The 279,660-nt window shown below is 51.5% G+C and overlaps 10 protein-coding genes and 1 non-coding gene across 23 annotated transcripts in view; 5 read left to right on the top strand and 6 right to left on the bottom strand.

Annotated features, from left to right (window-relative positions):
- The window catches only part of RTCA (RNA 3'-terminal phosphate cyclase), a 10,784-nt gene extending 6,825 nt beyond the window's left edge, over window positions 1-3,959 (bottom strand). The window contains exons 1-4 of the mRNA XM_070396269.1: window positions 3,733-3,959; window positions 3,526-3,626; window positions 1,537-1,680; window positions 775-898 (exon numbers count right to left, since the gene is read on the bottom strand). Coding sequence (XP_070252370.1) covers window positions 775-898; window positions 1,537-1,680; window positions 3,526-3,626; window positions 3,733-3,777 — 414 coding nt within the window. The 5' untranslated portion in view covers window positions 3,778-3,959. The remainder of the gene's footprint in view (window positions 1-774; window positions 899-1,536; window positions 1,681-3,525; window positions 3,627-3,732) is intronic.
- Window positions 3,960-6,658: 2,699 nt separating this feature from the next.
- Window positions 6,659-23,751, top strand: DBT (dihydrolipoamide branched chain transacylase E2). The gene is made up of 11 exons (XM_070395815.1): window positions 6,659-6,722; window positions 8,015-8,138; window positions 11,401-11,476; window positions 12,704-12,885; window positions 14,316-14,437; window positions 16,056-16,272; window positions 16,937-17,103; window positions 18,752-18,829; window positions 20,041-20,232; window positions 20,343-20,414; window positions 22,320-23,751. Exons 1-11 carry the CDS (start codon window positions 6,672-6,674, stop codon window positions 22,485-22,487), a joined length of 1,449 nt encoding a protein of 482 aa, XP_070251916.1. The 5' UTR covers window positions 6,659-6,671; the 3' UTR covers window positions 22,488-23,751.
- A 3,501-nt stretch (window positions 23,752-27,252) lies between these two features.
- On the top strand, window positions 27,253-41,504 carry LRRC39 (leucine rich repeat containing 39). Its single transcript, XM_070397273.1, has 10 exons — window positions 27,253-27,358; window positions 28,414-28,604; window positions 32,220-32,325; window positions 32,911-33,067; window positions 34,491-34,627; window positions 36,153-36,298; window positions 37,228-37,380; window positions 38,884-39,023; window positions 39,137-39,211; window positions 41,075-41,504. Exons 2-10 carry the CDS (start codon window positions 28,492-28,494, stop codon window positions 41,128-41,130), a joined length of 1,083 nt encoding a protein of 360 aa, XP_070253374.1. The 5' UTR covers window positions 27,253-27,358; window positions 28,414-28,491; the 3' UTR covers window positions 41,131-41,504.
- Window positions 39,926-49,284, bottom strand: TRMT13 (tRNA methyltransferase 13 homolog). Of its 4 annotated transcripts, XM_070397269.1 has the most exons (11): window positions 49,071-49,284; window positions 46,644-46,690; window positions 46,484-46,550; window positions 44,613-44,675; window positions 44,371-44,440; window positions 44,108-44,214; window positions 43,587-43,754; window positions 43,332-43,404; window positions 42,928-43,002; window positions 41,822-42,251; window positions 39,926-41,543 (listed from the first exon to the last, which is right to left on the bottom strand). In XM_070397269.1, the coding sequence occupies exons 1-11, from the start codon at window positions 49,215-49,217 to the stop codon at window positions 41,348-41,350; spliced, it is 1,443 nt and encodes a 480-aa protein (XP_070253370.1). In that variant the 5' UTR covers window positions 49,218-49,284; the 3' UTR covers window positions 39,926-41,347. The 4 variants fall into 4 exon arrangements, with proteins under 4 accessions (XP_070253370.1, XP_070253371.1, XP_070253373.1 ...); XM_070397270.1 differs by lacking the exon at window positions 44,108-44,214 and having other exon boundaries at window positions 43,587-43,639; XM_070397272.1 differs by lacking the exon at window positions 39,926-41,543 and having other exon boundaries at window positions 41,870-42,052.
- A 214-nt stretch (window positions 49,285-49,498) lies between these two features.
- SASS6 (SAS-6 centriolar assembly protein) lies at window positions 49,499-74,745 on the top strand. The gene is made up of 17 exons (XM_070397491.1): window positions 49,499-49,612; window positions 55,356-55,416; window positions 56,913-56,992; window positions 57,405-57,509; window positions 58,419-58,590; window positions 59,195-59,260; window positions 60,078-60,197; window positions 62,965-63,156; window positions 63,854-64,048; window positions 64,149-64,238; window positions 64,317-64,496; window positions 64,830-64,911; window positions 65,885-66,015; window positions 68,281-68,409; window positions 71,111-71,208; window positions 72,852-72,946; window positions 73,036-74,745. The coding sequence occupies exons 1-17, from the start codon at window positions 49,548-49,550 to the stop codon at window positions 73,140-73,142; spliced, it is 1,968 nt and encodes a 655-aa protein (XP_070253592.1). The 5' UTR covers window positions 49,499-49,547; the 3' UTR covers window positions 73,143-74,745.
- A 581-nt stretch (window positions 74,746-75,326) lies between these two features.
- Window positions 75,327-94,793, bottom strand: MFSD14A (major facilitator superfamily domain containing 14A). Its single transcript, XM_070397492.1, has 12 exons — window positions 94,562-94,793; window positions 88,990-89,085; window positions 86,555-86,617; window positions 85,630-85,757; window positions 84,046-84,160; window positions 83,278-83,496; window positions 82,962-83,075; window positions 82,267-82,338; window positions 79,250-79,362; window positions 78,079-78,176; window positions 77,260-77,423; window positions 75,327-76,595 (listed from the first exon to the last, which is right to left on the bottom strand). The coding sequence occupies exons 1-12, from the start codon at window positions 94,643-94,645 to the stop codon at window positions 76,389-76,391; spliced, it is 1,473 nt and encodes a 490-aa protein (XP_070253593.1). The 5' UTR covers window positions 94,646-94,793; the 3' UTR covers window positions 75,327-76,388.
- A 2,687-nt stretch (window positions 94,794-97,480) lies between these two features.
- On the top strand, window positions 97,481-97,586 carry LOC138996542 (U6 spliceosomal RNA). The gene has a single exon (XR_011468820.1). It is a non-coding gene; the product is annotated as a U6 spliceosomal RNA (small nuclear RNA).
- Window positions 97,587-99,123: 1,537 nt separating this feature from the next.
- Window positions 99,124-114,748, bottom strand: SLC35A3 (solute carrier family 35 member A3). Of its 4 annotated transcripts, none has more exons than XM_070396020.1 (8): window positions 114,709-114,748; window positions 110,705-110,909; window positions 109,480-109,634; window positions 109,277-109,399; window positions 106,827-106,998; window positions 104,707-104,825; window positions 103,041-103,174; window positions 99,124-102,050 (listed from the first exon to the last, which is right to left on the bottom strand). In XM_070396020.1, the coding sequence occupies exons 2-8, from the start codon at window positions 110,889-110,891 to the stop codon at window positions 101,960-101,962; spliced, it is 981 nt and encodes a 326-aa protein (XP_070252121.1). In that variant the 5' UTR covers window positions 110,892-110,909; window positions 114,709-114,748; the 3' UTR covers window positions 99,124-101,959. The 4 variants fall into 4 exon arrangements, with proteins under 4 accessions (XP_070252121.1, XP_070252120.1, XP_070252122.1 ...); XM_070396019.1 differs by lacking the exon at window positions 114,709-114,748 and adding an exon at window positions 114,303-114,381; XM_070396021.1 differs by lacking the exon at window positions 114,709-114,748 and adding an exon at window positions 114,042-114,062.
- Window positions 114,749-118,883: 4,135 nt separating this feature from the next.
- On the bottom strand, window positions 118,884-160,513 carry AGL (amylo-alpha-1,6-glucosidase and 4-alpha-glucanotransferase). Of its 5 annotated transcripts, none has more exons than XM_070397001.1 (34): window positions 160,257-160,513; window positions 159,512-159,658; window positions 153,209-153,419; window positions 152,077-152,243; window positions 150,976-151,179; window positions 149,558-149,739; window positions 149,287-149,398; window positions 147,689-147,815; window positions 146,948-147,050; window positions 146,758-146,855; window positions 145,544-145,683; window positions 144,345-144,532; window positions 142,957-143,080; window positions 141,876-142,039; window positions 141,516-141,617; window positions 141,015-141,170; window positions 140,767-140,917; window positions 139,930-140,054; window positions 139,728-139,840; window positions 139,486-139,620; window positions 134,937-135,067; window positions 133,919-134,055; window positions 133,176-133,309; window positions 132,529-132,704; window positions 131,490-131,592; window positions 129,633-129,858; window positions 128,082-128,193; window positions 126,666-126,801; window positions 125,832-125,944; window positions 125,107-125,318; window positions 124,031-124,128; window positions 122,585-122,672; window positions 122,356-122,489; window positions 118,884-120,022 (listed from the first exon to the last, which is right to left on the bottom strand). In XM_070397001.1, exons 2-34 carry the CDS (start codon window positions 159,591-159,593, stop codon window positions 119,905-119,907), a joined length of 4,602 nt encoding a protein of 1,533 aa, XP_070253102.1. In that variant the 5' UTR covers window positions 159,594-159,658; window positions 160,257-160,513; the 3' UTR covers window positions 118,884-119,904. The 5 variants fall into 5 exon arrangements, with proteins under 5 accessions (XP_070253102.1, XP_070253104.1, XP_070253103.1 ...); XM_070397003.1 differs by lacking the exon at window positions 160,257-160,513 and adding an exon at window positions 159,760-159,939; XM_070397002.1 differs by lacking the exon at window positions 160,257-160,513 and having other exon boundaries at window positions 159,512-159,939.
- Window positions 160,514-163,762: 3,249 nt separating this feature from the next.
- On the top strand, window positions 163,763-198,209 carry FRRS1 (ferric chelate reductase 1). 2 transcript variants are annotated; one of them, XM_070396383.1, is made up of 16 exons: window positions 163,763-164,254; window positions 181,879-182,074; window positions 183,232-183,368; window positions 184,609-184,703; window positions 185,964-186,111; window positions 187,246-187,428; window positions 188,505-188,603; window positions 189,463-189,610; window positions 190,915-191,028; window positions 191,880-191,992; window positions 192,696-192,782; window positions 193,861-193,958; window positions 194,194-194,252; window positions 195,089-195,232; window positions 196,465-196,526; window positions 197,044-198,209. In XM_070396383.1, exons 2-16 carry the CDS (start codon window positions 181,879-181,881, stop codon window positions 197,134-197,136), a joined length of 1,776 nt encoding a protein of 591 aa, XP_070252484.1. In that variant the 5' UTR covers window positions 163,763-164,254; the 3' UTR covers window positions 197,137-198,209. The 2 variants fall into 2 exon arrangements, with proteins under 2 accessions (XP_070252484.1, XP_070252483.1); XM_070396382.1 differs by lacking the exon at window positions 163,763-164,254 and adding an exon at window positions 174,817-174,849.
- Window positions 198,210-203,594: 5,385 nt separating this feature from the next.
- On the bottom strand, window positions 203,595-241,197 carry PALMD (palmdelphin). 2 transcript variants are annotated; one of them, XM_070395976.1, is made up of 8 exons: window positions 240,631-241,197; window positions 226,753-226,833; window positions 221,635-221,762; window positions 212,027-212,141; window positions 211,835-211,868; window positions 211,600-211,713; window positions 208,422-209,501; window positions 203,595-203,997 (listed from the first exon to the last, which is right to left on the bottom strand). In XM_070395976.1, exons 1-8 carry the CDS (start codon window positions 240,673-240,675, stop codon window positions 203,954-203,956), a joined length of 1,641 nt encoding a protein of 546 aa, XP_070252077.1. In that variant the 5' UTR covers window positions 240,676-241,197; the 3' UTR covers window positions 203,595-203,953. The 2 variants fall into 2 exon arrangements, with proteins under 2 accessions (XP_070252077.1, XP_070252078.1); XM_070395977.1 differs by lacking the exon at window positions 211,600-211,713.
- Window positions 241,198-279,660: the final 38,463 nt, after the last annotated feature.

The raw sequence follows: 279,660 nt of genomic DNA, 5'->3' as shown, positions 1-279,660 counted from the left end.
CTAGTTCCAGTTTTCAAATAAAATAAGGGGTGTGGAGCTGAAGTGGAAAGGTTAACATTTCATGAGCCAGGGCTGTGCAAGTCTGTGTCATGAGAATAAAAATCGCAACTCGGGGTTCTTGATCCCAATGATCATTTTACCGGGGAGGCCGCTGTGTCTAACCCTTTCCCTGTAACGCTCCGTGAGGAATCAGGGGTTTTTGGTGAACAGGATTCTATTCCGCCTTCTCGCTTTTTTTAAATATAACATACATTTAGCTTATTTCTTGGCTATTATGGATAGTATACTACAATGTACACGAGCTCTCTCGGAGATCTTAATTTATCAATTCTCTTGGACAAATACCCAGAAGCTGCATTACTGGATCAGGCGGTCATTTTATTTTTAACTTTTTGAGGAAACTCCGTATTGTTTCCCACAGCGGCGGTACCACACTGGATTCCCACCAGCAGTGCACAGGGGTTCCACTTTCTCCACCTCCTCGCAACACTTGTCAAACATAGTATTTCATTCTGGTTTTCAGTTTTTTTTTCTTCCAAACCCTAAGTCCCAGAACTGATTTTTGTATAATAAGTAAGAGAATGCGTGTAATAATGACCCTTGGAGCTTTTTAAAGGGTTCACCATGAACCCTACCTAAGCCACAACACTAAATCTACGGTAAACATAAGCCCACCGTGAAGAAATACACAGGAACTCGCACAAAACCCCTCGGATACATTTAGACGGAGCGCACAGGTCACCGTGGTGTGTCGGCAGCCTCGGAAGCCCTCACCATGGCCGTGTAGTCGATCTGCGGGGCCATCTCGGCATTGGTGCCGCCTCGCAGGCGCAGCTCGGAGGGAGACGCGGCGAACAGGACGCAGGGCAGGGACACCTGCAGCAAGAGGCACACGCTCCTGAGGGGAAGGCAGAGCGGGCTTAGCTGCACTTTCCTTCGAGACGCGGCTTCCCAAGAAGGTGATACTGACACATCCCCGCTGGCGGAAGCACAGACAACGGGACGGCAGGTCCACGCCCTCAAGTTTAAAGTTAAAAGCCATCTCAGTCACTGAATGACGAAATCCTCCATCTTAAAGACACAGTCGCAGAAACTGGCCTGACATGTAAATGTGACAAACCCATTTCTCCAACGGGAAAAAGGAAAACCAAGTTCATTCTAAAAGCAGCAGAATAGGGTTCGTAATAGCTGTGAGTCAAGAACGAAGCATACTCCCAGGCAGAGATGAGGACGACTACACAGCATGAAAACAGCCGTTTTCACATATGCAATTCCTATTCATAAAAAGCAGGGAAACAAATATGCTATACTACACACATGAGAAAATTCCAGCTATAGTAATAGCTGCAGTTAATAAACAATTACGTACCCCAAAGTCTCGAACCCTCAAAGGTAGGTGTGTTATTTCCACTTTAAAAAGTGAGAAAACTGAAACTGATAAGGGCTCAGCCAGGTGCCCGGGAGCGGGCAGGACCTGCACTTGAACCCGGGCCTGACTCCAACGCCCAGCCTTAGGAGGAAGGAAGAGCCACGCACCCTGCTGTCTTGGTGTCGGCCGTGTGGCTCCCACCTTTGATCTTCTCGGGAGTGAACGTTATCTCGGTGGAGCCGATGTCCGCTCCCTCCAGTTGCCCAGCGCACAGGTCTCGAATCATCTCCAGTCCGGATAAGTGCTGAGGCCTTTAGATAAAAACACTGCATCAAAACGCGTGCATTCCGACTGCCTACGGCCCCGCGTGTCCGGCAGGAGAACAGCGAGGCCTACCCACGGGTACTGCCGTGACACCTCCCAGGGTCAGCCCTTCCTCGGGGGTTTTATGCGCCTGGACGACCTGCTAGCAGGCATCATCTTACGGGATCCTTCCAGACCATTTAGCTATAAACACATACACTGACATGCTGTCAATTAGAAGTTCCAAAAGAGGGAAAGTAATAAAACTGCCTAAGTGCCCCCACTCCCCCTTGCCCTTCCCTGAATAGTCTATGGCATCTGTTAGGGGCTGAACTGTGTTCCCCCGAGATTCATACGCTGATGCCCTGACCCCCAGCACCTCAGAATGTGACTATTTGCAGACAGGCCCCTAAAGGAGGTGATTAAGGTAAAGGGGGCAGTGAAGGCGGTAATCCATTCTCATGGTGTCCTTATGAAAAGGGGAGATCAGGACACAGAGAGACACCCGGATGTGCCTGTATAGGAGGATGACCGTGAGAAGAGCAAGAGGGTGGCCACCTCCAAGCCAGGGAGAGAGGCCTGGGACAGAACCCTCCCCTGTGGGCCTCGGAGGAAACCAACCCAGCCAGCACCTTGATCTTGAACTTCGACCTCCAGAACTGGCAGAACATATACTTGTTTTTAGGCCACCCAGCCTGTGGGATGTTGTGACGGCAGCCCCAGCAAAGCAATAATGTGCCTAATGCAACCTTCATGAATTGGATGTCCCTGCTGGTGACGGGGTTGCTGGGAACTCTGGCACAGGGAGTGAATATTCACCAGCTCACTCACTGCCTTTTAATCATTTCAAAATGGCCTGTGGGTAAAGGAAGAGGCTAAGAGCTAGCTGATCGACGGCAATGGACCACACACAAAATGCGCACAGAGGAATCGGCCCGGCTTCCACCTGGGTCCTCTTCTAACAGGTGCATCCACCTGAACCTTATGGTGTGGCATCCCTGGCTTCCAGACACAAGGGACGAGGCCCAGGGGCAACATGTTCCCCCTCTCCGCACGCAGCCTTCGTCCTGGTCCTACCACAGCTGCCTAGTGGCCTGAATGAAAGCAGGACAGACCCAGCTCTGGGCCCCTTCCTGTTCTGATTTGAAAATGTGCTGTTTAAAGAGTGGGGTTTCCTCTGGCTCCACAGGCCCATCGGCCTCACCTGTCTTGCCCGCTGCCCTGCGCTCCCCAGGCAGCTGCGATGCGCCGGGAGGAGGGGAAGCATTTTGAAAGATAACACCTTAGGAAAGGAGACAACTCTAGCCAGAGGACACAGGCCCTGTTTTCCTCCTTTCTTTTTGATTTTTTTTTTAATGGAATGTTTTGGGGTGACATTGGTTCACAAAATCACGCAGGTTTCAAGGGCACAAGTCAACAAAACATCATCTGCACAGGGCATCCTGCCCATCACCCCAAACGAAATCTTTCCGTCCTCTCCCCCGCCACCCCCATGACAGCTGTCAGAGGGGAGGGGGTTGGGGGCCTGTTTTCTAAGTTTGCCCCTGGAGGGTTTCGAGACTGAACAACCCAGATCAGGCTAACAGCCCAGGCTGAAGCCCGCACCCGGGGCCCCTGCTGCCCGGATCTTCTCAGCATCACTGCGGGGGCTCCTGAGTCCCCAGCCCCACGCCATCCCCAAGGCCCAGGCTCCGCAGCCCGCCCCTCACGGCCTGCCTCCCCCACGCCCCGCCCAGCCCCCAGCCCACCCATCCCAGTCTCCCAGCCGGCATCCTCTTGGCCCTGCCACCCCCCAGGCCCCAGAGCGCGACTCCCACGGCCTGTCCCCCCCCACCCCCCAGACCCCCGATTACCGCAGGCCGGGCGTGCTGCGGCCGGCTCGGATCTTCTGCACCCGCAAGGGGAGCCCCAGGAGGCAGCTCAGGGCCGTGGACACCCTAAGGATCTGGCCGCCCTGCGCAGGGTGTGGGGCGGAGACAAGAGAGATGGTGAGACCTCCAAGCTCCCCACCACACCCCACACCCCACACCCCTCCCCCGCGGCCTCGGGCTCGCACTCACCCCTTCCAGGAGCCCGCCGTCCACCTCCACCCGCGGCCCCGCCATGGAGGGCGCCCTGGGGCCCGGCCCGCAAGCGCACAGCCTCCAACCGCGCGCGGCGAGGAGGACACGCCGGCTCCCGCCCCGCAGCTCCGAAAGCTGGTGCTCGCTGGGGCCGCGGGGCCGGCGGAGAGGGAAGGATCGGAGGCTCCGGAACACGATTCCGCGGAGACCACCCGCTTCGCGCCGGGTCCGCACCCCCAGCAGCCACTGCGCCTGCGCGCCGCTCGGTGCTCGGGGGGGGGGGGGGGGGGCGGGGAGCACGAACCGGATTCTAGCAAATCCGGGCGGCGGCCGGGCGGGGCCCCCAGCGCCGCAGGAAATGCGTCCCCAAGGCGGCGCCCTGAACGCGGACCGCAGTGCCGCGGGCTGCAAGCCTGCCTTTCCCGGGACCGGCCCCGGCAGCGCCCCGCAGGCCTGTGCGCACGGCGGTCCTTTCCCCGTTTCCTCCACGACCCGCCGCGCCCGGAGCTGGGGCCTCTTCGAGCTGCGGGTGCGCGACCCGGCCTGCACGCACCGACCTCCCGGGTGCCTCGTCCGCAGCCTGTCCCTTGAAATGCGTGTGCCCTGGTGTCGAGTATTATTATTTCTTTTTTTTGTCTATATTGATTAAGGTATTACATATGTGAACTTGCCCCCTATTGCCCCCCATTATTATTTCTTTTCCGCTCGCGAGACGCGAGCACAATGGTGCGAGGCCACTTTTGAAAATAGTCTGGCAGTTCCTCATGATCGTGGTTAAAATTAAAGAATATATATATATTAGAACCCATGTCTCAACAAGTGCATTTTCAGGTATAAACTCTTACCTTACGAACCACATGCCATCGGCTAACCACTAGCACCTGTGTCATAGAGCTTGTTAGACGTGCAGACCCTCGGGTCCTGCCCTGGTCGGTTGCATTGGGAGCTGCATGTTAATAAGACAAGACCCCCAGTTGATATGAATGTGCAGTGCAGGCTAGAAGCCACCGCCCTGGAGAAACTTTTGCAGGAGGAGGATCAAGAAAGTTCCTAGTGTGGACATTCCCAGGCACGGAAAGGTCCCCAGCAGGTGGCAGGTGCGGGTTCAGTCCCCGGTCAGGGCGCATGCCCAGGTTGCAGGGCTGGCTCCCCAGGAGGGGGCGCACAAGAGGCAGCCAATCGATGTTGCTCACATCTACCCACATTTCTCTCTCCCTCTCTCTAAAATAAAAAATATAGTTTGAAAAAATTTGATGTTCATGCAGGTTAGAGCACAAATCAGTACTTCAGTCATTGTTAAGGATGAATACTCCTCCCCCATGATATGGATGTACCACATTTTATTTATCCATTCACTTATTGAAGGAAATTGGGGGTGTTTCCAGTTTTGGGCTATTATGAACAATGCTGTTACAATCATTGTTGTACTAGCCTTTGTGTAGACATATGTTTTCCTTTCTCTTGGGTAGACACCTAGGAGTGGAATTGCTGGGACATGGTCATATTTATTAGTTAAAAAAAGAGAAGAAATTAATTCTTTGTCTCTTTTGAGTGAAAGGATTAACTAGTGAGTAGGTGGCATGTCTCTTGCTTTTGGAAAGAAAGGTAAGAAAACATAATACTGAATTTGGAAGCAGTAAGCCATTGAGGTAAAAGAGGATAAAAGAAAGGAAATAAACTAGATGTTTTATTGGGAGAAGGTAGAGATAAAGGGACATTAAGAGGAAGAGATGGTATAGGGACCCTAGAGATAAAATAATTCACTTCAAAGTGTTTTTATGTAACACTTGCATGTAGTATTATCAAATATATTAACAGTGCTTATAAAGTGTTTTGTTAGATTTTCTTTTAAAGATAATTACTTTGATTTATTGCTCACAGTAGTCCGCATGTGTGCACGCGTGCATGTGTGTGTGTGTATAGGTGTGTGTGTGAGAGAGAGAGAGGGGGAAATACACTGAAAGGTAAATAAGGCAAATAAAGAAGGGTGAGTTTAGATAATATTAGACATTGAATTTGTGTAATACCTGAGATTTTGTTTCACAGCCACTAATCTTCACAATTGAGGACTTATAATGTTCTCTTTGTCCCAGTTATTTTTTTCTCTCTCTGTATTTCTTTAGACATTCCGTGCAGATTTTCATTCCTGATAAGAGGCAAAAACAGACAAATGTCACCCTGGAAACTTGGCTGTGCAAGCTCTGATCTTCTCTTTCCTGGTTCTAAATTCGAGGCAAATAAATGTGCACCAACGGTCATCTTTGTAGTCCAAGAGGCAGATAAATGCGATTCATATGTCTGTGACATATATTTCCTGTGCTGAGAAGGGAAGAACATGTTAATAACATGCTTATTTTAGACATCAGGGTAACCTTGTTCATCTTCTATGAAAAAATATTGAACAGCCAGTTCAAATGGTCAGGAATGCTCGCTGGGATAAGAGCTGCCAGTCGTCGGGACAGGCCTGTGACCCCATCAGTGGGTCGGAGCCTGGCACCCACCATCCAGGCGGTTGCAATCCCGGCGGAAGACCGGAGCTATTTTCCTGCGCATCCTCAGGGCTGGGTCACACACCTCCCTCCAGGTAAGTGTCTTTCCTTTGTGTTCCCTTAACTCTGCCTCCCCGGACCCCGCTGCATGGACTACAAAGATGACCGTGGGTGCACACGTCCGACATCGTCCGCGAAATGAAACCGGGCTGCCCTCCTCCCACTGGTTCCCCATCTTCCAGCTTTTCTCCTCCGGGCATCCCCTCCCGCCCCGCCCCCGCAGTGGGCGTCGCTACGGCCCCGCCCCCATCCCTGATTGGCTGTCCGGTGGGCCGCTCCTTCGCTCTCATTGGCCGCTCAGGGGGAGGTGCGTTTCCCGGATCCCAATAGGTGGCCGGGCAGGGGCCACGCCCCCAATCGCGGCGCCGCTGTAGTTTCCGGAGTAAGATGGCCGCAGTGCGCGTGCTGCGGACCTGGAGCCAGAGAGCCGGGCGGCTGGTGAGCGGGCCGGGCGGGCTGAGGTCGGGGAGGAGTGATGTGTCCACAGTCTTGCGGGGGAGGTGTGTGCGTGTGTCCTCCGAGGGCCGCGCGTACCGGGCACGCGGGATGGAGAGGTGGGGGGACACCCGCAGAGCGAAGGGCACCGAAGGTGGGAGCCGACGGGTCTGGAGACCCATCCCCTTCCCTCACCTGGGCGCGCACCTGGCGGGACTCGGCGGCCCTTCCGCTCCCTCTGCACCCCGAGGCCCAGCTGGCCTGTCGCTGAGCAGCATCTGGGTGCCGGGCGCTGGGACAGGCACCGGGGATGCCCCCATTGAGCATTCAGGGAGCACCCACTGGGTGCCAGACACGACACGACGACCCCAGCTCTCAAGGGACTCGCAGTCCAGGAAGAGACCCTCGGAGCAAAGCATCACTGCACGGTCCTTGCCCCCGAGCAGCGGAGACACCTGCTCCAGCCTCATCCCTGGGGCGTGTCCTTGCCTCCCAGGTCTGCACCTGTGTCTTCCCAACCTTGGTCTCCATGCAGCTGCGACCCACCACCATCACCCTGCCATTCCCCACTGTCACTCGGTGTTTTAGCACTAAGCAGTGAACATCCCGTCATCATAGTGTTTCATGTGGTTTGTATTCAGTTCCTACTCTGCCCTAACCCTCTCCCCCAGAGCTTCCTACAGCGGGCGACCCCTAATCTTACAAAGCCTTTCGAGAACCCGCTACGGACCAGGTCCGGTGCTAGGCATCCAGGATGCAAATATGAATAAGACCGACACCATCCCTGCCCGCACAGAGGTTAATCACAGCTGTGGTGGAGGACAGACAGACAGACAGAGAGACAGGGATAGGCTGTAGACAAGCAGTTACAGCACAGCGTAAGGCGTGCGATGCATGGACAGATCCTACAGCTGCAGGAACACCTAGGAACGGTCCCAGGTTCAGACCGGAGTTCCCAGAGGACATTGCATAACCTGAGCTTTGTGAAAGAGAAGTAGGAGGTACCGGGGAGAAGCCAGCCAGCCGTCCCCAGCAGCACCTGACCGACGAGGTTCGGACCTCGCTCCCCTGAGAGCTTCCCCACCCTCGACTTCCCCGGCAGCCGCTCCCCGATCTTCTTCTTCCTGCCACTTGATGTCCGGTGTCTGACTGGGGCCTAGATCATTTCAGGTCGTTTATGCAGTAGTAACGGTCATTCCACTGTTAGAATGGACGTGAAATCCCGTCTATACTTAGAGAGGAAAGCCGTAAAGATCACGTAACAGGGCTTTTCCTTTTGGTCTTCTGGTCGCTAGGTTTGCGTTCGCTACTTTCAGACACGGAGTGATGTTCGTGCTTTGAAACCCAAATATGTGTGTTTCTTCGGCCACCCTTCCTTCAAGGCTAGCCATCCGCACCGACCGCTGAAAACAACTGCTGGTGAGTGTGACCACCATAGCCACGCGAGAGAACGTTTTGTATCTTACTCAGCACTTTATCTTAAGTGATTGTAGACTTAGCAGAGTTTGTTTTCTTTTTCAAGTGGACCTTTCCTTCCTAGCCTGGCCCTCCTTGCTCTCCCCACATTTATCCTTCTTTTTTTTTAATTATCTTTGCACCCTACTTCTCCCCCACTCCCCTTTCACACACTTTCCCTTGATATGTGTGTCTTCATGGAGTTGGGAATGGGTTGTCTTGGGCCATCTTGTCTTTATCACCTGGCTCATCTGTGTGCAACAGTCAGCGTGGATAGACTGTCCGCAGTCCAGGGAAATGTGACTTGATCGCCTGATAGAATAGTTTGTGCCCTTGTACTCCCTGCCGTGTTGGTGGTTGGAGGACTTCATCTGTCCTGGTGGATGGTGGGATGAAACCAGCCGGAGGTGCTCCTAGATACAAAGTTCCCTGCTTTTACCATTTAATTACCCCCCCCCCCGCCCCCACATTTTCTACCCCCTCTGAAGAACTCAAGGCTTTCAGGATTAGATTTGCGAGGACACTAAACTCTATTTTCTGACGTTCTCTTTAGAAACCTGGTAAAGAACCCTGGACTTCTGTTGTGTCCTTACCCTTGTGCCAGATGTGGGCACCTGGGTCTGTGCTAGCAGTGAAAAGCAGGGGGGTTCCTGGCAGACCCCCCTGAGGACGGTCAGTCCTTCCGTGCCTCTGACACGCCATCTGCCACAACACCCTAAGATATGTGAACCTACTGTCACCGTTTGTTTTTTTTTAAGATTTTTATTTTCAAAAGTCGGTCTTTGGTGAGAGAATAGAGGCCATTGAAGCTCCAGTGCAGGCAGTTATGAGCTCTAGGTTCGTGGCCTACCAGCTGCTGGCTGTGTAATGTCAAGCAGGTGACTTGGTGTCACCTGGACAGTGGGAGTAGTCACAGTATCTGCCCCTTTGTGTTGGCGTGAGAATCAGTTCATGCAACACAGATATTTACTGAGCACCTACTGTGTGCCAGGCACTGCTCTCGGTGCTTGGGATACGCTTTCTTCTTTAGTCCCCAGCTTAGTAAGTAGCTAAGCTGGAAGCCTAGAGCCTGATTCCTTTCTCACCTCAAACTGATGACTGTGATCCATTCATTTTACAGCTTATGTGTTTCTTAAACTTGTCTTCTCCTTTTCAGGCAGCTTCAAACATGTATAAATCTGTTAAGCTCCGTCCTTCAGCTTCTTCACCTGCAGTAGCCTCCTAACCGCCTTCCCTGCCGCCCCTTCCCGTCTCTCTCCGCCACACTCCTGCTGGAGACAATTGTCTCCTAACATTGTAGACCTAGAGCTACAGCCTGAGATGGCCGCGGGGACTCCCTGGCAGGAAACCACTGCTGAGTAGCAGCCGTCCTCGGAGCGGCTTGAAGCGACATGATTTATTATCTGTCAGGGTCCTGGGCGTCGGCCCGGCTCACTGATGTGACTGGCTAGAGCCGCACCTGGGCTGGAGGGTCCAGGACGCTCTCCCTCACACGTCTAACGATTAGTATTGGTTTCCGGCTGGGACATCGCATTGCTCCACCCCTGGCCTCTCATACTCCGCCAGGTTAGGTCGGCTGCCTTCCAAGAGGGACAAGGGAGAGCTATGAGGGTGAGGTCCTCTGAGGCCTCGGCTCCAGAATTTACACACTTTCGCCCGGCCGGTGTGGCTCAGTGGTTGAGCGTTGAACTAGGAGGTCACGGTTTGATTCCTGGTCAGGGCACAGGCCCAGGTTTCAGGCTCCATCCCCAGTAGGGGGCATGCAGGAGGCAGCCGGTCCATGATTCTCTCTCATCATTGATTTTTCTATCTCTCTCTCTCCCTCTCCCTTCCTCTCTGAAATCAATAAAAATATATATATTTTAAAAAATAATTTACACACTTTCACTTCTGCTATATTCTATAGGTGAAAGCAAGTCACAAGCCAGCGTAGATTTTAGGAACGGTGAAACAGACGAACCCTCACTGGCCCCTGATTACCTGTAGGATAAACTTCAAACACCTCACCTCCGCCTGGCACACAAAGCCTTTTAAAGTCTGGGCTGATTTCTCCCCACAGGTCCTGGCCTCAGGCGCACGGAACTGTTGGCCGTTCGCGAACGATGTTGTCACATTTCCATGCTCTTGCACATGCTGTGGGCTCATCGTGTTCCTTGCATAACCTGGCTTTGCATAGAGGTGTCATTGTGCATTTCCTTGTCACGTTTTAGTCACTCAGGTTGGGTCCCGGTCTCCATGGTAACTGTTCTTGAGCACTGACCTCTGTGTGCCTCTATGTCCTCGGGCAAAAAAAGGCTTCCAACTAGAGTTGCTGGCTCAAAGTCGTGGGCCTTTTTTTTAAGGCTTTGGGTACTTAGTGCAAACTGTTCCCGAAAGGTTCCCGTTGAAATGAGCAGCAGGCCGCGAGAGGGCCGCTTCCTAGAATGGAAACAGGCTCTGAGACCTCACATCGAAGACACATGTCTTTACTACTCACTCACCTCCTCATATTTATTAAAGAAAAATGAGCTCCTTTATCAGCTGTTTGTGTATTTTATGAGCAGTTGTAGCTATTAGCAGTCTAAAAATAGAGGCACATTCTCAAATCAGTTCAGAGCATTTGCTAACCAAACATACTGACTTTCTTGGGAATAATTACCATAAAGTTTCATTGGCATCCAAGTGTTATAAAAAGGGGGTAGATCTTTGGAAAGGGGTAAAAAGTGGAAAGTGGAAGGAAAAGGCTCAAATTGAATGATAAGTTGGCAGAACATAGTTTGGGCAAATAAGAATCTCCCATCGAGTTGTCTGTGTGGGGGTCTGCCCGATCTTTAGCCACTAAGAATGAAAATATGAAGCCAAAATACAAGATCAACAGAGACCTGGGAGCAGGCTGTTGGTGGTTATTACAGCTTCGTAACGTGAAGCAGGGGATGCGCTGGGGTCTCCCTAATACACGCCATGTTTCACAGTCTGTTTACATCCCCTGTAACAGAACATGGCTTTGGAAGCTGGGAAGTGGGAGATCTGTGGCGGCGGTGGCGGTGGGTCGGTGGCATCGATGAACTTATTTGAATGTTTGATGGCTATGAGTGATGATGATGCTGTTAAAAATTGTGAAATTTTTATCTGTAAAATGAAATCAATTCTGCCTCTGCTGGAGAATATTTTCTAATTTTAGGTGTAAAAGCATCTCCTAACAACATGTGACATGTTTAAGGAGATTACTTCTCATTTGTCTTTGAAGGTCAACGGGGACAGATTGTCCAGTTCAAACTCTCAGACATCGGAGAAGGCATCAGAGAAGTAACTGTCAAAGAATGGTAAGTTATTGTGAAGAAGGTTTAAGTCCATCTTAAGATAACCAGAGTGAAAATAAGTAGGTTCTATTTAAATGGAGAAACTTGCTATCACCTCCCAAAGGAGTGGGTGGAACGAGCTGCTGGTGTCAGCATGCTGGTGAGCCAGTTCACACATCACTGCGTCTTATTCTGGGCAGTGTCTTAAGCATCATCTTCTCCTCTTTTTAAAGACTTTCACAGCCCACCCCTCGTTTCAGCTAAAAGCAGAGAAGTTCACCCCTAAGGGATGACGTGTGTCAGTGCACTTGCTGCCTTTCCGGAGGGGCGGAATCCCAGGGCCCTCACTGTCTGGGAGGGAAAGCCCCATAGGTGCTCTCACACCTCCTGTCCCTGTCACGGGTGGCGTGTTATGTGGACTGAGACCTGGTTAGGACAGGAAGACAAGGCATAAGAATGACTGAACAATAGTGATGTTAGTGAAGAATTAATGCAAAATGTCAGGAATGTGCTAGATACGTCAAGAGTGGTATTAGACATAAGCATAACCAATGGCCGCAGACACCGGGGGGGGAGGGCATGAGTGCGGGTGGTGGGGAGGCAATGGGGGGATAGGGACACATATGTAATAACTTAATCAATAAAGAAAAAATAATAAATTAAACATTTTAAAAAAAGAATGGTATTAAACTCAGAATCACATGCAGTATTTGAGGTTGGTCTCATTCTCCCTGCTCTGTTTGGTAAAGCACACTTAAAACAGTTATGGGATAAAGGGACCGATATAAAAGGACAGGCAGCAATAATTCTAGAAGAGAACTCAAGCCAAAATTCATGAAATTACGAAGGTGTGTGCTGGGGACATCAGTTTTTCAATCTAATTCTAGAAATAATGGGCACCCCTTAAAGTTTGATACAGGCTAATATAAAACAATGAAAGGAAAAAACACATACACACACACATTTAAAATACTTTTTTAGAACTTTTTCCAAGGAGTGGGTGGAGCAGAAAATCTGAAAGTTTAATTAAATTTTCAGATTGCAGATCTATGAATGGTTTTAAAAAGTTGGTATTGGAGATAACACCAGAGAGGTTCTGGAAACCCTGATGGTCTTTTCTGGAACATTCTTTGGTGCACCTCTGGGACTCACTGCTAGCCAGGGTGGATAGGACCTGACTCAGCGTGGCGTCAGCAGTGCAGGCTGCTCGGCACTTGGTCACACGGCAGGTCTGACACCTGTTTCTTGTAGGTTCGTGAAGGAAGGAGACACCGTGTCTCAGTTCGACAGCATCTGTGAAGTTCAGAGCGACAAAGCTTCTGTTACCATCACCAGTCGTTACGATGGCGTCATTAAGAAACTGTACTATAACTTAGAGGACACGGCCTATGTGGGGAAGCCACTCGTCGACATAGAAACAGAAGCTTTAAAAGGTACTGAAGTGCGTGTCCCTGTTTGCCAAGTTGATCCTTGAGTACCAATCAAAAGGGATGTTTATTTTTAATAACTTACAGGAAGTCAGGGAAATAGAAAGGTCCTCAGTGATGCATGATTATCTTTTGACCAGTCGCCATGGTAACTACATGGACAATAACAGTGACCTGGTGGTCAGGCTTCTGGAAACCATAGTGGTCACAGAAGCAACAATGAAAGATCCAGGACACTGGTCACTGCTAACAAAAGGTGTAGTGTGCACAGTGGGATGGCTCTGTGTGCCGAGGATACGGCACAGAACAGCACTCGTGCTGATGGCTGTGAAAGCCAGGCTTCCTGGAGAGGAGACGCAGGAGAGAAAAGGAGGAAAAGCCGGAGGAGCAGTGCGGAGACCCGCATGCGAAGAAGCAGCGGCCAGGGGTCTCACCATCAGTGCACTGACAGGGATTCCAGATGAGAGCGCTCCAGGGAAACGGGCACCAGGCTGGTGCCATGGGGCGCACAGCTGGCTGCCTTCCCCGAAGCCCAGGGCTCTGTCTCCCCGGAAACAGCGCTGTATCAGAGGCTGGCGGGGACCCGTCTGTGAGGCAGCCCTCGCCCGCAACCTGGAGGGAGCACTGGGGTTCGGACAGGTCCGCAGTGAGAGGCAGAAGTCCCATGGGTGCCTGAGACACAGAGGCCCTGCGGGCTGTGCAAGAGTGTAATACTAATGCAGTCACTTCGTCATCTGTCAGGTTTCACACAGGTTTCTTATCCTTACACGTGAGTAATTCTGTTGGACCGATGTAGGAACTAAACCCAACCCAAAGGCAGTGACAGCCCAGTTTAGACCTGGGATGTCCTGAGTCCAGCACCGTGACCGGCTCCCTCCAAACCTGGGCGGTAGCTTATTGAAGCCTTTCGTCATTTATTTAGTTTCTGTTATCAAAGCAGGACGCTGCATTAGAGAAAGTTATGAGATAAGAAAACCAAAAATAAGAAAATGAAAACATGCTCCCGCTACTCAGAAATCACCACTCTTCACACATCAGTGTTCAAAGCAGAGGAACATTTCAATGCTGTGTCATCTCGGGAAAGCATTTAGGCTGGTCCCAGACTTTACATGATCCTTCCGTGTAATTTACCTCCCACCTGATCCTTATGTCACGCGACTTATAAAAGAAATTTATTAGGAAAGTGTTTAAAATACAACATGTTTTGAAATTTATGGAAGAAGCTCTCATTTTTTAACTGGTAGCTGGCTATGTGATTTCAACAGAAATGAAGTGAATACCAGGTACAAGAACCATGAACCACCAGATACCAGTACCCCCACACTCTCCTGTTTGTTTTCCTTTCTGAAGTAGCCCGACTATTACGCCTTTTGTCTATCATGTAGAATCTATGTATATATCCTCAGCTGAAGAGTAAACATGTACCTTGTTACCAGATTCCGAGGAGGATGTGGTGGAAACGCCCGCCGTGTCCCATGACGAGCACACTCACCAGGAGATAAAAGGGCACAAGACGCTGGCCACCCCGGCGGTGCGCCGCCTGGCCATGGAGAACAACGTACGTTTTCTTAACGTGTAAACGTGAGACACAGAGAGCGTGTGCTTGCATCTGAGAACTAGCCGGCTGTCCAGATGAGATGGCTCCAGTTGGGGTGGGAGAAAACATGGGAATGTCTGTTACCAAAAAGTGGTAGTTGCGTGAAGGCACTCGTGAGAAATGAGAAAACCATTGGGAACTCATTACTTCTCCTGATTGAGGAGTGTGCTTTACTGTGCTTTCTTAGAGCTGATAACATCAGGGCCACCATTGATGCAGCTCTTGTAAATACTCGTGTCTTAGGTCAGGTGCCCTAGGAGCAGAGATTGAGACAAGGATTGGGGATGTGATGATTGATTGATTGATTGATTGATTGATTGAAAGAGTGAGCACCTTTACTGGGCATGAGCATAGGGGAGGGAAGAGGCGGGCAGTGGGCCAGGCAAAGATGGGTCTCCAGGATGTGCCCTGATCCCAGGGAGGTGGGGAGAACCCCAGAACTGAGTCAAGGAGGCTGGCCTTTGGAATTCCTCTCATCAGCCTGTCCTTGGTGCCTAACCTCCCGGGAAGGTGGCTCCCGGGCGGGCAATAAGAATTTACACGGTGTTTCATTTAATCTTCACAGCTCTGTGAGATAAGATAGGAGGTCAGGAAACTGGCCCAAGGTCACAGAGCCGTGGTGGAGCCAGGATTCTGAAGTCCGTCTCCCGGTCTCCACTGACTGCTTTCCTCATAGGAGACCTGAGCCAGACGCTGTACACTGACCCCCACTGTAGCCCCGGAGGGGGTTCGGACTGTCCCCATTTTGCAGATGTGGGAGGGCAGAGTTGATGAAGTTGCCTGAAATCAAGGAGGGAGTTGAATTGGGGCCTTGGACCCAGATCTGCCTCCTCTCAGGGCCCGAGCTCTTCCCAGTGTGCCCACGGGCAGGTGTTTTGTTGGTCTGTTTTTGAGAGAAGTAACTAAGTTCCAGTGGGAAAAACAAATGTATACTTTCTGGAAGTAGAAGAGTCACTGAAGTGTTCACATCCCTTCAGCAGTTATCCGACGGTTGTTCCAGAAGCTAGCCCGCGGAAGAATCCAGGGCGTATTCCTTCACATACTTTATAGCCAAAAACTAGCAAGCGCTTGTGTTCAAATCAGGGAGATGCCTACATAAGTTATGGTACAGAGCCTTCATGGCCACTTATTCGCCATTAAATGCATTCAAATATGAAGACCATTTAGCATAACAATATAGAGATAATCATGGAACACTAGATCATTAAGAGCATCAAGTGACCTCAGTTCTTCTCTGTAGTTTCTAAAAATAGAAAAAATCAATTAAGGATCATGCAAGAAATTTAAGAAGAGTCGATTGTTTAAAAATGTAAGTTTTCATACACAGGTATGGGTTATCTACGACGTAAATACCACATGGTTACCTGGTGGACAAGTAACGTGAAGACTTAGGAGGGCGCTGTTCTTGTCGCGCTCTGTTAAGATAATGAAAATGTTACTTCCTTATGCTAACTTATTGGGCAGAGGTACTCTTTTTTTTTTTACCTACAATGCATTGAATTCCACTTAGCGACCTTCATGATGGATTTATTTATTTTCAGGTGGTTTTATTTTTCACATTAAGTATATCCTTTTTTAGATTAAGCTGAGTGAAGTTGTTGGCTCAGGAAAAGATGGCAGAATACTCAAAGAAGATATTCTCAACTTTTTGGAGAAGCAGACAGGAGCTATATTACCTCCTTCACCAAAAGCCGAAATTATGCCACCTCCACCGAAACCAAAAGACAAACCTCTTCCTACCCCAGTAGCAAAACCTGTGGTATTCACAGGCCAGGACAGAACAGAGCCCATAACAGGTAACAGTAACGGTACTGCCGATAACAGTGTAATCTATTGGGGAGCAGCTGCCTCCTTAGGTCCATGCATATAATAGGGTATTTTGATTTTTTTAAAATTTTATTTATTTTTAAATAACATGGTGTTTGTAATTCTTACTGCAGGCAAAGTTCAAGTTCAGCATACAATTTATTTTTAATGATGAAATAACAGTTTTCCCAATTTATACTGTTAATTTCTGAAGAGTAAGTAACGTGTTAGCCAGTTTCTTGGAATATGAATGTGTAAACGAATAACTGTTCAGTTTGAAGTCTCCAGGTATTTTAAATATTCATTATTTTTTGTTAGCTCTCAAAGTAATTCCGTCTGACTTGTTGTTTATGAACACGTAGGATGATAACTTCCTGAAGAGGGATATTGCAGGAAAGCCGCTGGTGGATCCTGGCCTGCAGCCTATAGAGTTATCTGCACACACAGCCTTGCAAGCGGCCACCTGTTGTGTTATTGAACTTGGCACCGGGGGTTGTGCGGCATTCGGGGCTTCGGCACTGAAACTCGTGGCTTTTGAACTACATAATGGCGTGGGGAGGAATGTAATTGAGAGTAAACAACATTAACCTTCTATTTTAGGTTAAAAGGAGAAGGATTAAAGGATTTAACAATTGAAAATATACTGTTTTCCAGGCTTTCGGAAAGCGATGGTCAAGACCATGACCGCAGCCCTGAAGATCCCGCACTTTGGGTATTGTGATGAGGTCGACCTCACCGAGCTGGTGAAGCTGCGAGAAGAACTGAAACCCGTTGCTTCCGCTCGTGGAATTAAACTCTCCTTTATGCCCTTCTTCATAAAGGTGAGGTTCCATTCATTGCCAGCAAGGGTGGAGTAGGGCATTTAAATGCTCTTTTCCAAATACTGAACGTGTTCACTGTGGGTTTGAATAAAAATACGACTTCTCACCAGATCACCTAGAAGAACGTGCCCTGTTGTCACCCACTTGCCTCTGGGAGCTGGTGCGGCTGGTCCTGTCAGTGGGTGAAGCCTTTGTTCTGTAAGGACCACTCCAGCGAAGCTCTGTTTAAACAAAAGGGAGAGTTGGTATTGATCTTGTGTATCACTGACATATATTTACTTCCATTTTTTTAAAAATATATGTTTTTATTGATTTTAGAGAGAGGAAGGGAGAGAGAGAGAGAAACACCGATAAGAGGACCATCGATCAGCTGCCTCCTGCACGCCCCCTACCAGGGATCGAGCCCACAACCCGGGCATATGCCCCCACCGGGAATGGAACCGCCAACCTTTGGATGCATGGGATGATGCTCAACCAACAGAGCCACACCGACCAGGGCTTACTTCCATTTATTCAGCAAACTTACGTTGAGGCTCCTGAGAATCGTTTCTAGTACTAGGCCTTGGGACCAGTATAAAAGGGAATAAGACCATCCACTAACCTTGAGCAGCCCACAGTGTAGCTCACATGAACCACCACTCACAAAGTTGTTACATGTGCCAGACCCCGTGCCAAGCACGCTGCACACGGGAGCTCTCTTAATTCTCAGAATGACCCTGACATCCCCCACCTCCCATTTAAGGAAATGGGGGCCCAGAGAAGCGAGACCCTAAATTTCCGGTTCTGGTCTGTTTTACTCAAAATGCATACGGTTATCGCTAACTGCAGTGTAACTTCCACCAGCCTTTCCCCACACTGCACCGAGGCTGAGCTTCCATAAATCAAACTCTTATCACTCCCTAATTCATTCCACGGGCCCCCCTTCATCGCCTTCAAGATGGTTTCTAAACGCCCGAGTGCGGCATTCAGATGCGACCATGGGGCGCTGCTGCCCTCTCCAGTCCGAGCTCTCAGTCGCTCCCTCTGTTCCATCAGACTGAGCCACCATCCACCGCCGTGTGCCCTCCCACCTTGGTCAAATACTTGCATCCCAAGTATAGCCTCCTCCGTGAGCCTTCTGTGGCTGTTACAATTTGAGTTCAACCCGGGAAGTCGTTAGCACTGTCCTTGTCACACAGGGACAGCTTCCTGCCTGGGGACCACAGGTTTGCCTCTCACGGGAACTCTACCCAGAGTGAGGAAATCCCTTAGAATTGAGGCATTTTCCCTGGGACTTGGCCAGCCCATGTGTGGGGTGGGGCAAAAGCAGGTTTGCAGTTGTGAGTACCCAAAACACAGTTTACTGTTTCTTATTTATTAATTATTGTATTATCTCCATACAAACCACTGTAAACCTACTTTTGTCCCACCCTGTAGTTGTTTTGAAAAACCTTTTCAAATTAAAAAAAAATTTTGTGGGGACAAAATCTTGATGTTTACAAGCTACAGGCTGCTTTCTCTTTTATTCTGAAGTCACCAGGGTGACCCTGTTCCACCTTGCTGGGCAGTCACCTGCCCGGCGGTGTGGGCTTGCAGTGGAACGTGGCATAAGCAGCCCCCCACCCCCACCCCCTGAGTTCCGAGTGCTAACCTCGCTCTGTGTTGCCAGGCCGCCTCCCTGGGATTGCTGCAGTTCCCCATCCTCAATGCCTCGGTGGACGAGAGCTGCCAGAAGGTCACCTACAAGGTTGGCTGTGTGTGTGAGAATGTGCTTGGCCTACACAGAACGCGGTGCAGGTGTGCTTGTCAGGGAGCGGCGTCTGGGTCCCGCAAACGTGAAGCGTTTTAGACTAGAACCACAGGTAGGGAGGAAGCAGTAAGCTGAGTCTCACTGCTGGTGGTTGTGGCGGGTTTGCTGGTTAATAATGATACTGTGCAGCTATGCATTCTTCAGCCCTTTTGGTTGAGGCAGTGGGTCATACTACCCATCCCATCACCCCTTCCCTCAGAAAGAATAACCTCTCTCAAAACAGAATTCCTGCGATTCTTAAAACAAGGGTGATTTAAATGAGAGAAGTGAGGAAAGTTTGAATTCCGTTTGAGTGAACTCTTCTGTTTGGAGTGAAAGTTGATTAAGACGGCTCTTGGGGGACGCTAATGCTTACCTGTGTGTCTCACTAGAAATGTACGAGCAGGAAGTGACTTGGGTATTCTGAGGGTTGTGTCTAAAGTCTTCCCAGGCGATCAGTACCATTTCCTGATTGAGGAGAGGCTGGTTACAAAGAGTTCAGACAAGGAAATGATGTTTGTCTCCGATCCCAGGATCCTAGGGCAACTCAACTGTTCATGTTGAGATGTGCGTCCTTCCAGGATTTTATTTTTACATACATCACACACACACACACACACACACACACACACATATACACACACACACGGAATTACACATACTGCTTAATATTGCTTAATTAACTTTTGAACTTTATAAAAACTCTTTTTCTTTTTCATTTAATATATTATGGACATCATTACCTGTCAGTAAATACTCTATTACCATTTATTTAGCCAGTGACCTGTTGTAAACATTGTGGTTGTTTTCAGTGTCTCAAATTTGCAGACAATCTGAACTCAGCATCCCTGTGTGTCTCTACATGCTTCTGTCTTTATCTCTGTAACAGATTTGTGTAACTGTTGGTACGTATTGTTGTTAAATGTTCGCCAGAAAGCCTGTGTCAGCTTACATTTCCACTAACAATGTATATTCTTACCGACAAAAAGAGTTCCTTTTTCAAAAAATGTCTTGAAATCCTTTAAAAATCATTTCTTTGAAGCCATCCCATTCTGGGGCGGTAATGTTTGGCAGCTGTTATAGGGCAGTGGCGGTGGTCCTCTCCTGCTAGCTACGAGAAGGCTGCTGTAGTAGTAGTATTGTTATTGTTGTTGTTGTTGTTGTTTTAGGCGTCTCACAACATCGGGGTGGCCATGGACACCGAGCAGGGGCTGATCGTCCCGAACGTGAAGAGCGTCCAGGCGCGCTCTGTGGTGGACATCGCGGCGGAGCTGAACCGCCTCCAGCAGCTGGGCTCCACGGGGCAGCTCAGCACCGCCGACCTCACCGGGGGCACCTTCACCCTCTCCAACATCGGCTCCGTGAGTCCCGCGCACACGCACCGGCCCGACTCAAAAAAAAGTTTTAAAATGTCACGGGCCGCTCGCTCCTCACAGGCCTAACGTTTCCACTGTCTTCGCTTGTTTTTCAGATCGGCGGCACCTACGCCAAAGCAGTGATCCTGCCGCCCGAAGTCGCCATTGGGGCTCTTGGGTCAATTAAGGTGTGTTTGTGAAAGAACCGAAACAGTCTAAGCAAGTCGGGAGAGTGAGCACAAACAAGAGTAATCTTTTTATTATTATTATTATTATTTTATTTTATTTTTTAATATATATTTTATTGATTTTTTTACAGAGAGGAAGGGAGAGAGATAGAGAGTTAGAAACATCTATGAGAGAGAAACATCGATCAGCTGCCTCCTGCACACCCCCTACTGGGGATGTGCCCGCAACCCAGGTACATGCCCCTGACCGGAATCGAACCTGGGACTTTTCAGTCCGCAGGCCGACGCTCTATCCACTGAGCCAAACCGGTTTCAGCTGTTATTATTATTATTGATTCCAGAGAGGAAGGGAAAGGGAGAGAGAGAGAGAGAAGCATCAATGATGAGAATCATTGATCAGCTGCCTCCTGCACGCCCCCCACTGGGGATCGAGCCCACAATCCAGGCATGTGCCCTTGACGGGAATCGAACCTGGGACCCTTCAGTCTGCAGGCCGACACTCTATCCACTGAGCCACACCAGCTAGGACAAGAGTAACCATTTCTGAGGTTTCCCTCACTTTGCAGGGTTGAGTGCAATGCTCAGCGGGGTGAGCAGTTGTTTCTTCCTGATGGCCCGGCCAGCGATCCCAGCGGCCTCTGTAGGGAGGGTGGTGACCTGACTGTGCCCCTGTGAGTCCTCCCCTATGGGTCCGCCCCTTTGGGCCCCCCGCTGTGGGTCCACCTGGGGTCCGCCCCTGAGGGTCCCACGGCTCCCACTGCGAGTCTTTATGGAGAATCACAGATAAGCCATCTGCTTCTCCCACAGTGCCTTGCTTCAGAATGCCAAGGAGTAAGGGTTTCAAGGGTTGTTAACCTGGCTACAAGTGAGTCATGGGGGTTTTTCCTTTTTTTTTAAATGTCCAAGCTCATCCCATACCAACTGAATTAGAATTTGGGGGGTGGGGCTGGGCATCCCTATTAACTCGGGGTCCAGAACCCCCAGAGGTAAAACTCTAAGGTCCTGGATGGCGTTTGTGTGCCACCATTATTGCGTGTTATTATCACTACATCAACCTCAATGTTGACCTTTAGGATTTCAAAAGTACCTTTCTGCTTTTTTTATTTCATTTTTTAAGTCATTCGCTTTTAAATAGCCGTCAGTGGGCTAGAAATTTGGGGAAAATATAGGTCCTTTACCAAGGACAGACTGAGAACAGTGGCTGTGAACAGCGTGCTCCGTACGGGACCTCTTCCACCTTCACGAGCCCAGGCGCGGCCGCCCTGCCCCTGCTGGCCTCCCGCCCTCCTCCCTCCTCCCGCAGTCTCTGTCTCGGCATCCACATGGCGGGGCCCCCACTGCTGGTGAGGTGGCCCGCGTGGCGAGGCTCCCCCTGCCCACCCCGTCCAAAAAGATGCCCCTCCCCTCTGCTCTCTACACGCTGTCCCCCTGCCAACTGCTCCGCTTTTTCTTCTGCGCTTTTCACAGTCTGACCCTCTGTTTATTTCACTTGTTTTTCCTGTCTGTCTCTCCCCATTAAAATGCTCACTCCACGAGGGAAGGGTTACTTGTTCTGTTCACTGCTCCATCCCCAGAGTCTAGAAGGGGCCTGGTACGTAGCAGGTGCTCAGTAAACGCGGGTTCGGTAGCTGAAATCTGAGAATAGCATGATGAATACAATCCAACATTGTGATTTGACTCAGAAATTTAGTTGTTTCGCTGTGGGTATGGAAGTCCCGGGACCAGCTGCCATGGGGGAGCTGAGACTGGAGGCTCGTCCTCAGGGGGAGGCCAGCAGGATGGCGTTTCCAGAGCCCTGGGAGGCCTCCCTGCTCCGAGAGGAGGGGGGCGCGCAGTCTCTCCGGTCTCCTGCTCCAGCTCCTGCTCTGCGCGGCGGAGGCTGACTCCCTCTTTCTGCGTTTCCAGGCCCTTCCTCGGTTCAACCAGAAGGGAGACGTGTATAAGGCGCAGATCATGAACGTGAGCTGGTCGGCCGATCACAGAGTCATCGACGGGGCCACCATGTCGCGCTTCTCCAACCTGTGGAAGTCCTACTTGGAAAACCCAGCGTCCATGCTGCTGGACCTGAAGTGAAGACCGGACGTCCCAGCTGTTGGAGCTTCCAAAGAGAATAGGGCCTCGCTGTGCCGCCCCCCCCGACAGTCCGTGTCGTGCCCGTTGTGTTGGATGATTAAATTCTGAGGCGCCACGCTTACCCCTGCTCCGATACCCTCTCCTGCAAGCGAGGAACAGTGGGCTGGTTCTTCCGCGGCTGTAGTCACATTGTATAGGTCATGGTGTTAGTTCTTAATGGTGCTGAGGCCGCTGTGTCAATGGATTGAAACTGCCAAGAACACAATTCGTGTCCCTAGAAGACAGGTAGCCATAGATAGTGTCTGCCCTATTCCTTCTTTTCTCTTAAACTGACTCAGTGAAACTTTTTGATTACACTAAGTAGGGAAAAGGACTGTGTACAAAAATAGCTTCCATTCCCCACAGTAATGCAATTGCTGTATAAACTAAGTGCAATTATACTTTGGATCTAAGATACCCAGGGGTATGTTACTGTGCAAAGGTCATCGTTGTCAATGCCTTATTTATGTAAATTAGTATCTTTTAAAGGGGGAGATTGTAAGTGGATCTTAATGCCCAGTTACATTTTATAACCTGTGAAGAGAGAGAGCCATCCAATTGGTTTGGCTCAGTGGTTGAGTGTCGACTTACGAACCAGAAGGTCATGGTTCAACCCCAGTCAGGATACATGCCCAGGTTGCAGTCCCAGTGTAGGGCATACAGGAGGCAGCCGATTGATGATTCTCTCTCATCATTGATGTTTTTCTCTCTCCCTCTCCCTTCCTCTCTGAAATAAAAAATATTTAAAAAAAGAAAAAGAGAGAGAGGAGTCAAATGGGTAATTATGGACATTAAAATAAAATAACAAATTTCATATAGAAATGAAGATATCTTGTGGTAGTGGCCCACTCTAATCAGAAATAGCATGATGAATACAATCCAACATTGTGATTTGACTCAGAAATTTAGTTGTTTCAAATGTCTAAAAAACTTCCAAGTGTTACATGTTAGAAAAAAATTGTTTTAACATGTACTTGATTGTACATGTTAATAATGGAAGTAATGTTTAAATTAGAAAACAATAGCTCGGCCCTGGCCAGGGAGCTCTGTTGGTTGGAGCGTTGTCCCCATACACCAAGGTTGTGGGTTCAATCCCGGTCAGGGTACATGTAAGAGGCAACCAATGAATGCATAAGTCAGTGGAACAAATCGATGTTTCCCTCTCTCTCTTTCCCCCTTCCTCTCTCTAAAAATCAATAAATAATAAAGAAAAATAATGAATCAACTGAATGTTGTTATATTTTAAATTCAGATAATATGAAGAGTTGCAAAGAAAATAAAGCATCCATAATCCTACCACTATGAACATGTTAACAATGTATCTATATACACAGCAATTCTTTTTATAAAAATGGGGTCATACTATACTATTTTATAATTTTTTTAAATTTAACATATAGGTAACTTTAGATGTCAATAAACACGTCTACATTATCATACATTTAAATGGCTGCAAAGTATTCTATTGTGTGTGTTTATTATACATTTCAATATTACATGGCTACTGTATACCAGGCCAGGAGCAGCATCGGGTGGGCGGTGGGCCCGCAAGGCTTTGCTGTATTCCTAGAGGTTGACATTAAGGGGAGAAGCCAGAGTGGGCCTCTGTGCTGACGTCTGAGGACAAAGGGGGCAGCCAACTCTGAATAGTTGGTGCCGAACCCGACATGGCTCATGTTCTCCTTCCCCCATCGAAGTGACCGGAGGGCTTATTTACGTTGTCGGACGCACCACCATCTAAGGCAGTGGTTCTCAACCTTCCTAATGCCGCGACCCTTCAATACAGTTCCTCATGTTGTGGTGACCCCCAACCATAAAATTATTTTCATTGCTACTTCATAACTGTAATTTTGCTACTATTATGAATCATCATGTAAATATCTGATATGCAGGATGTATTTTCATTGTTGCAAATTGAACATAATTAAAGCATAGTGATTAATCACAAAAACAATATGTAATTATATATGTGTTTTCCGATGGTCTTAGGCGACCCCTGTGAAAGGGTCGTTCGACCCCCAAAGGGGTCGAGACCCACAGGTTGGCGTCCCACAGGTTGAGAACCGCCGATCTAAGGGAACACACGCCTGGAGGTCTGCCAGCTCAGAATGCAGCGGAGATGGATCGATCCCGAGGCGAGGCAGCCCCAGGACCGAGCACAGGGCCCGGCCACACGCCGACGCACATGCTGGTGGCCCCGGGGAGAAGGCAGGCCACTCGCCCTCGCTGAGCAGGGGACGCTGGAGACGGCCCAGATCAGAGCCACAGAAACATCAGACGCGTGATGAGCACAACTGCAACTGTTCAAAAGGCCTTCCCTCCCTCCCTCGGCTGCTCCTCAGCACCAAGAGGCGGTCAGCAGGCAGGGCGTGGGGCGGCTGTGGGCGGCCTGACAGCCAGCAGAGCGATGCAAACGGGGCAGGATTTAGTTAGATCTGGGGAGAGTCGGGACAGTCCAAGAAGGGTCACCCTCGTCTCAGCCTGTGGAGGAGGCAGCACCCTTCACCTCTGCTTCACACAGTTTCCTGCAAGAAGGTCCTGAATATGCTCCACATACGGAGAAACGGTTCTAAAAACACGGAGAGGGAAGTCCTAAGCAGGATAGTAGTTCGAAAAATGTGATTTAAAAAGAATATTTAAAAAAATCAAGGCTGTAAAGTCTGTACAGGAGTCACAAGAGTGCAACCAACTGGAAAAACCTAGCAATTTAATTTCCTGGAAAAATGCAGCCAGAGTGCCAACTGCGGGAGCAGAGGCCAGTGACGCGGATGGCAGGTGCGACCCAGTTAAGTCCACCTGCAGGGACGCATGTAAATCAGGCGATTGGGGACATTAGCTGTTCCAGGGGGACCGAGAGCAGGCCCGGGCCGGGCACCGCACTCTCAAGGCTGCGGACCAGGGGCTTCCGATGGCACGTGACCCGGCCGTGGCCCCTGTGTCCCTGGCGCAGGACTAGAAGGGCTGCTCGGCTCCAGTGCTGCTCGGACAGCGCAGGACAAGCTGTCACAGAGGGGCCTGATTTTTTCAAACCGCCAGTCACTTATAGCACTCGTTCCCCTCATAAGCTGGTGAATATTAGAAACATGGATATGTAAATGCAAGGCATTCCCATTTCTTAAAAATATTATACTGAGTGTGTGTGTGTGTGTGTGTGTGTGTGTGTATAAATTTTGTTATTGATGTCAGAGAGGAAGGGAGAGGGAGAGAGAGATAGAAACATCAATGATGAGAGAGAATCATGGATCGGATGCCTCCTGCATGCCCCACACTGGGGATGGAGCCCACAACCCGGGCCTGTGCCCTTGACTGGAACAGAACCGTGACCTCCTGGCTCATAGGTCAACGCTCAACCACGGAGCCACAGCGGCCGGCCAGAGGAAGAGAGGAAGAGCCGCTCGCCAAGCCCAGCCTGGGGCCGCCTGGGAGGTGAGCCAGGTGCCGCCCACCTTCCTGATGAGTGTCACCTCCGGCCCGGAAGTGGTTCTGCAGGGAGGCACAGCCTGAGGGTCTGCGGGCAGCGCCACGGCTGCAGGTCCACAGGGGCCTGGTCAGGCTCCTCTCCAAGGCCCCGCGGCTTCCAGGCGTCCTGAGTGTCACCCACTCACCTGGGGAGGCTGTGGCGTTTCCGGAAGGGAAGCGGCCGCCACGCTGGTTTTGCATCTTTAAGGGACGCTGGGCGCCCTGGGCCTCTCCTCGACTCTTGACTCTCGGAAGAAACAGCCCGCGCCCCCCAAAGCCATACCCTGGCGGTGGAAACAGAAGCCCAGAGAGAGGTGGGTGTGGAGGCCGCAGAGGCGGGTGGCAGGCAGCTGACGGGGCCTCCATCTTGGGAAATAATTCTGACGAATTTGGGAGTTCACGGTTGCTGGGCAATAAGGAGTTAAGGTCAGAAAACAGGGTTGGCTGGTCTCGGAGGCTGAGGATGGCTGAGGTGAGTCCGAAGGTGGTGACTAGATAAGAGGTTGGAGGGAGGTCAGAGGCAAAGGAAAATGAGGAAAGGTTTTGCAGAAGAGACTGCGCAGATAGATTCTGAAGAACAGCACTATCACTCGGCCGGCGTGGCTCAGGGGTTGAGCGTCGACCTATGAACCAGGAGGTCACGGTTCCATTCCCGGTCGGGGCATAGGCCCGGGTTGTGAACTCCATCCCCAGTCGGGGGTGTGCTGGAGGCAGCTGGTCCATGATTCTCTCTCATCATTGATGTTTCTATCTCTCTCTCTCTCTCCCTCTCCCTTCCTCTCTGAAATCAATAAACACATATATATTAATTATATTAGCCCTAGCTGGTTTGGCTCAGTGGATAGAGCGTCAGCCTGCAGACTGAAGGGTCCTGGGCTTGACTCCAGTCAAGGGCACATGCCTGGGTTGCAGGCTCGATCCCCAGTTGGGGGCGTGCAGGAAGCAGCCAATTGATAATTCTCTCTCATCACTGATGTTTCTCTCTCTCCCTCTCCCTTCCTCTCTGAAATCAATAAAAATATATGTATTTAAAATCACATTAAATACTGACAAGGTGGAAGTCACGGAAAGCGGAAGGACTCTCAGCAGGCACTCTTCCTCAGGAGCGCAGGAGGAGGCAGGCCTGTGTCCTGCCGCGGTGGGAATGCATCACATCGTCACCTGCTGATGCTTCAGAAGCCCCACGTGGTCCCTGCTATTCTCAGCTTTGCCCGTGAACTAAATTTAGAACTCGGCTGACATTGCCTCTCACTCGGTGACAGTCTGACCCAGGGTTCGCTCACTCAGAGCCACGCTGGAGACGGTCCCCTTGCCATATCCTCAGCTGATCACCGCCAGCGTGGGCATGTCAGCGTCTGTCACCACCGATGATGGTAAGTCTTTTTAAAAAATGTTTTTTCTCCTCCTTCACATATAGATAGGTCGCTGCCGCTGATGGTGCCTTTACTGTGCCTGTGTTGGCCAGAATGTACAACTGAACTTGATATTGGGTCTAAACGACTCTGGGGGTTCCTGGTCACTCCTGTGATTGTCCTTCTCTGGAGGGTTCAGGAGCGTTTCCTTTGAGGTTGTATTTCTTTCCTTTTGACTTTGGGAAGCTGAGTTTCCCGGTCTCGGCACTGCCGTCCTCGCCTCCGGCCAGGCACCGCGCTGGCCTGTCAGGGGATAACCAAGGAGGAGACCACAGTTCTAGGGAACGTGGCAGCGCTGTTACCGGACAACTGGAGGTGCCCCATGTTGATGGCGGATGAGGAAATGAATGAGCCCATGCAAGTCTAGTAAAACACACATTTACATGTAGATACTTGGGATTTTAATAAATACTTTGTTGTCTGATAGGCAAATACTTCGGACTGGCTCACCTCTGAGACAAATTGCAGGTTGACTGTGATACAGCCGGATGGTGGGATTCTAAGCATTTGTATCCCAACGTTTCTAAATGGCACAAGATCCCGCAAGCTCCCCTGTGTGGGTTCTGCGGGCGTTGCTTAGAAACAGGGACCCTCTCCTTAGGGTTTTCCCATATTGGCAATTAGTTATCAATTATTTGTCTGTCTTGGTCTCTCTTACCACACATACTGCATACTTCTCCTTTAAAGAAATCAATAATGTAGAGGCAATTAATAATGAAAAGCAGCCCTAGCTGGTTTGGCTCAGTGGATAGAGAGTCGGCCGGCAAAGTGAAGGGTCCTGGGTTCGATTCCAGTCAAGGGCACATGCCTGGGTTGCAGGCTCCATCCCCGGTAGGGGGCGTACAGGAGGCAGCCTATTAATGATTCTCTCTCATCATTGATGATTCTCTCTCTCCCTCTCCCTTCCTCTCTGAGATCAATAAAAAATATATTTAACTAAATATAGAAGCTATTTGATCATGATGTACTCAGTGAGCATTCTGAAATGCATTTCTTTCCTCCTCTGGTCCAAATAGGTCCTTTCTGAGACGCACCTGTGATCCCGCTATTTAAACCTAAGGAAGCTGGGGACTCTGTGACAATGTGGAGAAACCATGTCAGGGAATGGGGTTTGCGCCGGGGCTGTCAACGCCGTGAAGGAAGTGTGGGAGAAGAGGATACAGATACTCACTGAAGACCTGAAGCGAGAGAAGGAGTTTAAACAGAAGTAGGCTATAATTCCTTTATTCTTTTGAATGAGCAGAAATTCATGGCATCCTTCTAGGAAAGAGCATTTGTTACAGGCCTTAGTATTGAATTTGATAGAGATGTTTATTTATTGAAACCTCAACACGTACCCAAAGCAGACACCCGACTCAATCAAGAGTGGCCATGTGACGGGGGCTCAGAAAACACAAGGTCTCTCTGTGAGAACCCTAGTTCTCCTGGGTCCCCAGAGGACTCTGCTCAACATTCACCAAAGTTTGATGAGTACCATTTAGTCTTCTTGTCAGTGATTGTTTGCTCAACACCATATCCCCTAGGGCAGGGGTCCTCAAAACTTTTTAAACAGGGGGCCAGTTCACTGTCCCTCAGACCATTGGAGGGCCGGACTATAGTTTAAAAAAAAAAAACTATGAACAAATTCCTGTGCACACTGCACATATCTTATTTTGAAGTAAAAAAACAAAACGGGAACAAATACAGTATTTGTATTTGCATGTGGCCCGCGGGCCGTAGTTTGAGGACCCTTGCCCTAGGGTCTAAAGCAACATCTGGCCTGGCCAGCGGGGCTCAGTGGTTGGGTGTTGACCTATGAACCAGGAGGTCACGGTTTGATTCCCGGTCAGGGCATATGCTTAGGTTGAGGGCTGGATCCCCAGGGTGGGGCGTGCAGGAGGCAGCCGGTTAATGACCCTCTCATCATGATGAGAGCTGTTTCTCTCTTTCTCTCCCTCTCCCTTCCTCTCTGAAATCAATGAAAATATATTTTAAGAAATAAAACAGCATCTGGCAGAAGGCTCTGTAGACTCTCGCCTATTTCAATAGCAGTGAGCTCCAGCCAGGGCCTCCAAGAATCCCCTGACTCCTAGATTTGGCTGTATTTAAGTCGTTTGGTTCTCATCTGCCTTCTTGGTATCTGCCTGCTTTCCCCACTGAATGTCTCCAAAGTGCTCTGCTATTCTTGCAAGAAGAGCCCTTTTCCTCACTGATTCCCCATAGCCCCACTCCTCAGTTCTCTTTCTAAGCATCACACGGTCTTGTGTTAGTTAGAAAATAACAGAAAATGCAACCGAAAATGGCATAAGTGGTAAGAAAGTCCCGAGGCGAGGCACTTGCAAAACGCCAACAGCCTTGTGGAGTCAGCTTCTCTTGTCACCTTCCACTGCCCATCTCCGCCGAGCTCACCGAAATGTCACAGGATGACTGCGCTCCCAGGCCTCATGGCCGGACACCAGAGAAGAAGAGGGAAGAATGGAAACTATTTCTATTTCTTTATTGGCCAGAATTGGGTCATGTGTACACCCCTCATCCAGTTACCTTCTCGGAAATGAGATTGTATGATTGATTCAAACAAATTAAGGCTTACTGGTATACCTGGGTTACTTGGGGGAAGTGTAGACGGCTGAAAATAACAGGTATTCTCCCAGCAAAGAAGAGGAGGAAAAGATTATTGATAAGCAACTACAGGTGTCTGATAACTGTCCCTAAAAACATGGGGAAGGGCCATTCTCCCAACAAAAGCCAGGAGAGATAATGATGCTGCTGACAGTGATGAGGGTGGCAACCCTCACTGTGCACCCACTGCTTACTAAGTACGCTGTTAACTGTGTTTTTGCATCACCTCACGTGATCCTCTCAACATGCTGAAACACAGCCTCCTCTGAGGAGGAAAACCGGCATCCTAGTGCCTCAAACCAGAATGTCCACTTTTCCGGGTGAAGGGACCCAGGGCTGGAAGAGCAGCCACGGAGTCACATCTCCGGCGTCTACCTTGTTGCTCAACTGTGCGTGGCTTTCATTCCTGCAGTCACCCCAAGGCCCCAAATAGAAACACCAACTGCAGCCAGGGGATTGGACTCCGGCCAGTGGGCAAATGCACTCCCTGCTCCAGCCAGCATCCCATGGGCCAAGGCTTCCCATGACGCGTATCTGGCTGCAAGGGGGGATGGCCCAATGATATCTGTGCCCACTTACATTTAGAGGATCTGTTACTGAGGAAGAAGAGGGGTAACGGATACTGGGGATGATAAGCAGTCGCTGTCACCCATGGGTCCTATTATTTTCTCCATTTTCAAGATGGGAAACCCGAGGGACAGGCCTCAGTCCCTTGTCAAAGATCACGTTGCTAACAAGTGTGGAACCGGTATTCACACTCACGCAGTCCGACGCCCTGTGCATTACCTCGACCCCAGGTCTCCCACTTCCCTAGGTTGGCTTTGTCTAGGGAGCTACTCTGATGAAACAAACCCTTTGTTTAGAGTACACACTTCTGACCAAGTTGACTTTACCGCAGTCGTAATAAATCCTACTCGTTTCTAAAACAGTGGCCAGGCATTATGGCGTGGTTTAAACTCTTGAATTTCACCTATGACCTGGGTCTCGTCAAGAATCATTTATTGCAGCAGCTCTGAGTTCTCTCTGTGCAAGAGTAAGGAGTGTGAATTACTAGTATTTTCCCCTACTGTGTCTTCTTTTTCAGCTTCATGACTAGATTGTGATGGGGAGGGAGGACTATGTTAGTCAAATGTAAATTCTAAAAGTTGTTACACACTCCTCCTCCATCACTAAGGTTACGTCTAGACTCCTCTCTGGATTTACTTAGGTCAGCCCCTGGGGACATTCATTCATGCATGCACCAAACTGACCTTCACCTGGCCTGAGCACCAGGGGGTGCTAAGGATAAACCACCCCCAGATTCTGCCCTGGGGTTACAGACAACACTTATGCTAACAGATATAATTACTATATGCCATATTAGAGGTTTCTGACCATCTTTAGGGGAAAAGGAAATCAGATACCATTTGATAAATTTAGGGGAAATGCCTATCTTTTTTTCACACCTAGACCAAAATTAGTTTTTAGTTCTAGCTAGAATCTTTACTTGGAATTTGCAAAATGTAATCTTCTCTTAATTTTAATCTTAAAACACTTTCGTTGTCCATCGGGAGCTCAGCTGTTCAGCCTAGAAGGCCACACACACTGACATTCCTTGTTAGCTGATTAGTTAGATCTTAGGCAAGTCGCAGATGAAAATATACAGACTCTACAGAAATATTTTACAAACACAAACAGCAAACATTACACTTTTAGAGATATTTGGGTTTCTGTGCATTAAAATAAAACCCTTGCTGAAGATCAGTTAATAGGCAAAACTGTTAAGAATATATCTTACCTCCCAGATGTCAAGAGATTTTGACAAGGAAATATTCAAATGTTTTAAACCTCCATTCTCTGATGACTGCTTCGGTTTTGGATTAGATGGTTGTACAGCTCTGCGAATATACCCAAACCGCCGAGTTGCACTGTAAAAGGGTTCGGTTTAGGGCACTAAGCTATGTCTCCATAAAGCCGCCAGAACAAATTCATGGGGAGTTACGATACTTTTCAAAGACGAAAAAACAAAGCATTTGTGATACTGATCATATTTAACATCCTTACAAGATAAGTTCTTGTTTGCTCTCCAGACACTGCTGATCAGTTGTTTTTGAAGGGCCCTCCTTGATAGAAGGGTGAATGCTCTGGCTCACACCCAGTGTCGTGTCTGCTCTGCCCGGTTGAATAGGAAGGTGAGTGTGGCCTCTGTCCTGGCCTGTGAGCTAAGGGACTCCCTGTCTCCCAGGCTCGTGCGGATCTGGGAGGAGCGGGTCACCTTGACGAGGCTGAAGGAAAAGGTCACCAGGGAAAACGGCAGAGTCATTTTGAAGATAGAGCAGGAGGAGTGGAAGGTAAGCGTGGCAGGTAATGCTCGGTGGTTTGTCCACATTCTGCTTTTCGCAGGAGGATGATTCTGAGACTGGGTCATTAAGACTGGAATTAGTTTAAAAATTCTAATTTTAATAACATGCCCAAAGGAATGAACAACTGAAAAGAAATATAATGTCACAGTTTTTGTGTGTGTGTGTCTGCAAAAACTCAATTTGCTTCTCCTCTGCGTAAACTTAAATCATTTGTAGTATTTCTTCTTCTAATCCTTTTCAGAAGTCATTTCTCATTTTTTTAAAAAATAAAGGATGACCATCTGCCTAATGAAAATCACATAGCGTTTCTGAAGCAAATAACTCAGTTAAAACGTCACAAAATGAAAATGGATATTATTGTTCTCGGGTCCACCGACTCTCATACACACACACAGGCACACACGTGCGTGCACACACACAGCCCCCCAAAAGCGAGTAACATGAAGCACCGGAAAGATCACCCACTTTCCAAGGTTTGTTCACAGATGCAACACTACCTCTACGACCCCACTTCCGGGCGGCAGGACACGGAGTGATGGAGTAACATCCTGTCTTTCCTTTCTCTCGACTCAGACCCTTCCTTCTTCTCTCCTGAAACTGAATCAGCTACAGGAGTGGCAGCTGCACAGAACTGGTTTGTTGAAAATCCCTGAATTCATCGGAAGATTCCAGAACCTCATTGTGTTAGATTTATCTCGAAACACGATTTCAGAGATACCCCGAGGGATAGGTAAGGAACGTGCTGTCTTATCCACCCGCAGGTGTGCTTTTCATTGGATTTTTGTTTGAGGCCCGCGGCTGGGTAGCTCAGTTGGTTAGAGCATCATCCTGATATGCCAAGTTTGCGGGTTTGATCCCTGAATGAATGCATAGATAAATGGGCCAACAAATCAATGTTTCTCTCCCTCTGAAATAAAAAATCATACATTAAAAATAAAACCGGGTTTTTGTTTGATACATAGAATAAAGATCTCATCATCCCATAGCCCTGAGTCTTGAGAAAATTTTAAATATCTGATCTACATCGATGTTCTGGGGGGATCCACGGTCCTGGGTTTACTGAGGTGATTCAGGAGGAGAGATCCATGTAGAAAAGTCTCTTCAGAAATGTAATTGTATAGATTTTAAAACCAATATTCCTGTCTCCTCCTGAAGGAGACAGTGTGAGGGAAGAAAGGAAATTAGAAAGATCACTTAGCCCTAGCCAGTGTGGCTCAGTGGATAAAGTGTCAGCTTGTGGATTAAAGGGTCCGGGTTTGATTCTGGTCAAGGGCACATGCCTGGGTCGCAGGCTTGATCCCCATTAGGGGGCGTGCAGGAAGCAGCCTATCCATGATTCTCTCTCATCAATGATGTTTCTATCTTTCCCTCTCCTTTCCTCTCTGAAATCAATAAAAATACATTTTTTTAAATAAAAAAAAAAAAAGAAAGATCACTTAAAGGAGAAAGGAAATCCCCAAAGTGAAAATTGGTCAGGATATAGTACAGATAAAACAGGATGAAAAAAAATGTGTTTTTGCCTGAAGCACTGGTACACCAGCCCCTTATCTGGGAAAAGTTAACAACTTGTCAACTGTGAAAATATCAACATAAAACTGGCAAGTTATGCCGAAACCGGTTTGGCTCAGTGGATAGAGCGTCGGCCTGCGGACTGAAAGGTCCCAGGTTCGATTCCGGTCAAGGGCATGTACCTGGGTTGTGGGCACATCCCTAGTGGGAGATGTGCAGGAGGCAGCTGATCGATGTTTCTCTCTCATCGATGTTTCTAACTCTCTATCTCTCTCCCTTCCTCTCTGTAAAAAATCAATAAAATATATTAAAAAAAAAAAAAAAAAAAAAAAAAAAAAAACTGGCAAGTTCTCTTTTTTTAAAGTATGTTTTTGTTTATTTCAGAGAGGAAGGAAGAGGGAGATAGAAACATTAATGATGAGAGAGAATCATGGATCGGCTGCCTCCTGCACGCCCCCCACTGGGGATGGAGCCCGCAATCTGGGCCTGTGCCCTGAACGGGAATCCAACCGTGACATCCCGGTTCCTAGGTCGACGCTCACCCGCTGAGCCATGCTGGCTGGGCCTGGCAAGTTCTTAACGTGTAATACTTCCCAACGAAACATTGTCCACACACCTGGTCTCACTGTGCACTGTTTTCGTAGGGCTGCTTACTCGGCTTCAGGAGCTGACTCTTAGTTACAACAAGATCAAGACGGTCCCCCCGGAGCTGAGTAACTGCGCCAGCTTGGAGAAACTGGAACTGGCTGTCAACAGAGACATCTGTGAGCTTCCCCCGGAGGTCAGGGAGAGTGCCGGCGACGCTGGTGCCCGTCTGCTAGTGGCTTGCTTCTCTCAGTGATAGGATCGTTCAAAGCAGCACCAGTAAAGAAACGCTACCCATTTTCTTCCAGGAAATGTGTAGTGAAAGCCGTTTCCTGTTATTTTAAGTAAGAGGCATTGTTTAAATAAGAGAAACCTCCGCTTAGCATAAGATGCTTCTGTTATTGTCACAGTGCTGACATCCTTCATTGACCAGGCTGCGCGCGATCCACTTGAAGGCCAGAGTGAGTCTTACTGATTTCCATTCCTGGAGGCGAAGGCACAGGCTAGGATGTAGTTGATACTTAATAAATGTGTGTCGAATGAATTAATCATCATCATGAAGCACAATGTGTTGATAGAAAAAACTCTTTGGTAACTAGGTGGTTGTTATAGAGTGCCTAGATTGTTTTTAAATATATATATATATATATTTTATTTCAGAGAGGAAGGGAGAGAGAGAAAGAGAGACAGAGAGAGAGAGAGAGAGAGAGAGAAAGAAAGAAACATCAATGATGAGAGAGAATCACTGATTCGCTGCCTCCTGCATACCCCCTACTGAGGATCGAGCCTGCAACTCAGACATGTGCCCTGACCAGGAATCGAACCCTGACCTCCTGGTTCATAGGTTGACACTCAACCACCGAGCCACACCCGCCAGGTAACACAAACATATTTATGCTGATGTAAAAACAATTTCTTTATACTCTGTTCTGAGCCGTTTAAAAATCGTAAAAGTCTGATGACAGATTTTGATGAAGTGTTTTATTCATGGCTTAAACTTGAAAGCTGGAGAAACACCCATTACTAGACGGAACATTTCTTATCCTAGAGGACTTCACGCCTGTTGGTAGCATTACAAGTTTTTTGCTTGCCCGGCTGGAGTGGCTCAGTGGTTGAGCGTCGACCCATGAACCAGGAAGTCTCGGTTCGATTCCCAGGCAGGGCACATGCCCGGGTTGCGGGCTCCATCCCCGGTGAGGGGCGTGCAGGAAGCAGCCGATCAGTGATTCTCTCTCATCATTGATGTTTCTATTTCTCTCTCCTCTCCCTTCCTCTCTGAAATCTATAAAAATATTTTTAAAAATAAATAAATAAAAATATGGAATGACTAAATGGTAAATTCTATGCCTGAGGTACCATATGTAGAGCATCGGCACAAAGGAGAAGGTCCCATTAAAGATTATTTTGAATTTGAGCTTTTCCCTGCCAATCTCCACTCCTGGATGAAAGGAAAGCATGTTTATTGTGAGAAAGGAAAGCAGTCCCTCCCGGCAGGTCTGCGAGGCCTGGGACTGGGTCTCTTCGGGAGAGACTTTTCTGGGAGTAGATGAGCTTCCGTGGGAGAGTGCTTCATGCTGGAGGTCACTTAGGTTTACTTTGATTTCCACGATGAGGACATCGAGCCCACGCCTACGGGAGCTTTCCTCGCTGTAACGGAGCTCCCTCGCCAGGGGCGTGTCCAGCTCGTTCCCTCATTTTGGGACCCTCGCTTGCCTCCTCAGCTCGGCCGCCTGACGAAGCTCACCCACCTGGACCTGAGCATGAACAGCTTCACCGCCATCCCCGCCGCCGTGCTGAGCATGCCCGCCCTCGAGTGGCTGGACCTGGGGAGCAACCAACTCGAGCAGCTCCCCGATGCCATAGAGAGGTAAGGCAAACAGCTTCTATTCCACACTGAGTTCAGGGAGGAAGGAGGGAGAGAGAGAGAGAAACATCAGTGAGGAGAGAGAGTCACGGATCGGCTGCCTCCTGCACGCCCCCTACTGGGGATTGAGCCCGCATGTGCCCTGACCGGGCATTGATCAGTGACCTCCTGGTTCATCGGTCCATGCTCAACCACTGAGCCACACCGACCAGGCAAGAAAACAACTTTTAGTGCTACCAATGGGCGTGATGAAGTGACCTAGGATAAGAAATAACAAATAAAATGAAGGGGACCCCAAGCATAAGCACAGTAGATACATCTAGTTCTAACTGTGCTACCATTTAATAGAAGAGTTTCATTTACTCCAAAAAAAGAAAAGAAAGTAAAATAGCAAAACTGGCTACCTGGCTTCCGCAATGTGACGAGAACATGCCGCAATGGTGACAACATTGCTTAGCGCATGCTGGACACTTCTGTGCACTTTAGGAGTAGACGAGGAAGCCGGACTGCTCAAGGTCACAGTAAGTGTGCGATCCGGGACTTGAACTCAGGCCGCCTGCCCCCAGAGTCTATGGTGTTAACCACATGCACACTTCCTTTGCCCGCTGAGCACATTAGTAATTTCCGATTTTCGCTGATTCGGATTCGATCCCATTTACGGCAGCCCTTCTTTAAGAAATTCTATGAGAGCAGTGAAGAAGTCTAGAATACACTGATCTCATTTCCACTCCTGCATCATGACGCTGCCCTATAGGAATGAACTTCCCAATGCCGTTCCCTTATAAGCAGGTGAGGGGAGGTGAGTTCACTCGATCGGTATGCTGGCTAGTGGAGATGCTACCGAAGGTGACATTTCTTTGTTAAGTTCCTAAGAACCAGGGTGTCCATACTGTGTGTGATGGCCTCATCGCAGAAACCTCTTAATTCTTCAGGATGCAGAGTCTGCACACGTTGTGGCTGCAGCGGAATGAAATCGCCTGCTTGCCCGAGTCCATCAGCAGCTTGAAGAACCTGGGCACGCTCGTTCTCTGCAACAACAAACTGCAAGACATCCCGGCGTGCATGGGCGAGATGCCCAGCCTGAGGTACAGGTTCTCCACCCCAGACTGGCACGCTCCTTCTGGCTGTGGAACACAGCCACACGGAGGAATCACTACGCATCTGAGTTCTCCTTCAGATGAGTACACGCATTTCAAAGACGTGTCCAACTTTGAAACTCTCATTTACAAATCGGATGCATATAATACCGAGTCCATAAAACTAAAGCCGTGCTGGGATTTATCAGCCTCAAGGAATGCCCTATATTTTTTCATATGTTTTTATTGATTTTTAAAGAGAGAGGAAGGAAGAGGGAGAGAGAGTAACATCGATGAGAAACATCATCAATCCGCTGCCTCCTGCACGCCCCATTCTGGGGAGCAAGCCCACAACCCAGGCACGTGCCCTGACCCGGAATCAAACCGAGATCTCTTGGTTCCTGGGTCAACGCTCAACCACTGAGCACACGGCCAGGCAGGGAATGCCCTCTGTTGGTGACGTTTTCATGAAATCACCTAAGTTCATTACCATTAAAACTCCTTTGGTATCTTCCTCCCAAAATTTAACTTCTTGCGGTGAACATAAGACATGAGAATTCATGCCAAATCCCACGTCTGTAACAAAACCATTCATTCGTTCATTCATTCACTTGTGCAGCGACTACCAAGGTCTGTTCCAGATGGTGAAGTTACGGTGATAAAAAGACACAAGCAAGTCTATAAAATACGCATATTTTAAGTTTATTGCGTTCATTGTACAGATAAAGCAGGCTTTTTGTTAGATGGCCTGGCTCAAGTGCAGGCGAATGGGAGTGTTCTGAGCATGTGTCAGGCAGGCCAGTGAAGCTATCCTATGCAGGAGCTTCTGGGAATTACATGCATTTTCAGCTTACTTTCAAGTTACAGTGGGTCCATCGGGACATAACCCCATTGTCAGGTGGAGGAGCCTCCGTGTGTTTGAGATGCATTAGGAATGCCCTGGGAAGTCCCACTGCTCCACATTAAATCCATGCTGCTAACAGTTGCTTGCTTTTATTTATTTTAAAATGTTTTTATTGATCTTAGAGAGGGAGAGGGAAAGAAGAGGGAAAGATTGATGAGAGAAACATCCATCAGCTGCCACCTGCACGCCCTCTACTGGGAGGAGTCCTTACTCTGGGCATGAGCCCTGACCAGTCGAACCTGTGTCGAACTTGTGACCTTTCGTGCACTGAAGGACGCCCAACCGAGTCACACCCGCCAGGACTAGCAGTTACTTTTGCGAGCTCTGGAAATAAGTTGTCTCTAGCTAGTATTTTTTTCTTCAAGAAAGAAATGTAAAGATTCTTGGGCTATGTCACATCTCACCAAGATGCTCAGTCATTGGGACCAGCTAGAATGAGTTTTTTAGAACAGCAGTCGCTAACCGGTGGTCCGTGGACCACTGGGGGCCCAGGAGGTCTGAAAGGCTGGCGACCGCTGGTTTATACGATCATCGTTTTGTTGCTATGTCTCCGGGGAAGTGCACACTCCCACGGCACCTATAAACCCTGGTTTCTGGCACTCTGCTAGGTTTGTCAACTTCAGAGACAACCCGCTGAGACTGGAAGTGACCCTTCCCGCCCCTGAGAGCACCGAGGAGGAGGAGGAGCAGGAATTATTCGGCCTTCAGTTCATGCGCACCTACATCCAGGAGTCCCGGAGACAAACAGGTATGCGACTGGTGCTTCATGCAGGTTCCGTATTCCTTCTGGTGGAGGAGTGTTTCATTCATGAACTCCTTTGTGGATTTCTTCTTTTTAAAACATGTTTTTATTGATTTTAGAGCGAGAGGAAGGCAGAGGGAGAGAAGCATCTATGGGAGAGGAACATCCACCAGCTGAACCTGCAGGTTCCACAGGTGAGGAGCAGCTAGGTGCACATCCCACACGTCGGTCAGGATGCTAAGGGAAATGAACAGGGTTGGGGAAAGCTGCGATTGGCCTACGGCTGGCATGCTGAAGGGCAATCGTTACTTCCCATAGAGAACTAGGTACCCGTGTCGGAAATGTAAATGGACCACAAGACTGTGTCAGTGATTCTCGTGTGTGTGTAAATGTTTTATGAAACAAGTGATTGTGCCTCCTATAGCATAATCACTTATTTCTGGGCATGAGGTGTTGAATGGTACAAAACGGATGGTGTGACGTAAATGAGCATTGTCTGACCCAGTGTATCAGGCTAATTACTGAATGACTAGTAGCCCTGCGCATGAATCTGTGCGCCAGTAGCTCACTGCCGCCCTCCTGTAGCTCCCCCCTCCCCCTTGCACCCCCCTCATGGCTTGCTGCCCTGCCCACTCCTGTAGCTCTCCGCACCCGCTTGTACCTCGCTGGCCCACCCTCCTGCTGATCCATGATCTGGTCGTGATGTGCTTGGTCGTTATGCCTCAGGGCATAATGGCTAATTAGCATATTCCTCTCTTATTATATAGGATGTATTATCTTCATTTATATTTCCTTGAATGGGGGGGGGGGGCACGTGAGTAACTCACTTAAAATAGAATCAAACTACCTTAATAATATTTTGCATACAACTTATAACAAGAGAAAAAGATTTTAACTTAAACAGTCAATACAACCAAGTCTGCTTATTATTTATTAAAATGATGAGATTCATGAACTAGCATTATTTATAACAGTTAGTATTCATTGAGTACTTACTCTGTGCTCCGACTATTCTAAGCATTTTACATTCATAATCTCATCTGATGTTCTCAACAACCTTGTGAGGTAGGCTTTATTATTGTCATCACCCCCATTTTAAGAGGAAATTGAGGCACAAAGAGATTAGGTAGCTTGCCCAAGGTCACACAGCCGAGAGGTGGCAGGCTTGGGATTTGAACCCACGCAGTTTCACAAAACATGAGATTAAACTAAAATAGAAAAGTCAGGAATTAAAAATACGCTGTTTCATTTACAACTCATGTAACCACAGACCTATAAAAAAGTTTCCTAAGAGTATCAATTAATCCAAAACTAGTATTCTGAATCTTTGTCTTGGCAAACGTACCAATGATTAACACATTTGTTTACAAATAAAGGCAGAATCACTCAAGGATGCGATGTGGGAAATCCCAGTCTCGCCATGTGATTGGTTTAATATTGCTGTGCATAGAAACTCTTTCCGAGGTAACTGAGGCCTCAGTGTGAGGTGTCTGGTTTCACTACCTAATTTTCACTACACTCCAAATTCTTTTCCCAAACAAGAGAGAACACATTTATATTTGTATTTATACATGTAAAAGTAGCCTGTTAAAAGATGTGAGATAATTAACTTCAGAAGTTATTTGTGAAGTGGGCTTCTCAGTGTCTTTTTGGAAGTTCTAACTGTATAATACCCAATAGAACGAAATATTTTTTTCTTCCCCTGGAAAACATCGCTTCGGTTTTGGAGTTTGCTTGGACAAATTCTGAGAATATATAAACGCAGGTCTGACCCTGGAAATCTGAAGGTGAATTTATTGGTTGATTGTGAATAGCTCTGGATCTGTTTGCAAAGGAAAAAAGGAAACTGACTATTCTTTCCAGATCTGCTTGGAAAGGAAAACCCACACAGAAGCCAATGCGCAGGCTGCCCCATTAGAAACTGACAAGTGATTATTACGCCTTGAACTTGAGAAATAAAAAGGACTAAATAAAACCAAGGGACAAAATGAATTCCAAAATTCATGTACCTAGAAAGTGACTGTGCTAGTCCCATGGCGACCTGTTGTGTGTTTCAGATGCCGAAGCCGACTGTGCGACCACGCCCCCCGCCTCTACAGACCCCGACGGCTGACAGGGCCCAGGCTCCTGCTGAAGTGACTTTGGTAAATTCTCTCAAGTCTGGACTCTTCTCAAGTAAAAAACAAAGCTAGTACCAAAGTTCAATGAGGCACAACGTTTTTTTAAAGTTCGTATTACCTGCTATAAATGATATTTTTGTGAATATAAAAATACAATGTAGAAGGCCTTGTTTTTTGGTGGAAGACAGATGGCGTTCAGTTTCTTCTCCGTCAAGCAGTCGCGTCTGCTGGCGGAGCCTGCGCGGGTAAGGCCGTGAGCAGCACGTTCTCCAGGGACACCCCCGGGTCGGCGTAGCGCTGCAGCGCTGCCCGGAAGCCACGCCGCTGCAGGTACTCCAGGCGGCCCTGGTCAATCAGCAGCTTACACAGGCGCCCCAGCCTCTCCTTCTCCTCCGCAGGGAGAAACCTACAGCAAAGAACACACACAGAGCAACGCTCACGTTTGTCAGTTTACAACAAGCTCTTTTATGGCTCCTGTTTACTGGAAGCCACCGGTGAGCTGCCAGACCCTGGGCGCTGTGTCCCAAGCTTCCCAGACACGCCTCACTTATGACCACAATGCAGACGTGAGTCTTGGAGCTGACGGCCACACACATGTTCATGAATAAACTTTGGCAGCATTCGTCTGAGAACAGAGATGATGAACAGTCCCGCCCCAGAGCTGTCCAGTTCCCGGTCACTTACCCGGGCAAAGTCCCGGCGCGGTCCTCAGGGCCTCTGTGTCCCCCGCCATCATGCTCCTCGCCGTCCTCGCTCTCGTCATCTCTTGTCCTGGGGACACTGGAGGCCTCCAGAGCAGCTGTCCGCCTCCCGCACGTCGCCCAGCTACTCATGCGCTGGAAATAGTGGAACTCCAGGGCTCCCAGGCCCCGGGCCCTGAAATAGTCTTTGCCCACATAGTGTCTCCAATCGCACCTGTGGTGACAGCACAGCGCGACCACAATGCCAGCCACAGGGCTCCACGCCTCCGCCACGGTTCCTTCACCTCCGTCCTCGGCCGCAGTGTCCAGGTCTTTGTCTGCCTTATTGTTCTTTATCCGTTTGGCTGAAGGCTCTTCATTCCCCTCCTCACGCCTGGCACCGTACGTTTCAACCAGGCAGCGTAATGCCAGATCTGCAAACACAACCACGGCCCCACGGCAGCGTCTTTCCCATGAGTCCTTTCACTTCGAGGGAGCACTATGGCTCCTAAAACCCCAAACCAAAAGCAGCCAACCTGCTTGGCTTCCCACCAGTGATCATTCTCTTCTGAATGGTCAGCTTTGTTCGTATTTGCCCTTTTCTCATTATCGTCTCACTTTCTTGAATGATTTATTCTGCATAAAGTCTACTTCCCAGTAAAACTGTCTGAAGCTTAAGGTCTAGTTTGCAAAAATCTTTCAGTCCAAATCCTGGGACTGACTTCAGGTCTCCTGCCCTGGCTGAGGAAATGCCTCGCACGGAGCAAACTCATCTCCCTACACTTACAAGCCACGGAGGTTTCCACCTCAAAAAAGCCGAAGAAAGAAATGAAGAGGCCAGGCGTCCGTGTAGGCTGGCGGAGGTGCCAGTCCTGAAAGGAGAGATGGAGGGAAGACGCAGAGGGAGAACCAGGAAGGAAGAGCCACCGAGAAGCACACCATTCACGACGGGGAGCAGGAGCGCCCTGTGTCTGATCTCCCACGGGCAGTGCTCCCGTGCAGACCACCAAGCTGTGACCATGTGACAGGAACACGGAGAGGCCCCTGAAATGGCGGGGCCGTGCACTAGGACCTCGAGAGCATGGAGACGTGATGGGTGTGCTGGCTTACCTGTCGCCGCACCACACAGGTGCTTTCCGATTCCTACCACAGGCAGCCTCTCCCTGCTCAGCACGGGAATCCTGTCTGAAATAAAAGGAGAGGAGAACCAAGTCAGCCCCTCGTGGGATAAGGCCTTACGGTGCCTCCCCAAACAGAGAACTAAGTAGAGTCTTTGAATTTTAGGGCCGAGAGAGACTCAAACGAAACATTTGCACTTGGTGATTTAGGAATGAGGCTCAAAGATGCAGCGGCTGGATGAGGAGCACAGGCGGCCGTGAGCGAGCAGCGTGGCAGCTGCCTGACCAGGCCTCGCCCTCGCGCCTCACGTGTGTCATGCGTGGCTGGACTTCCAAGCAACCCGAGTTGGAAACCTCTATGATTTATGGCAGACAACGGAAAGTTACGCAACTCACTCAAACACAGGTGTTGAATGTCGATCTGAAGTCTTTGAAACACCGAATTTTTCTTTCTGTGTTTGCCATCTACCTGCACAAACAGAACATTATTATAACCATGGCTTTTCTATGTTTAAGAAAAAGCTTTATGAAAATAAACAAGTTCTATTTGTTTTCAAAATTCAGAGCAAAATCCCCTTTCATTAAGAGAATGCCTCTGGTCTATGAGGAAGTGCAAGCCCATCTGGGCAGTGTGCGGCCGTGGTCGCTCACCTTGAACCTCGTGGGCACCTTCTCTACGAGGATGAAGTGAACTTCTTCGGCATCTTTTAAGGCAATATCAACCCAGTGAGATAATTTCCCCTTTCCTGCTCCAAACTCAACAAAGCATCTTCTTGGACCAAGTAACTTTAATTTCTCAATGTTACCTAAAATAGAAGCCTGCAAACCTCACGAGATTATTTTATAAACGAGAGCAAACACATCTGGCTCAAGTGGGAAAAATAGCAGAAGGTAATGTCTACAGAAGGCGGCATGGTCACAAGGAAGATGTCTGTGTGGCTTTAAATTTTTTTCTCTTGCTTTGTTTTTAAATATTTAACACGCAGTACTCAGACCCATAGTCAGGCCGAACATTTTAGTAGACGTTTACACATACTTATTAGAAGGGAACGGCTCTGTCCCTGAAAGGCCCACTGAGTGAAAGCTCATTAGTAGCTATGTTTAGAAGGAACGGAATGTTAGCTTCTGACAGACCAGAGGCCATGTTCAGGATCAGCGTGGCCTACACATACCTGCTGCTTCAGGTGTTTGGTTGCAGAGTCACCATTGTTAGGGTCATTAAGGGCATCATGCAATGCTGGATGGGACATAATTTGATCTTTAAGTGTAGAGTTCAAACCTGTGCCAAATGCAAGCACAAGAGCTTAAGCAACCAAACCTGAAACCACAGGGCTCTGGACAATGGTAGGAACACCCTTCAACCACACTGGTGCCGGTTCACGTACCACCTAACTGTTCTTAAAAATCTTGAACTCGCAACTTTAGGCAGACTTACCCTCACTTGCTTTTTTCAACTTCTTAATTAAAATTTCCAACTGCTCTTCAGGGAGAGAAGAAATTGGAACCTACATTCAAAAAAATGAGGGGTGAGCTGATCACTAAGAATATCAATTCTATAGGAAAATGCATTCTAAATTTTAAAAAATTAACTTATTCCAAACAAAAATTGGAACACAATTTATTCAACGTGGAGACAGCTTATAAATGCTGTTTAAAAGTAAAACGTCAAGTACTTACTAACTGTTCAGGTATTTCTGTTTCGTCTTTTAGGCCTGCATTAATATCTTGAATAAAGAAGTCCTTAACCAAAACAAAACCATAAAAATGCTGTTATTATGAAGAGCTCACAGAAACTGAACTGAAAAACTGATCCTTCCCTTCTTCCCTTGTCTGTGCCCCCCTTCGACCCATTCATTTATTACAGTTACTGAGCACCTACTGTGGTCATTCATTACAGTTACTGAGCACCTACTGTGGTCATTCATTACACAGTTACAGAGCACCTACTGTGGTCATTCATTACAGTTACAGAGCACCTACTGTGGTCATTCATTACACAGTTACTGAGCACCTACTGTGGTCATTCATTACACAGTTACTGAGCACCTACTGTGGTCATTCATTACACAGCCACTGAGCACCTACTGTGGTCATTCATTACACAGCCACTGAGCACCTACTGTGGTCATTCATTACACAGTTACTGAGCACCTACTGTGGTCATTCATTACACAGCCACTGAGCACCTACTGTGGTCATTCATTACACAGCCACTGAGCACCTACTGTGGTCATTCATTACACAGCCACTGAGCACCTACTGTGGTCATTCATTACACAGTTACAGAGCACCTACTGTGGTCATTCATTACACAGTTACTGAGCACCTACTGTGGTCATTCATTACAGTTCCTGAGCACCTACTGTGGTCATTCATTACACAGTTACTGAGCACCTACTGTGGTCATTCATTACACAGTTACAGAGCACCTACTGTGGTCATTCATTACAGTTACTGAGCACCTACTGTGGTCATTCATTACACAGTTACTGAGCACCTAGTGTGGTCATTCATTACAGTTACTGAGCACCTACTGTGGTCATTCATTACACAGCCACTGAGCACCTACTGTGGTCATTCATTACACAGCCACTGAGCACCTACTGTGGTCATTCATTACAAAGTCACTGAGCACCTACTATGGTCCTTCATTACATAGTTACTGAGCACCTACTGTGGTCATTCATTACACAGTTACTGAGCACCTACTGTGGTCATTCATTACAAAGTCACTGAGCACCTACTATGGTCCTTCATTACATAGTTACTGAGCACCTACTGTGGCCCTTCATTAGCTTTGGGTGCTGAGGATTCACCACAGGAGAGAACAGAACAAGGACCTCTGTGTTCACAGATCTTCTATCCTAGTGAGTGGTTCTGTGAACATCTGTCGTCTAGAGAAATTCATCAGTAATTTTCTATGAAGTTTTAACCTCACTACAGCGCAGACTGAGGGCTGTGTCAGTTCTGTTCACGGTGTTAAAGCAAAAACAAAGCATCAACTATACCCGTGGCTGCTGATCAGACAGGAAGCATGACCAACACCAGAGGTAAGATACCAATGTCACAACAGTTTAGGTCTGATTTCTTCCACCTAAAATACTAATGAAAATAGATAATCATTCTCTCTGGGAAGCTTATCTTGGTCTCTTGGACTTAATTTTAATTTTTACGTAAGTGTGTGTTCTTATCACATGTGCACTCCTTCCGCTGACCTTATTACGATACCCGTTCTTTACAGCTTATTTACCAGTTTCAAATAAGCCCCTTGGGATCAATTTAATTGGAATAACCCTAGGAGACACTAAGGAAATATTTTTGAATAAACACATTGTGAAATCATTCTCTGAACTACACTCTGGTTGCATAAAATTCTATTATCTGAACGAGGACTCTGTCGGATACAGTGCTGGCCTTCACACATGCAAACGCAGTGACCGCATTCAAGCCTCGGAGACGAGAGTTAAATGCTCACATCTGTAATCTACTGAGTCTGTAAAACATCACAGCACACGGTCACCACTCAGTTCTACCGATCAGCTACTTACAGGTTTTGGCTTCTCTCTTGAGTTACATTTTCTCAAATGCTTTGCTAATTGATCTTCGTAGACTGTGCTACATTTGAAGAGAAAATTATTTAAGGTAAGACTTGTGACAATTACTGTTTCCGGCACAGAAAAAAAACCCCTTATCTGACCCCGTACTTACTGTTTCGGGTCTAAAGGACACAGGATTCTTTTTCGAGCATTTTCTTCCTAGTAAAGAAAAAGAATATATTTATTTGAATAAAATATCAAATTCATTGCTTACAGGTACTAGCTTTGACTTCAGTGTAATCCTAAGTTCATGCATTCCCGAAACAAGGCAGAGACTCCTTAAGTGGCCATGAATGAAACATTGGCTCAAGCAGGTCACAGGGTTCAACCATTGCAGTGTCCAGTGCAGCTGGTGTGCGCACACATGAGCAAATGCTGCTTTGGACGAGGCTCCGCAGCTTCCCACAGGTTATGAAGAAGGCCTGCATGTGAACCTGCACCTATGACAGCAATGACGAAGACACCACGATCAGTTCAGGGACCCCTAAGAGAGAAAAATACTGCCAATTTAAGTTGTGATGTCACTGATTTCAGAGATGCTCAAAGAAAGGGTCTTAGACACGATGAACTGTGGCATTTAACCATTTGCTCGGTGGCCAAATTCTACAGGCGAGCAGAGTCTCACCGTTTGTTTCTAAGTCACGTGGATTGAACCATATGCACTAGGAAAATTCAAAGGAAATTAATCGTGATGACAGCTCCACCCAACATCCACGCGATCTGTAGGAGACAGGCAGTACTCAGAGGTCTGGTCCTCAGCTCCAGCTCCTAACTCTGTGACCTTAGTACACCTATTGCCTCCACCCAAACATGACAATTAATTTTGCCTCCAAAGGTGGAGGAAGATGAAGTGAGTGAATCGTTTCTAAAAACCTGCGTAGCACGGGGCTGGCTCTCGGGGAATACCGACCGACCGACCGACCGATCGGCTGGTAAGACTGATTCTGAGTCTGCTGTCACCTTCCAGCCGTGTGGCTAAGCTCACGTCCGAGGCCTCAGAGTGAGAACAAAACCACGCATCTCCTTCTTCAATCGAGGGACGTCTGCCGGTCCCCTCAAAGCCGGCCCACACACCTGTGGGTGTGCTCCCCAGTTCTCACCCCAAGTCCAGGCCGCCCCACCCCCAAACCAGGGTAAGCTGGTTCCTGTGTGCTGCCCTCTGGGCCAGTACCAGGGCATTCAGCACCTGAAGCAGGGCGATGGCCACCACGGACAGTGGCGGATGAAGGGGCCGAGCTGTGCTGCATGGAGCCTAGAAGGGTGAACCCGGGACTAACAAAAACCACACACCCAGTCCTGGGCGGCCCCCAGGCACGAAGCAGACACCTGCCTCTTCTCCTTAACCCAGAACCTACCGGCACCCCCTCCTCTGTTCCCATTCCTATTTTCCTATCATCTACACCCCAACTCACCGTCCAGTTATAGGGGGGACTGTACTAGTGAACACAATGGCTGCCTGTTTTCATTTTTATTTTTTTAAAATATATTTTTATTGATTTCAGAGAGGAAGGGAGAGGAAGAGAGATAGACACATCCATGATGAGAGAGAATCATTGATCGGCTGCCTCCTGCACGGCCCCTACTGGGGATCGAGCCCGCAAACCAGGCCTGTGCCCTTGACGGGAATCAAACCCGAGACCCTTCAGTCCGCAGACCGACGCTCTATCCACTGAGCCAAGCCGGCCAGGGCTGGTTTCATTTTTAAAGGGAGAGTGGATTCTGACATGTTTTAAAATCCGCCCCCCCCCCACCCCCGCCATTAGGAAGTACAGATGATGGGGAGAGTGATTAACCACAGAACTTGTATGCATAAGGCATAACCCATGGGTAAGGGGTCAATGGAGGGGGGGAACATCTGTAACACTTTCAACAATAAAGATTTAAAAAAAGGCGAGTGGGGATGTAAAGTGCCCGCAGGGAATGCGTCAGCCCCGGGCGATAACCAAGCGGGGCCAGCTGGGGGCTGGGGGTGGGGGGCGGGCACCCTAAGTTACAGGACTGTCTGTCACTGCTGTGCACCGGAAACTGACAGGCTATGGAGCGTCACCTGCAACCGGAAAGTAAAACAATAAAACTGCCCCTCAAGGTGCTGGGGCGGGGGGGGGGGGGGGGGGGTGGGAGAGGGGGTCCCATCCACGGGGTGGGCTGTTAATTTCAGGACTGGACACGGGGGGGAGGGGGGTCCCTTCGTCCACACGGTGCTGTGCACCCCAAACCAACACAGGATGACACTGCATGTCAACTGTCACCGAAAAGTAAAGAAACACCTGCTTCCAAGTTACACTCTAAGGAGCTTCTCTCCGCCGCACTGACGAGAACAAACGGGGTGCGGATCCCCGCGCGTCGTGGAGGGACCCCGGGGGGCGGCGAAGCGAAGGACGCGGGAGTCCCTCTCCCCGTCGCCCCCCGGGGGCCCAGAACCGCGGGGATGAACCGAAGAGGCTGGAAAACCCGGGGGACCGAAGCCCAAGTCGGTGCGAGAGGGGAGGAGCGGGGCCGGGAAACTTGGTTCCGACTTTCGGGCGGGGAGCTACCAGACCTCCGCGGCGCCAGCGTGTTCGCCGCAGAACCTCCTCCCGGCTGCCGCCACCATCCTGCAGAACCTCTTCTTCTTGGCCACGTAGTAGCCGCAGCGACCCTCGGCTGGGAAGCCCGTCGCGTGCGGAGTCGGCGCAGAGGCCGCCATCGTTCAGGGCAAGCAGCGAGTAGAGGGAGGGAAAGTTGTCAGCTCCCCGCGGGAACCTCTGCCCTTATCAAAGATGGCCGCCTCAGGCCCCGCTACGCTGGTGACGCCGGGCCTACCGCTCTGCCAGCCCCGCCCCCACCAGACCGGAAGAAGAGGACGGTGGCCGGCGAGGTCCAACCCGCCTTCAGCTTCCGCCTATTTCTCTGCTCCGCCCCCTCAGCGGAAGTCGGGCGCCAAACTCAAACCTTAGCAGCACTCGGACGCCGCTGAGGCGGGTGCCGGGTCCCGGGCCTGTGGCCGCTGCGCGCAGCGGCGGGACCGCGGTCCAGCATGAGCCAGGTTCTATTCCAGCAGCTCGTCCCGCTGCAGGTGAAGTGCAGAGACTGCGAGGAGAGGTGAGGCCCGCGGTCCCCGCTGCCTGCGGGTGGCGGTTGGGGTCGGGCCGAGGGGGAAGATGGCGGCTCCGGCCGGTGGGCTGCGGCCTGCGGCGGGGTGTCGGGCCGGCGGCCCCGGGACGCGGGGTTGGGGGGGACTCAGCAGGGAGGCAGGGCTACCTGTCGCACCGAGCGGCCGTTGCCGAGGACGCGGAGGGAGGCGGGGGAGGAGGCGGGGAGCCGCCGCGAGTTGGTGTGAGGACCGTGGAGGTGCGAGCCCGTCTCCGCTCTGACAGGCGGGACGTGGGCCCGGCCGGGTCGCGCTGGGCCTCAGGCCGGCTCCGGGCCCCGGGATTCTGCCAGAAGCACACTTGAGCTTCGCCTCAGAACAGCCAGTGTGGTGGTGCATCGCCCGTCCCCATGGACCACACGTTACGTGACTGAAATCGGCGAAAAACCAGAGGGGCCAACCAGAATTTTCAGTCGTTCGTTCGTGTAAATACCGCAGACGGGCCAAGCGCCGGGCCCGCGGTGGGGTCGAGGGTCGGGCCGACCGGCCTTGTCTCCGGGGCTGACAGCCCGGGCGGCGGGAGTCAAGGCCCATCTCGCAGGCAGACGCAGTGACAGCTCTCACTAGGGGCGGCGCTTCAGGGGGGAGATCGGACCAGAAGTCAGGTAGTGGGATCCCCCCCCTTTTTTAAAAATATATTTTTATTGATTTCAGAGAGGAAGGGAGAGGGAGAGAGAGAAACATCAATGATGAGAGAGAATCACTGCTCGGCTGCCTCCCGCGCGCCCCCCACTGGGGATGGAGCCCGCAACCCTGGGCTGCGCCCCGGCCCGGAATCCAACGGTGACCTCACGGTTCATAGATGAGGCTCAACCACTGAGCCACGCCGCCGCCGCCCCTTTATTGGTTTTCTTGGGGTCGCATTGGTTGATAAAATTACCGAGGCTTCGGGGAAACAGTTCTGCGTATTGTATTGTGTCCAGCACCCCGAGTGGAGTCTCCTTCCATGACCATGTACCCCCTTTCCTCTCCTTAAACGCCCCCCCCCCACCCACCCCCACCCCGAGATCGCAGTTTTGTCTTGGTTCCGCCGCTCGTTAGCTTCTGGTTTGTGAACTGGTATAACGTGCCCGCCCAGGCGGTGGTTGGAGGGTCCCGTGGGAACATGTGGCTGGAAGATGAGGACACTGGTTTACCCAGTGACGTGGAACTAGTATACAGTGCAATTGGGTCCAAGACCCGTGGGCAAGCCAGGCGGCCCTCCCGGTGGTGCCACACCGTCACTGCGGGCGGAGATGTGCGGGTCGTTTCTGTCGGTCATTCGTTCCTGCTGCCCCGGGTGCCGGCCGCTGCGGTCACTGGACATTGAATTGGAGCGAATCCAAACGGATGTGCCATAGAGTGAATGCACAGTGGGCCACGAAGACTCTGTGAAGAAAAGGGATGTAAATATCTCGATTTTTATGCTGATTATGTGTATTAACATTGCCCACGGATCTCGAGAATTCTCGCTTCATATTACACTACACGGTGTTTTACCAAGCCTCATATTTTAAAAAGATATTAGCTTGTAAGAACATGTAATAAATAACTTCAAAATGCAATGGGTATTTAATTTTAAAGCGCGCCTTTAACATTTATGTAAAGCGTTTTTTGTACTCGTTCAATAGGAACTTATCTGGCCACTGGGTAAAGGTGGAAATAAAACTACTGCTCCGCAATGCGTTAAGATGGCGATATTTGGGGTATGTTGGGTTAAATGTGGCTTCTGGAAAATGTAAAATTACGATGTGGCTCATATTCGTGGCCTCCATTCTTTCTCATTCTAGAATGAGGATAGAAAGATGAAAGGTGAGGGTGTAATTTCTGATTCTAACGTTGAAACTCCTAGCTCTTCTCCATCTCATTATGTGGTTGAGCAAAACATTTTAACTGCCACAGCTGAAGGTCTTTTTAAAGTGAAGGGTTTATTGGGCCATTGCTAGGCATGAAACCTAAACTACCAGCAGCACGTGCGTGGAAAAGCCGTGCTGGAGTGGGCGAGTGTGTGTATACGTCGTGTGTGTGTGTGTGTGTGTGTGTGTGTGTGTGTTGGGGAGACGGTTAAGTTGTGTCAGGAGGGTTGACACTGGCTCTAGGGAAAGGGCTGGGCGAAGGTGAGGCGGCTGGTTCGGGGCGTCCTCTGTGGGGGTTCGCTGTGGGCCGCAGGTGGAAGCTCCTGGCGTTGGATGGCGCAGGCGTTCTCTCAGCCAATCGCAGAAACAGCCACCTGGACGGCAGCCGGGATTCCACCGCCTTCTGTCAGCTGGCCCACAGCTGTTCACTGGTTAATTACTCCTGTCTGCTGCGCTTACCCTCCGGCTCTCATTTACTAGTAATTGAGAATATCTCAGAATTTAAGACACAGTGTCACCCTTTTCACCCTCCTGTTTAGAGACCTTTCCTATCCCCTGTAGCAGGGTCAGCAAACTAGAGCCCATGGCCAGGTGGCCCACTGCCCGTTTTTGTGAATAAAGCGTGAGGTGTATTGGAGCACAGCCATTCTCATGTTGAGGAATCCTCTGTGGCTGCTTTAGCTACAAGGGCAGAGACCCATGGCCTGCAGAGCTGAAGTACTCACTGTCTGGCCTTGACAGAAAGGTTTGCTGATCCCTGACCTGTGGGAAACAATCAGACTCTCTCGTTAAGTGTTCAAGGCCAGGTCACTCAACAAATACATTGACGAATGCCCACTGTGTACCAGGTGCTGTCCGGGAGCTAAGAGTGTAAAGCTTCCTGCCTCCTCACTTCCAGCCCCAAAACTACAACAGAAAACCCCGGTTTTCGTTCTGGTCCTCAGGGAACTGAGCTTCAGTAGGGGCCGCAGTTTTCCCGGGGAGGCAGCACAGCACAGGCTCAGATTCAGGCTTGGGGGCCAGGTGGGCTTGAAATCCCAGGTCTGCCACTTACTGACCTTCATTTTGTGCAGGTTTGTTGTCGGTTTTGTTTGTTTGTTAGTTTACTGAATGTCTCTCTGCCCGTCTTTAATCGATGATAAAAGTCCCTGCCTCATGGGAGTATTATGAATTTGCAGTGAGTTCATACATATTAAAGTGCTTAGAACAAACAGTGCCTCGAGCATAGTACGCATTCACTAAACGTTAGCTATTATTAACGTGTGACTAATGCATGAAGTTTACAAATTACTGACGTCATAGAGAAGGAGGCAGTTCCGTGGAAGACAGTGGCACTGCTCGGAGAACTGTCTGGAGGAGAGTGATGAAAATGTTGAAGCCCATGATTTGACACCAGCCTGCTTTTTCATTTGTGTTTCCTGAGCTCCTCTCCCCAGTATACTAGTCACACGAGGCTTCTCATTCCCCTCCGAGTGCAGCTCCTTCTCAGTGCGCTGCCTCTAGTCCTGCTCGCCTCTGCTCCAGTGCTGCTTCCTGCACAACTCTCGGGGTCTGTCTGCGATCCCGTCCACATAAGGGTCTGTTCAAGGTTGCCTACGTTGAAATTAATTGACTTTATTTCTTAGATGGCATGATATCGGTGAAAAATCTGTGTCCTGGTTTGGGCTCTGCAATGTGACCTTCACCAGGTTTCTAACTGCACCTCAGGTTCTCCCTTTGTAAGACAAATGATATTGACTTAAGGTGACTGTTGTTAACTAAGGTGGTTTATTCCAAGGGCCTGGCAAGTGCTCAGTGTGTGGGCGCTCAGTGAGTGTGACTTCCCTCCCTCTCTGGAAGCCCCACAATACAATCAGAAGCAAATCTGGGGTCAAGTCATTTCATCTGATCTCAGTGTGAGGACATGCACCATGTTTGTTTCTGTTTGTAACCCTAGCACCCAGCACAGTACGTGGCTTAGAATGTTTGAATTGAGAGTTTAAAGTCATAGCTTCTAGGTGGCAGGGTTGGGCTAGAATCCAGGTCTGCTAATGCCAGATTTACCTGACAAGGAAGATGTTACGTAGATGTATGCATTGTTCAGAATGTGGCATTAATTTTGAGAAATAGCATTTTTATTGAGGTTTTATTGATTTGTTTCATAAGGTTCCTATGACATTAGCCATTACAACGGATAAAATAAGATTTCTGATTTCAGATAGTATATCCTCTGAAAGCACAGATTTTTCTACAAGATATTTGGGGAGGCGTGGGGGAGTTGAAGTAAACATGGAGAATAGGTTTAGTCTGTGGGTCTTGCCTCCTTTTTTCTCCCCACATCTAATGGATATAAGCATTTGGAATATATGCAACAAAAGCATTAATATGATTGGAAAACTATTACAAATTCGGAAACGAGAAGGTTCTCTCCCCCCACCCCCCAAGAATGCTTAATTTAAGTGGAATTGGAGTAGGGCTCTGATCTGTTTTACATATATTGCTCTCCATACTAGCAAAACAGAAACAAAACATTCTGTGGGTTTAAAGATAATTCTTCCTATTTTTGTGGTGTTCAGAGAACAGACACAAGTTATGGTAACCTCATCATATGATCTAAGATTTTAAGCCAATATAAAATTATAAGAGCATAAAAAAATCAAAGCACTTGAATCTAGCTTTGGTCAGCTCTTACCAGGTTTCCCATCCGTGCGCATTGCTCTGTCCACACTTTTTATTTCTGTAGCATGTAAGTAGTGATGGGCTGTGGGAAAGGTTTAAAACACACCTTTATAAGAATAACTTAATATTGAACAAATTATTTGTTTCTTTCTCTTTCCATGTTACTTACTTAATTCTAGCACAATAGTTTGAGAACCATTTATGTAGAGATGTTTTTTCACTAATATTTTCCCTTTATTTCCTAATTATTTAAATAGCTTTGTTCAATTTGATTAATGTTTATGAGCACCTTTATTTGTATGCCTCTGTTCAATACTGGATTCTGCAGGGTGCAGTATAGAATGTGGAAGGCTACAGTTTCTTCCTTTTAGGGCCTAGAGTTCCTCTAGAACAGCGGTTCTCAACCTGTGGGTTGCGACCCCTTTGGGGGTCAAACGACCCTTTCACAGGGGTCGCCTAAGACCATCGGAAAACACATATATAATTACATATTGTTTTTGTGATTAATCACCATGCTTTAATGATGTTCAATTTGTAACAATGAAATTGGGGGTCACCACAACATGAGGAACTGTATTAAAGGGTCGCGGTGTTAGGAAGGTTGAGAACCACTGCCCTAGAATAAGATAGGTGGTAACCTGTTGGTGATACTTCTGTACATGTACTGCATGGAGTATATTGAGCAGATGTATTTTGTGGATCTGAAAAAAAAAATTTTGTGTGTGTGAGGGGAGGGAATATGTTATCCTAGTCCTTGACTCAACATTCCAGTATCTTAGTATTACATCACATTTTAAGTTTTTCAAATGGAATCTCTCATAAATCATTTGACTTTTTGAATTGGTAATTTTTTAATGTGAGAAGTTATTACATTGATGGTTTACCTTTCAACAGATGCTGTTTCAGAATCAGGGTAGTAAGGTTATGGTCCAGGCTAGTACTAGGCCTTCCCCTTCGCTTATCTCTTTTAATCCTCATGACAACCCCCTTTTACAGGAGAGACAAATCTAGCCTCAGGGTAAAGACCTGATTACTACTTACTAGTGGGAGAAGAAGAACTTGAACTTCGAACCCAGGGTGCTTTCCCAGCATCTCACACGTGAGGAACACCTCACATGTGAAGACCCTGTAGCTAATATAGGAGGGGGGGTAACTGTGTCCTGTGACGGCTTCTGACGGTCGGGCTTGTGTCTTCACACAGGAGAGTCAGTGTTAGAGTGAGCATTGAGCTGCAAGCAGTGTCCAATCCTGTTCACAGAAAGGTGGGTATTCACTTCGATTTTGAACTATGATAATTTCTCTTACATGGCAGGTAATTATTTTTGTGGTTTAAGAATGTGAGATCTCTTTTACACCTATTTTGCTTTTAATTTGGGGCCATTTTGTACTTGCCGGTCCCGAGTGGGGGAATGAAGTACGATAACTAAGAGATTATGATACCACCTATTTCTAAAGCACAGAAGAATGGGGGTTGGGAGTCTGGGTCCCTGAGGTTTGCCCAGGACACTTATGATGCTAGAATATCTGTTGCTACCCTAGAGAGTTGGCATTTGCTGGTGTGCATGTGAGAACGGGATGGATGAATCTCTGCAGGGAGATATTCTTAAATCTTTCACTTTGCCTTTGGAAGAGCGGCAGTTAGAGCATCGGTCCTAGATGGTCTTCAGATGGATACAGACTACAGAGCTGAGAAGTAGGCCATTGTTTTCTCCACCACGGCTTTCTCTAAAACATCAGGGACCTGGGAGTACTGGCAGCAGCTTCAGTTTTTTACAGCATCATGGGGTGGATTTCAGGAAGTACTTCCATTGCAGTTGCTTGAAGAACAGGGCATTCTGAGGCAGAGCACATGCCTGGATTGCTGATTTTTGGAAGAGATTATCCATGTTCTTCCTGTGCGTGCCGGGGGACCCTTCATTTTCCAGCTCCTCATGGGTGGTGTAGGTTTTTCTAGGACCCCTAACAGTTCCTCAGTTGCCACAAGTAGGTTTCATGTCAAGCGGAACCTTATTCTGACCCCAGTGCCTGCTTCGTTATTGTCTCCTTCGTCATCTTGTCGCTCTGTTTTCCTGACACCCGGGTCCTCTGAGTCCGTGATGTCGGTGTACTTTTCTGTCAGCTTTGGCTGCTGTGAGGAGCTGGCACACGGCCAACTTGGTCTGGAAGCAGGTCTTGATGAAAGGTGTTGACTCCTTTGAGACTGAGGCAGGTGGGTTCCACATGAGGCCATCTGGAGCAGGAGGGTGGCCCGGAGGAGGAAGCCTGGCAGCATGTCACCTGATACCCCGTCCTCTGCCCGAGACAAATGCGCCTTTTTCCCAGGGTGGACGGTTGTGATTTCTGCTCATGTGTTTGCCACTTTTGAAATACCAGACAATTAACTTGCAGGAAACTGAAAATATAATTGATTATGGTATAGTCAGTGGTAAAGAATATTTTTGTCATTGTGTCATAGTGTAGCAAGGGCTGGGTCTGAATTTTCCTAAGGCTCTGCTAGGATGATATTCCTAAACTTAAAGCTCCTAGTGTTTAATTAACTTCCTAACCCCCCCCCCCCCCCCCCCCCCCCCCCGCCCGTGGCTCTTAAGAAGCAGAATAAGTCCCCCTGCGAAGATGGAAGTCTGTAAGACTAGGGAAAGCCAGCAGCTCCAGGAAGCAGAGCCAGCTGAGGCCTGATGCGGATGCATTGATGTTGGGTGATCTCACTTTTTACTCAAAGGTACAGCTACTAAACACATTAAAAATCACTTTCTTTTAGGATTTAGTTATCCGTCTGACCGATGACACTGATCCATTTTTCCTCTATAACCTTGTTATATCGGAGGAAGATTTTCAGAGGTAACTAAATTTACTTTTCTGATCTTTTATTTAATCTAGGAATAAGTAAGTTTTTAAGTTCTATGAATGTATTGGTACTATTCTCTTTGAAACACATACATACCTATTAGGAACATTTAGGGATTTGGGGAACACTGGACTGTTTATAATTATTCAGAACGTTTTTGGGAAAACAAGTATTTCATAGATTATTAGAGTTCTGCTTACAATAGCGCAGAAATTTGGATCTTTAGCTAAATTTATTGACCTTTTCCGTCTCATTGAATAAATTTTATAAAAATCAAAGTTCCCTAGTTTATTAAATCTTGATTATGCATGGTTAGTAAAGAAAAAATCATCTTGCAGTGTGTTAATTATAATAAAAGATAATAGTTAAATTTTCTAAAAATATCTTTTCCTGTTTTCTGTGTAGTTTAAAATTCCAGCAAGGTCTTCTGGTAGACTTTTTAGCTTTCCCGCAGAAATTTATAGATCTGCTTCAGCAGTGTACTCAGGAGCATGCCAAGGAAACCCCAAGGTGAGTCTCAGAGCACCGCGTCACCTGCCTTCTCTCAACACCAGCTCTCTGTATAGGACAGGAGGATGGCACAGGATTCTCTGTGTGTGACAGGTGTCCCTGTCCATCTTAAAAACGGGGGTCCCAGAGCTCCAATAAATCCTAAATTTACTTACTCACGATTAAAATCAGCAACATTTACTCTTAATTTTCATTATCTGAAATATTTAATAGCATCAAGTGTATGTTTTTATAATGAGCTTGGAAAAAGGAGAGAATAAGTGGTTGTGTGTGTGTGTGTGTGTGTGTGTGTATGCGCGCGCTCGCATGTGGGCATAAGATGCTGATGCCTGATCCTTTCAGTGTAAACTTCTCCAAGCTTTATCTGTTGCTTCTTCAGCTGATGGTTGTTGATCAAATCAGTTATGTCAGCAGGGACTACAAAATTATGCTTTTCTAACCCTATTCTTTCTATATTTATTGGTTATTCATTCATAATCAAGAACTTACCCTCATCAATTAGGGAGATTTGATTACTCTGAAAAGTCATACAATAAAGGATAAATGCTTAATTCTTTTAAATTGTAAATTTTTAGAGTAAGAAATTGGTACTGTAGTTATTTTTGTGGTTTCAGTTTTTTATTTTAATTCTTTGCTTTCTCTCATGTGTCTTTCATCGTGAAATCATGGGCGTTAATATATTCATTATGTTTCCATCAGTCATTTTTCTTATCGAAGTTACACGTTTTACTATTTACACCAGTTTATCACATTTTACCGTTGGGAGTCTTTCATATTGGCCCCTAGGATTCCAATATGCCCCCTTTCCTGATCCTTCTAATCATTGATGATCCACTGAGTCATGGTGACTCAGTGGGAGAGTTTCACTATCTCATAACCGTGTGATAACATGACCCTTCGTTTCCCAAGGTTTCTGCTGCAGTTAGTGTCTCCAGCGGCTGTGTTGGATAACTCTCCTGTCCTTCTAAATGTGGTAGAGACAAACCCTTTTAAGCATCTTACACACCTCTCACTAAAACTGCTACCTGGCAGTGACGTGGAGATAAAGAAGTTTCTAGCAGGCTGTTTGAAATGTAGCAAGGTAAGATTTGAATTCAAGGTATTCTTTTAAAATAACTACCAAAGGACTCCAATAAACCACTGAAGAGCTATATTGCTTTTAGTTTTGGTTTTCTGAGTAAGATGTCCAGAAATTTTTGTAACATGTAATGAGTTTATTTATTTTTCATTTACTCAAGATACAAAGACAGAACTGGACCAGGAACTGAGAAAGTTAGGTCCCAGGGTTTTTACTTCTTTTCTGTGATCTTGGGCAGGTCACTTAAACTCTGGGTGTCATGGTTTCGTCAGCTTATCGATACGTGTAGGAATGTCTAGCCCATCTTAAATGGAATGAAATAAAATAAGTGCAAATAAAACAAGTGCTCTGTACCAACATTGGGACGCCTCCAAAGCGTTTTCAGGAAGTCTCCTTAGTCAAATGCTGTAGACCAGTGCATCTCAAAATGTAATTGCACACAAATCTAGGGATCTCGCTGGCGCAGATTTTGACTCAGAGGTCTGAGGTGGGGCCTGTGATTCAAGTTTCTAACAAACTCCAGCCTGATGTTGAGGCTGTACTTTGCTAAAGTTTGAGCAGTAGCATAATTAAATAGTAAGCTACATCATTTTATTTTTATAAACAGGAAGAAAAATTATCATTGACACAATCGCTAGAGGATGTTACTAGGCAACTGAATTTCACACAAAAGGTAAATCAGGTTTCATTTTTCTTTGTAAGTCACCCAAACATTGGCTCTGGATTGCCTCTGGAATCCCATCCAGGCTTCTGTGTATTTTTTTTTTTTAAAGCATGCTATCACAGAATTCCTCCTCCTTTTTCCATATTTTTCCTACCAGTTAGTTATCTTAACCGGATGCTTTAACTCTTTGATATTTTATTCCATCCAAACACTTTTGTTATCCCCAGCATATGGCACGTTTCCTCCAGGTCTTCATTAAGTAAGAGAACGTATAGTGTCTGTTGCAGGTTCCTTCTCTGCTCCTCTTGTTTCCCTCATTCCTCTTGTCTAAAATGGCCTTTCAGTTTGTCTGTAAACCTTCCCCTTTTGTTATGTTTAGAATTAATTCCTCTGGTAGGTTTATTTTTTCAGTCATAGCTATTACTTTTTGCCCCTAGTACTTGAAATTGAGGACCACACTATCTGATAACCCGCTATTCTGCACAGCACGGCCCACCTTGGGAGCCTGTGCCTAGGCTTCACGTGTTAAGTGAATGCTTCTGACTGTCTGGCTCCAGCCAGGGTTTATACTTACTTCTTCATGCCAGAGGAGGGGACGAGCCAGATTTAACTGAAAGGTTAAAGATAGACAAGCTTGACCGGTGGGCCGTTGCAGATCTGAAACTGCTTTTATTCTAATCTTGATTTCCTCAAATTCAAAAAATCTTTGTGTATATCTTGAAAAGCTGTGGTTCCATATTCCTTGATATCCTTGTTATATTGGCATGTTCTAACCTAATGACCTGTTCAAGCGACTCTTACTATTTTGTATTGAACTCTGATGCAGACATTATCAGAAAAAGTTCAAGAATTAGATAAGTTACGGAATGAATGGGCATCCCACACAGCAGAATTGTCGAGTAAGCATTCTCAGGAGCTGACCAGTGAGAGGGAAAAGGCCTTGCAGGTATGAACATCAGAGGGAACGGGGGAAATGTTTTGTTACTGCTTAGTCGTGGTGTTCATTATAAAAGTAATGTGTGCTTACTTTAAAGTGTTTGGACTTTACAGAGTCTATAAAAATTGTCTCCTTCAAAGTCTTACTACCCAGAGATAAACTATAAATATTTCATGGGTTTTTCAGACTTTTCTCCATACTTGTAAATAATATGTAATTTGTAAATATTTGTTTATATTTATAAAACTTGAAATGTGTAAACTATGTATAATTATAGATACACTAGTGGCCCAGAGCGAGATATCACGCACAGTAGGCCACCTCGCTGCTTCTGCGGGAGCCGGGCGGGAGCCGCGCCGCTTCGGGAGGCTGAAGGGAGCTGCCGCCGCTGCCTGCGGGAGCAGGGCAGGGACCTAGAGGTGCTCCATGCATCTCCTGGTGACTGGTTGTGCACACAGCTCCACCCCTCGCTGCGTGCAGCCCTGTCCAGGCTATTGAACAGTCGTTACTGTGACGCAGTAAAGGACAATTTGCATATTACTTCTTTATATATATAAATAGGTGTGTACACACATTGGGTTTTGGTTTTGTCCTCTGCTAATGAGATCCTCCTGGATCTATTGGCTGTAATGTTTTTTCACTAACATGACATTGTAGGTATCATTCTTTTTTGGTTCAGCTGTTCCTTTTCAGTGGCTGCATAGTATTCATTGTTTGGATATAATAAGTTATTTAACTGCTTACCCAACTGATGGGCATTTAAATGCTTCAAATTTTTGATTATTATAAATAATACTGTAATGAACATTCCTTGTTTTTAGAGGTGAGATTGCAATATACCCAGATAAAATACTAATGGATGTCGCATACTATAAGGTCAAAGTGGCTAAAGGATTTGTTTGCCTTCCCTACTGCATTTTCTGATAGGTTGTGAACCAGTCCTTTGAGACTTTAAAACCAGCTGCTTTGTTCTCCTCTTGCTGATAGATATTCTATGGGGCAGTGATTCTAAAACTTTGATGTGTATCAGAATCCTCTGAAATAAAGTAGAAAATCTAAATGATGTAATTCTGTCCCTCTACTTTAAAAAAAATCACACTCACACACACACACACACACACACACTCACACTCACACTCACACTCACACACTCACTCACACTCACTCACACTCACTCAAAATGGTGTTGGTCACTGGGATAAAACAGTTTTCTCCTTTTTCTGCCTGTGGCCTCAGTTGCCGTGAGCGTGTGTTACCCCTAGCCGGCCGTGGTTAGCACCTCTCCCAGGCTCTGCTTGTTTTCTGGATCGCCCTTCAGTGTTGTCTTCCAGGGTGGCACTTGCAGTTCTAGCTGGACTCTTACTTGTTTTATCTTTTTTGCTCCCTTCTCCCCTTTCCAGTTTTTAAAAAATGAGGGAATTTGTAAAGTAGTAATGTAACATTCCCAAAGTATTTTATGAAAAATTCCTGCACCTATGGTAGGAATTTTTGAATGGGTACAACTTTCCTGGAATGCAATTTTATTTATTTTAATTTAATTTTTATTATTTTTATTTTTAAAAGCAAAACTTTATTTAGAAACTCACAGAGGTATAAAAAGTGAGCCATGGAAGAATTGAGCCAGCTCGGCTGGGTGGGCTCAGGAAACAAGTTACAGAGATAAAAGTATGGCCTCTGGAGCTGAGGAGAAAGAAAAGGGGAGCGGGGGCCGGGGGGAGGGGGGGAAGAACATGCTGTAATGCAGTTTTAGAACTTGTATCAAGCTTTATATTTATTCACACTCCTTGACCTATAATTAATCATAAGGAAATAGTCTGAATTTTGGATATATATCTATGTACAATGATAGGAATCATTTTATTTGTAATTGTGAAAAATTGGAAACTCAGTGACCACAGTAGCGCAGGGATTAAATGAAGGAAGGTACAGCTATGGGTGAAATGTTGTACAACTACTCACATATTTACAGAGTTTTTTTTAATGATGTGAGAAGGTGCAAATGGTAAGGGAATGAAAAGCATGATTAAATTGTATAAATAGTTTAGTCCTAATATGTTAAATTTAAATATGTATGGGGGATGTTTTTCCTAAATCTTTAGAATGAGTCCCTGGATGAGATTATCGGTCATTTGTGATTTCTTTGTGCCTTTAATAGCATATATAACTGTCATAATCAGAAAAGTGTAGTTTATTTTTAAAAAGTATTTAGGATTTGAAAGTGCTCAACAGAAATTATTAAGATACATTTGTGGTATGATTCAAACAGGCAACATGGTATTACACAGTTAATACCATGTTCAGATTTTATTTTAGCTAAAATGTAACTACTAATTGTAGGGCTGAACTAATGCACAATACCATGCTGATTTCACAAATTTAGGTGTGTGGTTTCTTTTGTTGTTGTTGTTGTTTTTTAAAGCAAATACTGTAAGTTCCTTATGTACCCTCTCATTTGGTTCACACTATATATACTGTTTTACAGTTGGCTTTTTTATTTCATCCTATATTGTTCTTCCCTGAACTTGAAGACCATTACATCTAAACGTGTGTTTAGGAGGAGCAGAAGTTATGAGCGAGATTAGAGTGTCAGTCTGCCTTTGTTGACCTTACCTGCTCCTTCATGAAGTTCATGATTGAAAACAGCTCCTCTTCAAAACAAGGACATCTTATAATTACACAGAAGAATAACTGAGATTGTTTTTTTCTTCACATCTTCTTGTATTTGTACTTCTGGTTTTTTCCTTTGAACTTGGTACTCTATTTTATTATATAATAGGCGCAGGTGCAGTACCAACAGCAGCATGAGCAGCAGAAGAAAGAGCTAGAAATCCTCCATCAGCGCAACACCCAGCAGCTGCAGAGCAGGCTGTCCGAGCTAGAAGCAGCTAACAAAGACCTCACCGAGAGGAGATACAAAGGCGACTCCACCATCAGAGAGCTTAAAGCAAAGCTTGCTGGAGTTGAAGAGGTATCGAGCAATGGGCTTGGTGCTTTTCCCCGATGTAAAGAAGTGTGAGCGACAGAGAGAACTGTTCACTCTTGACTTAGGTTTTCACCCTTGGTTCTCTTTAAAATCAGTTAGAGGGGTCTTACTGGGCCTCGCCCGGGCCATACCTCATACTAACTGATCAGAATCTCCTGAGGCTGGAATCAGGCATCAGGACAGACAGGCCTGGGAGATATTCCGGGTTGGGTTCCAGAGCCCCACAGTACAGTGAGTGCAGTGGTTTTTAAAACTCGTCAGGTGATTCAATATGCACATCAGCTTGAGAGTCACTGTGTAGATGGTGGAATGTTAAGGTTTTTAATTTATTAATCTTATGTATTTTGAAATTCTGTTATAATCAGTATTTAATACTGAAGTGATTTTTAAAACTGTAGATTTCAAGACAAATTTCTTAGCTAGTTTTTTCAAGTTGTAATTTATTCACAAGTTAGGATTGTTTTTATTTTCCTTTGTGATTGGGTTAGTTTTTAGCCTATTTCACAACTGGATTCCGAATCTACAAATTACATATACCCTTAGACTTTTGTATCCTTCAAAAAACATCAGTACTAGAACTTCAAAATTATTGAAGACTTTTTGTATTTTAAGCATCTTAATTATAGGTAACCAGTCCAGCAGCTTCGCTTTTTCGCAGTGCCTCATTATTTACCGCCTCTAGGAGCTGCAGCGGGCCAAGCAGGAAGTGCTGTCTCTGCGAAGAGAGAACTCGACGCTCGATGCCGAGTGCCACGAGAAGGAGAAGCATGCTAATCAGCTGCAGACAAAAGTGGCTGTTCTAGAGCAGGAGATCAAGGACAAGGACCAGCTGGTCCTCAGAACAAAAGAAGCATTTGATACAATCCAGGAACAGAAGGTCTATTTTACAGTGTTGTAAACAAATTGATGATCACGTTTATAGTGATGCTTTTCCTCAAAAAGGGCCCTAATTATTCATGTTTTTAAAAATATATTAGGTGGCTTTAGAAGAACACCGTGAGAAAAATCAGGTACAAATAGGAAAACTTGAATCAACCATAAAATCATTATCAGCGGAACTGCTTAAGGTTTGTCTTTGAAAATTTAACAGAATGTTAATATTTTATTGGATTATGTAGAAATATACATATGAAGCTCTTTTACAGGCAAATGAAATTATCAAGAAGTTACAAGGGGATCTGAAAACTTTAATGGGGAAATTGAAACTGAAAAATACAGTCACCATTCAGCAAGAGAAACTCTTGGCCGAAAAGGAAGAAAAATTACAAAAGGAACAAAAGGAATTACAAGAAGTTGGGCAGTCTCTCCGAAGTAAAGAGCAGGAGGTGGAGAACGTTTTATGCTTCTGTGTGATTATTTGTAAAAGATAACACATTTCCTCAGATGTATAGTTCAGATTTCTACTTTGTTATAGTCGAGAATGGCTTTGGCTTCTTTTTTGTTTTTCAAAGAGCATGACTAGATTCAACAGAAGTTAATAACTTATTTTTGTTTGAAAAGTTAGTTATGACTCAAATACCTTTACTATTCATTTCCTAAATAGGTGAGCCTTCATTACTTAATAAGAGTAATGAACTCTTAAATTAATATTAGTCAGTACATTTCTTCAGTTTTTAATGTAGTCTTTTTTACACTTAACGAGGATTGACTTATTTCAGGTATGCAAATTACAAGAACAATTAGAAGCTACAGTTCAAAAACTTGAGGAAAGCAAACAGCTTCTAAAAAATAATGAAAAGTGTAAGTATGTTACCTTTATATGTAAATGAAATTCATTGTTTTTAGTCATAACCTTAATATTATACTTAAATTCATAGAAAAGTCTAGGAAAATCAGGATACTGATATATGCAAATAATTTCTGCTTGAAATATACTGTCTTTTGTCTTTGCTATAGTAAATTATATCACCTGCCCTGTAAAACAGTTACCATCATTAAAAGAAAATATCACCTATATCAGTGACTCAGAATTAAAAGTGTTAAAATATTAACTATAATTTACTTTTAAAATTCTTCCCTCTTTTTTAATTGCCGTATTTACCTAATAGTAATAATATAAATTATTTGAAACTAAAATACAAAATTAAGCCTTTAACATTTTTCTGAGTTATTATACTGGTTGTCACGTATGAGTGTGAACTTTAAATAAACTGTAAGATACCGTTCTTGAAATGAAAGCCTTCAAAGAGATCCATGACTAGCAGACACATACTTGGGGAAGTAATAGAATAAGGAGTTCTATGTGCTAAAATAAGAATCTTTTTTTTTTAAATAAGAATCTTAAATGACAAAAATTTAAATTAACCTATATTGTTCTCCTGTTATATAAGGCAGTTTAAAAAAATTTAAATTAAAAAAATAACCTCAGCATAATTTTTAATATTTAAAATTATAAGGAAAATAAAATCCTATATAATAAAGCGATATTATGCAAATTGACCCTCAGGCCATAATGCCATCACAAGATGGCAGCACGCACAGCGGGGGCGGGGTCCGGTGGCTGCTCTACACAGCCCGGAGGCGGGACATTGGGGTGGCACTCCAGGACTCGGGGCCGTCCAGCGGCATGCCGGCCACACAGGTTGGGACTCCGGGACTCAGGGCGGTCCCATGGCGCGGGGGTGGGGTAGGGGTCCCCGGGTCTTGCTTCGCGCGACGGGTCACTAGTAGCTTAATAAAGTTCTTTCCCTTGTTTCTTGTTGTTTTCTATAAGTGATCACATGGTTAAATAAAGAACTAAATGATAATCAGCTAGTGAGAAAGGATGTGCTGGGACCTTCTGCCACTCCACCGGTACATGCTAGCAGCACGATCAGAAGTGGACTGTCTCCTAGCTCTAACATGGTAAGATTTAAATGCAGGTGGGAGAGGTCTTAGTAAATTCCCTAAAACAAAAAGTATCCCCAGGTGGTCACGAAGTCTCCATGACACAGGCTGGTGCTGATAGCCTGGAGTCCACAGTCACTAGCACCGAGCAGAGTATGTCCCTGCAAGTGGAACAGGTGGACTGCTCTAACAGAGAGGCTGTGCTTCCAGGGCACACTTCTTGTAAGACATCAGGAGATCTAGAAATCATTCCGTATTAACTAAAGTACTGCCAAACGCGCTGAAAACTTACACACACACACACACACACACACACACACACACACACTCACTCACTCACTCAGGAGGCCTCGGGAAGGTGAGAAGGATTGGGCTCCAGTTGGGAACTGCGGGGGAAGGGACCTCAACGGAATTGTATCAGAAAGAGGAAAGCCCTGTTAAGAGGCTTGTCAACTCTAGAATCTAGAAAACCTGCTGCGCGAGAAGCTTTTCGCTCCCAGAAGCAGATCTCGTGCTTTTTCCTCCAAGAAAGGCACCTAGGTGTTGCTAGGAGCTGGACTGGGTCTCCCAGCGAGGCCTTGGGCTCGCCTGTGGAACCTACGCATTTCACAGTGTCTACATCGGACAAGCCCACTCTGCCTGTGCCGGCTCAACACAAAAACAAGACCACTCCAGCCCTGGCTGGTGGCTCGGTTGGAGTGTTGTCCAGTGCACAAAAGGTTGCGGGTTCAATCCCTGGTTGTGCTGCATATGGGAGGCAACCGGTTTTTGTTTCTCTCTGTCCTTTCCTCTCTCCCTAAAAAAAGTAGTAAACATATCCTCAGGTGAGGATTAAAAAAGAAAAAGGAAAAAAAAAAAATGACAAAAATCCAGACATTGCCAAACCAACAAAATGGGCAGCCATCTTATCCTTGGTCACATGAGTGCTTCATTCCTAGTTACAGCTTTGGCTTGAAGGCATTTCTCCTGCCTTAGGGGGCATTTACTCAGCTACCCTCACCTCCTGACAGCCTCCAACCCACAGGAAAGCCCCACGTTCTGAAACCGTCCCTGAAGTCATCCAGCACATGGCTGTCATTCCAGTCAATACTTCAGCAGCCTGTGTTCCTCATTGTGTGCGGTTTCCCTCATGCCAGGAGCAGTAGTCAGCCCAGCGTGTCCACCCGTAGGGGTGTTCTGTAGTCCTGGCCAGAGTGCATTGGCAGAGGCCCTCAGGCTCAAATGCCTGACTGAGTTTTAATCTGCTCTAGTGAACCAGGTAGTACCTGGTGTTTAAAGAAGGGAAAGGAGCCCTCGCCGGTTTGCTCAGTGGATAGAATGCCAGCTCGCGGACTGAAGGGTCCTGGGTTCGATTTCGGTCAAGGGCATGTACCTCGGTTGCAGGCTCCATCCCTGTGCAGGCGGCAACCCATCAGTGTGTCTCTCAAATCGATGTTTCTCTGTGTCTCTCCCCCTCCACTCTCTGGAAAATTCAATGGAAAAATATCCTCAAGTGAAGATTAAAAAAAAGAGGGGACGGGGGGGAAGCATTTGGGCTGAGGTGCAAAAGGTGGAAAGAAGTGCCTGGTGCTGAATTACGAAGTTGAAAGAACTGGTCGGCCACGTGAAGGGTGTTTTGTCATGCAGCCATTGATGTGCATTTACTACAGATTGTGTTTCAGTTGGGCTCATTAAATAAACTGTTTCCATGTCATTGGTTAATGGTGTCGTCACTATAATGAAAGTTATCGGTAACGCGAATAATGGTCTCCATAGTCAGGTTAAGAACACCGATGCTCTGATTCTACTCACTAGCAGAAAATGCTCTTATCCCTGATTGGTTTATTGATCTGTGAATCTATCCCATGGTCCCCCTTTTTAGGCAGGGGTGTGGGGCATTAGATCGAACCAAGATGCTTCCGAGTCTTTGTTTGAATAGTTCCAGGAGCCCGGCCAGTGGGGCTCAGCTGGTTGAGCATCGTCGCATGCACCAGGAGGTCACCCGTTGGATTCAATTCCCAGTCAAGGCATGTGCCCGGGTTGTGGGCTCAATCCCCTTCCTCTTTCTGAAATCAATAAAAGAATTAAAAAAAAAATAGTTTGAGGCAGGTCCAGTGGTTGGTTGGTTGAGCTTGCCCAGCCCCTGGGAAAGGTGAGCTACCCCAGCCTCGTGGTGTGAACAAAACTGGCCTCTGAGATAGTGCTGTTAACTCAGTTATTATAGCAGATGCTAATGTCTCTCGGATCAGCAAATGCTTATTTAGAAGCAATTTCTCATCCTTAAATGTGTGTGTTCATTTTTAGGTTGATGGTAGGCTGACTTACCCAACTTGTGGCATCGGGTATCCTGTCTCCTCTGCATTTGGTTTCCAGAACACCTTCCCTCATCCCGTGTCTGCCAGAAATGCCATCCACCCGGCTTCAGGACCAAAGGTAAGAAAATTAACACGTAAGGAAACATATATAGCCAGTTGTTAGCTTATAAACCCACTTTATCTTTAAAAACTGTATTAGGTAATGTGTTGGATGAGTACATCACTGTCTAGTGCAGTGGTCGGCAAACCGCAGCTCTCGAGCCACATGCGGCTCTTTGGCCCCTTGAGTGTGGCTCTTCCACAAAATACCACGTGCAGGCGCACGTACAGCTCGATTGAAACTTCGTGGCCCATGCGCAGAAGTCGGTTTTCGGCCTGGGCAAGTCTATTTTGAAGAAGTGGTGGTAGAAGAAGTGGAGGGTGTCGGTCGGTCAGGCGACGGGAGACATGGCACAGGTGCGGGGGAGGGGCGGGGGAAGGTGTGCGCGCGCGATTCATGCACGAGTTGAGGATGGGAGAGTTGGAAGGGGTCGACCTCAGTGAACATACCTCAATCAGATTGAGGACGTTTTTAGCAAAGGCCAGCTTGGAGTACCCTAATGAAGTTAATAACAATGAACCTACCTATATAGTTTAAGTTTTAAAAAATTTGGCTCTCAAAAGAAATTTCAATCGTTGTACTGTTGCTATTTGGCTCTGTTGACTAATGAGTTTGCCGACCACTGGTCTAGTGTGTAAGTCAAAATTACAGGATTTTCTTCTCGAACTTGATGGAGTTGTGGTCACTGCCTGCCTTGGAGACTGCTGACTGGGTGGTCTTGTGCTAGCGTCTGCTGCGTGTGAACGGTGCCCCTTCATTCAGCTGGCGCCCTGCTACGGGCCAGTCTTCGCCCAGTGCTCAGCAACGGTCTCTGGCCTTACGCAGTCGATTTGTAGGATAAATTCTGGAAAGTAACTGGACCGTAGGCATTTTGGCTTATCTGGCATTTCCTTGGTAATTAAGTGGGGGACATCTTTTTATATATTTATGGGCTATGTTTCTTTTATTAAATTCCTTTTTATCGGTTTTATTCATCTTTGGGTGATTTAATCCTTATAAAATGATGTCATGAATGTTCTTTATATGTTCCAAGACATTTACTGTTGGTTTTATATTTTTATTGTGGTTATTTCCCTATTTTGGACTTGTCTTTTTAGTCTCTTTCTGGTGCCTTTTTAACTTAAAACTTTACTAAGGTATGATTTACATACCGTAAATCTCCCATTGTGGAGTTCACAGCAGCGGTTCTCAACCTGTGGGTCGCGACCCCTTTGGCAGTCGAACGACCCTTTCACAGGGGTCGCCTAAGACCATCCTGCATATCAGATATTTACATTACGATTCAGAACAGTAGCAACATGACAGTTATGAAGTAGCAACGAAAATAATTTTATGGTTGGGGTAAAAACATGAGGAACTGTTTTAAAGGGCCAGAAGGTTGAGAACCACTGGTTTACAGTTTAATAATGTCAGTCAGTGTATACAGTTGTGAAAGCATCACAGCAGGCAGTGCTAGAGCACTTACACTTTCCTCGGGGTTCCCCTAGTGCTTCCGCAGTGAATCCCCACTCGTCCCCAAGCAGCTAAGCGACAGCTGATGTGCTCTCTGCCTCTGACCTGCCTCCACACTTGATGTGATGGACTCGGGCAGGATGTCGTTTCCCGTCTTGGCGCTCAGCACCGGGTTTGAGGTTGGTCGGGTGGTGGTGCGCATCAGCACCTCGCTTCCGATTGCTCGTGCTGCTCCTCGCGTGGGGAGGCCACGCTTGCTCCTCCCTCTGCCATTGGATGGATGCTTGTGTCATTTCCAGTTTGGGGCTGACTCCAGTACAGCTGCCATGAACGTTGGTGTGCAGCCTTCGTGTTTCCCTGCGGTGAATACCTGTGAATAGAATGACTGAGTGGGGCAGATATTTAATTTTTAAGAAACTGCCCAATTTTTCTGAAGTGTGGTCCAGTATTTGATAACATTCTTTTTGTTTGTTTTGTCCAGTTTTCTAATTGTTTGTGATGGTGGTCAGAAACTATTATGCATTGATATCTGATACTATTAGTTTTCCTTTCTTTTTGCATGTTGATTTTTTATAGGGAGTTTTAAAACCATCTTGTGTGGCTTTTTAAAAAAAATCCTATTTCTGTTTAATGTTATGTTAAATGTGTAGAGCGCTGTAGGGAAAACCGGTATTTTGAGACTGTGGAACCTTGATAGCCAAGGACAGCAGCGTTTACCTTTCTGATTCTAATTTTATCCTGTTACACGAGCCTCTGTGCCGGCTTTATTAGGAGTTTTTACCACAAATAGACAGTTTTCATGTGCCTTTTCTTCTTTGATCTATTGGCGGGGATTTGTGTTTGTGGGTTTCCTGACGTAGATACATGTACACATCCCTGGCGTGAGACCCACTCAGTCACAGTCGCTATGTCTTTAAATAGACTTCCATATCTCGTGCTGGTGTTTGGTTCGGACTTTTACATGGATTTTTGGAAAATTCGAATTCCTAGCCCTTGTTCATTAAATAACTCTGTGCATACACTTGTCTAAATGTGTTCGTGCTTTGTCTCTGCCGCTCATCTTGCTTGTGTGATAGGAACTGTTGGGGCAAGGAGAAATATCCTCAGATTAAATCTCCTCAACGAAATGTGTTTGTGTTAGGAGCTGTAGTGCTCCTGGACCTCTGTGCTCTCGATTATCAGGAAAAAAATGTAAGCACCTCGCTCCCTATAGATTTGTCTCCGTTCTCACCAGTTTCATTACATGAGGTGTTTTCTCGCTTCACAGGTTCAGTTTAACTTGCAGTTAACAAAATCAAATCCGTCACTAGGGGATATTCAGTCAGGAACAACTCTTAGTGTGCCCGGCTCCGCTGATAAGGAAAAGTAAGTACTCCTTGACATAACGCCTGATGTTCGCCCTTTTGAAAATCATCTGAAAGCATTTCATCGGGGCCTGAAAAGCCAGGGCACCTGCTACTTATCTGCGACATTTTAAGTTGATGGTCCATGGAACTTAAATTCAGTCACTCTTGGCTATAAGAAAGGGGTTTTTCATATATTTTTGAAACTGTAGGATGCAGTTAGATATATAGTAAAATTTTGTTTTCTAAAATATTTTCTTATGTAACAAAGTCCCCTTTCAAATATTCGCGGGCAGGTAGCTAGAAATCTTCCTACTTCCTGATAGCAGCCTGAGGAAACAGCTCGGTAACCTGCTGGGACCCTTCGGCAAGTAAGCGTACAGGCTGATGAGGTTGTCCCAGCGAACATGCGTACGTGCGTCAGCTTTCCTGTCCGCGCGGCCCCGCTGGCCTGCCCAGCGCCTTCCTGTCCCTTGGATCTCAGACGGGTTCACCTGCCGTCCGTCGAATCAGCGAGTTGTGGCCGAATTAAACAGCTCAGATGTGCAGACTGGTCTTCATGTTCATAACATTGGTTTCTTGTCAGCCTGCTTCCTTGTTACAATGTGATGGCGTTCAGGGCCACCTGCTGGCACTGGTGGGCAGGAGCGGTCACCTCGGGTATTTAAACTGTGAGACTAGCACGGTGCAGAGGCTGCTTCCCCAGCTCCCGGCCCTTTGTCCTGGCGGCTCTAAAGCTGCCACCCGACGATATGACAGCAGTCAGCCTGGGAGCCTCTTGCTTTTCCACTCTGGATGTTTACATACTTACTCAGGTCACACACCAAACCAGCTGACTTGCACAACGTGTGACGATCATATTTGCAGAACAAAAATCAAGAAATCGTGTCCATAAAAGTAGGACTGGTCAGCTGTTTTTTGCATTTTCTGTTGAAATTTGTTAGGTTTTGTTGTCAGCTAGTAAAAAGTGGCAGTGGGGATCAAAGATTAAAGAAGAAAAGAATTAAAATGGAAAAAATACCTGTTCATCTTTCCTGAAACCTGGGAAAAGACCTTCCTCTAATTTCAAGTTTATAAGGTCACCGTTTAGCAAGAGCTTTTCCTTTCCTACTGCAAGGCTGCTATGAGAGAAGCTGCTGAGGGGCAGGTTGGGAAGAAGGGATGCAGTGGCAGAAGGAGAAAAGACCAAGGCGGACATGGCTTTCTTTTTGAAATATCACGTTTGTATTCATCTAACCAGAATCCCTGTGTGACTGTGTAGTGATATCTAATAATGACCCCTCTGAAGCACAGACTTTAAAGAGCTTTTGGTTAAAGAAAGAAGAAAGCGTTCATTTAAACAGACGAGGTAGGAAAGTCTCAATAGCACGATGCTCTCAGCATGCGCGGAGGTGTGTATAGTCCTCAGAGAGCTCGTTTCTCTTACATCCCCAGCCCAGCTCTGTGGGTTTTAGTTTTACATGTTCTAATCCACTCTGCTGGGAAGAAGGGCACCACAGCGTGTGGGCACATAAGTTATTTGCTTAAGAAAACAGTGACTAGAGTGATTTGTTTTGAACAAAACGATAAACATATATATAGTATATAGATTAGATGAATATTCACAATTAACTACTAAAGAGAAAAATAAGAGTTTAAGTAAATAATTACTATTTTCCTCTTAAGTGGTGAAAATGTAGGGCTGGAGCCCAAGTATCTGAAGAAAAGGGAGGACAGCATTCCTTTGCGGGGGCTCAGCCAGAATCTCTTCAGCGCTGCAGGTGAGGCCTCTGCGTCCCGTCCATTGCGGTGGGAGGGAAGGGACCGAGGCTGAAGGGAGTCCAAGTCACCTTCTCTTCCTCATTTGCAGACCATCAGAAAGATGGCCCGTTAGGAGCGCTGCAGACATCCTGCAAACCCGCCTCGGTCCCTTCCTCCTCCTCTGCGTACTTCCCCGGGCAGCTGCCTCACAGCTAACAGTGCCCTCTGCCCGCATGAGCTGGCACCGCCTGGTGGAGGAACCGTGCGGCAGGGGACATCCCGCACGCACGCAGGAGCAGTGGCAGAGCTGCCTGGCCGGGCAGCAGGCTGTGCGCGTCTCAGGTGCTGCTGTTGTTGCTGTCCCTGCCGGCAGGCGGCTCAGAGGAGCCGATTGGACTTGGGGACTTGGGGAAGGGAGGCTCTCAGAGTCGGTGCCAGGCTCTGGTGTGTGAACACGGTGCTTTACAGGACAGCAGTGGGGGTTTTCTTAAACTCAGCCTGAGCAGCTCTTACACGTGCCAAGGCAAGGGTTGGTCGTTATAAGGGACGTTCTAATCACAGTGACTGCCTGGTAAAGTCACATTTGTCCGACGGAATGGGAGCCAGAGGATGCTAGTAATTCGTTTTATCATTTTCTTTGGTAAAAAGTTTTAAATTTGCCACCTAAGAATTATGAGGGAAGATGGTTATCTCCTAAGGTGTCTATATTATCGATGATAATGTACAGTAAAGGGAAAAAGTCATAAAATTAAATCAATCCTTTATAGCAGGTATTTTCCTTGAAACCTTTCAGCTAGCTGTTGAATAACTGGGACATTTACGTGACCAGATTAGGTATCAACTGCTTGAGTCATTTGAGCTGCAGTTTACAGGGTTTTATTGCTTCCTGAAAGTCTGTGCTCATCCAGATTTTCTTTCATTTGGAGTTTCATTAGTGTTTTATGCAGTTAAATTTGTATTAGTGGCGTTTTGTTTTGAAAATTAGTACTATACAAAAGAGCATCATGAATATTCATTGTACTTGCTTTTTAATTTCAAAACGGGTTTAATTGTGTGCGTAATAAAGTAGGCAACTTTCTCTTGGTTTAAGTTTCAAGTATGAGTAGTTTCTTGAGAAAAGGTAGGTGATTTTAAAAAATTCACCCAGAATCATAGGGCCCATTTTTCTTATTGACAACCATCCAATCAAGAGTATCATTCTCTTAAGAAATGTCTCAGTCAGTTTTTATTTGTAAATATTGCTAATGTTCATTTAATCTTTCAAAAATTATTTTCAAGGACCATATTATACAGATAAGGAGAGACATTTCAAGATATTGACATATCAACAGTTCCAGGGTAAGACAAAGAATCTTTGCCAATTTTTTAATGAAGCCATATTGAATCTGATACTTTGCAACTGCTAGCAATTACAAGGTATCCTGAACTAGGGAACTCCCCTAAAACATTTAGTAACCATTACTGGGCGATGACTTCTCATATGTAGTTGTTTCCTCATTTACATACCCCACATGCATAAGAACACTTGGTTACAGCACCTTGAAAGTGCTTATGGAGTGTGGGAAGAAGCCTCCTGGCCATGTTGATCTGCTCTTGTGAACATTGTGTAAACATATATGGACAGGCTGTGGATGGGATGACATACAGGTAGCTTTTTAAAAATTTTTAATATAAATTAGAATTTCCAAAAGATAGATCACTTTGATGTGCCAAAGATTTTATATTAGATATACTTGTACTGACTTTTGAGTGTGCTCTTTGCTCTACCTCTTAAACTTTTATTTGAAATTGTTTTGCAGTATGAAGTATACATGTTAATAATCAGAATGTTGAATTTAATGTATTTCTGTGAACTGTGTGAGCTTGGTTAGTAAGATTATTTTGCGAGTAGGACATGTAAAAAGTATATGACCCTGGCTGGTTTGGCTCAGCAGCTAGAGCTTCGGACTGCGGACCGAAGGGTCCCAGGTTCTAGTCCAGTCAAGGGCACATACCTCGGTTTTAAGTTCCTCCCTGGCCAGGCCCTGGTCGGAGCACATGCGGGAGGCACATGTGTCAGTGTGTCTCTCTCATATCAATGTTTCTCTCTCTCTTGCCGTCTTTCTTCCACTCTCCCTAAAAATCAATGGGAAAATATCCTCAGGTGAGGATTAAAAAAACAAAAGTATATGAAAACTGGAAAAGGACTGATATACAACATCTCTGCTTAGAAACTTGCTTTCACTTATGGATTAAATTTTCACTGTTTGTCTTCCTACAAGAGTATTTTATAGTGAAGGGAAAGGAATGGATTCAGAGAGAAGGCATAAAGCTGTGATTTGTTACTGAGAAATGATTATGGTGACAAAGCCAAACCGGCCCTAGAGGGAATCACAGATCAAGACCTTCTTTTAAAAATCATTAAAATATTTAATTTTATTAACAGAATATTTACATTTTTTAAGACCTTATTTAACCATAAGTGAATGTTCCAAGTTTAAAAAGCATTAAGCAATAATCACACACAAGATGAAAACCCTGTAAACTATACAATACTTTTATGTACAATTTTTACAAAGTAACACTTTTTTAAATAATATAACTGGACACAAAAATATACACTTTAGAGAAATTCACATCAGGAATCGTATAAAGCTCTCTCTAGGGTCCTGAAAATGTAGGACACACATTAGCTCTGTAAGTAAGTGTTACTGTGACAGTCCTGAAAGGCCACTATATATATGTATTTACATTAGACATCACGTGGACGTTTTCAAGGCTACCAGCTTGACTATAGGTTTCGGTTATGTGTTCAAGTGTTGAGGTTATGATTTTGTGAACATGAAAGGGTAGTGGTGTAAGGAGCTGGGGAACAACTGAGCCAACATGTAGGTTACAGGCTCCCAACACTCAACTGAATGAAACATGGCTGACATTTTATTTTAAAAACAGTAGTGAAGAATGTTTAAAATGACTACAAACAGGCTTGAAACATGATTCAGGTTTAGTATAATTCTCTCGAGTTTCTCTCCTGCAGACCGTTCCCTTACCGTTTCTTTAGTGCATCTGCATTTAAGGCTTTGAATCATTTGACCCAGGTTTCACAAGGTTAAAGCGAGCAGGCCCACAGCCACGCCTCTGCTCCGTCCGCTGTGATTTGGATAAGCCTAAAGCCCAATACCTGGGGATGGTAGCAGAGACGCTGCTAGTATCTAAGAAGTCACAGATAGAGCTTTAATGAAAGGACATATATAATAAACAGCTTGGTGGCAAGGAAGTGGTATGGTTAAACAAAAGGTTTCTTTTCAAAAGAAATTGTAACATCTTTGGAAAACTGTCCAGTTCTTTCTTTAGTTCCCCGGGGTCCATGCAGATCCGTTCCTTAAGACACCCTTAGAGTGGAGGTGACGTGGAATGTACATCCGCACTCAGGCGCAGTCAGCCTGGTGCAGCTGGAGAAGGCTCCCTGGCCGCGGCCGCCGCTCACACGTTTGTGTCCTGGAGTAAGGGTTCTTTGGCTTCTCCTGGCGCCTGTGTGCTGTGAGGGTGGCTGTGGCCGCCACAGTGCTTCCTCCAGCTGCTGGACCGCAGGCTTAGGTTGGTGTGTTCCGGGATAAACAAGGCCACCAGCAGAGCCAGCAGCACCGAACAGGCTCCAAAGAGGAAGGGCGGGCCGGGGATGATGGAGTTCTAGGGGAGAGAGAGTCAATGAGCGTTCCTGCACAAACATCTTTGTGCATAAGAGGTTGCTTATCTTGTAGTAATTACCGGTCGCTATGAATTAGAAGCCAACGTTGCTCTCTTTCAGCATTAAAGCCACAATGAGGAAAAGCATTCATTCCCTTTCAGGAGGAAGGAGGTGCTCTCAGCCTCATGAAGGCTTGGGGATAAGACCCCAGAAAGCAGCCTCTGCAGAAACAGTGTCACTGGCGGCACAGGATCTGCACACCCTGGGAAATTCACCTAATGCTTGTTCAGGAGAAACCAGGACGAACCTCACAAGGAAAGCCAGCAGCTCCAACAGACCTGGTTCCAGCCAGCACTCGCACTGCAGGCCAACGCACCGCCCACAAACCACCGCCTGACTCACTGAAACCAGCCTGAGCTGGTTACAAGGTTAGTGAGCAAGGAAACTGCTGAGTGGTCTGAACTGTTTGCCGTTAATATTACAGCTGTCTAGCAAACGACACCCCTGCCTTTTCCACAGGAGGCTGCTCCGGGCCCCGCAGCAAGACCAAACCAGCACGCTGAAACCGCTGTAACTCTCGGAGGGGAAAAGTACGCACCGCCCATCAGGCCTTGGCTTTTAAGTGCTAGTCAGCGTGAAAGAGCGAGAATGTCACACAATCTTTACCTGTTCAAAGTGGTGCTGTGGGCTGGTGTTTGTCCCCAAGTCCGTTCCTGTCATTGGCAGCTCTTTCAGTTCCACGTGGAATATGTAGAAAATAAACCCGTAGAGAGCTGGTCCCAGACCGTTGCACAGCCCCCGAATGCCTGTTATCATCCCTTGAACAACACCTGGATGGTTGGGACAGAGCGTCACTTAGTGCAGCTCGGGGCCTGGCGACCCTGGAACCTGCACCAAACATGGGAAGCCAGAGCCCTTCTCAGACGCTGGGAGTTTGCTGCAATGGCAGTGCCATCGCAGTCATCGGCTGACAGCGTGACTGGCTGTGCAGAGGGGAGCTCGGGTGATGCAACGACCGTGTGCAGAAGCCTTTTATCCCCCCCCGCCCCACACACACACCCGCCGAGGTTCCCAGGCAACAAGTCCGGCCAGTTCAGGAGCATGACTGTCCCCAGTAGTCAAGGGTAGCCCTCTCGTACCTATTTGTCTCTGAGATGATTTCATTCAAAATGCAACTTGCATTCCTTTCTCATTTACCAACCAAGTGGCCACTGCCTCTCTTGTAAGATCCCCTTTTTTATGACTAGTTGCCATTTCAAATAATTATTGGCATTTTAGGAATTAAGTGTTCCCACCACAAAGCTAAGACGATACACGTCTGCCCTGTGCGTTTAGAGCACTGAGCACGGGAGCGCCCCCAGGGGTCTGTCCAGTCACCGGAGCAGACATAAGGGGTCAGCGTGAGGCCAAGGCTCTGTGTCCCCCAGGAGAGGACAGGGCTGGAACATCTGTGCCCACACAGCTGCCACGAACCCAGCTACTCACCTTGTTGGTCGGCGTCAGCAGTTCGGGACACGAGCGCGCTGACGGCAGGAAAGGTGATACTGGACATGGCGGCCACGGCCCCTGCAGCCCACATCATCCTGTGGGCAGAGTGGCAGAGCTAAGACCCCTGCTCCCCCTGCCCGTCTCGGTGGGCACTGTGAGCGCTGCTGGGAAGCCACGTCACTAGACCCTGGGAAGGTCCTCCTCCCCCCAATGTGGAGAATAATGTATAAAACATAACTGCCTACAGGTTCCCACCGACTTCTGATTCAGTGGAGGCATCACTGGTTTGATCACAACTTTGGATGCTCCTGGTTTGATGTTTGAAATAAATGTTTTATAAACTGTGAACAACTCCTAAAAGCTGGACTAGAAAAACAAATGCCACCAGAACAGACTGTTCAGCTTGTGGAACATTAGTCCAAACTGGAGTTCAGTCCTGACGCCTGAGGACAGGGGGACACCCATCCTTCCCTCATGCAGGGAGCCAGCCTGGCAGGAAGGGAGACGTGTCCAGCAGGAGGCTGGACCGAACCACTGGGCTTGCCTCCCAACCCCTGCTGCTGTCGGTATAGCCGCTGGGGCCACTTAACTCTTTCCAACGAGGTAACTGACTCGCAGGCCCAGTTGCTATAGGATTATGTGCTTTTTCTGAAAGACAAACTGATGGAGGCAATAAATGTTCATTAGAGATTCAAAGGCTCCATAACCTCCTTCAAAACCCAGCCTGTGAGTCAGCTATGAAATGTCCCTCTCTGTCCCCAGGCCATCCTAGGACATTCACACACAGGAGAGATGTGTATTTTACACAGTTTGAGGGAAAAAAGCACAGTAAGACTGACGTCTAAACCTCAATTGAGACACAAAGAACTACAAAAATTGAGTTATATCTCAAAACAAGACTAACACCAACAGTTTAAAGCAGTGGTTCTCAACCTCGGCTACACATTAGAAGCACCTGGGAATCTTTTTAAAATCCTATTTCTGGGCCTCAGCCTCCGGAAATTCTGTTTCTTTGTTACTAATGTTGTGGCCCCACCCCATAACAAAGAAACAATTTCTGGAGGATGTGGCCCAGAAATCAGGATTTTAAAAAGATTCCCAGGTGATTCTAATGTGCAGCCAAGGTTGAGAACCACTGGTTTAAAGGAATTAAAATAAGTACACCTACCAAGGTTCTGAACCGAAGCCATACCACGCCAGCTGTAAGATCTGAAATCCCAGGCCCAACAAAATGGTGTTCTTATTTCCAATGGATCTCATGAGTAAACTCAAGACTATGGTCTGGAAAAAAGAAAGACCAAATAGTTTGTGAGAACAGTCACTTTAAAATACGGGGTGACGCCTCCCGCTGGGAGCAGGTGGACTCCTTTCCTAGCTGGGGCTTTCCGCACAGCCGCCCTAAATCGAGCCCCCCGCCCCCACCCCCCCCGCAGGCTGAGCAGGCCTCCCTGCAGCGGTGCCGCGCTGGGACCTGGGGAACAGGGAACGGGACAGGGAGTTTCCTGAGCAGTTCTGAGGTCAAGGTGGCAGGTCAGAGGGTTCCAACCAGGACCTGAGGACCCTCTGATGTGACAGCTCTACTCCACAATGCTTATTCCCCAAATAAAGGAAACCTCAACAATATAGTTATCCACGAGCCTTCCCCTGCACTCCCGCTGCTGGCACCAGGGCCCAGCGCACGGCCCCTGGGAAACAGCTGCCCCCCGTCTTGGCCAAGTCACCTCACGGTCCCTTCCGTTTGGCAGTGACAGCACCTACTTCACACTTGGTCACGTTCACATCGTGCTTAGCACTGTGCCCGGCACAGTGGATACAAGCACTTAATGAACACTGTTATGAGCGGATGGGTTTTCCCGCTGCTCGTTCTCTTTCAAAGGTAACACGTCTGGCAGTGACCCGGGGACGGCGGAGGTATTCCTGCTCTTCTAGGGAAGGTGCTGCATCTACCACACAAGACAGCGAGTAAATCCGCAAAGAGCAGGAAGCAATTCGGAAAATGACTACTTGGTGACTGGTGTCACTCTAACTTCCCAATCATCAAGGCTCACATTCGCTAAGGCAGCCATTGAAGAGTTTCATCAGATTTCAGCACCAGCAAAGGGTTCCTGAAGGATGAGGACCCACCACTGTCTTCTCAGACGTCCCCTCCCACAGGCCAGCAGGAGACTGTGCTCCCAAGGCACAGACTCGGACTACATTCCTCACCCACGGCCGCGAAGGAAGCCCCACGGGAAGCAGGGCGCAGAGCAGCCTCCCGCACACACAGGCACTGCTGGGGGCTCCTTCCAGCACAGGGGTTCTGCCTTGTCTGTGTACCCCAGCACCAGCTCTTAATAGTGTTTATGAAAACGTGTGATTTTAAACGTCACAATATTCTCAATGGAACAAATTGCCTAGTATATACAGTGTACAACACAACAGGAAACAAGGCCATATCCTGTCATTCACTGTAACTCGTTCTGGAGACAGACTGATTTATGACGTAACCAAGATGACAACCGATTAACATTAACAGTTAACCAACATCAGCTGTGGTCAGTCACGCACATATCTGCCAGGGCCCGATGATACCCCACTGGACTCTGGGTCAGAGGGCAGTGCCCGTGTGGCCAGTGAACAGGGCAAAGTGCTGGTCAGCAGAAGATGCTGACCTGGGGGAGAAGGGGACACAGCACCTGTTTCACAAGGCACCTCCAGGCTGCGGTGCCATGAAGGAAAGGGTAGTGTGAGGGGGGAGGAGGAGAAGGAGAAAGGTAGAGAGGGAGGGAGGAAGGGCCTGGGCCGCAGGGCACTCAACGTGGAGCACCGAGGTGGCGAGCCCGTGGCCGGCGGAGAGCAAGGCTCAGAGAATCTGCCCAGCACTACCAGAACCAATGACAGGGGCCCTGCATACCCACAGTTTCATATTAACCCCCACCCCCACCCCCACTCCCCAATGCTGACAAGCTTGTTGCTAATTCTTCAAACTTGTGAAGTGCTTTGGGGAACCCATGCCCTACGTTGGCATCTGCTGGGCTGCGGGCATGGTGACGGCGAGGGAGGGCCCGAGGCAAGTGGGAGACAGCCTGCCTCACAGCCTCAGTGAACTGCTGCCCGGCTTCGCCATCCAAACCCTAAACACGTCCTCGCCATCTCAGCTCGGCGGCCTCTGAGAGAGCACTGCGTTGGGAGCAGCTGGGCTGAATCCCAGGAGGCAAGGTGGGCCGGACACGCCCAGCTCCATTCTGACCACGTGCCCTGTCCCTGTCCTTGCTGCTCCGCTGGCTCACACACACTGCAGGACCTCGGAGGCTGCGAGCAAGTGAGTGTCCACACGCAGCGCTTCCCAGCCCAGGGCTGCCAGGAGGCCCCTAGTCACAAACAGCACTCACACTCAGTCACGCGTGGGCACTGGGGGCCGTGGAGGAGGCACATTACGGGATTTAAAGTTTATCACTAGACCTGCTCCCACGCACAGATGATGATATCTGCAGGGGGCGCCCCGCTAAGGAATGAAGACTGCCAAGCCCGATGGCACGACCCTCCTTCCTCTGAGCAGGCCCGGGACCTGGCAGCCTGGACCAAGTGGGAAGCGTGTGCGCTCGATCGCCTGCAGGGCCAGAAAAAGCCAAGCCCCCTGGCCGGGTGCGGGCGGGGTGGGAAAAGGTCCCGGTCACTGGACTAGAACTTACTGTGGAACAGACAGAGCTTGCTGGCCAGGAAAGAGATCTAAGAAAATCCAAATTCTTCCTCAAACCGCCAGTTACATCCGGGTCCCAAGACACCATTGCAAGCCACTCCTCTGTCAAGGCCCCCGAAGGCCTCCCGTTTCTCGAGTCAGGCGCCCGCAGGACCGGTCCCTCCACCTCTTGGACTTCCTGTCCCGACTCTCCTGTCCCCTCCCCCGAGCCGTCCTGCCTGTTGCTCCCCACACACCAGGCCCAGCCTCTCCTTATACAGGTGTACACCCTGCTTATTGGTGCAAATCAATACACTATCGCTCTAACTTATACATCATACGTTGGTATGTGTCGGTCAGTCCCCAAAATCTCATCCACATTAGCTGCCTGACAAAGTGAAATTTCTGAGCCTGTAGCCCACGGAGCCCGACAGGGCAACTCCACCAAGACCCCATCCCGGGTGCAGCCAGACGGCAGCCAGGCCCACCCTCCATGACGTCACTCGCGGTGCCTGACGGAGACTCACCTGTGCAATGATGGAGAGGATGCCGAGGACCGCGATAAAGGCCGCCACACTTTCTGGTGAAAACTTCATTATCTGGAAGATTCCAGAAAAAGTTCCATCAACAGAAAAGCACAGCAAACACCACACTGATGCCACGGCTTGCACAGCAATATTAAATGAGCCAGAAAAAAATCAAACTACTCATTTGTAACCAAAGTATTCTGAGGAAAAACCTGGCTTGTTACGGAGAATCAAGATTTATGGTAAATGTTCACGTGCTAAACATATACCCACTTAACACAAGGTCAGCAAATGTAAACCTGTTTAGAGGAGCGAAACAAGACAGCCATCCAGCGCACAGAATCCACCTGACAAATGAGCAGCAGGTTCTGTGCTCTTCTCCGGGTGCATCGCTGCCCCGAGACCAGGGCCGGGAGGAGACTGACGCTCCTGGGCAGCTGCTCTGCCGACGGGCGCTACAGTCTCTGAGCAGCCGGGGCTCCCCCGTCACTTGCGTGGGAGCAAGGACAAGCTTGAGCCACCCTGACGCAAGGCTGTCTCTGCCTAAGGAACAGCAGCCACGCGGCAGTGATGCCGGTGAGCCGGTGCGTCCCACATGACCTTCGTGTCTCAAGTCTCCGCCAGCCCAGCTCCCTCGGATGGAGATTTCTCTCTGCCATCCCAGCCCCACGCGAGGAAAGCGGGGCAGCGCTCACCTGCCTGAGGTACAGGAAGAAGCTGGAGTACTGGCCCGCCTCCGGGAGGTAGGAGAGGAACACGGTGATGCAGATGAGCAGCACGATGGAGTCCTGGCCCACCTTCTTCAGGGACTAAACGGAACCACGGAGGGAGCATTCCCGTCAGCGCCGAACTGCCTCGGGCCGCGCGGACACCCCTTTCTAGTTCCTTTCATCCTCCCAAACCACCTCAAGAGGATTTCAACGTTTTCCCCAGAAACACCCACAGCCTGTGTTATGCTGCCCAGACTCATGCACACACTCTGCCCCAGAGAAGGGAAGGGGGTGAACTTGCCGCGAAGGGGTCGGCCTGCTCCCAGGAGATGGGTGCCCCCCAGGATGCGGGCCGCATCTTCTCAGGCAGTGACTCGGGCACAGCCACCAGGATGAAGCAAATGTCCAGCAGCGCGATCGCCGTCGCCAGGACCACCACCAGGCTGTCCCCATACACCCGGCCCAGGTATGCGCCGATGGCAGGGCTGATCACCAAGCTCGCGGCGAACGTGGCGGAGACCTGGAGCCAGGCAAGGTCGGAGGTGAGAGTCAGGACTGACCCCTTCCTCCCACAGCGGCTGCCACCCCTGCTGTTACCCCCCCCCCCCCCCACCCCACACATGTGCCTCATAGGCTCTTCCTCTGCAGGAAGGAAACCAGGCACCACCTGTGGGCCTAACCTAGGCCAACACGGCTCCTGCCTTTGAGAGCTGTGCCAAGGCCAGCGGATGCGAGGGGAAGGCATGGGCCACGCGGCACAGCAAGGCCTGTGGGCTCGGAGCAGGGCGTTTGCCCCTGATTTTAGGTCAGCCATGTCCAACTCCTGACCTAGTAAAGGAGTCCTTAGTTCTATATAATGTTCAAAAGAACTTCAATAACATAACAAGATTCTGTAATTTCAAATCTGACATGTGTGACCAAATACATACGGAATGCAAGCATCCAAACGTACAAGCTCTGTACGTGAAACAATGTGTAGTGTAGTCTGAAGGGACAAGTTCATCAGGAAATGTGTTGGGCACCGCCACGCACTGCCCGTGTGAGATCACTAGACAAGCCAGGCCCGCACCTGTCCGTAGGCCATGCTTCTTTCATGCTCTTGGGTTATGTCTGCCACGTATGCGAACACCACGGAGAACGTCACTGCAAACACCCCAGACACAGAGATGACGGCAAAGTACCACCTGGAGGGAGAGAAGGGGCAGGAGAGGTGAGGACCTGACCTCCCCGGGCAGCTCGGCTCTCTGCAGGCCAGGAAAGCACAGGCCGGGCGGCCCTGGGGCAGCAACACACTCAACACATGACCGTGCGGAACACTTAAAAGCAGCCAATGTCTCCAGTCAATCCTTGACCAAACTGTTGGAATTTTTAAGTGGCTTCGTTGTTTCTACTTAAACCAGCAACAAAGCTATTGAAATCCAACCACTACTGTTGCCCACAGCACTGACACACAGAAACAAAACTCAGCCAATAACATAGGTCACTTTGGGTTCCTGTGGCCTGTGTACAGAGCCTAGACGTTCTCCCATCGTCTCCAGCTCTGTGAGTGCTGGCAAAGCAGGCAGCTCCGTCTTCTCAAAGCAGAGGCCCACGGAGTGCTCGGAAGTGAACTGGGAAGTGACTATAAAGAGCGAACAAGAGATGATAAAAAGCTGAGTCCAAACACGTTTCAGCGTCATGCCGAGGACAGCTTTCAACATCGCGTGTGAGCATGTGAACGTCAGCGAGCCGGGCAGTGGGACCGTGCTGCTCCCTGACCGCTCTAGCGCTGCCCCCACAGGCGGCCTCTGCTCATCCCGCAGCCGCTTGTGACATTTCTTGGGCCACTCGCATTCGCAAGGGTCTGGTCCCTCCGATGCAGCACTAACGCCAACACTCAGCGGACAAGGACATCAGCCAGAGAGCGAACCGATTTACCACTAAGCTGGGCTCTGGGCCTTGGGACAGCCATGCTCCGGCGCCTCCCCTCCCGCCCTCCCCAGCGAAGATGCCGACTTTCACCAGGGGACAGTGAGCCCAGCCGTGACACCACAGGCAGCACGCGCGTGAACTCAGACGCCGTGGAGGGGGGGGGGGGGGTGTCAGGAATCCCTGTGTCCTTCCAGAAGGCGTTGTGCCCGCCCTGCCACCTGACTGCCTGGAGTGTGACACGAGCTGGAGCTCGGGCCGCCTCCTGGACAGCGAGGTGACAGCGGACGACGGCAGAGGGAGGTCTGCTTCCCTGGAACGGCCACGCCAGCTCGGCGGCCACCACGTCCAGGCTTCTCGAACATGGACAGGCATCAGTCTCAACTTCAAGCTACTGGGGCTTTACTGACATGTAACAAAGCGACTCCTAATTAATACAGAGAGTGATGGTGACCGGTGCCAACATTCCACATAACAGAATGGGAAGCTGGCACCCTAACCAGTCTCTGAACTCCAGCGGCCGCTTGCAGGTGTCTGCACGCTGCCTGTCGCCCCTCGTTCTGAGAACTTTGGGACCCATCACTCAGCTACTCCGCCTGCAAGGGCCTCTTCTCCGCATCGAAGACTCAAGCACAAGAACACAATGCACACACAGACGGGACGGCCACAAAGTGAGAGGGTGACGGGAGTCAGCAGACAATGAGCAGAAGGGCCGTTTCGTTGCTGCAACCCGACGGGCACCTACCATGGGCTGATCTTCATTAAAGGGATCGGGGCGCAGGTGAAAAACACTGTCAGCAGCAAGAAGGACTTCCGGCCCCAGACGTCAGAAAGAGCACCAATGAGCGGGGCGCTGAGGAAGGACAGCAGACCCTGCGGCGGGAAGGGAAACAGTGCATCACGCACGTGATGAGCCCAAAGTGAATCTACAGAGAATCTTAAACCAGCTTATTTCCAAAACAAGTGTATCACCAAATTCTAGATGCACAACTCATTTCTTATCTGTATGTGATTTCAGAATGCCCCAGGACCGTCTAGAACAGCGGTCGCCAACCGGTGGTCTGCGGACCACGGGTGGTCCATGAGGTCCGGAAGGTTGGCGCCCGCTGGTCTAGAATTATCTGCAGGGTCTCGCTGCATATTAAATATGCAACGCTCCGGTGACTTCGCAACCCCAGGAACTCCACAGGAGCAGCTGGAGAAAGACTATCGTGTTAATTATGTTTTTATGGTCACAGGCTGTTTACAAAATCCGCTGGTCAAAGGAAATCTGGAGTAAAGAACATGCAGAATATGCCAGACCTGACCAGACTGACACAGTTCTGTATTTCTGCATTTCTAAAACAGCTCTTTTCTCTTCAGTTTATGTTCTTACCGGCAGTTTACAAAAGCATTCGGATCTCGGTGATAAAATGCCAACACCTACACCCCGGGAGACCCGATGGGAAGGGGTTTATCAGTGTACACTGTTGGCTACATTTGAGTCAAATTAGATTTCAAGCCCAGCGAGTTTAAACACTTAAACCCAAGACACACTCTAGCTGTAAAAATGGACACTTATTGGGCCAATTAACCAGCCTCACATACTGGCAGACTACATGGCATGCCAGTGTATCAGGTGGTGGGTGTGAGCACATGCATGCAGACTGTATACATACGACTGATCCTACCTTGACTCCTTGAATCAGGCCATTCATCAGAAACGTATGTTTAGGGAAGGTTTCATGTAACACCTAAAGAATCAAAAGAAAAACCTCAGGCTACATTTGTCTCAGTAAACCGTCTTAGCTACGTTTTAAACCATCCCGTCATAACACAACCTCCCTTCATTTCCTGCAGCTCAGCTCTGCAGGACGCTGAGCATGTGAGGAAATGCTGCCCCGAGCACGGAGGGGCCTCACCATCCCAGGCCCTAACCAGGCACTTCACAGACACCCTGTCCCTAAGAAGGACACATGTGGAGACATGGTCAGACCCCTGCCCAAGGCTGCACGGGAAGTGGCACAACCAAAACTGAACCAGGAAGGAGGGTGTGCACGTCCGTGTGTGTAATCCCGTGTGAGCAACTGCTCTCCCTCCCTCACAGACAGGCGCGTGTCGTTAGACACCCGAGAGCGAAGACTGGGGACACCAGGAGCATGGGAATTGCAAAAAGTGGGTCTAGAAAGTTTCCATCAAGTGAGAGAAACCCCAACCCATGGAAATGTCCAACGGGCCGTTCAGTGCTCCCAGGCCCAGCGGGTGGAAACCACAGGCCCCGGGAACCCCGGTGACAGCAGCTGGAGGGAAGGTGCGAGAATGAAACTGGCGCCTGCGCCCGGGCCTCCGAGGCTTGGCAGCCCCGATCACTCGGCACTGGGCTGTGTCACCGCCTCACAGAGGCACCTCGCTCCCGCGCTCTCCCTGCCGCCCCGTCCCTCAGACCCAGAGGCGGGCAGTGGGCACAGGAAGGCGGGACTCTCCTTGGGCAGAAAAACTGCTGCGTGTGCTTCCTGTCATCTTTCAGGGAGGCCTCCACCAGGGACTGCGCGTCTCCCAGTTCCCCTCCGCTGCCGTCAACGAGAGAATCCACCCAGTGGCTCAGACGGAAACTCGAGAGCATCAGGAAGGAGGTGTTTTAAGAACTTACAGAAACTGAGAGTAAAGTCAATAGTCCTGAAATACCAAGTGCCCAGGACAGTCTGCAGCGAAGGACAGAAGCCATCCACCTGGACACGCCGGGCCCTGCGAGGAGCAGTGGGACCAGCACACACGGGCCTAGTGTTTCTAGGACCACAGGGCAGTCAGAGGGAAGCCACTCCTCAGCGTTACAGACCCTCAGACCTACAGTCATTCATTCTCTTGATCTAATGTCATCAAACCAGCAACTGATGACTGAACACCTTCTTCCTGACCCTCCTCTACACTAACTCCCCCTCCTCCCTCCTCCTCTACACTAACTGCCCCTCCTCCCTCCTCATCTACACTAACTCCCCCTCCTCCCTCCTCCTCTACACTAACTGCCCCTCCTCCCTCCTCATCTACACTAACTCCCCCTCCTCCCTCCTCCTCTACACTAACTGCCCCTCCTCCCTCCTCCTCTACACTAACTCCTCCCTCCTCCTTCCTCATCTACACTAACTGCCCCCTCCTCCTCTACACTAACTCCCCCTCCTCCCTCCTCCTCTACACTAACTCCCCCTCCTCCCTCCTCCTCTACACTAACTCCCCCTCCTCCCTCCTCCTCTACACTAACTGCCCCTCCTCCCTCCTCCTCTACACTAACTCCTCCCTCCTCCTTCCTCATCTACACTAACTGCCCCCTCCTCCTCTACACTAACGCCCCCTCCTCCCTCCTCCTCTACACTAACTCCCCCTCCTCCCTCCTCCCTCCTCCTCTACACTAACTCCCCCTCCTCCCTCCTCTACACTAACTCCCCCTCCTCTCTCCTCCTCTACACTAACTCCCCCTCCTCCCTCCTCCTCTACACTAACTCCCCCTCCTCCCTCCTCCTCTACACTAACTCCCCCTCCTCCCTCCTCCTCTACACTAACTCCCCCTCCTCCCTCCTCCTCTACACTAACTCCCCCTCCTCCCTCCTCCTTCCTCATCTACACTAACTCCTCCCTCCTCTTTCCTGTCCCGTCTACACCAGGGATCAGTAGCCAGCACCTGGCTTGTTCACTCCGGCAGGAGGTCTTTTCCCAGGTCCCAGAGGTGGGAAAGTCTGGGTGAGACCAGCTCAGCCTGTCCTAAGCCTCCCTTTCTACACGGCCACCTCTGGATCTTGGGTTTAAACCAAAGTCTGCATGTGGAGACGCAGCCACATGAATGAGTCTCAAAATAAGCCTGCGAGTGACGCAGGGCAGACCCTGTCCCTGAGCCTGTGGGTGTAAGACCTTGTCCACCCCGGCAGGCACGGTCCCTGCAGAATCCCCCGCCCAGCCCCCCCCGACAGCGAGGGAGAGCAGGGCTGAGGAAGACAGTGAAGCAGTGGAAACCGCTCTGAAGGTGACGGTATTAGGAGAAGTAGCACGGAAATGAAGAAGGGCTGTCTCACCCCCCCGCCCCCCGGAACTGTAGAAAGAGGTTTTAAAGGAAGTGATAAGTGAAAAGATTACTTACCACCAATGTGGGTGCCGTCAGTAATCCCCAAGCAAAAAACTCCAAAAAGATGACGATGACCGCGTGGTACACACTGGGAGAGCCTATTCCTTGAGGCTGGAAAACAGAGGGCAGCCGATCAGCAGGGCCCGCCTCCGAGTCCCAGGAGCCGGCGCCTGGCGCTGCCTCTCGGGCACACCTGGTACTTCCTTTTGCTCAATTCTCCTTTTCAACAGCTCGTGCCTGGCCCTCTAGCTCATTTTTAGAGTCATTTTACCAATTCACACGGGAAAACGTGTGCCTTCTCCAGTGTGTCAGAGAGGCAGTCCCACTGCTGTACTGAAACCCATGGAGATCACATGAAAAGCCAGCCTCAGGGAGCTCGATGGGCAAGTCCAGTGGTCGGCAAACTCATTAGTCAACAGAGCCAAATATCAACAGTACAATGATTGAAATTTCTTTTGAGAGCAAATTTTTTAAACTTAAACTATATGGGTAGGTACAATGTTATTAACTTAATTAGGGTACTCCTAAGGCTTAGGCAGAGCCACACTCAAGGGGCCAAAGAGCCGCATGTGGCTCTCGAGCCGCAGTTTGCCGACCACGGGGCAAGTCCATTTTCAATAAAGTGCAAACGTAAGCCTCGGGCTTCGGCCTCTCACAGGCCGCTTCGCCCGTCAGCAACCTGGTCAGACATGAGAATAACCGCAAGGCTAAGGGGGGTTGCGGCGGGCTCACCCGCACAGGCAGACGGCCTGCGACGGAGCACAGGTCACCATGACAGAGCCAACCAAGACTGACTGCCTAAATGCCAAGGAATCACGCACCTCCAGACGCAGGCAATCCCATTAGAAATGGGCAGAGGACCCGGACAGACATTTCTCCCAGAGGACACACAGGCCTAGGGACACGGGGAAAGACCTGAGGGGTGCCCATGGAAGCCACCCTGAGGTACCCCTCACACCTGGATGGCTGTCATGGAGACATCAACAAACCAGTGCTGGGAGGATGTGGAGGAAAGGGAGCCTCCCACTGCCCTGTCCCGGGAATGCAGATCGGGGTCAGCCGCTGTGGAAAACAGAATGGAGGATCCTCGGAAAATTAGAAACAGAACTGCCTTATAAGCCAGCAAATCCACTTCTGGGCATTTACCCAAAGAAATCCAAAACGCTAATCCCAAAAGATATTGTGCACTCTTTACCCCTACGTTCCTAGCAGCATTACTTACAACAGCCAAGATACGGAAGCAACCTAAGTGTCCATCGACAGGCGAATGGATAAGGGAGATGTGATACACACACACACACACACACACACACACACACACACGTATGTACAGTGAAATATTATGCTGCCATAAAAAAGAATGAAATCTACCCTAGCCGGTTTGGCTCAGTAGATAAGAGCTCGGCTTGGGGACTGAAGGGTCCCAGGCTCAATTCCAGTCAAGGGCACATGCCTGGGTTGCGGTCTCGATCCCCAGTAGGGGGCGTGCAGGAGGCAGGCAATCCATGATTCTCTCTCATCGTTGATGTTTCTATCTCTCCCTCTCCCTTCCTCTCTGAAATCAATAAAAATATATTTTTTAAAAAGAAAAAAGAATGAAATCTTACCATTTGTGACATGGATGGACCCCGAGGGTACTTTGCTAAGTGAAGTAAATCAAACAGAGAAAGACAAACATCATGATTTAGCTTATTTGTGGAATCTATAGAACAAAATAAACAAAACAGAAATCAACTCACACACACAGAGAGCAAACAGGTAGCTGCCAGACGGGAAGGGTGTGAGGGGGCTGGGTAAAAAAGTGAAAGGGATTAAGAAGTACAAACTGCAAGTTTTAAAAATAGTCATGGAGCCTGGCCAGCGTGGCTCAGTGGCTGATTGTCGACCTATGAACCAGGTTTGATTCCTGGTCAGGGCACATGCCCAGGTTGCAGCCTCGATCCCCAGTGTGGGGTGTGCAGGAGGCAGCCCATCTCTCATCACTGATGTTTCTCTCTCTCTCCCTTCCTCTCTGAAATAAAAATATATTTTAAAAAATGATCATGCGAATGTAAAGTACAGCATAGGGAATACGGTCAGTAATACTGTACTAAGCATGTATGGTGTCAGATGGGTGCTAGACTTATTGGGGTGAGCACTTTGTAAAGTGTATGAATGTCTAATCCCTATGTTGTACACCTGACACTAATGTAATACTGTATGTCAATGTAATTTAAAAAACACCGGAAGGCACTTTTAAATTCACCTGTCCCAAATGGTCCACACTGAATAAGAGATATATCAAAATATTACATACAGTTTTTTTTTTTAATATATTTTATTGATTTTTTAACAGAGAGGAAGGGAGAGAGATAGAGAGTCAGAAACATCGATGAGAGAGAAACATCGACCAGCTGCCTCCTGCACACCCCCACTGGGGATGTGCCCGCAACCCAGGTACATGCCCTTGACCGGAATCGAACCCGGGACCTTTCAGTCCGCAGGCCGACGCTCTATCCACTGAGCCAAACCGGTTTCGGCTACATACAGTTTTTAATGAAAAACTGTTATTTCTACACTAGGGGCCCAGTGCATGACATTCGTGCACGGGGGGTGGGGGGGGGGGTGTCCCCTCAGCCTGCCTGCGCCCTCTCACAGTCCGGGACCCCTCGGGAGATGTCCGCCTGCTGGTCGTGCACTGGGCCTCTAGTACTGGGATAAGGCCACGGCACCTTCACCAGTGGCATGGCACACAGCAGGTGGTGACATATGTGCTGAATTTAACCTGGGGGACTGTTCTGTAGTGAATTACGTTGTTTTCCACTGAACAACTGTTCTTGCTTCCAGGAAGTATAAACCCTTTTGGGAATCTCCCTGGAAAAATATAAGTCAAAGCAAATGGTGCAAACAGGTTCAAGGTGAGCAGACCCAAGAAGGAACTCCTGACATGCAGGCGGGGAAATGGGTTTACAGGTGCGAGTGCGTGAAACAGTTTGTTCTTTTATTGTTATTTTTGCATTATTTGCCATACGAACAACTGTAAACCCACTTTGCCCCACTGTGTAGAATCACACACCTTCATGTCACTTGCCTTCACTGTGTCTGACTCAAAGGGCAGCCTAATGGTTAGCCCCCCCCCCCCCCCCCCCCCCCCCCGACACCCAGGAGCTGAGGATGAAGGGGATCTTGGAAGGGCTCAGTTCCCCCAACTGTTACCAACTGTGACACATCCAACTTTCTGACAAATCATTAACAGCTCACTGCACGGCCTGTGATGGATGTTAAGGTGACTGACCAGGCTAGAAAGATGCCCTTTGCAAAGGACAAAGCAAGGCAACCTGTTAAGGCTGCTGAGCACCAAGCAGAACTGCGGGGGGAGGGCACCGGCCGGAGGGAGCTGCGCCGGGCCAGGTGCCCGGCACTGGACTCTGAATACGTCCACCCAGCGGTGCAGCTTCCGCACGGGAAGAACTAACAACACCCAATGCGGCCTTCCTCCCTTTCTTAAGACGTGTTTGTAACGGTGGTCATCTGACCAAGTACAAGTCGAGGCTGGAAATCAAAGGCCATTTTAAAACCATGTCTATGACTTTATAAAAGGTTTACTTTTGTTATTTTTTTAAATCGATGTTTAGAGGAAGAGGAAGGGAAGGTACCATCACAAAGCGAGTGGAACACCCATGGGCTGCCCCCAGCGCCCCCCACCGGGGGTGGGTCCACCTGGGCACGTGCCCTGACCGTTCTGGGCACGGGATGACGTCCAACCGACTGAGCCACACCGGCCAGGGCAGAAGTTTTACTTGCAGAGTTATGCTTGTTTTCATTAACAGCGAGAGTGGGTTAAATTATAAACCCTGCCAAAAATTACCCTGACACAGAGATGTAAATGTCTCCTGATTATATGTAGGAATAAGCAAAATATCAATAAAAACCATCTAGAACTGTGCTGGCACACACATTTTATCACAGTAGATGTGTTTTTGCCACTTTGGACTCACATACTAGGCCCTGCAGGAATCAAAGCACAAACAAAGCCTCTATTCTAAAGGGGCGTCCAGGGCTCGAGGGAGGTACAACCAAGTGCATCCAGATGACACACGATGCTCTCCCCAGGCCCCCCCCTCCCCCCCATGTATCCTGGACCCTCCTGAAACACTGCTGGTGCGAGGACTGGCTTGTCCAAAAGCAAGCTCTGAATTCACTACAACTCTGATCAGTAACAAGATGAAAAATAACCTCACATCTCACAGGATGAGCAATGGAAGCATCTGTGAAGTGAGTCAAAACCGTAAAGAGGAAACAACACGGACTTTACAAGAAAAGGAAAGCGTTTCTCCATCAGCCCCGTCGGACCACTTGCTCTTGCCCAACCCCACCCCGCGCTGCTGCGACGTGCAGGTTGCCTTAAAAATTTACTCCAGGGCCCGGATTCTTCCAAGCATTTCTCTGCCCGGCAGCGTTTACCGACCTGCTCAAGAGCCAGGGCTGTCCACACCTGATCAAAGTGATGCTTTGATTAACCAAGAACAACAAGAAGTCTGAGGACTTGAATTGCAAAGTATTTTTCCCACCAAATATCAAATCTATGACATCTAAGAATCCTGACAGTTACCTAAAAGTATATTCTGAAACTGTCCCATACGCCCCAAGCTTTCTGAATTTTAGCATACTTACTGGCCCTATTCTGCAATGTCCAAAAAGAGAAAAAAGAAAAGGTATTTATTTCAAACGAATTCAGCAAGCCCTCCGTGCGGCCCACGCAATGGAGCTCTGGCCTGGCCGCTGGTCGGGGTCCCGGGGTGAAGAAATGCGGGGTAAGAGGAACCAGGTCCGCGGGCTTCCCGGGGAAGCGAGGCGGCTGCACCTCTCCGTGCCGGCTCGGAGCGGGTGCCGGCAGGACCGCCGAGTGGAGCAGCAGGAGGTGACAGCCGCGGGCGTCGGGCGAGCTGCTCCCGATGGAGCCCCCGGCCCGGCCCGCTCGGCCCGCACGGAGTCACCGCGATGGCAACTGTGTCTAAGGAGCAGCACTTTCTCCCGCCGCGACCCGCCCGCCTCTCCGAGCGTCCTCCTCCGACCGCAGGCGCGGCCGGTCTGTTAGGGCTGCTGCCCATTACGACCCACAGGTGATTGTAAAGCCGGGAGCTGCCGTCTCGGTCCAGGCCCGGTGACTGCGGCCGCGGGGGCGGCCCACCTCCGCCGGCTCACCGGGAGGAGGAGCGGGGACCGGGCCCTGAGAGGCGGCCGCACGAGGTACCGGTGAGCAGCATATGGACGGGCGGGCGGGCGCCGCTCCCGACGCCTCGGCAGCGCGGCCACGGCTCGCGGGGCCCGGCATCCCCTGTCCCCGGCGGAGGCGCACGTGGGTCGCGGCCAGGCCCCGAGGGTCGCCGGGGGCGAGGGCGGCAGGTGAGGACGGACCGGCGGCCCCTCCCCGAGACCGGGCCTCGGAGGCCGCAGGCCGGGCCGGCCCGGGCCGGAAAGCCCGCGGAACCGGGGCCCGGGGGCCCGAGACGGCGGCCCCGCGACGGGCGGGGCGGCGGGCACTCGGGGCGACGGCGCGGGGGCAGGGGGTCGGGTGGGCCCGGGGCGCCCGGCGGGCCCCGCTCACCGTGCCTCCGTCCTTAATGATGATCTTCTTGGCCAGCATGATACTGCGGTTGGCGGCCCGTTTCTTCTTCTTCCCCTGCGTCATTTTACCATCCTCGAGTCCCGCCGCCGCTGCTGCCACTCCCGGGGCGGCGGCCCCGCGGCGAGTCCGTGCCGCCGCTAATGCCGGGCCGAGCCGCTCGCGGAGCCCGCCGCCATCTTCCAGGCCCGGCCTGCCTCGGGCGGCGCGTCACATCGTGCGATCGGCGACGAGCCTCCCGGCCCCGCCCCGCGACGCCGCCCGCGCCCGCGCCCGAGACACTGCCGCTCCCCACGTGACGCCTTCGCCCCGCCCCCGCGACACTGCCGCTCCCCATGTGACGCCGTTGCTCCGCCCCGATCCCCACGTGACATCATCCGCCCCACGTGACGCCGTCGCCCCGCCCCGCGACACTGCCGCTCCCCACTTGATGCCGTCGCTCCGCCCCCTCGGCCGCTGGGCTGTGCCTCGCGGGAGGGAAGCCGGCGGGGTTGCTGGTGCTGCCGCCGCGGGGTGCCCGGGCCCTCCGCTCACCCGCCCGCTTGGCCCTAAACAGCCAGGGCGGCGCGGGGCGCTGGGTCCCCCTCGCAGGTGATGAGGCGTTAGTTCTGCAAACCACCTGCTTGCAAGTGGTTGCTCTGGAGTCCAGCGCGCTCTCCACCTGCTGTAAGCAATGGCCACCGCGGGGAGCAGCTCGGATTCCAGACAAACCCACTTTCCAGAAAGGCCTTGTCCGGGGCGCGGGGCCCCAGAGCTGAACTGAGCGCGCGCCTCCCGCCGCCGCCCGGCCCCGGGCCTGGTCCTTTGGGGCCTGTCGGCACGCGTTACCTGCCGCGCGTTGGAGCTCGCTTCCTGTTCTGCCATTTTGCTTAAAAGCCAACTGGATGGAGGGGCGTGGGGCGGGGTCGCTAAGAAGGACAGTGGCAGGTTGCCGTCGGGCGGTGCCGAGTTTCGGTTTTGGTCATCGCACCGTGTGAGCCTCAAACATACGGGAGTCCTCGGCGTGAGGGCGGGGCCTGGGCCCCCCAGACGGTTGGAGGAATCGCGCGCCGGTGCGGAGGGGACAGTGACGCGCAGAACGCGGGTGCCGACCCAGCGCCGGGCCGGGGGTGAGTGGAGCGGGGAGCCCCCTCCTGAACGCGGCTGCGCCTGCCGGCTCCGTCCGGGTGGAACGAAGTGACAGCCCCGACGTGTGTGTGTGTGTGTGTGCGCGGGGGGTGGGGGGGGCGGGGGGGTCACGGCAGCACAGAGCCCGCTGCTGGCTCCGTCCCGCTCGGTCTCCGTCCCGAGGGCGCTCAGGCGCCTTTGGAGTCACTCTGGGAGCAGGGCCTCCGTCCTGGCCGGGCCGCAGCCCCGCCGCACCCGCTGCCCGGTCAGGGGACCCCAGCCTCAGCCCCCTGCGGCCCCGCCGCACCCGCTGCCCGGCCAGGAGCCCCGAGCGAGGCCCGGCCACCCGGTCCGGCGCTGGGACCTGAGACGGGAGCGAGCGCCGCGTCACCCATCACAGCTACAGAGCACGAATCCACAAGTTAAAGGGGCGGTGTTCTTTGTATTATTGTTGCAACTTTTCTGTAAGTTTGAAGTATTTCAAAATAGAGTTTAAAAATAAAGTTGGTTGAGTTTCCTGTTGTGTTCCTGTAACGGAGTAGAAACAAACCAAGTTCCGTGGGGAAAAGAGGCATTTTAGCCGACAGATCCCTGCAGTCATTCCCATCGCAGGAGAGCTCGGCGTTTGTTCGGAAAGTCCTCTGGCGGCTTGTGGGTGCGGCCGCCCTGGGGAGGGGCGCGGAGGCCTGAGAGGCTCCCTCCACCCCGGGTCTCCTGGGGATGGACGGGGCTGGGAAGATGCTTGCTGCGGTCGCTCCCGCTTCCCTGGGCCCCTCAGGCCGGACTCATCGCGCTGCAAGTTTACTGTCCTTAGGGACTGATGCCTGTCCGGTCATTAAAAGGAAAATCCGCAGCCTCCGCAGGCCCGGGACACATCAGAACAGTCACAGGCCCTGCAGCGCTCGCATCCAGCTGGAGCACACAGTCGCGCACCGGACACCAAGGGAAGACACTGCAGGCCGTGTAGCGCACCATGGCCGCCAAGGGGAGCCGGAAAGGGTGCAGTTAGAGCTGGGCGCGCAGGCCTCGCGCTGGGGGAGCTGCGATGGCGGAGCGGGAGCCCGGTGGACCAGACCCCTGGTTACCTCCGGGGGCCTTGTGTGCGGCTTGGGGTTGTGAAGACTCATGAAGAGGTTGTGTGTGGGGTGTACGGGTCACCGTCAGAAACGAGCGCTGATACCATAAGCAAGGGAACGACGGGGAAGGATGTTGGGGTTCCCCGGGCTAGTGCCAGGGCCGACAACCAGGCTCGGAAAACAGGAAGAAGGGATAGGAGGCTCAGGAAGCCACCTCATGAGGCCCCTTGGAAGGGAGTGGGACCTAAAAGTAAATGCTCCTAAAGAAACGACTGCGAATCCAAAACCCCAGACTCACCACTGCAGCTCCCTGCCCTCACAGCATTCACAGTGACAAAGTGTCCTTACACATCAGAACTGAACATTAAATGAACACTGTACATGCCACTTAGCACTGTGTCTGATTACAGCCACGATTTCCTACCCTTGAGTCACGTTCTGTTCAGAATCATTTGACAAAATTTCTGAAATTAAAAATGACAGTGACATTGTAGCCCTAGCTGGTTTGGTTCAGTGGATAGAGCGTTGGCCTGTGAACTGAAGGGTCCCGGGTTCGATTCCAGTCAGGGGCACATGCCAGGGTTGCCGGCTCGATCCCCAGTAGCGGGCGTGCAGGAGGCAGCCGATCAATGATTCTCTCTCATCACTGATGTTTCTATCTCTCCCTCTCCCTTCTCTGAAATCAGTAGAAATATATTTTTTAAAAAAGGACAGTGTAGTACTCGCTTTGGCAGCACTTATACTAAAAATTGGAACCACAGAGAAGAGTAGCATGGCCCCTGCGCAAGGATGACATGCAAATTCGTGAAGCATTCCATATTTTTTAAAAAAATGACTGTGCATCATGAAAGGTCTGTATGAACAGCTGTCACTGCTGTGCTCCCTCCGTCGCCCAGGAGAATGTGTAGAGGCCCACAGTCCCTGTGAGGGAGCTGGCCGCACCTTTGGGGGCCCAGGCGATGGGAGTGTTATTCCTAGCGGACCCCCAGATGACAGCTGATAACTTATGCTCACAAGGTGACTGGGAGGGGGGGCCTGGAACCAGATTTCAGGGGCAGCCTGGAGCGAGTCCACCCCGTGGGCAAAGCACCCGTCAGTGATGCCAAGCAGCGTGGGGGCTTTCCTGCTGGCAGTGCTCCGTGCACCAGCACCGTGGCCGGGAGTGGGCAGCACCGTCGGACCGGGGCACCCAGACCTGGGGAGGACCGAGTGGCGCCCCTGGACTCGCCGTGGCCGGGAGTGGGCAGCACCGTCGGACCGGGGTGCGCAGACCTGGGGAGGACCGGGTGGCGCCCCTGGACTCGCGCTGTCTTCCTCTGGCTGCTGCTGGCTGGTGGCTTCTCTGATGAACGGACTGCGGGTGACAGAGCTTCCAGTGAGTTCTGGTTTTCTAGTGAGTCGTCTCACCGGCTGAATCTTGGAGGACTTGGGAGAGCCGGAGCTGCTGTCCCCGGGCACTGCCCGCCCAGCGGGACCCAGCTCTGCTGTCGCTGTGTGCTTTCTGGAGGGGCATGCACCCTCTGGCCCTGAAGGAATGCGCGGTGAGAACAGACCGTTCCTTTGGCCACTGCGTCACCATCTGACTGACTGGCAGTCGCTTCGATAAGATTTAGACTCCCAGGTGTATCTGCATGGCCCTGCGCTTCGTGAACTGTGGCATACGGTACTTTTTTTTCTAGGTGGACATTTCTTTTACTTATTTAGTTTTTCAATACTTTCAACAAAAGAAATATTCCCATTACCGCCCCCCCCCAAATTTAAATAAGTGCTTTTCATGAGCAGATACCAAAGACTATTACACATTAAAAAAATACTGATATTCTTATTTTAGCGATGTTTTAAGATAAAGCATTTTGTACAAGGCTACTTCAGTGGTAGCGGTGCAAAGAAAATCCTGTATGTTGCTTATCACTTGACCTCTAGGCACTGAATTGATAGTCATGAAAGAAACAATTATATTCAAATTATGAAGAAGATCCGTACCAGTTACTGTAATTACCTAACCCTGAGGCTAGCAGAGAGATAATTAATTTAAAACAAAACACTTTACCAGGTAGGCTAGCATCACCATGCGAGGAGAAAAGTCCAGGCTCGGCTAAACGAGACCCAGTCTTTCAGGTTGAGCATGAGCTAGGCGAGGTCACCTGTGGTGCCGGGAACCAGAGAGCCAGGGAAGGCGTGGGGTCGCTGTGGGCATAGAAAGGGGACACTCATGGGCCATGTCTGACACAGGGCAGCGGGGCGCCAGGGAACACAGGGAGACGTTTACATCGCTAATTATGAAAACAATCTCCTTTCATAAACCTACTAAGTGGATAACCGGGTACCAAAAAAATGAACGAAATTTGTCCATTTAAAAAAGCCATTTAACAAAAGACCATTTTATATATTTCTTTGAATTATGTCATAAAATTTAAACATACAAATTACATTCCCAAGCCCAAAAGAATCTTTCAAAACAAATACATAGACATATAGACAAATTCAGAACCCAGATTATTTAAAAATGTTGTTTAAATCACAGTAAATGATATCTCATAAGAAATAAAGCGAAAGCATGACCGTTCCATCCGACGGTCCACGTCAGAGGAGCTCAATGCCTGAGGACTGGGCGATTCTTTAAGTCGGTTCTGCCCCCCCGTGCCTGTGCGGGCGCCCACCCTAACAGCCTGCAGTTCCGCCAGGCTGCCCACCAGTGTGTGTACAGTACTCCCACCTAACAGCCTGCTGGGTGATGGGTTCATGAGCAAATGCTGAAACAGCCAGCACAGTGGATTACAGTTGTTCTTACAAGATCCTACTGTTGCCTACATGTCCAAAGCTGTGAATTACAGTCACAGCCTCCAGGGAGCAAAGTCAGGTGTTTTGGTAAAGCAAGGACACAGGACCCGGTTTGGGTGAAGGCGCTTTTCCTTTGGTCCTACAAGGACTTTAAATACGCTCCATCTCCTACAGACTGTTCAAGTGACTTCCCACAGAGCTACGAGCTTCTGTAACCTTCCCTGACATACAGCATGCATCCCCATGTGGTTACAGATGGTAACGATGGGAGTGTAAATAAAATGAGCAATGCGAGACCCTGTTTTTAAAAGAAACTCTGCTGAATGACTACAGGATGCATTTTAAAGTCTAATAATTTGGTAGCAGGAAAAGTGTGCCGCTTCTTAAGAATAGTCAGCATTAACCATGTCTACTGAGCACAAAGGTAGTTTCCTTTCAGTCTGTCTCCTCACAATCTAGTTTACATATCGAACTACCCCTCCTTCTATGAAACGTGACCTTCAATATAAACGGATGTAAACGTGTAAATTCTGCATCTGTACTAGTGTTCCTCCATCAAACAGCCTACAACACCTCCACGTCACTTCTTCCAGGACTGATCCCATCCGCGTGAGGAAACATCCTCACGCGGCAGCTCAGACTTTCATTCCCAAACACCGTGTTCTTCATTTCTAATAGAACTCTCAACTGGCACTTTTCTCCCATGAATTAGCATATTTTTTATAATGAACGAAGTAGCGGAGAGAGAAGTAGTGAAGTAAATAACATTTAGCAAAGTCCATTAGAGCGACTTTTTACAGGAAACTTTAAAAATATATTAAGTATGATGAAAAACATAAAGTAAAATAATTCTACTCCCTGGTAATCCAGGTGTCAATAAATAAACCCACATTCCAACTTCAGAAGTATTTTGCTCACCAAGTCCCCTTCCCTCTTCTGCTAGCCTCTCCCTGTGCCCCTGGTAAATAACTCATCCAATCTGCCACTTCACCTGCGGGGCCGAGCAAACGGAAAAGAAACCTTGTCAGAGCACCGGGGAGCCAGCGCCTCCCGCCCCCACCTCCCGCCCGGGGGGACTCAGAGCCCCTGGGCGGGGTGTGAGCGCCTGGGAAGCGCTGAGGGCCCTGGGTGTCAGTCAGAGCGCCATTCATATGAGGTGATACCGTGGCAACCTGGAATATCTCCAAGGAAAATCGTTTTGGTCTCAATTCCTTGATGTCAGTCCTACTTTGGTGGTTGTTTTTGTCAACAGTTGTGAAGTTTACAGGTCAATGAGTAAAATACTCATTAAAAACATTCTAATGTGGCCGAAACCGGTTTGGCTCAGTGGATGGAGCATCGGCTTGCGGACTGAAAGGTCCCAGGTTCGATTCCGGTCAAGGGCATGTACCTGGGTTGCGGGCACATCCCCAGTAGGATGTGCAGGAGGCAGCTGGTCGGTGTTTCTCTCTCATCGATGTTTCTGGCTTTCTAACTCTCTCCCTTCCTCTCTGTGAAAAATCAATAAAATATATTTAAAAAAAAAAAATTCTAATGTGTACAGTTCATGCTGTGATAGTTCAAAACTCTCCAAATGGAGATATTAGACAAGAATTATTTTATTGTAAGTTAATAAATGAGTTTTTAATCCCTTTAAATTACGTATTAAAACTTTAATGGAACACACTGGAATTAATTTAAAGCACCACTAAAGACGATGTGATTTACAGAAAAGAAGCAGGTAGGGGCAGGACAGCTCCGCTGGCGCCCAAGTGCCCAGTGCCACCCGCACGGAGCGGGGATGCTGTTGAGGCGCTGAGAGACCTGACGGGCAGATGGAGAAATGTGTGTTTCTCTACGTGGAATGTGAACGTGGACTCTGCATTTCATTCCCTGACAAGCCAGACCCAGAATGGTACTCCACCAGTTTTGATGTAGTTGAATAACATTTAGCGATCTTTTGTTTACCAATCTTTTGTATAAATATAGAAATCTCGGGTCCGTGAAAATGTTTCTCAGGCCATACTTCTGTTTCTGCACAGCTTTATAGGCAACAGTCCTAACCGCCAAACTCTGACTATCCATTGGCTTGCTGACCTGCACGGAGGGTGAGAGACACACCGAAGAGAAGGACGGCTCGTCTGCAGACATGACCCTGACACCTGCTGCGTGCGCTCTGGCAGCTCGTGCACAGGTCATCCCTGCGGCGGCCCGACGGCCAGATCCCCCAAACGCACATCTCCAGTCCCTGCAGTGATTTTAATCCCGGCAATACCTCAAGCTTGGATTTCTAGAGGCGACAGGCCTGCTGTCACATAGACAGAGACTTGAGCTGCACATTCATGTTTTCCAACCATCGGGGCAGTGTGAAGAGCGGCGATGGGCTCTGAGCAGTCCTGCGGGTTCCCCCCGAGCCGAGCCCTGCGAGCAGCGCCCCCTATGCTTTGGTGGGGTTGCCTGCAGGCTTGGGGTCATAGCCGTATAGGAAAGTAGCTGCTATTACAAGGATGGCTCCCAGGAAGAAGACACTACATAGACGAAGAGAAAAGGAAAAAGTCAAAATCAGATTAAAAGCAAACATGTTCCTTCTCTTCTCTACTCTAACAAGTGGTGGGAAATGCTGCCCTAACAGGCGAACCGAGCCTGTGTTTACTACACCCAGCTGCCCAGCTAGTGTCCACATGTCCTCTCAGTCCTCACAGCCACCGCGAGGACGTGGTGGCATCGTTCTCCTTTTCAATGCGAGTTCAAGTAACTGGCTCCCAGTCCACCACTCCCCGTGACGCGTCTGGCTCCAGCTCCCTCCTCCTCCTCCTCCTCACTGTCCCCCAAAGCAAAGATGTCTAACTGTATTTCATCTTAATGAGCCTTGTGCCTGCAATACATTGAATAAGACCTCAATTGTTTTAAGATGTGAAACTGTAAAGGGAAATCTACACTCTTCAAACCAAAGTAAATTTCAGTTTAAAATCCAAGGCAGTAATCAGCAAACTCAGGACCAATTTTCCAGGGTGCTTTTTAAAAGAGAAAGACTAAATGCAGGGAGACTTGGTTTCTTTTTATTTTACCCATAAATATGAGCCCTTTCTATGACCTGGAAATGACCTTAAACTAGACGTAAACTAGAATACCAACCCTAACTTTTGACATGTGTATTCTTCAAGAGAATGAAAGCTTCAAACATTTTAAAATGTCATTTTCTGGCTTATTTTATGACTTTATAAGGCCAATGAACTTTTAAATATGACTTTTACATGACTTCTTCTTTGGGAGAAAAAAAACCCACTCAGATCCACTGGGAAACTCCTGGACAGCCAAATTTGTATAAAAACTTTTCCAGTGGAAGATATTGTCGTGCACATAATTTAAAACCTTTTTAAAAAGATAGCTAAAAGGAACCCTCATTACATTTCCATGATTCTTCAAAAGTTGTAATAGAACAGCATTTTTCAGACTAGATCTTAAGAGAAATCCTGACTTTCCTATACCCTTTTGGAGATTTAAAGAAAAGATGTTACCTGGTTGGCACAAAATCTTGTAGCCAAAAGTAGGATATCAGTGTCGATAATATTATGGATAATGAGGTTGCAAATCCTTTTAAAATATTATCTGCATACTTTATAACAGCCGCTATGACAAGGCCGCCCAGTGCCTGCAGAAGTGTTAAAATATTATTTTTAAAAACAAGCATCTATAAAACTGCCTTTCAAAACAATGTCATTACTCAACGCAGCTTCAAGCCTTTGTCCTACAATTTATTCCCATTAAGTGATTTTCATTAAGCACCTCTTCTAACCAGTGGCCTCCGAGGTTTTATTCTGTAGCCTCTATTTCCAAAGCTGCCTGGTAAAGTGACCACCAGGGTGACCACCAGGGTGACCCCCAATGTAACCCGCAGTGTGACCCCCAGTGTGACCCGCAGGGTGTTGTGATGGGTTCGATCCGAGTACAAGTGAAATACCTCCCCTCACCCAAGTGAGTATGAGCATAGAGTTCAGACAGGTGTGAGGGGCGGTTCCCAGCTGGCGAGGTGTTCTTTTGAATAAGAATGCGGGTCACCTGAGCGTTAGCTTGGCCAGCCTTTCCTGGCTTCCTAACTTCACTTCCTCCCCCCGTTCCTCCCCATCCAACCCCCCTCTCATTGTTCTCACTTACTTTCCCTAAAGCAGTTTTATCGGTGCTCTTTCCTTAGGAGCAGAGAGAACTTCCTACCAAAGCCCTCAGGTGCCCACTGCGGCTAGTGAGTGGGGGTGTGGCCGCCCCGCAGTCTCCTTCCTGCCGCCCGCTCTGGACCCCTTCCCCTCACTCTGGACTCCTTCCCCTCGCCTCTCGCCTGGGGGAGGGGCAGAGCCTGAGGGAGGAAGTGGACAGAGGCCCCCGAGTCACTGCAGGGATGTCTGTGTCTGAGTCCCGTCCCCCAGTGCTCTCTCGTCTACTCACTCCTGTGGGTCCCTCCGACCAACGGTCCAAACCTTTTCGTCCCACAGCCACTTCCTAAGGGCAGAGGGCTTCCTCTCTAAGGTCAAGGCCATCGCACGGAACTGACTTCCTGCCTCTACGCGCTTCTCTGAACTTGCACTGGCCCTGTCTCCTCTGTGGTACAGACAGAGCATCCTTCCTGCCCTCTTGGCCCGGCCCCTGGCTCCCCGACCACCTTCCGCAGGGACCACCTTCCGCAGGGACCACCTTCCGCAGGGACCACCTTCCGCAGGGACCACCTTCCGCAGGGACCCTGCTCCTCCTGAGCGGCTTTGCAGGCAGGACCTGCAGCTGCGTCTCCCACCCTCCCGGGCTGGGGAGTCGGCCTGGAGGTGATAGGGCTCAGCCTGCACACTCTCAGGGCATCGGCTGTGCCGACATGTGGCCACAGGAGGGCGCGCCGTCCCCAGTTGCACCTCTGGCCCTGCTTCCTGAGCTGACGGGGGACCACCTTCCTGTGCCCATGGCAGAGAAGTGGGAAGTTCTATCTGCCCGGCTCCAGCCTCCTGCTCTTACGGGGGCATCTCCCCCTGTTAAAGCGAAGGCCCGGGCCCTCCCGGACCCTCCCGGCCCCTCCTCGCAGACCAGCGCTGTTTACTTCTGGAGAAGCCAGGGGGACCCGGCCCCTCCCGCAGCTCATGGGGCCTCTGATCCTCTGCATTAAAGCCAGTGCATTCGCCTCACACAGGACAGTGGATGCTTTACCTGAAGAGCAACAACTGCCCAGGTCAGCCGGTTGTAGCCCTGGAAAAACCCGTCCTGTGACACCAGCTCTCCGTCGTACACGTACACGCCCATCAAGCCAAACACGCTCCCGAAGAAGCCTGCAAGACGGGAGTGTCAGAGACGTCTGGCCACTGCACATAACTTTATACTTTTCTTTTAAATTGTTTACTTGGACATTTATGTAAATTTAACAAAAGTGCGCTTAGTGCTATGAATATAAGAGGAAGACATGGGAACAGAAAAAGAGCAGTGGTGACGGATCTAAATCTTAGAGCATTAACACAGATAATGCAGAAATCACATGACTGCACGGCTCCCCTTCGAAGAGTTGGAAAATGCTCGCTTTGGGCACATGCCAGTGCATCTGTGCCTTCCTGCAGCCAGACACAGACTTTCATGTATTCACACGCACCTGCAGGCATACACGCTCATGTGTGTGGCCTGCACTCTTCCTTCCTTCTCAGGAAGCGGGAAGGGTCAGTAACAACAGAAAATCAGCGTTGCGACGCAGTCACGGGCCTCACTGCCGAGGCCTCGGGAGGGAAGGTCACTCAGGACAGCAGGTGCCTCACTCACTGCGCCTTCCCCCTCCTTGCCCCCCCCCCACCCCCCGCAGAGCTGCCCAGGACCTGATCTCAGAGGTCCCCAAACCTCCTCGGGGAGTGGAGTTCAGGGAGCCTGTAAGGAATGAGCCCTGGGTGAGGGCAGCAGTGTTGATAAAGCCATAAGTAGCCACTGTGTTCCACGGGAGGGGACTGGGGGGAGGGGAAACCATCTTTCCAAAATTGCGTTTTGCCAACTCCATCCTTCTAACATCTCTCATTTCGAACGCGAAGATAACACTGGCATGCTACAAAACGACAGAAATCAGTGCTCGCACAGGTACGGCCTTGTGTTAGAATCACACTGGGTAACTACTAAAGTGCATCAAATGCAGAAGGGTACATCTGCAGCAGTATGTGCACATCTGCAGTCTTCTATCCACTGAATAGTTGTCCACTGTATGAACAATAACATGAAATGCACATATAACACGAATTGTCCTGGGTGATTTACGCGTGTGAGCTCACAACAAACCTACCGGGTAGAGGGTCTTGTCCATTTTACAGCTGGAGAAACTGGGCCACAGATGCTAAATAAACCTGCTGAGCTCACGCGGCAGCTAAGGGACGGGCTCAGGACTGGGTCCCCGCCGCGGCCTGGAGACACGACCTTGACCATTGCACTAGGTGACCCCTTGACCATTACTAACCAGCCTTCTCCACTGTCCATCTTACAATGGAACCAATGCTGAATGAACAGCCTGTCTTCCCGGTCTTATGCAGGCCCAGCTGTAGCATAAATCCTCCGCCAGACGTGGAGTTTTACATCATTAACTATTTATTTAAAATTGTGTGAAACACTCCCAAACTGGGATCCAACAGGCTATACCAATCTGCGTGTTTGGAAAAGGCTACAGTGCTTTCATTCATGGTTTGTAATTCCAAGCTCTGTACTGATCCACGTGTCCTCAGCCAGCTCACCACTGGATTGTGTGTGAGGTCAGAGCAATGAACAGAAATCCATGAAGTCCCACAGAATCATCGATTCGGAATGATTTCCATGTTTCGTTTATAATTCTAGAAAATTGTGGGCAACTCACACAAACCTTGACTCTTTCTCTCTCCTCTGATATTTGCGTGTTGATGGCAACAGCTGACATCAGGGCCTACTGTGTGCAAGGTATTTATCCCCAACACTTCACATGTGTTATCTCATCTAATCCTCAGCAACATACAAAGCTCTGTAAGTACAGTTTACAGGAAAGGAAATATATATTTTTGGCAACATCTTCCGGGAAAAAGGCAGCCACATTCAGGCCCCAAACGCTGAGGACAGAATCAGCCTCCACCCACCCTCCGTCACAGACCTCAAACCCCACATTCCTGAGTAAAAGGCGTCACTTAAAGCACAACCTTTTAAAGGGCCAAAACCTTGCCAGGTACTTGGATCAACAGCAGTTTCATGAAAGGCTTGTTTACTTGAAGATCTACAGAAATCTTTAGATGTAACAATATAACCACCTTAAAAAGTCACATTAGCAAAGACTTCAGACTTACCCAGTTGAATGTTTCTGATCCACACCGACTGCTTGGTTTCTTTTAAGATTTTCTCGAAGTACACCCCAGCGAAGCCACTGGAAAAGCAGGCCGTGAGGACGGCCATGAGGCCCACGAACTGCGAGCCGGCCGAGAGCGCCTTCGAGTCCAGCTCCTGGGTATCCGAGGGCCACTGGGCGAAGGACACAACACAGTTCAATTCCTGCGCAGATTCCCGTGCACAGAGCCCCGCTCACACCTGAGGCGAAAATGCCACCACGCTAGCCCTGGGGCTGCAGAGGAGCTTCTGAAAGACAACCTTAGAACCGTCTTACTTCACCCCACAGCGGTATTGCTGTGGCGACTTCTAGTCTCAGCCTAGCCCAGCAGTCGGCAAACTCATTAGTCAACAGCCAAATATCAACAGTACAACGATTGAAATTTCTTTTGAGAGCCAAATTTTTTAAACTTAAACTATACAGGTAGGTACATTGTTATTAACTTAATTAGGGTACTCCTAAGGCTTAGGAAGAACCACACTCAAGGGGCCAAAGAGCCGCATGTGGCTCGCGAGCCGCAGTTTGCCGACCATTGGCCTAGCCTGAGAGAGAAGGGACAGACTGCGGCGGCTCAGAGCAGCCTCTCTAAGCACTGCACCCGCCGAGACCTGGAGTGTGAAGTGTGGAATAGCTAAGGGAGCCTGGGGCTGCCCTGCACCCCGGCCCTGCCCTGCACCCCAGCCCTCACCCAGGCTGGCCACATCCCCATGGGGTGAGGGTCCCCACTGGGGGGCTTGGCCAGCCTGTAAACAGCCATCAGCCCCTCACCCAGGCTGGCCAGGCACCCCAGTGGGGACCCCCACCCTGAAGGGGGTGTGGCAAGCCTGAAAATAGTCCTCAGCCCTTCACCCAGGCTGGTCAGGCACCCCAGCAGGACCTCCACCCTGATCCGGGACACCCTCAGGGCAAACCAGCCAGCCCCCACCCATGCACCAGGCATATAATAAAAGGGGAATATGCAAATTGACCCTAACAGCAGAACGACTGGGAATGAGTGGTCACTATGACACACACTGACCACCAGGGGGCAGATGCTCAATGCAGGAGCTGCCCCCTGGTGGTCAGTGTACTCCCACAGGGGGAGCTCTGCTCAGCCACAGGCCAGGCTGACGGCTGCCAGCACAGCAGTGGTGGTGGGAGCCTCTCCCGCCTCCTCAGCAGCGCTAAGGATGTCCGACTGCAGCTTAGGCCCGCTCCCCGCTGGCAAGTGGACATCCCCCAAGGGCTCCCGGGCTGCCAGAGGGATGTCTGATTGCCAGCTTAGGCCTGATCCCCCCAGGGAGCAGGCCTAAGCCAGCAGGTGGACATCCCCCAAGGGGTCCCAGACTGCGAGAGGGCACAGGCCGGGCTGAGGGACCCCCACTGAGTGCACAAATTTTTGTGCACCGGGCCTCTAGTTTAAAATAAATACGGAAAAGATTTATCCAAGGCACACACTACACTCTGGGAAAGTGCTACGGGGCCTCTGAGTGGCAGGAACGCAACAGGACTGGATTTGTTCTTAGACAGACCACGGCGGTGACTGCGTGGAGGCTGAATTTGGGGGGCGGGTAGGACTGAAGGGGAAAACATCCTTTTCACCCCACAACGACAGTACTTTTATAGAGCCAAACGGCCACAGGAGAAACAGAGGCAGGAGCGGGGCAGCGAGGTGCAGACAGGCAGGACACAACCTGGGAGAACGAGCGGCAGAGCAGCGAGGTCTTACTGGACGTCCGGGCAGAAGGGAGAGGCCAGGCCCACCCCAGGCTGAGTAAGCGTGACTGGCAGAAACAGAGACAGGAGTGGGGGCGGGAGGTCAAGTTCGTTTATCAGGCCGATTGAAGAGCCCAGCCAAGCTGCCCAGCAGGGGTTAGATACACAAATCTGACACCGCGGGCGACAACCAGAGCTGCCGGCCGCGAGCCAGGAGCCTCCAGCACGGCGTGCTAACAAAAGGCTCCACGTGGTGACATCTCCACAAATAAGGACATAACTACGGAAATCACAAGCTTACCGAGGACCAGGTCCCCAAGGCAGTCTCCAGCAAGAGGACCCGGAGGAAACCCGTGAGGAGCCGTGAGAAAGAGGGGCGAAGAGCGGAAGGAATGGTCTGGGGCGCTGGTGGCGGGAGGGAGTGTCCGTCACCTCGATGCTCCTGGGACCCGCTAGCAATTAGCTTCCCTCCACACAGCAGTGTCCTAGTCCCTAACTAGCTGGTCCACTTCTTTGTGTCAGACCATTGGGTTTTCACATGTTTCTTAGCACCAGGCACAGCCCCAATGTATCGCCCACAGGAAGCTCTCAAAAGTCTCAGCGGGGAGGATAAGCATCGATTTGCTTCACTAGACAGCAGAGCCACCTGTCCTTGCGCAGTAGACAAGGCTGTGGACCTGCGATACAGTGACAGGAGTGCTTATCTTGAACAGGTACCTGTACAAAAGCCACTCCGGCCATCAGAATCACCAGGGAGAGCCACTGGTACACACCCAGCTTTTTACCCAGCATAGACACAGAGAACAGCGCCGTCGTCAGGATCTTCAACTGATACGTGACCTGGAAGAGGAAACAGCGAACGTGAGTCATGGCCGAGGGTCCGCTGGTTACAAGGACCCCGAGGAATGCACCTTCGGTACCTGGTAGGTGGCTGCGTCGAGGTTGGACAGCGCCACGTAGAGCAGGTTGTTCTGAAGAGTGTATATCCCGGATGGAATAGCAAGTTTGATCGTTTCCATGGGCTTGTTAAGGATCTCATCCCGCAGGATTCGATTCAGTGCTCTCAGACTACATTCTAGGAAAAACACGCCGCGGTGAAATCAGGCACCGAGTGACGCTGAATACTGAGCACCCTCTCTCTAGGCCTCAGTGTTCTCTCTTGTGAAGAAGGATATTGGGCTACATGTTAAGACACTTTAGGTCTAAACTATTCCTTTAATGAGGCTAATTTTTCAAATGTTAAATATTATCAGGAAGCATATTAAGAACAGCACGATCCGTATATCCTTCTACTCGGAGCCCTGGCCCATGTGGCTCAGTGGGGTGCTGTCCCGTGCACAGAAAGGTTGCCCCTTCCATTCACCGTCAGGGCACGTGCCTGGGTTTCGGTTTCCACCCCAGCAGGGGGCGTGCAGGAGGGAGCCGATAGATGTTTTGCTCTCATATCGATGTTCTTTCTCTCACTCCCTCTCCCATCCCCTCTCTCTAAAAATCAATTTTAAAAAATCTTAAAAAAAAAAAAAGGGAACCGGTTTGGCTCAGTGGATAGAGCGTCAGCCTGTGGACTGAGGGGTCCCAGGTTCGATTCCAGTCAAGGGCATGTACCTTGGTTGAGGGCACATCTCCAGTAGGGGGTGTGCAGGAGGCAGCTGATGGATGTTTCTCTCTCATCGATGTTTCTAACTCTCTATCCCTCTCCCTTCCTCTCTCTAAAAAAAAAAAATCAATAAAATATATTTTTAAAAAAAGGCCGTCTTAATAAAATGACAAATATTGAAATGTTCTTAATATACTAGGGCAGTGGTCAGTAAACTGCGGCTCGAGAGCCACATGCGGCTCTTTGGCCCCTTGAGTGTGGTTCTTCCTAAGCCTTAGGAGTACCCTAATTAAGTTAATAACAATGTACCTACCTATATAGTTTAAGTTTAAAAAATTTGGCTCTTAAAAGAAATTTCAATCGTTGTACTGTTGATATTTGGCTCTGCTGACTAATGAGTTTGCCGACCACTGTACCAGGGTATTAGATAATGCAGTAGTGTTCAGATGTGTAGTTACCAACATATATTTACGTGTATGTCATATATAAATAATACCAAACAATTAAGTAAACTTCAATGACTTACAAACAACAACCTGGATACCTACGGCTGTCTTTGTAGACTAACACAATGCAGGCCATTATCTTCAGAATCTCCGCCACCACCACGGCCGTGGAGGACAGGTACCGAGGCCCCTCCTCCTTGAAAGTCCTGGAGTAGCGCATCGTGAGCACCAGGCTGGTCGTCTGAAAGACCAGGATCCCCAAGGAAAGGTATTTGAGGTTGGCAGACATGGTTTTATCTGCATCTGCCTGAAAAACAAAATAAACAGGGCAAATAAACAAATTAGAAAAGACATCAACTGATACATTAAAAAGCCAGTAAGACCCATCCGGCCTCAAACAAGATGGAGTATGTACGTTCCACCCCCTTCCTTCTGCTCTGGACCGGACACTAAAGCCAGTACCAGGAGACGCTGGAAGGTGAAGAGAAGAGGACAAGCTGGCCAGAGACCTCGCAGACCAGCCTCCTCAGAAAGGGGCAGGCATACCTTGTCGCTGGAATCCATGGCAGTCCTGGGGAAACCCCCCAATCTTATTTCTTATAAAAGTGCAATAAATGAGCCAGGTAATTTACACTATTGGGATATTCCATTTTCTTTCTATGTTGGAAACGAAAACTTCCACGAACTCAGTTCCCTCATAAGTGCTCAGAGAAAAGTGTAAGCCTGCCCAACACCACGCCCAGCTCTAATCTTTACGGATTTCCGGTCCCTAGAACCGTCTGAATTAGACAACTTTCCATTGTTTCTCCTTCCCTTTCTTCCTCCAGGTGTCAGGTGACTGTTTATATACCATAATGTCAACTTTCTGTGAGTTAATTTTTACCTTGGTTTTCCACAGTCTGCAGAATCTGCATCACACATTCAAGTAAAATCAATATTCCTTCAGCTATATAAATATATCATACGTACATTTTCATTTTTAGATTAAAAAGTGCTCAGTTGTACTCTTTCCGTCCAGCCAACGACTGGGAAGACAACCTGTCGCAGGGACCCTCGCCCACCTGTCTCTCCCGCCCACCACTTCCCGCTGGTTTCCTGCCACGCAGCCCAAGGCAGCAGCTCCCCGTGTCCCACGAAGAGCAGGCGGGGGTGGAGACGCGAGCATCGGCCCTTCGTAAAGGCTCGGACTGAGGAGACGGGGGGGGGGGGGGGGGGGGGGGGGGGGGGGCGGCAGGACACAGTAGAGATTCACACCTGCCACCCGCATTTCATAGGCACTTCCTGCGGATACACAACCATGAACGAGACACAAAGGATCTCTTTCTTCCTGGGGCGCATCCTCCAGCATGAAAGACGCGAGTCAAATAATTCCAGAAAGAGTCTGGTCAGGTCACAGGGCAGCAGGACAACAGCACAGGGAACTATGGCACCTCGTATTCAATTATGCCCACGTGGCTAAACTCAAACACGTTCCCCACGCCCTCCAGGCGGTGCCAGGTGAGGACAGGCATAAGGTTGAGGGCAGGCGTGCGGGAGGCCGGGACTCCAGGAGGCTCTCACGCTGAGTGTGTGCAGGTTCCGGGGCTCTCGTCCCGCTCCGGCAGCTCTCTGTGACTCTAGTCTCTGAGGTCAGCCCAGCGGCATTACCGTGAGCTCCTGGACCCCAGGACCGAGCGCGCAGACTTGGGGTGCCCTTGCTCGTTAGCGGGCTGAAGCCTAACTTAGGCTGCCCGTTTACACTGACCTTAAACTTGCATGTTTATAAACTTCTGCTTTTCTCTAGGTAATCTGTCTTTTATTATAGGGGTCTCAGCTAAGAACTCAGAGGAGCAGAGAGAAAATCACTTTCCTCCTCCTACAGGACTGAGAGTAACTATGCGATCTCAAAAACTGACCTCTAGGAGCAAATGAAGGACTAAAACATGGAACGGAAAAGCGCTTCCAAGTAAAGGTTGTTAATGAAAGTCCGGAGCCAGGTTACACCACAACACAGGAGTACCCTTCCTCTGGGAGCACGACCAGCATTTGACTGTCTCATTCTATGATTTAATGAACAATTATTTATTGAGTCTAATATCTTTAATGCTGTCCTCAAGTGTGAAAGTGCTAAAGAAATTTAAAAGATATAATTACTTCTTAAAAAGCTTATGTTCTAGCTCGGCCAGCGTGGCTCAGTGGTTGAGCATCGACCTATGAACCAGGAGGTCACAGTTCAACTCCCGGTCAGGGCACAGGCCGGGGTTGGGGGCTCCATCCCCGGTGTGGGGTCTGCAGGAGGCAGCAGATCAATGACTCTCCCTCATCATTGATGTTTCTACCTCTCCCTCTCCCTTCCTCTCTGAAATCAATAAACCACAACAAAGCCGCTTATATACGGTAGGGAAAAGTTCCTCAAATAACCATAGCACAATGCAAACTTCACAAGTGTAAGACTCATCCAGCCGGACACACAAGAGAAGAAGAATGTGCTGGACTAGTGGTCGCCTTCAGAGAGCGGATGAGAAGGGGTGGCACTCAAGGCCTCGGAGGACAAGCAGAGTTTCCGCAAGGACGGCAGGTGCGGGAGGCGGCCTGGTGGGAGGGAGGGTGTCGGCCGGCCAAGGCAGGGGGGCAAAAGCTCGGAAATGACATTTCAAAGCAACCACCCCAGTCGGGCTAACACTGAGGCTCTGCGAGGGAGAACAATTTAACCCAAAAGAGAAAGGGACACATTGATCTGATGGAGCCGTGACAGCTCCCAGCTTTGGAGGCCGCCCTGATGATGTGGGTTTATTCACTGCGGGGTGAGCAGTGGCCGGAGGAGGCCTGGCCTGCGGCTGCACGAAGCACGTGGAGGGGAGGAAGGGACTGGCCAGGCGCAGGCGGCAGCGGGGGTCCGGCGGCCCCGCTCCTGTGCGGGTCACAGCAGAGACGCGGTTTCCCAGGCTCAGCCGGGGGCCGTGGGCGCGAGAAATGAGCGGAGCCAAGGGAGTGGCCCCGCAGGAGACCCGGCGGGAGGGCCCCGAGCCCCATCCGTCCGGGCCCAGGGGGGCCCAGAAAGGAACCGGCTACCTGAGCCCCGCTTTCCAGTGCCGCCCCGACAGCCGCCCCGAGAGCGAGCGGATGGGAGCGGCGCGGCCAGGCCCGGCCCGTCCCGTCCCAGGGTCCTCCGTTCCCGGAGCCCGTCCGCTGCCGCCGGTGGCTGAAGGGAACGGGAACCCACAGCCTCCGCCCCTGGCAGGCCCCCCGCGGTTCCGACGGGGCCCCTGGCCAGGACCTCACCTGGCCGGGACCACCCTCACCCCGACCGGAACCTCACCTGCCCCGACCCCTCCCCCCACCCCCCCCCCACCCCAACCCGGACCTCACCTGGCCGGGACCACCCTCACCCCGACCGGAACCTCACCTGCCCCGACCCCTCCCCCCAACCCCCCCCCCCCCCCCCCAACCCGGACCTCACCTGGCCGGGCCGCCCCACCAGCCTCACCACGTCCGGCAGCCTCTGCGGCTTCTCAGCGCGGCGCCCGGGGAGGCGGGCGGAGCCACCGGGTGCGCGGGGGTCACCGGGGGTCACGGGGTCCGCCCCCCTCCCGGCCCCCTCGCCCCGGATCCCCACGCGTGGCGGTTCCCGCCCCCGGGCCCTTCCCCCTCCGCCCGCACATCCCGCACGTCGCCCGGGAGCCGCAACGTGTCACTCGCGCCCCCCGCCCGCCCCGCTCACCTGCCCCGCTCGGCCGGGCGCCCGGGGCTGCCGTGCCCGCCGGGTCCCCCGCGCCCCCTGCCGCGCGGCGCCGCCCGCCGTCCCCCGCCGCCAGCGCTTCCGGTGCCGGTCCCTCCGCCGCCGCTCCGGCCGCCGCCGCGCCCGCGCCCCGCCGTTCCCGCCTCCGCACGGCCCCCCCTCCTCCCCCCCCCCCGCTCCGCCCCGCCCGCCGGCGGCTCCGCGGGAGGAAGGGCCCGGCCTGCGGGGCAAAGGCCTGGGGGCGGGGCCACCGCGCCGCCCAGGGCAGCGGCCAGGCTCGTGGGGGCCCGGACCCGGCGCCCCCTCCCCCTCCCGCTCCCGGGCCCTGGCTCCCCCCGCGCCCCGCAGCGTCTGGGGCGCCCTGGGCCCCTGCAGGGGCTGCACTCACCTCTCCGGGCTCCGATCCGGTCCCCCTGCCCGGCTGTCCTGGCGCCGCTGGGTCCGGGCGGGTCCGGCACCTGCCGCCTGCCCTCCTGGGCTGGGCTCCCTGGGCGCGTCCCGGAGCAGCCAGAGCCGGCAGCCCCGGCCCCAGCCCGTCCGAGCCGGCCGCCCGGGGGAGCGCCTTTCCGGGATGAGGAGCTGTGGGGGTGCGCCCGGGCGGTGGGCCCGCAGCAGCTCGGAGCCCTCGCCCTCGCCGCCAGGCAGGCTTCGCCCTGCATTTGGGGAAGGAGCCCTGCGGCCTCCAGACCCTGCACCCTGCTCCCAGGTCCCCTCCCTGCGAGACGGGAGTGGGATTCAACCCCAGTGTGTCCGCCTTGAAGCTCTAGAACCACTGCGCTTAGCTGTCCAGGGAGAAAAACGAGGCGGGAACAGGTGGCAGCCAGTGAACCAGCGAACGGAGCCCCGGGGATGAGCAGTCCCAGTGAGGCCGCCCTGTAGCTCAGGGGTTGAGGGTCGACCTCTGGACCAGGAGGTCTCGGTTGGATTCCCGGTCAGGGCACAGGCCAGGGTTGCAGGCTCGATCCCCCGTGTGGGGTGTGCAGGAGGCAGCTGATAGATGATTCTCTATCATCATTGATGCTTCTATCTCTCCCTCTCCCTTCCTCTCTGACATCAATATAATCTATAATAATAAAAGCATCGTATGCAAATCGACCGAACATGGAACTACAGTCCAGATGTCCTTCTGGACAACCTTCCGGATGAAGCCTGGGCTGCAAGGGAAGCCCGGGTCCCAGGTGCCTGAGGGAAGCCGGTGCCGGCAGCTGGGGGAAGGAAGGCCAACTCTTGCACGAATTTCGTGCATCGGGCCTCTAGTAAATTTATAAGACATATCGGTAAAAACAGAGATGGCCGCGAAAGAAGAGAGAGAACCGGCAGCCTGGGGACACGGGCAGAGGGCAGCTTCGGCCTCCCTGTGGAAACAGCTCAAAGGCAAAACTTGGGCAGCGGAAGGACAAAGGAAACCACCTGTCAGTGTCAGGACAGCCAGAGCCAACAGGGCGCTGCGTCTCCCGGTAGCAGGTAGCGTTGCCAGGTAACACAGGACAGACACCTCGCTACGTTGAAATGTCAGATACACAGGGCATAAGTGTTTAGTCTCTACAACATTGGGGATATACTTACACTAAAAAAAATCCATTGTTGATCAGAAGTTCAGATTGGACTCGGTAGCCTGTCTTTTTATCTGCGAAACCTGGCAGCCCCGTTGGAGGCATGAACGCATTCAAACATTGCGCAACCACAGGTTTCCAACGGTGCGGAGACGTGGAGACCGAACCAGAGGGCGCTGGCGCAGCTGGCACTGAGCATGGCACACACTAAGTCACAGTCCCCGCTCCGTGGCTGGCAGTTTAGGGACTTGAATGGGTTAAGAGTAAAAAACAAAAAAAGAAAGAAAAGACTACAAATAAGCCCTGGCCAGTTTGGCTCAGTGGTTAGAGCGTTGGCCTGCGGACCAAAGGGTTGCAGGTTCGATTCTGATTAAACGCACCCACAGTGGTCCATGGTCGCAGACTCCTCCTTGGCCGGGGCCCTGGTCAGGGCGCGTGCAGGAGGCAGCCAATCGATGTGTTTCTCTCACATCAATGGTTCTCTCTGTCTTTCCCTCTCTTCCACGCTCCCTAATAATCAATGGAAAAATATCCTCGGGTGAGGACTAACGACAACAACAACAAAGGAAAAGACAACAGAGAGTGGGGACTACAGTGATATTTTTTAAGATGTCTGTTCAAAACGGCGAACACACACACACACACACACACACACACACAAAAGTCAGTGTTTAGAGAATTAACCTCTGGTTTCCGGGTGTCCCTTATGCTTGGTTCCTGCCCAATTATGTTCCTCAAACTGTCGACTTGAAATCCCAGCTCACGAAGGAGAAAAACCAGTTGGTTCCTTCAAGCTGCCAAGTGGGCCGCATCTGGCGAGGTGTCAGAAATTCAGGGCAAACAAGGACTAACTCCTCGTCCATCAGGCGGCTCTGGGCGGACTCACTGGGGTCCCCTCCTCATGGTGCCGACAGCAGCCATGGGACCCTTTCGCTTGGAGAACACCCACCTGACCAGCATGAAGTGAACTTGCTTTGCATTTCGTCCATTAGCCAGGAGGGGCTTCTGGGAGGTTTTCCTGTCCACCGACCTGCTGGGTCTAGAGTCGGGGTGTCTCCCGGGAGGGAGGTGTCTGCTCTCGCTACACCTTCAGGACCTGGGGTCACTCTGCCGGCTTGCTCCCTGGAGGGTGGGGCTTGCAGATTCTGCCCAAAGCTACCGGATGACCTGACACTCTGTGTCCCTGCTTGGTGGGGGACCAGCTTAGGGGGGACCACCTGGGGGAACCAGCTTGGGGGGGACCACCTTGGGGGGACCAGCTTGGTGGTTTGGGGCAAGGAACTGGCTTCGTCTCAGAGTCCAGGTGAATTGCAAAAGCAAGTGTTGAGGGTTCCCCTTTACCTGGTCTACTCACCTGGCAGAGTCACCAGACACCCCTGCGGGCGACTAGGAGAGCGGGGAGGAGCAGGGGCTGTGCCGGGCAGCTGCTCAGGGCCTCAGGGCTGGGAAGGGGTGGGGGCTGCAATTCTAGGGACATGGGTCTCGAGTCACCCATCAGAACGTTTTTTAAAAAATGTATTTTTATTGATTTCAGAGAGGAAGGGAGAGGGAGAGAGAGAGAGAGAGAGAGAGAAACATCAGCAATGAGAGAGAATCATGGATCGGCTGCCTCCTGCACACCCCACACTGGGGATCGAGCCCCAACCCCGGGCATGTGCCCTGACTGGGAATCGAACTGTGACCTCCTGGGTCATAGGCTGACACAACCACTGAGCCCCGCCGGCCGGGCCTAGCGTACATTTGATTACACCCCCATGTGCAGTTGGATTGTGCTGCAAACCAACTACTTCCTGCTGTCTGCCTTCGGGGCACAGGGTAGGCTGCATTTCCTGGCTCTCTGGGTTGAGTGGGGCCACGTGACTAGTCCTGGCCAATCAGTTGTAAGAGGAGTATGTGGGACACTCAGGGCCACAGCATCCAATTGTCAATCTGTGACCTTCTGCACCTCTCCCTCTGCTTCTGAGCCTGGTGGGCTCCGGTCCTGCCTGCTCTCCCCCCTGTATCCTGGAGGGCGGAGGCGCAGAGCAAGGCCCCAGCAGTGGGCACCCAGCAATGGGCACCCAGCAATGGGCAAACAAGACCTCAATCTTCTTATTGTACGTCATTAAGATGGATGGGCAGAGACGGGGTGGCATTGTGGCACTGGCCCAGGGCAACGGAAGCTGGAAAAACAGTGATCTCTGTTGTGCGCTGGGGTGTTGATAAGACTGCCGCCTGCAATCACTTGGAAGCCAAATAATGACCACGGACAACAGCAATGCAGACCCTCTGGGGGCCACACACTCATCTCTGAGGACACAGAGGGGGTGCCAGCCGGTCGGGTGAGCCTTCCTTTCACTTGATGGACAGTTTCTCCAGGTCAGAGTTAGTGCTTTGAAGCTGCTTAAGAAAAGGAAAGCCCAGCCAGTGTGGCTCAGTGGTTGAGCGTCCACCCAGGACCCAAGAGGGAGCCCGTTTGATTTGGTCAGGGCACAGGCCCGGGTTGAGGGCTCAATCCCCAGTGTGGGGCGTGCAGGAGGCAGCCAATTCTCTCTTGTCAGTGATGTTTCTATCTCTCCCTTCCTCTCTGAAGTAAATAAAAAATATATAAATTAACAAAGAGGAACCATAATTTGGAGAAACTACTGATTAAAATTGTACAGCGCTGCTCACGGAATGTAGGAGACAGTGAACTGACGTTCCCTGGAACATTACAGGATATTCTGGGCCATGAGGAGCTGGCCTTGGTTCCTGAAGACCGAGACCAGCGTCTCCGCCCTGAACTGGGTTTTGGGGAATCCCAGGGGAGCACAGAGTCGCCAGCAGGTCTCTTTATACATCGAACGTTTATTTTGCTCCTGACGTCAAAGTAAATAAATTACCGAACAGCCTAAATTCTTCCTTCTCTCTGTGCCCCTACACATCCTGTAAAAAGACCAGGCCCCTAATACCAAGCCCGAACCGCGTGGCAGGCGTCGGCGTCCGCAGGTCGGCTCAGGGGTAAAGGAAGGAGGGAAAGCAAGCGCAGACCTGGAGGAAAGATTTTTATTTGCTTGGCACACAGACACAGAAAGACACTTGCCTACCAGGCAGGACAGCTGAGGACACATCAGAAATGCTTCTGCTGAATTAAAGACAACGACAGGATTTCTCTCTCTATTTTTATTACATGGAGATTCTTCTCCAGGCTACACTCGTCAATGGCAGGTAGGGGTTCATAGGCAACCAGGAGCTACTATGACCTATCAACACACTGACACACAGACTAAGTAAGAATAGTTACTCTGTTTTAGAAAATTAATAGCATTTTCCCCTTCAAGTTCTCAGCAGTATGCCCACCGTTTTTGCATTTTAAAAATGTAAACCATCTCATTGTAAGAAACGGAAACTGAAGAATTTTATAAAACTGCTTTTAGGAAATACCTAATGCTTTGTGGCTTTTCCCTATATCCTATGCATCATTAGCATAAGTAAGTGATATTAAATATACTGTTGGTATTAATGACAAAGCACATACTAATGTATCCGTGAAACAATAAAAGCACGCCTGACCCTCTGTGCCCCATTTCTGAACACATATTATTCTATAGGCAGACCCTCCCAGAAGTCATCATTCACCGAACAGTTGTTGAAAGCAGTGGGAAGGTGCCAGAAATACTACAGTCAATGGCAAGACCATTCATCAAACCACAGCCTATTCCGTCTGTACTGTGACGGAAGAAGACGGATCCCAGCCTCTCATTTCATTTCACTCATGTACAAACAGAAGATGGCATGATTTCTCTTTTCTCAAATTCCAGGTCTCACTCTCGTTATTCGTAAGCCTTCGAAGGACACTTACTGAAATCGAAAGAAAAACACTCCCTTGGTCATGATGACTGTCTCTGACTCAAATCAAAAGCTACCTACGTACATTTAAAAAAATCAATGCTTTCCCAGGCTTGACCTAAGTGTGCGTCCATGTTGCACGAGTGAGACACCATGTGACCTGAGCCGGTGCGTCCCTGCTCCCACCTGCCAGGGCCTGCACACATAACGTGCCCCCGAGTCAGCTACAAGTCGTAGAGCGTTTCGAGAACAGTGGCGATGGACCAGGCCTGCGTCTCGCAGCTGAAGGGGCAGTGCTGGCCGTTCTCGTTGGTCAGCTCCGGGAGCCCTTTCCAAGGGGACCTTGAAGAGAGAAAAGCCGTTTCATGAGACATAATCTAACACGGATCCAGTGGGGTTAACACACAGGCAAGAGACCTGGGGATTCTGCCTTCCTGTTAGAAAACATGCCCGCAGGGTCTTTTGCTACGAAGCAGGACATCCTAAAGCGTGTGTATGAGGAGTCTGGATTGACATTCTTCTTTCTATTCGCTCTTTGGGGTTGGAGACTTTCAGATACAAAGGATTCCCTTTAGGTATTGAGCACACAGGAGAAACTACCATTCCGAGCAATATGTAGAAAAGGAGACCAATATCCCTCTGGCCTAACTTCATTCCTTTCGGAGTAAGTTTATGAGACTCAAATTAGACGTATTAAGTTTGATCTTGGGGAAACTGTAAAATTAAGGTGAAACAATGAGGAAACATACAATTATGATTTGGTGAAAGATGGTGATTAAAAACATGAACTTCCATACTAATTTCTCATTCTGCTGAATACAGTTGGTATTTATTGTGCATTTATTATGCTCTTGTACTAAGTGCTTTAGACACACGATCTCATTTCAATGCTTCTAGAAGCCCCATTAGGTAGGTACCATATAGTGATTCCTGTTTATAGAGGTTTATGGAGGTTGATGACGCGCCGAGCTTGCTATCAGAATACAGTGTTATTAGCATATCAAGTGTATTCTTCATTTCAATGCAAGCTCTCCAATACAGAACATAAATTTAAAATTACAGATTCTACGACGTTTCATTTCTTCAGTCGGGGTCTGGGAGCATGCTTGTTTCGTTCTTGTGCTCTGTAGCTTGTGGCTATGTTACACATGCTTTTCTGTAGCTATCCAATAGTTCATGATAAAAATAGGAAAATAACTCCATTGGCAGATGTGGAGATACTCTGAATAATAACTAACAGCATCAGCCAGTGGAAAACTGCCACAGAGGAATGGGAACTGGAGACAATGTTTGTTTCCAAGTGTTCAGGTGACGTCAGAGGGACGCGCAGAGCAGCGGGGCCGGGTGTCTGTGAGGGGGATGCTGTCCCAGGACCTCGAAGCGGAGGAGGTCAGTGAAGGTGCAGCAGGGCGGCCCTGATCCAGCCTGATCGGTGTTCTTATAGAACGGGGACACTCGGGCAAGGTGGCGCTCTGGGAGCTGGAGAGAGGGCTGGAGGAGACCCTCCCTGGCGCCTTTGAGGGGGCACGGGCCACCCACGCCTGCACGTCAGGCTCCCGAGAACGGCACCGTAGCAGGGAATTCTGCTCTTCTGCAAAGAAAACCAAACGGAGAGACCTGGAGAACGCTCGCCCTTGCCGGGAGGCGTTGAAACAGTGCCGTCCTGTGGACGCTCTGAGAACAGCGCCCTGGTAAGGGATGCTCGGGAGACCATCCATTCCTGTCCCTGGAACCACTCAGTTGTGCTGCTTTGCCACGGCAGCCCCAGCGCTGAGGGCAACGCAAAAGCCAGCCGGCAGGTGCGAAGATCACGTGCAGGGTAACCCTCGGAGCAAGGTCATGGGACAGGTGGGGGGACGGGACCACAGGTGGAAGGAGAAAAACGACCGAGCGGGCGAGCGTGCTGACTGCCCTGGGCAGAGGGAAGAAAGCGGACTCAGTGCAGACCATGAGCAATGCTGGGGGCGGTGCTGGGACGTGGGGTGCTCCCGTCACACACACTCACGCTGATGGGAGAGAAGCGTGCAGGGGTGCCCGTGGCTGCACTGAAGCGAAGGGAACAGACACACCCATTCCTGTGACACACGGAGGTCCCTCAGCTCTCATGGCAAAGGGATACAGTTCGTGCTGTTTATGCACAATTGTTAGCAATAAGATGTACGTACATATTCAGGTTTAACCTAGACTTTGGGACAGAAGAGCTTTTGCCTGAATTTCCTCACTGTATAAGGACATAGAACTCTGAAAGTTACTTATCTGCTAACAGGACAAAGGGTGCGACAAATGGGTTTGAAACAAGAGCCCAAAGGCCAACTCTGACACTTTAATGACAAGGAGAGCTTTTCTGAAAATTATTTATCGATATATCTTTAAATCTGTTCACTCAAAAGGCCCATTTTTTATATTTATCCTGTGCTAACCCGATCCAAAAAGACAGAGCAGCTGAAGTTAAAGTGAAAGACTATTTCACATGCACAAATCATGCAATAAAGTCTTAGGAGTAAAATAAACAACCCAGCATGATGAAGGGAAGGTAGGACTACCTCACAGACCTTGTGTTGAAGAGTAAAGCTTCCCCGTTTTGTTGGGATTAACTGGAGCGAACAGCAGTGAATTCTAAGGAAATGTCGCTTTCTACCCGACTCAATACTGGTTATGGACATGACAGCACTTACCTCTCAAGATGAACATAATGCCGAGAAAGGACATTTTTAACCAGAAATATCGTCTTGGCGTTGGTCTCCGGCCCCATCAATTTGGAAAAATACAATTTTGCACGAAGGAAATATCCCACGGGCCACAGCCACTCCTGGAAAAGAAGATTCAACGAGTGAAGGGACGAGCAAGCTGTGAGCAGCTGACATTATGTGAGGAAAACTCAGAAAAGAGAAAAGGAATTCTTACCGGTCCTTGGTGGTAATTGAAACCTTTCGCCAGGTTGTAGTTGTCGTTGTCCAAGGCGTTGTCATAAACCCCGCAGTACACCATGTCACTGGAACAGAAATGACACGTAGGTGAAGAAAGACCAGACGCAAAGCAGGAAGCGTCGGAAAAAAGGTTCCACAGCAGAGGTAAGGCAATCATGTTATTCTGTCTCCCACTCATCGCCCACGGAACCTTAAATGAGTAAATCCAGAGTTCAGAGCAATTTAATGGTGCATTCGGGAGTGACTAACCAATACCGGCTAACGCAAAAGACTACCCATCATCCACTAGCTTGCCTTCAAGGAGTTACCCTGACACTAACATCGGTTACAGAACATTATTGCACCAGGCCTCTCATGTGCCTATGACAACTAAAATACACACAGAATAATGCGAATTAGTGGTTACTAAAGATACAGTTTTATTAACTATGAAATATTGGGAAGGTTGTGTTTTAAAGTTCTCCGTGAAATTATGTTAAAATTAACTCCAATAGGGACATTATCAGATTATAGGTAGCAACTGAATACACAGGGAATTCATACACACTTATAAACCAAAGTAGGACAGACTGATTGCGACAGATAACACAGGACAGCTCCCTCTGCTCCGTTTAATTAAATGATTCCTTGTTTTCTTTGCGGGAAGGACTTGCCACATGAGTTGCACCAACTGTGGGTGTGAGTTTTGGCCAGTGGCTCCTGTCACCTCGGAAAATGGGGAGAGCGCTCAGAGGCAGGGAAGCACAGACTCAACACGACGTTCAAGGCCGAAGCGAGTGCGCGGTAAATGGGAAAAACGGACAAAGAACGGGGCACCAGGGACCTGGGACTCACACATGGACATAGAAAGCGAATTGATGGTGGGCATCCAACCTGAAGGAAAACTCAAGAAAAGATAGGGCATTGGAAACTCAAGAAAAGATAAAAGCTGGGAGACAGGAGGAATGTAAGACGGCACAGACTTATCATCTGGACATGAAGACAAAACGGTGCATGGGCTCCAATAGAAGTAGGGGTGACGGTCAGAAAGGAGAGGAGCGACAGCGTGGAGAGGGAGGATGCTCCGAGGAGACGCTGTGTCTGTACTTCTGTGTCTACAAAGTCACCGTCACATTAGAAGGTACTCATGACGTTAGTGCTATGAACTTAACAACTCCATTACCGACGGCCGAATGCAGGACAGCCAAAGGCATTTTGAACACCATGTTTTATGAAGATGCAGATGTGTTTAAAACAGAGTGTGAATGCAGCGTCAGAGATTTCTGCTGACAAAACAGTCATGTCGATGCAAGATGACACCGACGGCTTTCTTACTACCTTCACGCCACCTGGATCTGCCTCCAGGTTTCCATGCCGCGATGACACAGAATCCCACGCTCACTAGAACCCGAGCCACATTCTTAAAGCTCATCCTGCGACTTACTCTGGGTCCAAGGTCCTCATGCCCAGGGGCCCGAGCAGCTTTTCCTCGGCCATCGCCAGGGCTTTCCACGCCTTCTCCGCCGTGAACAGCTCGGGGGCCTACGGGGCGTCAGACACAAACACACAGGAGGTCACGAGGAATGAATTTCCACTCCCAGGGGAACGTAAACTCGCTACACACTCGGAAAAGCCCCTTTAGAGCCCAGCGCGGCCGGAATCTGAGTGCCGACGCCAAACCGGAGCCAATGCAATGGGCTGACCGGAAGCCCCGGTCTTGGCCTTAGAAACGAGGAGGCTGCTAGGGGGTTCCTTCCTGAGTCGGTCCCCACAGGGCACCAGCACGGAAGGAAGCTGCCGAGGCTGCCACGGCACAGGCCACGCGGACCCGTCCAATTCGCCCTCCAGGAGGCTCCTGTGGCCTCCCTGAAGTTCACCTGGTCGCCACTGCTTGCTTCTGGGGCCAGAATAAAACGCAGACGGACTTGCCTCCAATAGCATGTGACATGGAGGAGGGAGCATCGGTGACTAAGAGTCCGAATTAAGTTTTTAAAGAAATATTTTTGTTGATTTCAGAGAGGAAGGGAGAGGGAGAGAGAGGTAGAAACATCCATGATGAGAGAGAATCATGGGTCGCTGCCTCCTGCACCCCCCCTACTGGGGATCGAGCCCCCAAACTGGGCACGTGTCCTGACCGGGTGCGGGAGGTGCGGGTGAGGGAGGTGCGGGTGCAGGAGGTAGAGGTGCCCTCAGCTGTCAAGGCAGCTGGGCGGGTCCGTGGCCAAGCTGGATCTGGCCCCACTACCTGATCAAACTGCCCACTGTGCCCTGCGAATAGCCTCCTCTCTTATGTGATGTGATGACTTCATTCGTCATCATCCATCGTCTTCTATGTTTCTGTGCTGAATGTGACTGGCTAAGGGTGACAGGCATACTGCTTCATTAATGAGAAAAGATTATTTAAATCAGATACTAAGCACGTACTTTTTATCAATCCAATGAGAACAGCTGGGAATGAGGAACTAAATAAACCCTCGGACAACGTTTCTGACATGTGAAGACCAGAAACACGCCGCTCACCACAACCATGGCGATGGTGAAGTTGGGCCTGAGCTGGTAGTCGCACCACGGGCTGGACGCGCCGTAGCTGTCCTTGTAGATGCCACGCTTGTGGACCAGGTCCGGGTTCTTCTCGTTCGGGTCGGACGGGTCTTCGGACACGTAGAACAGCTTCTCGAAGTTGTCCTGTATTTTCCTGTCCCACTCCTCATAGGACACCTTCACGGCCTTTCCTGAAACATTGCACAAGGCGTGGTGGTTGGGCCCACTCAGGGGAACCCACGCATTTAGTGGGCAGTTTACGATGATGTATGTGGCTCACGCTCGCGCTCTATTGGACAGAACAGGCCGAGGAAAAGGCGTGTAAAGGTTTCCTGATTGGAAAGCCACACCTCGCCCGCAGTCCTGCTGGGGAACGGAAAAGCCGCAGGAGGCCCTAGCCGGGGTTGCTCAGTGGATAGAGCACTGGCCTGCGGACTGAAGGGTCCTGAGTTTAATTCTGGTCAAGGGAACATGCCCGGGTTGCGGGCTCGATCCCCAGTAGGGAGCGTGCAGGAGGAGGCTTAGTAACCACGACGCCTCTCACATCTCAGTTCAGAGCTGCTTAGAGCCGGGTAACAGGTCTGTTAGTAAGGGAATGGCTTTCTTCCCTCCCATGACAAGCTCACGAGTCAGGTGATGGTCGGGGAGGGTAAGAACGCAGACTGTGCCCCGGAGTCTCTCTCCCAATATGACGGGCGGCTCACCGTGTCTTTTCACTGTGACGTCGCGGTAAGGGAAGATGTTTTTCCGGGACAGTTCCAGCAGCCACCGCACGGCAGACTTACTCAGGCCCACGATCTCCACGGCGGACCCGTCTCTACAATGAAAGACACGTTTTATTCTCTGAGTCGGAGCCGGGCAAGCACTACCTACAGGGCATGCGACCAGCGACTGCGATGAGCTGTCTAACCGCTGTGTCATAAGAACCACCATCTATAAAGACACTCGCACTTCACGGGACCGTGAATGAGGGATCTCGCTTCCTACTACTTGCCATCGCTTACCTTCTTATCATATTTTTAAAAAATGCTTTGGAGCAGAATGGAGATTATGGGTGAGAGGAGAAGGCGGCTGGCAAGGGGGGTGGCGTGAGGGCTCAGAGGTTCCTGAACTGGAGTCCCAGGGAAAAGACAGCAAACATGGGTGTGGGACTGGATGGAGGAAGCCAGGACGAACATCATCGTTTGAGAGCTCACTTTGAAGGAAAACGAAAGGGAAGCCCAAGAGCTCATCATATACCCACACAAACAGGTTTGTAAGAGAATTTGCAGCCCTAGCTGGTGTGGCTCAGTGGATAGAGCCTTAACCTGCGGAATGAAGGGTTCCGGGTTTGATTCTGGTTGGGGCACATGCATGAGTTGCTGGCTCCATCCCCAGTGGGGGGCGTGCAGGAGGCAGCCGATCCATGATTCTCTCTCATCATTGATGTTTCTATCTCTCTCCTCCTCTCCCTGCCTCTCTGAAATCCATAAAAATATATTTAAAAAGAAAAGAAAAAGCAAGGGTGTAACTGTGTAAGCGCCGCAGAGAAGCCGTGCCTGGGAGTGGCTGGGATGCCTCGGTTCCTTGCTCGGTCGCTCTCCCCCATCTTATCCATCCACGTGCCGCAGTTAAAGCGATTTCCTCCATAAACAAATCCCGTCTCCTCGTCGACCCCTGCGGTGATATTGAAACCTAGGAGAGCCAAAGGGAACATTTGTACCAGGGGAAAGGCATGTCACCAGCAGGGACACGACGGCGGTGAGCTGGGAGACCTGCTTTCCTCCAAGGTGTGCTCGCTCCGGACACTCTTTCCAGAGAGCCTGCCCATGCGTGGGGCCAGAGCCAGGGATGCCACTGCAGCCCTGCTCGTGAGCAAGAACCTAAGTCCCTGCCGAGCAGAGGGACGGACAGCCCTGGGCTTCGTTCAAGTGGAGAGCTGCAGCACTGACAGGAATGGCGGCTGGATTTACAGGAGTCAGAACGGGCCAAGCCCCAGAGCACATTTTTTGAGTGAACAAGTTGCAAAAGGAAATGCGTCAGGTGCCTTTTCTGCAAACGTTTCAATTATGAACGATAGCAATATATTCAACCACGTATGTGTACGTGGCTAAGTCGTATGTGATCATATAAGATAAAATTTAAAACCATATCATTTATAGTGTATATATATATTGGGTGTAAAATTTGTATGTTACCACTACAAACGCTAAGTTAACTAAATAGGGGTAATTACTGTTTAAAATGTAACTTATGAGTTAGTGGGTTATCTGAAATACCTGTAGTGGATCACTTAAAAAGCTTATCTTTTTATATGAAAAGCAATAGTGTTATAAGAAAGAGAGCCCTGGCCAGTGTGGCTCAGTTGGTTGGACATCGTCCTGTGCACCAAAGGGTTGCCAGTTTGGGTCCCGGTCAGGGCACATGCCCAGGTGGTGGGCTCGGTCCCTAGTAGGAGGCGTGCAGGAGGCAGCGGATTGATGTTTCGCTCATACATGAATGTTTCTCTCTCTCCCTTTACCTTCCTCTCTCCCTAAAAATCAGTAACAAGATCTTTCAAAAAAAGAAAAGAAAAAAGTCTGTAGTCCTGTTTGTAACCGACTATTGCTCTCCAGTCATCTCAGCAATAAAAACAGAACCATATAACTCATCCCCGTGTTCACGGGAGGGTAAAATGGGACTAACTCTGGCAACGTGGGTAGCACAATGGCAGCACACAGTGAGCACTCGATTATTAGCGACTATTATTATGATCATAAATGCAACCACCAACCACCTTTCACACCGGCGGACAAAAAGTGTGCACGTTTAAATCTTTCCCCGAGAAGCTACAGCTAAGCCGTGAGGACAGGCACGGTGTCCGCCTTCCCCACAGCTGTGCTCTGAGGCGCTGCACACGAACAGACCACTTGTCGCGTCAGTGGCCGACGTTAGGTTTTGCTCCCCTGGCTGGGCCCTACGCCGGGCGGGCGTACCTTCGTCCTTCATGTTGCGGTCTATCTGGGGCCCGGCGTTCCTCTCCCGGAACTGGATGCCCTGCAGGTGCCTCTGCAGAGCCTCCTGGATCACCTCGAACAGCGGCTGGTCCTGTGGGGACACAGGTGATGCCGCGGGTTACACGTGCCCTTTTCTTATCCCTCCCCCCACCCCCGCATGCCCTCCTTCCCTCCTCCCCCCGAGCCCCGCAACTCCAGTCTTGTGAACACATCTACGTTCCTTTGGGGGGAGAAACGGAGATGAGGGGTGGGGCTGGGGAGAGAGGCAGCTCCGTACGCCGAATAATACAGTCCACCTTTGTCACGTGAATGTTTAACACTAGTGCCCGGGTGCACGGATTTGTGCATTTCGAAAGGAAATTAATTAGGCGGCCGGTGGGGTGGGACTGGGCGAGACGGGCCGGACACGCCCTGGAGCCAACCTCCCGTGTTCCCTCCCCTGCCGACAGCACCATGGCTCGAAGGGTGTCTCTGGAGTGAGGGGGTGTCCCTCCACCTGGCCTGCGGGGATCGGGCCAAAACCAGCAGTCCGACATCCCCCGAGGGGTCCCGGATTGCGAGAGGGCGGTTCTCGAGTGACGCATCCTGGAATCGGGCTCCCTCCTCTCAGGTTCCGGGTGCATCACCCGAGAACCACAGCTGCCAAGTCACTGCAGCTCGGCAGCTCCTGTGTTGAGCATCTGCCCCCTGATGGTCATTGCTCGTTATAGCTACCGGTCGGACAGTTTTATATATATAGATACTGTCATTCGACTCCTGAAGTCTGGGCCATGGACTCGCTGACACTTTGGCTGACACATGGAAAGGAATCCTGGGAGCTTGTATGGTTTCCACTAGAGCGAACTGTTCAGAGAATAAGTGAGCTAGCTGACTGTACAGAAAGGGAAACTCCGCCTGGCCGGCGTGGCTCAGTGGTTGAGTGCCGACCCCGGAACCGAGAGGTCGCTGGTTCAATTCCCGGTCAGGGCACCTGCCCAGGGTTGTGGGCCCGATCCCCAGTGGGGGTGTGTGCAGGAGGCAGCCAATAGATGAAGTTCCTATCTCTCTATCACTGTCCCATCCCCTCTCTCTAAAAATCAATTAAAAAACATATTAAAAAAAAAAAGACAGATAAACTCTGAACTCCCGGGACTGGTAGGCAAGACCTTCCAAGCCTGGCTCTCCTGTCCACAGGCTCTCACGAACCTCAGGGGCCCCACAGAACACCACACAGGGCTGTGTGGAACACCCTGTCCGGGCTTCGCTCCACGGAGCTCCGCGACCGCATTCTCTTTGAGGTCTTCCCACCACGTCCTCATCCCTGCTGAAGTCCCACCCACCTGGGCAGGCTCTGCGTCTCCCCTGACGCCCACCCACTCGGGCGTCTCTGCCCCTGCACCTCCCAGGCCCCACTTCGGGCAGCAGGTCTCAGCGCCGCCCTCCCTCCGGGGCCGGCAGGTGCCAGGTAACCAGCGCCAACGGCGTCTGATTTTGTATGAGAAGCCGAGTCATTTTTCGGCAAAAGAAGTGACGGCGGGAGACGGTCTTTACCACTGTGCCGGCGGGCAAAGGCGCGGAGTCGTCGGTGGGGTAGAGCCGGGCCACGGGGCAGCGGAGGAGGTCCAGGCCGCCGGGCACCAGGCGACAGTAGTCCTGCACGCACTGCAGCCACCACCACACGGCGTCCCGGCAGTTGTACCTGGCGCACGTGCCTTCGCCCAGCAGGTTGGGGATGAGCCCGTGCCGCAGGGTGCCGGCGAAGGCCAGGATGATGTTCCTGCAACAGCAGAGGCACGCGGCTCACCGGACAGGGACACAAACCACCACGGGAGAACCCGAGACAAGAACGTCCCTCGGGGTGCCGGGCATTGGCGAGCGCCTTCTCTCCTGCCCTAGTGCTTGGTGTTTTCACGGAGGAAGTGGTCGTGGCAGACAAGGAGCACTGGGTTAGAGGTCAGAAGCCCGCTCGCAGCCCTGGCCTTGTCGCTGACCATCGGTGCGGCTGACCGGCCCGGGGACAGGCTCTCACCTGTGGAGTCAGGGATGAGGCTGGGAGATTTTCGAGCTATAGAGTCTCCTTTTGAAATCCCTGGTATTTCAAACATAATACACTCTCTATTATTTAACAAATATATGTGTATTGATTTCAGAGAGGAAGGGAGAGGGAGAGAGAAATAGAAACAGTAATGATGAGAGAGAATCATTGATCGGCTGCCTCCTGCACGCCCCCTACTGGGGATCAAGCTGGCAACCCGGGCATGTGCCCTGACCGGGAATTGAACCATGACCTCCTGATTCCTAAGTTGATGTTCAACCACTGAGCCGCACTGGCCGGGCTGCACTCTATTCTTTTAAAGAGCTGATATGAAGAGCAAAGCAAACATGTAAGAAAATAAATGGGTAAAAGCTAACCTTGAAGAACATGATTAATTTTCAAAAACCGGGAAGAGATACTTTACCTTTAAAGTGGCAGGCGGGTGGCGTGTCATTCTAAAAAGAGCAGGAAACTAAGAAGTAAGGAGGCAGGTTTCAATTCTAGTGTTACCACCGGTATGCCTCGGAAAGTCATTTACCATGTCTAGGCCTCAGGGTGTTTTGGCTAAGCCACTCAGAAATGTAAAATTCTGTATCTCAATGTAATGCCCATCTCTTACATCACAGCACAATAGGAAACTTCGCATTTCCCACAGTGAAAAGGTGTTAGTGTGGACAGTGACGCTTCCGAAGCGTAAGAGCTGAGCCCGGCCGGTGCAGCTCAGTGGTTGAGCGTCGACCCCTGCACCAGGAGGTCACGGTTCAATTCACAGTCAGGGCACAGGTCCGGGATGTGGGCTTGATCCCCAGTAGGGGGCGCGCAGAAGGCAGCTGACCGATGATGTTTCTCTCTCATCATTGATGTTTCTATCCCTCTCTCCCTCTCTCTTCCTCTCTCTCTCAAAATCAATAAAAATATTCTTTTAAGAAAGAGCTTAGCGTGCGAGCGATCTTCGCCATGCAGAGCCATCCCTACGCTTGAAAGTTGAACACAGAGACCTCTGTCCACGGGCATGTGTCCAGGTGTCCCCCCAAATGGCATTCCTTCAGGTCCCCCCACCTCACAGCTGGCTGTGGCCACAGGACGGCATCCAGAGGTGAAAGAACATAAATGGACTGAGGTGTGCTGAGTGCATGAACGGAGATAAAGGAGCAGATCTGACTGACAACAGCCTGGCCTGCACGGTGAGGCACTGGAACTGACTAACGGTCACAGACGTGCACGCCTTTAAACCCTATGAACGTGTAAACCTGAACACGTGAAAAATGAAAACGAAACACCGAATGCTGAGAGGAGACGGATGAGAAGGCAAGTCCGAAGAGCAGGAGAAGAGTGTTCAGACAGAGACCTGCGCCTTTTCTGGGCACACCTACCTGGCCTCCAGGTAGCGCCCTGTGAGCAGCAGGAGGCCTCTCAGCGCGATGAAAGTGTCCCGGCCCCAGCAGCGGAAGATTCCAGAAGAAAAGTGAGGCAAGCCTAACCGAAAACACAGCAAAGTCATATGTTAATCCACATTATCTTGTCTGTCTGTCTTCCTGCTTGTTGAAGCCAGAACGTCTCTCATCTATCTATCTATCTATCTATCTAAGCCTAATATGCAAATTGTCCCCCTCGGGAGTTCGACTCGGAGACCGGGAGTTCAATCGCTCACTATGACGTGCGCTGACCACCAGAGGGCGGTACAGAACAAAGGAAGGCCCTGGCCAGCAGCAGGAAGGCCCCGATCAGCCCTGATCGCAGGCCAGGCCAGGGACCCTACCTGTGCAAGAATTTCGTGCACTGGGCCTCTAGTAGAAAATAAGATCCAAGCTAACAGAAACCCCACAGTCTCGAGAGCACAGGCCATTGTAACTGGCTCAGGTTTCAATGCCCCTTGCAGGCAAGAATGCCAACAACAACACAGTTAAAGCACTTGATGGAAGCCAGACACATAATAACAACTTATTTAACAGCTGTTTTGTGTTTTGCAGCCTGTAGAGAGCCTTTTCATGATTTCTTGGTCGTTATAAGGTTGGGTTAATTTTTAAAAATTGGGGAAGAAGTAGAATATGATGGAATAAAGGTAGTAAAACATATTTCATAAAAAATACAAAATGGCAAGAGTTGAAAATTACAGAAACATGCAGGAGAAAAGGATTAACCAGCCACAATAAAACACGCACGGAACTATAAATGCCCGCGGCACAGTAATAATCACATGGGAAGCACGGTTATAATGTTCACAAGTGACCCCCAGTGAAATCTTGCCAAGCAGCCACATAAAATCTTGGATAACGTCATGAGTGTTTTTTATTTCCACTTTTAACAATAAAGATAAATTTTTAAAAATAAAAACAACAACAATCACTTCCATAGCTTTTCCTCTTTGAATTATTCTGACGTACACATTCCCACCTCGTATGCACGCCTCACCTGCTGCTAGAGACACACAGCACTGCTCCCGCTCTCGCGTGGCCTCGTTTAGCCTGTAGGGCACATCTGGCAGGGCGGGGGAGAGCCGGGGCAGGCAGGGGAACCTCCCCACTCCGCACATCTGCACCGAGCCCAGCGAGAGGTGTTTCACGAAGGTGGAACCATTCTGGACGAAGCTGCAAGGAAGTGGCAGGGTTGAAAGTATTGTTTGTAGAAACACAAACATTTTATTATTTACTTATTTTTTTAAAAAAATACATTTTTATTGATTTCAGAGAGGAAGGGAGAGGGAGAGAGAGAGAAACTTCAATGATGAGAGAGAATCATTGATTGGCTGCCTCCTGCACGCCCCCTACTGGGGATCGAGCCCACAACCAGGGCATGTGCCCTGACCAGGAGTCAAACCAGTGATCTCTTGGTTCATAGGTCGACGCTCAACCAGGAGCCACACCGGCCGGGCCGAACAGATTTTAATATCTAAGCTTTTGTGTGCTCCATATGACAGGAGGCTAATACTGTTACTACCCACTTACAAATGCTCTCGGCTCTCTGAGTCTGTGCTCTCTACATGGTCTTCTCAGAGCATGTATAAACAGACCACACAGGGCTTCTGCACAAGCATGCCTATTCCCAGGCTTTGCAGGTACCTGGACATCTGCTTCCAGGCTGTGTCCAGGAGAGTGGTGTAGGTGCCAATCAGTATGGCATCGAAGTAGCACGGGATCAGGTAGCGCGGGATCTGCTTCAGGTAGAAGAACATGGCCTGCAGCCACTTACCCACCTGCGAGGGACATGACGCAAAAAGTGCATGGGGTGTGTTTGCAGGCCGGCTATGTATTAAAAGGCAAATCCAAACCTGAAACTCTACTAACTAGTTATCTACCAACCAGGTATCCGTTTATTAGAACTGAGAGATGACAAGAAAATGTTTCAGGGTAGCAAACCATGTAAATATTATACATATGACATGGTAACACATCTTACTGTGCCCTTGTTCATTATGTAAATATTAGAGGCCCGGTGCATGAAATTTGTGCACAGGTAGGGCCACTGGAGATCAGGGACGATCGGGGTCTTCAGGCTGCTGGCCGGGGCCTTCCTTCGCTCCGTGCCAACCCCTAGTGGTCAGCGCATGTCATAGCGATCGTTCTCCTGGTTGAACTCCCGTGGGGACACTTTGCATATTAGCCTTTTATATATATACATTATACATATAACATGGTAACACAGATCTTACAGTGCCCTTGCTCATTATGTAAATATTATACGTATAACAGGTAATACAGCTCTTACTGTGCCCTTGTGCATTATGTAAATATTATACGTATAACAGGTAATACAGGTCTTACTGTGCCCTTGTCTGTCTGGACTACAATACGGCTGTGCTTACCTCGGCCACAGCTCCCGGCCGGGAAATGAGCCGGCTACTGACGTAGTCAATCATCCAGTCTCCAGCTCTCAAGTTATCACAGAAGGGGTGCCCCAAGTCGTTCTTTGGTCTGATCTCTGCCAATACGGACATCAATCCTGCAAAGGCACAGGAAGCTCAGGCTATGTCGTTGGCAGAAGCCATGGCTCCACCACGCTCGTGGCTAACCCTCTGGGGAGGCACAGTGTCCCCGCTGGCATGCTCGCTCTGCCCTGCGGCATCATTGGGAGGAACGGATGTCTGTGTGTGTCTGTGCTGACAGGCGGAGATTCATTCATACTCAGGGAAGACTCACAGAACTGGTTTCAGAGAGCAAGAGCATCGATGGTGGTATGACTAAAGCCTACTTTGGAAACAATGTTGATATAGAACAGGAGGTACTTGGAACTAAACGAAGTATATAGGCACGTCTTTAAATAACTCCCAAAGAGAAGTAGAGTCCTATGCACACGTAGCACATTTTTGTCATAGAGGGGCAACTTTTCTTTTTTTAAAATATATTTTCTAATTGATTTTAGAGAGAGAGGAAAAGAGAGATAGAAACATCGATGAGATAAAGAATTAAAAAAATAAACAAACAAAAAACAAAAGAAACATCGATGAGAGAGGGACATGGATCGGCTGCCTCCTGTAACTCCCCTCACCGGGAATTGAACCGGTGACCTCTTGGTTCATGGGTCGACGCTCAACCACTGCGCACCCCCAGGGGGGCAGTCCACAGCATATTCTGCTATTTCAATGAAGTACCTCACTTCGTCCTCAAAAAAGCCTTCATGCCGGACAATATGATGGACACTTCCTAGAGGTGGGCGGGGGGCAGAGAGCAGCGTCCTGGCAGGGGCCAAGGAAGGAGCGGGCAGCCGAGCACCACCTGAACCCAGGCGGCCGGCTCCGAGCCCACACTCTTACTTTCATCAAAAAGACACCGTCTGACGCTTGAGAAAACACCCCACACGCTGAAGGCCCTCGCCCTGCTCACCTTGAAGGCCCGCGTACTTGAGAGGTGACCAGCGGGGGACGTCGTAGCACCCGCCGCCGTCCTCGCGCTCCTCGGCCTCGCAGCGGTACAGCACCTGGTTCAGCTCGGCCAGGGTCAGCCGGGAGGCGATGCTGAGCGACACAGAGAGCGGGTGAGACGGACGGACGGACGGACGGCCACTTGCTGCCCATAAACACGCAGGAGGAAACCCTGCGCCACGACCACAGGGCGTCTCAGCGATGCGGCGTGAGCAACTCATCCTTACCACGGGCCTCCAACCCACATGCCCAACAGCAGCGAAAGGGGGAGCGTGCCAGCAGGTCCGGCGGGAGGAGCGCTGCTCCCACACCAGGGAGCGAAGCACGCTGGGAACATCTCCTGACCCCTCAGTTCTTTAACTCGCAAATTTGTTTTCTTAATTTTTTAAAAAATATATTTTTATTGATTTCAGAGAGGAAGGGAGAGGGAGATGGAAACATCCATGGTGAGAGAGAATCATGGGTCGGCTGCCTCCTGCACGCCCCTTGCTGGGGATCGAGCCTGCAGCCCGGGCATGTGCCCTGACGGGAATCGAACCCGGGGTTTTTCAGTCCGCAGGCCGAGGTTCTAGCCACTTGGCCAAACTGGCTAGGGCACAAATTTGTTTTCGTAATCTTTCTGGTTTGGGCGAAGTCTCCCCTCCTTTGTATTTTCCTGTGTGGGACACCCAGAGCTTTTCACCCCAATTCCTGAAACTCAAGACACTTATCAAAGGACCAGAAAAGGGGTCACCAAGGTCCCGGTTCCGCCTCTGGAATTCTCCCAAAGGCCGCCCTGCCTGTCGCCCGGTCACTCCGAGACCAGGGCTTTCCTTAGATTAGAGGCTTGTCGGTAATGGTCAGAGGGAAGGGCCTATCGCGGCCTGATGTCCCTCGCTCGCTCGCTCGCTCGCTCAGCAGGGAGGCTCGATAACTGACCACAGCTCAATACCCCGACCCCCCACTTTCCTGTGCTTCCAGTTGCTCGGGTAGCTTCCTTGTCCATAACTGAATACACATCCTCTTGAATTTTATGGGGACACACACCCTGTTGCCTGGACTTCCTTCTTCCTCCTTTAGTCCTGTCTCAACCAGCACGCCCAGCTGGGATGACTCTCTCTGCAGGCTGCCGGCCAAATCCCTGGGCAGTGTCTGCACCAACTCCGTTCTGGCCTATTTCCCAACAGGCGGCCAGGGAGCTCCCTGCGGGAGAGCAGGCTGCAGACTCACTACACTGCAGAGTCCTGGGGGGAGGGCGGGGGGAGGCGCCCCAAGTGAGCTGAGCAGGCTGAGGAGGAACATCCGTTCTGTGAGCATTCCATAGGAACACAAAGTTGCTGCACCACACGACTTTTTTCAGAGTGCAACTATTTTGCTAAGAAGAGTTTGAATTAAGCGTTAATATCCCTGCCCAGCTGGTGTGGCTCAGTGGTTGAGCACTGACCTATGAACCAGGAGTCACGGTTGATTCCCGGGTCGGGGCACATGCCCGGGTTGCAGGCTCGATCCCCAGTGTGGGATGTGCAGGAGGCAGCCAATCGATGATTCTCTCTCATCACTGATGTTTCTGTCTCTCTCTCCTTCTCCCTTCCTCTCTGAGATCAATAAAAATATATGCATATATATTTTTAAAAAGTTAATATCCCTGATGATAAAAGTTCTTACAAAACAACAAAGATAACTGAGCAGAACAGAGAAAAGGGTGAATGTGTAAAATGACATATCACCAATAAAAACAAATGGCCGACGAACAAAAACAACTTTAACTTAATATTTAAAATAAATTAAAATGAGATGTTGTTTTATATCTAACAACTTTACATCTACACTAATAAAAGAGAAACATGGTAATTGGCGTACGACCGCTACCCTTCTGATTGGCTAATCAGCGTATCCTTATGCAAATTAACTGTCAGCCAAGATGGCGGCCGGCAGCCATGCACTGAAGCGAGCAGGGAGGCTTGCTTGCTCCAGTGACTGCAGACTCCAACGTTCCCCGCCTGCCTTGCAGGCCTCTGAGCTGGCAGTTTGAAACATTCTAACAAATATAGCCGGCTGGGATCTCAGAGCTGAAGTTATACATTGTTTCGATTATAGAACGGCAAACAAACCAGCAGCGGAAGCCTCAGAGCTAGAGCCAGAGCTAAAGCTGGCCCAGAAGAAAAAAAAAAAGAAAAAAAGGAGCGGTTGGGAGCTTCAGTCAAAACCCCTAGCCTGAAAGCAGCCCTCAGCCCCTCACCCAGACTGGCCAGGCACCCCAGTGGGGACCCCCACCCTGAAGGGTGTGTGACCAGCTGCAAACAGCCATCATCCCCTCACCCAGGCTGGCCAGGCACCCCAGTGGGGACCCCCACCCTGATCCAGGACACCCTTCAGGGAAAACCAGCCGGCCCCCAGGCCTCTATCCTATATAGTAAAAGGGTAATATGCCTCCCAGCACCGGGATCAGCGGAGCCGAGAGGCCTCCTGGCACCGGATCAGCGTGACAGGGGGCAGCGCCCAAACCCCCTGATCGCCCTGCGGCTCTGTGTGTGACAGGGGGTGGAGCCCCAACCTCCTGATCGGCCCTGCTCTGTGTGTGACAGGGTGCGGCGCCCAAACCCCCCCCCCCCCCCCCCCCCCCCCCCCCCCCCGCTCCACGGGCCCTGCTCTGTGTGTGACAGGGTAGAGCCATAACCTCCCCATCGGCCCTGCCCTGAGTGTGACAGTGGTGGCGCCCAAACCCCCTGATCCGCCCTGCTCTGTGTGTGATAGAGGGCGGTGCCCCAACCCCCTGATCCGCCCTGCTCTGTGCGTGACAGGGGGCGGCGCCCCAACTCCCCTATTGGCCCTACTCTGTGCGTGACAGGGAGGAGCTCCCCAACCCCCTGATGGGCCCTGCTCTGTGCGTGACAGGGGGGAGTTCCCCAACCCCCTGATGGGCCCTGCTCTGTGCGTGACGGGAGTGGGGGGCGAGGGGGGGGCAGTGCCCCAACCCCCTGATTGGCCCTGCTCTGTGAGTGACAGGGGGCAGCGCCCCAACCTCCTGATTGGCCCTGCTCTGTGCGTGACAGGGGGTGGCACCACAACCTCCCCATCGACCCTGCCTTAAGTGTGACAGGGGGCGGTGCCCCAACCGCCCAATCAGCCCTACCCTGAGCGTGACTGAGGGTGGCATCGCAACCTCCCGATCCGCCCTGCTCTGTGCATGACAGGGGGCGGCGCCCCAACTCCCCAATCAGCCCTGCTTTGAGCCCGACCAGGGGCTGCACCTAGGGATTGGGCCTGCCCTCTGCCACCCGGGAGCAGGCCTAAGCCAGCAGGTCGTTATCTCCCGAGGGGGTCCCAGACTTCGAGAGGGCACAGGCCGGGCTGAGGGACCCCCCCCATTCCCCCCCGAGTGCACAAATTTTTGTGCACCGGGCCTCTAGTATCCTTTATAAAGTACTTTATATTAACCAGTTTGAGTAGCAACAGCTAACACTTCGGGACCACTTACTGTGTGTCAGACATGCGCTAAGTGTTTGACACAGGAAGTCCTCAGAGCCCCGTGGGGAGGCCCTGGTCATCGCCACTGGACCTCTGCCTGCGGTCTTACTTCTCACCGCGGATAAGAGTCCGAAATGGAGCGTCCCAGGTAGCTGCTGCTAGAGCCTGTGCTTAAACACTTCACCACCAGAGCCCACACTCGGGACTGGGAAGGAGGGGTGATGGACGCTCGTGCACAGACAGAAGGGATTTAAGAGCGTAATCGTTCTGGAGGGAACCTGGCGATGTTAAAAGCCTCAAACAGGTGGATGTGTTCCAACCCAGAACTCCACTTCCGGAAACGCCCCCGATGACCGATGACAGCCAGTGTTAAGCGCTTTCTATGCACCATCCTATTTAACCCTTCCGAGTTTTAAGCGGCAGGTACTGTTATAAGCCCGTGTTCCAGACGGGGACATGGAGATATAAGACGTCTAACTATCGTGTCTCACATCAGACTAACGGTGGTGAGGCTGCAGCTGGGCCCAGCTCGACATTGCACACCCATCCTCTCCCTGGGTGTGGCCCCGCCCGGGCAGGGAGCAGGAGGGGGAGAAGAAGGGATGATGCGAAGGTGAAAGTGCACACACACACAGAACTGGGAACAACTGGAGGCAACCAAGATGCCCCAAAATGGAGAAGTAAATGATGGTGTCGCTAGGTAACAGAACACCACGTTGGCATCTTTGAAAAAAATGATGTGGTAGGAAGTGTGTATGTAGTTCCGTCTCAAGTCGTTCAGAAAAATTGTGTGTGTGTGTGTGTGTGTGTGAGTGTAGACAGAATCGTGTGTGTGTGTGTGTGCATATGTGTGTCTGTATCTATAGAGGGAGCGTACATGCCAACACACACACACACGAGCAGGCACGTGGGATAAAGGTAGCAATTGGTGATGCGGGGTCTGCTGGTCCTTGGGCCCCCCTTTGAGTGGCAAGGATGCAGGAACCCTTACACCTGCCCACCTCAGGCCGGTGGTCGTCCGCGGGTGTTAAAGGGGCAGATCTCCGTGCAGGGGGCATACTTACGACACAAAGGGGACTTGCAATATGGGGTCTGAGTTGTCGACCACGAGGCTCCCGGCCTTGAAGTGAGGACTGAACTGCGTCAGGTGGTTCCGGAGAATCCCAACCGCGACCTGTGCGTGGGGGTCGAGACTCACTCTGAAAACACGAGTGGAAAACGGGTGAATCTCTAAGACTAAGTTACTTAAAATTAATGCAAACTATTTTGAACAGAAGCAGGGTCGGCGGTGTGAACGCTGCCATACCGGAACACGATGACGCTCCCCGGAGACAGGTTCTCAAACTCGATTTCCTGGATGTACTCGTTGGGCCCCTTGGTGGTGATGCCGGCTTGTTTCACAATCTTACTCTCGTGAAGCTTGGGACAGAGGGAGACACGACCACTCAGTGAATCATTCCCACGCGCTCAGGACGCTAAGCACGGGACGGGGAGGAGAGCGCCAGTACCTGGATGTGTTCTCTGGTTTCCACGGTGACGTTGGGCATCCCGTTGATGGACTTCTCGTCCTTCTTATAAGGCTTTGTGTTCCTTTCAATAGTTCTCGCTTCAAGAACGACTTCTTCAATTTTACCTAGGAGCATGTAAACGTGTTAACAGAATTTCGTAAGAAACCATCTGAAATGAGGAATTGCAAAAGGGGTTTCAAAAACCACTTAATTGAAAGTTAAAGATAAAAAGTCAGTTAATTAAAAAAACAAAAAAACAAAACACCCAGGCCGATGTGGCTCAGCTGGTTCGAGTGCACGTGCCCGGGTTGTGGGTTTGATCTCAGTCGAGTGTATAGGAGGCAACTAATCGATGTCTCTCTCTCTCCCTCTTCTTTCCTCTCTTTCTCTAGAATCAATGAAAAACATATCCTTGGGTGAGGATTAAAAAACAAAACAAGCCCTAACTGGTTTGGCTCAGTGGATAGAGCGTCGGCCTGCGGACTCAAGGGTCCCAGGTTCAATTCCGGTCAAGGGCATATACCTTGGTTGCAGGCACATCCCCAGTGGGGGGTGTGCAGGAGCCAGCTGATCGATGTTTCTCTCTCATCGATGTTTCTAACTCTCTATCCCTCTCCCTTCCTGTCTGTAAAAAATCAATAAAAATATAAACAAAACAAAACAAAACAAAAAAAACAAAACAAAATTATTACCAAGATCTCGAATTCTTTTTCTCCACAACAAGCACACGTCACTGGGTTGTAATACATGCGATATACAACGGCAGTGTAATGTAACACAGTGCGGACTAATATAGCAACAGACTACGACCCCAATATCATGTTTAGGCGGCATTACCGGGGATGCACATCTGGGGCACCTCCTTGCTGTAGAAGGAAGTCTTGGGGTTCCTGAACGCAGTCCGGCACACAGCCACCACGGACTGATGGCTGCTGGGCGAGTGTCTGGTCACGGCCACGATGTCCTCGTCCACCTGGTCCACATACACCTGCGACGCAGGAGGAGCGAGAGGTCAGCGCTCTGGCCGGGGAGACTCGCGCGGACACGGCACCTTAGGGTAGAAACGTGGACAACCCGCGTCTTGCCTGGATGAAACCGCCGGCCCCCAGCTCCTGGTGCAGGGTGTTGATGGCGCGCCTGGCCGCGAGGATCCCGCTCTGGAAGTTCACGTCACCCACGTCGGACGGCGATGCCCCGGGGTTCCACTTGGTGTAAAACCGCTCTTCAGCCACCACTGAAATCTGGACAGAGTGAAGGCAGAATGTGTGGACGCTTTCGCCACAAGGAGAACTTTGGGGGCAAATGCTCCAAGCTGCTGGCCATGTGGATTTTATTTTATTTAAAATATGTTTTTATTGATGTTAGAGAGAGGAAAGGAGAGGGCGAGAAGGATAGAAACATCAATGATGAGAGAGAATCATGGATCGGTTGCCTCCTGCACGCCCCCTACTGGGGATCAAGCCCACAACCAGGGCATGTGTCCTGACTGGGAATGGAACCGTGACCGCTTGGTTCACGGAGCCATGCTCAACCACTGAGCCACACTGGCCGGGCCGTGTGGACCTGAAGACAGCACATAAACCAACCTGGTGAGGCACCAGTTCGTCATAGCCCCGGGTGCTTCCGCTCGCACAGCACGCCATGGAGACGATCGTGGCGCTCGGGAGGGCGTCGTAGGCGGATCTGTGCTAAAAAACAAACAAACAAACAAAAAACCCAAAGTTAATTTTCTTTCCAATGCAAAGGGCCGTCTGACAGCATCACGTACAGAAATACGTTCTATAAGATGCCTCACTTTGCTTTAGAACAAATCACAAGACGTTCTAAGCACCACGTCCCACCGTCACCTGTGAGCCTAACCCTCTTTCGAAGTCCGTGGACGTTACCACCACTGAACAGCGGAGAACTCAACATCGAAACATGCGAGACTGAGGTGGGGCGCTCACCACGATGGGACACTCGTTGTCGTGGGTGATGTCCATGAACAGGGCGTGGGCGATGGCCGGCATCAGGGGCCGCAGGCAGGGCTGGACGAAGGAGCCCACGGGCTCGCCGCCGTAGCGGTACACCAGCCTGCCCTCCTCGTGACTGTTATGCGCACTCATGGCCTCTGGGAAGTGAGATGGCTGTTTAGTCTTCGTGGTTAATGTCCGAGGCCATTAAAGAAGGCCACATGAATATTACCAACCATACAGCTGCTTTAGCCCTAGAAGGCTTGGCCTGCTGACTGAAGGGTCCCAGGTTCGATTCCCGGTCAGCGCACAGGCCTGGGTTGCGGGCTCGATCCCCAGTGTGGGGCGTGCAGGAGGCAGCCGGTCCATGATTCTCTCTCATCATTGATGTTTCTCTCTCTCTCTCTCCCTCTCCCTTCCTCTCTCTGAAATCAATAAAAATATATTTTTTAAAAAACTGCTTTAAACATTTAAACAAATGTCCACTAGCTTAAGTGACCAAAAATGTATCTACTTGATAATTTAACTGGGAAAATGGCTCATGTAGATAAAACGGAGCATGCATTGTTTATTAGGAGGTTGGTTAGATAAAAATCTAAGGATTCTATCGTATATCTAGGTAGTCAAGAGGAAAAACAGATTTGTATATTTTCAACAACAACAAAATAGTTTTGTTCAGGAGTCATCGATGCATCGCCCTGGTCTTTCAGTTTAAAATATTTTACCACCCGGCCAGTGTGGCTCAGTGGTTGACCATCGACCCATGAACCACGAGGTCACGGTTCAATTCCCAGTCAGGGCATGTGCCAGGGTTGTGGGCTTGATCCCTAGTAGGGGGTGTGCAGGAGGCAGTCGATTGACAAATCAATAAAAACATTAAAAAAATAAAATATTTTTCCCCACAGTGGAAATTTTTACTGAAAAAAACAAACAAAAAAGAAACCAAACAAAACCAGACTGCGTTACATTGGGGAGTTCTGTGTGGAATATCTGAAAGGACATGCACGGTGCTGAAAGCTATTAAGCCTTCATGGAGGGCTCTGCAAGGCCTTGTCACCCGCGTCAGCAAGCCCACCTCTGATCAGGGAGCTGATGCCCAGCCTGGTGACGAAGATGTTGTCCAGCTCCTCGCTCCCGGTGAACAGCTCCGCCACCACGTACAGGTTGGGCTGCAGTTTCCGGGCGGCGTCCAGCATGTACTGCAAAAGGCAGTCAGAAATGTCACCGGGAGAGAAAACAAGATGGGAGGAGCCTGGGTGCGGACTCGACAGGAAAAGACCATGTTGCAAGACAATGTGGGAATGCAGGAGGCATTTCCAAAGGCGTTTAATGTACATGTAAAAAATTAAAATAAAACAGACCGATATTCCCAAGAAACCAGAGAACATATAAAGAGAATGAAACTGCCCGGCCGGCGGGGCTCAGTGGTTGAGCATCAACCTAGGAACCAGAAGGTCATGGCTCCACTTCCCGTCAGGGCACGTGCCCGGGTTACAGGCTCGATCCCCAGTGTGGGGCGTGCAGGAGGCAGCTGATGCATGATTCTCTCTCACCATTGATGTTTCTCTCTTTCTCTCCCTCTTCCTCTCTGAAATCATTTAAAAAATATTTTTTTTAAAAAAGAGAATGAAAGAGTTCAAAGGAAGGTTAGATTTTGTAAAGATAATAGGGACATGAAAGGGAAAAAAGAGAAATGTTAGTGTCATGTTAAAAAGGTAGACCATTGCCCTGCAGTTCTGCTAGGCTTTCCCCTGCTTGTGTGTGTGTGTGTGTGTGTGTGTGTCACTGATGGAGTCCCTGTGTGAGGCACGCAGGTGTGGCGCAGAGCAGAGCGACTGACTCGCCGCAGACAGCTGTTCCTGCGGATGTGATAACCGCCTAACCCACAATCAGTCCGCTTCCAAAATTTCCAACATAGTGTTTGCACAAAGGTTAATAAGTACTTGAAATTCTATCAGCTAACAAGTAGGGTCCTAGAGACTTTCTGTTTCCCTAAATTAGAATAAAAATATTAACTCAAACATTTTATCGCTCAGTATTCCATAATAACACATCAAAAGATGCGGTTAGAATTGTGCAAATTGTGCCCTGGCCAGTTTTGCTCAGTGGATAGAGCGTCGGCCTGCCGAGCAAAGGGACCCGGGCTCGATTCGGTCAAGGGCACAATTGGTTGCAGGCTCCTCCCAGCCCAGGTCCTGGTCAGGGCACGTGCAGGAGGCAAACAACTGATGTGCGTCTCTCACATTGATGTTTCTCTCCGTCTCTCCCTCTCTCTTCCACTCTCCCTAAAGATCAATGGAAAAATACCCTCGGGTGAGGATTAAGAAAAGAAAAAAGAATTATGCAAATTGTGCAGAGGTTTAAATGCAACCAGCAGGTCCACGCTGTGTCCAGGCATGCACTCTAAGCAGGGAGCCAGGAGGTGCGGGGCCTCCTCGTGATGGAGACGAGCTGCCTCCGTACCTCGGCCACGTGGAGCGGTGTGGAGTGGCAGTTGTCCAGCCGCACCCCCTGGAAGTGCGTGGCGGTGATCTCCGTGTACTTCCTCATGTGGGCCCAGAGGTACGGGCAGTCCTCCGGCTTCTGCCCGTAGCGCAGCTTCACGCTGTCTCCCCAGCAGATCAGCTCCCTCCGGAGATACACGTTGGAGCCTGGGAGGAAAGAGCGTGCCTTCGGTGACCCAAGACATCAGAGGGAGACGCCGCCGCCAGGGAGACGCTGTTGCTTTTACACCCCGTGGGCTATTTCTACCACAGCCACGGACATACTGGTTAAGATTATACCTCGCGTGGCTTGGGATAAAGTTTTAAAAAATTAGTATGAATTGACATCTCATCTGCTTTGCAAGAATGCTAGCTCGTAGTCTCTTCTAAAAATGTGGGCTGGATGTCAAAAAATCAAGTTACTTCTTAAAGTATCATTGGCCTTTCAAGCTACAGTTCCACCGAACCCATCGGAAGCTCCGTCCCCGCCTTGCACCCACGTTGGCAATAGGTGACACAGCAGGATGCTTTATTTACATTTCACGTACAATGGCCAGAAAGGAGCTGGCGGAGACACTCACGCCCCAGGTTACATCCTTTTTGCTTTTAAGTGAGATATTTAAATTAATTTCACTGTCATGAAGGCTGACTTCTCGTTCTGAAATGTTGAAAAATACATATATTGCTGGGTTCCCTGTCAGTTGCTCCCAGCAACAACCAACAGCTGCTGAGAAATAAGGTGTCAGGGCTCCGTGAGAGGGAGCCCGGAGGTGGTGAGTTCCTGGTTGAAAACTGCTCCTCGAAGACTTTACTCCTCTGGCCAATGAGTGCACATATCTCCTAAGACAACACAACTGTGACAGCTGTGGTCCCAAATGCCTTTTAAAAATGCGATAGCGTACATTTTTGCAAAAATACAATCTTATGCGCAATCCCAGGGAACAGCAGATCTACAGGAGCCGTCTGGGGGAGGCGGGGGAGAGGAGGGGGAGGAGGAGAAAGCCGAATCCATCCTTTTCATCATCCTGTTCTCTCAAACCGTCTGCCCTCTGGTCCCTCTGTGATGAAGGAGTTTATAAACCACTAGCCTAGCGAGGAAAACACTGGCTAACATGGCCCGTTTCGTGTTTGCCAGGAGCTTCCTCTGGCCACAGAGGAGCAGCGAAGGTGCGCACACACCTGGTTCGGCGAAGTTCCGAAGGGGGTCGTCCCCCATGACCCACCCGTTGTGGGCCATCAGGAAGCAGGCTTTGTCCGGGAGGTGGATCACGGCTTCCTCCGCCGACAGGCTCGCTTCTTCAAACGGGAACGTGAAGTACCTGGGGCGACAGGAGGAACTGTGAAATCCACTCGGAGAAACTCTGAGGAGAGGGTGTGAGTGAGCATGTGAGCCTTCAAGCTCCTCCCTCGTGGGCAGAACAAGTGAGGTTCGCTGGGCACCATTCATAGGAGATAAATGTCAGTGCAGGTGAAAAGTCCGCAGCAGAGTTTGGGAGTAAAGCTCGTAGGGTCTGAGGGGCGAGAGGTGCCTTGATAACGGATCTGGTCAGCGTGGTGAATAATAGCTCACAAGGCCTCCTAACTGACTAATAGTCACTGAGGTACCGATTTTTTGCTCCACGTTAGTCGCCTAGCCCCATGGTTGGCAAACAGTGGCTCGCGAGCCACATGCGGCTCTTTGGCCCCTTGAGTGTGGCTCTTCCGCAAAATACCACGTGCAGGCACGCACGTACAGTGCGATTGAAACTTCGTGGCCCATGTGCAGAAGTCAGTATTTTGTGGAAGTCAGTATCATGTGGCTCCCGAGCCTCGGTTTGCCGAGCCGCAGTTTGCCGACCACTGGCCTAGCCGATGCCGCACATCACATAAAAGGAGCTGAATGCTTGCTCCGTTTGAGTGACACGGAAATGATCAGTAAGGGTGCAGTCCTCCCTTGACATGAATGTAAGTAACTGTACAGTGGTTTACACTGATGATAGCGTCTCTAACTAAAGATCTGCCCAACAGAATGAATGAATAGCAAGCCCAGTCGCCCAATCAGCGCTTCCACTGCCATTGAAGAAATGCTCTGGAAGTCACGCACGAAAGGGAACATTTAGGCTCACTTGAAATGCTAAGTACCACTTCTAATTTTTAAAAAATATATTTTTATTGACTTCAGAGAGGAAGGGAGAGGGAGAGAGAGATAGAAACCTCTATGATGAGAGATACTCATTGATTGGCTGCCTCCTGCATGCCCCGCACTGGGGATCGAGCCCACAACCCGGGCACGTGCCCTTGACCGGAATCAAACCCGGGACCCTTTCGTCGGCAGGCCGACGCTCTATCCACTGAGCCAAACCGGCCAGGGCCCACTTTTAACTTTCAATGAGAAGAAAACAAAAACAGAATACCTGGTAACTAAAGGGTCTTTCCTCGTGATGGGTCCTAGTTTGGGACCATGGCCAGCCAGTCGCTCATAAAACACATTTCCCAAAATGCAATTAACCGCCTGGAAAACATTAAATGATGTTAACGTCATAGCAACAACAGTAGCCGGTATTGCTATTCGGAGACCAACGGCAGCGCAACAACAGGCCAAACCTGCTCCTGATGAGAGTTGACAAGTTGGCGTTTCTCTGCATTTAATTCCTCGACTCTCTTCCGGAACCAGTCACAACATTCGTCAATCGCAGCCGGCCCGTTGCTAGAGCAGAGAGAGCGACACAAGCCTGTTCGTTCACGCTGTTACACATCCTACATTTAAAATGTTCCCGGGGGTTGGTGACAAAGGTGACGGGATGGAGAAGTGCAAGTTGGTAGCTACAGAGTCGTCACGGGGACGTAGAGTACAGCATGGGGAATACAGTCAACAGTATTGCAGGACTCTGTGTGGGCCCAGGCGGTGCTGGATTTATCAGGGTGACCACGGAGTGAGCTATATCAATATCGAATCATGGGGTTTGCACACCTGAAGTTAATGTAAGATTGTATGTGAACTGTAATTGGAAAATACAATATTATTTAAAGTAAAAATAATTTTTTTAATGAAATGAAAAGATAATTTCTACCAAGGGTCATAGATTCTTTTTTTATTTAAATATATTTTATTGATTTTTTACATAGAGGAGGGAGAGGGATAGAGTTAGAAACATCGATGAGAGAGAAACATCGATGAGTTGCCTCCTGCACATCCCCCACTGGGGTTGTGCCTGCAACCAAGGTACATGCCCTTGACCGGAATCGAACCTGAGACCCTTAGGGTCTGCAGGCCGACACTCTATCCAGTGAGCCATGCTGGCCAGGGTGGGGCTTATTCTCTATTGCACAGAACACACAACATACTTGTGGGGTATGAAGGTGGCCAGTGCGAGGTTCATGTCCACGGCACAGCCCAGCCGCCGGTACTCGGGGTCCTGGATAATCTCCAGGTGCCGCTGGGCAGCAGGTGGGGTTGCTACTTTCCTATTTCCTGAGAAAGAAAAGGCAACATCATCCTCAATGCAAATACCCACAAGGAGGTGAACTCTTACTGACTCCACATTTTTAGTTTGTGATGCTTTTCTTTTTCTTTTCTTTTTTTAAAATATATTTTATGGATTTTTTACAGAGAGGAAGGGAGAGAGACAGAGAGTCAGAAACATCGATGAGAGAGAAACATCGATCAGCTGCCTCCTGCACACCCCCCACTGGGGATGTGCCTGCAACCAAGGTACATGCCCCTAACCGGAATCGAACCTGGGACCTTTCAGTCTGCAGGCCGACGCTCTATCCACTGAGCCAAACCGGTTTCGGCTGTGATGCTTTTCATAGGCAATAAAACAAACGTTTATTTCACAAACACCCTTCCTGCCCCGCTTCCAACCTCCTGCATGCCACCCAACATACATGTGCACATCACCCAACACACATACGCACACATGCAGACCACCCAACACACATGCACACATGGAGGAAAAGAGACATAGAGATAGAGAGACAGAGAGAGATTGGGAGAAAATAACATCATGGAAGAAGAAACGCAGGGATTCCTATCAGTTCGACCCCAGGCCCACTTTCCTGTCTCCATCAGCACTCACTTATTCTATACATTATTTTAGAGCAAACACTTAACCCCAGGAGTTCTTCTCCCCGAAGATTGCTTTCTCTTCTACTGTCCATCTCACTAACCACCTGACTTTCTTTCCACACAGGTTTGTTTTCATACTTTTCTCTTTCCCCCCAACAAACACATTCCTTATAGAGTGAGAGTAAACAGTATTCTGTGGGGTGACTTTTCATTCCTTTTCTGGAAGGTGTTTCTGATTCATCAGGTGTTGGTGCTCGATTGCTTCCTGGGCTTGATTTTACATAAACTAACTAATATCTGGCTTATTCTAAAGAGACACAGAAATGGCTTATGGCCCAGCCAGCGCGGCTCTGTGGTTGAGCATTGGCCTATGGAACAGGAGGTCAGGGTTCAATTCCCAGTCAGGGCACATGCCTGGGTTGCAGGCTCGATCCCCAGTGTGGGGTGTGCAGGAGGCAGCCAATCCATGATTCTCTCTCATCACTGATGTTTCTATCTCTCTCTTTCCCTCTCCCTTCCTCTCTGAAATCAATAAAAACATATTTTTTTAGAAAAGAAATGGCTTATAAAAACACAAACAAAATAAGATAAAATATAGATTCTCAAAATCTCCTTTCTGTATTCTGAGCATTGTACTAAGGAACCAAGGGACAGACACAGTCCCCAAAGGCAAGGATGAGGTTATATATGATTATGACCTGCCCTCCAATGGTCTCCGCTAACTATCAGAGAGCTCCCCAAAGCATAGCTTTACAGTTGATCAAAACAACACAAATACCACATAACCACACATCTACGAAAGGGTTAACTCGGGGAAAGAAGAGTAAGGTTACATTTCAGAAACCCGACAGGCGCGCGGGTGTGTGTGCTGTACCTTGTGTAAGGAGTCCTCGGAATTGCTCAACGGCTTTGTCAACGTCCACTTGGAAAAATTCCCAGAGCTGGATCTTTGGGAAAACATCCTCCCAAATGATTTTCCGGATGCACTGAAAAATGGCCAATAGTTAAAACACAGGTGCATATCTTTAAAGCCTTTTAAGCAGATGTCATTGCGCGTATCAAAAGGCCGGTCGTAAACGACGTTCGGCCACTCGTGGAGTTTGTGGGGACGGTGTGGGGGGCTGCGGAGCCCCAAACATACTGACATGCATGTGATGCTCGTTCTCGATCAGCGCGGGCACCCCCCTGTCTCGGTATCTCCCGGCGGCCACGTCACAGGAGAGGTGCCACAGGGCGCGGTCCAGGACCCAGGCGGGCTTCAGGTGCGGAGAGTTCACCAGGTTGTAGGCGCTCTCCGGGTGGGCCTGGATCCATCTGCTGTTCGTAGCTTCAGGAAGAAGGAAACGTAAGGGAAGAGCTTGTGATGGACTGAAGTCAGTAGCTGCGCTAGGTCTAAAGGTGAAATACAACGTCACCGTCGACCGCTCGTCCTCTGATACGTGAGACATCAGTGCCTTGTGCTGATGCTGTGCTGGGAAAACACTAGTACGCTGTGTCTGGGATACACATCCCACCACCACTTCACCATCTGTGGTGCTTTTCTGCTGTGGGCATTTTTAATGAGAGCAGATAGGACGCCACGCTGATCTAACACCGCTGTAATAACACGCTTGCTGTCGTGGTGGGAGGTGACAAAGGGCATGTCCTTTGAGGGTCACGACCTCTCTGATGGTCCTTGAGTCGACCATAAAACGCTCTTTCAAAGTCTGGAGGACATCTTTCTCGTCTGGGCTCTAGCCCGACATCAAGTCCCCTGGCCTCTGTGGGCAGAGTCACTGTGCCTTCAGCTGGGGTCCGGGCTGCTCGGTGTCGGCTGTGAGAGGTCCAGGGCGGGAGAACAGTCCCCTTTCCATGTGTTTTCTCCCCCTTCCCATCTCCTGAGCGACAGGGCCCTTCTCCATCCCACCAAACCTCTGGGCTCTTTCTCTTACCTTAACTTTAAGAGTCAAAAGATCGTGGACACCCCTTTTTCCTACAGACTCATTTCTCCCCGGGTATTTTCGGGGGGAATGGGGTGGGGGGGAGGTGAGGTTCCTTCTTCTCCACCTTCAAATACGCTCTTATCCCTCCAAAGCTGAGACTACAGACAAGCACACATCCTGTCTAAAAAGCTCCTTCTCTAACTTCTGCACAGTCTCTTATTAGCGAGAACAAATGTCTTGAAAGTCCGTCCCGTATCTGCTGCCTCCACCGTCTCCCCACACCCTGCAACCCGCTGCACCAGGCCCTCGGCTGAGGGTACCCACCCTCCTAACCGCCAAACTTCCTGTTACGTTCCGTCTTCATCCCTTCCAACCCCTGCATCTGCCGTTCCCGATCAGTCCCTCCTTGATTTACAAAATTCCCTTCCTTGGTTTACACCCAGATACTCACATACTGATTATATATATTCAACCAACACTTTAGTTTTCTTTTAGAGAAAAAATGGTATTATATAAGGTGGTTTTTAAATCTAAGGATACCTAAGCATCATTTGTGTTTCCAATGTTATATGAAACGGCCAGCAATGAAATAACTAGAATGTATTTTCGTCAAAATGCACAGCGGTTAACGAAGCTCCTACCAGTGTGATTGTAGACAACGTCGGTAATGCAAAGAATGTTCCACTCCTTTTTCAGTTTTTGCACTAGCTGCCCGACATCGTCCCAAGTGTACTTTTTATTGGGTCTTGAGAAATCAGGGTTTAATTCCAGCTGATTAGCAAGGGAGTAGCATGACCGCGATTGTCCGAGTGTCTGCAGCGGCGTAAGATGAATCATGTTGTAACCTGCAACACAAGAAAGTAAACACAGATCACCGAAAGGAAAACAACACCTAGACTAAGCAAAATACAACTCCTTAAGTAATTCTAAACAGGAAGGCGACCGTGGTACCAGAAAGGAGGCAAAGGCCTGGGTTCAAATCCAAGCTCTACCACAGGCAGCTTCAAGCAAGTTCACTGAAGTCTTCCAGGGCATCAGTGTCTTCATACACAAGACAGAGATAATGAGATGGCGTATGTGAAAAAAATCACACTCAGTGTCTAGTTACAATTAGGGGTTTGATGTATATTTGTTGAATGGATAGATTTACATGTAGAAAACTCATCCTAAGCAAGTTTATCAGCATATCTTTCTCCTGCTTTTAATGCTCCACGATACTTGTATTTTGTGTTAGTTATGACATTGAACTTCTCATTTATCTCTTCACACCATAGTCAGCTTGAAAGCAGAAAACTAATATGACCTCTTATTTGAAGAGTAAAACCCAACTTAAGTTTCATTTTACTCTTGCATGTATGACAGCCTTCCTTCCATACACGTCTCCCACACAGAAGGCAGGTAATCAGTGTCTGTCGAATTAAAGTTACATGTAATGAGAATACATTTTCCAACACATCTGAATAGTGTACCACTCATCTTTATATGTCAAAGTGAAGTCTCAGACACAATAATGATCTCACTTTATCACAGAGTTCCTTCCTTTAAGTTGAACCATGTAATCTGTCAGTTTTATACATTAAAAAACGGTCAAGCATCAACAATTACATTAGTTCCATCTCTTTGTATTACTAAATGTACTAAGAAACACAATGAAAAGGAGAATCAGAGCCTGTGAGATCTGTGTCACAGACAACGATTCCACTTGTTGTCAAACAGGAGAAAGGAAAGAACGCTGACAGCACCTGATTCCTTCGCGACCCTCAGCCGGCTCTCCCACTCGTCAAAGGGCCCCAGACACTTAGCCAGGAAGGTCTGGAGAGTGACACAGTCCAAGGGCAACACCCGGTCATCAGCACCGACCCGTAAGATGGGGTCCACCACGATGTAACCCCCACCGCTCTTCTCGTTCCTGAGGAAAGAAGACACACAGAGACGCTCACCCAGTGACGGGGGAAATCGTCATCTCATGGTCTGACTCTAGCCGGAAGTGCCTGTCCCATTTAACAGTATATCTCGAAGCACATAAAACCACTTAAAAAGTTGTAATAAAGCTCAACGAAAAGCCACGTTTTATCCTTTTCCAATCTTTACATAATAATATAATATAATATGTCCAATAATGCTGCTTTAAGAAAAAAATAAGTGTCCTAAAACCTGTCCGTGATAACAAGGGCACTCAAGTAAGTGGCACCCTATCATCAGGTTGCACAGAAAGTCTAGGGCAGGGGTCCTCAAACGACGGCCCGCGGGCCACATGCAAATACAAATATTGTATTTGTTCCCGTTTTGTTTTTTTACTTCAAAATAAGATATGTGCAGCGTGCATAGGAATTTGTTCATAGTTTTTTTTTAAACTATAGTTGGGCCCTCCAACGGTCTGAGGGAAAGTGAACTGGCCCCCTGTTTAAAAAGTTTGAGGACCCCTGGTCTAGGGTATTTAAGCTGTTATTTAAAAAAATAACAATAATGCATGGCCGGTGTGGCTCAGTTGGTTGAGCATCATCCCATGCACCGAGAGGTTGCTGGTTTGATTCCCCGTTGGGGCACATGCCCGGGTTGCAGGCTCGATCCCCAGTAGAGGGCGTGCAGGAGGCAGCCGATCCATGTTTCTCTCTCAGCGATGTTTCTCTCTCTCTCTCCCCCTCTCCCTTCGTCTCTCTCTCTCAAGTCAATCCAAACACATTTTAAAATGAAATAATAATAATACTTTGACTCTGCAATGAGCCTTCCAATCACTTTCTAGAAGAGCCATTTTCTATTTGCATCTCAAGAAATCCCTGTCAAAGCTGCAACGCCAGGGTTAATCAGGCAACTTTCTACGCATTTAAGCGAGAGAGTAAGGAAGCTCCTTTTCCACGCTGGGAACCGGCTCACCCTTGGAGGAAGTAGTAGTGGAAGGAGCCCGCCTGCTGGAGGTGGAGGGCACAGTGTTTGTCCGAGTCATCCTCTCTTCCGGACGGATGCTGCCATTCCAGGGGGCGGAATTTTTCTCGATGAAACGCTTGCCCGGGAAAGGGGTAGTTTGCATGCACAGTGACTGCTTTTCCCTGGAGCGTTGGGCCTAATCGAAACTGCAGCTCAAACCCTAAAGGAAAAGCACATCATTGCAGGACTTGAAGGACCCCACTGGCGCAATAGAGCTTTTAGTGCAAGTATCACAAAGCCGCGGTTTCTCAGCGATGGTCAACGGAGCGCCACAGACGTGATGCTGTCTTGGGAACGACGCTGCCTCCCGATTCCGCTCAATTTCACATTTTAGCATCAGTGCCCGTTGTAGGACTGTCCGCTCTGCACTGCCCCTGCCCTCTGCCCTGGACACAGATCCCTATTCTCAGGGCTACGCTGGGGTATGCGAGTTCTTACGTGACCCCATTTCACACCATCCCCCCCAACCCCTTCCAGCCCCGAACTGACTGCCCAGTGGTGGGCATGCAACCCGAGACCTCGGCTGGTATTTTTTAAACTGCAACCAACCGAGAAGTGCGGGTCTGGGGGTCCGAGTGTATGGCATATGTGGGGGGTGTCATGGCACAGCTACCTCACCATCTGGAGAAAGCCAGGCCTCCCGGAGGGGAGCCCCCCTCTAGAGAGGAAGAAGTGGGGCTCGAACAGGAGTTGTAGAGGCATCCGAGTCCCTGATACCTGTTGATGTCGTTCGAATCCAGAGGGGGGGACAGAAGATTAGGAAGTGGCTGGGGTGGGAGTGCGGGGGTGGGAGTGGGGGGATGAGGAGCTCTGGTTTGCTGACCTCCTGGTCTCACCAGTCGGACACGGACCCTCTCAAGCTACCAGCCCGACATCCTTGACCGGGGACGAGGCCCCATCAGCGCTGAGCCGCGAGAGTGATTCCAGCAAAGCACTGCCTACATCCCCGCTCCTCGGGGGTGGTTACTACACGACGCTTATGAAGACAAACTGAGAAGTAATCGTCTGAAGACCTGAAATCTGAAGTTTCAATGCGCAGTGACTGTGCGAATCCTGCATAGCTACGTCTCTGCGGGAATGACCGAATCCCTCCCAGAGGAAACGTGTCCTGAACACAGACAAGCTGCGGACACCGGCTGTCTGGGCGGATGTAGACAACCTGTCCCCTCAGCTTGTGCAAACATTGCTCTGATGATGACACAAGGACCAGCACAAAGGTGAAGGCATCCAAACACGCTAACCCGGCATCTGGATCCGTGGTCTGTCTCCAGGAAAGCATTCCCCAAACATGGATATTTATTTTTCCATGTAACATGCATGTCTGAGGATTTCATGGATTATGTACATTATAAGACAGCAAGATAAGGGTAAGAGATAAGTAAACAATATTTTAAAGAGCTAATGTTATTTATGAACACATGGGAAAATCCGAGCTGTCACTAATAGTTAATATGGATCAGATCTGTCTCTGGAAGAAATGGGGTTAAGTACATGTCATCAGTTTTAAACACCTTTTGATAAAGCAATTTGAAGACTCTAAGTTCTGTTCATTGGGACACTTGGTTGAATGGCCTCAGATTTGGAAAAATGCCACACAAAGACTCCCATGTCCACACGGCAGACGCCCCTGGCGGCTCTGCGTCCTCTCCATGGCGTTCCCTTTCAGTCCCGTTCACCGGTTACGTACAGGTTTTTGTTGAAAGGTGCTAGTAAATCTATATATTTTCCCTGACATGCACCAATTGTGTCTACAGGCTCACCAGAAGGTGCGCCATAGTTATATACTAAACAGATCATTTGAAAAGCAACTGAAATTCCTTATTTGGAAGGTTGTAAACAGACTAGAAAACTTTATCGACTTTTTAAAGTGGAAAGGTACTCATTTATATGGGTCAAGCCTGTTGACAGAAGTGTTACTAACATACATGTTCAAAATGCTCTCACCACATAGCAAGGCCGGCAAACGACAGCCTACCTACCCCCCGTGTCTATACAGTGCCACTGGACCACGGCCACGCCCGTGCATTTATGGACGAGTCTGTGGCTGCTTTCCGGGGACAACGGCGGAGCTGAGTAGCCGCAGCAGAAAGTATATGGCCTGCTCCTGATCAGTGTGGCTCGGTCGGTTGGGCACTGTCCCAGGGACCAGAAGGTTGCTGGTTTGATTCCTGGCCAGGGCACATGCCCAGGTTGCAGCCCCATCCCCAGTGGGGGGCGTGCAGGAGGCAGTTGGTCAATGCTTCTCTCTTGTGATTGATGTTCCTATCTCTCTCTCCCTCTCTCTTTCTCTCTGAAATCAATAAAAATATATTAAAGACACACAAATATAGATAGGTAGGTATGGGGGGAGAGAGAGAGGAAAAAACAAACAAAAAAGCAAGATGAATCTATAGTTTCTTTCTATATCCCAATAGACAGATCAGTGCTTCCCCCAAGGGTGCACAGTCCGTAGCGCCTGGAACTAAACTTCTCAGACAGTAAGTGAAGCTTAGAACGCCCGGAGGGTGTCAGACTCCATAGCTAGCCGCGCACCGGCTAAAATTAGCTCCGGTCACAGCGCACATGACGAGGCTATCTTAGTCCCCAACCAGCAGCCCTCCTGCAGGCGACCAGTGAGGTGACCGGTTACACTATTACTATCAACTCAGTCATCTCTCTTGTCCACACTCCATTTACACAGCAAAAGCTGAAAACTGCTGAGATACACAAAGGACGGAAGGCGTCCAGGTATGGGGAGCCCTGGTTTTGTTCATTATTCTGCCACTAAACGTGATAGGAAGACAGGGAAAGGCCCGGATTTGGCTAGAAAAGGCAGCTATTTGGTCTTGTGCTTGGAATCCTTCGTTAGGGAACCGTGAAAAGGAAAGAAACATGAAGAAAGACTTGATGACCAATTAAAGATGAAAGAACCAAAAACTGCCAGGTTTTTCTTTTCCATACCTGCTTGGTTGCCAAGTTCTATGCCTTTTAAAATGTCTCCTACTCTGTCCCTTCTTTTCCAAGTCTGATGTAGGAAAATCCTTCTCTTTAACTGGGTGTGCTTTTAAAATGGCTTTCTCAATGATGTCCTCTGTCCAATGCTCTTCTCTCATTTTCCACATCACAACTGTCTTCTACAATAATATGATCATATCATTACTGCACAAAAACATTGGCTATATCCCCATTTATTTATTTATTTATTTATTTATTTTATTTCAGAGGGGAAATGAGAGGGAGAGAGAGAGAGAGAGAGAGAAACATCAATGATGACAGATCGGCTGCCTCCTGCATGCCCTGTACTGGGGATCGAGCCCGAAACCCAGGAATGTGCCCTGACCGGAATCGAACCTGGGACCCTTCACAGTCCACAGGCCGATGCTCTATCCATGGAGCCAACCGGCCGGGGCAGATATATCCCCCTTAGGTCACCTGGGTGAATTACCGGTTTTCACTGGAGTTAGAGCCAACCACATGGCTCTGGTTCATAAACCCTTCACAGGCCGGTCAGTAGCTTGGCTGGGTTTCCAATGTTTGCTGCCCGACCTGGGGGTGAGCAATCCAGCAGCTGAGACCTACTGACCGCTGTCCGCGGGGCTTGTCACCCTGTCCCTGCCTCAGACCATTCACTCCCGTCGGACACTCTGAGACCAACACGCTTTCAGACACGGCGACACGGTTCGGCACGTCATCGTTCCGCGCCCATTGTGTCACAGGAAATCAAAGACAGCGGTAACTTCCCGGAGGGGTGGGTTCCAGCCGAAAGCTGAGAGGTGGGCACCACGGGGAAGGACAGGAAAGGGATTTACTAGACGTGGGGGAACCCCAAGGAGGAGATGTGTCAGGGCAAGCAGGAGGAAGCCCCCGGGGAGGGAATTCACCGGGGAACCGCACACGCGCAGGCCACTGATCACGGGGAGCAAGGACACAGGCGTGGCAGGGCCGGTGCATTCGTGACAGACCGCCTTGGGGGCCAGGCGGGGTGTTTCAGTGTGACTTCATAGATGCCGGTGAACAAAAAGGGAAGAGCTGATTAGGGGAAGACGATCCCAGCAGGCGTAGTCAGGCATGTGGGAGAGACACAGACGGGCAAGCAGAGATGTGGGGAAAGAAACCGTACGGTTTAAAGGGAGATTGCAGTTAAGGAGAAAGAAATCGTCAAAGAAGAGTCGCCTTGGAAACCAGGGAAATGGAGACATCCCTAAAAATCAGCCAGGGACCTGGGAAGTAAAGGGTTGAGAATGGGGAGCGACGGCTGTGGACTGGGATTTAGGCACGTCCAAGAGGAGCTACCGAAGGCCCGCTGTCGCCTAATCCAGGCTGAAGCCAAGGACCGAGGGCCAGAAGAGACAGGTGTGGCGATACCAACGCCTTCCATCGACTTAGGACCGGGAAGTCACCTATGATTGGTTTGGAGCCTCAAAGCCCAGGCTGGTGGGAGAGCAGGGCAAGCCCTTCACATCACAGATGAAGAATCGATGTTCAGAACGAATGTGACCTCCCCACAGTCCCACAGGCTGTGAGCAGACGAGCCAGGCACTTCCTAGCTCCCTCCTCTGGCCCTGAGCCTCGCCAGCTCCCAGCCAGATCCCAGCGGCAGGCAGAGCCCCAGCCCTTCTTCCGAGGGAGCCCTGAGGGTGTCAAACCTTTGAGACAGGAGAAGGGACAACTCCAGCAGGATCCCCTGCAGATACACACAATTAATCAAAATGGGGACCAGAGGGCACAGCAGGAGGCACCACCACGTTGACAGAAATACTCAAGAGCAAGCGTGTCAAACTCAAAGGCTAAGATGGGCCAAATAAACAAGGTTTACGTGTATGTGGGCCCCCCAAAACCAAAAGCTTCCATTTTCATAGAAACGCAGGTTTATTTCAATAGAGACATGCTGAATACAAAGGGCTGAATTAAATGAGTCATCGTTAACATAAAATAATAGAACTTTTTCATAGAAATTAATATTTTTTCTTGAACATTCACTTAACAGACACTGAATAACTGCACAAATTAATAAGCGTCACGCAAATAAACCTATTTTTCTTGTTCTCCGAAAGCGAAATATTTCCTGTTGCGCACACCACACAAGTCAGTCCAAGACTAATGGTGTGGCCATCGGCTGCTAAAATATTCGCTGCTGGTATCAGTGGGGAGAAATGGTGCGCCTGCGCGTAAAGCTCTTAAGGAAATGAAGGCAACACGATTATAGCCATCAGTCATTAGCGAACGTTGTAGTTTGTTATTAATTATGTATAACAGGATACTGTAAAAGTTAAGTTACGAAATTTTTATTAGAACGTTTCTTATATACCGTTATATTGGCTGGGCCACAAAAATATTGGTTATGGGCCACATGCGGCCCGAAGGCTGTGAGTTTGACATGCTTGCTCAAGAGGGTAGAAAAAAAAAATCAAAACCGGAAAAGTGCAGAGTCAGGAAAGCCAAAAATGGAGTGAGTGCTTGGTGATGCCAAAGGCAGAAGAAGAAGATTTGGCACGGAGGCAACACATCTGATGGTTGACATTTTTTCAAACATTTAACTGGAGATATTGAGGGGAATAACTCCTTCAACATGTTTACCAGTAACAGTGTCCCGTTGGTACATGAATAAAGGGGGTCGCATTTTATTTTCCATACATGAAACTTCTACTTCACAGATTACATGAACAGAAATGAGTGTGAAATGTTTTTCGATGCTTAAAAATTGAAAAGTCTAAGAAAATAAAGCATTTACAGAATTAGTCTTATGGAAATATAATTTGATGTTTTAAAAAGCTCAAATGTATTTCACCATAATCTGATCAGTCACTTCACTTTTTATTTGGCAAAAAATTATTTTCAGCTTTTACCTTCTCCATAGTTGAGAGGCTTTGGATAAACATAAATAATAGTTCACTTTTTGCTGTGATCTGTTTTGCTAATTCAAAATTCCAGTAAAGGAAAAGAGTAGGAGCTATAAGTGAGTCAAACTACAGCTACAGGCAAAGAAAAAAAAACACATAGGAATTAATTTACCAACTTCTGTGTTAAGGGGAAGTTTGCATGCAAAGGAAAATGGGCTATTTTATCCCGGTTCCGACAGGGCTGATACCAAATCTTTTCAACGACAATCGACTTGCATTGCTGACACTTTTAGAGCACAGCACGGCCTCTGCCCAAATCAAGTTTCGAAGGGTCCTTGGAAATTACATCCACCTTCAAGTTTTAAAAAATGGAATCTGACAACGAATTAAAAAACTCAAAGACGCACAGCGAATCCAACAACTGGCCACTGACCTTGCTCAACTCGGAAGAGGGTCTTTTCCAGCTTCTCCATGTCGTTCAGGAGTAAAATTCGGATCTGCTTACTGTGCCCCATGCTGGCTGCTGGAGGGCTGGAGGCCTTTCTGCAGAACGAGGACTCCGGAGTCCAGCGAGCGGCCCCTGAGACAGACACACACACACACACACACACACACACACACCAGTCAGGATAAAGAGAACAACGTGCTCCTAAGTCCTCCAGGGCTGTCAGGCACACTTACATGTTCTGAGTACGGTTCACCCTCGCAGAGCAAAGAGAAAGAGCGAGTCTTAGGAATAAGACCAGAGAAGGCAAACTGACAGCTACTTAGACACTTGAAACACAATATGACCGAAGCGAAAATATTGTTCTATATTCTTACAATTAAAAAACAACAACACCCGCGCCCCCCCCCCCCCCCCCAAAAAAAACACCAAACAAACAAAATCCCCAAAGCACTGCGTCTGGAATCGGGCAGGTGGGTGGGGTGAAGTCCCAGCCCAGGCCAAGCGGCTGGAAGGCTCCAATGGCACCTCTGCCCAAGGGGTTAGTCCTTCCAAGGGAACAGGTGGGAGGTCGCCCGGCTCCCAAATTGGGGTCGGCGGCCACCAATGGGGAGAGGGGCCGCGGGGCAGCTGTCGCCCCCGGAATAGCTGCGGTGCACCTCGGACGTGCAGCGGCGCTATAGATAGAAAGAAGGCTCGGCCCCCGGAGGCCCGCGGCATTCCTCGCACTTACACCAGCAGGTTCTACGTGCGGCTCCGGGGACACGCCGGGCCCGCGCCCGGCAGCGGAGTCGGGGGGGACGGGAGGCCGGCGCCGGGAGAGGCAGGCTGCCCAGGCGCAGCGGGAGCCCCACAGGCAGGCCGGGCGCCGTGAAGGGCAAAGGGAGGGGCGGCCGCAGGGGGCCGGGGCCCAGCAGCGGTGGGCGGGGCCAGGGCGCCGTGGGCGGGGCCCGGACGCTGTGGGCGTGGCCTGGAGCTTCTCCCGGATGCCGCCTCGCGCTGGTCCCCGCCGAGACCCTCGTCGCCCCCCCGGACCTATAGTGCTGCGGCCCCGGGTGGCGGCGGACAGCTTTCCTCGCCCACTTCCGCGGGCGCCGCGCCGCTAGTCTCGCGAGAGCGTGGGCGCTACGGCCGGGCGGGGAGGTGGCTACGTGTAGGCCGGCCGCTCCTCTCTTTTCTCCCCGGGGGGGCAGGTGCACGGCCGCCCTGGGCCTCTCTGGTCGTAGCCGCGAGCTTTTGAGCCCGCAGAGCCGCGGGGAAGGCCGCGAGGTCGCTGTGGGGACGGGCGGGCTGGTGGGGGCCCAGCCACCTGGCTTCCTGGGCCGGTTCCTCCATGAGTTTGGGGTCTTCGCTGTTATTTTTTATTTTTATTTATTTCGTGGCCTCAGTGTACTTGTCCCAAGTTGTCTGAGCCTTGATTTCCCCGCGTCTCAAAGGAGGGGCCTGGCTACAGCCCCTGTCACGTGTCCCCCATCTGTAGTCCCAATACGGGGCCACCTCCCCAATGATGCAGCCCCAGGACTTAGTGGGTGCGGGTGGCCCGGTAACCACCCACCCGGCCAGGTAACCAACCACCCGGCCTGGTAACCACCCACCCCGCCAGGTAACAACCACACAGCTAGGTAACCGCCTACCCCGCCAGGTAACCACCCACCCAGCCCGGTAACCACCCACACCGCCAGGTAACAACCACCCGGCCCGGTAACCACCCACCCTGCCAAATAACCAACCACAGGGCCAGGTAACCACCCACCCTGCCAGGTAACCAACCATGAGGCCAGGTAACCACCCTCACAGTGTCTGCACTGAAGCCCCAGGATCCTGTGAGATCAAGGATCCCTGTTGCCGGTAGCTGCACACGTAGGGTGTCCCGCAAATGTATGCACACACTGAATAATTAGAAAGGCAGTGTTGGTTAAAACACATTTCATTTTCAACATTGAGCCATCAGCGGTTAAAGTGTGTAGACATTTGTTGGGGACACCCTGTATTTTAGGCCAGAAGTTCAGGACGTGGCCCAGGTGCCTAAGGAGATTTTAGGGAACCTAGAGGGAAAAGGAACCCATCTTCCAGAGTCTTGAGGGCAACCGAGGCTCGTTAGAAAATGGACAAAAGGTTTGGCGTGTGGAGAAGAATCTTGCTTTGGTCTTTGTGGAATTACTGTAGGCCCGAGGGTAGGATTGGGCTAAAATCAAAGGGTACTGAAATGTTTGTGTCAATACCAATGGTCTGATGGTCCAAAACGGAGATTGGGAACCCGAAGCTCATTTATTCATCCCATGACTAATTATCGAGAACCTCGGTTTTGGCAGGCACAGAGATGCTGGGAACACGGCGGGGAAACAAAGTCACGGTCTTCATGGAACTCCACCTTTTAAGGCAGATAAACCCAGCCGGAGGGAAGCTCGGGTCCCGCGTGCCAGAGGGAAGCTGGTGCCGGCAGCCGGGGGAAGGCAGGCTATACTCTTGCATGAATTTTGTGCATTGGGCCTCTGGTAGCTAAATAAACTGTCAAGTATGGTGTGGAAGGAGGCAAGGAGACCAGCTAGGAAGCTGTTTCAAATACCCATACAAGAGGTAGGCGCGCGCATGTGTGTGTGTGTGTGTGTGTGTGTGTGTGTGTGTGAAAAGTGTGTAGACAGGGGTGGGCAAACTTTTTGACTCGAGGGCCACAGTGGGTTCTTAAACTGGACCGGAGGGCCGGAACAAAAGCATGGATGGAGTGTTTGTGTGAACTAATATAAATGCAAAGTAAACATCATTACATAAAAGGGTACGTACGGTCTTTTTTTTTTTTTTAGTTTTATTCATTTCAAACGGGCTGGATCCGGCCCGCGGGCCGTAGTTTGCCCAAGGCTGGTGTAGAACAATGGAGGTGGTGAGAAGTTGAATTATGGACCCATTTTGAAGGCAGAGCCTACACAATTTGCCGAGGGAGAGAAAGGAATCAAAGATGGTTCCAGCCCAGCCAGCATGGTGCAGTGGTCGAGCATGGACCTCTGTATGAACCAGGAGGTCATGGTTTGGTTACAGGTCAGAGTGTATGTCCAGGTTTCAGACTCAATCCCCAGTAGGGGGTGTGCAGGAGGCAGCGGATCAATGATTCTCTCTCATCACTGATGTTTCTATCTCTCCCTTTCCTTTTCTCTCTGAAATCAATAAAAATTTATTTTTTAAAAACCCCACAAAGACAGCCCCCATGTTTTTTAGCCTGAGAGGACATTGCTGTCCAATAGAAATATACTGTGCCAGTATATACCAGAGGTAATTGAAAATTTTCAAGTCACCACGTCAGAGAAAGAAAAAAAGAAACAGGTGACATTTTAATAATGTATTTCACTTAACTCGGTCTATCGAAAATATGATTTCAGCATGCAATCAATATAAAAGGCTATGAATTAGATATTTCAAATTCTTTTTTTCATGTGAAGTCTTGGAAGTGGGATGTGTATTTTTCACTTCCGATTGTCTCAATTCCGGGAGCTACATTTCAGGTGGCTGGTGTCCGCCAGGTGGACAGTGTGGGAGACGCTGCCAGGGAGCGAGAGAGGAAGAAGACAGATGGTGCGGGCCTGGAGGGTGAGATTCAGGAGTTTGGTTGTGGCCTGTCAGCCACCAAGTGAAGACCTCTGGCCACTTCCTTGTTCTTAGGATAGAGCTTTTTAAAGTTCTCTGGCCCCCAATGTAAAGCTCAATCATTTCCCCCTTGCAAATACATTTAACTTGCTGTTGAAATCTTGGCTCCCCTCCCGAGTTTGACATGAAAGGGTGTAGACTGGCAGTCTGGTTGGGGAGAAAGGACCGGGGAAGGAGGGCTTGAGGCTGTTTCTATGGGACTGATAACAAAACAACAGTGGCTTAAGTCAGAGATAAGGTTGTTTCTCACGGAAGCCTTCAGGTTAGCAGTTCAGAGCTGGTGTGGCAGCTCAGTCAAGTCACAGGAAGCCAGGCTCTCGCTGGCCCACAGCTTCCTCGCTCTTGCATCTGGACCTCCTCACAGTACGAAGACACCCACAGCCACAGCCACAGCCACAGCGGCCATATCCAAGTTTGGGCAACAGGACGAGGAAGAAGGAAGGCAGGACGAGCCTCCTCCCTTTAAGAATTCCTGGACACACCACACAGCATTTCTGCGTGTAGCCTATCAGCCAGGACTTAGTCACAAGGCACACACACAAATCCCCTCTCTCTAGGCAGCAACGAAACGAACCCAAACCCACGTTTTGTTATTAAGGGGAGAGAGAATAGATTTGAGCAGGTCACCGGTAGCCCCTGCCACAGTTTGCCTGGTACTTGAGTCTCCATTTGAGTCATTATCAAGGCGATAAAGACGCTGGAAGCAGGAGGGCGGATGGAAGGCTCTCTGGAGAGTGTCTCCAAGGAAAAAGTGGATCTGATGACTCAACATGCTTGACCCCGTGGAGAGAGGTTTCACAAACCCCTCGGTTTTCTGTCACTCGGCTTGGCGGCGGATCCATGATTGGCACACAGACCACGAAGCCAACCAACTTGCCCCCGCCCCTCACCCCCGGGAAAGTCTAGGTAGAGACGCCAGCCTCAGATCTGCCTGTGAGCCGAAGGAGCTAGCTCAGAGGAAACCCAGAACCGGCCCGCTCACCCCCAGTCGCAGAAGGCCTGGGGGAGTCATGTTCGCTGCTGGCCACTCCCCAAAGGAAGAAGGACAGAGCGAGCCAAGCCCATCCGGTTCTTCTTCCCCAATTTAGCTTTCAGGTAAGTCACTCTGCCTCCGGGGAAGGGAGGGCTGCGGAGGAGAGGCCCCAGGAGTCTGTTTAGGGAAGAAGCCCTTTTAAGAAAACAGAATTAGGGGAAGCGTTCTCCTCCAGGCATCAAGCAAGTCACATAACCCCTTGAGCTCTAGGCCCTAAGCTTCGTGGGCTCTCCCTTCTAAGGATATATAAAACTAACATGTATGAAATGGTTTGAAAACTGATATGCCCTATAAATAGTAACAGCTAATATTCAGCGAGCATGTAGGAGGGGCCAGGCGCTGTGCTAAGCCCAGCACATGCACTAGCTCAGTTCCCAACACAGCAGTATGATTACCCCGATTTCACAATGACACTGAGCTCAGCTTTTTATTCCACATATACTAGTAAGTGAGATCATACTTTATACTGTGCTTGTCTTGGACTTATTTCACTCAGCATAATGCCCTCGAGGTCCATTCGTGTTGCAAATGGCAGGACTTCCTTCTATCTCATGGCGGATCATATTGCATTGTACTGTATACATTTTGGTTATCCTTGAGTCTGTGGACATGGGTTGCTTCTACGTTTTAGCTGCTGAGGATAATGCTGCTGCGCAGATAACTCTTCTAGACCCCGCCTTCAATTCTTCTGGGTAAATACTAAGAGGTAGAAGTGCTGGGCCGCGTGGTAATTCTATTTTTAACTTTTGGGGGAGGGGGACCATCATACTGTTTTCCAAAGCAGCTGTACCATTCTACATGCTCATCAGCAGTCTACAAGGGTTCAGGTTACTCCACATCCTTGCCAACACTTGCTGTGTTCTGCTTTTTTTTTAGTAGTCACCCCAGTAGGTGTGAGGTGGCACCTCATTGTGTTTTGATCTGCCAATCCCGAATGATTAGTGATGTTGAATGTCTTTCATGGGCTTACTAACTATTCCTATATTTTCTTTGGAGAGTTGTCTACTCAAGTCTTTTTCCAATTTTTGAATGGAGTTGTTTGGATTTTTGTTATTCAGTTCTCTGTTTTTCTGGCTATCAACCTCTTGTCATGTGAATGAATGTGCAAATATTTCCTCCCATTCTGTGGGTTGCCTTTTCATTCTGATTGTGCCCTTTGATGCACAGATTTAGATTTTCATGAAGTCCAGTTTGTCTATTTTTTATTTTTTGTGCTTTTTGTGCCGTATCCAAGAAAGCATTGCCAAGTTCATTATCGTGAACATGGCAGTAAGTTTTGGAGTTAGGAATCATGAGGCCTCTCTCGTTTTGTTCTCCTTTTTCAAGATTGTTGAGGCTATTTGGGGATCCCTTTGTAAGAAATAAGGCGAGCCCCCAAATTCAGGGGTCCTGGTGGAACACAGAGCAAACGCGGGAGCCAGGCAGCAGGCAAACGCCTTTCCTCCTGCAGAAGGGCGCGCGCACGTGGCCTGGGAACACCACACACTGAGAGGCCTGGCCCTCGGCTTTTTAATCTGACACACGTGACCCGTCTCTCACTCTTGATTGGAGCTCAGGTGCACGGTCTTTCCTGATTGGCTAATTCAAAGGGAGGGGTTGGCCTTTGCCATTTCAAGATGGCGGCCCCCAGGCGCGTTGCAAGTCACGCAGCCAACATGGGGCTGTGGTTGGGTTGGCTGTTTGCTCAGGTGAAGAGTTGGTGGAGGGCTGACTCTGGGCATTTTGCTCACCTCAAAATGGCGGAGAACAAGCCAGCGTCTCCCAACAGTACTTTGCACGTGGAAGGATGCGACGGATGCGCCCACAGGAACGTATGTGCTGCCTCCCTACCAGCAGGGAGCTCCTGGGGGGAAAGTACCGTCCCCTCATCCCAGGACTTGGAACTGGAGATCTTCTTTTATTTTTAATTGATTTTAGAGAGAGAGGAAGGGAGAGGCTAGAGAGAGAGAAACATCAATGAGAGAGAGACATGGATGGGCTGCCTCTACACACCCCCTCCAGGGGATTGAACCCAGACATGGGCAGTGTGCCCTGGCCTGACCAGGAATCGAACCCTGACCTCCTGGTTCACAGGTCAGCGCTCAACCACTGAGCCGCACTGGCCGGCCTAGAGCTGCAGATCTTTGCCTGTTGTTGGCAAGCCCCCCATGAAACATCCTGGGAGATAATGAGAGGAAGACGGTATATCCCTTGCCCTTTCTCCCCTCGCCTTTCCTCAAGAGAGAATGCGTCACACGCAGTAACTTTCCTGTAGTTAGTTTACTGTCAAGTGTAAATATGGAGTGTTCTGGAAATCGTGCAGAAGTGAGCAGCTGTGCCACCCGACCCTGTTGTTGAAATGAAATATCTGAGTTTGGATGTGAAGCGAGGCTGCACTCTGACCGCCATCATGGGTTGCTTTCTTGTTTCAAAGCCCAATCGACTCACGTCCTATTCAGTTCGCAACAGCTGAGGTGACAGCCCTTCTCGGGCGGAGTAGGAGGCCACAGGGATACGAAGCCAGACCTGAGTTGCACACAGTGCATTGTGGGAAGATAAAATCAGATGGCGTATCATCTGTGAGGGGTACCTGCATCTCAACTCTCAGCTTTGTGGCTAACACACCCGGTTTCCCGGACACTTGACTGACATATGTCACTGCCGGTCACGTGAACTCGGAGGAAAGGTCAGGGGTGTAACTACAAAGGCCAATCTATTTTAATTGCCTACGGTTTTAAAAAAGCCCTCTTCTCAATTTACAGCGACCGTGGGAATCACTTTCCCGCTTGCATATTATTTTTGCAGGGGATGGACGAGCAGCAAAACTCCCAGGTGAAGTGGAATGAATCGGCACTTTGGAGAGTTTATTCCGGGAGCACAGGCCGCACGTCCTGTCAAGGCCAATGAGTACTTCTTTGGTTACAGAGAAAAATACCGATACGCGTTCATTTTCTTTTCTTTTTCTTAAAAATGTGTTACCAGAAAAAATTTATGTAGAGATTCAAACATTGTAAAGTTACATTTAAAAAAAAAAGTGAGGCTGCCCTGGCCGGTGTTGCTCAGTGGTTAGAGGATTGCACAGAGACGAAGGGAACAGATGTGGCCATACAACTAGTTTTTTGGAGAATAAAACAGGATCATTTCAGAGATGGCCTGGGGTCTCATCCAGGTGGGCGTCACTAGGTGAAGAGTCGATCTGATTGGGCGAAATATGGTAACAATAGCCTTCATTACAATACTTGTATTTATTTTATTAAGTATATTTTTTATTGATTTCAGAGAGGAAGGGAGAGAGAGAGAGAAACATCAATGATGAGAGAGAATCATTGATCAGCTGCCTCCTACACGCCCCACACTGGGGATCAAGCACGGAACCCAGGCCTGTGCCCTGACCGAGAATCCAACCCAGGACCCTTCAGACCGCAGGCTGATGCTCTATCCACTGACCCACACCAGCCAGGGCTGATTACAATACTTTTAGTCAAATGACAGCATCTCTACTCTTGGGGCTGGAGTTGGGCCACAGGTGGTAGATACAGATAGCATCCATTGTTGAATTCTCTCAGAAAGGTGATTAAGTTCAATATTGCACATGTTTAGGTAGCTTTGGAGTACGTTTACCAGTTAAAATAAAACCCCGGCGGCTCAGTTGGTTGAGCATCATCTCATGCGCCAGGAGGTCGCAGGTCACTTGGGTTGCAGGCTCGATCCCCAGTAGGGGGCGTACAGGAGGCAGCTGACTGATGTTCTCTCTCATCGATGTTTCTATCTCTCCTTCTCCCTTCCTCTCTCTCTAAAAATCAATAAAAACATCTTTTTTAAAAAGCCAAAAGGGCTCCTTGGTAGCTTTCTCTGCCACGTTCAACTCTTTGTCTTGTTTGGCTTTTCACAACGTGTAGGACTCCGGGCCTCCTCTCTCCAGCAGTGGCTCCGTGTCTTGTGTGACCTCATTCTAGAACCCTAAGCCCATCACGGGGAAATCTTTCCCGGACATTTTCTCTTCTCTGTTCTCTTTGTTTTCTATTTTTTTCCACCTTAAGGAAAAGACCCTCCTGGAACACGGTGCCATTCTGAAACTTAGGGATTTATGTCTGTGCTGCTTTTGCGTCTGTGTCAGAAGTTGCATTTAGAAATATCCTCTGTGAGGTACAGGACACCTTGTTAGTTGGTCGGTGCCAACAACACTCTGGTTTCTTTCATAAGACGCCTCTTCCCTTTGAAACCATTGAAACCATATCCTCGGTTTCTTCCTTTTCTCTTGAGATCACACAGGATGATGAAGAAACGCAGCGAGCGGAGTCTGTTGAAACACATTACAACGAGCTGTTCTAAGTGTTATTAATTGACTTTCATGGCACAAGAAGCCACGGACCAGCGAGCCATTGGGAACCAGGAATCACTCCTCTGTCGTGGGAGAAGCCACACTTGAACTCAGCCTCCTCTCAGACTGCTGGCGCTATCGCCCCTCTTGCAGGAACTACGGCTTTCTATGGTCGCTGTCCTCAGGGGCTGGCCAGCCAGTGTTCACAGTCACGGCCCCTGAATTAACAGCGTGCCTTCCGACTGCCTACCATTCACGTGTCTGCTCACCTCTCCTACTAGGGTGCCCTCATGCTCTCCCTCTAAGGAAGGAGAGTAACCTGGGGTGGGTCCCTTCCCTGGAGTATCGGACTGAGTGTCCATCAGATGGCCCAGGCTCCCGCATACTTCTTCTTCTTTCGTTAATCCTCACCTGGGGATATTTCCCATTGATTTTTAGAGAGAGTGGAAGGGAAGGGAAGAGAGAGAAACATCAGGGCGAGAGAGACACATCGATTGGTTGTCTCCAGCATGCACCCCGACTGGGGCCGGGGATTGAGCCTGCAACTGAGGTACCTGTCCTTGACCAGAATGGAATCTGGGACCCTTTAATCTGCAAGCCAGCGCTCTATCCACCGAGCCAAACCGGCGAGGGCTCCTGCATGCTTTATTATGGGAAAATGAAAGTCAAAGGGCCTGTGAGTGTTCTTGTTGCTGACCCCTTGAGTTCCCTCAATAAAGCCTTTTTTTTAAAGATTTTTTTTTATTGATTTCTAGAGAGAGAGGAAGGGAGAGGGAGAGAGAAAATAGCAACATGAGAGTGTAACACTGAGCAATGCAGGCATGTGCCCTGACCGGGAATTGACCCAGCAACCTTTTGGTGCATGGGATGCTGCTCAACCCACTGAGCGACACTGGCCAAGGCAGTAAAGCCCATGTTTTAACCTTAACAATATACATTGTAAAATTCTCCCTGAGCTTGGGTGAGCCTCAGTTGGCCTCCACAGAGGGGTCCATATCACACAGTCATTGATGATAATCAAAGCTTTGTTCTGCACTCCCTGCTCTGGGACAGTTCATGCCTTTGCTTGCATATTTGTCACACGGATGGAAGTCACTGGCCGTGCTCCCATCTTGCCTTGGATAAAAAGTTCTCGGTATGTTTGTTCACGTGTGCGGTTTCTTCTCAGCTCTCGTCTGCCTTATTCATATCCCTCCTTGCCCAGCTAGGATCCCGTGGTGTTTGCTCAATAATACTGTTGAGAGTACCCTCCCCTCCCTTCCTCTCCTGTCCACTCTGTGGCATCTGGTAAGGACTGCAACCAGCTGCGACACCCGACAATGGCTTCAGGCATTGCCAAACCGCCCCCGGAGGCCACAACTGCTTCCCGTGGCGAGGCATCGCTCTGTCCCCATGGCCCCGGCTGAGGGTGCCAGTGGCGCTCAGGGTGCTGTCTCCTCACCTGGCTCACTCCCTCAGTGGATCTGACCTCCTCCACCCCTCCATCCTTGAAGCATTTTCCTTTTGCTTCCAATGACTTCACGTTCCCACGATTTTCCTTCTCTCTCAGGTTGTGCCCGAACTTAGTATATTTTAAGGTTTGCTAACAACACTTTCATTGTCATCTACTGATGTATAAGAACAAGGGTTAGCCCCAGCCAGTGTGTCTCAGTGGATAGAGCGTCGGTCTGCAGACTGAAGGGTCCCGGGTTCGATTTCGGTCAAGGGCCCATGCCTAGGTTGCAGGCTCGATCCCTAGTAGGAGGCATGCAGGAGGCAGCCGATCAATGATTTTCTCTCATCATTGATGTTTCTCTCTCTCTCTCCCTCTCCCTTCCTATCTGAAAACAATAAAAATATATTTTATATATAAAAAAGAACAAGGTATTTTAGTGTCATAAATATAAATGAAAAACAGGCCTAGCTAAACCCTGACTCAGACTAGCACTACAGTAATATTAACCCATGGATAAAGACTTTTGTAGACATATTAAAAAATAGTAGGTTGTCAACTCAGAAAATTCATGAAGGATACATAGCATTTCCAGTTTCTTTTAAGGGTTCACAAGCAAAGACGTTTGGAGCCAACTGACCTGACCGGCTGTACCATCACCGACTGCTTTGAGGGTGTCCCTGCCTATTTTTAACTGGCCTGTTGGCATATGTCAGCAGGCAGCTGTGGCCAATGGCGAGGCGGCGGAGGGTGTGGAGAGCAGGTGTTGGCCCACTCACTCCCAGTTGTGAACCCTTCAAACCCCAGTGTTAGAGAACATCCCCAAGGCTGGAGTTTAGCGCCTGGGGTGGGGTCACGGCCCTGGGAGCTGTAGGACCGGGAGTGTGCAGGCCTCTGTTGGGAGCAGCTCTGGTCCGCCCCCCGCAGAGCCCCCCTCTTATTTGTCCAGCACCCTGTGTACTCACATCGCTGGTCAGTACAAAGTCTGAACAGTCCACGTGGCCGGAGCCGAGTAGGAGAGAAGGTCAGGGAGGGAAGAGGCCTGACTGCATAGACTCAGTGATGGCGAACCTTTTGAGCTCGGCGTGCCAGCATTTTGAAAAACCCTAACTTAACTCTGGTCTGTGTCACATATAGAAATTTTTTGATATTTGCAACCATAGTAAAACAAAGACTTATATTTTTGATATTTATTTTATATATTTAAATGCCATTTAACAAAGAAAAATCAACCAAAAAAATGAGTTCGCATGTCACCTCTGACACACTTGTCATAGGTTCACCATCACTGGCATAGAGTTTTGTAGACGATTCGAAGGACTTGGCTTTACTCTGGGTGTCATGAGGCCCCGCCTGGGGCTTCAGAACAGAATGACCACAGTGTCACTGTGGCTGCTTGGTGGACAACGGTCTGCAGGAGGGCAAAGTTGTGAGCAGGGAGAGTAGCGAGGGGCACATCACAAGAATCCAGGTGAGGTGCCCGGCCGGTGTGGCTCAGTGATGGAGCATCGACCTCTGAACCAGGAGGTCACGGTTTGATTCCCGGTCAGGGCACTTACCTGGGTTGTGGGCTCGATCCCCAGTGTGGGGCGTGCAGGAGGCAGCTGATCCATGATTCTCTCTCATCATTTGATGTTTCTATCTCTCCCGATCCCTTCCTCTCTGAATAAAAAAATATATATTTTTTAAAAAAATATTTCTGAGTTTATACCTGGCACAGGTAATCAAGCTTCCCTGGTAACACAACCTTCCCTGGCGCATTCTGATCCACAGGGTTTTGTCCTGTTTCGTCCAAGTCAGATCTGCCTGCTCCGACTGGTCACGCTAACGCTGAGCTGCTGTGCAGCGTGTATGTAAAAATGTGAGTGTGGTGTAGGCGTGTACATGGCACCAAGCCTTCCTCCTTAGTATCTTGTTTGTAGACACGACATACCCCTTATATTTGATACCTTCTCTCCCCCTGGGAGTCCCCCATTCGTGTCAACTCTGAACCACCTGGCTCTTCCCCAGAGCAGGTGTAAAGCCTGTTTTAATGTAAGGTAGCCCCGGAACTGCATCTGCTAAGGAGGGTCTCCCCAGTACCCGTTTCAGGCCGCCTTCCCCTCCCTAAGACCTCGCTGCTGCCCTAGGAGCGGCGGGAGGGACCCAGTGAGCTGTGTGGGTCGTGCTGGAGGTGGTGGGTAAAAAGATACCAATCACCCCCTCTCCTTCCAATAATCAGACAGAAAACAGCCTGGGTGGCCAGGTGGGAAGATACCTGGCCCTCAGCTGGTCTTACTCAGTTTCCCGGCAGCTACTGCCCCCCTGTGGACGGTCGCAGTTACTGACTCCAAACCTGGGCTTCCTGGCCAGGCTGGTCTGGCCCAGGCTGCCTGCTAGTCCCTCCAGGTCCCTGGGCTTTCAGACTCACAGGGGCTTCGCTGTCAAACACGCCTGCCTCCCTCCTACGCGGCCCTCTGTTCAGGCAGCGCGAGGGCCACCCGCGGACCCCCGGTGGCTTGGTTTCCATAAGTCAGTTTGAGGCAGAGAGACTCAGAAATGGCCCCCAGTGACCTCTGTCTCCGGGGATCCCTGCCTCCGGTGGCCCCTCCACCTGAGTGTGGGTGGGGCCTGGGGCAGCTGTGCCCCCGGAGGTGGGAGGTGACAGCTGGGCATTGCCTGGGCGTCTGGGAAGCCTGAGGGGTGTGTGGAGCTCCTGGCCTTTTACCCATCAGGAGGCCCTGACTTGCCCAGGCCAGCCCCGTCTCGCATGAAAAGTCCCCCGGGCTCTGGGCTCCATCCAGACTCATCCGTCAGACTCTCAGACTCGCTGGCCCACTGCCCCCCGCCCGCGCCCCGTTTCTGGGCCCCTTGCTCTGCCCACACGGTTCAGCTCGCATATCCCAGGTGGAGTCGGGCTTGCTCGCCTGGTTTGCTCTCGATGCCTCAGCAGGAGCTCAGCTCCGTGTTTGCCCGCAGGTTCCCTGCAGCGGAGGCTTGTGGGAAAGGCCTGCTCCTGCCTTCACCTGGGGCGCTGCGGGCAGCCACAGCCCGTTCCCGTTTCCCTGGGCGGGTTGAAGGGGGAACCGTGTCCGGGGGGCTCCCTGGGCTTCTGGGGTCATCATTCCTCCTTGGAGCCCACGGTGCTGCCCCACACATTCTGTGAAACAAGTGGTGTTTGTCGCCCCTTTTTTCTGTCTACGATGTGTTCTCCTCCGTCCGCTGGGCAGCACCCTGTCTTCTCTGTGCAGGCGGCAAGGTGTCCTCTTGGCTGCCACAGCCTTTTTATTTTTGTTGATGTCAGAGAGGAAGGGAGAGGGAGAGAGAGAGCAACACCAATGATGAGAGAATCATGGATCGGCTGCCTCCTGCATGCCCGCTACTGGGGATCGAGCTCACAACCAGCATGCGCCCTGACCCAGAATCCAACTGTGACCTCCTGGTCCATAGGCCGACCCACTGAGCCACACCAGCCGGGTCACGGTGATTTTTACGGTCGCAGAGTGGTCCTGAGACCCCACGGTGAGGACTGATGTGGAGGCCTGACCGGGGGAGGCCGGCGGGCCCACTTCTCAGGGCCCAGGCTCCACGGAACATCAGAACATCGCAGTCAGTTTGGCTTCCTCTTGACAGCCGGCCAGTGGCTGGGAGGCCGTGATAGGGGACTAGAGCGGGCCTTTCGGGGAGTGATAAGCCGGAGAGGGTGGTTTGGGGCGGTGCTAAGCCTCACCATTAACGCTTTCCTTCCCGAGTGGTGCTGCTTAGGGAGAGAGACTGCGATCACAGTGAGAGCTGTTGCTTCATGGCTCTTTCTCCTCCGCTTTTGGCTCACACAGTGTCACTCAGTGGGGCTCCTCCTGGACAGCGTCTGCTCTAGCTGCAGGCGCCGTGGCCCGAGGGGCAGCAGGGGCTCTGGGGTCACCTGACTTCTGCTCTCCTCTCCCACTGGGAGCCACTGGGAGCCACTGGGAGCCACTGGGAGCCGTGGAAACCAGCCTCCGCTCACCCTGCAGGGGCCGAGGGGCTCTGGTTAGTGGGGACTAGTTCTAAGGAGAGAGATGAACGCAGTGGCGCGCTCCCCCCTCTGAATCTCCTCTTAGGATCCTTTAGAGTTTACAGAGCTCACAGGCCCGGCCGTGCCTCCCGTCTGCGCGTGTGTGTTAGTCACAGTGTGAGGCCGGGCGTCTGTGTCACATGCATCTTCCCTTCCCAGCCCCATTTTTTGTTTTTCTCTCCAAAGAATCTTGTAAAAAACAAGAATCAAGGCTTAAAAAGCAACAGCACTCTTCAACTTCAGGGCACATTATCCAAAGTAAAATCATTCTTTTGCTCTGCGTCGTTCACACGTTCAAGTTTCAGTTCTCTGCAGTCCGACTCTCTTGTGTCTTTTGAAGTGAATGGGAGAGTTTGCTATTCACTGTTATTTCCTGGATGACAGGGCTGCCAGGGTACATTCGAATTTCAGAAAAGCAACGGATCCCTTTAAAAAATATAACTTGCAGCCAATATTGCGTAAGACAACACTGACACTGAGGAATGATTGGTTATCTGAAATTCGAATTTAATCAGGTGCCTTATATTTTAATTTGCTGAATCTGGCTAACCCTACCTAATGGCAAATAGGTTCTTTCGTTTGCCTTCGCATCCTATACCCTGTTTTCACATGCTTTTGTAGCTAAAGACAAAACCCGATTCTCTCAGAAAAACAATGACCAGTGGGCAAAAAAAGAAAAAAATCCTTGGTGTGAAACAGAATGTGCAGCTCAGACCCCGCGCCCTCAAGGATCCCATCTTGCAGGTCGAGTTCTGCAGCTGGGCTTGGGCTTGGGCTTGGGTTTGGGAAGTTCCCCGCCTTCATGGGGATCCTCGGGCCCCTCCCACCGGCTGAAACGCGATCCCAGTTGTAGCAGAGCCGGAAGCTGGCCGGCGCCTGCCTCCGTCCCAAGGTAAGGGTGTCTTCTCCGCTTCTCCCAGCTCTTTGCAAAGCGTGGAAACGGTTGTAAAAGTTGAACTCGGCCAGGTGACAGCACTGGCCGGGGCGGGGTGGGGGGAGCAGGGGAGGGCGCTCCGTGAGCAAACGGCCTCCCGGAGCCGGTCTGGAGGTCCGAGCGCCCACCGCCCGGCGGGGCTGACCGGTCCGGTGACTTTGACTTGTGAGCTTTCGTCCCCCGGGAAGGCTGAGAGCGGAGCTGTGTGGGAGCCTGACAGGCAGGGACTGTTCACCCACGTGTTTCATGGTTTAACTTTTAAACTGCGGGAACTCCCTTTTATATTCGCTCCGAATGACATAGTCACCTGTGTGAAGGTGACTTAGGGCCTCACTTGTTTATTTTAAAGTGCCTTTTAAGGTAGGGATTTTAGCTCCCCCCACCCCCACCCCTACCCCCGCCCGGTGCGGCCTTAGATGTTCCCAGAGACAAGCTGTGATCTCTGCCCTTAATTTTTTTCCCTTTTTTTTTTTTGCATCTTGCCATGCTGCCCCAGGGGCACTGGGGGTGTTTCCGTTTGTAAATGAGTTGTCAGGAGTGTTGCTTCACTAAGCTAGTATCTTCAGTTCAGAGATCTTTTTCCTCGGAATTAAAAGGTGGAGCAGAGGGAGCTGCCTGGGGTGGGCAGGGCGGGGACGAGGCCTGGCCTGTTGGTTTGTTGACATCACGAGCCAGCCTTTCAGGACGGTTTTGTGTGAAGGGATGAGTCCTACCAGGTCGCCACCGGCGCTGTTCCACGGGGGCTGCTGGCTTCTGTGACCGAGATCCACCAGGACAGGGTGGCCGCCTCCAGGAATTGGCCCAAAGGCGCATCCCCGGTTGTGGCAGGAAAACGAGATGGGTTTTTCATTAGCAACAAGGGAGTGGGTGGAGGCTCTGAAAGAGAGTGGTCCCGCAGGTGGTGGAGTCGGGCGAGATTTCAGTCCATCTTCTTGTTGTTAATCCTCACCCGAGGGTGTGTTTCCATTGATTTTTAGGGAGAGGGGGAGGGAAAGATAGAGAGGAACATTGATATGGGAGACACACATTGATTGGTGGCCTCCTGCACGCGGCCTGACCAGGGCCCAGTCAGGGAGAAGCCTGCAACCGAGGGATGTGCCCTTGACCGGAATCGAACCCGGGGCCCTCTGGTCCGCAGGCGGCGCTCTGTCCACTGAGCCACACCGAAGGCGCAGGTCCATCTTTAATGGGGACCTGCTTTGCGGCGGGCACTGTGCGGAGGGTTCACAGAGGCTCTGCAATCTTCACGGAAGCCCTGGATGTGGCTCCCACCGTCTCTCAGAACGAGAGAGCGAAGGCCCGGTGAGCTTAGGTCACTTGCCCGAGGTCCCTCGGTGACCGCTGGGCTCGGCCCAGGCCTGTGACTTCCAGGGCCACACTGTTCGCTCTCAGGGCGCAGTAGCTGATGGCATTTTAAATGGTCGCCCTAAGAAACGTCCAAACCTGTGAAGAATTCTTACGAGTTTATCTGAGCCAAACTGACCATTGCGGGGAAGCAGAAAGCTGAATGGGTTGGGGTCATGCTCCGGAGAACGGCAGTCCCTCTCCTTGTTTCATACATTACATCAAAGGCGGAGACGGAAGTGGGTTGGGTGAGCTCCATCGGGGATGGATTAGAGAGGCAGAGAAAGCAACGCGGGGAGGCCTCTGGGATGGGGTAAAAGGTGAAGTGGGAACAGGGGAGTTAAAAGCCAACAACTAACCGATAACAATAACAAGGAGAGGATTCCAGGCTCTGTGCCCGCCCACAGGCTGCCCCGAGGCTTCTGGAAAGGGGCATTGAGCCTGACTTTCCACAGGAATGCTCCCCCGGATGCCAGACACAGGCAGGCTCAGTCGAGGTAGAGGCTGACTTTGCCGAGAAGATTCTAGCCCAGGACGTGCCCACCACCACCAACTGCGTGTACTCAGCAAGTTCCCATTCAGGCCACCCTCTGTGGTGGCTTCAGGCCTCTGAGCTGGTCGGGTAGCGTGGCCCCGGTGCGTCCACGGGTCTGCAGGGGACGGGAAAACAGTGAGGGGTCCCGTGGGCTGGTGCCTCTGGCGGGAGCGTGTGCCCTGAGGGGTGGGAAGAGGGGGTCGCCCTGACATTCCGGTCAGTTAGTGTAGCTGCAGGAAGACAACAGACGGCTCAGGGAAGCTCTCCTTTTGCCTCCAGCTGAGGCTGGCAGTGAAGGTGATGGCTTCCCCCGAACTGGCCCCGCACTCGGGCTCTGGGTCTCGGCCGGCACCTGTCTTCCTCCTGCTGACCCGCCTGGGGTTAACCTGGTTGTCAGTGCAGCTGGAAGAACCTAGAAGGGTGGGAGGAAATCATTTTCCCACCCGGACCCATTCAGTGGTTAATTTCTTAAAATCGTCTTCCCCGTGCTTCCCGCTGTGAGAACGGAGCCTGAGACATCGTCGTCGTCTGGGGAAGTGGAAATACTTGGCCTATTTTTCAGTTTCCCTGCAGTGTGAGATTCAGCTCTCAAGGTCAATTAATCCTGGATTTGGGGGTTTGTAGGACGTGCGAGTTAAATTGCCGGGGAAGCGGGAAGCAAGGGTCTGGACTATTTTGGGAGGCTTCGCACAGGAGACGAGGATGGAAGGAGTGTGGACGGAAGGGGCCACAGGCTGACCTGACAAGCTCAGGGGAGGCCTGCATGGCGGTCTTGCAAACTCAGAGACCTAAAGACACCACAAGGATGGTCTGAAATTAAACTTTAACTAAAGCAGTGATGGTGGGCAGTTACGTCCTAGGCCGGTATCTTCACTGACAAGGTCAACCTTTACCTTAACTGAGCCTATCTGTCTTTTTGCATCTATGACAACACACCCTTGAAATGTCTGGGTAACTTGTAACTTCCCTTTTTTCTGGAGCCCCTGGGGCACAGCCTAATGTGCTGGGCGCCAGGACAGATGCCACAGATTCCTTCATTATCATGTTAATTGTCCCTGCACCCATCTAAGCATGTGTCCATCATTTTACTTCTTATCCAATCCCAGGGGTTTCCCACCCCCGCTCTGCCTTCCTTTCTCCCGCCTCTCTAGTCTATCACCAATGAATTTCATGTAACCCACCTATGTCCCTCCTTTGTTTGCAAATGTATAAATCCAAATGTAACCCCCTCATTCTCCGGAGCATTATCTCAGTTCGTTGAGGTTCTGCTTCCCGGCATATGTCGACAGTTTGGCTCAAATAAACTCACAAACATTCTTTACAGTTTCAATGGGTTTTTTACGTTAACAGGAGCAGGTGAGCATTCCAGCTCTCTCACCACAATAGTGTCAGAAGTGGGCACCTGCCGGGGCCAGGAAGGCAGCAGGGGTGGTAGATACCGGCGGCTACGATTTACCGACAACCTAGTGTTTGTAGACGTTGAACTAAAACACAGTTAGGAATTGACCCTGGTTCTTCAGGAGCTCTGGTTCCCGAGCAAGCTCTCTGCCTGGCCTCCCAGACTCGGAGAGTGGCTGGGCCTTCTGAATTAGGCTCATGCACACGGCAGCCTTTGTCACAGTCATGCCCCCACTCACATTGCTCCATCGTGCAATGCTGCTCCTCTCGGGACTTGCCTATCTCCCCGGGGAGGGAGCAGTGATGTCGAGTGGAAATGTAGCCGGACAACCGAGGCGTCTGGGCTGCCTGTCAACCCCCCATAAGCCAGCTGCTTACATTGGGTAAAAGGACAAAGATGATGTGGGGAAGTAGGGATTACAGGCGTGGGAAAGTAGACTCGGGATAATCACAGGTTACTAGTCATGCGGGCTGGGGGCGGGGTGGGGGCGGGGGAGGGCACAGGAGGGCGGGCGCCTCTGGGCACCCCGGACCAGATGGCAGGCCATAGGGGCTGGGGGTTGAACATAGCAGGTGCCTCCGGGACTAGATCATTTCGGCCTCGAGATTGTCAATCTTTCCATGATGACAGGCAGTTCTCCGGAGGATGGACCACATTCCGACCTGAGCTCCCCTGTCCCAGGGCGCACAGCTCCCAGCAGGCGAGGATGTGCTTTCTCTAATCCAGTGGTTCTCAACCTTCCGAATGCCGCGACCCTTTAATACAGTTCCTCATGTTGTGGTGACCCCCAACCATAAAATTATTTTCGTTGCTACTTCATCACTGTAATTTGGCTACTGTTATGAATCGTCATGTAAATATCTGATATGCAGGATGGATTTTCATTGTTACAAATTGAACATAATTAAAGCATAGTGATTAATCACAAAACCAATATGTAATTATATATGTGTTTTCCGATGGTCTTAGGCGACCCCTGTGAAAGGGTTGTTTGACCCCCAGAGGGGTCACAGGTTGAGAACCGCTGCTCTAATCGAACAGAACCATCAGGTTAACAGAGCAGGACTCACAGTTCTGATCATCGGAGCTGGTCCCCGATATTCTCTTTCTGCCCCGAACAGAACGAACAGGAAGGTGAGTTAGAGCAGGTCTCACCCTAACAGTCTGCGCGCTGCAGCGCCCATGCCCGGCCCGGCCCTCTCCTCTGCCGCGAAGGTGGTCCTGCTGGCTGGGAGGCGGCCTCTCGCTCACCGCTCTCTCCACACAGTCCAGGGCTTAGCGCACACGCTCCCACGAATAACCCCCTGCCCTCTCCCCTGCGTGGTCCCGGGGCCCAGGTTGGCCGATGCGGTGAATGTGTCCTTTGAAGGAAGAGTGTCCTGCAATCATCCCGGAAGCGTCACAGGCCACGGACATGGAAACAGCGCCTCCCCCTGGGCGGTGGCGCCCAACCCGGAGCCAGGGACTCGCTCCTGTTTATTCCCTCGTTGACCTTGTTTGTCATATTTTATTTCTTTTTTAAAAAAAATATATATTTTATTGATTTTTTACAGAGAGGAAGGGAGAGGGATAGAGAGTTAGAAACATCGATGAGAGAGAAACATCGACCAGCTGCCTCCTGCACACTCCCCACTAGGGATGTGCCCACAACCAAGGCACATGCCCTTGACTGGAATCGAACCTGGGACCTTTCAGTCTGCAGGCTGATGCTCTATCCACTGAACCAAATCAGTCAGGGCATTCTTTTTGTTAAGTAAATTAAAAAAAAAAATTATTTCAGAGAGGAAGGGAGAGGGAGAGAGAGAGAGAGAGAGAGAGAGAGAGAAAGAAACATCAATGATGAGAGAATCATGGATCGGCTGCCTCCTGCACACCCCTACTGGGATTGAGCCCGCAACCCGGGCATGTGCCCTTGACTGGAATTGAACCCGAGACCCTTCAGTCCACAGGCCGATGCTCTATCCACTGCGCCACACCAGCTAGGACATTTCCTATTTTCCTAGTGACTGGCAGGTGGGCGCCTCTGAGTCACTTCCCTTCCCGACTTCTGCTTTTCCCTCTCACGACTCCCAGCCTGCGTGTCCACCGCGCCCTCTGGAATCATCCTGGGCGGTGGGAGGTGGCCCTGCGTTTATTCCGGCTCACGGGTGGGGTTCCGCAAATGAGGAAACCGAGCCAGGGGTCCCGTGACCTCCCGGATGGTATTCAGCTCCTTCGTGCACAGCAGAGAGGAGAGGCCCAGCCTCGCTGCCACGCCACCCACAGAAGTCAGCGCCCAATGACTGTCTGTGAGACGGGACCGACCCCGCCCTCGGGGTCATTCTCTAGGCGCGTGGCCCGTCCTGCCTTTAGTTTTGTGGTGGCTGGGCCAAGGCCACCTGGAGAAAGCCATGACTCGGTTCTTCTCAAGTAACTGTGACCTGGTCCTAAAGGCAGCTCTGCCCCCAGCAAAGGGGCCTGAGATCTGTGCTTGAGTAGGAAACCCTCTCAGGGCCCTCGCAGTTCTTGGCTGCCTCCTGCACGCCCCCCACTGGGGATGGAGCCCGAAACACGGGCATGTGCCCTGACCGGGAATTGAACCGTGACCTCCTGGTTCATGGGTCGATGCTCAACCCCTGAGCCATGCTGGCCTCGCGGAAACCCTATTTTTATGGAGAATGAGCTGCTTTGTAGGCTCTTCCCATCAGCAGCCTGCCCACACGCTGCCTTTACTCACCACCAGGTAACCTGTCCCCGCCTGTTCATCCCCAGCCCGGGATGGTTTGCGGGTTTGGGTTAGATGCGCACAGAGAGGAGGGCTGGAGGAGCCAGTGCTGGTCAGGCCGATGGTCCCTGTGGGGCCGGTGGTGCCTGTGAGGCCGGTGGTGCCTGTGAGGTCGGTGGTGCCTGTGAGGCCGGTGGTGCCTGTGAGGCCGATGGTCCCTGTGGGGCCGGTGGTCCCTGTGAGGCTGATGGTCCCTGTGGGGCCGGTGGTGCCTGTGAGGTCGGTGGTGCCTGTGAGGTTGGTGGTGCCTGTGAGGCCGGTGGTCCCTGTGAGGCCGATGGTCCCTGTGAGGTCGGTGGTCCCTGTGAGGCCGGTGGTCCCTGTGAGGCCGGTGGTGCCTGTGAGGCCGATGGCCGGAGGGCCTCACCTGGATGCAGGAGAAAGACCTGAGCTGACAATGGTGCTTCCTAATCCGAGGCCTCTGGGCCGCAGGGAACAGAAAGATTGCCTCTTGCAATGGGTGGTCTATTGCCGTCACTTTCCAAGATTGCAAATTAAATCCCGCCCGCCCTCCGTGCCATCATGATTAGCTCAGGGGGTCGGAGAAAGGGCCAGATGCGTTCAGGGGACGCATTTGCATCCAGCAGCAGCTCCTGTGAGCTCGCTAAGCTCTCTAGGTGACGCGGAATAAAGCCTCTGGTTTTATTGGACGAGTTGGTCCTTCCCCAGTCATTCGCGGTCAGACTCCCAGCTGTCTTCGTCCTGTCGCGGTGCGGGGGCAGGAAGCCGTGAGGCCGTGCAGGCTTTCGGGGGCTTCGTTCCGAGCCTCACCGCGTAAGAGGTGGAGCTGGGGTCCAGCCCGTGGAGACGCCACCCACCGTCTTCCTCTGTGGCCCGTCGTGGAGGATTCGGGGAGCTGACGGCTGAAAGCAAGTGGCTCTCTGGCTCCCCTGTCCCGCGTGTGGAAGCTTCTATCGTTCATCTCAGTTTCATCTTCCTGTGCAGATGGCAGTTCCCGGACACATCGCGGGGGCCCTGCTGCTGCTGCTGCGCCTCGGCCTGGTGGCGGGTTATCCTAGCGGCTTAGTGACGGAGTCCTGCGGGGACATGGTCCCCAGACACGGCCACGCCCCGCTCCCCAACCCCGTCCACAGCGTGACAGTGGCCCGGACGACATTCACGCCAGGAGACCGGATCGAAGGTACTGCGCGTGCGAGGGTCCCCGTTCACAGGCCGAGGTTCACCCTCCCGCTGCACGCTGAGGGGCTGTCGCTGTTGGAGTCCCAGTCCCAGTGCGGACCCCTCCCCTGTTCGGTAGATGCCATCGTCTTCACCCCACGCCTCCCACCTTTGTGTTTAGCTGCTGCAGACGCTCTATGCCCTCCGTAGTATGTCTGCTCCCCATTCAGGACTGGTTTCCAAACGTGTGTTTATCATGTTCAATGTGTCGTCATGAACAATACTATTCACTCCACAGAAAAGGAAAATAAAGTTTACTTGATTTGGTTTGAGATTTCATAAACCCTTATCTTTCTCTTTCCTTTTTATTGAATCTTTCTCTTTCTTTTTTGTTTTTAAATATATTTTTATTGATTTCAGAGGGGAAGGGAGAGGGAGAGAGAGATAGGAACATCAATGATGAGAGAGAATCATTGATCTGACGCCTCCTGCACACCCCCTACTGGGGATCAAGCCGGCAACCCGGGCCTGTGCCCTGACCAGGAATCAAACCTGGACCCTTCAGTCCGCAGGCTGACTCTCTATCCACAGAGCCAAACCGGCTAGGGCTCTCTTTCTTGATACAGTGTAATCTCTTATACTAGTAGTGCCTTGATTCTTCTGGCAAAATGTGGACTGGCTAAAGGTGTATCTCGAACAGCATTCTGCAAACTCCACTTCCTGCAACTATTCCCAGCACTCTCTGACGAGAAGAGTATTCGGAAAGCACACTTTATGTGCACATATCAGACCTCTTAGCGTTGCATGCTGCGTGGTAGGGCGGTGAAGGGCCTAAGGGTTCGCAGTGAAGAAGCTGTATTACTCTCATCCAGCCTTTTCCACACTAGTTTGGCCTCATGGGCCTGACCATTGCCCACCTCTCCCCGCGGACGGCCGTTAACATCTCTCGCAGGGACTGGCCCGTGCAGCCGAGCCTGGAGCTGTGTCTAGGGGACGGTCGCTGCCGTGGCCTCTCCTGGGGAAGCTCTGTGTGTGGACGGCTGTTGGAACCCGGGCATGCCTCCTATAGCCGTAGGAACCCGGCCTCGGCTCCTATAGCCGTTGGAACCCGGCCGCGCCTCCTCCAGCAGTTCCCTCTGGGCGGTGCCAGACCTCTTCCCCGTCTCTCTGTTGCCGCAGTTGCTGTGTCGGGGCCGGAGTTTAAAGGCTTTCTCATCGAGGCCCGGGATGCTGAGGACCCGAGCGGCGCTCCCGTGGGCTCCTTCACGCTGATTGACAGCCAGGAGTCCCAGCTTCTGACTTGTGGAGAGAAGCAGGTTTGTGGCTGGTTTAAAACTGATTTCTGTCTGTTTCCCCGGGCCTTGTCACCACAGGGTGGCGTGTGCAAGATAAACGACATCACCCCCGTAATGCAAACATCTAAACAGATGCCCAGTGACCCAGCCCCCCCCCCCCCCCCGTTTTACTGCTGGCAATCTACTTCACACATGAGCATCAGGAAAGGCAGGGCAGAGCTTGAAGAGTGTATGACTCCTAATACTTCATGTGCTATTGACTCTTAGCGTGTTGATTTTGGAAGGTGTGAATGTTGAAGATAGAGTTCTAGAGAGGGATGGAAATTCAATTTTTGTCATTCATTCATTTGTTTAGTAAACATTTATTATCCCAGGAACTGTCTTGGAGAGCTCATAGCCGGGGACACGAGTAAAGCGTGCGGACATGTGACATGGCACATGGGTAGGACATGGATGTAGGACAGACACATGAGTAGAACAGTGAGATGACATAGGTTAGAAGCACCCGCGGGACGGGGGAAGCATAGCTAGGGAGGCGCACCCAAGCTCGAGGGGATGGAGAGGGAGCTGCTTGGAGGACCCGACCCTAATGCTGGGCCACAGGGCATCTGCCAGGTGGAAGGAAGAGGGAGGTAAGATTGAGAGAAAGGAATTATGCAAATATAATCACCACCTATTTGGAGGCGGGAATACTTTTCCTTTTGATGAGTCTTCTGTGTACTAGTTGCATGTATGAATGGAAGGAATATACATTTATAGTATAAATGAAATAGCAAGCAAAATGCACCTAGTATTCATAACTCTCTCTAGTTCCTTTTTTTTTAAAAAAAAATGTGTTTTTATAGATTTCAGAGAGAGGGAAGGAGAGAGATAGAAACATCAATGATAAGAGAGAATCATGGATCGGCTGCCTCCTGCATGCCCCTCACTGAAATCAAGCCTGAAAGCAGAGCATGTACCCTGACTGTGAAGCAAACCTTGACCTCCTGGTTCACAGGTCAACACTCAACCACTGAGCCACCTGGGCCGGGCTCTCCTTAGCTCTTGCATTTCCGAGGACTGGGATTTACTCACAGAGTCAGAGCTAGTCTGGTCTCCCCAGCCAACCTGCATATACTGGGTACGCGAGGCCCTATTCTAATAAGACGGTCTCTACCAGAGGCTGAGGCCGCGCACTAATAAGTCCCTTTGCAAATGAGACCGCTCCGGCCCTGCTGAGCCGGCCAGGGGCTGACCGAGAGCTCTTTTCCATTCATCACAGGGGTCAGCGGTGAGCCACACCAATGCGCACAAGAAGACAGAAGTGAGAGTCTACTGGGACGCCCCCGACAACGCCCCCACCCACGTGCAGTTCCTGTGAGTACAGAGACCTGCCCCGGTGTAATTCCACAGCGATGGTCTGTCTCATTCTATTGGCGGACTTTCCCTGCAGGGGGGGCTGCTGGGGCGATAGCACCGCCTGCGTATGTAAGCAGTTGTTTGGCTTCTTTTCTTTCTTCCTGTCTTTTTTTTTTTTTTTTTTTTTTTAAAGTATATTTGTATTGATTTCAGAGGGAGAGAGAGACAGAAACATCAATGAGGAGAGAGAATCATGGATCAGCTGCCTTCTGCACGCCCCACACTGGGGATTGAGCCTGAAACCCAGGCCTGTGCCCTGACCAGGAATTGAACCGTGACCTCCTGGTTCATAAATGGATGCTCAGCCACTGAGCCACGCCTGCCTGGTGTGTTCGTTTTTCCCGAGCACCTGGCACAGGGCCTGCCTCCGGAGAGGCACGGAGTAGACACTGGATGTGTGAATGCAGCATCGCCCGCCTTCACGCTGACAGGAGCCCTCAACCATCCTCGAGTCCTCAGGGAGCTGGGCTGAGGCTTGATAGACTTGGGATGGGACTTTAAAACCCACACCAGCCCTGACATGTGGGGCAGCGGGACACATGGCAGGTTAGGTGGTCAGAGCGCGTGTCCCTGGAACCTCCCAGAAGGTCATCATGTTGTAGCGTGAATGGCTCCTGAGTGGTGTGAGGGGCATGGCTTTCAGGGGAGAAGTGCCCCCCGACCTCCCCTCCACCTCGTGCACCAGGTCCCGGTGCGCAGTCACAGGGCTCGCACCTGCGTGTTGTGTGGCGTGTGAAGACGGGGCTGTCACCCCGCACAGCTGGCGCCCTGGTGGCCGCTGCCCTGCCCTCTGACCGAGCACTGGGAGGTGAATGAGGGTGTGCAGTCTTGGCATGTCGGGGGGATCGTGCAGTTTAGTCTCTGGCCTGGCGTTGGGAGCGTGCCCCCCAATGACAAGTCAGAGTAGAGAAGAGGGGAAGGGGGGAGCAGGATGAGGAGGAAGAGCAGGATGAGGAGGAAGAGGAGGAGGAGGAGGAGGAGGAGGGGGAGGAAGAGCAGGATGAGGAGAAAGAGGAGGAGGAGGAGGAGGGGGAGGAAGAGCAGGATGAGGAGGAGGAGGAGAAGGTGAAGGAGGAGGAGGGAGAGAGCCATCAGAGGTCTGGTAGCCACTCCTGAGTCGCGTGTCCCTTCTGAACTCCTTCTCACCCCTTGGGAGTTTTGATTTGCCTGCTGGGCCACAGTTGGGGTTCTGGCTGACGCCCCGGTTCTGCGTTTCAGGGCCACTGTCGTGGAGAAGTATAAACGCTACTGGGTGAGGATTCCTAGTCCTGTCATTTCACAGCCAAAGGCCCCGCCCTTTTCAACACCTAGAGCCACACCAGTGCCTTCGCCAGCCTCGCCTGCAGTCTCCCGTCTCACCAAACCAGTGAGTCGCCTCCTGTGGTTCCCCAAACGCAGTCTAGGGGAGCACCTCCTTGGGCGCTGGGGTTCCGTGCTCGGGGCCCTGTGAGGAGAAGCAGCGGCCCAGAGCGGTGGTGGCAGCAGGCGGGTCTCAGCAGGATCCCGAGGGAGGTCCTCGCTGCAGCATTAGGGCTGCAGGTTAGAGGGGGGAGTGTAGCCCTGCACCTCCCAGCACGGTCACCACACTGACACAGTCCCTACCAGCGGGATGCGGTTCCTCTGAGACCTGGGGAAGCAGCAGCAACGAACTCCCTCCCTCCCTCCCTCCCTCCTCTCTCTCTTTCCACCACCAAATATGAAACATGGAGTGGGAGCTTAAAGCTTAAGCTCTATTCAGACAAAATTTGGAATGTGGAGCACAATCTTGAAGTAGTGGTAGAGCTCTTAAATATATATTTAAATATATTTTTATTGATTTCAGAGAGGAAGGGAGAGAGGGAGAGAGAAACATTAATGAGAGAGAACCATGTATCGGCTGCCTCCTGCACGCCCTCTACTGGGGATGAACCCACAACTGGGGCCTGTGCCCTGACCAGGAATCGCACCAGTGACTTCTCTGTGCATGGGACGATGCTCAACCCATTGAGCAACACTGGCCAGGACTCTTATATTATTTTAATATCAAATTTGAACCAAATGCTAGAGGCAGAGTCCAGGGTCTAAATACAAAATTTTGCAAAGGTTTTGCTTGTTTGATTTTTAAATTCCACCTCTGGAAACTGGAGGATACCCTGCAGGCAAGACTGTCCCTGTGGACTTAAACACTCCCTGAGGAGTTTCGAGAATTTCCCCGAGCCTTCCCTGGGGAACATAATTAACATGAACTATTTGTGTATTAAAGGGACTTTAATACTCGAGCACAATTACAGTCCAACTACTGTGCCTTCCAAATGTTAATTAAAAGTAATTACACTGAAAAGTTCATGACCGTGAAAACGACTGCCCGGGTCATTTCTAATTTGGGGCCTGTCTCCTGCCCCCTTATTTGGGTCCTGTTCTGAAAGGGGGTCCGTTGGGACCTGAGCCCCAGGAGGGGCCCTTCTGTCTTTGGGGATGACCGCTGCTTTGATCACGAAGCCCCGCCCCCTCATTTTCCCAGTTCAGCGCCTCGGGCTGTGGGAGCAAGAAGTTCTGTGTGCGGAGCCCCTCGGCCTGCGACCCAGCGAAAGAGGGCACCTGCCTCTTCCTGTCCTTCACGCCGGACGACCACTCGGTGACGGTGGAGATGAGCGGCCCCAGCAAAGGCTACCTGTCCTTCGCGCTTTCCCACGACAGGTGGATGGTGGGTACCTCTCACTAATCCGTGGGGTGACATTAGTCCCGGGGTGAGCTCCTCGCAGTGGCGGGTCAGCTGTTTGTTCCAGGTCAGATGATGGCACTTGAGGGAGGGGTGGGGAGGGAGGGCGGGTGCTGAGGCTGAATGAGGCCTGTGTGCTGTGGTTTGTCGATTCCTGGTGTCATTCACGGAGACTCCATATTTCTTATCTTAGCTGGGCTAATTCTGAGTTGAATGCAAGATTAACGGGTTGTTCTTGGGTCTTCTTTAAGGAGCTTAGCGACCAAGGCCCATAAAATACCTTGCTAGGTAGTTGAGGGGGAGCAATTTAGAATAGGCGAAAGAACCAAATCTACGCACAGTAACGTGAAATCCAGAAGATTCGCTTGTACCGTGAAATGATGCCGGGTGCTTTGAAGATGCAACCTGCCCTTTGGTAGTAATTGAAATGAGATCCTGAGTTTAGAGAATATTAGAGATGAAAGGACACATGAGAATCAGACCGGCAAAGAATGCCTCCCTGAGCTCAGACGGTGTGGCCTCAATACGTAACACTTAATCTATTGGGTGTTGAATGTGTACAATATTAGCAATATTTGATTACAGAAAGCTACCCCCCCTCCCCAAAACCGATATAATATAGCACATTTACAGTCATGAAAACGTTCAAGACATAGATATATATTTACAAACAAGTATCCAGAATAATATTCATGATAAATTAAAACAAGTAACAAAACTGTGTATTTTTCTATTTGGAGAGAGAGAAAGATATAGGTATAAATATAAATAGATTTGGATGAATATATATGAAAGCATTAACCGTGGTGTTCAATTGGGGATGGGTTTATGGGCATATAAACATGTCAAGTCTATTTTAGCCTGTTTTCTTAATAATGAAATTGTATTGCTTTCCTATTATAACAAAATCATATTGATTCCTAAATCGGACAGCCATAGTACCGTTGAAGGCTGCCAGTCAATTATTTAAGAAGACCAAATACTATTTGATTTTGATTAAGGACTTAAAAGCACAGCGTTGAACTTCCTTTAGACTCTTCTCCGTTCCCATCATCCTCCAGGGCGACGATGACGCTTACCTGTGTGTTCATGAGGACCAGACCGTGAGCATCCGACCCGCCCACCTGACGGGGCGGAGCCACCCGGCCCTGGACTCCTGGGTAGGTGTCAAAGTTCTGGGAGCCTCTACCTGGCCCGCCCGCCCTCCGGCCACGCGGCTCACAGCGGCACGTCTGTGTGGCAAGGTGGCCTCGAACCCGCAGTTTGTCGGGCCTGAGCAGGGGCCTCGCCGAAGGGTTCCTCTCTCATAACACTCTGGGAAAGCTTTTCTGCACTTTCCCTTATTTTTTTTTTTACTAGATATACATATATATTTAATAAAGTTTATGTGTTTTTAAGGTGTGCAACATGATGTGTTTTAAAAAAATGTTTTGATTGATTTTTTTTGAGAGAGAGAGGAAGGGAGAGGGAGCGAGAGATAGAAACATCAATGATGAGAGAGAATCATGGATTGGCTGCCTCCTGCATGCCCCACACTGGGGATCGAGCCGGCAACCCCAGGCATGTGCCCTCGACCGAGAATCAAACTGTGACCTCCTGGTTCCTAGGCCGATGCTCAGCCGCTGAGCCACGCTGGCCGGGCGCGATGATTTGATATCCATACACACAGTGAAATGCTGTGCCAAACCGGCTAGGGCTACTTGCTATTGTTTGTTCAATGTTTTTGATTGTTAGTGGCCAGATGGAGTTTTTATGTCTGCCAAAGCTTCTCTCCTGGGGAGAGGAATTTTGGGGTTTTGACTCAAAGCAAAAATAATATTTTTGCCAAGTGAGATCAAGACAGACTGGGAGGTAGTGTTCGTTGTACTCTTTGAAGGGGAAGTGGAGGAACAAAGCCAGCGCAGACCAGACGTGCACAGAGGGTCTCAGAGAAAGGAGCTTGGACGGGCAGGACTGCGATCACATCGGGTTTTAGCAAATCTTGGGGAAGCGCTGAGGAGACCCGCTGTGTGCTTGTAGGACGCCCTCGAGGATATGGCCTGGAGGTTGGAGGATGGCGGGATGCAATGTTCTTTCAGAAGAAACATCACCCTTCCTGGCGTTAAGAATAGATTTGACCTAAACACAAGCTACTACATATTTCTAGCAACTGGTGCAGCCAAGGATGGTAAGTACTATATATTGATAAAAACTACCTTTTCAAGATTTTTTTCTTCTCTCTCTTCTCCCCTCCCCCCATTTTAAAAACATTTACACTTGCGGGTAAAGAGTTTTCAAAACCCTCTTCCATCTTGCCTTCCCTTTTGACCTTGGTTGGCCTTTAAGCTTCGTTTCCCTAGAAACTAGGCAAAGGTAGGGTCAACTACGCTATAAGGCCACATGCTCACGATGGAAGTGAATTTCTGGCTGGTAAGCAGCATTTGGGCCAGGTATAAGAAGCCGGAAGAGCAAGGAAAGTCATTTTATAAATATCTAGGGGGACCATTGCTCTTCTGCTTTTTATTGTTAATGTTTGGTTTTGTTGCATTTTGGATAGATGATATACCTGGTTTCCTATAAAGTTACATCTTTTTGGAAATTATTGCCTTGTAGTCTGTGGTCTAATATGTATTTTTTTGGGGGGCCAAAGATATATTATATATGTATTCAAATTTCTTGATTATTTTTATTCTTTTTGATACACATTGTATTCTAAAAATAATCTATGCTTCATAATTTATTTACTGATTCTCCTGATGATGACCATTCAGCTTGTTTAAATTTTTTTGGCTAGCATAAAACAAATTTCTGTGAACATTCTTGTACATATACTTTTGGGTAAAGGGTATTTCTGTAGGGTAGATTCTCAGAATGTAGGAATTCACACACCCCCATACTCACGAATACAAACTAACAGGAATAACTCTGCATTCACAGCCTCAAAGTTATACATAATGAACAATAATATGATAACCCATTCTCAAACTGTGCACATCACTTTTCTTTGGGACTTTGGTTTGTTAGTCAAACCCAGTCCCAATCGATCAATGCCACATAATGGAGCATCGAAATGTGCTTGTCTTTCTCTCAGGCCCAGTTTCTGTCGGTTTAATCTAGAATTCTAGATTATTTTTCAAATGTATTCTCTTTCAAGAATTATCCTTGCCATTTTCAATCATCTGTGGTCGTATTAACGGTAATTATTTGGATGAAACCTTGTTTGTGGGTGTCTCACTGTAACTCCCACCTTCCCAGCCTCATGTCTTGGTTGGCTAAATTATTTCTTCAATTTTTTCCCCAATAAGGTCATGTGACCCTGCATCTGGGTTTAGGTTGCTTTTGCACATGAATGGCATCTCTGTTGATATTTATTTTCTATTATTTTGAGAAGGTTTGTTTCCAGGTCCTGACACAGTCTTTTCATTCCTTCTCTTCTGAGGAAGTAATTCTTCTTCATCTTTTTTTTTTCTTCCTGCTTTTTTATAATTTCAGGTCGAATTTATAGACACTCCCAGCAGCCTCTGATTACATATGAAAAACATGCCGTGACAGGTGATCCGCAGGACGTGGGAGCGTCTCGGGCCCCACCCCTGCTGCGGGCTCATGGTGAGCTGCTCCCTGTGTGTGCTGCATCCTCACTCCGCCCGTAACCTTATCTGGTGGCTCAGTGCTGGCTGGGATAGGAGTCGTGGCGAACAGAAGTTAGCAGCTGTTTAGAAATCTCTGTGTGACCATTCACATGTGCAGGTAGCAGGATTTACCTTTCTGTAAAAAACGTTTAAAAATATTTTTATTTTTTTAATACGTTTTTATTGATTTTAGGGAGAGAAAAAGGGAGGGAGGGAGAGACATAGAAACATCAATGAGAGAAACAGCGATGAGCTGCCTCCTGCACGGCCCCCACCGGGGATCGAGCCTGCAACCCAGGCTTGTGCCCTGACAGGGAACTGAACCCACAGCCTTTTGGTGTGTGGGACGATGCTCCAATCCACTGAGCCACCCGGCCGGGGCACCTATTGGTTTTTCACTGGTTTTTGGAGTGAGAGGTGAGATGGTTCCAAGGTGACTCGGGCTGTATTAGCACAATGGTTAAGGGTACAGCTGCTCAAGCCAGGTTGGGCTCGACTTACATGGCATCTCTGTGCCTTGGTTTCCCCATCCGGCAAAACTGGAATAATAATAATTGTAATCACTTCATCGGATTGTGGTAAAGATCCATTAGGTTAGTTCACGGGGAGCACTTAGAGACTGCGCCTTGCACATAGTAGGGCTATGGAAGTGTGAGCTGTTAGAAGCAGTCGTGGTGAGAGTGAAGGCTGTGATATCCGGGTGTTTTGAGGGTATGCCATGGCAGTTGAAGGTACTTTGCTGGCGGTGTCTGTTTTCCGAGCACGTGGCGTGGTCGCTGCAGGATAGCGGGCTGAGTTGGTGATGTCACCATCGCATCTTCCCTGCAGGGGCCTTGATGCTCGTGAGCTGGTTGACCACTGTCAGCGTGGGTGTCATCGTTGCCCGGTTCTTCAAGCCCGTTCTGTCCAGGCCTCTCTTCGGCGAATCCGCTTGGTTCCAGGTAGGCGGGAGGAAAAGGTTCATGCGGTTTCATACTAGCTGTGCGTTGCAGCAAGAAAACACATGAACTATGTGGGTTCCTTTCCCTTTGTGTGTATGTGGCATAGTTTTGTGGTTTCGGGATCCTAATAATTTCTTCTTCTTGCCCTTTGGTTTCCTAACCAGTTGAGAACAGACACAAGGTCCTCGATAGAGGTCACAACAGAGGCGGCTGTAGGCAGGGCTCGGGCGGGGTTGGAGGACGTGCCAGGGCCGTGTGCCTCCCTGTGTGACATAGACTTTGGGACCCGCAGGACCCTGACCTGCATGTCCAGCTGCACCGAGCACAGACGGGCAAGGAAGGCAGAGGGCAGGGAGGGAAATCGCAGGGGCTTCCTGCGTGTCCACAGGGGTCTGTCCTCCGGGTGCTGTGCCAATCCGCGCCAGACTCTCCGGTCAAGGTCATCTGTCTCCTCTGGGGGAGGATCGGAACTAGAAGCGTTTCTTTTCATGTTGCCCTTTTGTCTGGGATCAGGAGGCGAGAGTCAGTCGGTACCCCTCAAAACAAAGCAGAACACACCTTATCTTTCGTGTGTCACATGTCAGGCGTCAATCAAAAGCATCCCTTTGGGAAATCTCATCCCATGGTCTTGTCCCCATGGTAACACCAAGTCCTTTCTCTGGCTCGGGTAACTCTCTTCTCACTGTCATTTCACCCTTTGCAGGTGCATCGGGTGCTCATGCTAATTACTTCCTCCCTCACCTGCATTGCTTTCGTCCTGCCTTTCATTTACCGAGGAGGCTGGAGTAGCGTAAGTACCTCTTACACTGGGTGGTTTCATTTAAATTCACTTGAGCGTCAAAGGAGATTGCTGTTTTATTCTCAGATGATGGGCAAACAGATATTTCTGTGCGTGGGTGACACCACAGCCACGTCCTTGGACATGTTACTGGTGTCTCTGCCCCTCAGTTCCCCCGTTTTTAAAAGTGGGTTATTCATAACCAAGTGTGGAGCATGAGAGTGTACAGTGTGTGCCTGGTGTGAAGGAGATGCTCAGTGACTGGTGCCTGTCATCATTGTCATCACCATCATCACCACCACCACCATCATCACCACCACCACCATCATCATCACCACCATCATTATCACACCATCACCATCATCACCACCACCATCATCACCACCACCACCACCATCATCACCACCACCACCATCATCACCACCATCATCATCACCACCACCACCATCATCATCACCACCACCATCATCATCACCACCACCACCATCATCACCACCACCACCATCATCATCACCACCATCATCATCACCACCACCACCATCATCACCACCACCACCACCATCATCACCACCACCACCACCATCATCACCACCACCATCATCATCACCACCACCACCATCATCACCACCACCATCACTATCACCACCATCATCATCACCACCACCATCATTATCACACCATCACCATCACTATCACACCATCACCATCACTATCACCATCACTGTCATCATAATCAACATCACTGTTACCATCATCACCACCATCACCATCATCACCACCACCACCATCACTATCACCACTACCACCATCATCACCACCACCATCATTATCACACCATCACCATCACTGTCATCATAATCAACATCACTGTTATCATCATCACCATCACCACCACCACCACCACCACCACCTCCATCGCTGTCATCATTACCATCATCACTGTCATCATCAGCATCACTGTTGTCACCACCATCCTCCAATGTTTAAAGCTACAGGAAAGCATGAAGAATGCATAGATGTGTATTATTTCTAACTTGCGGGTATGAATCGAGGGCGGGAGCGAGAGCATTAATGGGGGTCACTCTCTCAGCGTGCAGGTTACCACCCCTACCTCGGCTGTGTGGTGCTGGTCCTGGCAGTTCTGCAGCCCCTGCTGGCAGCCATGAGGCCATCTTTACACGACCCCAGGTACTCGCAGCCTTGCTACACGGCGCTCCTCACGTGCCAGGCATTCGTTGGCACACGAATCTCTTTTCAAGCGGAAGCACTTTGCATTTTGTGAAATTCAGTGATAAATTCTATTTACTTAAAAAGCTTTAAAGTAGATTTCAGATGTCTCATTCCTAGGCGATAGGGGGTTCTCTGGGGAATTCACTGTAGTTACGTCCCTTTTAAGGATCCTTTCGCTTCTTTATTGTGGCAGGAGGCACCTGTTTAACTGGACGCATTGGGGGATGGGAACAGCTGCTAGAATCGTGGCAGGTAAGTGGCTGTGATGCCGACGTTCATATATGATTGCCGGTCGCCCATGATGCAAGTTGTAATTGGGCGGAAAGCCTTTTTAGGTGCATTAGTGATCGGAGTGATTGGTTGTTGAGGAGAAATCAGCCTAAACATTGAAATCCAGAGAGTAATTTCTCGAGATAGCTATTTAAGTCATTATTTCAGTTTTAAGCTTAGGGTTTTTAAAATGACGTTAAAACTTTCCTTTTAAGACTTTTGTTTTTAGCTTTTGCCTTTGCAAACAGAATGAACGCTGCTGGCCGCCAACTGTTTGAGGAGCTCAAGTGGAGGGTCATTTGTGAGCTGGGCTGAGCTGGGCCTTGCGGGGGAGGGGGGTTGGAGGGGGGTCCCAGGCCTCTGTCTCCAGGCCCCTCCCCCGGGGATGGTGCCTCCCCCAGAAGGCGGTTTGCAGAGTCGGGTCTGACTTTCCCGTGTGTTGCTGCCTTGGTAACAAGTCTCTAAACTGGCGCCGCTTCCCTCCCGTTTCCGTGGCCCGTGGGGCTCCTGGTGGAAAGGGGAGCGCAGTCGCCACTGGTTTCCGCACTCGTCTCCCTTCCACCCGCAGCCTTGAAACCTGCAAAGTGCAGCCGCCTCTTTTTTAGAGCATCGCTACAATCTCTCCTCTGACCCTCCCAGTCTAGTTCTAAGACTAGGAAACACGGAGTCACCGTTGGGCCTGAAGTAGTGATTTCATTCACTCATCCACTCTTTGGACACGTGTCCTCTGCTCCAACCCGAGTGCAGACACACAGAGACCTCTCTTGGTGGCGACTGCATGGACATACACACGTGGCTCTGTCTCCCTCTGCACGCAGTGGCGGCGATGTTCCTGGGGATGGATTTGCCGGGACTGGCCCTTCCCGGCCCGTGGAAGACCTACGTGATGCTGGGGTTTGTCGCCTGGCACGTGGGGGCAGAGATCGTGCTGGAGGTCCACTCGTACCGCCTCTCGCGCAAAGGTACTGCCCGGAACCGCTGTCCCGTGAGCCGGTGGAGAGCAGTCGGGTTCCCGATACTAAGCGGGGGCTGCTCCCGGGAGCTCCTTAAACACTCCTGCCCGATCACTCAGGGCTAGAAACTGTGGGCATTTCCTGCCTTTCTCTTTCGTATTCGTCAGGATGATAAATTGTGGGTAAAACAGAAGGGGCCGACTGCAGGCTTCAGGGAGGACGTCTTCGTAAGGACGTGTGCTGCGCGGGTCTGGCTGGGAGGCAGTGGACACAGGGAGCCCCGCATGCCTCGGGGGGGGGGGGGGGGCGGAACCCCGAGCCGGAGGAAGCGGAGATACCCAGGGTCAGCCCAGGGCAGGGCTGCAGACAGCTGTTCCCTTCTGATAGTTTACGGGGCGCTACCTCTGCTGGCCTTGCACGTCGGACACAGCCGGCTCATGAGTGAGCCACGGGGGAAGGGCTGGCTCTGCCCAGCTGTCTGTCCCGGGCAGGCACTGGCCCCAGAGCCCGAGGGTGGAGGGCTGTCCAACCAGCGTGGAGTCTGGGCTGTGTCCTTGGTGTCCTATCTAGTATTCAGCCTCCCCCCGCCGCCAGTGATAAATCAAGGTGGCCTTCTCCAAGCACAACCTCTTTGTTGTCTAATGTAATATGTTGTGACGTTAGGAGTCGGTGGCTTTTGGGAGCTGAATACTCCTGCGTTTTTGGTTTCTGATAGGAATACATATATAGTCGGGCTTCTGCTGACCACGGAGCTGGGGCTTGTTGTTTAAAAGACACACGTACTGTCCAGCTGGCGAGGCTCAGTGGTTGAGCATTGACCTATGAACCAGGAGGTCATGGTTCCATTCCCAGGCAGGGCACATGCCCGGGTTGTGGGCTCGATCCTCAGTGTGGGTCGTGCAGGAGGCAGCCGATCAATGATTTTCTCTCATCATTGATGTTTCTGTCTCTCTTTCCCTCTCCCTTCCTCTTTGAAATCAATAAAAGATAAAAAAAGAAAAGAAAAAAAATGTACTTCACACTTGTATTGTTAGGGGTTTGATCTGGTTGGAATTGCCTAGAAAAGAGCATGTTTAAGTGCCTGTCCTGGAGTGTGAGAGCCTTACTATTGGGGACGTTTGGAACGTCCCGGGAGCTGGAAATGGGAGAACAGACAGCAAACCCTACCCATGAGCTTCGCTGCGCAAGTGTTCGCCTGCACACCCACGGGCCTTACCGACGCATGTTTTTGCTCTTGGCAGTTGAAATACTGGATGACACTAGAATTCAGATTATGCAGACCTTTACCATGGCTGAGGCAGAAGTAAGTCCTTCTTGTTTATAGTTTTACTAGAGGCTTGGTACATGAAATTTGTGCACTTGGCGGGGGGAGGAGGGGCTCAGCCCAGATTGCGAGAGGGTGCAGGCTGGGCCGAGGGACCCCAGCCGTGCACAATCGGGGCCAGAGAGGGACATGGGAGGTTGGCCAGCCCGGGAGGGACTGCGGGAGGGCTCCAGGGCATGTCCAGCCCATCTTGCTCAGTCCCGATCGGCCGGACCCCAGCAGCAAGCTAACCTACTGGTCGGAGCGTCTACCCCCTGGTGGTCAGTGCACATCATAGCGACTGGTTGATCGGTCGACTTTCTGCCCTCTGGTGGTCAGTGTACATCATAGCAAGTGGTTGAGCAGCCTTAGCATATCATTAGCATATTACGCTTTGATTGGTTGAATGGCCAACCGGATGACCGGACACTTAGCATATTAGGCTTTTATGATATAGGATTGACAAAAGCCTTCAGGATCAGCGATCCGTCCTCTCACCTGTGCGTTTTCCTTTCAGGGCCACGGCTTTAAGAAGGCGGTGCTAGCCGTGTATGTCTGTGGGAACCTGACTTTTCTCATCATATTCCTGTCTGCCGTCAGCCGCCTCTGAGCCCGCCGCGGCCTTGCTGTGCCGGCCAGGTGGCGGTCTCATCGAGCCGAGGAACGCGAGGCCCGCGCCGCCTGCCGGGCGTGGGCAGGAAATCCGAGTTGGAGACCAGGCCATGCCCACGCGGGGTTCTGGCGGCTGGCCCTTAGGGTCCTGTGGACTGTGACGGGCCGTCCAGCCTTAGGTGCAGGTCCGAGTCTTAAAGGGAAGGTCGAGGAGAAGTGACCCTCGAATATTTCTCTTTTCTGCACCTTTTTATTGAATGTATCGGGGTGACACTGGTTCATGAAAGGATACAGGTTTCAGGTGAATAACTCCACGCACATCATCTGTACGCTGTCCGGTGTGTTCAGCACCCCAAGTCAGGTCTCCTTCCATCACCACTGATCCCCCGTCTCCCCTCCCCCACCTCCCCCCAGCCCCCTCCCAGTATTTTTATGCTGAGATTTTAAGAATGTTAACATTTAGGAATGTAAACAAGAACTATTTGGAAAATAAAGAATGACGTTAGGATGGAAAGGGGAGGAGAGGAACTATATTGGGGCTCCGGAAGTTCTGTGGGTCTTTTAAGACAACATCTACAGGGTGTCCCCCAAAATGAGTACACACTTTAACAGCTGATAGCTCAATTTTAAAAATAGGATGTATTTTACTAAACACTGCCTTTATAATTATTCAAAGTGTGTATACATTTTTGGGGGGGACACCCTGTATTTTTACTAGTTTATCTCAATGATCTTTTTTTCCTAGGGCTTTTTGGGAAACTGTATTTTTCAGTCCTGTTTTGGGGACTCATTCCTTGCTCTGTGTATCTTGTTTCTTTGGTAAAGGTGGACATGCGGCTGACCCCATGGTAGGTTTTGTTAACATGGAAACATATTATGGATATTATAATGTCTTCCCTAGCTGTGAAATGTGAGTGTGCATCTTCTGCTTAAAAACTGCCTTTATATATTCAGCGACAGAGCTGATGGCCTTTTATATGCTCGGTGTTTTGACAATAAGATTTGAATCCAACAGCCTTTGGAGATTGTATACTTGAATTTCAAAACGAATAAAGCTCACCCTTGTGAACACGTCTAAGTTCCTCTCTTGCCGTGTGGAGGTTCTGCTCTGCTGGGAGCTCCTGGTGCTCTGATGAGCTGGAATCATCCCTTATCTTCCTTCCTGCTGCAATCTTCCTATTTTGGGGCTGCGTTTTATACCTGCCATGAGGACTCCTAGCCAGTGGGGGGCGCCATATACCAGCTGTACCAAAGTACAGCTTGGTTCCTGCCTCCTTGGGCCGAGATTCCTTTTCAGAACTTAGATAACATCATGGATGTATTTTCCTTAAAATCCACCGACTTGATCTTCATTTGAAAAAAAATCCTGTCTCTTTTTTTTTTGGGAGGGTCGGTATTTTGTGTCAGAAACTGAAATTAAGTCCATTGTTTCATTTGATTTTTTTTCTTCCCTGTGATTATTTGTAACAACAGTTTGATATTTTCCCTTTACAGTCCTCTGACCCTGTGGCCGATGAACACAGCGATCTTCGGCTCAGGACACAAGCACAGTGGACACTCTTAAAATAGTAAGAGTGTAGGGCGCACAGTTCACTTCTGTAGCTGTTCTGATTACGTTACCGTTTCTGGTTGGCCCGAGGCCCTGACTTCTATCGGGGATAAGGCAGCCTCAGCCATGTACCCGGTGCCTCTGACTGGGTGAAGGGATGGGGAGGTTTGTTTGTCTTCCTTTTAGTGGAGTTTATCACAAGCAGCGTAGGGGTGAGATGTGACTTTCCCCTAAGTGCCAGGCTACTTACAGCCTAACCCTTCCTTTTGCATGTAAGTTTAAAAATAAATTTTTAAAGCCTAGAAAATGAAATATATGCTAAACTGGTTCACCAGTTTTCACCTCTAAGGGGCTTAAAGGCTAGTGAATTTCTCTCGGTCAGTTCTGTTCTGCATGTGACAAGGAAGGATTCTCTGAAGGGGAAGGGGGACCTCGGTGTGTTTGGTTTTTAGTACGTGAACTTGCTGATGTGCATGTTCAGTTTTTCTTCTTCACGGATTCATCTGTGGGCGCTCTTTGGATATAATATTGATCCAGGGGTCCTCAAACTACGGCCCGAGGGCCACATGCAAATACAAATATTGTATTTGTTCCCGTTTTGTTTTTTTTACTTCAAAATAAGATATGTGCAGTGTGCATAGGAATTTGTTCATATTTTTTTTTTAAACTATAGTCCGGCCCTCCAACGGTCTGAGGGACAGTGAACTGGCCCCGTGTTTAAAAAGTTTGAGGACCCCTGCATTGATCGATTGAGAGTTACCCAACGAAGTCTTTGTCATTTAATCTTAATCGATGAAACTTTTTCAGTAATACCAAGTCAGGATTCTTCTGCTTGGTAAGAAGGAACTCTGAATGGTCAGAAGGAACTCTTATAACAGCAACAGCATGGAGGGACCTGGAGGGTGTGATGCTGAGCGAAATAAGCCAGTCGGAGAAAGACAAGTATCACATGATCCCACCCACATGTGGAATCTAATGAACAAAATACACTGATGAACAAAATAGATCCAGAGACACAGAACCATGAACAGACGGATGCGTTTCAGAGGGAAGGCGGGGGTGGGGTAGTGGGGGGAGAGTTTAACCTTGGAACTTGTATGCATAACAGCAAACAAAGTGGACATCTGTCATACTTTCAACAATAAAGATAAATTAAAAAAAAAGAAAAGAAAATGCCTACCTTCACTTTTCCCAATCTTTCTCTCCATTTTTATAATAAACAATCGGGGTGTCTTTTTAAAACACACACACATTTCTTTCGATAGCAGTGATTGCTAACCGACATGCCTTTCTGTCTTTAGCGATGTTGTCGGGGGACTGAGCAGAGTCACAGGTGCTTGTTTATCTTAAAGACGGGCTCCTCTATACAGTACAAATAAGTATGTTTTTTGGGGGAAAAAGACGAAACTAATTCTAGAGGACTGTGGCTGGGGAGCATTGATCGCCGAGCCTGTTCTGTGTTTATGATTTTCTGGTCTGTGGTCATCGGTCTTAAGGGCGCAGGGAGCTTGCGGCAAAGCTTGTGAATAAATGCACGACTTCACTTCAGTGCTGGCCTGGTTTCCATCAGGGTTTGGGCTCTAACGCGTGGCCAGTGAGCTTCGTCCTTCCACGTCCCGCCCGCCCCGCCCAGGGCGCAGTGCAGCACCTGCCACCGGCAAGTTCTGGGGCACGTGCAGCTCTTGGCTGGAATTCTGTGGATCTGTTACTCTGGTGGGGCAGGAAGACAGGACCAGGTCCCCGTGTGAGATAAGCCAGGAGAGAGGGAAAGAAAGGACGCTTCCTCTCAGCTCTTGTCACAGCTGATGAGGGCCCACGCCGTCCCTGTCCGAGTCCGCTTCTTTCCTCCTGGCCCAGCCCCCACGGCTCACCCCGGGGCCCAGGTCACCGCTGGCCACCTGCCTGGGATGCCCTTTCGGTTCCTCTCGCTCTGGCAAAAGCCAGCTTGTCAGGTTCTGGCTCAGGACTACCCCCCTCTTGGAGCCCTTCCAAGCACATGAGGTTGCTCACCGCTCGGGCGGGGCTGGCTCCCTCCCGGTTCCGACCATCTGCAGGTTTAGAAGCTGCAGGTCTGTAGGCAGGTCACTGACCTTCCCTGGGGCCCATTCCTTTTTTTTTTCTTCCTAAATATATGTTTTTACTGAGTTCAGAGAGGAAGGGAGAGGGGGAGAGGGATAGAAACATCAGTGATGAGAGAGCATTATTGATCGGCTGCCTCCCTGTGGGGCGGAGGGAATGGGAGTCGCATGATGCACAGACCATTTTCAGTTTGGGGTGATGAACGTATTCTGGAGATTGAGGTGGCAGTTGCACAACATCGCGAATGTAAGAAATGCCACTGAATTGTTCACTTTAAATTGTTATTTTTTGACCCGGTCGGCATGGCTCAGTGGTTGAGCGTTGACCTATGAACCAGGAGGTCACGGTTCGATTCCAGGTCAGGGCACATGGCCGGGTTGTGGGCTCCATCCCCAGTCTCTCCCTCTCCCTTCCTCTCTGAAATCAATAAAAATATTTTTTAAAAATTATTTTTATGTGAATTTCACTTCAATAAAACAAATACTGGTCTCATGACTGCTCTTGGATTACACCTTTGGGTGGAAAAATCCAGGGGTTTTGCTGGCCCTAAACTTGTTATGAGTTTAGTTTCTTATTTTGTTATCAAAGAAGTTCATGTAATTTCATGTCGTGCCTGGTCCCACACCTCCGGTTCGGGGAGGAGACTTCTCCAGGTGTGCAGAGCCATCTGTGGAAGTGTGACGCCTTATTCAACGTGGAGGAAATCGCCTCGTACTCTGCATTTCCCCGTGAGGATCTCAGCAAGTGTTTTGATTCCCCATCAGACACCCATACTCTTAGGATAAGCATTTCCCGAATCGAGCAATGGCTAAGGTCTTGTCGAACAGAGTCTCCTCCAGAAATGAATGTAAACTTTTAAAAAGCAGCTGCCGTGAGCCCCGCCCTGCCCCGGAGAGCAGAAGTGGGAAGGCCCCGGGGCGGAGCCCACCCCCAGGAGGAAGGGGGTTTGAGCTCCCTGTTCTCAGGCTGTGGCTTCAGAGCAGCTGCAGTGAGCCCTGTGGTGCTGGGTGGCAGGGCACTGTGGTCTCGGCACGGACTGCGGGACAGGCCGCCTGCCGCTGTCAGGACAGGGAGGGGGCGTCCTGGGAAGGAAGACATCAGAGAGGGGAGCCCAGCGCCTGTTTGCCCGCCGCTCTGGCAGTCTGGGCTACGTGCCTGCTGCAAATTAAAAGATACACAGAACCCGGCCAGTGTGGCTCAGTGGTTGAGCATCGACCTATGAACTCGGAGGTCATGATCCGATTCCTGGTCAGGGCACATGCCCGGTTGTGGGCTTAGATCCCCAGGGTGGGGTCATGTGGGGGCGGGGCGGGGGGGGTGGGGGAGTCAATCAATGGTTCTCTCTCATCATTGATGTTTCTCTCTCTCCCTCCCTCCTTCTCCTTTCCTCTCTGAAATCAATAAAAATAATTTTTAAGAAAAGATGCACAGACATGGAAACAATGCAACAGGACCATATAGAATTGAGGAGCTGAAAGAAGTATTTGAAAAAATTCACTGGATAGAATTAATACCAGAATGGAGACAGCAGAGAATAAGGAGCCAGTGGATTTGAAGGTAGATCGATCAATAGAAATGATCTCTTTGAAGAGAAGAAAGAAAAACTTTTGGAAAACAGTTGAACCCCAGGGACCTGTTGAATGACAACCTGCGTGGTATTCTCTCAGAAGGAGAGGAGGCTCCGATCTAACGACTAGGAAATCCCTGAATTTGATACCCTTACTGACTCCGGACGCAGGGGGACATGTCGCGCAGGAAAACCTGAAGGGAGGCTTATGCAAGTCATAGTGGAACCCTTGGAAGCAAAAATGACAGCGCACATCCTGGAAGGAAAGAGAGAAAAAGGAAAGATTGCATTCCAACCTCCGACTTCTCCCAAAAGTGTGTGGGGGCCAGAGTGTGGGTCAGGGTTATGGCTAAGGTTAGGGAAGAGGGGGAAGGAATGGGACCCTGGGACCCGGGGTTGGGGTGTTTGCATGAAAGTGTCTCTGAAATTCGAATCTCCAGATTTTCTAGAACATTCCAGACAGCAGAGGAGCTCTTTCCTCCTAGAGACCAGCTGGGTTTTTACAAAGAACTCGTCTGAGGCTGATGCCTCTCAGGGTGATGCTGGTCTGTTGGGTCTGCTGCTGCTACCTCCTGGTGCCCCACACCAGCGACTGAGGTTGGGTCTCATCGTCTCAGCAGGGAAATTCACTGGAAGACCCACAGCACATGGGTGCCAGGCGAGGGCGTGATCCGGGGAGGATGCGTGTGTGTGGATGTGAGGGTGTTGGGTGGAGTAGGAGAGAACTGGCATCAGCCTATGCTTCAAATTAAGAGTTCACGTCCCGGCAAGAATCCTTAGGAATGCATGCTGCACACATTCTTACTGCATGTTGATAACAGGATTCTGTCTTGTTCACCACCATCGGTCAAGCCTAAGACCAGCTTTGTGTCCTCTGAGAATAGGGGAAGTCCTCCATCGACCAGCCTTGGGTCATACCCAGTCATTGAACCAGGGGGCTCACATTGAACTGAATGACAGAAAGGGTGATGCCAGTTATCGTCTGTAAAGTCATGTACACTAGCAACATAATCCCAGTCCCGTCCCCAAATGTGAGGATAACCATCGCACACACCTGTTGGACGTGTGCCAAGGGCTGAAGTCTCTCCCTAGCCAGCCGACTTGGGCCTCAGCGGGAGGATGTGGTTGTCTTACTGCCTTGGTGGGTTGGGAAGGCCCCTTCATGTGTCAGAGTTAAAGATGAATCTTTCTGTGACAAGGGATAGTGGCTCCCGATGATCTTTCATTTGTATTCACAAAATTACAACATCAGTTAATAGAATAGAGTCAGGCTATTTTAAATAACTTTATTCTTAAATTTAACAAGCTGTTTTTAGAAATGCTTTGGTATCAAGACAATAAAAATATTCTGGTTTTCACCCCCACTGAATCATGTCAAGTAACTGGAAAAGCTGAGTGTTCGTTCTCCCAGCTTTTTTGCAATATATATATATATATATATATTTATATATATATTTTACAAATAATGGCTACTGCTTACTCACATGGCTTAATATGGATATAATCATAATTTTTTTTTGGATCGAAAAGAAAAAGAAAGAAACACAGTATCCAGGAGAGAAAGTGGCAAACATTTCGTAGTTTCTTCTCCAAAGTATGTTTATGTAGATGGTACACCTCTCAGATAACTTTTTTCCCCAGCTTTGCCATTCTTATCCTTAAAGCTGCAAATTAAAGAAAAAAAATAGTTATAAACAGAAATCTTAATGTCTACTCTAAATGACCATTTCATAGAATGCAGGAAAGTCTGAAACATACCTCAGATGATTTTGTCCAACAATGTGAGCATTGTTTTAGTAGCACAAAAAGATAGTAGAAATAATAAGCTATGATTAACTCAGGGTAGAAGCAGGGTCAGAACTAGAAGGAGCCTGTTACTATAAAGATTAGGAAAATCAGTAGAGCAAGCAAGGCAAAAGTGGAGTCAATATAGGGTTAGCGCACAGCCTCACTGTTGGCTATCGATAAATTCCATCGAGGTCAACGACTGTGTTTTGTGCATATTCCGGAGCTATGCACAACTAAAATAAGGCATCGACTCAAACTCTATTTCATGGTTACATTATCTTTTAATTCATCAAACTTGACTATACCAAGGGGCTCCATTCTTGGATAGAGAGTGACAAAAGCAAAGTTTTTTCTAATGAAACCACGTGAACCAGTAATGAAAGTTGGAGTAATCATAAAACATCTTTCAAATGCCAAATACACATTTCTGAGCATATCCCACCACTAATGATGTACTGGAGGAAGAGACCATTTTTAAAAACGTCGAGTTAGAATTCATAAGACGCGTCTGATGTTCTGGTACCACACCCTCCAGAGTCAGGGCTCAGCGTACAGCTGCTCCACATCATTTTCTGAAAGTTGAGAAAGGCTGGCAAGGCACTGGTCATGACAGTCATGTGGGACAGAGCTAGATAACTGATTGCAAAATGTTATTTAATGAAAAAAAAAATAGAAAAGGGAAGATATGCGCTCTCATTTCTCAGCCATCTATGATTAGTTGTCATTAACAAATGACATGAATGACGACACCCCCAAGAAGCTCTTGTTCACACATAGGATCCAATACTGTAACAAAACCATGAGCGTTTTTGTTGTCACTTCACTCATGAAATGGTTGCATCTAAATGAAACAAAAGAGTAGTATTTCCCCGGAAGCCTGAAGGGGAATGGCCATTTCTAGTGGGCGGGGTCAAGAACAGTCCCTTGAATTTGGGATCAGACCAAGAAGGCGGTCTCTATTGCTGGGAGAAGTTGGGAGGGGCCACCTGAGAACTCTTCCATTAGTCCTCTCCTCTCGCAGCAGGAGGGAGCTGGAGGTGGAACAGGCTTTGTCGTTTCTCCTTGTGGCTTTGTGGCCCTCTCTCTTGCCCATCCCCAAAGGGAAGCAGGGCCAGGTTCATGGGGAGGGTTTTGTCCAACAATGTGAGCATTATTTTAGTAGCACAAAAGGGTAGTAGGAATAACAAGCCACTGCTAACCTGGGGCAGAAGCAGACTCAGGACTAGAAGGAACTTTTTCTGTAAAGGTTGGAAAAATGAGTAGAGCGAACACAGCATACATGACATCCAGTGAAATTCTTAAAGGACATGTAGCTGTGTGAGGGCTCAGGAGTGGGGTGATTCAGTCCCATTTCTCACTCTCCTAGTCCTTAATGGGGAAAAGAATTCTCGATCGTTAGAGTGTGCTAATTCCTTTCTCTACTCCTGTGGCAATAGGTAGCGTGAGTGTCAAGTAGGTAGATGTGTGGGGCCAGGGCGCGTGGGCAGTGGGAAGGCCCTGAGGTGCCCAGCTCATCAACCCGGGCTCTCAGCTCTCCTTTCTGCTCTTCTCTGCTCTCTGCCTCCCCTCCCCACAGCGATGCAGGCTCATGGCGTTGGCTGGTTGAACCTGGTGGGAGAGAGCTTGCCCCTTACTCTCAGGACCCCTGGGCTCCTAATGGTGGCCACAGGTTGGCCACATGGGCACTGGCAGCCTGTGAATCCCCCCACCTCCTCATCCTGAAACGTCACTGACATCTCTAAGGGGAGAACAGAGCCAGGAGAAGTCCAAGTCCAAGTTGGTGAGGATGCCAAAGAGAGCCAGCCGTCCAGCTGGTGGGGAGAGTATTGACCAGTAAGCGCTTGCTGGGGCCCCTTGCTGGTGGGAAGTCTGGCACTGAACTGTATCTTAGACCAGCGGTCGCCAGCCTTTCAGACCTCACGGATCACCCGTGGTCCACGGGCCACCGGATGGCGACCGCTGTCTTAAACCACGACTCTGTTATGTGTACACCAGCAGACTGTGCTGACATGTTCTTGTCGTGTCGTATGCTGCTCAAAGTTTTGGCTGAAAAATATTGTCTCTAGGATCTCCAGCCTCCACCTTTTCCCATCTCTCTTCCTCCTCCCGGCTCTTTTCCACGTTCACAATCGCTGTTCGCTCAGGCTCTCATGACAACACTAACACGAAGAGAAGAACAATTCCTAACTATGATCCCTTCCAGAAATATCGCTATCTAGACGGGGACCTATTCCCTAAGTTAAGGGGTTGACTGAAGTGAATTCTCAAACACCAACCGTGGCATGTTAGGGAGGCGGTGGCGAAGTTCAACCGACTCGGTGCTTGTGAAGCAGGGGCTGTGAATTCTATGCCCACAGAGGCTCCCGGAGGCGTGCGTCGATGGGATGTGCTTATTGAAAAGAGCCACTCAAAGCAGAGCAGCTCTGCGAGCCACATTCGGAGCTCCTGTTTGTGAGATGCTCCGCCCCATGGCGCGGGCTTTGCATTGTTCCTCGGTCTGGAGGGCGCTTCCTGTTTTCCCGAGTTAGTTCAGTGCCAGGAGTGTCTGGAAGCATGAGTCACTTCCTGGCTTTTCCTTGAGGTCAGGGCGTGGACACGGTAGGGGAGAGGGTCGGCGCGTTCAGGAGGCGTTAACGTCCGAACAAAAAAGTGGGAGGTTTCGGGGTGGGTCATGTCACAGCTCCCGGCCATACACGGCATGCTCCCCGATCCCAAGTCTGCCACGTGGTTTTAAAAATGAATTCAAGATGGAAAGTTTGCTCAGCAGACAAAGCCCATTCTCGAAAGGGAAAGGAACGTTCTGATAGCAGGTCTCCATCGTGGGGGACACACCATGCAGCGCTTGGTGCTTGTGGAATCGAGTTCAGGGTTTAGGAAGATAATGGAGGTGTCCAGTCGCCAGGAGATTAGAAATGCTTCAGATGAGTAAGTGTGCAGCTGGTGAGCCTCATTGAACTACGTCACAGATGGGAAGAGACCCATTTCACTGTGTGTTTGGCAAACCAAGGCTGGGTTTATCAGGTGCAGAGGAAGAAGAATGGTCCAGGCACTAGCAAACTCCTGTAGAACGGTCAGGCTCTGCTTACTAGACTAGTTGGGACTCAATAATTATTGCTTTTTTTTAAAAAATCCTCACCTGAAGTCATTTTCCCATTGATTTTTAGAGAGAGTGGAAGAGAGAGGGAGAGACAGATACACCCATGTGAGAGAGACACATCGATTGGTTGCCTCCTGCATGTGCTCCGACCAGGGCCCAAGCTGGGGAGAAGCCTGCAACCAAGGTACGTGCCCTTGTCCGGAATCAAACCCGGTCCGCAGGCCACTGCTCTATCTACTGAGCCAAACAGGCCGGGGCGATAGTTATTGCTTTTTAATGAGAAGTCTTCTATTAGAGACATTTGAAATGGCTGCCCCTTTATATATGTCCCTTACGATATGCCTGGGTATGTTGTCTACGTCTTTAGCAAGGCAAGTGCAGCTTTTATCATTGACTTTGTCAGATTCTTGTTTAGTATTTATAAATGGTGAGTAGAGAACCCTAGTCAAGTGCTACCAAGGAATCTAAACTTGAAGAGCTGTCGCTTTTGTAGAAAAAGAATGTGGTTTTCCACTCAATGCTAAGAGAGATAGGCAGCCATAGAACTGTACAGGGAACGAGAAGTGCAAAGATATAGAAAATGGTAAAAATAAATGAGCTGAGTTAGGGAAGGCTATGCAAAATCAAATGTAGATAATGTCCGATCGATAAAGTGATATTCTACTTTAAAATATAGAAAAATTAAGGAAGTAAAGTTAATAAAACTATGAAAAGTAGGAAGAAGGTATAGCAAAGTGATAAAATATCACACTAAAAATAAAATTTGTTTCTTGTTCTTTCTTGCAAAAATAAGGCCATTTGTTAGCTTATGTAGAAAGTTAAAATCACAGAGGCACACAAAAGTAGCTGGCATCGGCTTCTGGAGCGAAAAGATCTGACATCAATGAGCTAACTTATTAGTGATCTAAATACCTTCACACACAGGACCACACACCCTGACAGAGGCGCATTTCAAGTTATCAATGTCAGCCAATGCAATACCCAAATAAGGCGACCATTTAAAAAAAAACACCGTTTCTCCTTATCTTTTGAATGGACTGACTCACGCTGGGTGACAATGAAATCAGGGTTAATGATCAGTCTTAGTGTGTGTTAGTCTGTGGGATAGTCCGAAAGGCGGAAAGCAAGAGGGTTTGTTAATGACCCGAGGACCAGGCTGTCACATGACCACACAGCAGCGGCAGGCCTTGCCCTGTGTATTACCTGTGAGCGACGGGTCCTCCGTGCCGTCCCCGGCCGTCGGAGCGGCGTGCGGAGGCGGGTGGACGGGGCTGCCCAGGCGTTCTTCCTGCTCTCTCAGCGACATGGAGTGTCTGTGGGGAGAAGGGTGGCGTGCGTGCTCCGGGGGCTTGACCTCCGCTCTCTTCCTGGGGAGAGGTGTCGGCCTGGCCGGCTGGGGCGCCTGACCGTGGGGCGCCCTGGGCTGGGGGGCAGGTTTCCCAGCCTCTCCCTCGCCCTCCTCCTCATCGATGACAACCAGCTCCGCGTGGATGACGCCGTCATAGCCCGTCAGGACCCCGCGCTCCTCCGCATCGTCTTCTGCCTGCTGGTACCCCATGAAGATCATGGTCACAGGCTCCGCGCCGTCCATGTCAGAGGGCAGGGAGTGCATGATGTTGTAGTGCACGTCTTCCTCGGCCCCCTGCCACGTGGGAGAAGGGCCCTGGCGCTCAGACCTCCCAACGAGCCCTCCTCTGGGGCCCGGCCCGGCCTTGGGGGAGGGCGCCTGCTTGTCCGGAGGCCCGTCTGTCCCATCCGCTCCTTCCCAAGCGGCCGGCAGCCTCTCTGCTTGTGGAATCACCCATCGGCGCGGGTGAGGGGTCGGCCGAGGGGGGCTGTCGGGATGCCAGCGGTCGCCCCTCTCCCCCGACAGCCCGTTGTCCACGTGGTGGACGGAGTGGTTCCTGTCGCTCCCCAGTCCGTTCGCTTGCCTCTGGCTCCTTTCCTGGGGGGTGGGCCCGGGGGCTGCTCTCTCCCTCTGCGGGGTGGCGGGCCTGCAGAAGGGGTTGGCGTAGACGGGCTCGTGGTACTCGGTCGGGCACCGGGAGCTCCTCTCGGACGCCTGCCTCAGGAGGTCCTCCACCTCCACGGGCCCCAGGCTGTCCGTGCCGTTGAGCGCGGCCGGGTGGTCGGAGCTGACTTCGTACACCGACTTGCGCCCGTCGTCGTACACTTTCACCCCCTCGCCCGTGAAGTCCTCCGACGGCAGCGGGATGGAGGACAGCACCGTGCTCTCGCCCGTCTTCAGGTCTTTCTCCACCTTGATTTCCATGGCATACAGCGCTGGGGGGAGACAAAGCCCATCTCCGATTCAGTTCCCACTTCCTCTCGTACACGAGCCTGCTTTCTCATGGCTTACACACACACACACACACACACACACGCGCACGCACATACACACACGTACACACACATGTGTACACACACACACACACACATACGCACACACATGAAGGTCCCTTCTGATGGTCTAGACCAGGGGTGGGCAAACTTTTTGACTTGAGGGCCACAATGGGTTCTTAAACTGGACCGGAGGGCCGGAACAAAAGCATGGATGGAGTGTTTGTGTGAACTAATATAAATGCAAAGTAAACATCATTACATAAAAGGGTACGGTCTTTTTTTTTTTTTAGTTTTATTCATTTCAAACGGGCTGGATCCGGCCCGCGGGCTGTAGTTTGCCCATGGCTGGTCTAGTTTGTGCATTTCTGATTTTATTTGTCAACTACACAGTGACCAAGCCTGGTGAGATGGAGTTTAGGTCAGGATGGGTGACATCAGCGAAAAGTGGGAAGGATTGGAGGAGAGAAGCAGGAGGTTTCAGATAGTCAGGCTTTTCACTGGGCACCCAAAGCTATGTTCTTTCTAAGGAATAGACCCAACGAGATGGATTTATGTTCTTTGGCATGACTCACTGGGAGGACGCAGACCTCCTGAGCTGGGAGAAGTGTCCTGCATTGCGTTCCGGAGGCAGAGGCCTCGCTCGGTCCCGCGTCGGGTTAGGTGCCCCCGCCCCCCACCCCCTTGCTGCTCAGGGACCTCGCAGCCACGGGAGACCATAGAGGACTCCTGACGCCCTCGCCAGGGGAGCTCGAGTCACTGTCCATCTGGCCGTGAAGAGGGAGGGGGCTGGGGTCACAGGCCTCGCCTCTGGCAGGACGCTGCTTCTCATTTTCACTCCCACGTTCAAGTGGAGAAAGGGCTAAAAATAGAGTGGCCAGCGGTCCTGCAACCTTGGACTGGAGCGAGCCTGCTGATGGGGGAGCTGAGGTCCCGTGGCTGCCGTTTTAACTGGTGTCAGGTAGCTAATAGGACGGTGGGCACCATGGCAGTGGCTGGTCCCCACCTTCCTTCTGAAGCCACTGCCTTCCTGTCTCGTTCATCGCCCCCGGCTCCCGGCCTCGGCTCCCGGCCTCGGCTCCCCGATGACAACAATGGCAGGGCCCTTATCCCCACCCCTCCCGTCTCTGCTTCATCCGTCTCTTCAGGACCCTCACGCCCTGATTCGGGATAGTTTATTATTTACCTAATGTCTGTCTGTTTTCTCCCTTACAATGTCAGCTCCACGAGGGCAGCGGCTCTCGCTGCTTTATTTATTTATTTTTAAATATGTCTTTATTGATTTCAGAGAGGAAGGGAGAGGGGGAGAGAGATAGGAGCATCGATGATGAGAGAGAACCGTTGCTCAGCTGCCTCCTGCACACCCTCTGCATGTGCCCTGACCGGGAACGGAACCATGACCTCCTGGTTCATAGGTCAACGGCCAACCACGGAGCCACCGAGGCCGGGCTCTTGCTGCGCTGTTCACTACTGTGTTCTTCGTGCGAGGACGGAGCTGGGCATGCAGTGAGTGGTCGCTAAATGGTTGCTGAATGAATGAGCGCATGGCTGCTACCTGCCCGTAGAACGCTTCCCTTTCTGGTCTAAAATGCAAAGCTTCCCCCTAAAGAACTTTATTTCCCCGGCGGCTTTGAAGCATTGTTTTATGGAAGCCACGCCCCCTCCATGGGAGTAAACCACAATTGGCCTGCTGAAGGGGGTGTTTCTATTTTGATGGAGAATCTTAGTGACTCAAGAGCATGTCTACGGGGTGGGATCTGGTGGGAGAGACGCTTTCGAGAAAGGAGCTTTGCTTTCAAGAGCTGCTTGTTCCCGTTGGCCTTCCTCTCCTCCGTCCTCACCTCGTTGCTAGGGAATGGAGCGCCTGGACGGAACACCCGGCCGGATACCCCTACCTGTGCAGGTGACCCCAGACCTCACGGGAGCCTGTGAAACGGACCATTGAATAAGCTGGGCGCGTAGATGGCAGAGCAAGTGGCTAACGTGATCTTGCAAAGCTCTGAAGGCGCGAGCTGCCTCTGCAGGCAGATCCCTCGTGTACCTTTTCTATTTTGCTCATCGTCTTCTAGTCCATCATTTCTTTCCTTCCTTAATCGGGAAGGGACGTAGGATTTTGGAAGGTCGGGGATATTAGCATAGATGTCTTCAATCGACTCTGCAAAATTAATATCAATTCAAAATACAGCTGGAGGATATGGACGGTCATGGAAACAGTGTCAGTGGGCTTGTCAAAACACAGCTGAACGAGACATAGATGAGAATGCTCAGAAACGTACCTCCTGGCGTTCCTTCCTTTTCCACCTTCACAGACTGTAAGAGAGAAAAAAAGAATTCTTTAAGGTTAATACAGTTGACAAGATAGCTTCCGAGTGTGGGTATGTGCTGAAGAATGGTCCGCTCTCGTGGACCCGCTTGGGGGGGGGGGGGGGGGGGAGAATCTGGGTTTTAGGCTTCATCCAGGCGCTCACCCTTATTATGTCTTCCGTGGTTCTCTCCACGGATTTCAGTTTCTTTAAAATCGCCTCCTCGTGAGTCGAGATCTGCAGCTCCGCCCTTTCCAGGTCTTGGATCTCTTTTTCAAGCCTGACAACAAAAGAGAGATAAGTTTTATTGCTGCGGCAGGACAAATGCGTCGCTCTCAAGTGTATCTCCCCCGGTACCCCCTCTCCTGGGGCCATGGCATTCAAGTATCCAGGCACCGTCTGAGAACGCAGCTCCCACCACACAGCACCTTGGGCCCATGGGAGGCACCCGACACCCGGTTTGGTTGAACAGGGCTCAGTGCCAGGCTACCTTGTGTTCTGGGCAAAAGGAATTCTTGGGTGAAGTGGTTGGCCCTTGCCCCAGGGTCTTCATTGCAATGACTAATGTTACTTCCCAGCGAAACCGAGGAATTTCTTGGACAAAGAATCTTAAGTTTAAAGTTGAACAGAAGGAACGGTGCATGTGCAGTTCGACGATGTTTCCTACCCACATCTCCACATAAATGATTTGGAAAAAATCATAGCAATTTTTTTTTCTAGCCAGTCAACACTTTAGAACATTATAATTATTAAGCTCGATTCAAGAATCATAGCTATTTAACAGGGAAGGACCCTTTGTAGTCCAACCCTGGGCATGATCCTTGGTTCTGATTTCAGTTTCCTGAGAGCTGTGCTGTGGTGAAGTGAGGAAGGCAAATGTGTGTGTGTGTGTGTGTATACACACACACACACACACACTAGTGCATGAAAATTCATGCACTTGTTTGGGAGGGGGCAGGGTCCTTCAGCCCGGCCTGCACAGTCTGGCAGCCCAGGAGCCCTCAGGGGATGTCCACCTGCCAGCTTAGGTTCGCTCCCCGGGGGATTGGGCCTAAGCTGCAGTCAGACATCCTTAGCGCTGTGGAGGAGGCAGGAGAGGCTCCCGCCACTGCGGCTGTGCTTACAGCTGAGTGGAGCTCCCCCTGTGGAAGTGCACTGACCACCAGGGGGCAGCTCCTGCATTGAGCATCTGCCCCTTGGTGGTAAGTGTGCATCACAGCAACTGGTCGTTCCTGGTCGTTCCGCCGTTAGGGTCAATTTGCATATTACCTTTTATTATATAGGATATTTGCATGTATATGTACACACATATGTATCTATATACATCCTTGTAATTATTCAAAGTATGTGTATACATGCATATGCACACATACATATTCATATGTGTGTACATATTTAAAAGATTTTAGTTTTAGGTATATGTATGTATATGTGTATACCCTGTATATACAGGGTACACACACTTTAACAGCTGATAGATCAATTCTGAAAGTGAGATGTATTTTAATAAGCACTGCCTTTAGAATTATTCAGAGCATGTGTAGACATTTTGGGGGGACACCCTCCATACTGAAAACTAAAATTGTTTGTACCTGGGGCCTTTTGGGGGAGGTGCGACGGCTCCCTAACCTTCTCTGCTTCTCTCTCCGAGATGGGTTAGAGTTTCCGTAATTGCCGCATCCCCATCCTTAGGAGGTATCACCTTCCCGGTTGGAGCTGCGGCGGGGGGAGTGCTGAGTGACTCAGGCTGCGAGAACCAGGCGGTGGGGACAGAGAACTGGCCTCCTGGTGCCTCCTGGGCTGTGAGGCGGGGCCGATGGACGAGTGAGCCCCTCCCAGCTCCTGAGAGGTGGTGGGCAGGGGCAGGTGCCAGTTTAGATAACAGAGGATCTGAGAGGACTTGGGATGCTGTCCATGCGGCAGTCCACCTTCTCCGTGGCCATTTGCTGGGGAAGGAGGGTGATTTTCGAGAGTCCCCTGGGGAGAGCAGGCAGCTTCCATTTCGTGCCATGGCCTGGTAACGGCCTCCCTTACTCATCACGAGACAGTGTCCCCAGTCCCATTACAGCGGCAGTTTTTTATCTTCGAAAAAGGACAGAACATAACGCTGGATGCGCCAAGAAGGGGTCATTTCAGAAGGTGGTTTTTCTGCTGCTCAGGGTTCATTTCTCTCTCCCCATTGTCAGTGGAGTCAAGCAAGAGCTAACACAACCGACAGGCTGCCATGAGGGCCAGACAGACTGGAACTCAGGAGAAAACAAATTCAGCAGCGCATGTCCCATGTCACAGCACCGCCTGTCAGCCACTAGAACCACGTGTCACATGTATGAGCGTCATACTGTGCCAGGCCTGGCCTGCTTGGTCCTCACCCATCCTTAGGAGGTATCACCTTCCCGGTTGGAGCTGCGGCGGGGGGAGTGCTGACTCAGGCTGACACCAGCCCGGAGCCCTGCGATGGTTCCATCGCACAGATGAGCAAGCTGACCCCTCGGAAGGTCCCTGGCCGGGAGGCCCGGCCCAAGCAGGGCGGGATTGGGAAGCAGGTCCCTCCTACAACTCTCCCTTCGGAGCCTGAGCTCCTAACTCCTGTCTCATCGGCCTCCGTGGGAGCAAGACCTGTAAGACGGGTTCTTAGGCAGAGGCATTCTCCTCGCTCAGCAGCGGTGGGACAGGGTTTCCGACTTCTCATGCTAATGAAGAGAGAGACGATGGAAATGCTGGTGGGGCCCAGCCACATGTGGAAGCAGCCTTTCTGTCGGGCCCTTCCTGAGGGGTTTGCCGGGGTAGCCGTTCTCCGTTGGGTGGACCGTCCGTCTGCCCAGGAGTCAAGCCTGGCTTCGCCGTTTCCCTCTGGCTGCCGAGCCTGGTTCTGGGAGGCGCTGGTGGCGAGGCCCCTGCCAAGGAGTTTCTCTGCTCTGACACGACGCTGTCCAAAGTGATGGAGGCTTAGGAGTGACACGGGCAGCGGCTGATGCGGTGCGAGTGGAACAGAGCAGCTTGGCGTGTCCCCGAGGCCGCGCCTGGGATGCAGTCTATGGCGGGTTTCGCCGTAGCCTTGGGCAGGGCTGATGCAGCCTGTGTGTCTCGGGAGCCACGGCCCCACCCAGACGGGCCCCCCCGTGGCCAGGTGCGCTGTGTGGGGGGGCCCGAGTCAGCGGTGTTACCCAGGCTGGGCCACTCCTCGGGTACTTTGGAGACCGGCGGTCAGAGGCTCAGATGACACCCCACCTATCGCTCCCTCACACACAGCCGGAGCTGGACAAACGGAGCCGGAGTCCCGGACTCACAGGCTCTCAGGCAGGCGGCCTCCAGCAGGTGTTGAATTCAGCTCCGAGAGCTGAGCAGTGTGACCCCTGACCCTGACCCTGCCTCTGGGCCAGGGAGCTGCATTCCTTTCTCCCCCACAGGATCCGGGAAGCTGCTGGTGTTTGCGGATATTTTGTGATTTTGTGATTTTGTGTGAAGGTTTGCTTCCCCCCGCCCCCAGCTCTGGCCACGGACACAGACAGGGAGCCGGTGCAAAGCTGGCGCCCGGCGGGAGTTACGGAACCGCTGAGCTTCAGCTCCCTGGTTTGGGGTCATAGTTTCCCAGAGGGCTTTCTGGAGGAGGTAGATGAGGTCATGTTTGCAAGCCTCGGGCACAGGGTGTGACCTAAAAGGTGTTCCTCAGTAATGACTCCCTGTCCCTTCTCCTCCCCGTCTGCTAGGGGGGAGGGGCCGGCTCAGACAACTCCAGGGAAAGAGAAAACCTACCAGGTCCATCTGGAGATTCAATCTTCAACTAAAAATTAAAAAAATCAATCAATCATCAATCAGTCAATTTGAGAGAGAGACATCAATCTGTTGTTCTGGCGTGGTTCAGTGGTTGAGCATGACCTATAAACCAGGAGGTCATGGTTTCATTCCCAGTCAGGGTACATGCCTGGGTTGCAGGCTCGATCCCCAGTAGGGGGTGTACAGGAGGCAGCCGATCCATGATTCTCTCTCATCATTGATAGCCCTGTCTCTCTCTCCCTCTCCCTTCCTCTCTGAAATCAATAGAAATATATTTTAAAAAATTTGTCGTTGCACTTATTGATGCATTCATTGGTTCATTCGTTTGTATGCCCTGATGGGGATCCAACCTGAAACCTTGACCTATGGGGATGATGCTCTTATGATCTTCAATTTTAATATTGATGCTTTTGGAACAAGGGGATGCTAATATAGCTTCAGAAACACCCTGTCCTTGAAAATCCTGTTCTAGACAGAAAACTAAAATATGCCCCAACATTGCCAGGATTGTTATAATAGTTATGGGATGGTGCTTGATTAATAAATGTGATCCGTGTGATAAATGAAGGAATGTGCTAGTCTGTTTTGGCCACCTGCTAATACCCTACCCCCCATTGCTCCTGTTTTTTCAGTAAGAGAACTCTCTGGCTACCCGGCCACAGACTACATTTCCCAGCCCCCTTTGCAGTAAATGGTGCCATGTGACTAAATTCTGGCCAATAGGACAGTAGCAGAAGCGACCTCTGCCATTTTCAGGTCATATCCTTAAAATAGAGGTGTTTGTCCTCCGTTTATCTTCCCCTTCCAGGCTGGAATGCGGAGGTGGCAGTGGAGAGCTGACAGTGGTCACGCAACCAGGGGACCACTTGGGGGATGGGGGCGGGGGAGCAGAGTAACAACAGGCAGGATCAGGTGACTTGCCGCCCGAGTCCCCTGGAATGACTCCCGGCTGGGACAGAAGCAAACCTCCCTCGTCTTGTTCAGGCCGCTGCTATTCTGGCGTCTCGTCAAACATTGCAACGCCATTTTCCCATAACCTTATGGGGAGGAACCTCAGTGACCGATTTCATGAACTTTCCCATCACGCCCCCCACCCCCCCCGCCCCCCGCCCCATTGGTTTGCAGAATTGCTCAGGCAGGTCTTGCATTTGGGGGTAGTTAGCCAGTAAAAATGGAAAAAAGATAATCCAGTCTTTGCTCTGGTGGGTAAAGAATTTACATGTTTCCGAATGATCCGTCAAATCCGAGATGCTTTGTATTGTCATGAGCTAGTTAATACGGAATGCCTCCGGTCCTCGAGGGGTGGGGGGAGGGAGGCAAAGCTGTAACTGTACAGCCCTGGCCTCGCCGATGCCCTTCAGTGCACAGAGCGGACGCTTGGGCCAGGCAACCCTGACCGAAGGGGGTTGGTCACCCGTGATGGGCGGCGGATGATTCCTAATGGGTCGGCGGTAAAGATATTTTATCTTTAGAGATCATTTGGCCAAGGCTAATGTCAAGCTACACCTTCTCCACAAAATTGAGACTGTAGTCTAGTAGAATGTGGGCTGCTTTGTTGTATTTTTTTAAAGACGGGTCCAATACATTTCATCAAACATTTAACAAACGTTTCATAAGCTCTTACGACGTGGCAGGCACACGTCCTCACCAGCTGAAATGAAAGTCTATCGGAAGAGACAAGGCACTTCTCTGCACAGAGGGAGGGCGGGAGTCCGTACAGCCAGGCCTTGCCACGGCTGTGGACGGTGACAATAAGGAAGAGCGGACTCACGGGAGCAGAGTCACAAGCCCGGGGGAGCGGGCCAGGGGACTGAAGGGCATTTGGCAAAGGGCAAGCGCAGAGTCTGCCTCGAGCCAGATCTCCTGCGTCTAATCCTGAACCTTTAAGAGCAGAACAGCAGTCCCACACGGCGGCGGCTTCAGATAACCCTCGGTGACATTGAAACAGTGTGCGTCGGCCCTGAGCACTGGGGACAGAGCGGAGGCCTGGAAAAGCTGAGTAATTCCTAGTGATGCTCGAGGAACGTGGGGAATCTCGTCACCAGCTAGAATGCTGTAAACGTTAGTCATTATCTGATGGGCAGGGGACGCCACCGTGGTCTGAGGCTGCCAGGCAGGCAGGCGATGTCGCAAGAGAATCGTTTAGGGGACAAGAAAAGCCTCTCCGTCAGAACAGGATTTTGTACGTGAAGGGTTGCCTCGGCCGTCAGAATGCAGGAACCCAACTGGTTGGCAGGGAGCCGGGCACTTCCCGGTGCTGGTTACACAGGCAGTTTCACATGGGTTCCCGTGAACGCACACCCTGCAGGTGGGCGTGGAGGATGGGTGGTTGGGGGCCTCTCAAATGCATTGGCAGGCAGAGGCTGTGTGTGTGTGTGTGTGTGTGTGTTTTAAATATATTTTTATTGATCTCAGAGAGGAAGAGGGAGAGAGAGAAAAACATCAATGATCAGAGAGAATCATGGATTGGCTCCTCCTGCACACCCCCTACTGGGGATCCAGCCTGCAACCCAGGCATGTGCCCTGACCGGGAATCTAACCGTGACCTCCTGGTTCATAGGTCGATGCTCAGCCACTGAGCCACGCCGGCCGAGCGATAACGCTATTCCTCAGGCTAAACTACTGAGCCACGCCGGCTGGGCCGGGCGTGCGATTTTTTATTAGGTCCTGCTGGGAACCACGTACTACGTGCTGGCATTGAATAAGACCTAAATACGTGTAATCATAGTTCACGCTGCCCTCTGCGGAGGGGACTGGAGTTTCCCAAGTGGCCTTCAGCGATGGTGCCCAGGGCGTGGCAAGCTAACCACAGATGTTCTTCTCCTTCAATTTGGAAAGCCTTTTCCTTTCCTTGTTTTTAAGTGGCGGGGAAGAATATTTTCAGTGAATAAACTACTTGTAATCACACAATGAAACGACACAACCCATTCAATGACGCCTGTAGCGCTGACTCTCTGTTGGACACAATTGCCGGCTTTGTCCTGGTCACCCCTCACATTTTTCTCTCTGGGTAACAGAGCCGCCCTGTCTTCTTGCTCCCCAGCCACTGCATTTCGCTTCGCCCCAGTGTTCACTGTGCTCACTGCACACCCAGAGCAGGACCCCATTCTCTGAAGACCATGTGCTAGCTGCATGCAACATAGATACCCAACAAGGACCCGCTAGTCGTGGGTGGTCTAAAGGACGGAGCCACATCTGCCTCTGGTGGACGAGATGCACTGCAAGGCTGTGAGGCCGTCGTCTGAGTGGGGGATGGAGCTCTCCGGGGAATGAGTGAGCCTGCGCCCCGGCACACACACCTTCCTCCCTCACCATGAGTCTCTGCCCTCGCACTTCCTTTTTATGTTGTTAATCCTCACCTGACGATATTTTTCCGTTGATTTTTAGAGAGAGTGGAAGGGAGGGGGAGAGGCAGAGAGAAACATCGATGTGAGAGAGACACATAGATTGGTTGCCTCCTGCACGCACCCCGATCAGGGCCTGTAATTCCCTTGACCGGGAATTGAACCTGGGACCCTTCAGTCTGTAGGCCGATGCTCTCTCCACTGAGCCAAGCCGACCAGGGCTGCCTTTCTTTCTTTGTGACCAGGACCTGGGGGATGGGTCACTGAAACCAACGCCCCCTACCCCTTCCTTCCTTCCTTCCTTAGTCACATCCAGAGCCCAAGGTCTGTGTCCCCTCGGCAGGTGGTCTCATATGTATGTTTCAAGTTCCTTACACTGTTTTGAATGCAAAAGCACTTTGAAAAGTTAAAGGGTATAAAGAGAGGTGTTTTGAGAAGCTTAGAATTTCAAGACTTTTCTTTTTAGTTCATTAATGTTCAAGTCATTGTCTAGTCTTCACCTGGTCCCGCACATCGATATTTTCTAAGTCCATCCATACATCCATCCATTTATCCATCCATCCATCCATCCATCCATCTATCCATCTATCCATCCATCTGTCTGTCCATCTTCTGTCTCTTCACCATCCATTTTTTCATCCATTCATTTATTAGGCTGTGTAGTCCATGTTCATGCTATGTGCTAGGCATGTATTAGGCATTTTGGGGGGGGGGGGTGAGGGGTGGTGAATAGATTTCTTCCTTTTTTCCTGGAAAATGAATTTACTTAGCTCCTTTTGTTGAATTTAAAAAGCTCCTAAATTAAAAATGATCAGAATATCTGAGAAATTAAAAACAACAACAGATGAACTGCTGCAAATCTGGTAAACCAATGAGTTAAACACGGAGAGCGAGAAGCATGCTGGGAGTGGTTTGACTCCTGTAATTGCCGAGGATTAATTTCTTGAGTGTTTCTAGGCAACTGGGAATTTAAGAAGGAACAAATGGTGGGTGTTTCGTGCTCTCCCTTTTGGCCCTTTCCTCCCTGTTCTCTCCCCTCTCATGTGATCGCAGCAGAGCGGCTTGTCTACGTCGCCGCAGTGTGATGTGGGACGTGGCTGGCGGGGTGTGAGGAGACGATCCTCTCATTAAGGCGCACACTGTCTGTGCAGGTCGATGGGAGCCTTAGGTAGGGGTTCAACGTGGGCCAAATGAGAATGACTTAAATTTGGCTAAACCATAACCAGCAACAAAATCCGTTCACCTTTCTATTTCTACATCATGGAGTTCCTTGTTGAAATTGAAGCCGGCCTGGCTGCCATGGCTCAGTGGTTGAGCGTCAACTTATGAACCAGGAGGTCAGGGTTCGATTCCTGATCAGGGCATATACCCGGGTTGTGGGCTCGATCCCCAATGTGAGGCATGTAGGAGGCAGGGGATCAATGAGTCTCTCTCATCATTGACGTTTCTCTCTCTCTCCCTCTCCCTTCCTCTCTGAAATCAATAAAATATATATATATATATATATATATATTTTTTTAATTGAGCTATCAGCTGTTAAAGTGTGTATATATTTTTTGGGGACACCCTGTCTAAAGTGGCTAGAAAATACATCCCCCCCCCTCCTCCTCCTCTCTCTTTCTCCCGTGCTGTCTCTATTTTGTGATAACACTGATAATCCTATCGTATATTTGAGCTTTCCCATTTTTCCCCACACCCTTCACCTCATTTTAAACCCAGGCGATCGAAGAGCTTGGTTAGATCAGAAGCTGCCAACTGCACTGAGCACGTGTGATGGGCAGGGGTGGGCCTGGGGAAGGGAGGTCCCTGCCTGTGCCCAAATCATCGGGGAAGTAGACCAGAGACAATGTTGTGAGGTCTTCCCACACGCCTTCTCCTCCCAACAGTGGGTGTGTCCAGGGAGGCCTGGGGCGGTGTGGGGGGGGGGGACAGCGGAAGCACACCTGTAGAGCTGCCCCTGTCCTCAGGGGCGGGCGGGGGTTGGGGCTGCGAAGGCCTGTTGTTTGATCACCTGCCATGCGCCAGGAAGGTGCTTCTAGCTTCGCATCGGTGTTTGTAAGCTGCCCAATCACTCTAAAGCAGCGGTTCTCAACCTTCCTAATGCCGCGGCCCTTTAATACAGTTCCTCATGTTGTGGTGACCCCCAACCATAAAACTATTTTCGTTGCTACTTCATAACTGTAATGTTGCTACTGTTATCAATCGTCATGTAAATATCTGATATGCAGGATGTATTTTCATTGTTACAAATTGAACATCATTAAAGCATAGTGATTAATCACAAAAACCATATGTAATTACATATGTGTTTTCCGATGGTCTTAGGCGACCCCTGTGAAAGGATCGATCGAACCCCAAAGGGGTCTCGACCCACAGGTGGAGAAGCGCTGCCCTAAAGGATATCGGTGCTACCATCTTGTGCATGAGCACACGGCGGAGTCACCGATCTGCACTTGACCAATCCCTCTTGGTTGCGGGCGCAGGAGACATCTACAGCACAATCCCCATGGTTCCCTTCGGGTGTGTTTCCCTAGTTTCTATGAGAAATTTCAAACGGAAGATCCGATGTTGTCCCCAGACGTGAGCATGGCTCTTCCACCTGCCACGTGGGGACTAAGTCAGAACACAGGCGGCTGGGAGCCCGCGAGGCCCTACCTGAGGATGCTCTGGTCCAGGGCCTGGATCTGCCGCTGGTCCTGCTGGTTCTGCCGCCTCAGCTCCTCCTGCTCCTTCCCACCGCCGCCGACGCCGTCCAGCAGCCAGCTCTCCCGCAGGGCCTTTTTCTGAGGCAGGGGACACAGAGACGTTTCCTTAAACCAGTCCACAGCCCCCGACCTCTGACCCCTCTCAAATCTAGGAGTTTCAACACGGGCACACTTCAAAGAGAAAGTATCCTCTCTCACCCCTTGCCTGAATAAACCTGGCCTTTTCCTTCTTTGCACCCTTCTTTTTTTAAAAAAAAAATTATTTTTATTGAATTCAGAGAGGAAAGGAGAGGGAGAGAGAGATAGAAACATCAATGATGAGGGAGAATCATGGATCGGCTGCCTCCTGTACGCCCCCTGCTGGGGATCAGGCTTGCAGCTGGGGCCTATGCCCTTGACCAGAATCGAACCCAGGACCCTTCAGTCCACAGGCCGATGCTCTATCCACTCAGCCAGACCAGCCAGGGTGGTGAGTCGGAATGTTGTCCACTTTACCAAAACAAAGGAGATTTCTGCTTCACTGTAAGGAAAGGAAATCCCCTCGAACCTGCAGGAAGGACTGTATTCCTGAGCCCGAGCCTGAGCCCGAGGAGAGGGAAAGCCCGTGGGAGAGGCTTTCTCCGGCATCCTGTTCGCGTCTCCCGTAGCAACGGCTGGATTGTATTTTGAAAGAGTTTGCGTTCCCCCTTTTCTTCCCGAAGCAAAATGCGTCTCTGTATGTCTAGCACCGCTGTCCATCATTCGCTCAATAACATTCCACTGGGACCCACTGTGTCCAAAAGGGTGAGAAGAGGAGAAGGGGACCTTTCCCTTATGTCCTGGGACGTCTCTCTCCACCGCACCGAGAACCAGGAAGAAGGACTTTCGTTTCTTCCCGAAGGGCGCTAGGGTGACTGCGGCGGGAATAGAAATGTGTCTGGATTTTTAAAAGAAAGTTTAAATGAGGTTGTGCTGGATAGTTACCAAAGGACGGTTATTTGAAGGCAATCGTTTTCACAGTGTTGAGAAATATGGCACTGCCCTAACCGGTTTGGCTCAGTGGATAGAGCGTCGGCCTGCGGACTCAAGGGTCCCGGGTTCGATTCCGGCCAAGGGCATGTACCTTGGTTGCGGGCACATCCCCAGTGGGGAGTGTGCAGGAGGCAGCTCATCGATGTTTCTAACTCTCTATCCCTCTCCCTTCCTCCCTGTAAAAAATCAATAAAATATATTTAAAAAAAGAAAAGAAAAATATGGCACTGATAACCGGTGAACGTGGTGGGAAATGCTAACTGCAGAATAGAGGGGGCCTGGCCTGCCCCGGGGGTGCGGTGGGCGGCCTGGGAGCCGGGACGCACGGAACACCCTTTGCAAACCACGGGGGTGAGCGACGCCCTCCTCCCAGGTCACGGTGTTCGTGTTGACCTCTCAGAGTTCAAGGGCACGTGGACAACGCGCCCAGCGAGCCAGAGCGTCCTCAGCCTCTAATTATAGCCGCTGAGCTGCCTGTGAAAACGTTTTCCCACTGACACAGTCCATGTTATCCCCACAGGTCAGGGCCGATCTCCCGAAGCCCAAGATGCCCCGTGGGCCTGAGTGTGCCACATTTTTAAAGAATTCACCTGGATTTTAATTTGCTTTTATTTGGTGGACGATGGTGCCCAGGAACGCAGAGGCGGTCCCTGTCAGAGGGCGTCGCTGCCCTTCCCAGCCCCCTCGCCGGGGAGTGCCAGTCACGTGAGGCCCCGTCACTGCCCCGCCATTGGGACGGGCTGGCCCGTGACGCTGGGGGTCCACGGAGAGCGAGCCTTGTGGCGTGATTACGGCAGCGAGGGGCTGCCTTCTTGGCTCTCAGCCTGACTGGGAATGAGAGGGATTTTCCTTTTAGCCGCATAAAACGTGGTGCGTCACCCAACCTCGCCATTTCCCCTGGCAGAGAGCGCGTCGCAGGTGACGGAAAGCCTATCATTTGGATGTGCAATCAGAGTGACGCGGTGCCATATTCTAGTAATAAAAACAGTTATTTTGCTTTATGTCACGAGTTAGACTTAAGCATAGGAGGTTCATGAACATATAGGCTCTATTTCACAGTGACATTCAGAATCAAAGGCATATTAACTACGTGGAAATGTAAGTGGTGTGGGAGTCAGACATTTCGGCAGGTAAGGAATTATATTTGCTTATATTTTCTGGTTATTTTGGGCAGTTTTTAAAAAATATATATATTTTTCAGAGAGGAAGAGAGAGGGTGAGAGCGATAGAAACATCAGTGATGAGAGAGAACCATTGATGGGCTACCTCCTGCACACCCCCTACTGGGGACGGAACCCAAAACCTGGACATGTGCCCCCACCGGGAATCCGACCGTGACCTCCTGGCTCATAGGTCAATGCTCAGCCACCGAGCCAGCCGGTCGGGCTGGGCAGTTATTTAGGGAAAGGTTTCCCGAAGCACTTCTACATCCTACACATCATGGCACAGATGTTGGGAATCAATTTGTTTTTCAAGCCATGAATTCGATGGACTCCCAGAAAAGAGACATCTTCTAGGTTTGGTGTATTTTATGTGTCTCCGTGGCTTGGGACTCTGACCAGGAAGCTTGGCAAGATGACCCGCAGGCCAGGCCCGGTTGTCAGGACGCTAACAACATCGCGGGAAAGCCGCCCGCCCAGCGCGTGGTCGGGGTGTTTGCAGCATCCGGAGCCGAAGGGGCTGGGAGTGAGTGCCCGAAGCTCTTTGAAACGAGTGCGCTTCCTGTGTGTGCACCTGCGGGCGCTTAGGGTGGTGGCTGGAGCGGACTGACCAGGCCCGCGGTCAGCGAGGTGGGGCGGGTGTCCCGGGCGTGGGGACAAGCGGTGAAGAAGCCAGTGAAAGGGACACTGGTCGCGCTGAGGCCAGCACGCTCTGGGCGGGGTGCGCCTCTCCGGGATAGGTTTTCAAATGCTCGCCCACATTCCTGAGCTGTGCTCTGGCGGGATGCCCGGTGGCCGCTGGGTCAGCCAGCCCTCTCCGCAGAGCTGGGAGATGAGCCTGCTCACCACATGCCCTGTCCTCCCGCCCCCTCGGCCTCCCAGGCAGTCTCATGGCGGCACAAATGCCTCACAGGTTGTGTGGCAGCTTCCACGGTGAGGGCGCAGGCCGGACTTCGTTTTATACTCTTTGGAAGCTTTGGGAGCGTCCAGCTTGCCTGGCACATAGTAGGTGCTTGAGAAATCGTTACTGTCCCGGCCGGTGTGGCTCAGTTGGCTGAGCGCCGTCCCGCACACCGAGAGGTTGCTGGCTCTACTCCTGGTCAGTGCACAGGCCCCGCTTGCAGCTTCCGTCCCCCGTCTGGGTGCGACGGGAGGCAACTGATCGATGTTTTTCTCTTCTCTCTCTCTCTCTCTCTCCTCTCTCTGAGGGAGAGGGAGAGAGGGAGAGTCAGCGACCCACAGCACTGATTTTGGAATTAGAAATGGTCCATCTCAAAAACTGTTGTAGGTTTGACTTCTGACTTCAGTTGAGTTGCGGTGAAATAACTTGGTAAAACTGGTTCTCGTTCCCTTGGTTTCCCCGGGAGTACGCCCTGCATTTCCTGGCTGTGTCCGCTGCTCGATAACTCAGCGGACACCCGGGGTAGCAGGCCAGCCCCGCCTCCCACTGACCCGCCAGAGGCGGACACGCCAGTTCTTATGGGAGCAAAGACACACGGAATCCCGAGCTCCGGGGCCCTGGAGTCTCCAGCGACGCGTCTGCTCAGAGTGGCCCTTGCTCCACCAGAAAGATGGGCTGAGCTGAACAGGCCTCTCTGACCTCAGGGTGTGGGCCCCATGAATATAGGCCGATTCCACTAGGGCCGTGGTTGGCAAACTGCGGCTCGCTGGCCCCTGGAGTGTGGCTCTTCCACAAAATACCGACTTCTGCGCATGGGCCATGAAGTTTCAATCGCACTGTACGTGCGCGCCCGCACGTGGTATTTTGTGGAAGAGCCACACTCAAGGGGCCAAAGAGCCACATGTGGCTCGAGAGCCGCAGTTTGCCGACCACTGCAGTAGGAGCTTGTCACCCCTCTGGGAGCAGCCCGCCACCCGACAGCTTCCTGCTGGGGCCTGCTCAGGGAGCCCAGGTTGTGGCCTGGTTGCCTCCGGTGGCGCAGGAAATGCTGAGAGGCAGCTGCTTTAATTACAGCGGCCACACCCACGGGAGAGGGAAAATCTGATGTTAAAATGGAGCTGTATTTTGGGTTATGATCTCATGTTCCGTCCAAAGAAAATAAAACAAAGACCCAAACCACTCTCAGCCAACATGGTGCCCACTGGGCTGAGCTCTCAGGCCCCGAGTCCTTGGTGGGCCGGGTGGGGTCGGGCCTAGCCCCCGGGGAAGGGCGGGCCTTCTGTGGATGTGAAAAGGGACTTCCTTGTGGCCCCGCCCCCAGGATGGTAAGCAAGGCCGTGTCCTGGGCCAGATGCCAGGGCTGAAGCCTCCCTCCTGTGCGTCCAGGCACCTGAGGACACTCAGGAGTAAAGGCCGACCAGTGAGAATGCAGGCTCAGTTCTGCACCTGCTGCCGGGAAGGCGGACGCCACTGCTTGTCGGCCTCTCTGAGGCCAGGAGGGTGCTGGGAGGGTGCCGGGAGGGTGTTAGGAGGTGCTGGGAGGGTGCTGGGAGGGTGTTAGGAGGTGCTGGGAGGGTGCTGGGAGGGTGCTGGGAGGGTGCTGGGTGGGTGCTGGGAGGGTGCTGGGAGGGTGCTGGGTGGGTGCTGGGAGGGTGCTGGGTGGGTGCTGGGAGGGTGCTGGGAGGGTGCTGGGTGGGTGCCGGGAGGGTGCCGGGAGGGTGCTGGGAGGGTGCTAGGAGGGTGCTAGAGGGTGCCGGGAGGGTGCCGGGAGGGTGCCGGGAGGGTGCCGGGAGGGTGCTGGGAGGGTGCTGGGTGGGTGCTGGGAGGGTGCCGGGAGGGTGCTGGGAGGGTGCTAGAGGGTGCCGGGAGGGTGCCGGGAGGGTGCTTGGAGGGCTGTGCAGGGCTGTCTTTCTTCCTAACTCGATTTCCTGTTGAAACCCGAGTGTCAGGAGGGCCCTGAGGACAAAGCCGCTGGGAGGAAGGAAAGACACGTTACCTTCAGGTGCTGGTGCTGCAGCTTCTCCTCCTCTATCTTCAGGCGCTTCTCGGAGATTTCCTCCTGTATTCTCCTTTTATCCTGAAATACACAAGTCCCGGCATCACCTTTCCCATTTTAAATCGGTTTCCATAACCGCGTGTCCTCGGGTTGGCGCCGGGGTGGAGAGGGTGGCCAGCGACGGGCTCCTGGCACGGGTACGAGGCTGCTTTGCAAACTCCTGCTGCGCAGCAAGGAGAGCAGAGGGGCCGTTCGGGGCACCTGTGGCTGGAGGGTGACATGGCGCTTTTTCAAAGAGAACCAAGCCGCTGCCCTGCCTCCCCTGCCCCTCTCCTCGCTCTGTCTTCCCCAGGAGCACAGCGAGGTGGAGCTGTGGAGGACAGGCTGGTGCTTTGAGAGCAGGCGTGTGGGGACCCGGGGTACAGTCTGGCCCGTGGGATTGTGGTGGCCATGAGTGGGGCCGGGCGGGTGCCTGAGGCCCCAGGGGACCACTCTGTGATGTGTGGGGTTGTCTGGCCACCGGGCTGTGTGCCTGAAACTAATGCAGAATGGTGCTGGGTGTGAGCTGTGATGGAAACATTTCACAAAAGTAGATGATCAGGAAAGACAGCGAAAGATTGAGCTACGGAGAGGTGTGATGGGAAAGCGAGTTGAGGGAGGGCGCTCTGAAGGAGGCCGGGGAAACCCTGGGGAGAAGGACCAGTCCCGGCGTGAGGGCGAGGAAAAGGGCTGTGCATGTGGGAAAGCAGGCCAGGCCCGGGAGCTGCCCCGGGCACCGTTCCCTCCTTGTGTAACTGGCTGTGGGAAGACGGAGAGAAAAGGGTGAGGCACTGCTTGTCAACACTGAGGTTAAAACCAAACTCATGGAGCGAGTCAGTAGCTTTCACCAACTTCAAACTGCAGAACCGCACAAAACCCAGAACGCATGGCTGGTCCTGCACTCGGCCTGCACCGTTGAGAAAAGATAGCACATGTACTACATCGCCTGGGCTCCATTTCCGGCTCCGCCACTTGCCAGCTCTGTGTCCCTGGACAAAGTGCTTAACTTCTCGGTGCCTCGATCACCTCATCTCTACCATATGGGTGATTACACTGCCTGCCTCACGAGGCATTGACATGAAATGAGCAGATATGTGCAAGAGTTCCTAGAACAGGGCTTGGCACAGGGTCTCCTGCGAGCCTCCGTGGGATAAAATTTGCTAAATAAACCTGTTAACCACACAGAACGCCAGGCACTCATTCTGATCACGCGTGCAGCGGCCGGAGGTGTCTGAGAGATTTTCCAAGCTGCGCAAAAAGGCCGTTTCCCTCTGGTCACCATTGTCATTTTTTACCCGAGGTGACAATGTGGTCCAGCTGACTTATAAGAGTTGGTTTTAAACCTGCTTCCAGAAAAAGGGAGGCTCCCACAGGACAGAAGTGTGTTGCCAATGGAGACATCAGGAGGGATGGGAAGCCGGGCTCGGAAGGCGATTAGAAGGAAGTGATCCAAACACACTTGGCAGCGTGACCACAGCAGGGCGGCCTCCCCAGGCGGCCGCTTTGAAGATAAGAACTCGCTTTGATGTGGAAGCGCAGGTACGTTTGTTGAAGGAAAACGACGCCCTGCGCTCCAGCCCGATGTCATTGTTCGTCCCCGCCTGGAAGGAGGCGATGACCTCACCAGGCATCTTCCGGAAGCAGCTCTTTTGGAAAAACAATCGCCAGGCAACCAGGGGGCCACTTCTTTCCCTTGGATAAGATCTGGCCGTTGGGAGGAAAAACTCCCCAAACGCGTGAGCCAGGTCGCCACCCTCTCTGGAGGCTGGTATCGAGCAAATACTCGTCATATTTTAACTTTCTGCGCCAAACGCTGTGGTACGTCGTTATGGGCACCGTTTCACTCGATAGTTACAACAACACGATGTGTTGTGATGTGTCCCTTAATAGTCATAGTTACCAGGAGGCATCGCAGGAGGAGAAGCGGGTGTGGGGAGTCACTGGCCCATCCACGCTCTCGCAACCCGTCGGTGGCAGAGCCGGGATTTTTTCTTTTCCCCAAATAGAAGTTTTATTCTAAGGGAGGAGTTTGGGCTTGGCTGGCATTGGTTTCTCCTTTAGAAATGAAGTATACGTGGTGGTGACTGCACCAACACACAAGATGCCATTTAATAAATTAAACTATAATGACTGTTTTTACTGGTTTACACTGGATTTTTATTGATTAAATTTTCCCCACAAGAACAAAAGCCCCCAAATTCTTTTCTTCTAAATATATTTTTATTAATTTCAGAGAGGAAGGGAGAGGGAGAAAGAGATAGAAACATCAACGATGAGAGAGAATCATTGATCAGCTGCCTCCTGCACACCACCTTCTGGGGATCGAGCCCACAACCTGGGCATGTGTCCTTGACTGGAATCGAACCCGGGACCCTTCAGTCCACAGGCTGACGTTCTATCCACTGAGCAAAACCGCCTAGGGCTTTAATTCTTATTTTTTGAATGCAAGGTAACAATGAAACCAAAACCCACCCCAAATTGGGACCCTCCCCCAAAGTAAACAATAGGCCAATATCTTTCAAGAATATTTAGGAAAGAGAAAGCTAAATAAGATATTAGAGACAGAATCCAGAGCGCATCAGAAGAACTATGTACTTTGTCCACGTGTAGGATTTTTTCAGTATCGCAAGGAGGGCCAGTATTAGGAACGACACACTATGATTAAAGCACTTCATCCCCTCAGCACATCTCAGCGGGAAACTCCTGTTTCCATTTCCACAGATTCCCAAAAGACATTTGACAAAATTCACTATTTGAAAAATTTTAATGAGACATTAAAATTATAAGGAGAATTCCCTAACTTGATAAACTAGATTAATCTCAGCTCAAAAGGAAACAGCATGCCCAGTGTGGAAAGGGATCCGCATTTTAAATATTAAATTGAGTTCGGTTCCAGCAGTAGCCAGTAAAGTTAGACGGAAAAAGAGAAAGGAAATTAGAGAAATAATTAGTGGGGCCCCATGTTAATGTATAGAAGTCAATTCCTCCGACGTATACAAATCACAATGAGAAGATACCAGGGAAGAAAGAGCTCTACTTGTTCTAGAAACTAGAAAAACTGAAACACCATGGAGTGAACTTCACGTCAACAAGAACTTGTAAAACATTCCTAAGGGACACAATAAACTTGAATTAATTTAACTGGTGGCACCTTACGATTAGGAAGACATCATGAAGACATGGTGAATGCCAATTCCCCATAAGTTGTTATTCTCCATGAACTGTTTGTTCTCCATCCATTTCACGTGGTCCCACCCGTGCACCGACGGTTGTGTCGTGGGAGGCCGTCCTGTGGTAGGATGTTGCGCGGCATCTCTGACCTCCACCCATTGGCTGCCAGGAGTGCCCCCGAGAAGTGATAACCGAAAACCTCTCCAGCCCTTCTTCAACGTCCTGGCTGAGCACCCCGGAGAGACGCTCATCTCCAGCACCCACCAGCTAGTGAGATCCGCTGCGTGGTGGAGAGTGAGACGAGACGGACGTCCCCAATGGCCACGAAAACGGGTTTTACCGGGTCAACATGTTGACCTACCGGTGAAAGCACACGGTGGCTGGCTCCCTGATGCCTCTAGCTTCCTGGCAGGAGGCGGGCGTGTCAGAGGGCATCGGCCTCAAGCCAGAACGACACCCACTGGGTCACAGTGCAGATAGGACGTGGGGAACTCCATAGACAACGGGAAAAACTACGGGATAAGGAATCCACACTCAACGGCGCTAGACCATGTGGTCTGGTGCCATCACCACCGTAAGAGATAGGTTAGGGAGCTACTGAGAGTCGTTCTATCAGGAAAAATGTCTTGAGGAAAAAATGATACCACAGGATACCTGGGGGTCATCCCTTAACTAAGGAATTGGCCAAAAAAAAAAAAAAAAAAAAAAAAAAAAATCATCCGTGAGTGGAGACTGTTAGGAATCCCGTTCCCAAGTACCACCAGCTGGCCACAGCCCGCCTCCCAAAGCCACGGCCTATCTCTGACCTCAGGACCTCTGGTCCCCCCACGAAGGCTTCCTCAGCGTCCGCACCATCCAGCTGTCCGCCTCTCAGGTCTGGGGGGGATCTGTTGCCCACTCGTAGGTGTGATTGATTCGGGGCTTTTCCTTTCTGTCCATCTCCCCTCCCGGCATTGGGGCCAGCCCAACAGTTGCCTCCTGAGGGGAAGTTCTCAAGAAGGGATTGAGTCCCACCGCCTCGCACCAGCCTCCGCACCTGAGCACTGTCACCAGCGCTCCGGGCCTGCGGGTGCTTTGCTTTTGAACTTGGATGTTTCCAACGATGGTGTTAGACGTGCCTCACTCTCCCCCACCCTCACTGGTGGAAACAAACGGAGAGACACGGCCTTGGTGAGCACAGTGGCCTTCAGAGAGGACAGATGTGCCTGTGAATGGAGGAGGACGGAAATTATGTGCGGTCCCGGTTAAATCCACGCTCACACATGAAATCCCCAGCGGCTCTCGCCTCTTCCTCAAGCGCAGAATTGCAACAAGTGACATCAGCAGCCGCTCCAGGAGAAAGACACACGCACCCCTTTCCCACTGAAAGGAGAACCCTGGTTTTCCCTATAAGAACTCGCGGGGTATGTGTCCGTTTTTACAACATGGCAGAATGCGCCCTTCGGCCAAGTTTCTACACTTTCCAGAACCTGGAGGAAATGGTGATATTTCCTCCCATTGAGTGTCCAGTGTAGACGTGAAGGCCTCCTAGGCCCCGTGCCCAATGCCCAGTGCCCAGCGCCAGGGCCAGCCATGGGAGCTGGGGTTCCCCACATCAGAGCGCAGGGGCGGGTCCGAGTTCCCGGTGGGCGCAGGTCACCGGCCCGGCACGTGGAGGACCCCGCGCACGGGGGCTCCCCAGACGCCAGCGCCCCACGCGCTGTCCTTGCGCCTCGAGGTGCCAACGGTCAGCCTAGCCCTACCCGCTTGGAATCTCCAAACAGCAGGACCGTCCGGGAGCCCAGGGGCCCCTGGACCCCGACCCGCCGCCCGCGGTCATGGGCAGCTACCTGAGCAGGTACCTCCGCACGGCCCGCGCCTCGCTGCGGCCCTCCGCCTGGGGGCGCCCGCTCCCCCCCGCCCGGACCCGCCCTTCGCCTGCGGGGCCGGGAGCAGAGCCGCGTCCCCGGTGCGCACCCCAGGCTCTGCGCCCCGACCCAACCCCCGCCCCCCACGCCGCCCGGCTGGCACCGGGCCAGGGCCGGCAGGGGCGGGATGCCCGAAGCCAGGAGGCGCCTCCCCGGCCCCCCCGCCCGGGCCGGGCCCCGCGGGGCGGGCTGTTCCCACGGCTCCGAAGGGCATGGTGACGCTGCGGATCCCCAGTGCCCGCCACCCACGGCGCCAGCAGAGCCCGGTGACCATCCAGCTCGCCCCCCCGGAGCGCAGGGGGAGCCTCTACACGTGCCCCCCCAGCCGAGAGCGCCCCGATCCCTGTGCCCGGGACACGGTGCTGCGAGCGCTGAGCCAGTGCAGCAAAGGACGGGCCAAGTTCGACGGGCCGCTCTGGTTTGAGACCCCGGACGCCAAGAGGAGGAGGCACAGCCTCCAGCGCGGCCGCTCCGCCTTCGCGCCCCTCGGGAGACTCGGAGCGGCCCTGCCCCTGGTGCCCAGGCCGGGGCCGCTGCGCCCCCTGCAGCCCTGCGGACCGCAGGCCCCCGCCGCCCGCCCTGAGCCGCCCCTGTGCGCGCCCCACCCCGATGCGAGGGCACCCCCAGCCCCGGCCACACCGTCCCAGCCTCCGGCCCCCGAGAACCTGAGGCCCGAGGTCGCCACTGTGTCCGGTTAGTCAAGGCCGGGCCGCCACCACCTCCTGGGACTCACACCACGGGGAGCCCAGCACTTCCCCCCATGAGTCAGGGCACCCCAGGCCCCCCCACACCCGGCTGGCAGGGCTGCCCATCCCAGACCCTCCCTCGTCAGCTGGCAGCACCCACCGCAGAATCACTGCTCTGATCACACCTCTGCCCCCCTCCCTCCCTCCCTCCCACCGCCGGCCTCTCCCAGGGCACACGAGGGAAGGGTCTTCCTCCCCTTGCCCCGTTGGTAGAATTAAAGTTTGTACTTGTTTTAAATAAGAATTATAGGCATTGTTATTACCATGGAGACCGGCACAGTCTTTCTTTCAGATTCACGTGTTAGGGTTTCTTGCACCCTGCCCTTTCTCCACCTTGGCACCGTTAACATTTGGGGCCGGGTAATTCTTTTATTTTTTAATCCTCACCCGAGGATATTTTCCCGTTGATTTTTAGAGACAGTGGGAGGGGGAGAGAGAACTATGGGTGTGAGAGACACACCCACTGGTTGCCTCCTGCATGCGCCCCTGACCAGGGCCCAGGCCAGGGAGGAGCCTGCAACCGAGGTACATGCCCTTGACTGGAATCGAACCGGGGACCCTTCGGTCTGCAGGCTGATGCTCTATCCACTGAGCCACACCGGCCAAGGCGGGGCAGGGTAATTCTTTGTGGTCTGTTGGGTGCTGGCCTCTGCATGGCAGGGTTTTAGCAGAATCCCTAACCTCTAGGTGCCAAATTAGTCTGGCTCCCACAGCTGCCGTCTCGAGTACTGTGGTCTGGACCTGCCCCAGCACAGCCAGCAGCAGGCGGGGGTTGGGGGGGGAGGGGACTCCTCGGAAGGGAGCACATTGGTAGCTCCCTGTCGGCTGGTGGGCAGTCACGCACCTGTCTCCGTGGGGAGCCCACAGAGAGGAGCAGGTAGGTGTGTGAGAGACAGTGGCTGCGGGCCCCAGCCACGCTGCCCCACCCCTGTCCGTAGCCACTCGGGCTGGTTTCATCTCGGGGTTTGTAAGAAGGTAATGAAGGCTGTGGCCGGAGGCGGAGGCAGGGAGGTGGGGAGGTGGGGCGTCCCCAGTGTTTTGGCAACACCAGGCTGGCAGAGGGTTGCTAAGGACTTCGCTGTTGGTCACGCGGCGGTAATGTAATGCCTCCTGTCACCCAGGTCGTTAAGAAGGAAATTTTATAATGTCGTCGGTGTGATTCTACTTGAAGCAAGGAGCACCTTTTCCTCATAAGATAGCCCCCAACAGTGAGCGATTATCCTGCTGCCAGATTTCATAGGAATAGGAGCATGATTGAGAAATAATGTGCGAAATAAACGATCAGTCCATCTAAGTTGTATGTCGAGCTCTACTGCTGGTGATGCCAAACGTTACCCTCGCCAGCTCATTCCTTCCCACATCATCATGAAACAAACAGATGTGAAGTGCCAGCTGCTTCCCCACCTTCCCCCACGAGCCTGCGCGTCGCCACAGACACCTGGTGGGACCTGGCACCCGATGGGTGTCTGTGTTAACCATTGCGGACAACTTCTATTTCTGTTTCCGTCTAAAGTCAATTAACAAAGGGACTTTTTGTTCACAGAACAATTGCCTAGATTTTTAGTTGTTTGACTTAGACTGTTTCAGCAGTTGACTCCCTCAAATTCCAGTTCTGTAAACGGCCACCTCTTAGTTATAATGAAAATTTATGTACCTAGGACAACTATAAGGCTATTGTGACCATCAGTGATTCAATGATATGACCTCAATCCCATACTTGACCAAAGTAAGCACAATACTTAGAGATGAGTATCTGAGAGATGTTGTTGATAGTGATGTAGCTGATATGATAAAAGTGCCCGAATCTGTGAGGAAGGCAGGAGTGATCCCGAGTTATTGAAGTATTAGTCTATCCAACATTTAGGCACTTCCATACACATGCTATGTTCAAGGCGACGCAAGGAGTTGTGTAACATTTAAAAATTATTTAGAAGTAGATGCTTCCGCCAAGGAGTTTACATTCTCATGAGGAAAGAAAATCATGTATACAAGTGACTCCAGCCTCAGACACGAACGGATCCATGTCGTAACTGAGGCCCAAGCAGGGTGCGTGTGAGCTGAGGGGTGCGTGTGAGCTGAGGGGTGCGTATGAGCTGAGGGGTGCGTGTGAGCTGAGGGGTGCGTGTGAGCTGAGGGGGTGCGTGTGGGCAGTACGGTACATCTTCCCAAAGTGACCCCACAGCCACTTACATAAGCGAAAATAGTCTTATTTTATTCTTATTAAAATTGAAGTGTTTCCATTTAATTAAAATATTCTCAGTAGAATGAAAATATTCTTTTTTTTTTTTTAAATGTTTTTATTGATCTTTTTTAGAGAGGAAGGGAGAGGAAGGGAGAGAGATAGAAACATCAATAATGAGAGAGAATCATCAATTGGCTGCCTCCTGCACGCCCCCTACTGGGGATCGAGCCTGCAACCTGGGCATGTGCCCTGACCGGGAATTGAACCCATGGCCACTTGTTCATTCAGTGGCCATTCACCCCCTCAGCCACACCAATTGGGCAAAAATACTCTTGCTTGATTCTAGGAGGAGCTCTGTCCTCCGGGGCTCGGGGTCGGGAGTGTCCGCACGGGGCCGGGCTCCCCCCGCAGATGCAGGTACCAAGCGAATGCTCTCCGGCAGCTCCCACAGCAGCGGCTCTTCCTTGGGACCAAGCCGTGGTGCTCCGCGCTCAGGGCATCCTGCGGTCCGGGCTGGCGAGGCGGCCCTATCATCCCGCAGCAACGGGAAAGCTGGCCGGTTATCAGAACGCCATTTCCTTGGTGAGCTCCCCCCATCGCGGCGCCTCCCACGTGGTCTCCGTGTGGGTGGCTGTTGTGCTCGGCGCAGAGGCGCAGGGCACGTGCGTGAGGACGCTTTTCCTCCGCTGGGAGAAACGAGTCATCCTGGGTCCGCGCCGTGGGACGTTGCGCCCGGCCTCATGGTTCGCACCTCCTGGCACAGGCGTCCTCCCCGCAGGCACGCCTACAGCTCCGGGTGCCACTTTGTGCGCATCCTCAGATGCGTGACACATCAGTTCCTCCTGTGACAATGAGCCCCGAGTACAGAAGCGGATGCTCTCTCTGAGCCATTATTGCTTTAAGAAGTCCTGCCCGGCCGGCATGGCTCAGGGGTGGAGCGGCGACCCATGAACCAGGAGGTCACGGTTCGATTCCTGGTCGGGGCACAGGCCCGGGTTGCGGGCTCGATCCTCAGTGGGGGGCAGCCGATCCATGATTCTCTCTCCTCATTGATGCTTCTCTCTCTCCCCCTCTCCCTTCCTCTCTGGAATCAATGAAAATATATTTAAAAAGAAATCCCGACAACGCTGAACAGCACAGTGGTCCAAACACACGTGGTGTCTCCCTATAGTCAGAGCCAGCTGCTCGCTCTTGCTTTCACTCCCTCGTGTGCAGGGGCAGGAGGAGGAGGGGAAGGGCCCATGGCCACCAGGGAGGTGGGAGTAGGGCCACTTCCTGGGCGTGTGACTGTGACGTCCTGCAAGGCTGCAGGCCCAGAAGGGCCCAGCATGTCACTGAATGCTCCGCGGCTGCCGTCTTGAAGTTTGGGTCACCCATTGACCAGGGCTCCCCATACTGTCCTCGTGTCTGGGCCCCACGGGGGAGGTTGTTCCTGCTCGGAGGTCGTGAACGGCCTCAGTAACAACTAGAAGACCCAGGCATTGATGGAAAGGCAATGAGCCACGCGGGAGGGCCCGGGGCAGGCAGCGGGCGCGGGAGAACCGGGCTGGCCGTGCTGGCGCTGCTGCTCTCTGTGTTGGGTGGATTTCTGCCCCAGGGGAAAGCTCTCTGCCTCCGAGAGCCCACATTCTCTGGGCTGGGAAGAGGGAGGGAGGGGGTCCGGGGTGCGAGCTCCTTATGAGCACGGGTCCCGTGGCACTGGCTGCCCATCTGGCTCCGTGGTCAGATCCCAGGGTCAGAACTCCCCGTGGCTCCTCTCCAGGTGGAGTCGGTCCGAGGCAGGTGCTTGCTCTGTGGTTATGTCCATGCGTGGACGGCGCTCTCCTCCTTCGCACCCATTTCTCTGGGCCCATCCCGGCCCCTCAGCTGCCAATAACAACCCCCTCTCTCCCCTTCCCTCCCCCCCCCCACGCTCTCCATTCCCGAGTTCCACTTCTTCTCACTGACACGCACGGGGCTGTGCGGAGCAGGTGCTCAGCACCGTGAGCTGCACAAGGGGTGAGAGGGTGGCTGGCAGCTCCCTCCTGCCCTCTCCTCCCGCTGGTCTGTTCTCTGAGGACGGATCCCAGGGCTCAGCCTTCTGAGCTCCCCTGCGGCTCCTCCGTGTGTGAGGCACCAGCTCCAGCCCCGGGGCTTTCCTGCCCGAGTCCCCATGCGATTCGGGCCGTGTTTTCTAACCCACAGCCGGATGGAGACGCCAGCAGGAGGGTGTCCCTTAGTCCGCGGGAGCGGACGGAACATGGCCGATCTTACGGGAGCTTCTCCTTCTCAGGGGACTCCCTGGGCCTCTTCCCTGTTCTTTTCTTTTTTAATCTTCACCCGAGGATATGGTTGGTTATTGATTTGAGAGGGAGAGAGAGAGAAACATTGATGTGAGAGCGATACATTGACCAGCTGCCGCTCGTACACACCCCGACCAGGGATGGAACCCACAACCTAGGCATGGGCCCTGACTGGGAATCGAACCTGTGACCTTTTGGTGCACGGGACGACGCTTCAACTCACGGTGCCGCTGGCCGGGCCCCCAGTCCGGCAGTGGGGCCGGTGCGCCCGCAGAGGGGGGCTTTGGGGTGACGCGTTCGGTCCTCCGTCTCGCTCCTCCTGAGAACACTCGGGCCTGGAGTCCTCAGCCCCAGGACTGCTGACCGCAAGCCAGTTGCAGTCCACAGTCTGCCTCCACCGCCCTCCTTCGTGGAACAGCCGCTGTGTCCGTGTGGATGATCGGAAATGAGCCTCGAGAGACGTTTTAACCAAGCACTTGTATGTGACCGGCTGGACACGGAGCTCGGGGCTGAGAGCCCGTGGCCGTGATGTGGGAGGAGAAGCGCTGCCCGCGGATGAAGCAGGCGAGGAGGAAGGTGAGCGCCAGTGTGCACAGCGGGGCCCGGATCCGCACACGCAATCGGCAGTGCCCGCTTCTGAGCAGCCGCCTTGGGTAGCGTCGGCCTCGTTCTCTCGGGAACACTTCTGCCTCCTCTGAAGTTCGCTTCGCTGCTGGAGCGACGGGGGCACCATCACGGCAACTGGGTTTCCGGTGTGAGGGCCCCGGTGCCACGTTTCACGGCTGACTGTGGGCGAGCCTTTTTTTTTTTTTTTTTTTAAGAGGAGCAGGAAGGCTGCTCCGTGGTTCTGTGAAGTTACAGGCACATGCATTTGTTTTTCCAGTTCCTTGCAGTGGAAATAATGACGGTTTGGATACTCAAAACCAGGTGGAAGGAATTCGGCCTGGAGATTAGTGTGCTTGACAGCCAGGAACGGGAGGAGCACATCTCGACATGAAAATCAAAGAGATTTCAGAGCATAAAACATTCTTTCCCCTTTCTAACAAAGTGACGTCTCAGAGTTGGCGTGTTTGGAAGCACCGAGCAATCGCCTGGTGATTTTGTTCTGGAGGCACGTACACAGGATGGTTTCGGTGTGGAGGGACATGGGAGGGAAACAGTGAAAATGAGAAGATTGTCCCTGGGCCAGAGATTTTGAGGATTTTAAGTGCTTCCCAAAGAGGAATAGTCCTTGCAAAGCCTCTGGATACTGTATGTGCATGTGTGTGCGTGTGTGAATATACGTGTGTGTGCATGTGTGTGCGTGTTCCCGGGGCAGGGGCACAGCTGAGGTGGCTTCCTGGGTGAGGCCGGGCTGCAGGAAGCTGGCATTTCCAGGGTGTCCGGGCGGGAGGCGAGGGCCTGTGTGGTTTCCATGGTCACAGCACTGCTCCTGCCTTCCTCTAGGTGGTGACCAATGGGCCAGGGCTGGGCCTGGAGACTGGACTCAGCTAGAGGAAATCTGTTCCCGTAGACTTCCCCCAATTCTTTCCCTGCGACCTTTATGCAAACATACAACTTCCAACACAGCATTGCTTCAGCGTCTCACTTGGGAGACCTGCTTAATCCTGGCTAATGGGGCACGTGGAGGCCCATGGAATGGTCCGGACACTCGTACAGTTTTTAAATGTCCCCAAAGCGCACGTCGCTGTATTCAGGGACCTCCCCGCTCGCTTGTCGAGGCCCCCCCTGCTCTGTCTCCACCTGTGTTTGGCGCCTCAGTGAAGAGTCCCCGTCTTCCCGAATACCTGTCACACCCCACCTTTACTATTTTTGAAAATATATTTTTTGATTGATTTCAGAGAGGAAGGGAGAGAGAGAGAGAAACATCAATGATGAGAGAGAATCATGGATCAGCTGCCTCCTGCACGCCCCACACTGGGGATCGAGCCCGCAACCCGGGCACCTGCCCTGACCGGGAATTGAACCGTGGCCTCCTGGTTCATAGGTCGATGCTCAACCACTGAGCCACGCTGGCTGGGCACCAGTCCTGCCTCTGGAAGGCAGGGCACAATCGGTAAGAGCCACAGGTGCGCTAGAGGGCACCAGGGCCATGGGCAGGGCTGCACCGTTCAAGAGAACAATGCGGAACCCAGGCTCCTGTGCGTTTCGTGGGGGTCATCAGTTCCCTCAGCTCCTTAGGAGACAGACGCTCAGAGGTCGTGGGGCCCGTGCCCACACGGCTCACGCAGCCGCACGAAGTAACCTTGACACCACAGCTGCTGGGCCAGAGGCCCGGCCAAATCCAACACAGCAGGGCCAGCTCCTGCCCCCCGAGCAGGACAGCCGGCCGGTGGCCGGGCTCCACACAGAAAGCAACACACCGAACAAGCAGCGGCCCAGACCCGACTTCTCCCGAGAAAGGAAAGTGGACGCGAGAAGCCAGACACCTCACGAGCGTTGTCTCTCTCACGGACGGTGTCATCCTTCCCACCCGCCGGGAGAATGTCTCCTCTCCCCAACCCTCTGGGGGGCCCTGGGAACCTGTGTCCACTTCATAGAAACGCAGAGCCCGGATTAGCTGCTACTTATGCCGGGAGACACTGAAGAGCAAAGGAAAATACCGCCCCCCCCCCCCCCCCCGCCCGCCCCGCCCGCCCGGCTGTGGCATCGGGTTTCTCTAAAGCACCCACGTCCTGGCAGCTCACTTCAGTGGCAGAAAAAGCGGAGACGCTGGGGTGCCAGTTCCCCAAGTTCCTTCTCCTAAAGACAACTAAGTGAAGCTAATGGTCAGTGATCATGGCACACGGCGTTCCCAGTCCCTGCCAGGCAGAGGATTTAATAACATTAAAATCTAAAAAGCTGCATCACCTCAGGAAAGCAATTCATTTCTTGCTTTGACTCGTTCCCAGAACACACCTAAAAAATGCGTTATTTTCCTTCCCGGCATCAACGAAATATTTTCCAGAACCAGCGCCCCGCCCGCCCGGCATTCCTCCGCCAGGCCCCCGCGCCGCGGCGTGTGACCCGCTGGAGACCGAGGGCTGGGACTTCGCGGGACCGCGCTTCTCCCCAGCTCAGCCCTGGACCGTCATTTCCATCCTGCGGGGCTTTCTGGGGGGCACTCCCCCACGCACACACAAAGTTTCCACTTGTTTGTGTTCTGACTTTTTCTCTCCCCGCTTTTAAAAAGGATTTTAACTTTTGGGGGGATTGTTTCAAACAGTTTCCAAGGTGGGGACCTGTCCTTGGATCGCACGTCTGTCAAAATAGGAATCTCAGGGGAAACTGTGTCTCTGAGGGGCCGGGAGTCAGCCAGGCTGTCTCTGCGCTCCGACGGCTGTTGGAAACGCAGGCACCCTGTTTGCAGAAATCAGGAGCATGTACTCTGCACGGGGGTTCGGAAACCTGGGGGTGAGGGAGGGTCCGGAGGGCTAAGGGAGTGGCAGAGACGCAATGACAGCTCGTTTTCCACTTGCGGGGGCTCCGCGGCCCCCCGGAGGCAGCCCCCCAAGAGGCAGCCCCCCCCCCCCCCCCCCGGAGGCAGCCCCAAGGCTGGAGCGCACACTTACTGTGATGGCCTGCAGCCGCTCCCGCAGCAGGGCCGCCTCGTCCATCCTCGGAGTCCCAGCCCGGCAGAAGCTGCAGGAAGTCCCCGGCCACCATAGGTCAGGAGCCTCCCAGGGAGAGGGGCAGGGGTGACCGGGAGCCGGACAAATCCGCCCTCAGTCCTGCCAGGGAGCAGCCGGGGCCGCCGGCGGGGCCGCAGCGTCTGGGAGCAGATGGACACACCGGTCAGCCAGACAGACACATGTAATGAGGGTGCGCCCGGCGGGCGGCGCCGGCTGCTGCTCCGCTGACTGACAAGTCTGAGCGCGCTCCCAAGCCCTTTCCTCCAGGAGCTGCCAGCCCTTTGTTGTAACGTGCACAGCGAGCGCTCTCATTAACTGTTCCTTCCCCAGCCCGTCCTGCCCGGGCTGGCAGGGGAGCCCCCGCCCGTCCTCCCCAGGCTGGTCGTCCCCATGCTGGCAGGGGGAGCCCAGGCTGGTCCTCCCCGGCCGGCTGGCCTCCGCCAGCGTCACCCAGGGCCCCTGTGGGGGTCTTCGTGTTTGTACAAGGCACTTCCCCTGCCCTCTCCTCCGGGCTCTGCAAAGACAGGGCCTCACCTTGACTTGGCTGAGGCCTCTGCCTGCTGTCCGCCCTCCTCTGATTGGCTATAATCATGACGAATTCTAGGCTTTCCTTAGAACTTGCTAGAGTGGTAAACTGGCCTCCCCTCTCCCTCACCCTCCCGCTTCCCCAGTGGTTTGAGTCTTGGAGAACCTTCAGGTCACAGGGAATCGTGGGCGTGAGGGTGACTGTTGAGATCCTGGCCCCGCAGCTGTCAAGGGCCCCCCAACCCCCTGTGCGCCCGCCCCCCTCCCCTCCTCCCCCTCCCGAACTCCTGTCCTGGGTCTCTGAGGAAGGCAGGCCTGCCTGGGACCTTGATCAGAAATGACACTCGGCTCTTGGGACACTGCCCTTGCTGACCTCCTGGTTGTGCAAGAGGAAGGCTGGGCCTCTGGCGGTGCGAGCAGACATGCCGGCTCCCGCGGGTCCTCGCTGCCGGGCCTTCCCCTTCGGCGGAGAAGCCGAGCCCCCGGCACGCTCAGTTCAAGGCGGAGCTGGGCCTGGACTCAATGCTCCTTGCCATTTCCTTAATCCCGTTCTGAGCAGCGGGTCCTTCTCACCATCTCCCTCGTCACCGCGGGTGTGGCCGCCATCGGACACCTTCCCATTGGCACTCCGCTGAGAGCTGCAGGGACGACCTCTGCAGGGGACACGCAGTTCAGTGCCCGTGGCGCTGTCCACGGCGGTGTCACACCAGCTGGTGCTCGTGAGCGCTCCCTATGGGCAGATGCTGGGCATCCTGCGGATCTTGGGAGGGCCCGGGAGACAGATGCCACGGGCCTGGTTTACACACGTGGAAACTGAGGCCCAGGGAGGAAATTCCACTCAGCCAATCAGTGGCAAGGCCATGGCCGGGACCTGGAAGCCCCACACTGTAATCGCTGTTCCTCGGGCTGCTCAGGGACCGGGGCAGGTGGGAAGGGCCCCCCAGCCCCCCCGCCTCTTCCTCAATGGAACTCCCAGAACATGTAGCCGGGGTCACCCCTCGGTGGAACCCTGTGGGAACCCCCTTTAGAGAAGAGATTTCTGCATGTTCTCATGTAAAGCCCCCTACCCCCCCCTACCCAACCATGGAACCTGAGGTGAAAGCCGCGGGTTTCCCGTCCGAAATCATACCTGAGCGTGGGCTGTCCTCGCTCCTACACCCTCAGAAGATGCTCAGGGGGACCGGAGTGCGGAGGTGTGGTTAGGGGTGGGCCAGTGTGAGTCCCATTGGAGGGATATCTAAGCTGATAAGAAATAGCAAACCTTCAAAACGGTCCATGTCGTCGACCTGCGGGTCCTGGCTGCCGGGAAGGGCGGGAGAGCGGTGGTGATAAACACCTCCGTCAAGAGTGTGTGTCTGCTGCCCAGAACCGACGGGCCTCCATCCGGTTATTGGTCTGGATCTTTTCCTAAAATCAACCTACCCCTCGGATCTCATTTCTGCTCCCGGAAAACGTCCTGAAGGGGAGGGTGAGATAGAAGAAGGGGGTCAGGGGATCCAGGAGGCAGCAGAGTGGGGGCCACTGGTTGGTGTCGCCATGCGTGTATTCATGTATGTAGAGGACAACATTAACAACTGCTGCTACTGTAAAGCATTTGTTATTCCTTTAACCTGCATGTATTTACCGAGCACCTATGATGCGCCGGGCGCTGGGCCAGGTGTTAGGGATGCATGGATGTACGTATGTATCCGCCAGAACTCATATTTGAGTAGACAGTGGAAGACAAACATCACGAGCAAGCACAATACGGGGGGGGAGAAGGGGGTCATGTTAGTGGGAGTCCTCTAAGGAGCCAGTGCCGGATGGAGTAGGTTGTTGGGTTTTATCAGAAGGACGACCATAGGAGAGGCCATGGGGAGGCAGGACGAAGAGGCCGGAGCTGGGAACGCCTGGGAGAGGGGTCAGACCTGGTGCGAGTCTGACCCGGGTGAAGGAGAGAGGGAGGCAGGGTCTAGGGAAGGTCGCTGACGCTACAGAGAGTCTTAGAGCCCGGGTCCGCAGCCCGAGTCCCGTGTCTCCTCGATCGCCTGCTTTTGGGGCTCAGCCATGGGCTCAGAGCAGCCCCGGGGAGGCGGGTCCTGATGCAAACACAGGGATAAAGTTCAGAGTCCACAGCCCGGACCCTGGGCCCTTTATGCTCCCGGAGTTGGATGTCCGAGTGGCACATCCTCACGACAGCCACAGTGAGAACGGCTGCGGGAAGAACACAGAGCAAGGGAGGGAAACCGTCATTCGTGGGTGGCAAGCTGCAGTTTAGAGTCGGGCCATCAGGTCGCCTCAGTGAGAAGGGAGCATGTGGACAAGGCCTCGGAGGGGGCGGGAGTTAGCCTTGAGGACACCAATGGAAAGAGCGTATCAGGGAAAGCCTGTGCAAAGGCCCTGAGGTGGACTGTGTCCAGCATGTTTCAGGAACAAGGTGATCCGACAGGGAGGAAGGAGAGGATGGTGACGGGGACGTGGCTGGGAATGGAGCAGGTCTCAGTTCAGGCAGGGTCCTGGCCACTGTGAGGACTCGGGCTGCTCCCCATGTGGGGCAGGAGGCCACGGAGATGTTTTGAAGCCGGAGGCCGGGCGGCCGGGTAGGATGCCACTGCAGTTGAGAAACAACGGCAGCTGGAGCCCAGGAGGTAGCAGCGAGGGCAGTGGGGGTGGGTTGGACCGTGGATATGTTTTAAAGTGGAACGACCGGGATTTCCTGCGGTTGGATGTGGGGTTTGAGGAGAGAGGCTTCGAAGTAACTCTCAGACTCTCAGACGGAGCACGGGGCAGTTGCCATCGGCTGAGGTGGGAGGAATACCTCATGCACGACACACAGACCTGATCGCTCTGATGATTTGTGGCATGGTTTTCCAAAGACAGGATACGCCTACAGCCATGTCTTCCTAGGCGTTTGCTTCAAGATTAGAGTGCGACTTTCCTGTAAGTGAAGTATTCCGGAGGCCCCCGTGCGTGCTCCCCCTACGCCCCCTAAAGAAGAATTCTCCTGGCGGACAGCAGCACGTGTGCGTTCGTCATGCTGCTTTCTCTTTGAACATCACAGTTTTGTTTTTTCAGGCTCAGTTTCCTAGAATTCCGACCACTGCCGCATTTAGCGCAGAAGGATATGTAACCAAACCCGGGGGCCTTTGGAGATGAAGGAGGCAGCTGTTTCCTGAGCATGGCCTCGGGGACCCAACAGCCTATGGAAATAGCCACAGATTTTAAAAAAACCCCATGAGCAAACCGAGTACACACACAGCCGAGTAATCCCCCCAACACCAGGCAAACGGAACGGAAGTGCTCCGTAGCCGAGAGAGTCCCCTTCTCACGCGCGCACAGCAGGAGAAACGAATGCTGAACATAGCTGGGGCCTTAGCCTCGGTCTCCTCTGCCCCGTGGACAGGTGGACGTGGAAATGCCGGCATCACGGGACGTGTCGGCATTGCTGTGAGCCGGGGAGAGGTCAGGGGCCAGCCGTCCGCGTGTACATTCCTCCCAGATCAAAGACAACAGGTGCCTCCGCCCAGTGGGTTCCTCTCCATCCACTGACACTCGCTCGTGCAGACGTTGGGGCGTCCACACCCCGCACCGCGTGCGCCGTCGAGGGGAGAGAAAGGGCCACGTAGGCTGGGCTTTTCATGTCCTTGTTCTGAGTCGAGGCTCTGTGAGCACGGCCCGTTGCCTGACTCACTTCCACTCCGTTGTGGGCTGGGTGCCGGAGCTTCCTCGCCATTCTTCTGGGGTTGGGTGTTTTCAGAAGCCCTGTTCGCTGGGATGCCCTCCCCCGGGCGCTTTCATTTCCAGCCGAGTGGACGCTGTTTAAAATGTTTGCCCCAAAGAGTGTGTCCGAGCTCCGAAGCGCCTGGCCTAGGCCGCGGTCTGCGATCGCATGCGGAGGCTGGGGTTGGCGGTGGTGGTTGGGTTTGCCTTCTGTGTGTGCTCAGCTGCTCGTCGAACCGGGCGTGTAGAGCTTTTGTTTTGGAAAATGATTTCTCCATTTCCTCCCAAGTTGGTGATTTTCGTTGAAGGAGAAGCGGATTGCAAGCGTCACCGTCGAGTAGCTGGAAGTTTTCGCCCTAGATTTCCACAGAGGAATCCTGAGTGGGGCCCCTCTTGTTGCTGAAACGCCTGCCTGCCCTTTCCCGTTCTCCTTATGTGTGACTCTCCTTTTCCCGTGGGGTCAGTACTGGGATCATAAGCGCAAAGAGAGAAGTTGAAACTGACCGTGGAGGAGCTGTGCTCCCCGGAAAGAAGTCATTGATCCTGGAGTCCGACTTGTTCCTGAATTTCACCACAGGGAGTCCTAGGTCCGATAGCTAGACCTGCATTCCCTGAGAAGGCCCACAGGACAGCGTGGCCACCCGGGAATGCAGGTGGGGCCCTGGATGGGGAATTGTAGAGGGTGACACCAGCAAATGGGAGCTCCGATCGCTTGTTCATTCATCCGTCTACGCGTCGCACGTTGGTGAACATCCGCTGACTGTGCAACCAGCAGCGTGCCATGTGCTCGAGACGGACGCACAAGACAAGGAGCCCCTGTGCGTGGCGAGGCAGGAGGAAAACAGAAGACAGGCAGACACTTTGCGAAAGTGCTGAGTTGCCAGATCCGGCTCAGGGCAGAGGCAGGGCCTCGGTTCCGCCAAGTCAGCCAGCGGAGAGGCCCACTCCGCGGAGCCGAGTATCTGAGCCAGTTGGAGCTGGACAGCGCGGGGTGAATTAGCCAAGAGAACGGATGAGGGTGCGGGCAGGGAGGCGGAGAAAACTTGTGTAGTCCCAGCCCCTGGTTTTCTAAATGATGGACCAGCTGACTCATCCTCCCAGGCACCGATCCCTTTGCAGACGGTGGGCCGGCAGACTTGCCAAGCCGTCGTGTGCAGGCCTGTAAGTCCTCAGCTGGTTACGTAAGGCGTGTGGCAGTCAAAGGCTCACATCTGTGTACACCTAGGCACACGTCATTGATTTGTCTGCATATGTTTATTAAGGATCTCCCACCAACTCCCATACACCAGAACCTTGACTCTCCACCCTTAGAAATTAATCGATGTAGGTGGTCTTGGCATCGGAGACACGGGCCTACGTTCTAACTTCTCCACGTCCTGGGCGAATGGACTTCGAAAAGTCGCGTCATAGGGGAGAGACGCCGAGCGTGACAACAGTGCTGCTCACGCTACTTTTGATCAAGGGTAAGTGACGCGTTGGGTAAAGGTGGTCACCGGGCCTGACAGAAACTTAATCCGTGGCAACTGGCTTTATTATTCATTCAGTCAAGTGCGGAGAAAGGTCACATGATGGCTTCCCTCAGGACTTTGACATTTGCCGAATGTGTCTTTCCTCATGTACAACCCAACACAGTAATGGCCTCATTCAGAGTCTCATCTTTCTCTGTGAGCCAAGAAGCGATCAGATGTGTTCCTTTCCAAATGGGGAAACTGAGGCAGAGGTGGACGGACATGGACAGAGAGCCAGCTCGTTCCCTGGAAGCATCCTCCGCCCGGCAGTCTTTCCACGAGGCTGACCGTGGAGACCTCGGGAGGCTCGGTCTGATTCTTTGGAAAATCTGCTCTAAGTGTCTCAGGGGGGTTGGCTTCTGGGCGGAGCCCTCGCCCTGAAAGCCAGGGTGGGGCCGGTGCCGTGAAAGCGGATTCAGATGGCAGAGCCAGGAGTGAGCCCAGGGTGAACGGCCTGCCCTTCCGTCCATTTCCCTGGCGGGAGGGCGGGCCCCGAGGCGTTGCTTCCCTTGGGATTGGGTTTCAGACTCTGGTGATTCTAGCTGGAGATTGGGGAAGTATGTGTTTTGAAAGATGCCAACTGAAAGTCGACTTCTCTGCTATTTAATGGGTCCCTCTTCAGAGCGGTGCACGCTTGGTGAGGGCCAGTGAGGACGACGTGCCTCAGATAGGGCTTTAAAAAGAAACCTAAAAAAATTACAGACCCCCCGACCCCAAAACAGGAGGAAAACAAAAAAATACCCCATTTTATTTAGAAGTTTGCCTTTGTTTGCGCTTAGCATGAGAAGCCTTTGTGACTTTATCATTGGTCCTTTCCCTCCCCTCTCCCCTCTCCCCTCGCCCCTCTCCCCTCTCCCCTCTCCCCTCTCCCTTTTCCCCTCTCCCCTCCTCTTTGGGGAGAGTCTGACTGTAGGAGCCCGATGGCCTCATGTGTGCCCAGGGCAAGGGCTGAGAGAATCGCACTCGGCAGTCAGGCAGCGGGATGGGGGTGGGGGTGGGGGTGGGGGTGGGTAGGGTGAGAATCCCCGGGAACACGAAGTTCCAAGAAATACAGTTGCCACCAACAGAGCGCCAGCAACTCCCTGGGGCCGGAGGTGCACCGAATCCTATTTCCTGTGAGCTTTGAGGGCCTGCAGTTCAGTCCAGTGGCAGAGACAGCTGCCTCCTGCTGCCCCCCGCCCCTGTCCGTCACTCATTGTTCCAAAGTCTCAGCCACAAGAACACCCCTTTGCACAGAGCTCACGTTAATCTCGTGACATAAACATGTTTTCAGAAGGGAAATTTTAAAAAAACAATTTGAACGAAAACCTCCTCCTAAGTGACATTCCAAAGAGCCATCTGTTCAGTCACTTGGGGACCTTGGAATTCTCGAGGCTGAACCCCTGGGCATCGCCGGCCCACAGTGTGCCCGGCCCTCTCAAGGTGGCTGCCGTGTGGGGAACAACAGGAATTCATTGGGGAAGGAAAGACCGGCCAGACTCTGCCGGCTCAGGCTGCCCAAGGCCGCATTCGCGCACGACCTTTGCCCACTGACCTTTGATTGTTATCCAGCTTCTTTAAGATTCCCTCCCTTACTGACACCACCCCCCTTGGAAATGGATCGGAACAAAATGAAAACCAGACCTTTTTCGGGTGCGGGACAGACCCATTTTCCTTTCTCTGAATGTCTGTGTGTGTGAGAAAGCAAGGGAACGCGCTTGAGGGTGGCGGATGGAGGGCGGCTTACAGCCTCGCCTCTCAGAGCCGGAGCCGGTGAAGGCAGGCAGCTCAGGTCCAGCAGGGCCACGCCGGCCCTTCCGTCTGCTGGGCTCTGCGTGACCGGCCTTCTCCCCTTGCCCACGCGCGCACGGACAGACGGGATGCAGACCCACGGTGTGCGAACGTCCGGACGGGGAAACGTGCAGAGAGGCCATTGCAAAGGGTATCCCCCCTCCCCACCCCCCGAACCTCCTTGTGTATGAGAGCAGAAGCGGCGACTTCCCCACACGGGTTCCGCACAGAGAAGGGCTGTCCACAGCGAGAAAGTGCCTCTGTTTATCCACTGGCACTTTCCCCTGACGCCTGACATTCCACCACGCAAACCGCTGGGTTCTCCCCTGCCCCCCGCCCCCGCCCCCTCAGAGCTGGGCTTCACTTAAAGCTTCCTTACACCAAGAGCACCATGTTCCCGCGGATTGAATAGGCGTCAGGTGGCAGCCCACTGGCCTCTCCTTTCGGGAGAGCTAGTCGACTCCCACAGAGCAGCCCTGAGTGTTAGCGGGGCAGGCAGGCTTTTGTTGTTCTGCGTTTACTGCAGACCAAACCACCGACTTTAGCCCTCCCTCCCTCCCTCCCTCCCTTCTTCCTTCCTCCCTCCTCTTTCCTTTCCTTTTCCTTCCTTCCTTCCTTCCTTCCTTCCTTCCTTCCTTCCTTCCTTCCTTCCTCCCTTTCTCCCTCCCTCCCTCCCTCCTTTCCTCCCTCCTCCCTTCCCCTTCTTTCTTTGCAGTAGTGTTTTTCTACTTTAGCTAAGATTCTTCAATAAACAAAGAAGAGCTTTGAGCTGCTAAGCTGAGCTTTGAAATTGCTCGATTGCATTTGTTTCAAAGGCTCCAAGTTCAGCCAACGTTGGAGTTTCCCTGTGACGGGAGGAGGGTGGAGGGTGCAGTAGGAGGAGCTCCTGGGTGCACCTTGGGATTCACAGGGTCTGCGTGCGGGGGGCGGGGGGCAGCTGAGGAGTTGATCCTTGGCCTCCAAGGCTCCGGAAACTGCTAGAAGCACCTGCGCAGTCAGGAAGCTCCTCTGAATACAGGAGGTTGTCGCAAAGACACGCACCTCAGTCTAGGAGACGGGTCACTTCTCGATGGGGCGGGGCTCTTGTGTGGGCGACCGGGTCTCGGACCTCCACCCAAGGAGCCGGACCCGCTGGGGTTCGGAGCCGCATGGACACGCTGTCTGCCCTCCTGGGTCTTAGGTTTCCGCTGGGACAAACCCCCACGAGAAGAGCAAACACGCCAGGCCGGCTTCCCCTGGTGTGAAGGGCTGAGGCGGGAACAAAGCGGCCTTTCAGGAGGTTCCCGTTGGGGGGTGGGGGGGGTGTTCAGCTCGTTCCCAGGAGGCCTCTCTCAGGGGATAATGTTTGAATTGTGTCCCAAGCTGAGCGCTCGGGGATCTTTCTGAATTAAATTTCTCCCTGCGCAGCTCTGTGCCTATGGAATCTGGCCGAAGGCCTATTCAGGTTCTATTTGCTCTGGCTGAGTGGACTGAGCGTCTCGGCTGTTGCCATATAAACATTTAAGAAGCTTAGGGGCCCGGCTGGTGTGGCTCAGTGGTCGAGCATCGACCTATGAACCAGGAGGTCAGGGTTGGATTCCCGGTCAGGGCACAGGCCCGGGTGCGGGCTCGACCCCCAGTGTGGGGCGTGCAGGAGGCAGCCGGTCCATGATTCCCTCTCCCCATTGATGTTTCTCTCTCTCTCCCCCTCTCCCCTCCTCTCTGAAACCAATAAAATATATTTAAAAAAATAAGGTTGCCACTGAGCGCGGGGGGGACGCCCGCTTCCTCTTGGGAATCCGAGTACATGTCTCCGGGAAGGAAACGGCCTCCAGGTAGCGGTGATACTTGTTAAAAATAAAGTCGCCTCGTGACGCGATAGCCCGCTTTCGCTGTGAGCATGGTTATTTGAGAGAGAAGAGCTTCCCCTGATGGAAAGTGACTCTGCTTCTAGTAATTCTATATATTGAAGCTCATCCTGACACGGCGGGAGTGGGGCCTGTGCCTTCTGACGGCTTCCAAGCAGAGAGGCCTTTCAGCCTTTAGCTCTTTGAACAGAGAGGGGGTTCAGGAGGTCCCCAGCTGGGGTGGAGCTACAGCCTCAGAAAATGTCTCCCGCCCAATGGCCGAAGCCCCCCAACTCCCAGAGCTTCTCTTTTTCTTTTTTACATCGATGTGAGAGAGAGACAGGGATTCGCACCCTGACCGAGCCGGGGGATTGAGCCTGCCGCCGAGGTGTGTGCCCTTGACGGGGAATCAAACCCAGGACTCTTCGGTCCTCGGGCCAACGCTCCAACCGCTGAGCCAAATGGGCCAGGGCAAAGTTTTTGTTTTTGTTTTTGACAAGAAGCTCTGTTGAGATATAATTCACAGGCTGCACGATTCCCCAGGAAAGTGGCTTCTAGTGTCGTCGGAGCTGTGCGTCTCTCCCCCGCGATCCCCTTTAGAGCATCGTCATTCCTCCAAAGGAGCCCACGCCCTCAGCCCCCAGCGCGGCTCCCGCTCCCGGCCTGGGCACAGCCCTGCTCTCCGCCGCGGCAGGTTTGCCCCCTCTGGACACCTCGTGGGAGAGGAGGCACACAGTTGGTGGCCTTTTGTTCCCGACCTCTTTCCCGCAGAACAACGTGTTCAACGTTCATCCGTGCTGAGCACGCATCGCAACTCCGTCTACGGTTACTGCCGGACGGCAGCCAGCGTGTGGCTAGAGCACATTTCCCGTGTCTGGTCCTCGGCGGATGGGCACCGGGTGGTTTCGGCTGCGATGAGCGGCACTGGCTTCTCACTCCCTCTTTCCTCAACCCTCAGATACTTCCTGTCACCCTCAAGCTCAACCTGGAGAATTCTCCAGCTTCCAACCACTGTTTTACCCACCCGCCCTGATCTCGGCCGTCAGCGTTTGTCTCCCCTCAGAGAGAAAGCTGATCCCCCCACTCACGTGCGAGATCTCATCCTTACTTATAGATGAGAGAGAGGGAGAGGGAAAGAGAGAGAGAGAGAGAGAGAGAGAGAGAGAGAGATTTGTTGTTCCACTTACTCGTGGATTCATTGGTTGATTCTTGTATGTGCCCTCATCAAGGATCGAACCCACAACCTGGCTGGGTGCATCAGAATGACGCTCTAACCCACTGAGCCGCCCGGCCAGGGCGCTCTCATCCTTTCTTACCTACCAAGGTCATTGCCCCCCCAAATCTCCCCTCTCTCTTCTGCTTCTTCGATTTCTACTTTCTTGGAATGTTACTATCAAGATACAAATATGCGGTTATATTTCCCATCGTAAAATGAACAGTGAAAACCGAAGCTTCCTACCGAGCCCGCCCTCTCGGCCACCTACCACCCAGCTGTCTTCGAGCACGCGGGAGACAGCTGCCTCCAAAGCCGTGTTTCATTAAGTCTGATGCTCATTTTAAAAAGACACGTACGTGTATGTATATTTATATTTATCGGCCCCGGGGTCAGCCCTGTTACACGCTGGCCTTACTTTAAGAGCTTGCTATAGAGAGATCGTTGCTCTCGCCTCTGTTCCACGTACAAGCAGTACTCGTTTGGTAACTAAACCTGAAGCCGTGTATCCTATTCACGCGTGTTCTCCTGGACCGTGCCGTGTTAGTCTGCAGGGAGACTATGAAATCATGCGTGCATTTTAAAAAGAGGCGTTGGGAGCAGGTGGCAGCTCCAGGTCCCGGGATCTGGCGCTGAGGACTCCCCGGAATTCTCCAGCTGCTGAGGCCGAGCTGCGAGCTAAGAATAGCGCAGAGCATGGCCCCCACGGGGGCAACTGGGAGAGAATGTTCAGCCGAGGGAGGCCGTGCGCTCTCAGGGAGCCGGGTGCGGCGCTCCTGCCTCTCAAACAGGGCGAGTTTCTAATGACATAGTTCACTGTTCTTCTTCTTTTAAGTATTTTTTAAAATATATTTTTATTGATGTCAGAGAGGAAGGGAGAGGGAGAGAGAGAGGGATAGAAACATCAATGATGAGAGAGAATCATGGATCGGCTGCCTCCTGCACGCCCCCCACTGGGGATGGAGCCCACAACCTGAGCCTGTGCCCTGACCGGGAATCAAACCCTGACCTGGTTCACAGGTCGACGCAGAATGACTGAGCCACGCAGGTCGGGCAGGGATTGAAAACACCTTCTGGAATGTGGGGCCTCCCATTCTTTGCCAGTCACCCCACGTTGTCGCTGGTCAGTTGCTGTGGCCGGAGCGCGGAGGACAGACAATGTCAGCCAGTGACTCCACAGTGAGCCCCGAGGGCCCCGGGGGAAGGACGGGCGCCGGTACCGGGCACGGGCGGGACAATGGTCTGGCCCTGCAGAGGCAACGTGTCGTGTTTCCTGTTATTTTCCAGAGCTTTCTTCTCCGTTTCCGTCTGACGGGCAGTCGCCCAGTCGCACTGGGCTGTAGTATTGCTTTCTTCGTTGCCAAGGCAGCGGTGTTCCTGATGCTTATAAAGAAAACGGGCGCATGTGTCGCCAAGAGCCCCGTGAAGGAAAAGACAGTCTCAAGGGAAGGGGCGGCTTAGACCTGGGCTTCTCAAGGCCGCGTGCTGCTCCTGGTGCTGCACACGTGGGAGGCAGCGGGGAGAACCGGGTACCAAACGCTCTCAGGTCGGCTGGTGTCAGCACAGGGGCACTAGCGGGAGCTGAGGTTAATCAGAATGTGACTGGGTAGGCTCTACCTAAGTAATAGCTGCAAGGGGGGGGGCATTTCCTGAGAAGGAGGAGGGGGGGGAGGAGGAGGAGAAGGAGAAGAAGGAGGAGGGGAGAAGGAGGAGGAGGGGAGGGAGAGGAGGAGGAAGGAAGGGGAGGAGGAGTAGGAAAAAGGGGAGAAGGGGAGGGGGAGGGGAAGGGAGAGGAGGGGAGAAAGAAGGGGAGGAGGAGGGGGAGGATGGGGAGGGGGAGGAGGAAGGGGAGGGGGGAGGAGGAGGAGGGGGAGGAGGAGGAGAAAGAGAAGGGGGAGAAGGGGAAAAGGGGGAGAAGGTAGGGGAGGAGGAGGAGGGGAAAACGGGGAGAAGGAAGGGGAGAAGGAAGGGGAGAAGGAAGGGGAGGAGGAGGGGGAGGATAGGGAGGGGGAGAAGGGAGGGGAGGGGAGGGGGGAGGAGGAGATGGAGGAAGGGGAGGGGAGAGGAGGAGCTGAAAGCTCCTGAAATCCTCCCGCCTTCAAATGGTTCACCCTCAGGAAGCCCGTGTGCTGGTCATTTTTTAAAAAGGCAGGTGCACAGCTCAGCACCATCGAGGTTTCTCTGCCGAGACTGGCCCTGTCCGAGCCCCTTCCAGAGGGAGGAGCCTGAGTGAAGTGGGCAGTCCGACAGGAAGGGTCTGCGTGTTCAAGGCAGCACAGAGGACATGCTGTGCTAGGGCCCTCTGTCCTCGCCAGGTGACTGCGTCCTCTCTCTGCAGCACTAGAACGTGCTTCCCAGCCATTTCTCTCTCTTTGCCGACTGGCCTGCCCGGACTCGCTCCCTCTGTTACAAGAGGCCTGTTTATAACAACAGGTGCAGCGTCGCGGGGACGGGAACCCTGACTCACCCGTTCTCTCTCTCAATAACCACCTCGCGCCGCATCGGCCTCCTGCCCGGGCTCAGTTGGCCACGGGAAAGGGCAGGGACAAGTTTTGGCTCTAAGAGTAGAAACAGTGACAGACGGGCCTAGGCCACGTCTCTGAGACGTTTCCCAGCCCTTGACGCGCCTTCTCAAGTGCAAACTAGCAGTGATGATAACACTTAGGTGGAACTGGAATGCAAATTCTTTTTTCTCTTTTTTTAATTAAAAATATATTTGTATTGATTTCAGAGAGGAAAGGAGAGGGAGAGAGAGATAGAAACATCAATGATGAGAATCATTGATGGGCTGCCTCCTGCACGCCCCCTACTGGGGATTGAGCCCGAAACCCGGGCATGTGCCCTCGACTGGATTCGAACCAGGGACCCTTTAGTCTGCAGGCCGACGCTCTATCCACTGAGCCAGACCGGCTAGGGCTTCAGTGACAACTTTAAAGGGAAAACGGGCTCATGAAATGGTAGGACGATGTCTTCATTCTGGGAAGCGACACAGAGCCACGTTGGGAAGGAGAAGTCTGCAGAGGAGGTGACGGGACCCGGCGTGGCGGCAGGTCCGAGCCCTCCGGGGCTGGCGGGTGCTCTAACTGGTCTTGGAGACGGCAGTGCTGTGAGGGAGGCTGGGAGGGTGGCCCTGAGGCTGCGCACCTTGACATCCTGGTCTCTTGTGTCACGCCCGTCCTCTGCAGGGCCAGTGTCAACAGTGAGGCCCACACAAAGGAGGCCATTGAGTCACGGCGCCGATGCCTGGGTGACTGGCAGGGGCAGCTTTGACCGTGGAGTTTGCTTAAGCATCTGGATTGTTTACCTACGACCTTCAGCCGCCAAAACTTCATTACAAATTGCTCCGAACAAATTTGACAGGGAACGTCATCTGCGAAGGCGTCCTTTCGGAATTTAGTTACATCATTGGGTGATATTAGCATGAAACAATTTTTTAAAAAAATAGGTCTTTATTGATTTCAGAGAGAGGAAGGGAGAGGGAGAGAGCAATAGAAACATCAGTGATGAGAGAATCATGGATCGGCCGCCTCCTGCATGCCCCCCACTGGGGACCGAGCCCACAACCCGGGCCTGTGGGCTCAATCCAGGAATCAAACCGTGACCTCCTGGTTCACAGGTCGACGCTCAGCCACTGAGCCCCGCCGGCCGGGCTGCAGGACTCCTTTTATGAAGTCCTTTTTATTTTGAAGGGGAGCCTGCTTCCTGGCGTTTATGCTCTGATGCGTGTGGAGCTCTTACAGACATCGTCTCCTGGACCTAAGCATTCGGCCTTTGCACGAGGCCCCAGGGAAGAGGAGGCGATGCACTAATTGGCACAGGACGTCAGCAGCACCCCGCGAAACCGGGGGCCCTGGACTGCGACCCCGCTCGGGGACCACGGGCTCTGCTGCTTTGGTTTCATTGACTACCAGTTCCCCTGTTGTGGAAAGACATACACAGCGAAGGTACCCGTCACTGAAAAATGGAATCAATTCAAGTTAATTCTTTGCCATGTTGTAAGGACGAACTATCTATGTTTGCTGAAAATAGGACTCCCTGCCTAAAAAGCCCCCTTTACAGTGAAAAGTCAGCCCAAATGCATAGATCACGTCTGTGTGTGTGTGTCTCTGTGTGACTCACTTTGATATTTCTTCACTGCAGTCATCTGGAACTGAGCCTGCAGTATCGGGAGCTGTGCCTGTATCAGGGCTCCAACTTCTCCACGTGCTCACCAACACGTAGCTTTCCTTTTATATTAGCTCTCCTCTCTGTCATCTATGATCTATCATCTATCTATCTATCTATCATCTATCCATCCATCTCCTGGTATTATTGGTAGTTAGTTCTTAAGGCGGATGCGAATATGGTGAATTGTTCCAGTTTCCAAAGTGACACTGACTTATCTATACAAGTGGTTTTGACTTTAGTTACCTTAGTTGAAACATACTAAATAAATACAATATCCACAAGGAAAAAAAAATCACACCTTCACTATTTATTACACATTAGAGCAGTCCTGGGAATATTACCGAGTGAGCATGTTTTCTGGTGCCTGCGATGTACTTTAAGGAGGTTTGGCAATAATTAGATTCATTCAACCCTCAAAAGTCCCCCCCCCCCCCCCCCCCCCCCCCCCCACCGGCCACAGCGCGGCTTCCAGTGATTCCTTATAAAGCAGTCAGGCCTGGGAGGCTCGCTTCCTCACTCTGTTTACCAGCACCTGCTCAACATCCTCCCACGATGGGGACGTGGGGAAACATCTTTTATTTTTTCCCTTTTCCCCTTTTAATCCTGGAAGCCCTGGTAGATGGTAGAACAGTTAAGGAGATTTCTTAACAGTGAACGGTGGGGTGGGGGTGGGGGGGAGTTGGTTTTTCTCTTTCGGTTTTGAAGGGGCACTAATTAACTCGTTTCCTCTTCCTCGCTGGGAATTCAGAACAAGGACCTGCCGGGAATGCGAGCATTCCTGCCCTTCCTGATGCCTAAGCGTCATTAGAAAGCTGGGGGCCTTGCAGGAGTTTCCTAAGAGGAGAGCGAGGCAGTGACCAGGGTGTTTGTGAGTGGGGAGCTGAGACGCAACGGGGCCTCCCCCGTGACTCGTGAAGTGAGCAAGGTTAATCGCACGGCTTTCGGGTTCCAAGGTAGTTTAGCTCGGGTTGCCACTGGGAGAAGCATGTCGGTCAGTATTTGCTGAGAACCTACTGTGTCAGGCACGCAGTAAGGCATTTCCCCATGGGTCGTGTCGTTTAATCCTTCGTGCAACCCTGTGGCCGGGTGGCATTGCAATCCAAATGATTAGAGACCAGGCGATGGAGGCTGAGGGAGTTTTATTAACACCGCCAGGGTCACACATCGTCTGCATCGCGGGGCTGTGTTCGGAATCGCGTGGTTGGTGCAACGCTGATCCCACCTCCCGTGCGGCAGGCGGCCTTCGTGCCTGCCCCAGGCCCTGCAGAGGATGAGGGGGCCGTTGAGTCCCTAACCGTAAAGCCCTCTGCTGCTTGCGGAGAGCGTGGTGTTGTTTCACAGCTGCCCTCTCGGGTTTTCTGCTCGTTCACACTGGCCCAGGACAGTGCAGGGAGCTACCTGCACTCTCTTCACGAACGTGAACTAATGGAAAGCGTGCGGCCCAGGCAAGCATTGCCCAGCACAGTTAACTTCTCCCTCCCAGCTGCGGACTTCTCTCACATGTTTAGATTCCCGAGGACATAGGGGCCAGTCTGCTGCCTTATGACATTTTCTTTTGGCCCAGTGGGCGTGGCCCAGGGGTTGAGTGTCGACCTATGAGCCAGGAGGTCACGGTTAGATTCCTAGTCAGGCACATGCCCGGGTTGCAGGCTCGAGTCCTAGTGCGGGGCGTGCAGGAAGCAGCTGATCCATGATTCTCGCTCACCACTGATATTTCTATCTCTCTTCCTCTCCCTTCCTCTCTGAAATCAACAAAGATATATTTAAAAACACAAACAAAAGCATTTCCTTTTGATAAGGATGTGTTGGATGTGAATGGGAAATAATGCCGAGGTTCCGTCTGCGCCATCGCTGGCTTTTATAACCTGACGTACAAGGACACACTGATGGAGGGCCGTGCCCAGCAAACATGTCGCTGCGAACACCTGCGTGCCCCCAGGGGCAGGGCCCGGCAGAGATGCAGGGAGAGCTGGGCCAGCTTTGGGTAAAGAGCTCGGAGGGCAATGTCATTCCGTGTTGAAAACATTTCTCTGCATTTTCTAACTTGTTTAGAAAGAACACTGTCTTCTGTCATCAGGAGAATGCGGTGCGTGTCATTCCTCTTCTCAAAGGACCATTCCCTGGAAAGCAGCCCTGACGGGGGGAGAACATCCTCCAGGGGAAGCAATGGTGTTGGTCAGGGGTTTGGCTTTCAGACGGAGGCCAGGCAGCTGTCTTCCGACGCCATGGCAACCGGAGGATGCCTCTAAGTCCCACTGAAGCAGACCACGGGCCTAGAGGGCGGGCGAGGAGGAGGCCACCTTGGACCCCTCCCCTGACCTTCCCCCCACATAGCCGTGCCCCCTTCCACCGGGAACAGAGGCCCATCTTAGTTTCAGGCTGTGCTAGAATCACCTTTTCCTCGTGGCCTTTCAGGCCTGAAACGTCTTCGGTGTTTCTCGGCGGAGAAAGGTGCGGTTCTTCCTGAAGTCCTTTCTGTGCCTCCCTCCCCCTGACGGCCCGACTCAGTCATCGCCGTGGAGTTCTGGGGTGCGGTTGTGTCCCCTCTGGGGCTGGGTGGGCCTTTCCCTGGTCCCCGCCCCCACCCCCCCAGGCTTCCTCCTGGGAGGCGCCCTCCTCAGACCCCCCTCCTCCCCGCATTGCTGCTGGTCTCCACTGATAGGGGCGTTGGATGCTCTCTTCTCTTTCAAAAATTTGGTTTACACCTCGTCCTATTGCTCAGGGACAGAGATTCTGCCAAACTACCACAGGTCACACCAGGTCCTCACCTCGGCCACAGGAATCGGAGTATTCTGAGGACAGAGGCAGCAGACAGGGCGGGAGGGCGGGCGCAGAGCCTCCTCCTGTGGCTGCACCCTGTCGCCGTCCAACACAGGGCAGGTCAGCACAGCCAGGCTTGCTGGCCTCGGGGCTGGAAGGCACTCAGGTTCTGCATGTTTGGGCTGAAACACGTGAGTCAGCGCAGGAGGCAGCAGCACCTGAGCAGGCGGCTTCTCGGTTCACACCCAAACCCACGTGAGCACTTCTTGGCGAACAGCGTGATGGCCTCGCCCTCTTCTGCCTGCCCATTCCTGGCGACGGGAAATCAGCATCTGATTCTTTACCTGCGTCAGGGAGACGCGAGCTGGGTTCCCGTTCACGTCTCAGAGTGGACGTTGTCACCGCCCGGAGTTCCGACGGTTCAGTTACCACAGGGTCAGGGTGATCGCGTCTGATTTTGGCGTCAGTTGCTTTAGGGAGGATGTGACTTGCAAGAAGGTTCTGGAGGAAACCAGAAACAGGTAAACAGCCTGGCCGGATGCCTCAGGGGTTGAGCGTCGACCTATGAACCAGGAGGTGAGGGTTCGATTCCCAGTCAGGGCACAGGCCCGGGTTGCAGGCTTGATCCCCAGTGTGGGCGTGCAGGAGGCAGCCGATCCATGATTCTCTCTCATCATTGATGTTTCTGTCTCTCCCTCTCCCTTTCCCTTCCTCTCTGAAATCCATAAAAACATGTTTTTTAAACTTGATAAAGCTTTAACAAAGTAAAATAGAAACAGGTAACAGTGGTCGGCGGGGGCACTGGGGAATTTATCCTTGACCTTGACCTTCTCTTGCGCTAATCCCTCTGGCAGGACCGGTCTAAGAGACTCCACGTTCATGCGTCATTTCTTTTCACAAATGCCACCTGTCAGCCCCACATCACAGGAGGGTCCTGGCGAGCTCTGGTTGGGGCGGAAGATGGAAGACGGAAGACGTGGAGGCCGAGGCTGCCATGTGAACGGCTCCTGGCTCCTCCCGGCCGCGCTGGCTGGGCTGGAAGCCACCCCTGCCTGACAGGCCTCCCTCCGCGGCGTCAGCTCCTCCTCCTCCTCCTCACGGGAGGCTCGGGCTGAGGCGTGGCCCTCGCATGCTGGGAGCTTTATTTTGCAACAAACATTTCTTTCTTTATTTAAAATATATATATTTTTTTATTGATTTCAGAGAGGAATGGAGAGGGAGAGACAGAAATGTCAATGATGAGAAAGAATCATTGATTAGCTGCCCCCTGCACAACCCCCACTAGGGATGTGCCCTGACCGGGAATCGAACTGTGACCTGGTTCATAGGTCGACGCTCAGCCACTGAGCCATACCAGCCAGGCACAACGGAGAACACTCTAGTCGTAGAGGAGAAGGGCAAAGACGCCAGCTCCTCCGGCCGGGGCCGGGCACTGGCTGTGCGGCTGTGAGGAGGGACGGTGGTTCGAACGCCAGGGGCACATCCGGGCGGCGGCAGCTCAGGCTGACGCCTGCTGGCAGGGGTGGGAGAAGTGGCGCCAGATGGGCATGGTGGGCAGGCAGAGGGGAGCGGGCCCTGTCCCGGCCGCAGCGGGGAACAAAGCCGCTCTGTGTCCGCCTCCCCGAGCACAGGAGGCTCCGTCTCGCAGGCTCACTGCCGTCCTTGTTTCCTAGGCACACCGTGCCCTCAGGGCCCGGACGGGCGGGTCCACGTGGGTATCCGATGGCGTGTGAACCCAGGTGTGGCTGTCGCGACCTCCGGGCTCAGGATGAGCCGCAGTGTTGTTGAAGGTCAAGCCGTGGCCAAGAAAAACTTCTGCTCCGCGGGGTTCTGCGTTTCCCTGCTTTAGGGGGCGTCCAGCCCAGAGGGCGGGCGTGTCTAACCGATAAAGAGGACCACCTGCTCTGCCTGTGGCTCCTGGAGCTGGCGGGGGGCCCTCGGGGGCTGCAGAGGCTGTCCCCAGGCTGAGTGCCACCTCCCGGCCTGGCCTGGTCCCCTTGGTGGTGGAAGAGCCCTGTGTGCCCAGTGCCCACCGTCCCACGAGGCAGGAAGGGGTCTGTCGCCATCACTGACCCAGACACGTCCGTGGCTTTTCCACGTGGCCTCTGCCCGCCCGAGCCCAGCCAGAGCCACCTGACTGCGTGGGACCAGGGCTTCCTGACAGGCGTTTGATGTAGGAACGGGGAGTGGCCGGGGCGTGAACTTCCCAAAGGGAAGCTGGAGGGTGAGGAAAGGGACCCCTCTTCCTCTCCAAGCGCCTGCACAGGGGGAGACGCGGGCGGCAGGAAAGTCCGAGCAGGCGGCGTGTCTGAAGCGGGAATGACAGCAGGAGCCGAGCCGAGTCGGGGGTGGTGGGGGGAAAGCGGGCATCTGCACGGCTCTGCCTCGCGGTCCACACGCGGCGTCCGGGGCGGGGGCGGCCTCCCGGGGCCACGGGCCAGCAGAGGCGGAGGAGCCGGTGTGGAGGAGGAGGGCACCTCTGTCCTTTCCTGATCCCACGGGGAGCGGAGCAGGGACGCATGCATAACAGACACTCAACATATAGTGAAAATAATGAACCGATGACTGAGACACAGGCCTGAGAGCAGACTCGCATGGCTTCACGGTGTGCACGGCTGAGATTATGTCATGGACGGCCTGGTGGGGAAGGGGTGGTCCAGGGCCTCTGTCCCATAGCAGAGCGGCGTGAGGCGTGTAGGTTGGGCCTGTCACCCGTTCGCAGGCCTAAGTCCTTGCACCTGTTTTAAGTCAGGTCGAGAACTCTGTAAGGCAGTGGTTCTCAACCTTCTGGCCCTTGTTCCTCATGTTGTGACCCAACCATAAAATTATTTTCGTTGCTCCTTCATAACTGTAATGTTGCTACTGTTATGAATCGTCATGTAAATATCTGATATGCAGGATGGTCTTAGGCGACCCCTGTGAAAGGGTCGTTCGACCGCCAAAGGGGTCGCGACCCACAGGTTGAGAACCGCTGCTGTAAGGTCTTGGTAAGCGTTGTTCTGGTACACGATCGGGGTTTTCACTGCCAGCCGTGCAGCTCTAGGTTATAGGTTATAGTCCCGGAACCATCTGCCCTGCAGTGGCGGCTCCATAACCCTGTAGGCCCGGCATCCGCACACCCGCCAACAGGCACCTCAGTCTGCTTATGGGGAACGTCACGTGAGCAGGGGCCTGGGCTCTCCTCAGCGAGACCGTCACCTGCTCTAGACGAGGGCCCCCCAGGGATGGAGCTGTCAGGAACCTGCAGCAGCGTGGGCCTGCCTGGGCGTTCTGTGACCAACCAGTGTTCAAACACTGTCCTTTTTTAAAAGTAAATAAATATTTTTATTGATTTCAGAGAGGAAGGGAGAGGGAGGGAGAGATAGAAACATCAATGGAGAGAGAATCATGGACCGGCTGCCTCCCGCACGCCCCACATGGGGATGGAGCCTGCCACCCGGGTGTGTGCCCTGACCGGGAATCGAACCGTGACCTCCTGGTTCATAGGGTGACACTCAACCCTGAGCCCCGCCGGCCGGGCTCAAGCATTGTCCTTTCGTGGTGGCGATCCAGCATGAGGCCGGGCCAAGGGCTTGGCTCCGGAGTCCCATCGAGCTGTGTGGGATCCCAGCGCTGCTTGCTCACTGTGATGCTGAGCAAGCTCCTCCTCCACTGAACCTGAGGCTCGTTGTCTTTAAATGAGGCTAAGAGCAGTGTCAGGGTTCATTGTGAAGGTGAAATGCCTGTCCATCATGTCGGTCGCATGTGACACTGTTATCAGGGACCTGGCGCAGCACGCCCTCCTCACGTGGCGGCGCTCACTATCGCATCGCTAGCGTATTCTTTGGCAGAAGACGCTTCCTGGCCCATTGTCTTTGAATCAAAGCCTTTCATTATGACGCTTCCGTTTTCTTTCTTCCTGACTTTCTCTACAAAGCAAAGCGCTATCAGTCCATCTGAGTCCACCCTCCTTCCTGAATATTCCCCACACGGCCACCTCACTCACATCTCGTCTTGACATTCCTATCGCCCATATATACCAATAGCATATACCCAACTACTTAAAAAATGTTTTTTATTGATTTCAGACAAGAAGGGAAAGGGATAGAGAAACATCACTGATGACAGAGAATCACTGATCGGCTGCCTCCTGCACGGCCCCGACTGGGCATCAAGCCCGCAACCTGGGCCTGTGCCCTGACCTGGAATTGAACCAAACACTGAGCCACCCCGGCCGGGCTATGCCAAACTATTTACTTGACCACTACTGGCTTTTCTCACGGGGCTCTGGGTGTGGTCTGTCTCCCTGATTGAGTTTAAAGCACCTTCAGGACAAGGATCATACCTGACACCACATTTGTTCCACACGGACTATTCTAGAAGGCGCTGGGCAAAGAGCCGGTGCTCAGCAGACAATGTGGAGTTCACTTTCTATTTGGAAGGTGAAGACAACACCCCCCGCTGGAAAGGTCTAAAGGACAGACACCTCCCGAGCTGTCACCGAGAGCTCTGGGCCGGGCCCGGGGAGATGATCCCTGGGCTCACGAGGGCCGAAAGGGGATCTGGCCACACGTCACATGTGTGCGTGGGACGTGGGAGGAGGCCAGTGAACTGTGAGTCAAAGAATTGGTGTAAACAAACCAAGTGATCACATGCCCTCTGCTCTGCCCCTGCCCACGGCTGGTCCAGGGCCGGCCGCGGGGGCTGGAGAGGTGGGGAGGGCGCACGCCTGGCGATGTGGCCTGAGCTGTGATAAGGGCGCCCTCTCCCACCGCCTCCCAGGTTTCTCCGCGGCCAAGGGCAGGCCCTGGGCTAGAACAGCAGCTGACAGACAGCAGAGCCGAGCTGGTGCAGGGGAGGGAATGGAAGACGTGGTGCCCGGGCCCACCTGGGGAGGCAGCGCGTTCAGAGCCTGCGGGAGGCGCGCCTGGGGCCTGCAGCGCGGTGCCCAGGCCAGGGTGGATTCCGCCTGCGTCACAGCTCTGCAAAGGGCATGGCCCTCCCAGCCATGTCCGCATCGCCGCCCGTCCTCCCTCGTGATCCGGACGGACCCTGGGGTCCCCGGGGTGCGGGGGCCACCCTCCCGGTTCCAGGTTCCGAGAGTCAGGAGACGCCCCATTGGCCGTGTGTTCCTACCCTCGCAGGCCCCCGTTCGCTTGGTGAGCTCCATGCGTGTGACCAGGTTGCAGGCATGAAGCACCTGCGTTTCTCAGACCTTGTACGTGCTCCCCTCATGGAGCAGGTGAGCAGGAGGTGGCACCATGCCTCGTGCGTCCCGGCCTCTATCTCTACGGCCACAGCGCACACCTCGTCCAGTGGAAGGGGCTGGCCTGGTTTTTCTCGTCTGGGAAGAGACAAACCTGTTTAGCCAGATGACTTCATCTTTACTCCAGCGACTGGGGAGGCGGGGGGCGGGGGGTGGGGGGGGGGTGGGGGGGGGGACTACAACAGAAGACAAGAAAGGCGGCAGTTTCCCCGGAGGGATCGGCGTGGGAGGGGGAGGATGCTACTGTGGGAGGGACAGGCCGTGGTCTGCTGGGAAGCAATGAAATAAAATGGTGATTGACGCTCACAACCTCAGCCTCGGGCCTGAAGGAGCTGGTTCCACAGAGAACACAGTGGCGGATGTGGAACGCTGGGGTGGCTGGTTTTCCGATGGGAGAGAGCACGGGGTTTGGAAACAGCACGTACATTGCACGTGGCTTTAGGATTTCAAAGCTGCATTTGAACCTGGCTGCTATGTTTTCTCTGGGTGGCGTTGGCTCCGTGGTTTCTAGTCTTATATACGATTTCACTTATTTTCACAGACACTTAACGAAGCAGACCCCACTGGTTGAGTCTATTCTTTGTAGAATTCTTCAGCAAAGCTGCCCACACAAGTCAAGACTCAGGAGAGTCCACGGGGAGAGTTAAATGCTCCGAATTCCAGGCCTGTCCTACGCACGTATTTGCCCCTGTAACCTTCACCTACGACCAGTTCCCAGTACCATGGATTTCCTATGTCAGTGCAGCGTGTCAAACTGTTACAGACGCCAAGGCTCACTGCGCTCGAAACCCATGTGCCCAGACCACCTGCCACAGGGGCCGTCTCACTGACGGAGGCAACGTTCGTGTTGCCACCCAGGAGCCAGCACTTCGAGACCGCAGATTTAATTCATGCTGCCTCATGTCCGACCTCAATAACAGCTGTCATTGGGCTAAATACACCCAAGTAATTTCTTTTAAAAAAAATATATTTTTACTGATTTCAGAGAGGAAGGGAAAGGGAGAGAGAGATAGAAACATCCATGATGAGAGAGAATCATGGATCAGCTGCCTCCTGCACGCCCCACACTGGGGATCGAGTCCACAACCCGGGCCTGTGCCCTGACCGGGAATCAAACCGTGACCTCCTGGTTCATAGGTCGATGCTCAACCACTGAGCCACGCCGGCCGGGCCTCCCAAGTAATTTAATCCCAACTAGTAGTTTACGGGAAGGACAGAGGGCAGGTGCAGACTAGGGCTTTGTAAGAAAGTTCGCGTTAATGCTGGGACTGGGCACCTCTGCGACACAAAAATACTCACTCAGTGAGGCCAAAGAATGAGGCATCTATTTGTAGACCAGCTTAGGCAGAAGTACTCTTCTCCCGTGGCCACAGGAAGCCCTGAGGGGTGTGGGGAACGGACTGCGAGGCTGCGGAGCAGCGCCTGCCTGTGCAGAGAACCGACTGGGGACCCGCCCTGCTGGCTGTGGGCTGCGTGGATGGAAAGAGAGTGGGCTCTGGGGTTTGACAGATCAGGGCTCAAGCCCCGACTCTGCGCCTTAAGAGACGCATAACCTGGCCCTGGCCGGTTTGGCTCAGTGGATAGAGCGTTGACCTGCGGACCGAAGGGTTACAGGTTCGATTCTGGTCAAAGGCACCTCAATCCCCAGGCCTGGTCAGGGCTTATGTGGGAGGCAGTCAACCCATGTGTCTCTCTCGCATCGATGCTTCTCTCTCTGTGTCTCTCTCCCCTCCACTCTCTCTAAAAATCAACAGGAAAATACCCTCTAATGAGGAAGCTGCATAGCCTTGGGCCTGTCGCCGCCCCTCTGGTGCCTCAGTCTGTCCATCTGCGGGGTGAAGGCAGCAGCTCTCCTTGCGGAAGTTGAGGCGTCACACCTGTGTGGGGAGCCCCGTGAAAGGCTGTGCAAACGTCCAGGCCCCCATTTCTCCAGTCCCCCCACTGAACCAAGGCTCGGGGTCCCCGGGCAGGATCTCCCTCGGCCTTGCACTCCGAGAAGGAGCGTCTAAAGGTGGATCAGGGAGCAGCTTTGACCAGAGGGAGACCTGGAGGAGAGGGTTCCACACCTGCGGGGAGAAATCACGGTGGGCAGGCAGGAAGCAGCGTGCTCTGCAGGAAGAAATGAAAGAAACCACGCGGCACTGAAAGCCGCGCTGATTGTTGGAGCGATGAGTGGTGCAACGTCAATGTCAGGGGGTGTTGGATCCTCACGTCCCCACAGGGAACCGGGGGAAGGTTCTGGCTGTGGGGGTGGCTGGCCCGCTCCTGGGTGCAGGTCTCTGAGGGGCTATGGCCTGGCTGCTGGACCCAGGGGTGGGCTGCTAGGAAACGAGGGTGCAGCCATCCTGTGTGCGAAATGCTAGAGCCCAGCCCATGTGGCTCAGTGGTTGAGTGTTGACCTATGAACCAGGAGGCCACGGTTCGATTCCCGGTCAGGGCACATGCCCGGGTTGCGGGCTCCATCCCTAGTAGGGGGCGTGCAGGAGGCAGCCGATCCATGATTCTCTCTTATCACTGCTGTTTCTCTCTCTCTCCCCCTCTCCCTTCTTGTCTAAAATCAATAAAAATATATTAAGAAAAAATTACAGAACCCATGTTGGAAACAGTGTCTTGGCACTGGACATGGCCCCTTGATTGATGGCAGCAGAATGACCCAGTGACCCACATTGGCACGGTCCCGAGGCCCGGCTCTGGGTCAGGCCCCCTCTCGCAAGGAGACAGGCTGCCTGCACCCTGGTTCATCTGGTAGCTCACGTGCACGTGCGGGAATCTGACTGGGCTGCTCAGCTGCCGTGGCCTGACGTCTGCTCTGATTTATGAACCTTGTTTGGAATCTGGCTCCCGTGTTGTTGACCTCGAAGCTGCTGGCCCCGGCGCCAACCCTGCTCTGTGGCCGGGTTTGCTGTTGGTGTTTCCTTTGTTCGGAATTCTCCTTTCTTTCCCCTTTGGTCCCTGCCGGGCCTTCAAGAAATATTTCAGCTTCTCAAAGAGAATACTTTTCTAAATGATTGTGATCATGGACCGGCCTCTGTAATTATTCCTGCATTACATTCACCGTCTTTACAGCCACGGCCGTGCCCCGGGACCGAAGAGGGCCCCTCGGCGCCAGGCCAGCCCGCGAGGCTGGTGGACGTCCTGGGACCGTCTGCGGTGTGTTGGATCTGGGAAGACATTTCACTGGTGTGTTATTTGTGTTTTTATGGAGCACCATTCCTCATGCTTGATAAAATAAACCACAATTGCCTGGCCAGTGTGGCTCGGTGGTTGAGCATTGACCTGTGAACCAGGAGGTCATGGTTTGATTCCTGGTCAGGGCACATGCCCGGATTGTGGGCTCGATCCCCAGTATGGGTGTATCGGAGGCAGCCGATCAGTGATTCTCTCTCATCATTGATGTTTCTCTCTCTCTCTCCCTCTCTGAAATCAATAAAAATATATCTTAAAAAATAATGCACAATTATCTAGAAGCACTTTGTATCAAATCAATTTTTCTTCCTCTCGGTTAGTGGGGGGAGTGGCTGTTACTAAGACAACGTTGGAAAAGTTTTACCAATATCGACCTCTTTCGCCTAGTGAGTGGGTGGGTGGTAAATGACTCAGCTCTTAGAAGTGAATGAATTCTTTCAGGTAACAGGCACCAGGCAGGACGCGGACGCCGACATCCTTAAATGAATTAAGTGATTTATGATCCAATTTCCCTGAACGTCAGAAGCTGGGCGGCTGGGTACCAGTCCAGTCAACCCTGTTTTCTGGGACGTGAAACAGGGTCCGAGTGAACCTCAGGTGCCTTGGCTCCTATCGCAGACCTCTCTCCTTCGTGCTTGGGAACGGCACCCTTTTCATCAGAAACGTTGTGAAACGTGCATATATTTCACAACTAAAAACCCCCCCGAGATTGACTTTATCCCTCATTGATTACTTAGCGCCACGTCACTGGGCAAACATTCCCAAGAGTTCAGTACCTCTGGGCCACAGGCAGTTTGATAAGAATATTTGAGGAGCACACCAAATATTTGCCGGGTCTCGTTCCTGAAAACGCAAGTTACATTTCAAAGCTCACCTAAAGCAGTGGGAGGAGACTTTTTGCTCTGGCTTTCCGTGGGCTCATCTTAGTGAAAAGCAGGAAAGCAAAACCTATAAAATACATTCCAAGCATTCTTACCACTGAGCAGTGACACCGTATCACTAGCACGCACGTCAGCCCCGTTCCTTTCCGTGAATAGTTTACTCAGGGGGCCAACTTTCCTCGTTTGCTTCTGCCTCTAAGCAGATGGCAGCGAGGCTCGTTATAGGGGTCTTGGGTGCGACTGAGAAAGTATCATTTACCTCCCTAGCGGGATGGCTGAGGAGGATGCCGCGGACACTGGAGACTTTCCCTGCAGCGTGGCAGCCTTCTTCCTGCCCCAGGGGCTGTCTCTTCTCCGGGACTTCAGGCCCGAGGAGTCAGCCTTCCGCCCCTGCCTCCCCTGTCACCCTCACCCTCTCCTCTGAGTTTCCTTTCCCTTCTCTCTGCATGTCTACTCCGGCTCAGCTTCTAGTTCGGGAATGCCGTCCTCGTTTATGTATCATCTAACGTTAGACACATCCATTGAGTTTTTAATACTAGTTATTATATTTTTTTAAACAAAGAAGACTCTAAGGAACTACTTACTCTTTTTTCTAAAAACCCATTTTTATTCATTTCAGAGAGGGAGGAAGGGAGAGGGAGAGAGAGAGAGAAACATCAGTGATGAGAAAGAATCGTTGACTGGCTGCCTCCTGCACGCCCCCTACTGGGAATCGAGCCCACAACCTGGCCACATACCCTGATGGGGAGTTGAGCCGTGACCTCCTGGTTCATAGGTCAAGGCTCAACCACTGAGCCGGGCCGGCCGGGCCCCCAGTTATTGTATGTTTCATGCGCAGAATCTCTGTGCTTGAAAGTGTCTATGTCAGCCGTGGGCAAACTACGGCCTGCTTGAAATGAATAAAACTAAAAAAAAGAAGACCGTACCCTTTTATGTAATGATGTTTACTTTGAATTTATATTAGTTCACACAAACACTCCATCCATGCTTTTGTTCCGGCCCTCCGGTCCAGTTTAAGAATCCATTGTGGCCCTCGAGTCAAAAAGTGTGCCCACCCCTGGTCTATGTCCTGGTCAGGATCCCGAGGTGGATTGTGGGTGTTTGGACGGATGAATGAGGGTGTGACGACTGTGTAGACGCCTTCGTCTGGACCTCCGGCAGCTGCGAGTCTGTTCCCCTGACTTCTCTTGCTTTGTAATCACATCGTCTGGTGACTTTGGATCGTGCTGAACAATGTGTGATGAAACACTGTGAAATTAATTCGAAGCATCTGACAGTCACCCCAGGCCTCTTCATTGTAGGTTGTGTGTGTTTATTTGGCAAGAGCCTAGGAACACTCTCGATCCCAGATCGCCTCAGTCTAATTATAGAAATTAGCATGGCACGGAGCTGGGTTTCAGGCCCTGAGAAGGTGGCACTATTTCGGTCTTATCTGTACTCCCAGGGCTCAGCCCTTTGGGGTCATAACCCCAAACTCGGGGTGTCTCCCTAGAACACGTTTGCTCCCCTAGCCCCTGCCCAGCCTCCGGATCTCCGCTCAGCATCTCAGCGTCTCTGTGAGAAGAGGCAGAGAGGGCCCTGAACGCAGGGCTCACTTCTGTGGGTCCCTTTCTTTTTTTTATTTTTATTGTTTATTTATTTTTTAAAATCTTTATTGTTGAAAGTATTACACAGGTCCTCCCTTTCCCCCCATTAACCTCTCCCAGCCCGCTCCCATCCCCCTCAGCTTCCTCCCCCCTCCCAAGGCCTCACCACCCCATTGCCTGTGTCCCCAGATTATGCCCTTTCTTTCCCACGGTCGGAGTGTCTCACAGACAACACTGATGGACTAAAGCTGTAATTCAGTTCCCGAGCCTTAGCCACAGCACTGCCCCACCCCACCTCCTCAGGAGCTGACTCTTCAGAAGCTTAGGAACCGGATCTGGGTCCCGGGCTGGCACACTAGATGCAAATGTAATGCATAATCGTATCATTTAAAAACGCCTGAATAAAAAATACAAATCTATACATTTAGTCTATACACATGTATATGTAGTCTAGGAAAAAACGGGAAGGGAAGAAATGAAAATCTTTTTAAAAAATATATATTTTTATTGATTTCCAGGAGGAAGGGAGAGGGAGAGAGAGAGAGAGAAACATCCATGATGAGAGAGAATCATGGATCAGCTGCCTCCTGCACACCCCCCACTGGGGATCAAGCCCGAAACCTGGGCATGTGCTGTGACCGGGAATCGAACCCTGACCTCCTGGTTCATAGGTTGATGCTCAACCACTGAGCCCCGCCTGACAATATTAACAGCAGTGACACTGGCCGATAGAAAAGGCAGGGCTCCTGGCAATTCTCAAAACGGCAGGGCTGGTCCTGGGCGTTTTTGTGCTCTCCCCCCTCCCCCCCACTCCCCCTGAGCCTCCCCGCGGTCCCGTGGCTGAATGCAGGGTGTTACTCCCCTGTGGCCCCGAGAGATGCCCGGTGCAGTCAGGGCCACAGGCTCAGGGGAGGGCAGAGCTGACAGGTGGACCCAGGTTCTCTGCCGCTCTACCTGGAGCTGCTGTCTACACTGAGCTGGCTGTGAGGTCCCGAGGCTGGGATGCCTGTGGGGAGGCAGTGAGTGCCGGGAACCTAGTCGTGATTCCTGGCGGTTTCACCGGCAGCACCTGGAGTAAGAGAAGCCCGGGCCGATGCCAGGCCGTGGTGCGTTACCTGCAGACGGAGCTTCTGCCGGCTTTGCATAAACAGACCTGGTGTTTGTGGTTCGAGAAGTGTGACCTACCAGGCTCATCTATCTCATGCTCGATCCTACCTCCTCGCTACGGCACATGGGACATGTTCTGTACAAAGCGACGTTAGTCACTATTCGTAGCTCTTTCTCTCCCTTCCTCTCTCTGAAATCAAGTAAAAAAAAAAGGCAATAACCCTAGCCGGATTGGCTCAGTGGATAGAACGCTGGTCCACCTGTGAACTGAAGGGTCCCCGGTTCAATTCTGGTCAAGGGCACAGGCCCGGGTTGCGGGCTCCATGTCCGGTGGGGGGCGTGCAGAAAGCAGCCAATCAATGATCCTCTCTCAACATTGATGTTTCTATCTCTCTCTCCCTCTCCCTCTCCCTTCCTCTCTGAAATCAATAAAAAAATATTTTTTAAAAAAAGAAAGACAGAAATTAAGGTTTTTATCCTGACATATGACTAATTACTCCAGATTTCTATGGGGTGGTTGGCGCATCAGAAATCAAATGGCAACAGGGGGGTGAGAGTATGAGTGGGGGGGGAGGTTGGGGGTTAATGGGGGGGGGGGATGAGGACACATTTGTAATACCTTAACCAATAAAGAAATTAAAAAAAATAAAGAAATCAAATGGCCTCCGTTCTCCCTGTCTGTGTCCAAACCTTTCACCCCAGTTAATTGGAATTGAGTTGCTGCTGCTTTCCGCCCAAAGACCCAAGGACGGAAAGAACTGGAACCAGGCGTGAGCCGTGAGGCCTCGGCACACCTGTGACGGTCAGGATGAGCAGACCCTGGGGTTTTCCGGGACCCACGTGTGTCCCAGGCCGTGGAAGCTCGCAGAGCCGGGAGCCGGGCCGGGCCGGGCCGTGGGAAAGCAGGGGACAAAGGTGAGGACTGGCTTAGGCGACAACCACGGAGCCGTCACTGGCCTGGGTCCCAGACAGAAGCCACTCTGAAACCCGCCTCCACGTCTGGAATCGCTAGTCAGGCCGCGTGACACGGCTGTAATTGCACGTCGGCTTCTGTGCACTTTGATGCTGATCTGCTCAGGCTGCAGTTCTTGCTGCTCCTGCCTCGGCTCTTTCCTTTCGAAATCCTATTTTCTGAAGCAACGGCAAGCCTGGAACAGGATGCTCACATCTGGCCAAGGCCGTCACTGGCTGCTCGGTACCCGACGCCGGGAAGCACATTCCTGGGGAAAACCGTGGCTTTTCGTTAAACCCTCTGGGCGGGGAGAAGCTCGCCTTGCCAAGGGGAGGCCCTCCTGTGCCTCGGCACCTGGGGGGTCACCCCTCAGCCCGCAGCGCAGGGCCTGATGGGAGTATCTCCGTGTGACGGGGTTGGGCCGTACCCTCGTCTAACGGTGCCCTGTGTGGTGGGGCTCTGAGCCCTGGGGTACCTGCTGGAAACGGAGGGCAGCCACGCGGGCATCCAACCACCATCCCGAATGAAACCCTAGAGTCTAGGGCCTAGACACCAAGCAGAAGTTCATCAGCCGAGCCCCGTCCGGGAGCCCAGATGGCTCCGAGGTCCCTTCTCCGAGGCCGGGGATGGAGCTCAGCGTCTCTGGGCTGGCGATCCTTTAACTCCAGAGCCGCTGGCGGGACGAGGCCAGCTCCCCGGGAGCAGCTACCGTGTCGCCCATCGAAGAGAAATGTCCCAGCAGCCGCTGTTCCGGACACGCCCCGGGGCCCGGAGGAGCCAGCAGAAACCTGCGGCTGTTGCTTTTCCCAGAGAGTAGGGAGAGTGGGTTGTTCTGCGGGGTTCACGCCCCCTTGCGGCCGCTGAAGGGAAAGATCTCCCAGGGCCGGGACATGCGAGGCAGCGGGACCCCCTAGGTCCCTGGATTGGACAAGTGTCCCCGGCTGGAGCGCCCATGGATGGATTTCTCTCCGCAGCCCTGTGAGCGAGGCGGGGGGCCTGGGGTCCAGTGTGAAGAGAGGCGGGGCGCTCGCCTCTTTTGCAAAAACCTGGAAATGGAACCTTGTTTTCAAAATAGGTTGTCGAGAACCAGTCGTTCTGCAGGACTTACACTCACTTAGTATTTTAAGGAAAGACAGACAAGAGAATGACAGCTGGGTCTCGGTGGGACGCTGCTCCCTGAAGAGGAGACAGCGCTGGCGCCCACAGCCGTGTCTTTATAGCAGATGCCACGAGGCAAAGTAGGGGCGTGATCACGTTGTTTACAGCATTCTTGTGAGTTCCAACCTCACTCAACTACATGCACCTGAACTCTAGCACAAGGCAGGTGGGGCCACGTGTTCGGACCATAGGTTCAAGCTTACAACCACAGCCGTTGGCTATGATTGTGCTGGGAGGGCCCTGCCCTCCAGCTGGGACTTGCATGTGGCAGTGAGAGGACCCTGTCCTTTCATTAGTCCGAGGCTTGAACCTGGCCCAAACACTGTCCACAGTGGACAAGACAGTGTGTTGACATCTAAGTCCATAACGAGAACACTCGTGAGCGGTCCTTAACGGATGGGGCGTGGGAAACACGCGAACACTTGTGAGCGGTACGCAATGTGTTAAGAGCATTCACATGCGAAACACTGTCAGGTTAAGACATGCATATCTGGGCGATCCAACATGGAGCCTTGCGTGGCGGTCAGAGATCTATGACGCGTGTAGATGTTTAAAAATAGCACTTTAATGTAGAGCAGCGGTTCTCAACCTGTGGGTCGCGACCCCTTTGGCAGTCGAACGACCCTTTCACAGGCGTCGCCTAAGACCATCCTGCATATCAGATATTTACATGACGATTCATAACAGTAGCAACACGACAGTTATGAAGTAGCAACGAAAATAATTTTATGGTTGGGTCACCACATGAGGAACTGTATTAAAGGGCCAGAAGGTTGAGAACCACTGATGGAGAGGAACCGTGAATTACGGATATTAAGCTTAGTGATTGCATGAACAATGGGCGCACACAAATAGTCAATCCCAAACCCTCATTCGCTTCTCCACGGTTCTGTGACCGGTAAAAGCAAGCATTTTACCAGTGACTCATACATCGCAAGCCGATGTACTTCCAGCTATTGAACGTGTATCTTCCTGTTTCGATAGTGACGCTCTGGGACCTGCTCAAGGCAAGTTTCACTAGCTCCTTTCCACGTCAGTCTCTACACGGCCCCAGCGCCTTGCAGACAAGTAGAGCGCAGCGAGAAGAGGAGGAGTTTTTAAGGAATAAATCCAGTTCACAACAATGCCAGCTCTTGGCAAGGGCAGGCTGAGCGCTAAGGCTGGGAGTGACTCCAGAAGAGAAGCTGGAAAGTTCTACAAGAGGCCAGATGGTGGCAGCAGAGAGGGGGCGAGAAAAACCCTTGTGAGCAGTAACCGTCCCCAAACATACAAACATGTTGTAAAAGGTTGCAAACCTACTAATGACCGATGCCCATTAAGTAAGGAAACTGCTGAGGACGTCGCTTTAGTGGCAGCGATCCCCGAGGCAGACTCGGGGCCCGGTGAACTCGCCCAGGTCTTGTTCCTCGTGTGTAAGGGGGTGATGCTGGCAGTTGTGGGGTTTGGGAGGAAGAGAGATAATGTCGCTGAAGCCTAGAAAGTGTTAAGGGCGGGCAGGAGGGAGGGAGGGAAGCAGGGAGAGAGAGAGAGAGAGAGAGAGAGAGAGAGGGAAACATCAATGAGGAGAGAGAATCATGGATTGGTTGCCTCCTGCACACCCCCTACTGGAGATCGAGCCCACAACCCGGGCCTGTGCCCTTGACCGGAATGGAACCCGCGACCCTCCAGTCTGCAGGCCTACGCTCTATCCGTTGAGCCACACCGGTTAGGGAGGCACAGGCTATCTTTTCCTTTTAAGCAGCTCCCTCTTCTGGCTGAGAGAGAAATGAATGCACACACTGGTTTCTTCAAGGAAAAAAAAAAAAATTTTTTTTTTAAAGACCAAAGATTTCTCTGCACAGGAGGGTAGGTGGGAGGGCACACAGTGCTCTTGGGGTGAACACAGCTCCTGTCTGTAAGGGAGGGTGTCTTGCTTGGGCTGCCATGTCCAAATGCGAAGAAACCAACAGACGGCTGGTAACCGGTCGTTAGGGAATCACACTCTGCGACACCCCAGCAGAAATGCAGACCCAGCCCCACACCGAGCTGAGATGGGCTTTGATTCCACTGCCTCATGGTGGTAGTCGGGGAGGGTTACCTTCCCTTTGTTCGGAGCAGCGCTGATCTGGCGGGTGCGCCGGGTACTTTGTGTAGTTTGATCGTCAGTGACGGGAAAGGTCACTGACTTTTTCAGTCCTTAATATACGTCCGATGATGGAGACAGAATAAATGGTAGGACTCTTGCTTACGGCTGGGTAAGTCGGTTAACATGCCCGGCCGTTAAGCAGGCTGGGGAAGCTGAGTCACTTGTCCACAATGACACGGAGTCATCATCACGGCCTTTAGCTTCTCACTCTCCCCGTTCTGCTTAGGGAAGTTTGTCTCCCCTGTTTCCATGACAACGACTACCCCACCACATGCCTCCTCGGCGTCTGCAGCCTGGACCGCCCGTGGCTGTCCTCCATCCATCCCTCCAATGGCCTGCTCGCCGTCTTCCCTAGGCCTTTCCCAGCACTCTCCAGTTCTGCCTGTTCTCATCGTCCTTACCATCCCCTCCCCACACCTGTTCTCCGCTACCCTCCTCAAGCTCAACTCAGAAATGGCCCAGGCCCCGAATCATGAAGTTCTTTTTGTTGTTGTTGTTAACCCTCATCCAAGGATATTTTTTTCCATTGATTTTTTTTTTTAGAGAGAGTAGAAGGGATGGGGAGAGATGCAGAGAGAGAAACATCGATGTGAGAGAGATGCATCGATTGGTTGCCTCCCGCACACACTCTGACCAGAGCCAGGGGCTGAGCCTGCAACCCAGGTACGTGCCCTTGACGGGAACTGAACCTGAGACCCTTCAGTCCGAGGGCCAACACTCTACCCACTGGGCCAAACCGGCCAGGGCAGCTATGTTCTTTGGATTCCAATCCCCTGTTATCTCCTGGCCCAGAACGAGGTCCATATCTGTTTAAGTCTTGCCTGCTTGGCTTTTTATTGTAAATAAAAGGAATTACAGCCATTGAGCTTGAGCATCCACTGGCCACCAGGCCCCGAGTGCCTCTTCACCTGCATCAACTCCCGGATCCTCGCCACATGCGTGAGGGAGGGGCTGTCACTGCCACTTGCAGATGCAGTGGCTGGAGAGGAGGGAGCGGAGGACTCACTCGTTCTCGCCTTTCCCCGCACCAGACCCTCACCTGGCGCCAACACGTATTCGCTGAATGGATCGTGCGGAGGCTTATGACCCTCTTCCCGTGGGACCCACCTCCCTGGCTGATCTTGTTCAGCAAGAAGGAGCGCCGGGCGCCTGTCAGGGGGAGGCGTCTGCGGCTGGCAGGCCTGTCGCCGGGGCTGATGGCTGCCGGGCCCCGAGAGCCCGGGACGAGGAGCATCCAGAGACCCTGCGAGGTGCCTCCGAGGAAGGACGGCGTGGCCCGTGGGAGTTAGTCCTGGAGGCCAGCCCGCCAAGGGGCAGGGCGTTTAATAACCAGGCACTTGTCTTCCGTCTGGACAGCAGTCGGTGGGTGTTTCCCCCCCCAAGTATCCGGGGTCCTAGTTGTGGCTAATCCGACGGGTTCTAGTTGCGTTTTCTGGGCACAGCAGGTGACAAGGGGCGGGGGCAGCTCTGGGCTGGCGGTGAGCGTGCGGGGGCCGGTCAGGGGTGAGCCACAGGCTCGGACCCGCCCACCCGGGACAGTCCTCCCGTGGACAGCCTGCCCGTGGGAAAGGCGTGCCTACGGAGAGGACACCAGGCCGGGAAGGGGCAGAGGAGAGGCGTGGACGCCCTGCAGAGTGGCCGTTAGAGGCGACTGCTCAGGGCAACGGCCGGCAGCCTGTTTCTCTTCTCCGCGGGCTGTTCTGTGCGGCCCTTCCTGTCCTCAGTGACTGGGACCAAAGCGGACACGCACTTTAATGTCCTGGCTCAGTTCTAGAACACTCGGTTGGGGGGAGGGGGTGCAGTGTTCCCAGGGGTGATGCTCTGAGCGTGTTTATTGTTGCACTGAAGATGTCAGGGACCAGCTCCTGGGCTGGGAGGCATGAGATTAAATGCTCTCCTACAGGCCAGCGGGACGCAGCGGCCTGTCCCCTGTTTCCCTCCTCCGCCTCATTTTCAGGCCTGAAATCTGCGCAGTCACAACCTACCTGCGTCCCACTTCTTCTTTTTAAAAAAAATATATTTTTATTGATTTCAGGGAGGAAGGGAGAGGGAGAGAGAGAGACGGAAACATCAGTGATGAGAGAGAATCACGGATCGGCTGCCTCCTGCACACTCCACACTGGGGACTGAGCCCGCAACCCAGGCAGGTGCCCTGACCGGGAATCGAACCATGACCTCCTGGTTCATAGGTCGACGCTCAACCACTGAGCGACGCCGGCTGGGCTCAGAGCAAGGACTTAAACCCATACAGCCGAAGGCTTGTGTCGCTGACCATTTCAGCTGTTTCTCTTCATTGCAATATGGGCAGAGGGGGCTTAGAGGACTCCTTCTGTGCCTAAAGCTGAATTCTGCAAATCGCCTCGGAATAACTCTGACATTAAAAGTAAAAAGGAGTCTCAATCCCGAGTTTAAAAAAGAAAACCGTGTGGGAGGCAGCCTCCGTCTGGGAGGTGCGCGAGGAGAGCTCTCCCCGTTCCCAGCCCACGTGACCACATGGCGTCAGTGCTCAGGGAGGGGATTCTTTGGCTGCCGCCGCCTGGCTCATCCTATTTCCCTGAGAGCCTATTTATAGATTTCTTAAAGCTGATTTCAGAGAGGAAGGGAGAGGGAGAGAGAGATAGAGAAACATCAATGAGGAGCGAGTCATTGATCGGCTGCCTCCTGCACGCCCCCGACTGGGGATCGAGCCCACCCACTGGGCATGTGCTCTGACTGGTTGACCACTGAGCCACGCTGGCCGGGCCTGAGAGCATATTTATACCCAGGCGTTTAGCTCATGAAGAAATTGAAGAATTGCTCTTTAATGAAAACACCACACGGTCGATGGTTAGAGGAAGGGCAAGAAAGCACAGGCCCGTATGCTCTCAGGTGAACAGGTGTGTACTGGTATGTTCAGGTGTGAACCCCGGACAGACTCCGCATTACATGATTCTACTCCCATGCAGTTAGGGGGATGGGATGCGCAAAGCCACACGTGTGGACCGATGGCTCCTTCTCAAGTACAGATTCCTCCAGCTGAAATCCCAGGAACCAAACATGTCCCCGCCCACGCCTCATCATCCGTGTGTGAATCATGCTCTTGTGCTAGGTTGACACGCCAGGGTCACGGCCATCCCATCAGGGAGCCCAGGTTGTCTGGTGATGAGCTGAGGGACAGGGGGCGGGGGAGGTAGCAGCAGGGGAAGGGGGTACATCGTGATGGGAGGAGATGGACTTGGGGTTGTAAACTATTCAGATGATGTAATTGTACACCTGACCCCTATGTAATTTATCAACCGATGTGACCCCAAGAAATTCAGAAAAAAAAGAAAAACAGTATTCTCAAAGGGAAAGCTGTTTCCACCTCCTCCATTTTTTATATAATGGGGCCACTTGTCCAGCTCTGAAATATTTGCAGCTATCTTTGAATATCACTTTCTATTTTGGTAAACTTTAAGCATTTTCCTATTTTTTTTTTTTTTTGCTATTTCCTCAAATAACATACCAGCATTTAAAGTTTAAGAATATATTACACTTTAATTAAGATTAAACTTTAAATTTAAACTCACAGGTACTAAAGTAAATCAGAATTTTAAATTAAACTTTAATGAAACGAAACGTTTAAATTAAATTTAAAATCACACAAAAGAATCAGAATTAGTTAAAAAACATCAAATCTCTATGAAACCAAAAATGTGACTTCTACCAAGGAACAGTCAGGGTATCTTAATCTGGTTGGTCGCCATTTGCAAAATTATTTCTGAAAATTAAAAAAAACCCACACACAATGAAAACAAATAAAACAAAATTGACTAAACTTTTTTAAAAAGCTAAAGAAGGGTAAAAAAATTAATCAATTAAAAATATTAAAATGATATCAGATGAATATTAAAAAGTTGGCTCAATAAAAATGTGCAAAGAGTTCCCACATACCCCTCCCCTTCCCCCCACAGCCCTCCCCTCTTCCTCTTTTTGCCTCCCCCCCCACCCCCCCGGATTCCTCTCTTTAATATCGGCTTTTAGAGAACCTTGATGCCTCTTCAAGCATCACGGTGAGATTGTAATGCTGGAGTGTGATCCCTCTCCCCCTCCCCCTCCCACTCCTCCCCCCCCCCCCCGCCCCCCGCCAAGCAAAAAGAGGACTTTACTGAAAATGCACCTTCAGGTCTGGTTAAATCCAGGTGCTCTAACTGTATAATCCAGGAACTTTTCTGTACCTCTCTCGCTTGTTTTAAATTTATTTTTATTGTTGATAATATGACAGATGTCCCCCATTTCCCGCCCCCTTTGGCCCCCCTTCACCAGCCCCCACCTCACCCCCGTTTTGTTGATTCCCTCTTTCCTTCTCAAGCCGTGAACGCCATGAGGCTAAGACTGTGTTTGTCATTATTTGTCATTTGCCCCCAACATCTATCCCCGTGCCTGGCCTGCAGCAGCCGGTCTTCAGCGATCCCTCGTCCCCGTGACCGGAGGCCAGGCGTCAGGAGCCCAGGCTGGGCTCCGGGCTGAACACAGCTCTGCGTCGTTACTATTCCGGGGCTTTGAAAACCTGCAATAAAAATTCACCATAATTGTGCTGTTTGTTTCTCTCCCAGACTAATTTAGATCTGGTGTTTATAGCTATTCTTGTGCGGTAAGTAGCTTTTAAAGTTAAACCGCAGGTGGCACACGAAGGGCACACATGTGGGTGGAAATGAAGTTATTCTGTTGTGTTTGCACGCAGTAATTCCTTCCTGCTCTGTTTTCCCTTGTCTGTCCTCAAACCCCAAGTGTTTGCGGAGCTGTAGGGGTTCGCGCACCCCCTGCAGAGGCAAGGCCGCCACCAGGGGGCAGCGCACACCAACGTTCCCTTTGTTGGCCTCAGTTCCGCCCCAGGAGACTATCCTTCGCCAGAATCGATGTGGGCCGTTATTTTTTGCATGAGTTTCTTTTTTCATCTGCCATCGGCTTAAAATCTGTAAGTACCATTCCCCTTTTCAGATGGTGTGTGTTTTTAAAAAGCTGAACAGCCTTCCAACTAGACAAATTGTAGCATGAAATAATAACTCGTTTCCGCAGCAACGTTAAGTAATTTTACCGTTTGTAAGATTGACATGACAGGCATTGTGGTAAACGGTTCATCGGTAATTTTATAGCTAGTTTCCATTTTTAAAAAATCATTAGTCCCCCCCCCCCCCTCCACCCCCGCCCCGCCACACACACAGATATACACACTGGTAGAGGAAAAAGGAGATTTAAGGTTTTTAAAAAAATAACCACATAGGGAATATTTAGGAACTTATG

Source organism: Myotis yumanensis, unplaced genomic scaffold, assembly GCF_028538775.1.
Source record: "Myotis yumanensis isolate MYYU_CA2020_CCGP unplaced genomic scaffold, mMyoYum1.0.hap1 SCAF_17, whole genome shotgun sequence".
Classification (NCBI taxonomy): Eukaryota; Metazoa; Chordata; class Mammalia; order Chiroptera; family Vespertilionidae; genus Myotis; species Myotis yumanensis.
This window is presented reverse-complemented; position numbering and strand designations above follow the sequence as displayed.

Excerpts from the sequence above, each read along its gene's own strand:
- DBT (XM_070395815.1), top strand. The coding sequence starts at position 6,672 with ATGGCCGCAGTGCGCGTGCTGCGGACCTGGAGCCAGAGAGCCGGGCGG. Across the intron at positions 11,477-12,703 it reads GAAGTAACTGTCAAAGAATG|GTTCGTGAAGGAAGGAGACA; the intron begins GTAAGTTATTGT and ends TGTTTCTTGTAG. Across the intron at positions 17,104-18,751 it reads TTATGCCCTTCTTCATAAAG|GCCGCCTCCCTGGGATTGCT; the intron begins GTGAGGTTCCAT and ends CTGTGTTGCCAG.
- LRRC39 (XM_070397273.1), top strand. The coding sequence starts at position 28,492 with ATGTCAGGGAATGGGGTTTGCGCCGGGGCTGTCAACGCCGTGAAGGAA. Across the intron at positions 33,068-34,490 it reads AGAGATACCCCGAGGGATAG|GGCTGCTTACTCGGCTTCAG; the intron begins GTAAGGAACGTG and ends CTGTTTTCGTAG. Across the intron at positions 37,381-38,883 it reads GGCGAGATGCCCAGCCTGAG|GTTTGTCAACTTCAGAGACA; the intron begins GTACAGGTTCTC and ends GCACTCTGCTAG.
- MFSD14A (XM_070397492.1), bottom strand. The coding sequence starts at position 94,645 with ATGACGCAGGGGAAGAAGAAGAAACGGGCCGCCAACCGCAGTATCATG. Across the intron at positions 78,177-79,249 it reads GGCTTCGGTTCAGAACCTTG|GATGATGTGGGCTGCAGGGG; the intron begins GTAGGTGTACTT and ends CTCTGCCCACAG. Across the intron at positions 76,596-77,259 it reads CACAGCACCACTTTGAACAG|AACTCCATCATCCCCGGCCC; the intron begins GTAAAGATTGTG and ends TCTCTCCCCTAG.
- PALMD (XM_070395976.1), bottom strand. The coding sequence starts at position 240,675 with ATGGACGAGGCGGCCCTGCTGCGGGAGCGGCTGCAGGCCATCACA. Across the intron at positions 212,142-221,634 it reads CTGGACCAGAGCATCCTCAG|GCTTGAAAAAGAGATCCAAG; the intron begins GTAGGGCCTCGC and ends TTTTGTTGTCAG. Across the intron at positions 211,714-211,834 it reads AAAGGAAGGAACGCCAGGAG|AGTCGATTGAAGACATCTAT; the intron begins GTACGTTTCTGA and ends TTAATTTTGCAG.
- FRRS1 (XM_070396383.1), top strand. The coding sequence starts at position 181,879 with ATGGCAGTTCCCGGACACATCGCGGGGGCCCTGCTGCTGCTGCTGCGC. Across the intron at positions 186,112-187,245 it reads TCTCCCGTCTCACCAAACCA|TTCAGCGCCTCGGGCTGTGG; the intron begins GTGAGTCGCCTC and ends TCATTTTCCCAG. Across the intron at positions 188,604-189,462 it reads ACCCGGCCCTGGACTCCTGG|GACGCCCTCGAGGATATGGC; the intron begins GTAGGTGTCAAA and ends GTGTGCTTGTAG.
- AGL (XM_070397001.1), bottom strand. The coding sequence starts at position 159,593 with ATGGGGCACAGTAAGCAGATCCGAATTTTACTCCTGAACGACATGGAG. Across the intron at positions 149,399-149,557 it reads AGAACGAGCATCACATGCAT|TGCATCCGGAAAATCATTTG; the intron begins GTCAGTATGTTT and ends GCCATTTTTCAG. Across the intron at positions 126,802-128,081 it reads CCGCAACATGAAGGACGAAG|GTTTCAATATCACCGCAGGG; the intron begins GTACGCCCGCCC and ends TGGCTCTCCTAG.
- SLC35A3 (XM_070396020.1), bottom strand. The coding sequence starts at position 110,891 with ATGTCTGCCAACCTCAAATACCTTTCCTTGGGGATCCTGGTCTTTCAG. Across the intron at positions 104,826-106,826 it reads GATCAGAAACATTCAACTGG|GCTTCTTCGGGAGCGTGTTT; the intron begins GTAAGTCTGAAG and ends CCCGTCTTGCAG. Across the intron at positions 103,175-104,706 it reads GGGCAGTTGTTGCTCTTCAG|GCACTGGGCGGCCTTGTCAT; the intron begins GTAAAGCATCCA and ends ACACTTCTGCAG.
- SASS6 (XM_070397491.1), top strand. The coding sequence starts at position 49,548 with ATGAGCCAGGTTCTATTCCAGCAGCTCGTCCCGCTGCAGGTGAAGTGC. Across the intron at positions 56,993-57,404 it reads TCGGAGGAAGATTTTCAGAG|TTTAAAATTCCAGCAAGGTC; the intron begins GTAACTAAATTT and ends TTTTCTGTGTAG. Across the intron at positions 64,912-65,884 it reads TCTAAAAAATAATGAAAAGT|TGATCACATGGTTAAATAAA; the intron begins GTAAGTATGTTA and ends GTTTTCTATAAG.
- TRMT13 (XM_070397269.1), bottom strand. The coding sequence starts at position 49,217 with ATGGCGGCCTCTGCGCCGACTCCGCACGCGACGGGCTTCCCAGCCGAG. Across the intron at positions 46,691-49,070 it reads AACACGCTGGCGCCGCGGAG|GAAGAAAATGCTCGAAAAAG; the intron begins GTCTGGTAGCTC and ends TTTCTTTACTAG. Across the intron at positions 44,441-44,612 it reads CAGAAATACCTGAACAGTTA|GTTCCAATTTCTTCTCTCCC; the intron begins GTAAGTACTTGA and ends TTTTGAATGTAG.